Source organism: Chionomys nivalis, chromosome 25 (genome assembly GCF_950005125.1).
Source record: "Chionomys nivalis chromosome 25, mChiNiv1.1, whole genome shotgun sequence".
NCBI classification, from domain to species: Eukaryota; Metazoa; Chordata; class Mammalia; order Rodentia; family Cricetidae; genus Chionomys; species Chionomys nivalis.
The window spans coordinates 22008596-22296953 of NC_080110.1; the positions used below are offsets into that span (position 1 = coordinate 22008596).

At 42.4% G+C, this 288358-nt stretch overlaps 3 protein-coding genes and 1 pseudogene across 8 annotated transcripts; 2 read left to right on the top strand and 2 right to left on the bottom strand.

Annotated features, from left to right (window-relative positions):
• Positions 1-7649: 7649 nt before the first annotated feature.
• On the bottom strand, positions 7650-8060 carry LOC130866187 (eukaryotic translation initiation factor 1-like). Its single transcript, XM_057757417.1, has one exon. It carries the CDS (start codon positions 8058-8060, stop codon positions 7650-7652), a length of 411 nt encoding a protein of 136 aa, XP_057613400.1.
• A 22947-nt stretch (positions 8061-31007) lies between these two features.
• LOC130866686 (U6 spliceosomal RNA) lies at positions 31008-31102 on the bottom strand (annotated as a pseudogene).
• A 22122-nt stretch (positions 31103-53224) lies between these two features.
• Positions 53225-185869, top strand: Osbpl8 (oxysterol binding protein like 8). Of its 6 annotated transcripts, none has more exons than XM_057757626.1 (24): positions 53225-53603; positions 91864-91969; positions 107670-107706; positions 113753-113890; positions 135197-135267; positions 141610-141687; positions 144259-144360; positions 148293-148496; positions 150181-150265; positions 152058-152229; positions 153567-153804; positions 154661-154845; positions 158781-158862; positions 161529-161627; positions 162273-162369; positions 163679-163777; positions 167127-167224; positions 169193-169282; positions 171047-171183; positions 174346-174531; positions 175190-175277; positions 179531-179636; positions 180169-180271; positions 181803-185869. In XM_057757626.1, the coding sequence occupies exons 2-24, from the start codon at positions 91928-91930 to the stop codon at positions 181933-181935; spliced, it is 2670 nt and encodes an 889-aa protein (XP_057613609.1). In that variant the 5' UTR covers positions 53225-53603; positions 91864-91927; the 3' UTR covers positions 181936-185869. The 6 variants fall into 6 exon arrangements, with proteins under 6 accessions (XP_057613609.1, XP_057613614.1, XP_057613610.1 ...); XM_057757627.1 differs by lacking the exon at positions 53225-53603 and adding an exon at positions 88189-88204; XM_057757631.1 differs by lacking the exon at positions 113753-113890.
• Positions 185870-187358: 1489 nt separating this feature from the next.
• On the top strand, positions 187359-190348 carry Bbs10 (Bardet-Biedl syndrome 10). The gene is made up of 2 exons (XM_057757904.1): positions 187359-187546; positions 187855-190348. Exons 1-2 carry the CDS (start codon positions 187362-187364, stop codon positions 189806-189808), a joined length of 2139 nt encoding a protein of 712 aa, XP_057613887.1. The 5' UTR covers positions 187359-187361; the 3' UTR covers positions 189809-190348.
• Positions 190349-288358: the final 98010 nt, after the last annotated feature.

Consider the following 288358-nt stretch of genomic DNA (forward strand, 5'->3'; position numbering starts at 1 on the left):
CTACAATTTTCCCCTATGTTCTTGGAGATGGGGTCTGCTGGTTTTGCGCACTCCTCAGGAACACTGCTCCCTCCGTAGGTTCTGTCTTCCTTCCCCTATAGCATCACCTTTCCCTTCTCTCTCCACTGCATCAATCCAACGTTCACGTCTCTCCTGCTTCCAAGGGGAAGGGACTGGAGGTGTAGCTCAGCTTTAGAGCTGCAACTAGCGCACACAATTCCGTGAGTTAGATCCCCAGACCAAACAGACAGACAGCCAAGAACGGTGATGTCCACCTAGAGTCTTTGACGTGGAGATAGGAGAATAATGAATTGGAGGACACATACAATCTTTCTCTTGCTGCAACTAGTTAGCTATGTATTTTCAAGTTCCAGATTCTTTTCTTTTCATCCGTTCTTTCTTCTTTTCTTTTCTGTTTTAAGTCCCGGTCTAGATCCTGCCCCGGCTTTCTGGAGTGCCTCATGCACTGTTGGCAAGTACTCTACCAACTGACCTACATCCTGAATCTGTTGGTCAGGTCTTAAGTGGGCCCTGGTAGGGCTTTTCCACTGGTCTGCTGCTTAAACCGCTCACATGGAAGCATCTGTGTAACTACGCTTAGGCCAGTTCTTACACGTACTCATGTTCTCTCTGTCTGTTATTGACCCAGGGCTGTCCGTGAAATCTCACTCCATCTGAACGACCCCACCTCCCTGCCTACAGCTTCCCAGAAGCCAGTCTCGCTGGCTTTGTGGTTTTGCCTGGATTATTCACCGGCTCACACTCAAAACCCTAAACAAGCCTACCTGGGGTATGCCCTTAGTAGGTGTGTGTTCACTAAATCATCTCTAGTTCTTTCCATTAGTGCTTCAATTTTTCCTTCACAGAATTGTTCCTTCTCTTTCACGCTTGTGGTTCAGTGAGTGCTTCCTTTCCCTCCTTCACTTCATCAGGGGTATTCCTGCATGTTCTTGCTCTGGGTCCTTACCCAGCTCACTAAATTGGTGTAGAGATGGGTGCCTAACACACACCCATCGAGTGACTGTGAAATCCCAAACTTAATCCAATAGTTGAAACTGTTGGGCAAAGAGTTATTCTCTTTCTCACGACATTGCTGGCACAGCAGGCTAGAAATGATGAGCTGTTGGAGATCACCTGGCCACCCAGTGAGAGCAAATAATTCCCCCCAGATAGGGAACTACTGAGTTCTGGCAACTTCACTTGTAAACCTGGATCCAGCTGTGCCTTACTCAATTATTATTCTAAGTCCTGCCAATTGCCACTAAGAGAATACTCAGGAGACCAGACTCTGCTCCCAGTGTCTAGCGTAACACCCGCTAGGCTTCCTTGGGACGTTCTTTTATTTCAGTAGCCAGCCGATCCCGATCCTTTCCCTTGCTGGTAGAAGCCAAATATTGGACCTACATTGGCTCGCTTGCCTCCTGATCTTTCAAGAAATGAAATCATCAAGGAGGCAAGTAAAGAGTAGATTGAATTCTTGTCTTTTAGTGGGATGAAACCTTGTCAGCAGACACTGTAGTCTTTGGGCTTTCTCTCCCCTAACTTGTGTCTTTTCGTTTTCATAGCTGGAGTGAGGAAGGTAGCTGCCAGTCATCGTGGTCACCATGGTGACGTAGCCTGCAGCACACTCCTGCAGTCTGTTACCTTCAAGCTCCTGTCCTTAACCTGGTCTTCATGACCTCTGTCTTTGGGTTTCCACATATTCTTGCAGGTGAGATTTATAAAGTCAGGAAACTGTTCATTTATTTATGTGTTATGCGGTGAATTGAGTCAGGATCTCATTTATTCAAAGCTGACCTCAAACTTGCAATACAGCTGAAGATGACCTTGAATTCCAATTCCTCCTCTGTCAATCTCCCAAGTGTGAGGATTACAGAAATTACAGAGATTACCAGACACCTAGCAGGAAGCATCCACTGAATTCAACCAAATGTCTAGTACTGTTCCAGCAGCTATAGACATAGAGATGAAATCTCATTTAGTTGTCTATTTTGTTCTTTAGCAGCTGGATTAATAAATAAGTGAGTACATTGGTATGTAGAATTACTTGGATAGTCATTGATATACACGGGTATATAATGTACTTTAATAAGCATTTCCTTTGAATAAGATCTCCCTTTCTATCGATACTTGTTAATCTACTTGAACAAGTCTGTATGGTATGTTAAGAGTGGCTTCCCTTTACAAGTTACCAACACTATATGCAATGATTAATTTGTATTGTCACTATTTCAATCTGTTATACTTACACGGATAGGAACAAAGTCTGCTCAAGTTGGCTTAAATAAAGCCGAGTTACAATGCAGTTACAATCAACGTACCATCACAGCGATCCAAGAATGTTCACAAATAGCTGTTGGAATCGGAGAGCAGAGGGGAGTTCTGCATTGCCGGCATGTCTGGGAAACTGAGCAGCAGGAATTCATTTACCACGATGTGTTTGCATAATCATTAATTATCATGACTCTGTGGTATGCTACCAGATTGCTTCCCTCTCTTGTCACAGGCTCTTCTTGACTCAAGTGCCCCAGAGGAGTGTGTACACGGTTAAAGGCAATTGGCATTCAACGTGAAAAGGTTACCAGGGGTTATACGGACAAGGGGAACTCAAGGACACATGGAGCCTCTTCTGAAGGGACTGTGGCCAGCTTGAGCACAGTGAACAAGTCTCTGGCAGGCCTTGCCCTTCTTCCACATCTCCCCTTCCTTGCTAAAATCCATTAGATTACATCCCTAAAGCTAGCCACCATAGAAGAAAGTTTCTGACCTGCCCAGTTCTTCAATCATCCAGTCCCAAAGAAACACACAAAGGTTTATATTATGAACTGTTTAACCTATTAGCTCAGGCTTATTATTAACTAGCTCTTATAACTTAAATTAACCCATAATTCTTGTCTATGTTTAGCCATGTGGCATGGTACCTTTTATCAGTGAGACATTCTCATCTTGTTTCCTCTGCATCTGGCTGGTGACTATTCTCTGTCTTTCCTCTTCCCAGAATTCTCTTAGTCTGATTGCCCTACTTATACTTCCTGCCTGGCTACTGGACAATCAGTGTTTTATTAAACTAATACAAGGACAAATCTTTACAGTGTACAAAAGCTTTATCCCACAGCAAGCCACCAAGGTCTTTTTCCTTATTTGGCCACTTCTTCCTCCTGAGACTGACTATCAAGGTCCAACTATCAAAATATTAGAGTCTAGTAATCAAAAGCCCCCTTATATAATTAACAAATCCAATTAAAGTTAAACACCTCATCCTAACACAGGGTTTCTCCTTTGACCTTTATAGACAACTATTTTCCTATGAGCCACATCTGTCTCCTCTCTCTCCAGAGGCATCCTTTATTCTCCTCCGGAGCAAATATCCCTGCCCCCTTTCCCTTGTTCCCTTCTCCTTCTCCCTCTTCCTCTATCTCCTGTCTTTGTCTCTTATTCCCTGCCCTCTGTCCATCTGAGGCAAATAAACCTACTTTATGCCGAGAGCATGGTCTTGGGGCTCCTGAGCCAACACCAATCCTTTTATCATTGATATGAACTTATTAATTATTGCCATATGGAAATATGGATCCAGATCCCTGCACTCACCAACTTTCCACAAGTTTGAGATTCTGATGGAAATTTCTTAATTTTTAAATGATATCAAATAGGACTCAATGATAATAACTCTGAGTTAACTTAAGTGGCTTTGAATAAAACGTTGAAGCAGTGGGAAACCCTGTATAGGGCAATATAAAGAAGAGCTAAGGCAAGCTTATGAAGCTTCCCCTCTGCTTGCCTGGGGGGGGAATGGGTAGGGCGTATCTCTTTAAAGGGACAGGACAGACTCTTACACTGAGTACTACCACATGTGGAGTCCTGCAGTCCCTCGAGGGATTGACCCAGACTAGGGTAATCATAGGACCCCTCCAAACAAAGCTGGACAAAATTATGTCTTTGAACTCAATCCCACCCACAGAGCATGACTTCTTAGTCTTTAACCAGAATCAGTCATGACAAGATGGCTACCACCCATTAAGAAAACACGTTTGCATTCATTGTCTTCTTTATCCCTCACCAAAGCCCTGCAGGACGTCTGCTATTGGTAGAGTTTTTGTTTGTTTCATTTTGTTCTGGGATTGGGTCTCTATCCCAGGCTGTGCTCCAGATCCCTATGTAGCCAAGGATGACCTTAATTCCTGACCCTCCTGCCTCCAACTTCCAAATGCTGGGATTGCAGGTATGTGCCCCACATCTGGTTACACAATACTAGGAAGAGAATTCAGGACCCCATGCAGGCAAACTCTGTCAACTGAGCTACATCCCAGGCCATCAGTTTTGGTGTGTGTGTGTGTGTGTGTGTGTGTGTGCAATATAGACATTTTTATAAGCATGTTGTATAGTTAGGAAGCAGAGAGCTTAAGCTTGAATAAATTAGATGCCCTGTAAGTAGAGGAGATGCCGTTAAACCCCAATTTTATTTTCATATTGCCTCTCCATGAAATTCTATTTCCTCCCTCACTTTAAAACTTCAGAATAGCAGAGGCAGGCGGATCTCTGTGAGTTTGAGACCAGCCTGGTCTACAAGAGCTAGTTCCAGGACAGGCTCCAAAACCACAGAGAAACCCTGTCTCGAAAAACCAGAAAAAAAAAAAACAAAAAAACTTCAGAATCACCTTATTTTTTCCTTTTCCTACATAGAGCATTCATCTCTCTGGGGTAAAAGCATTCTTATCTCCCCCTTTTCTTGTACCATTTGCTTTTCTCTAATTCCATTTCTGTCTGCCCTTCCTATAGACCTTGAAGGAGATTTTCTGAACTAGCAGAGAAAGGAAAGAAGAAGGTTGAACGGCACGATGTAAAGGAAACACAATGCAGTCCCTGGTCTGCCCCTTTGGGGGAAACTCAGCAGGACCAATAACAGACCAGCAGTGATGTAAGAGATGTGTCAAGCTGGACTGGGACCACGTCTGACAGGCCATGTGACAGGTATTGTCCCTGTGCCCACGGTAGTGTTAGTACTTAGAGAATAATCATTCCAGGAAAACCCACGTGGTTTGAAACAGGATCCCATTCAATGTTTGAGGATCAGTGCTGTATCGGGGACCAGCCTTGACAAAATCCAGGGTGGGGGTGTGGGGATTTAGAAACATTAGTAAAGAATATGAAGACACAGGAAAACATAGAATAGTGCTGGGAGGGAGTTCCAGTGAATACTGAAAATCTCCTGCGTCTAATTTCCGATTGCTTAAGATACCCAGACCCCAAGAGTTGGAGTAAAATTAAAAAAAAAAAAAACTGTATAACAAGATACAAGGAAATAAACAGACCAGTTGAAGGTCACAGGCTACATTCAAAGTTAAACATTCTATTGCTAGAACAAAACAAGTCCCGCTCACACCCTAGACCAAAACATTCTGTTAGCAAACCAGTCCCTGGAACCTTAGTTGAGTGTTAGCTTTGAGGTAGAAACATACCTACTTCTCTATTCCTGAAATATGAGGTCTGGATATTAGCCACACTTGTTGACAATAACCTTGAGAGCGCAGAACTCTCTGACCTAAATCTAGGTGGGACCTTTGTTTGAAGTAGAAACACAGGAATAGAGCTAAGTTCCAACTCTCTGACCTTTGGTCAAGGTGGAAATTGAGTCACATTTTTGGGCCTCTACAGTGCTATGGTTCAAATATCAGGATAAGACATTTAAAAAGTAGCAAGTAGTTAAGGCCCAGGTTGGGGTTAGGATCAGCCGCATTCTTGGGGGAAAAACTGTCATGTCAACCTCAATGCTAGGTAGAAGTTTAAGATCTGAGACTCTGCCTGGTGACGGGCGGCACCGCCTTTGATCCCAGCACTCAGGAAACAGGCAGGCAGATCACTGAGTTCTAGGCCAGCCTAGTCTGCATAGGAAGTTTCAGGACAGACAGAGATACACGTTGAGACCCTGTCTCAAACAAACAAAAGAGCGTGCATGCACATACACGTGTAATGGAGAGTCAAAGGGCTTACATTATCATACCCACCCACCCCCACAGATTTACAGAGAAGAGTAGGAAGGATAAGTCAGCTGGATCACTGAACAGGTACCCAAGTTTCCTCTCTGGCTTACAAAAGGTGGAGTTCATTGGTTTAGAGCAGCAGAGACTCCCAGCTCCATTTTCTCACATCTGAGCATCTTAAACGAGTGACCTCCCAGCTCAGTGGTTCTCAGCCTTCGTATGCTGAGTCCCTTCCACAGAGGTCTTTGTGTTGTGGTGACCCTCCCCTTGTCCACACACACCATAAAATTACATCTGTTGCTACTTTATAACTGTAATTTTGCTATTGTTTTGTATCATAAGGTAAAAATATCTGTTTTCTGATGGTCTTAGGTGACCCTGTGAAAGGGTCATTCAACCTCTAAAGGGGTCCTGACCCACAGGTTGAGAACCACTGTTCTAGGTTATGCTAAAACTGTGCTCACAAATTTGAAAGGTTTTTGGTTTTGGTTTTGTTTTAATCTGTGTTGGAACAGGGTTGAAGTCGCTGAGACTGACATTTCTTAGCAAAAGAAGATAAATAGGTTTGCATTTCTATGAATTCTTGAGGTTATATACTTATTTTTAAATGTACCACGCTGCCAGAAGGGTGTGATGGTATATGCCTATAATCCCAGCACTTGGGAGGCCGAGGCAGGAGGATCAAGATGGCAGCCTTAGCAACAAAATAAGTGAGCTGGAGGCCATTTTAGGTTGCACGAGAGACTAATTAAAAAATAAAGATAAAGTCACATTACCAATGTAAAGGATTGTTTTTGTGTTGGTCTGTCTTGTGGGCATTTTGATACACAGTAACCTCTGAATTACAAACACCAGGTTTGTAAACATCCCATTCATTTCTTCATCCACTTTCGTTCATTTCCTGCTTCGTGCACCTCAGGGTCATCGTGTAGCGTGAAAATGACTGACATTGCTTGGCCACTTGCTCAGTACCCACTGCGTTTCCGTGTTTGCAGCAATCTCAGTACACGTTATTTTTATATCCGTTCTTAGGAAGCAACCCAAAGCACAGGAAGGCTCCACTCAGCTGTTACTTGTGCCTAAAGTGTCCCTCACATCAAGCAGTGGACGATTTAGGAAGACAAATGAGGCATACTCAAAAACAAACACGCTGTTGGGTTGCCTGGTTTTCAACAAAAGGCAGCTGGGATTTAACTGGCTTTTAGTTCCTCCTTTTGTTTGGTTTGGCATTGAAGCTGCTCTAGTGCCACCTACTGGCCATAATGGGGAACTGATTTTCCCTGGAACTATTTTAGCAAGATTTTTGCCCTCATTTAACTCTAGTTTTTAAATGTCCCTCTAGTTCCATAAAACACGTGACATGTATTATTTATAACTCAGAGAAGATCATAATATTGATCTATGGTGGAAATCTTCAATTTATAGTTTAATTTTTGAAAACTTTCTTTTTTATTAATTCTTTGTGTCTTTCACATCATATGTCTTTTTTTTTTTTTGGCATGGCTCTTTTCAGTTTATTGCATGAAGGAGTTACACTAGTCCAAGTTAAAAGCGGACCCCAAATGGTTACATTATACAAGCTGTGAGGTTTTTAAACTTGTGACAAGGGACAGGAGGGAAATTCTACTCATTGCAAGGAAATCCTCACTTAAGCGTCAGAGTCACAAGAGCTTAAAACCCATGAACCTTCAGCTGATCGTCCTTAGCCAGTCCAATCTCTATTAGGAGCTGGTATATGTTCTTGCGCTGGTCACCCTGTAGCTGAATTACTTCTCCACATTCTGGATGCTCAATTACAGTACCATTGCAGGCAAATTTCTCTTTAAACGCCTTCACTAGTTTCTTTTTATCGTAATCATCAGCGATCCCTTGGACAGTGGTAAGGGTCTTCCTGCCGTTTCTCTGTTGAATTCTTATATGGATATAATCCTCAGTGCCAGCAGGAAGCAGGTCATCACCCTTACTTGCATCAGCAAAGGGGTCGAAAGAGTGGAGGAAGCGAGGGGGCTCGAGAGGGAGGCAGCTGAGTCCTCGGCGGCGGCTCAGTGACTGGGCCACATCATATGTCTTGATCTCATTCATCTCCCCGTTCCTTCATATCCACCCTCTGCCCTTGCAATACCCTCCCCACCCCACCCCCGCGCCAAAATAAAATTTCAGAGAAGGAAAAAGAATCTCGTCATGGAAGCTGCAGTGTGACGTAGTGAGTCACACCATATATCCTTTTTGTCCATATATCTTTACTTGCAAGTGTTCACTGCAGGGAGTCATTGTTTGGTTCGAAGCCTCTGGTTTCTGCTACACTATCAATGCCGGACCCTCACCGGGACTCCTCTTGGATATCCTATTGTGTAGTGGCGACCCGACAGCTTTGAGTCTGCAAGTCCCGCCTCTTCCTGTGCTCCAGCAGACCACAGATGGGGTAGAAGTTGGGGCGGGCTAAATCATAAACGTAGTTCTGGGTCTGGGTAGTTGCAGGGTTGGACAGACCGCCAGCTCTACACCATCAGGGCCAGCTCTACTGTGTTGCAGAGGTGAGGTGCAGAGGCCAGGTGCAGAGGTCACTCCCGAGTACTGAAGCTGATGAGGGACATGGCTAGTTCTCCCATTCTAATGACCTCGGGGCCAGGTCTCCCAACTGCCACAGGCTGCGAAGAGCAGGGATGGGGGTGGTGTCTCTCGCTTGCCCATACCACCATATGGCACATGAGGGGTGTGGCCGGATCCTCCAAGTTCACCCGCTGGTTCACCAGCCCTGCTGCCAACAGGGTCAACTCTACTGCGCAGCTAAGCCGAGGGCAGGGCGTCTTTCCTGAGTACAGCAGCTGGTAAGGGGGAGGGCCCTTCTCCCCCTCACCCATGGTGCCTCATGGCAGACAAGTAGCGGGACTAGCTCTCCCAGGCTCACGCCTTTGGGACTGGCTCAACTGCGCCCCCACTAACAGAGTCGGCTCTACTGTGCCACCCAGGTGAGTTGAAGGCCTGCTGCAGCTGGTGCTGAGCAGGGGCAACTCTCCTGCTCTTAAGACCTCAGTGTCAACTCTCCCACCAGCCTCGAGCAGCAGCGACAGGCAGCGGGAGTAGGAGAGCATCTCTCTCTTGTCCCTGCCACCATATAGCAGATAGGGGGTGGGGTCAGATGTCCCACAACTCAAAATCTCAGGGCCGGCTCTTCTGCATCCCCATCAGCAGAGTCAGTACTCTTTCACTGAGTCATATCCGCAGTCCCCACGCACCATAGAATTTTAATTGACACAGCGGTTCTCCGTGCAACAGTCCTGGCTGTCCTAGAACTTGCTCTGTATGTAGCCCAGGCTGCCCTCGAACTCACAAAGATCCACCTGCCTCCCAAAGGTGTGCGTCACCGGCACCAGGCTTTTGTCTTTTATTTTTAAAGACAGGGTTTTCGAACTCAGACTGGCCTCAAACTCATTGTGTTATTTGAGGATGGACGACCTTGAACCCCCAATCCTCCTGCTTCCAGCTCCCCAGTGCAGGGATTATTGTCATGTGTCACTGTACCCAGGTTATATACTACTGGGGAGCAAACCCAGGGCCTTATACATGCTAGGCAAGGACTCTGCCAACTGAGCCCCACCCCCTCCCACATTTTCAATGCACTGTTTTGTTGTTGTTGTTGTTCAAGAGGCAGGATCTAGCTATGCAGTTCTGGTTGGCCTAGAGCTTACTATGTACACCAAGCTAGCCTCGTAGCTGGAATTGCTCAGTGAATTCCAGCGGAAATGGCTCCAACGGGGCTCCTCCATTTTGGTCAAAGGACCCAAGAAGGTTTTTCTGGGTCAGAGAAATTAGAGAATTTTCTCCCTCTTCTTCCACCTGCTTGGTTCCAGCCTCTGCAGCATCAATCTGCCAAGCTGGGGACTAAAAACCCCAAGGGAATTATTTATTACAATGTTGGGACCATTTGGGGTCCTGGCCTCCAGCTGCTCTTCCCTGCTAGAGATCTTTACTTTCCTTCTGATTTGAGTTACTGAAAGCTGTGTCAAAGTTGTTTACCAGCTCTGCTTCACGAGCACTTGCTGCCTTGGCCTTGAGGATCAGAGGATAAGGTTTTCACCTGTTGGCCCACCTGACTGTTGGATATATAAGCCTCCATGGTGCTATTGAATAGGGGACTTCTTACCAGTGACTAGAGGTCTGTGTCCCTGTCTCTCTGTCTCTGTGTGTGTCTCTGTATGTTTCAACCTCCAGCCCCTTGCCCGAAGCTCACGAACTGTATGGTAGCGCATAGAGTACAGACGGGTGTTGTGCACTGCATTACAACACGAAGGAGTTGTGGTCCCAGTAGTACAGAGAGAGAGAGAGAGAGAGAGAGAGTTAAAATGTAGTTTTAGATTATTTGTTTGATATGTTTGAGTGCTGTGCTTACAGGTATGTGTGTGCACCATGTGTGTGCCTTGTATTGGAGATCATCAGAAGAGTATTCCCTGGAATTATAGCTGGGGCTGGGCAATGGTCGTGCATGCCTTTAATCCCAGCACTTGGAGGCAGAGACAGCCAGATATCTAAGTTTGAGGTCAGCCTGGTCTGTAGAGTGAGTTCCGGGACAGCCAGGGCTGTCACACAGAGAAACCCTGTCTCAAAATCAGAGAGAGAGAGAGAGAGAGAGAGAGAGAGAGAGAGAGAGAGAGAGAAGAGAAGAGGAGAGGAGAGAGAGGAAAGAGAGAGAGAATGTTAGAATATTGGGTGGGTAGGAAAAGGGAGGAAGATCTGAGAAGAAGGAAGGGAGAGAAAAGAATATAATCAAAACATATTGCATAAAATTCTCAACAAGCAAACAAAAACATTAGTTGGAGTAGGGAGAACGCCAGCCCAGGCTGGCCTTAAACTCACGACCTTCCTGCTCTAGCATACTGAAGGCTGAGAGTGTCAGCACAGGCCTCCATGTCTGGCTCTCTCAAGGGATTTTTTTTTTTTTTTTTTTTTTTGGTTTTTCGAGGCAGGGTTTCTCTGTGGTTTTGGAGCCTGTCCTGGAACTAGCTCTGTAGACCAGGCTGGTCTCGAACTCACAGAGATCCACCTGCCTCTGACTCCCAAGTGCTGGGATTAAAGGCGTGCGCCACCACCGCCCGGCTCAAGGGATTTTTATAACCTCTGACATACGAGTTTTAAAAATATTTGTTTTATGTATTTGTGTGAATGCCAAGCATATGTATTTCAAGAACCCCATGCATGTAGTGCCCAAAGAGACAGAAAGAGGGCATCCAATCTCTGGCGTGAGCTGTCTGGGAACCAAACCTGGGTCTGGAATGGTAGGAGTGCTCTTAACTGCTGAGCTGTCTCTCCATACCAAAGATATGCTTTTTGATGTCTCTCCAGTCCGATAGCAGTGGATTTCTTATCAGGGAAGGCTGGTGGTAAACGGCATGCCAATTGTGAGCCAGAGAACGCTAAACCCACAATGTATTTTCTGGTGAGAATCTCTTCCTTGCTTCAGTTGGCTCGTTGGCGTTAGCCTTCTTCTGTTTATACTGAATACCCCGTTCCAAAGTCTGGTACCATAATAAAATGTTAAGTACAACAGAAAGATTTTCTTCGAGATATCAGAAATGTCTTAGACTCAGTGTTCCATATACGGTTTAATTTTATAAATTGGTTTTGAGATCAATAGAAAGGCTTTGAATTTGTTTCAGTTACTAGGCCAGACACTCAGTATGTTTGAGGAACAGTTATATCGGTAACTAGTCGGAGTATTACAGTAAGGGTGCTGGGCATCAGAGGAAGTGAGGATATTCAGTTGCAGAAACCACTTTAGAGATGCTGAATCTTCGAACGCAGTGGTCCTCAACCTTCCCAAGGCTGCAACCCTTTAATACAGTCCCTCATGTCATGGGGAACCTCAACCATAACATTATTGTTATTGCTACGTCCTAACTGTAACTTTGCTACCGTTATGAACTGTAATGTGAATATCTACGTTTTCTGATGGTCTCAGGAGACCTCTGTGAAAGTGATTCTACCCACAAAGGGTGGCGACCCAGAGGCTGAGAACGGCTGCTCTAGAAGAACAGGAGATCACTGGAGCATTTACACGGGGAGAAAATGTAGCAGATTTGTGTGTTTACAATAATGCTGACTACAGGGTCGAGGACACAGAGTCCAGGCAAGATGCTGTCATCATAGGGCAATCCTGCGGCTAAGAGGTGTTAGGATTTGACACTGGGTTAGAATGTAGGCGGTGAGGAAAGAGAGCTACAGAGGATGGTTTCCAGCTTCTGGATGAACAGCTGAGAGGCTGGAAGATAAACAGACCTGAGGAGAAAAGACAGAGCAGAGATTTAGATTACTTTTCACATTTGGTTGTCTCAACTAGGCGTGGTGACACACGCCTTTAGTCCCAGTACTCAGGAGGCAGATCTCTGTGAGTTCGAGGCCAGCCTGGTCTACAAAGCAAGTTCCAGGACAGCCAGGGCTGTTACACAAAGAAGCTCTGTCTCAAAAAAAAAAAAAGTGTTTCCATGAATAAAAACATCAGGCCGGGCGATGGTGGCGCACGCCTTTAATCCCAGCACTCGGGAGGCAGAGGCAGGCGGATCTCTGTGAGTTCGAGACCAGCCTGGTCTACAGAGCTAGTTCCAGGACAGGCTCCAAAACCACAGAGAAACCCTGCCTCGAAAAACCAAAAAAAATAAATAAATAAAAAAATAAAAAAATAAAAAAAATAAAAAATAAAATAAAATAAAATAAAAACATCAAAGAGAACAGCAGGATAGGATAGAAGAACCCTTGAGACGCCACTGAAAGATGTATGCTGGAAAGGAAAAAGAACCAGACGTTGCTCCCCAGCCAGTCCCCCCCCCGTGTGTGTGTGTGTGTGTGTGTGTGTGTGTTTAACCATCTTCAATCAAGTACAGCATGGCACAAATAAAGGGGATTTTACTTACTTCTGAGGTTGCCACGAAAACTGTGCCACCTGGTGGACAGTTACGGAAAAAGAAACGTAAGTCTGTCATTGCAGGGACAGAAACATCCGGGCCAAACTAAACGATATGAATCTTTTCGGTATCTTTTAATTTTACATCTAAATCACATCAAAACATCCAGGTTTTAAAACATTTTCCAGGGTCAGAGAGATGGCTGCGTGGGTAAAAAGCCTGACAACCTGATCCTCGAAATTCATGTCAAAAGCTAAGTAGGATACAATGCACCTGTAACCCCAGCATTTCCATGATGAGATGGGGGCGGAGTCAGAAGAACCACGTGGGAGCTCCCAGGTCAGCTAGCTGGAAATACACAGTACAGCAACGGAAACAAGAGAGACCTTGCCTCAAAATAAATGTGGAAAACAAGAAGCAATTCCTAAAATTTGTCCTTCGACCAAGTCCCCATGCGCATCATGGCATGCATATACTTACTCTCTCTCTCTCTCTCTCTCTCTCTCTCTCTCTCTCTCTCTCTCTCTCTCTCACACACACACACACACACACACACACGTACACACTACATACACTAAATATATAAACACAAACACAGGCTGGGGAACATAGGTCAGTTGATAGAATGCTTGCCTGGCATGCTTGAAGTCCTGGGCTCTGTACCCAGCACTCGTAAACCAGATAACATGGAACTACACACCTGTAATCCCAGGTAGAGGCAAGATGATCAGAAGTTTAAGGTCGTCTTTGCTTATATCATGAGTTTGAGGCCAGTCAGAGATACATGAGCCTTGCCCAAGCCTCCCTTCAATCCCCTCCCCTCTCTTCTTCCTCATCTGCCCCTGCACTACCCTCATGTGTCGGTTACTGCTGTGAGTCAGGATCTCATTCTGTAGCCCTGCTGGTCTAGTGCTTGCTATGTAGACTAGACCAGCTTCAAACTCGCGGAGATGCACCTGCCTCTGCTCTCCAGGGGCTCTTTTCCCAAGTGCCCTACCTCTTCTCTCCCTGCCAATTAAAGAAAAAGAAAAGGAATAACGATATAGAAGGCTCAATTCATTTTTATTTAAGGGCATATTTCCAAATTTAGAGAACAAAGGAACGGTTTAAGAAACACTATCTGGGTATATCTTTTCATTCCTTTTAGTTGGAGGATCCCAGAGGAAAAAAATTAACATCATTCATGACTAAAAACATTACATAAGAACAAGATTTCAGGCTAGCGAGGTGGACCAGCACGTGAAGGCGTTTTCTACCAAGCCTAACAAACTGAGTTTGTTCCTTAATATCGACATGGCGGAAGGAGAGAATTGGCACCCAGATGCCTCTGACCTTCACACACGCACTGAGACATGCTGGTGTGACCCCTCTACAAACATTAAAAGGTAATATGATTTCTTGTGTTTGCAGGGTTGTAGGAGAATGCTAACAGTTTTAGCACCCATGTTTCTGGTGTCAGAGGGTGTCAGCTTGGAGGCATAATGAAAACACAGTATGTTACCCAAATTAGGTCCAAAGTTCTGAAAATTCTGTCTGTATTTAATGGAGAGATGGGCACCCTAAGACCCAGCTTGTCTGCAGGAATTTCTACTGTGCCTGTCAGGCCACTCAGAAAAAGCCTTTCTAATGCTTTTGAGGGCAGTACACTCAGCTCATCCCTGTGTTTGGTTTCATCTCCTCAAAGGGACCTAAGCTATAAACCTGAGAGAATTCATGTTTCAAAAATCCAGAGCTTTTATTAACACCAGAGGAAACACGCCGAGCCTCCCGCTATTGAATGGAGTCTTTGTGTTACGTTCTCCACTGTATCATCTTCAGAGACAGGCTTTTCAGACCTCGTGAACTCTCTGGCCAGAGAAAATGCAGCCCTTCTCTTTCTAAAACAGGAATGCAAAGGGTCTGTTCCTCGGCACGTCTACCGAGGTGCCTGACAGAGAAAGCTGTCTCAGCGAAGACTCTAAAGGTCCCTTTATTGCCTTCTCTGGCCACAGTAATAATGGTCTATAATTGTGCAAATGGAATGGATTGTGGCATGCTGCCTGAAATGGAATTTGGGGGCAGAGGAGACAATATTGGACATGGGCAATACTCGACATGGCGTGGTGGCTCACACCTGTAATCCCAGAGTGCAGGAGTCACAGATTTGAGTTCAGCCTGGTCAACACAGTGAGTTCCAGGTCAGTAAGGGTTGCTGGGAGATGACTGTTCAGTACATGAACTGGTACAGTGCTTGTCTAACATACATGAAGCCCTGTTGGAATCCCTAGTTCTGCATGAATAGGTGTGGCACATCTGTGATCCCAGCATTTTGAAGGAGGAGGCAAAGGTTTAGAACTTCTAGGTCATCCTCCCCTATATAGGTAGTTCAAGGCTAATCTGGGCTACATGAGACTCATGTAAAAAAAAAAAAAAGTTCCCCAGGCGGTGGTGGCGCACGCCTTTAATCCCAGCACTCGGGAGGCAGAGGCAGGTGGATCTCTGTGAGTTCGAGGCCAGCCTGGTCTACAAGAGCTAGTTCCAGGACAGGAACCAAAAAGCTACGGAGAAACCCTGTCTCAAAAATCAAAAAAAAAAAAAAAAAAGTTCCAAAGAGAAAAATGCATTAAATCTTATATTATTAAATGTTAATCCCCTACCCAGGGATGGCAAGTTCAAGAATTGTGTCTTTCTTGGGCTGGAGAGATGGCTCAGAGGTTAAGAGCATTGCCTGCTCTTCCAAAGGTCCTGAGTTCAATTCCCAGCAACCACATGGTGGCTCACAACCATCTGTAAAGAGGTCTGGCGCCCTCTCCTGGCCTTCAGGCATACACAGACAGACATACAGACAGAATATTGTATACATAATAAATAAATAAATATTTAAAAAAAAGAATTGTGTCTTTCTTGTGAAGACTGTAACTCGTGTCTAACATATAATAGTGACATCATAAACATTTGTTAAATAAACAAATAGAATGTGGATATAAAATATGATATGTATGTATTAAATCTAATACAGGCATTTGATTCCAGGCCTCCTCGAGTACCCAAATGCAATCTTGGGTTTTTGTTGTTGTTTGGGTTTGTTTGATTATTTTTTGAGATGGGATCTCATGCAGTCCAGAATAAACTCAAACTTGCCATGTCACTGAGGCTGGCATTAAACTTCTGATCTTCCTGCCTACACTCCCCTGTGCTGATCTTGTGGGAGTGCACTGGGCTTCCCTAGTGTTTTTATAGGGAATTGTATGATGGCAATTAGAAAAGTTTATTCTAGTACCTTATGATAAACAACATGTGCACTGAATATTCTTTGACACCCAATTCATACACTAAAATTGTAACCCCCAAGATGATGGTATTTGGAGACGGGACTTTGGGGAAACAGAGTTGCATGGAAGTCTGTCAGGATGTGATTAGTGATTTTACACACACACACACACATATTTACACACGTAAGCATATATGCATATATTTACATATGCATATATTTTACATATATATGGAGCCTGCTCTTGCTCTTTCAATGTTATTGAGAAGAAGTCTGACTTAAGGAGTGGCTGCAAACAAGAGATCCTGACCTAGGATGTGGCTACTTGGTGTTCTGGATATTAAGATAGCCCATAGAGGTGGGTCCGCTCCACCTTGACTAAAGGTCAGAGAATTCAAGCGAAGTCCTGCTCCTTCATTTTAAGACAGGAGGTTTGACTCAGGGAGTGGCTGCCTATACGAGACTTGCTCTAAGGTGCATTTTCTGCATATCCTGCCTAAAACATCAGAATGCTTAACTCAGGAAAGAGTGACTTGATGTCTCAAGTATTGAAGCAAGTAATTGTTCTGCTTGTTCTTTGTGTCATGGTAAAGCAGTCTTTTGCCTTCTTCCCCCCTTTTGGATTGGGGTATGTAAGCTTTCAGCATCCACTGGATGCCTTCCTGTTTCTATCCTATATCTGCCTCCCAGGTGCTGGGATTAAAGGCGTGCGCATGGTTATATCTGTGTTTTCTAAAGGGTGGCATTTATTTTCTTAGTTAATAACTCTTAGTCTTAGAGAAATAGAGGAGTTATCAGTCACAGGGAAAGTTAGTTCCTTTGAGTGGGTAACAGGAGTCCCTCCGCACAGTTGCACAATTAATATCAAGTATTGTGTCAACAGACCTCCTTTCTTTTTCATTCTGTGGAAAAGATAGGGTGAGAAGGTAAATAAATAATGATAAAGATGGAAAGATAGCACTTTAAAACCTTGCGGGAAGAACCTGGTTCAAATCACATTCCTGGTTGATCCTCGGGAAGCTCGGTAACCTCTTTCTACCCCATCTTAGGGTTACTATTGCAGGAATGAAACTCCATAATCATAAGCCACTTGGAGATAAAGGGTTTATTTGGCTTACTTATCCTGAATCATAGTTCAATGAGGGAAGCCAAGACAGGAACCAGGAGGCAGGAGCTGATGCAGAGGCCACGGAGGAGTGCCGGTTCCCAGCCTGTTCCCCATAACTCACTCAGCTTCCTCTCTTAAAGCATCCAAGACCGGCAGCCCCGGAGAGGAATCGCCCACTACAGGCTGGGTCCTTCCACATCAACCACTAATTAAGAAAACGCCCCGCAGGCTTGCCTACAGCCCGATCTTGTGGAGGAAATTTCTCAGTGAGGTTCCCTCCTCTGAGATGACTCCAGCTTGTGTCAGATTGACATAAAACCAGCCAGCGCGCACCCCACTTTGTGGAAGGGAGCTTGTTAATAAGAGGTCAGAAGATGGAGTCAAGCCCCGTTAGGAATTTTTGCAAACACGGCCCAGGAATCCAAACTGTTTTTGGAGGAATGCTGTCCCCCGACGCCATAAAGCTGCAGCAAAACACGCACTGCTCTGACCCTTTTGACCAGGACCCACTTTGTTTGAGCAGGAACACCCTTATTTGGACGGCTCTGATTTGCATGGCCCCTCTTTGCACGCTAAAGACTGCCCAACCGGAAAGTATGCCTGCAGTAACTGGAGCTCACCTCCCAGAAGTGCACACCAGGCCACTTGGCCTGGCTTTGCATGTGCTTTCTATGCCAGGAAGAAAGGTGCCCGAGCTGGGGAAGTACTCTCTCTGGTGGAGAGTTCCTGCTCCTCGCCAAGCCCTCCGCGGTGGGAACTGTGCTCTAGTTAGCCTGAAGGGTTCCTGTCTTTGAGCTGTGTTTAAAACCTCTTCTTTCCGTAGCAATAAAGCTTTTTAATGGTGACTTGTCACTAGTGAGGAAGGGATTGGAGGGGGGGTGTCAGGTCCAAAGGAAACGCTAATTTCACAGATTCCAAAAAGCAGTCCTGATGTTCAGAAATGAGCTCAGCCTGGACTATGGGAGGATATCCAGTGGTTAGACAAAAGCCAACATGGTAATAATAAGTTTGGGGCCTAGTCCCCGACATTCATCTTCGGAAGCCCCTTCCCCTGGGAGTCGCCTTGGTCCAGAATCCACCTCCAGGAAAGCCGGCCAAACAGTGGACCACTCCCACAGGGTATTTAGGCTGCTGCCCAGAAAAGGAACACATGATCTCCCCTGCTCTCTCTTTTTCGCCGTGCTTTCCCGGCCACCCGGGAGCGCTGCATTAAACGTGGGTATCTTTTATTTGGTCTAATTTGGTCTGATTGGAGTTATTTTTTTTAATATTTATTATGTATACAATATTCTGTCTGTATGCCTGAAGGCCAGAAGAGGGCGCTAGACCTCTTTACAGATGGTTGTGAGCCACCATGTGGTTGCTGGGAATTGAACTCAGCACCTTTGGAAGAGCAGGCAATGCTCTTAACCACTGAACCATCTCTCCAGCCCCTGATTGGAGTTATTTGCGTTGGCGAGAGGCTCCTCTTAAGAAATATACCTAACAAACATTCTTCAGGAATTTGTGAAGCCTGGCTACCAAAAAGAGTCATTTCCCTTCTCGTGGCAAAAGGGGCACAAGGCTCTCCAATTAACATATAACTATGGCGCCTATTAGCACATCAAGGTCCATGCAAGCTTCAATGTTCCCTCTATCCCTACTCACAAGTACTTGTCACATATTTCAAAACCTCCACGCCAGTCTCCTGGCTCCTCCCTCCCACCAGCTCCTCACCCTCCTTATAACCCATGCTATGCTCGCTATACTGTCTGTTCTCTATGCCCCGCCACTCTCTCCTCTCTCACAGATGGCTCTGGCCCTTTCCAGACTGCTTCTCTCTCCGCTCTGGGCTATTCCAGGTGCCCCTGGCTGTTCTCTCTCTCTCATTTCTACAACAAAAGCCTTCCCACACCTAAACTATCACATTGAAAGGTTTCCGTTCCCCGGTATTAAGTCTTTCCGCCTACGCAATAAATCAGATCAGGCAGAATTAATAGTCCAGGTTTAATGCGCAAAGTATTCCCGGGTGGTCCCAGGGGAAGAAGAGTAACCATGAGAGAGAACCACATGCCAAACGAGGGGGAGGGGGAGGGAGAAGGATGATAATGAGGAGGAGGAAGAGGAGGAGGAGGAGGAGGAGGAGGAGGAGGAGGAGCAGCACGCCTTAAATAGTCTGTAGGCATGGCCTTGAGCGTCTCAGGGGAGGAGTCGCCGATGGTGGGCTTTCTGAGATAGGGCAGGGATCAGAGTGGGGACTGAGGCAGAACTCCACCCCAAAATGTCTTCTCTTCCGTTCATTTAGGTGGCAAGTGAGTTCACCCTTTAGACTATAGGAGGAGGTAGACTTGCTGAGCCATTATCAGTTGTGTGTGGGGGTCACCTACAGCATTTCCTGGCAAATCGTTCAGCATTCTATGCTTCGGGAAATTCCCAGTGGGGATTAAAGACTGCTTTTTCTAGTCTCTTTAATGGGCTTCCATCCACCAGTTTCTCTCATGAAAATATCTGAGGTGCTAAGAAGATTAATTAACATAAAATGTATGAAATGGAGCACAAATGACACCATTATGCAATAAATATTTACTATTTTGTAAGAGCTGTCTTCATGGTAGCTATAAATCGCTGCTAAATTTGTATAAAGAGAAACTACAGAGAAAATACAAAGTTGAATGGTGGTTTTTAATCTCCTTAACATTTATATTGCAAATAAACAGTCCCTTTTCTTTCTTTTCTCTCTCTCTCTTTTTTTTTTTTTTTTTTTTTTTTGGATTTTCGAGACAGGCTTTCTCCATAGCTTTTTGGTTCCTGTCCTGGAACTAGCTCTTGTAGACCAGGCTGGCCTCGAACTCACAGAGATCCACCTGCCTCTGCCTCCCGAGTGCTGGGATTAAAGGTGAGTGCCAGCCACCACCACCGCCTGGCTCTTTTTTTTTTTTTTTTTTTTTTTTTTTTAAAGACAGTATCTCCTGTTGCCCAGATTGCTATGGATTTAAGCAAAGGGTGATTTTGAACTCCTGATGGTCCTGTCTCTACCTTCCCAGTGCTGGGATAAACAAGTCTGAACCTTCATGCCTGGTTTATGTGGTATTAGAGATCCAACCCAGCCAGAGGGGCGCTTCATGCATGCTAGGCAGATCCTCTGTCCACTGACTACATCCCCAGCCTTGTAAGGCAAATCTTCTATTGTCTGTGAGGATACAGTTCTCACAAGTGTTATAAAAATATTATACAGTTCCTCCTTCAATATAACCACTTACATGTCCAGCAGACAGAGAACTGAATACACGAACTTCCTTTTCTGGCTTCCTGATTTCTGTTGGTGGTAGAACCACCTCCCAGAAACTCGTGTTTGACACAGTAATTATTTCTGACCTACAACTTCCGTCTTATCACCTACTGATCTTCAACCTTGTTCTCAAAACTTGCCCCACCCATCGCCATTTCTACCGCTACCACCCTAGTTCAGGACTCCAGCTTGGTTTTCTTGCTTTAGTTTTCTCCCCCACCCCATTCAAATTTTTCCCATGTTGCAGGTGCCGAACTAAATCCAAGCAAAAGCATTTTAGCATGTTTCGTCATGTCGTCTCTGCACCCACTCAGACATCTGTGGAGCTCCCACTGCTTGTCAAAGACTATCCAATGCCCCCTTGAGACGTCAGCTGGAAAGGAAGACAGTCAAGGAAACCAGCGACCAAGACAGTACAGATGTTTATAGGAGGCAGCTCTGCAGAGGGCTCTCTGTCGCGATCATAATCTGTTTACTTAGCTACAGTTCTTACCGGGCAGAAGTGGGGGCAGGAAATAAGGTTAAATTTTTCCTATTTTGGCTGAAGTTTGGTGGTTTCTGGGAGCAGCTGGTGTGAAGTTGGTTAAAGAATGTCAGGTGATCCACACACATCTTTCCTGACTGGCCATTATTTGGTGTCCACGGGGCAATCCAGCATCTAGAGAAACAAGTTAATTTATTTCCAGAAATTAAACCACTGTAGTTCCTGGAATTGTCACAATGCAACCAGAATGGGATTTTACAAAACAGTGTGGTTCTAGCTAACACTTCTATGAGATATAGCCTTACACAATCTCCCACACCACACCCCGGGGCTTTCTGAATGGGTATCATTTTATAACTAGCCCAGGCTGGCCTCGAACTTAAGCTTCTCTCAGCCTTATAATATCCTTATGTTTTTTTTTTTAAAAAAAAAGGCCGGGCGGTGGTGGCACACGCCTTTAATCCCAGCACTCGGGAGGCAGAGGCAGGCGGATCTCTGTGAGTTGGAGACCAGCCTGGTCTACAAGAGTTAGTTCCAGGACAGGCTCCAAAAACCACAGAGAAACCCTGTCTCGAAAAAACCCAAAAAAAAAAAAAAAAATTAAATAAATAAATAAATTAAATTAAAAAAAAAGAAATTACAAAGGAAAACATACTATCTTTTTTCATTTTACATACCAACCCCAGTTCCCACATCCTCCCCTCCTCCCATCCCTTCACCTCCTCCCCACCTCCCCCCCCAATCCACTCCTCAGAAAGGGTAAGCGTAAAGTTTTTTTTGCAGCCCAACAAACCTCTCCACCGATGCAATAATCCAAATCAGACCAAATCAAACCGAATTAGGAAAAGCCCAGGTTTAATGGATGCCAGTGCTCTCGTGTGATCTTCCAGGTAAGACAGGGAAACAAACCATGGCGAGGGGAAAGGATAACCGGGAAGACCATGTGTTTGTTCTTTGGGGGGGCAGTTTAAATAGCCTGTGGGAGTGGTCTTGACCCTCTCCGGGGAGGAGTCACCATTTGACAGACTTTTGCATAGGTGGAGTCTAGACTGAGGTAACTCCCAGGGGATGGGGATTGAATGGAACTATCCACCCAAACATTCCAGACTCTTTGGATATAGGGGTGTCAGAGGCTGGGTTGACACTTCCAACCAACAGTAAGGCACATTGCTTTGAGGAAGACCAAGGCCCTCCCTACTATATCTAGGCTGGGGAAGTTATCCATCCAAAGAGATTGAGTTTAAAACAAGGCAGTGTAAGCAGTAGGGATAAATAAGACTGGTGCCACTGCCAGTGGCCCTACAGTCTGCCCCAGCCACACAACTGTCACCCCCATTCAGAGCGTCTAGCTTGGTCCTATGCTGGTTCCTTCCCTGTCTGGCTAGAGTTGGTGAGCTCCCATTAGCTCAGGTAGACTGTTTCAGTGGGTGTCCCCATCATGGTCTTGATCTTTTTTGCTATATTCTCACTCTTCCCACTCTTCAACTGGACTTCGGGAGCTCAGCCCAGTGCTCTATTGTGAGTCTCTGCCTGTTTCCATCTATTGCTGGATGAAGGCTCTCTTCTCTCCGTCCCCCATGCTCCCAATTTTATTAGGAAAGCTCTATTTCCCCTTCCTTAGTCTTTAAGTTATACAAGTATTAAATATTAGGTCAATATTTATTCATGTTTGTTATACATACAGTCAGATTAATTAGGTTCTTTAGATACACAGACACCTTTAATCCCAGCACTTGGGAGGCAGAGGCAGGCGGATGTCTGTGAGTTTGAGACCAGCCTGGTCTACAAGAGCTAGTTCCAAGACAGGAACCAAAACCACAGAGAAACCCTGTCTCAAAAAACCAAAAACAAAACAAAAAAAGATACACAGAGATTGTATTTTGTCTAGATAGGTAATCTTCAACCACTTCAAGGATCTGTAGAACACAGCATTTAAAGAGCTTAGGGTTCTGTTGACCTGAGACATGATTGCGCCCGACAGCACTAATCATTTCTGGAGAGAATGTTGAGCACGGAAGACACTCCACTCAGAGTTTGTTTTCTTCTTGGCACATTTGGCCTTTGGGTGAGGAACTGCCCATGCCTCAACCACTGACAAAGTACATGGTATTCAGAAATGGATAAGCAGGACACAAGAAAAAAGACTGTCAAATCTTGCCAAGACAGGGTAAGATGGTTCTGAAAAATTTCCTGCCTCTGAAAATGGTCTGTCAGTTACGCTAAGGTCTTAGCCAAAGTTGATTTCTTCAGCATTACAAATGAGACTTTGGGTGATTGTTCAGGTAGCTAACTGCCTCTGTCATATATTGCTAGCTTTGGAAGCAGCTTGATTGCACTTCCTGCCTGCTCAAGTAATATTACCTCCATCTCAGGCCTTCAATGGGATTGAAGATTAGATAATCATAGCTACATTCCTCTTATGATTTAGCCAAGCTTATTTCCAATACAAGATTTTAGAACTCATTCTGTAGAACAGGCTGGCTTTAAACTCACAGAGACCCACCTGCATCTGCCTCCCAAGTGCTGGGGTTAAAGGCGTGCGCCACCATGTTCAGCCATAAATATAATATATATATATATATGTATATATTAAGGTAAGAAAGATTTATTTTGTTGTTGAGGGGATATAATGTGTCAGGGTAAATGAAGGCAAAGAGGCGGATGTCTCCCTCCATGCTAACAAGAATGTGCAGCAGGGATTATTTAACTCTTCATGTTTCAGAATAAAAAGAAGCAGATAAAGGCAAGATAGGCATGGTGGTTTATGTCTATAATTCTAGCACTGGGGAGGCTGAAGCTGGGGGATTGCTATGAGTTCATGACTAGACTGGTTTGCAGAGTAAGATTCTGTCTCAGAGAAACAAACAAAAACCAAAACAGCACATAAAAATAGACTTATAGAGATGGGACTTCCAGGTAGGGAGAGTACATGGGAGGATAAAAAGAGACCCCCTGGGGCCAGACAGACAGACAGACATGGAGGAAGCAGGGAAGTAGGACATACAGAATGAAAGAAAGGTAAAAAGCCCCGAGGCAAAACATAGATGAATAGAAACAGGTTAAATTAAGTTAAAAGAGGTAGTAGAATAAGCCTAAGCTAAGGGTGAGCATTAATAAGTTTCTGTGTCTTTATTTGGAAGCTGGTTGGTGGCCAAAAGCAAATTCCAACTACAAATTGTGCCCAATGTGGGACTCAGATTTTCACATAGGGTCTGAGAAAGCTGAAAACAAAAGAAAACAGATATGGTTCCTTTAAGAGGCGCTGCTGTGTGGCAGAGCACTAAGCAGCTGGCATACTAAGTAAAAACAACAGCTAAGAAAAAAACCCCTGCCACAGTGTGGGCACCAACTTCCTAGTGCTGGGGCAGTTAAATGCAGCTTCCTGTTAAATGCAGCTCAGGAGCTGGCAGAATCAACCTTCAGAGCTGTACAGCTTAGGATCTTGCTCCCACTTAGCAATTTGAGGTTTGACTCACACAGTCAGACAACAGTCAGATGCACAGTAAAACAGGACCAGACCGGAAAAAAAAAAAGAGAGAGAGAGAGAAACAAGCTTTAAACAGGTTCCAGTGTGCATCAATGTTTAAGGAAGAAAAGAAAACAGCTACAGGTAGTCATGGGGAAAAAGTAAATAGTTTAAAAATAATTTAAAGTCTTTAAAGAAAGGGTAGAGTAATATAAAAAGAATAAGCAACATAAAGATGGGAAATATACAGGTAGTCTGGGTCCTGTATGGTGTAGCTGACTTTGGATTTTTTTGAATGCTAATGAGTTGTTGAGAGACATGGAATTGTAAAAGGAATTACTGAATTAAACTAACCTAGATACTTTAGATATGTCTTAACCTTAAGATGGAATTCAGAAAATGTATTGTGTGTGTGGGGGCGGGGAGAGACTATGCTTTTGTTTTCACAGGAAGTAAAAGGTTGTAAATTCTTTCAAAATTAATAGAGACCATATTTGATTAATCTGAAAATCTTGGCTACTGACATTGAAAAAGCAAACCTAGAAAAACCACAAGACAGGGGACATATATACTGACCCCTTGACATGGGAGCTGCTCTGAGACTGGATGAGACATGATAAATATTGTTGGTTACAGAGTCCTCGTGACTTATTATTACATGTCATCCTTTTATATGGCATGAATAGAGGGTTGGTTACATAGTCCAAACATGCCTATAAAGTTGATAGATGTCTTTTACTTGCTCAAACATAAAACAAAAACAACAACAACAAAACAGCTTTGGCTGGCTTGTGTACAATGCACAGTCCATACTTGTGTTAATACAGATAGGTATGTTGGCTTTGAAAGCTTGTGTGTTGTCAGAGCAAGGGAACCAGACACCAATGAAAATGGGTGGCCCAGGTGATCCAGCCTCTCTGGGTGCCTCTGCTGCAGTTTCCTCAGAGTTCTGAATTCAGAACAACTTCAAGGCTGCTGGCTGAGATGGTCCAGCCTCACAGACTCCTCCAGCCAGGACTTCAGATAAGCCTTGCACTTTCCAATTGCACAGAGACTGGATAACAAATGTTATAGCTAGTTTTCTTAGGAATTGACCATTATCTCAAATGTCTCAGGGTCCACTGAGGATGTTGTTACCCTCAGACAACAGGTAGCAGTCTAGAGAACACAATACCCACATTCCCACTAGTTGAGGTGGATGGTTTTTGGTCATTTTGTGGGTTATGGATGTTTGTCATCATCTTGTGGGGATATAAAAATATAGGACAAAATGACAACTATTCACCTCAAATGTTTTACATTGGTATGGATTTCTCTAGATTAATAGAAATTTAAGGTCATTTTTGTTTTACCATATGTGTGTGTGTTTGTACTCTTGTTTAAGGTATTGTACCAAAGCAGCTCATTTTAAAATGTAATATAAAGTTCTACTCCTTGAAACCTATTATTACAAACTGTTTAGGATAGTTAATAAGTACATGCTAGTCATCTATAACAATCAAACTTGTGATCCTGTCAGGTATGTTTTCAAGGTTAAACAGATATACTTTAGATAGACGTTTAGTAACCTAAGGCTTTTCATGACAGTGATACACATCTGCTCCTGGCAATAGCAATCTACTTCATTAAAGGATGATGGGCATTGAAGAACCTCTGTATGGAAGTTCACTTTCATTGTGGCAATGCTAGCCATTTGGGCAAGAAACAGCTCTTACCTTGACTGCTGTATGTAGGTTTGCAGTATGCTGTATAAACTGAACAAGCAGGACACAAAGGGAAAAGACTGCTGAACTTTGCCAAGACAAGGTGGGACAGTCCTTCAAAATTCACAGAAAAGTTTATCAGATATTCCAGGCCTATAAGCCAAAGATGGATGCCCCAACATTACAGAGGAATCTAGGGTAACTGGACAGGCAGCCAGCTGTTTCTGTCATTTCTATAGTTTTGGAAGTTGATTGCTCCATACTTCCTGTTTACTCAGGCAATATTATACCCCTTTTTGGGTGTCTGATGGAGTTGAAAATGAGATAGTCATAGTTTTCCTTCTTTCCAAATTCAGAAAAGAAACTTATATAAGAGATGTAAAATTTATAAGGTTGAGAAACATAAATGCTTAGCTTACTTACCTAAAAAATGCTTTGAGGTCTAAAAAGATAATACAAGTTACCATACAAAGTGAATTAGGTACACAACTTTGGACTCACCAAGATAGGATAGATAATGGAGTATTTTCTCTGAATTTGCCAATTGCAAATGGACTGGATATTGTAAATGTAATTCTTATTTGATAATTATTCTTATTGAATATAGTCTTATCACGTTAAAGCTAAAAACCTTTCTTTTTATTTAGACAAAAGGGGGAAGTGTGGAATATTTGTTTAACTATACAAAGATGCGTTTCTGTTTTACCTTGCCTATCTAAGGCACCTTCTTGGTCTAATAAAATGTTGAATGCCTAATAGTGAGTGTGAAAGTATATGTGGGACTTCCAGGCAAGGAGAATAAGTAGGAGGAGGAATTTAAGTTTAAAAGTAAGAAAGGAAAAGAGACAACAGGAGGACACCAGGTGCCAACCAGACAAACATGGAGGAAACAGGAAAGTAGGTCGTACAGAATGAAATAAAGGTAAAAGAATTCCCAAGGCAAAACGTAGATGAATAGAAACAGGTTAAATTAAGTTAAAAGAGGTAGTAGGAGAAGTCTAAGCTAAAGCCAAGACAAGCATTTATAATTATTAATAAGTCTCTGTGTCTTTATTTGGAAGCTGGTTTGTGACCAAAGGAAAATACCAACTACAGGCTCATTTATATTTTTGTAAGAAATCAATGACAGTTTCGGTGTTTGGGGGTTGACCTGAGCTTCTAGAAGCTCAATTCCTTGCCAGGTGGTCATCTTTACACGCAGGCCACAGTACATGTATGTGTTCAGGTGTGCATACCTGTTTGTGCACATGTGGGTATCATAGTTTGACATCAGGTGTCTTTCTCTACTGCTCTTCATCTTTTTTTTTTTAAGATTTATTTATTATGTATATAGGGTTCTGTCTGCATATACACATACAGACCAGAAGAAGGCGCCAGATCTCCTTACAGATGGCTGTGAGCCACCATGTGGGTGCTGGGAATTGAACTCAGGACCTCTGGAAGAACAGCCAGTGCTCTCAACCACTGAGCCATCTCTCCAGCCCCTGCTCTTCATCTTTAGACAGGGCTATCTCACTGAACCTAGGGCTCACTGATTGGCTAAACTGACCGGCCAGAAAGGCTTTGGATCCTCCTGTGTCTGCCCCTCCTGTGTCTGGGATTGCAGACACCCATCACAACTCCTGTCCTTTTACTTGGATTCTGGGGATCTGAACTTAGGTCCTCATGCTTAAATAGAAAGCAGTCATCTGCTGATCCAACTCTCCAGACAGTCCGTTCTCTACGTTCTTACCTGACCTAGGTTGGCAGGCAGAGCCCAAGAACCTTATACTGTATGGACAGAACTTGACCCACTGTGAATTTGGCAGCTCTTGGCAGTTCAAAAGAGAACAGCAATAGTAGTGCATATAAAAGAGAAAACTAATCAAGAGTGTTTATAACAAACCACAGATGCTTATGATCCCAGCACATGGGAAGTCTTCTCTATATAGCGAGTTCAATGCTAGTCGGGGCTACATGAGGTTATGTCTCGAAAGATAGCAACAGCAAAAAGAATATTACCATAAAAAGGACCCATTACGTCCATTTTCTGTTGTGTTGGCTAGTTTTATGTCAACTTGACAGAAGCTAAAGTCATCAGAGAGGAGGAAGCCTTGGTTGACAAAAATGCCTTCATAAGATCCAGCTGTTAGGCATTTTCTTTCATTTATTTATTTATATTAATTTATTATTCTCCTTGGACAGACCAGCCACAGTTCCTCCACCTTCCCCTCCCCCATCCCTTCCCCCAAGGCATTTTCTTAATTAGTGATTGATATGGGAGGGCCCAGCCCATTGTGGGCGGTTCCAACATTGGATTGGTGGTCCTGGGTTCTATAAAAGAACGTGCTGAGTAAGTCATGAGGAGCAAGCCAGTAAGCAGCTCCCATCCATGGTCTCTGCATCAGCTCCTGCCTCCAGGTTCCTAACCTGCCCAAGTTTCTGTCCTTGCCACTTTAGATGATGAACACATGGAAGTGTGAGCAAAATAAACCCTTTCCTCCCCAAGTTGCTTTTGGGTGAGGAGTTTCAGGACATCTACAGAAACCTTACCTACGGCATCTGTGTTTTCAGGATGCTCGCCCCCTCAAGTGTTTGAGTAACTGTGACTGTCTCTCTTTTGTCAGAGCAGAAAGGTGAGATGGAATGACTCTAAGGTCCTAAATTTAGAGTTGGGATTATGAAGAAACAGATAGCATGACCCTTGGCTTGCGAAAAAGAAAGCCTAGTGGGGTGCTTAAGAAAAGGACCTGAGTCAGCTGGACACCAAGTCAGACAGATGAGTGCCACCGAGGGTTCAGAAAAGTTCTCTTGAGCTTAACACTGGCTTCCTAGCCAGAGCTCTCTCTCTCATTTTCTTTCCTTAGAATGAACTTGGTGCTCTTCAAAGTGACTGAAGACAGGTGCTGATGGCCAGTCAAGTGACAGGACCAGGCTTAACCAAGCGCTCGCATGCCGTTTCCCAACGTCGTCACGAGATTAGATGCTATTATTAGTTTTCCGAAGCATGGGGCAACCATCAGCCTCAGCGAGGATGTTGAGTAACTTGCCCGAAGTCACACAGCTGGTCAGTGACAGAGCTGAGATTCAGGCTTCTGGCCGCTGACTCAGAGAGAAGTCTGGGCTTTTAACCACAGCTTTGTGCTACCGCCTGGGGGGCCAAGCTGGGGAAACATGATTGCTGTTATAGACATACATATTACATAAAATATACATTATGTGTATAGATGCATGTGTATTGAAAAGCATTTCAATGAGCTTTTGTATTTCATTCACTCCGAAGCCCAGGCTGGACTTAAATCTGTGATCCTTCTGCCTGTGCCCATATCTCATCTTACTCTCAAACTACTGAATTTAAACATCATTTTTTTTTTACTAGAAAACTCAATCCTGTCAGCAGAGACAGACAGAAGACAAGTAGGGACCCGAGAGTGGGAGAGGCCTGAAAGACAAAGTGTCAGACAGACAGACACCTGGGACCGATGAACATGCTTGTCATATGTCAGGAGGATTGCGCAATGTGTGTCAGGGCTGTCAAGTCATGAACATTCGATATAAGCAGTTTCTTCAGTGTCAGGTATCGAGAGAAACTCAGAGGCCCAGCAACGCGCATGGTGCACATGGGTACACACAGGCAAACACGCATACAGGTAAAATAAGAGAAAGACTCTTGTCCAAGATGAGCTAGAGAGATGCAAGAAGACACAGCATAATAATTGGTTGTTGTTATTTTTTATTTTGTTTTGTTTTGTTTTTGTTTTTGTTTTGTTTTTTGTTTTCTTGACAGTGTCCTGACACTAGCTATGTAGACCAGGCTGGGCTCAAAACTCACAGAGATCCACCTGCCTCTTCCTCCTGGGTGCTAGGATTAAGGACACGCCCCACCACACCACCCACACTGCAACACGCCTTCTAAGACTCTTGAGTAAAGATCCAACGTGTGTTGGATCTCACTTGTAATCCTGTTCAGGAGGCTGAGGCAGGAGGATTCCTGTGAATTTGACACTAGCTTAGGTTATATAGTAAGTTCTTGACTGGCTTGGGCTACAGAGTATGTCTCTGTCTCAAAACAAAATGAACAAAGATAAAAAATATTTCTAGTCCAGATAGGGTATGCCTGTAATCTTCCGATTTGGAAGGAGGATCAGAAGTTCAATCAAGGTCATCCTCTGTCTGCTACACAGCCAGTTTTGAGGGCAACTTAATAATATGTGGGACCCTGTCTCTAAACCACACACACACACACACACACATTTTTAAGCTTAGGGAAAGAGAAACCCTTATCCACTGCTGTAGAAGCACAGACTATACAGTCATTATAGAAATCAATTTGGAGGTTCTTCAAAACACAAAAACAGAACTGCCATATGGCCCAGCTGTTCCGCCCCAAGAGCTCCATATCTCCATATCTCACCAAAGACACACTTGCATATCCATCTTGTCGGCTGCTCTATTTACTACAGCAAAGAAATGGAACCAAAGTAGATGTCTTTCAACAGATGAATGTATAATGAAAATATGGTGTGTGTGCGTGTGTGTGTGTGTGTGCGTGTGTGTGCGTCAATGCCTGTAAGTTTGGATATAGTATAACATTTAGAAAGAAGATCAAGAATGGAAAATAGTCATAAATGAGGACGTAAAGCTATGTTTTGTTCTCTTTCTTTTGTGGCGGATAAGTATGTAAATTGTAACTGAGCTGGTCATGAAAGTGTAAAACCCAAAGTGAACCTCCCAGCTTCAGAATGCCCATTCTAACTATACAAAAGTTCCCTGCTACATAGAGGTTAGCCTGGACAAGTGTTTGAGTAGCTGCCTTGAGCTAGCCGTGTAATGTTTCTATTTGTAAATTCATTACAACGAAGTGAATTTTATTATAAAAATAAGGAACACTTCACAAATTTGCATGTTTTCTTTGTGCAGGGACAATGCAAATCTCTGTATTGTTCCCATTTTAGCATATGTGATGTCAAAGTGAGGGTCCAACATAGTGTATGCTTATTTGTTTGGTTTCTTTAAACATATATTTTCATTTTATATGCAGGTGTTTGGCCTGCATGTTTGTCTGTGCACCATGAGCTTGCCCGGTGTCCATGGAGGCCAGAAGAGGGCATCAGATCTGGAGTTACTGAAGGTTGTGAGCCATCATGTGGGTTCTGGGAATTGAACTCAGTCTTCTGGAAGAGCAGCCAGCGCTCTTAACCTCTGAGCCATCTTTCCAGCCCCGCAATGTATTTTTAAAAGGTAAATACACCTCTTCAGAAGCTTATCTTTATTAAATATGATCAATCTACTGGGAACTTTAAAAAAGGAATTCTGTACTTATATGGCCAGCAGGGGGCAACTAAATACTTGGAAAAATCACTCTCTGTAAGGAAAAATGTTAAAATCAGGATTGTCTGTTGGCATTGTGCTGTGCGAGACAGCTTTTTAAAATGGTAATTAACACCTAGGCACACATTCACACTTGGAATTTGTGAAAATAATTGAGCACTCTTAAGCAGACAGATTACAAAACCACATGCTAAGGCCTGTCTGTGCGACACTGTTTGGGTTTTCAGTATTCATGTGTGTATACCTTGCTTTTATATTTTATTATAACACATTTGAGAATTTAAAAAGAAATAACGACTATAAGACAAATCAGAACCATGGTGAGTTATTAAATACAAAAATTCTGAAAGTAGAATATCATCCGGCGCGAGACGCGTCTTAGTGCTGTCCATACGCACACAGCCGTGTGCACACAGGTACATCAGGCTCTGTCGCTCAGTGCGAGACGCGTCTTAGTGCTGTCCATACGCACACAGCCGTGTGCACACAGGGCCCTTGGACTCTTCTGCCCAGTGTGAGACGCATCTTAGCACTGTCCGTATGTACACGGCTGTGTGCACATAGGCACACCGGGCTCTGCCTCTCCCCCAGACTGGATCTCTGCCCACACGTGAGCATGCCGCAGCTCTCTCCCTGACAGTTCTGCATGGTTCAGGACACTTAGACATGGGAAGAAAGCGGCTCAAAGTGCACCTCCAGCATGCACCTGTCCCGCCAAGGCACCTATTGCCACACTATGGGGAACTTCTTCAGCCCATTTCCAACTACACGAGAAAGAAACTTGTCTCGTTATTCTTTCTCTCTTTTTTAAGCCAATTTGCATTTGCCTATCCCCTTATATGAACATAAACTCTAAAAATGGCCTAGGAACCAAATCATGTTTTGATACTGCTAAGATCACTACACAATGCTGCCCAGTCTTCAAATGCCACAGAAGGGGACAGCTTCTGCAACAAGATGCGGGTGCTTCACATTCAACTCTTTGTTGTCTGACCACCATACAATCATACAATATCTGTATGTCATTTGACCATACAGCCAGAGCTGGGATGCAGCCGTTGGCTTCTCTTCCTCTTTGCGAAACCAATCGTCTCCTGTCGTCTACTTTATGCCTTTTGGTCCAGCATGCTGAAGGTGAATGAGCCCTTTCCAACAAAGGCGACAAGTTATTTCTCTCGTGCAATGACCCTGGCCCTCAGGTGACTCTTCCATCACGGGGAGCTGAGTCCTTTGCCATCAGGGAGGGGAGCCTCCTGCATTTGCAGAGCCAGTAGAGACCTTGGGGATCTGGCCTAGTGACACATTCATTCACACCCTGAATCTGTGAAAATAATTGAAACACTCTTCTAAGAAAACGAACTGTAAAACCACATTCTAAGGTCCATTTGGGCTAGAGTTCGGGGGTGGGACTTTCAGTATTCCACTCTTCTAAGAAAACAGATTATAAAACCACATTCCAAGGTCTCTCTGGACTAGAGCTTTGGGGTTGGACTTTCAGTATTTTATGTCTTTATAACTAACTGATTGCTTTTTAACTTCCTGTATTACAGAAAGAATAATAAAGATCACCTTGTTTCCGTAGGATGTTCTAGGACTGTCCTGTGTTTCTCTAGGTAGTCTAGGGTTAAAGGAAATGGGGGTGTTCTTGCTGCACGTAGTGCCTTATTTAAAACGATTCAACTTCATGATTTTATACTTCTCGCTGGTGGGATAGGGACATTCATTCAGTAGGAACCATACTTAACTAGCATGTGGGAGGCTCTGACCTGAATCCCTCAGCACCACAGAAACAAACCTGTGCCTCAGGTTTTGAATTTGGACTTCTTCTTTCTGGGCTTGTGATACATAGTGCAGTTCTGGCCCATGTTACAGAGTGGTTGTGGGGTGCGTAACAAAAGCTCTCCGTACACTGCTAAATAATAATGACCAGAAGATTAGGTACGTTAAATGTACTTTCAACTTAATATATTTCCAACTTATCTCTACCTGGAAACAACCCTACTGTATCAGAGCTGAAAAGATGGCTCCGTGGTTAACAACACTTGGCGTTTTTGGAAAAGACCCAAGTTCAGTTGCCAGCACCCACACTGGGTGGGGGGGACTCACAACTGCTCGCAAACAAAAATCTTTGAAAAAAGGGAAGTATCCGAATCATTTTGCTTCGTCGTGATATTTCCATACATGTCCATAATGCACTTCGATTATATTCACCCCATTACCCCCCACTTATCTCCATCCTCTGCTCAGCTTGTTGCCTTTGAACTCTCATGTCCCTGTCCCCCAGCCCCAATGAGTTACTTTAAGTGTTGCTCCCAGGAGCACGAATAAGGGCATGTTTCCGGTGATACGGACACCTGCCCGCTGAGTACACCACAGAAAAGAATATTTATGTCTTAGCAACCATTAACTATAAATCCCCCGGTGGTGGAATGGGACCCTGTAAACCCTCTTCTCTCATGACAGACTCAGTCGTGTGCACGTCTTAGGTGATTCTTCCCGGTGACTGTGAGCCCAAGAGTGATACAATCACACCACTGCCTGGAAGACAGTCTTCCGCAGCTCCACCTCATCCTTTGGCTTGTACCATACAGAGACTAATTTTTAAGCCTTTCCATAGAAACCAAACCAATTATATATATATATATATATATATATATATATGTATGTATGTATGTGTATATATATATATATCCGTTTAGGGATGAATATTTACTTTAAAGAATTGGCACACGTGACTGTGGTGACCTATTAGGGTTTCAGTTTGAGGCAAAAGATCCTCACGGTATTCCTTCCTGCTCTGGGAAGGTCAGTCTTTGGTGTAATAAGACTGTCAGCTAATTGGATGCGGTTCCGTTACATTATGAAGCATAATCTCTGCTTTACCCAAAGTCCACTTATTGAAATGCTAATCTCTTCCAAAAACACCATCACAGAAACATCCTGAGTAATGTTTAACCAAGCATCTGGGCATCATGACCCAGCCAACTTGGTATACAAAATTAATCACCACCATTGTCTCACTTGTTTAGGTCACAGTCAAAAACCTGGAAATGCTCCTCTGTGGTTAGAACGGCCAAGCCCCATCCAGGCTGAATTGCAATACCCGAACAAGTCTGTCCAGCAAGTGTAGGTTGACTTTCAAACCGTATGTGAGGCTGGCAAGATGGCTCCCCAGGTAAATGTGATTGCTCCCAAGCCTTATAACCTAAATTTCATCCCTGGGACATGCATGGTGGGAGGAGAAGCTGCAAGTTGTCTTCTGACTTCCACATGTGCACTGTGGCATCATGCTCCCTCTCTCCCTCTCTCTCCCTCTCTGCACTGTGGCATTCTCTCTCTCCTTCCCTCCCTCCCTCCCTCCCTCCCTCCCTCCCTCCCTCCCTCTCTCTCTCTCTCTCTCTCTCTCTCTCTCTCTCTCTCTCTCTCTCTCTCTCTCTGTCTCTCTCTCCTCTGCACTGTGGCATTCATGCTCTCTCTCTCCCTCTCTCCCTTCTCTCCTCCTCTCTCTCTGCACTGTGGCATTCATTCTTTCTCTCCATCTTTCCTCTCTCTCTCTCTCTCTCTCTCTCTCTCTCTCTCTCTCTCTCCCTCTCTCTCTCTCTCTCTCTCCTCTGCATTGTGGCATTCATGCTCTCTCTCTCTCTCTCTCTCTCTCTCTCTCTCTCTGTGAGAGAGAATCATAAAAATTATGTTCATACTCTCTCTCTCTCTCTCTCTCTCTCTCTCTCTCTCTCTCTGTGTGTGTGTGTGTGTGTGTGTGTGTGTGTGAGAGAGAGAGAGAGAGAGAGAGTATGAACTGAATTTATATGATTGAATTAAGTATCCCCGGAGGTTTCTGGGTTCTGCCAGCCTTCTGGTGTGGTGCTGGTGGACAAGGGAAGATAAGGATGAAGGGAACGCTCTGGTTGGATTGTGCAGCATCATCTCCTGGCTCCCCAGCTAACCCTCTGTGCAGTTTGGATACGTTATTTGTCTTGGATGTAACGCTCCATTTCCTCACCTGTACAGAGAACAATAATAACTCTACTCGTGGTGCGTTTTGCTTCGTTAAGCAGCACTCACTGCTCCTCACCATGTGCATGCAGTGGGCTGGCATCGTTTCAGTACTCCTGCAAGCCGAAAGCTGGGGGACTCAATCTTATGGGTGAAATGTTGCAGAACTGACACATATCAGGTCCAGTATGGTATCCATACCGGTGCTCCCCACACTTAGGAGGTCAGAGGCAGGAGGATCAAGAGTTCAAGATCATCCTTCTCGGCTTCATGGGTTTTCCAGGTCATGTACTACATGGGATGCTGTTTCAAAAAGAAAAAAAGAAAAAACAGAAACAAAAACAAATATGCCCCCCCCCCAAAAAAAAACAACCAAGGAAAGAATTGACATGTGTCACTTTCAGGCTGAGCTAGTAAATGGCCAATATGAGTTCCCAGGGGCTTTCTTCCTGGCTTTTCTTCCCCTTGACAAATGATTCATGTAAAGACGGCAGCATTAGCTGGGTATGGTGGTTCATCCTTTGAATCTCAGTGTATTCAAGGCAAATGTAGGTGGATCTCTGTGACTTCCAGGCTGGCCTGGCTTACATATAGAGTTCCAGGGCCAACTAGGACTACATAGTGAGACCCACTGTGTGTGTGAGTGTGTGTGTGTGTGTTTGTGTGTGTTTGTTTTAAAGCTTTAGTAGGGGTTGATGAGATGGCTCAGTGGATAAATGTACTTGCTGGACAAGCCTGATAACCCGAGTTCAATTTCCAAAGCCCAAGAAAAGGTAGGAAGAGAGAACTAAGTCCACAAAGTTGTCCCCTGACCTCAGATATGCACTGTGGCACAAATGCCCCCATACATGTTATGCACACACATAATAATCATAAAACATCCACCAATAAATTAATTCATTGAATTAAAAAATATAGACGCCAGGCATGAAGGTGCATGCTTGCAATACCATCTATCTGGGGGGCGGAGGCAAGAGGATTGGTTGCCACATTCAAGACCAGTCTGGGCAACTTGGCAAGATCCGTTTTCTGAATAAGATACAAAGAAATGAGGAAGGTGTAGAGATGTTATCTAAGAGATATCAAGCTTACTCAACTTGAAGAAGGCCTTGGGTTTAATTCTCAGTATAGGGAAAATATTTCCACGGATCGTAGGAGGCTGGGGTGATGACTCAATAGATAATCTTGTTTCTAACAATGGGGATGGAACCCACAAGGTGGCTCCACAGGTAAAGCACTTGCCGCGCAAGCCCGATAACCCAAATTCAATTCCCAAACCCAGGTAAAGGTGGAAAGGAGCAACCAAGCCACAGCATTGTCCTCTGACCTCCACCAAGCGGTGTGGCACCTGTGGGCTCACACATGTATATCACACACACATGCACACACACACAGACAAACAAAAGAGTAATAGCTGTTGTCATGTATCTTAGCTGTAAGCTGAGTTCAAATAGGGAAGGTACAGAGAAAGTAGAAAAGAAGAAAAAAGAGGAGGAGGAAGAGGAAGATGAAAGGGAAAACATTGGTCTGGGGCCATAGCCCAGTGGCAAAGCCTAGAGTATGTGGGGGTCCTGCTGTTCAATCCATAGGATCATCCACACCACAATGGAAAAAAAATCATAAAAACAAAACTCAAACCACAACAGAAAAACTTGCTGCTCTTACTGACAAAGCTGCTTCAACAACATGACTCCCATGTACAGCTACAACCATTCAAAAAATAATAATTCTTCTTAAGAACTAATGGGCACTGTGTGTGATGCTGCATGTCTTTGGTTGTAGCATGCAGGCAACAGAAGCAGGAGGATTACTGTGAGTTCCAGGCCAGCTTAGTCTACATAGAAAAAGCAAAACTCGGGGGGAAAAAAAGAAGAAAGGAAGGAAGGAAGATAGAAGAAATGGGAGGTGATTGATCAACTCAGATGGTAGATAGACTTGTGTAGGGTCAACTCAGATGGTAGATAGACTTGTGTAGGGTCAACTCAGATGGTAGATAGACTTGGGTAGGGTCAACTCAGATGGTAGATAGACTTGTGTAGGGTCAACTCAGATGGTAGATAGACTTGGGTAGGGTCAACTCAGATGGTAGATAGACTTGGGTAGGGTCAACTCAGATGGTAGATAGACTTGTGTAGGGTCAACTCAGATGGTAGATAGACTTGGGTAGGGTCAACTCAGATGGTAGATAGACTTGGGTAGGGTCAACTTGATTTACAGTTGGCAGCAACAACAGAAAGAATGAGAGTTAGATCTCATTCTTTAGTAATGAACCAGCCTGCCTCCATCTTGGACTTGAAAGTCATCTTTCAGTAAAGACAAGCTAGGTTCATCCCTGCTCATGGTTAAATCTCGGTTTCTCGAGGATTGGACTAGGTCCCACCTGTAACCTTAAGTACAAATGATTCTGTACTGCCTGTTCCAGAAAAGAGCAACGTTTCAAAAAGTTGCTACCATCACTTTGCAACCCTACCTTTACTTCAGGAGGTTGTTATGACCTCCTTGTTATGACCACTTTGTTATACTCTGCTTCTGTAGCCCCGCCTAAATCCCTGCTAAGTCCCCCAAGTGGAAACCCTCTACCCCTGGCCTCAAACTCACAGAGATCTGTCCACCTCTGCCTCTCGAGTGCTGGGGTTAAAGGTGTGCACCACCACTGCCCATCGGGGGAGGGGCTGACCCTTTGGTTTTACATTTGAGAAAGGATGCACGAGGTGACATAACTAGCAAGCGCTAGAGGGCAGGATTAGAACTAAGATTTGGTTAACTTTTGTCTGGGAGTTCAACTCCTTTACAATACAGCATGCCAACCAATAAATTAAATATGGATGTGTGTGTGTGTTCATGTGTGGTGGCACATACCTATAGTCACAGTCCTCATCTGGGAGGCTGAGGAAGGAAGCTGGAAAATATGAGGCCCTCATTGACTACACAGTGAAACTCTATCTATCTATCTATCTATCTATCTATCTATCTATCTATCTATCTATCTATCTATCTAAATGAACTTCATGATATCAAAAGGTTTTGAAAAAAGATTTTCATTGGACCTAATAAGCCTAACTCCCAACAGCTTCTGAGTTAGCATTTTTTTCCACTTAACCCAACAGGGACATCCATACATAAAATCAAAGTGCAATCAAAGTGCAGTTCTTGTCAAACATTAGCACTGGAAAAATAAAACATTAACTGAACACTTTTTTTCTTCTTCAAATGACAGTAACCATTCAAAGAGAAGCCTAAACTTGTACTTGATGGTTTTTGCTACTTTTTAAGAATTTGACAGCTGTGCATTTGGAACCTGTTCAAATTCTATTTGTGGCCGAATCACGGGGACAAAAGAGTCTCTACATCTGTTTCTTCACATCTCTAGAGTAATCTGTGTTTGTAGATTGCCTGGTATACTTTGGAACATGTTAGTGTGTTCAGTTACCATGGTTCTTCTGCAATGTTTGCACTCTTTATTTTTTTAATAGATATGATGAAGAGGCAATGTTTTTTTATAACTTTATATTTGGTTAAGGATAAAAAATAATATAATTATAGTGTATCTTCATGTGACTGACCTCCATAAACAGAAAATAAAGGACATACCTCCTCCCAAAGTGAGGAACACACACACACACACACACACACACACAGTCCACGTGTGAAGGCTGGAGATGTATCTTAGTTGGCTAACATGCACGAGGCCCTAGCACTGTTTAGGACAGATATGGTGGTACGTGCTTATAAAGCCAGCACTTGGGAGATGGAGGCAGGAGGATCGGGAGATCAAGGTCATCTTCTGCCACTTAGTAAGTTTGAGGACACTCTGGCTGATATGAGACCCTTCTCAACAAACAAACATGCAACCATGTATGATCACCACATATAGTTCCTTGTTATCATCCAATTCCTAGACAGTATTAAAACTTCCCTGATTATTTCGGTGTCTTTCTATTTTTCCTGCTTTTCGCTGTTATTTTGAGACAGTGACTGATGCAGCCCAGGCTGCTCTCAAACTCACTGAGTGGTGGAGGATAGCTCTGAACTCTAGATCATTCTGCCTCCACCTCTGCGGTGCTGGAATTACAGAAGGGCACCAGCACAGTTGGTCCTCGATGACTTCTTATATTTGTTTTTGTTTGTTTTATTTTTCTTTCTATTATTTTTTTCTGAAATAACACTTTAATCTGTAGTCTAAGCTGTTTTAAAACTCCCTGTGTAGCTCAGGCTGATCTCAAACTCCAGGTCATCCTCCTGTCTCACTCTTCTTGGTGCTAGCATTCTAGGTTTGGGCTGCCATTCATGACAGAAAAGCAGTCTGTTTGAATCAGAATCTAATAAAAGTTCAGACACTGCATTTAGCTGACAGGTCCGATGAATCTATTTCAACCGTGCTAATCGCACTTTTTGTCCTACCTCTACCTCTCAACTGCTGGGATTACAGGGGTATAGCACCCTCTTGGTATAGGTAGTGGGATCTCAGGGGTGTAGCACCCTCCTGGTGTAGGTGCTGTGATCACACACTTGCATTTTATGCAAGTACTCTACCAACTGAGTTATGGCTTGAGCCCTATAGTGTTTTTTGTCTTTTCCTTTGTTCCCCCAATAAAGTCTCATTATGTAGCATAGGCTGGCCCAGAATTTGCTATGTAGACCAGGATGGACTCAAACTTACAGTGATCTTTCTGCTTTTATCTTCCAAGTGCTGGTGACAGAGATGTATATGCACCTGTCGTATTTTTAACTAATAAAGGTCATTTTGCTCTAGAATTTTCTCTGCCCTCAGTTTGGATATAGCCAAATGGTATACCTTAGCAATTTAATAAAGTAAAGGTAGCTGTTTAGATGTAAAATCATGTTTGGCCAAAGATTTGGCTAATTGCAAAGTGAAGTTAGTAACATTGCGAGATCGATAAGCGTCTATGGAGTTGTGATCTCTAGAAAGGAGTTGACAGTCAAAGGTAGTTTGAGGTGGAGATGGTGGCCCACATATGAAATCCAGAAGTTGGAAAGCAGGGACAAGAACATCAGGAATTCAAGGTCACCTTCAGCCACACAGTGAATCTGAAGCCATCCTGAGAGCCATGAGACAAGTCTCAAAAACAAAACAAAGCCAAAAATAGGGTCTGGAGAGATAGATGGCTCATCTGTTCAGAGTATTTACTGCCCTTGAAAGACATTCAGTTCCCAGCATCAGTACCCGGTGACCCACAACGGCCTGTAACTCCAGTTCCAATAGACAGTCAACTCTCTGACCTCTGATGGTACCACCACTTCGAGGTGCCCATGAACTCAATCAGAGACACACATATCCACATTAAAACAAAACGAAGCAAAAAACACCAGAGGAGAACAAGAGAAGGATGAGGTTCTAAGTGGGGTGGTTATTAACCACAGTCTATTTCCATAGAGTATTTTGTAGGCCTGGGGTTGGGAATGGAATCAAAGCCGTGCACGTGAGACTAACAAGCAAAAGGACTTCTTGAGAGAGCCACTGAAAACAGAGGCGAGAGACTGCTGGCAGAGTCCAGAGGAGGATGAGCCCTGAAGGCATCCATTAAAGGGGTTTTATTGGAACATAAAGTGTCTTTTTCAGGCCAATGAGATGGCTCAACGAGCCAAGGTGCTTGCCTCTGAGCCTAAGAAGCCGCTGTGATCCCTGGTTGGAAGAAAAGAACCCACTCCTTCATGTTTTCCCCAGATTTCACCTGGGTTTGGGAGGGTAAAAAAGACACCTGGAAGATCTGGTAGAACGCGTGGAGGATTGTCACCACGAGAGGCGAAGAGATGGCAGCTCCTTGGTAATTTTGCAAGCCTGCATGGCACATTCGCTCTCAGAGAACAATGCAAATGAACCTTCAAACTCGGAACTATTACAGTTTTCAGGGCTACGGCTTCTTCCTCGCTTTGCATTTATTTCAGAACAGAGGTAAAAGAACATACAAATGTTTGATAACTGTGTGTGACATGGATGAGTCTAGGGCTCAGTAAAATCTACAGCTTACTAAGTTAGAAGAATTATATCCAACATAGCTTATAAAATTTAGCCTTCTCATAGCTAATAGGTTTGTATAATACTAACGGGAAAAAAACTAACTGAAACAGCCTAATATTTTTAGGCACAAACTAGGATATAAGTAATATGAACATTTTATTTATATTGAAGGATAGAGGGGCTAGAGAGACAGCTCTGTTAGTAGATTGTTTGCTTAGTAGGCACAAAGGCTTGGGCATGATCATCAGCCCTGAATAAACTGTCTTTAGTGAGACGTGTCAATAGCCTGAGCTCTCAGAAAAAAATGTAGCCACGAGGATCAGAAGTTCAATGTCATGCTTGACTGCATATTGAATATGAGGCCTTTCTGGGCTACTTGAGATGCTTGCCTCAAAAACCCAAACTAAACCGAGAGAGAGAGAGGTGTGTGTGTGGGGTCATTTGGGCATTCTACAGAGAAATTATAGATCTGTTTTTTTTTTATCAATAATGTATTAAGAAGTAGGCAAAGTTTGAAAATTCTAGTATTATATAGGCAAAAGAAGTAGGGCTTTGATTTAGAAAAAAATGCAAGGTGGGGCTGGAGAAATGGCTCAGCAGTTACAAACACTGGGTTGTTCTTCCAGAGGACCTGGGTTTGAGTCCCAGCACCCACATGATGGAACACAACTAACCTGTAACTCTAGTTCCAGGGGCTCCCATTCTTTCTTCTAGCTTCCACAGGAATTGTACATATGTGGTGCCCAGACATACATGCAGGCAAAACATCTGCACACATAAAACAAAAAGAAAATCTGCCCGGGTGTTGGTGGTACACTCCTTTAATCCCAGCACTCAGGAAGCAGAGGCAGGTGGATCTCTGTGAGCTGGAGGCCAGCCTGGTTTACAAGAGCTAGTTCCAGTACAGGCTCCAAAGCTACAGAGAAACTGTCTTGAAAAAACAAAAACAAAACAAAAAGAAAATCTAAAAAGATTTGAAGTGCCCAGTGGTGGCACCTTTGATCTTAGCAGTTGAGAGGCAGAGGCAGGTAGATGGATCTCTGTGAGTTTGAGGGCAGCCTAGTCTACAAAGTGAGTTACAGACCAGTCAGGGCCTCATAGTGAGAGCCTCAAAAAAAAAAAAAAAAAAAGAAAAAAAAGAGACAAAACAAGCAAACAAACAAAAACTCTAAGTACAATTTCTTTGCACTAGAGTCAATTGCAACTTCAGAAATATTATGTCATGCTTATCCCGTGTTTATATACCTTTTTGAGATATTCCAATGTGTAGTTGCATTTGGGATTAGCTGCTTTTTTATCTGCCCTCCTAGAACTGAAAGAAAAACACATTTGCAGCATGGAATGTCTATGTCATCTATGTGATCACCTGAAAAAAATGAATTCTTGGTCTTTTCGTTTATTTTATTCATTTGAGATGAAGTCTAACTTGTCGCCTTGGGTGGCCTGGAACTTGTTACGTGGACTGGGCTGACCTTGAACATTAGGTGACCTTTCTGCATCTGTTTCTAGAGAGCTGGGGTTACAGACAGGAGGAATCATACTCGGCTTTGTATTCTTTTTAGAGTTCAGGATGTCTTATAAGCTGAATTAAAACTCAGGAGTCAATCTTTATATTTTGAACCTAAATTTCTAGCTATTTTGGGGCAAGCTGCTAAAACTTAGCATACCTAATTTCAAATAGGTAATGTGGGCGGAAAGAGTAGGCGGAGCTTTTCAATAAGCCTTAATTGTTCTTAAGCTGTGAATGCATAATTATGTAATTTGTTATGATGAATTTTCCTTTTTAGACTTCTGCAGTAAGAATCATTAATGCGTACATGAAAATCATATAATTCTGATTTCTATGGCTTTATATCATCAGCTCCTAAATATATACTAATTACTGACTGTATAATAAATCATCTTCACTGGTACACTGGGCAAATTTGAAATGGGAATGTCATTATGAAGAAAAACACTTAAAATGTCAGAGTAGCACAGTTATTTCCAAAGAGAACACCTAGAGAATACTAATATAATTTTGCCTATGTGGGTAAGAGAGAAGAGAAAGCAAGGGGCAGTGTGCAGCATTTTTACTTTTTAAGTCATATGCAAGGTAGAAAAATATAGAAAAACATAAACTGCTTTGATGAGGTCTATAATAGGTGGGGAATGAGAATTCGGCTAGATCTATTCCTAATAGCAGACATTTTCTTAGTATTATTTTATACTTTTGAAATTACTGCTAAACCAATTTTTAAAAATATTATGATTTTGTACAATGGACATTTTTAGACTTTTACAAATATTGGGGTGGGATTTAGACTTAGTGACACATTGCTTGGTTATTGAGTATGAAGCTTTGGGTTCGATCCTTAGTTTACAGTGTCTGTAATAGTGGCACTCTCAGGAGACTGGAGGGTCAGAAGTTCAAGGTCTTTCTCAACTGTATAGTGAGTTCAAGGCCAACATAAACACCTAAGACTCTTGTCTCAAAAGAATTAAAAAAAGAAACTGAAGCCGGGCAGTGGTGGCACACGCCTTTAATCCCACTTTAATCCCAGCACTTGGGAGGCAGAGGCAGGCGGATCTCTGTGAGTTCGAGACCAGCCTGGTCTACAGAGCTAGTTCCAGGACAGGCTCCAAAATCACAGAGAAACCCTGTCTCGAAAAACCAAAAAAAAAAAAAAAAAAAAAAAAAAAAAAAAAAAAAGAAAAAAGAAAAAGAAACTGAGAGGGTGTAGAGACACGTACAGAGGTCGGTGGATCACTGTGAGTTCAAAGCCAGCCTGTTCCAGATAGAGTTCCAGGCCAGCTAGGGCTACACAATGAGACCCTGTCTCAAAAATACTAAAACAAACAAACAAAAAAGACTTTTTAAGACTTATTCTTGAGAAACTCTGTCTCGAAAATCAAAAAAAAAAAAGACTTATTTTTATTTATATGTATGAATGTTTTGCCTGCGTGTAATTATGGGTGCCCTGCCTGTCTGGTGTCCTTGGAGGTCAAAAGAAGATTGTGAAATCTCCTGGGGCTGGATTTACTGACAGCTGTAAACCATCACGTGGGTGCTGGGAATGGAAACCAGGTCCTCTGGACGGGCAGCTAGCGCTCTTAACCACTGAGTCGTCTCTTCAGCCTTGACTGTCAAAAATATTGGCTTCCTCCAACGCTCTTTATTCCCCATTCTCAGGCCTTTCATTTTGGAGCTTTTCTTTTTCTAACTAAATTAATTTCTTTAGGTTTTCCTTTATGGACCATGTTCGCGACTTTGCTGTAATTTATGTCTTTGCTTTTTTTCTAAGATACTTTTTAATTTTTTGCAATATTAGGGTTTTTGTTTTGTTTTGTTTTCAGGGTTAGGGGTGGAAAACTAGGGCTTTGCTACCTTGAGTCAAGGAGCTCTGCTGAGCTACATCCACAGGCTGTGTATTTTTGAAACAGGCTCTCAACAAGTTGCCCAGGCTGACCTTGAGCTCACTGTGTAGCCCAGGCAGGCCTTGAATTTATAATCCTCCTGCTTCAATCTCCCAAATCACTGGGATTACAGGCTTCTACCCTCACACCCAGCTAGCCTCCTTCTTGAAAGAGCTTTTCAAGGTGTCTTAGAATTAAGGCTGACAGGTTTTTGTTTTGTTTTGGGAGGTCTCATTATAAACCCCAGCAGGTCCCAAACTCACTAGGTAGCCCAGGCTGGCCTCCACCTTGCAAGCCCTCTTGTCTGTGTCTCTGTCACTGAATACTGGGATAGTGGACATGGTTCACTACACCCAACGAGTCATTTTCTTTTAGCCAATTGAACATATCCCACAGTCTTCTAGTTTCTATTGCTGCTGATAAAACAGTCTTTTCTTTGTCACACTGAAGGTTTTCCCTTTGGTTTTAGTATTCTGTAGCTTCACTGTGGTGTCTCTAAGTGTGGATTTATTGTTCTTCAAATCGCTTAGGATTTGGAGAGCTTCCTAAGTCTGTGCGTTGGAGTCTATCATCAGTTCTGAAAAGTTCTCAACCATTATCTTGTCAAACATTGCTTCTGCTTATTGTCTTTTTGCTTTTCTTCCAAAACCATAATTAGATTTATTTTAAATCTCACAGTGTCTTCAATTGACACTTAGATTCTCTTTCATGTGCATTTCCTACGCAGTTACAAGGACGTCTTTTTGTTTTTGTTTTTAATTTAAAATTAAAAAAAAACTTCTCTTTCTCCCTTTCCCTACCTCTGTGTGTATGATGTATATATTATGATGTGTGTGTGGTGTGTGTAGGTGTGTGCACATGAGTGCTGGTGCCCTCAGAAGCTAGGCGTGATGGGACTGAATTCAGGTCTTCAGCAAGAACAATACACACTCTGAACAGTCGAGACATTCCTCTCTTCCCAGCTTTTTGTTTTGTGTAAGTTCTCAGGTATCTCAAACTGGCTTTTAATTCACTGTGTAGCTGAGAACGGCCTTGAACTCTTGGTCCTCCTGCCTTCCCCTCTTGAGTGCTGGTTTCATAGACTCGTGCTACCACTGCAAATCTTTCTTTTTAAAATGTCACCTTTCCTGCGGCATTGGGATACTTCTTTATTTCTGTCTTTCATCCTCTATGTTCTATTTTACCCATGTCAAATAAATTATTCCACCTTTTCATTGATTTTTAAGATATTGTTTAGATTTTAGTTCCTTAAATTCTACTTAGCAGTCTTTGAAGACAGCTCAATCTGGGAAGTTCTTGTCCTGCTAGCATGAGTGTTAGGAATAATTCTTAAGAGGAGCCTCTCCGCCGATGCAAATAATTCCAATAAGACCAAATTAGACCGAATAAAAGATGCCCACGTTAACTGCAGCGCTCCAGGATGGTCGGGAGCATGGCAAGGGGAGGAGAGAGAAGGAGAGACCATGTAAAAGTTGAGACAACGTGTTTCTTTTTCAGGCCCAGCCTAAATAACCTGTGGGAGTGGTCCTGACCCTCCCTGGGGAGGGGTCAGCGCTTGGCAAGCTTTCTTGGAGATAGAGTCTGGACCAAAGCAACTCCCAGGGGAGGGGCTTCCAAAGATGGAGGCCTGGTATTACAACGAGGACTTGAATTCAATCCCCAAGACCCACATAAAAAATATGCTCAATTGTAATCCCAATGCTGAGGAAGCAGAGACAAACAGACCCCTGGGACTTGCTGGGCAGCCAGGTTAGACAAATTGTTGAGCCTCAGGCCACTGAGAGACCCTATCTCAAAAAACAAAGCGGGTGCCTCCTTAGGAGTTCCTCCTGAGGCTGTTCTCTGGCCTCTTTATGCAATGCACCCTTATGTGCCTTGTGGTAGCTTGAATGTAATTGGGCCCCATAACTGCTGTAGGCATTCCTATCGCTAGTCGACAGATAGATCTCCCCAGGCAATGGAAATAGAATACTTCTGGATAGATAGGAGGTGGGCGTAGATGGGAACAGGACGATCAAGTGGAGGGAGAAGGAAAGAGTGGATGAGAAGAGGGAACACAGAGAGGGGGCTAAAAAATTAAGTGCCATTTGAGGGGTAGTATGGAAATTCAATATAGTAGAAGCTTCATAAATATATACACATTTATGTAGGCACTCTAAATGAAATTACCAAGAAAAGAGAAACACAGAGGTCCTGCGGGACTCCTCTTGTCACTAGATGAAACTTCCAGCACAGGAATTGGGTTACATCTCATTGAGTTGTTGGCCAACGAGGTCCCATGAGAATCCCCAAATAACCCAGGCTGCTGCCAAGACTATAGGTTGCTTCTCATAAACTGATGGTAAAGTCCTATTGCTAAAGACATCAATGCAACTCAATAAACATGGAGAAGTTGGGCTTCTGCCTTCATAGAGCCTTCACCCCCACATTCTAGCATCTTTGGTACATGAAGGTACCCTAACCCTAACTCTGCACACTACCAAAGGAGAAATGCCAACACCAACCCAGCCACAACCCTGTTGATCTACAGCGGTTTCCTGCCTGCAGGATATGCTAGCACAAAGGCGGCACAAGGTTTGTGGGCGTAACCAACCGCTATCTGATTTGACTTAAGGCCCGGTCCAGGAGATGGAACCCATACCTAGCACTGCTTGGGTAACCAAGAAGCCGAGACTAGACAGAGAGCCCAGGGAGCTAGGCTAAAATCAAATATTACTGTTGTGAAGCAGCAACAATGTAGCAATAAAATGGCTCCTAGTGGCATCCTAGGAGTCTATACTCCTAGATCAGTGCCTTGTTCTGTTATCACCAGAGAAGCTTCCTTCTACAGCATATGGGAGCAAACACAGAGACCCACAGCCAGGCATTCTGTAGAGAGACCATGGAACCCTTAAGCCTTAAACCTTAAACCTTAAGGGTATCAAATCTTTCCCCTAAGGGCTCCAGAAACCCATCAGAAGAGGAGGTGGAAAGATTGTTAGAGCCATAGAGAATGAAGGACGCCAAGGAAACAAGACCCTTTAAATGAACATGGTCTACTTACACATGGACTCACAGACACCGAGGCAGCATGCACAGGGCCTGCAACAGGTCTGTGCCAGATGTGGTCTGACAGCTGAAAGGAGGTGGACACACGTCCCTATACCTAACCCTCTGTCTCCAACGGATAGCCATTTGGAAATGTAAATCGAATTTTATCCAAGGGAGTCTCACTGGGGAAACAAACTACTCCTAAGGATAGGCTGCGTGCCCAGCAGTAGATGGTCACCAGAAATGAACGCTGGCATCCCGGGAGGACCCCTGTCTAATAATGTTCTGTCTGGCATCATCCTCCTCTCCCCTCTTTTTTTTTTTTTTTGGTTTTTCGAGACTGGGTTTCTCTGTAGCTTTGGAGCCTGTCCTGGAACTAGCTCTTGTAGACCAGGCTGGGCTCGAACTCACAGAGATCCACCTGCCTCTGCCTCCCGAGTGCTGGGATTAAAGGCGTGCCTCTGCCTCCCGAGTGCTGGGATTAAAGGCGTGCGCCACCATCGCCCGGCTTCTTTCTGCTCTCTTTTTGCCCTACAGGTCCTTCGAATATGTATTATAGCTTCCAGTTTGGTGGTTTTGGGGATTCCTGATGGTGTGAACCAGTGGGAATCTTTCTTCTATGTCTTCTCTTGGGCTTTTTTCCCTTCTGTTTGTTTTTTGTTTTATCCGATTCTGATGTGTTAGTTTTTGTCTTTATCTTATTATATTTTATATTATCCCTTAGAATCCCGTTTGTTCTCTAATGAGATACGAAGGGGTAGAACTTGATGGGAGGGAATAGGAAGGATCTGGGAGGAGTTGAGGGAGGAGAAAGCATAATGAAGATATATTATTTGAGGGAAAAAAGATCCATTTTCAATAAAAGGGAAACACATATTTTTTTTTTTTTTTTTGGTTTTTCGAGACAGCGTTTCTCTGTGGCTTTGGAGCCTGTCCTGGAACTAGCTCTGTAGACCAGGCTGGTCTCGAACTCACAGAGATCGCCTTCCTCTGCCTCCCGAGTGCTGGGATTAAAGGCGTGCGCCACCACCGCCCGGCTACAAAATTACTTTTTAAAAAGATCAATTTTATGTAGCCTAGGATGGCCTTGAACTAACAGAGATCCGCCTGCCTGTCTCCTGAGTGCTGGGATTAAAGGTGTGTGCCACCACTGCCTGGCCTCTATGGCCAGTTAGTGTGGCTAGCTCTGCGCTCTGATCCTCAGGCAAGCTTTGTTAGATCATGACAAAATATCACTACACTCATACACATACAATAAATCATTCTAAAATGTTTTAATAAAAACAAATGTGGAATAGAAAGCATTGTTGCATGGCTAAATGTTATTTTCTTAAAGAACACTTATTTTTATTTATGTGTGTCTGTCTGTGTATCACATGGTGCCAAACTTCAGCTTCTCTCCATGACTCCTTCAAACCTAGCGTTTCCATGATAACTGAGGCTTCACCTTCACCAATGGCCTCTCTTGGCCTCTGACAGTGCCAACCCTCATTGGGCTGTGCCACGATCCTTCAGTCCAGTAACTTTCCGGCGGATGAAGCCAGGCCCACCTGGAAGACACACATTGCCCGAATCAGCTGCCAGTTTGGGTTGCATCCTCTGTCCCCACGGACTACAGTTTCTAAATGTGGACGCTGAGGAAATGCTTCCCTGCAGTATTTCATGGTATCATGTTCATCCTTACCTGGATGATATTGGACACAGCGAGTTTTCAGCCCCAGTTAATGTTGCAGCATCGATTATTCTGGTGAAGATTTTCCTTTGACAGATTCTTCATTCAAAATACGACATGAATGGCCCTGCTAAGTCTTTGCCTCGGAAATCTCGCATGCCAGCCCTCCACGGTCTGTGCCTCTACCAGTTTTCTTACCTTGTAATCTCCTATAACAGTTTACCAAGCTCTGGGTACTCACCAATGATTTTTAGTCTAAATTTCTTCTTTAAACTTCCTAAAACCATGGGTCAGGTTAATTACAGAAATAGCCCATGTTCCCGGTACCATTTTTTTTAATCTAATTTACTCTCTGTTGCTGTGATAAATCTTTGACCCAAACAAAACTAACTTGGGGATGAAAGAATACATTTATTTGGCTTATTGCTTACAGCTCATTACTAAGGGAATCCAAGGCAGGAGCTCAAGGCAGAAAACTGGAGGCGGGAACTGAAGCAGAGCTCACTGAGGAATGCTGCTTCCTGGCTTCTCTCTGGCTCACATTCAGCTGCTTTTCTTGTACAATCCTGACCCATCTTCTTAGGAACGGCACCTCCCACAGTAGGCTGGGTCCTCCTGTGTCCGTAAGCAGGCTAGAAACTGCCCCATAGACACGTCCATCGCTCAATCTGATAGGAGCAGTTCCTTGAGACTCATTTTCCCCAGGTATGTCTAGACTTGTGTCAAGCTGACAGAAATTATGATACTCTAGACTGGGCTGGGTTTGGATGTTCAGTCCTTTCGCTTCAGCTTTCTGAGTAGTTAAGACTACAAGCCTGAGGCTCCAGGTCTGGCTACGCATGGATATTTTGCTCTAACCATCTGTGATGATGTCAAAACCACTAGTTATTCATGACAAATTTTAGCACTTGCATTTGTTTACCAGTAACTCCTGACTTACAACTACGTGCATTAAATTAAAAAAACAAAAAGATGTCATGTTCAGTTACGTGTACTTGAGTACGTATGTGCTTGCGAATACAGGTACCCATGGAGCCCGGAAGGGGACATCCCATCTTCTGGAGCTGGAGTCGCAAGCTACTTAATACAGGTGCTGGGAGGTTTACAAGAGCTAGTTCCAGGACATCTGGGGCTGTTACACAAAGAAACCCTGTCTTGAAAAACCAAAATAAATAAATAAATAAATAAAAACATCATGTTTATTTTTTTATGTATATGTGGTGCACACCTGTGTGTGTGTGTAAAACAACTTGTAGGTGTTGGTTTTCCCCTTGTAGGTTCCAGTGATCAAACTTGGGCCATCAGCCTCATCACTATGTAACTAAACTCTTGAGAGCCTCCTAGTCCCTTTCCCATACTCTTTTTTTTTTAAAAGTGATGCTAAAAAATTTCTACTCGTCTGTCAAGAATCTGTATAATCTTTTGTATACTGACGGCTTGTTTCTCACGTAAGCATCATCCACTGAGGGAAAACACAAAGTTATCAGTCCTTAATGAGTATGTAGTCCAACTCCTTGCTTGTTTTTCAGAGCTGGAAAAGCAGCGAGTAATTTATCTTGCCACATATCTAATTAGCTATGTCTATAATGTGGGTCTCCTTGCTTCTCAGATCCTGTTTTCCACTGCAACAAATGGTCAGATTTTCAAAGGCCAACTGGAGAAATTGGGGCGGAGGCAGGGAAGAATTATGCAAAGCAAGCTGCCTCTTGTCTCAATTACCGGAGTAAAAGCAAGAGCACAAAGAAACAGCTGGGATCGTTTATTTTTCTCGTTATCTAATATTTTAGGAGCATTGTTTAAATATATCTGACTGCAGTTCACAGTAAGAAATGCAATTTAAGGAACAGCAGGGGACATACTTTTACCCTGATTATTCATTTATTTTAAATACTGGGTCTCTGTGAGTCTATGTAGTCCTGGAACTTGCTACGTAGAATAGTCTGGCTTTGAACTCACAGAGATCTGCATCTGCCTTCCAAGTGCAGACTACAGACATGGCCTACCACGCCCAGCTACTCAGAAAGTAATTTTAAAAAAGGATTTATTTCATGTGTATGAATGCTTTGCTTGCTTGCACATGTCCAGAGACTGGGGTGGTCAGAAGTGGTGGGATTCCCTGGAACTGATGGGTGTGGGCTATCATGTGGGTGCTGGGAAGAGAAACCAGGTTCTGCAAGAACAACAAGCCTTCTCAACTGCTGAGCTCAGCTCTCTGGCCTCCCACAAACTAATCTTCGCTCGGTTTAGATGTGATGCATTCTTATCTTCTAAATTATATTCTATTAAAACCTAATTACTTAGAAAAAAATGAAAACCGGCTTTTCAGTTACAGTCTGACAGAAAAAACAAAAATAACCAAAACCACCATCACCACCACCAATGAAACCACACTGCTTCCGATAACAGGCGACACGTTCCAATCTGCTGACAAACTTCCTCACATGACATTCCCCCACTGGAACAGCACTTCACGGCAGTCTGGCAGTCTCGTTGTTTTCCAAATGTTGAAAGATATCTGATCCAAGACGTGTCTGAGAGATCAGGGGCCTGGAATAATTTATCTGATTCAAGACGTGTCTGAAAGATCAGGGGCCTGGCATAATTTAACTGGGCAGTAAGTTGCTTTTTCCTTGGGCAGTGTAATGAGCAGGCAAGTCTTTGATTCTACCGCTATGAGGTAGATCAATAACAGGCCAAACTCTGTGGCCTATTTATTCGGAAGTATCATTTGAAGATGATCCAAATGTCATCTGATTTCCTGTCCAGGAAATGTAATGGAAATTGTGTGAATTTAAAACAAAGCACACAGTTCTAAAGTAGAAGGGAAAGCAAGGAATTTTTATCACAGAAAACTGCTTTGTTAGCGTGACTGAGTGTCCTCTTTTTGTTCTTCTGTACTGTAACTTGCTTTCCTCAGATGACCATCCCTATCCCGTTCCTGGGGTCATGGTTTTTTTTTTTTTTACAAAGCTAAAGTGTACGAGTTGAGGTACTTACAAAATAAACTCAGGCTTTATTTTCAAATTGAGAGGCATTGCCAAACTGCCACGTATTTGTTTAAACTGTCACCGATCTCACTGTAAAACTTAATGACTGTAAAAGCTGGCACGAGGATCCTGAACATGACTAGGAAGAAAAAAAAAAAGCCTGCTAGGCTATTTTCATCCCAGCGTGACCGAAATCCACGTTTCAAACCTTTCTTTTCAGAGGAACACAGCAAGTGAGACGCCACAGTGAGCGTTCTGCTGCGAACAGGAAGCAGCAGTTCCCAAAAGCTTTTCAAGCCACAATTTCGACTTGAAGCCTCCTCTAGGGCTGGCTGGGGATCTGGACCGAGCAGGAAGGAGGCCGGGAGGCGGGGTCCTGATCGGCTCAGGTGAGGCCGGCCGGGTTCCGACCTTCCCCGAGGCCTCGCTCAGGGGACCAGCGGACACCGGGCCCTCGACGTCAAGGGCCTCCCGAGGAGCACCCGGAGGCGAGATGACTGCCACAGCTCGCCATCACAGCCAGGGTCCCGGCCGCTGCCTCGGCGCTAGGCTCCGGGTCCGCAGCAGATACCCGGGCCCGCCCCCTTGCGGCGTCACGTGACGGGAAGGGGGCGTGGCGGGGAGCCGGGGCTGGGGGCGGGGCTGGGGCGAGTGGGGGCGGGGCCTGGAAGGTGGAGGCTCGTGGCGGCTCGCGGCGGCCAGCGAGGCGGCGTCAAGGCGGATGACAGCATTCGGCTGCGACGCGCTCCCAGCTGGGTGGCGGTGGTAGCGGCAGCGACAGCCCGAGCGGCAGCGGCGTTCGACTTGGCCGCTGCCGAGAGCCGCCGGCGGTAGGGGAGGAAACGGGGGGCTCGCCCTGGCCCGCGGGGCCGAGGGACCCGAGTTCCCGCGCCGCTCGGGGCCGAGCCCCCGCCGCAGCTAGACTGCGCCCTCCGCCGGGGCTGGCTCGCATTTGCCGCCGGCCGCCGCCACCGAGAGAAGTTGGAGGGTCCCACCGGACACTAGGACCCCGGGCTCGGGGGTCGCCGTGATCCCGCGGAAGCCTGCTCCCGGCGAGCCGCCTCCTCAGGGGCTCCGCTTCGGTGAGTGGCGCTCTTCCCTGGAGTTGGGGGGCAACGGAGTCGTGCCTTTGGGGTGACTGTACTCCCTCTGTCCCACGTTCACAGCTCGGGCTGTGGGCACTCCCGGGCACCCCGCGCCGCGAGTTCCTCTCCCCGCTCCTTTGTCCCTTCGGGAAGGGAGATTGGCAAGGCTGGCGGGGGTGGCGTGTTTTGGGGCCCACGGTAGGTGCGTCTGCAGCGGTACAAAGCCCAGCGGGGACCTGGGATGGGGGCGGGGGCGGCTCTGCGTTCTGGGTCCCGAGTGTCTGCCCCTCCCGAAGTTTGACAGGGCGATGGCGGGGCTCGCCGGAAGCCCCCCGCGAGCGGGGGAAGACCTGGCGCTTTGTCGCTCGGGGTGGTTTAAGACAAGCTTGGGGTTTTCCTGTGACAGCCCCTGAAGAGGCTGTGCCGCTCTCTGCAGACCGCACCCGCCTTTGCAGAGAGTGTCGCCGTGTTCCCTCAACCTCACCTCCGGTGGCCCTCTTGCCACACAGGAGAAAAGGCGGGGTCTTCGTTGCACTTATTTTTCTTTCCGTTTTGTTTGCTGCTACGTTGTGGAAAGAGCGATCAGGTGCCAGGGAGTTTGGTAGGGAGCATGCTTCTGGTTCATTGAGCAACCCACTCAAGACCGGCGGATGCGAAGCAACAGTAGATGCAGATTTTCCATTCACTAAAGTCATCTAACACTTCTTTATGGGCGACATCTGCGTTGTGAAATATAACCTAATTTCATTTTAACTAAATGCCGTCTGAAGTAAGTAACTTAGGTTACTCTCTAAACAAATGGGACAAGTTATCCGATGATATGAGCAGATCTGCTTTAAATAACTTAATGAAGTTTTTGCCTTTTTGCTGCTGGAAGACTTAAGTAACATTTAGTAGTGTTAGAATGTCTTGAATATAGCAGAGCTTTTTTTTTTTTTAAGTAATTAGCCCCAATTTAGTGCAACTTAAAGTTTTTTTTTGTTTGTTTTGTTTTTTGTTTTTTTTTTTTTAAGATAACCCTTTAAAACAGTTTCTGCCACTTTAAGGATTCCAAAGAGCAAGCGAGGAACAGGTAAATTGCTTGTTATGTTTTCTTCTCCCTTAGGGTTTCATCTAAATTTGATCATGCAGAGAGACTGGGATCAGTTGCTATGCTTGCTAGAACCTGCTTTGCAGTGAGATTCTTTTTTTTTTTTTTTTTTTTTTTTGGTTTTTCGAGGCAGGGTTTCTCTGTAGCTTTGGTGCCTGTCCCGGAACTAGCTCTTGTAGACCAGGCTGGCCTCGTGCAGTGAGATTCTTAAGACGCTAGTTTTATAGAACAGGTTGGGGAAGGAAGGAAAAGGCCATGCTATTTAAAATGCGCTCTATTAAAAACGCAACCAATTCCAAATACGTTACTCTTTCTTTTGGTAGCAAGTCTGCAGAAGGACTACAGTATGCTTGTTTAAAGTGCCAGTACAGGGACTAGATGAAACTTAAGACCTACGTAAAGGTCTTTAATTATGGAGATTAAGTTGTTGCGGTCAAATTCCTTTTGAACAGTTTGAGCCACAAAGATCAACACAGGTGCCTAGAAATGATTATCTAATTAAAACTGGGCATGGCATGGTTTACTCCTTTCATTGAGTTGTGGTCATTACTGAATGTCTCATCTGTGCAAATGTCTTTTCATTTCAATTTTGTTGTTTGTTTGCTTTTGTTTTCTGAGACAGGGTTTTGCTGTGTTGCCTAGCTGGCCATGGTATTCATTATACCAAGGCCAAGACTGGCCTTGGAACTTGGAAAATCCTCCTGTCTCAGCCTTCTGTCTGCCATGTGTATTCCACTGCCTGACTTTTGTTGTATTTTTGAAGCAAGTGAATGTTTCTTAACATATTCATAGGACTTAGATATTTGGTAAAATAACTACATTGTTAATATCATTTTTATAAAATATAAAAATTTATATATATTTAGAAAAAATTCAAAATTTTCTGAATTCTTTTTTGAATTGACAGTTAAAAATATATACTTTGGAGAGAGCTATGCAGTCCTTTGAGATGAAGTTCTCTTCGGGCTGCTTTTTAAAAAATTGAGACAATTGTAAATTTATAAAATGTGCCATTACACAAAGATCTTTGTTGCAAGATGTTAACTAAACATTGAGTGGGCATAGTACATTTCAGCTTGGTTTGGGCAATTACTAATTCATCAGCAATTGATAATTTAGACAAAGAATTTATAGATGTTTTGCATTATTATTTTTGAAAACTTTTGCCCTTACAGCAATACTTGAAGTGTTATATTTTGACATTTGTGTTATATCCAAAGTTGAAAACATGAATAACAATAATCATGGAATACCAGGTAATCAAGAGTCTTGATAAGATCATACCTTATTCTTATAACTATGACCTACAAATGAGACATAAGTACAACTTTGGGCTACCGACATGCTGGGTGTGGTATTTGCTGGTGATCTGCACTTGGGAGATAGAGGAGGGAGGGACACCTTGGATTTGCAGCTAGCCTTGAGATCCTGTCCTAAAAAACCTACCAAACAAAAATCCAACAAACCTCTGAGAAACTTTTAATGTAGGTGACTGCATGCAAGGAGATCATCAGACGTACTTAATCTAAGCATTGTGGTTGAAGTAGTTTTCTTGTGGGCGGAACCATGGGTAAATATACGGACTAATGTGTGTAGATCTCATGTCAGTATATAATAACCACATCAGATATGTTAGATTTATTCTTCTGCCTTAGTCTATACTGCAGACCCTCACAAAAAGTATGAAATCAAATTTGAATCTAGAAGATTTGGCGATTTTTCCTTTTTCTTCCCAAAACATGTTGTGAATTTGACACCTCAAAGGGAAGAAGTCTTTAATCTGGAACTCCATATGCCCAGACTTTACCCTAAATAAATTTACGTTTGTTATCTTTCTAGGCTATGTAAACGCTCCATAATAGCAATAATCCATTTTGTTATTCACCAGCAGTGAAAACTCTCCAAAATAGCAACAACCCACTTTGTTTATCAGTTATTGTATGAATAAAAACGTAATTCCAGATACTTGGCTGGAGAACAATTGTACTGTGTGATAGTGTCTTTCAAAGTAGGTACAAGTAGTGAGATGATAAAGGGAACAAGTCATTTAACCTGGGAACTGCTTGGAGAAGGGCATTTTTATGTTACGCTTTGGAGTAGGTTGTGTATCTGAAGATAACCTGGTGTCTTAAGAGGATGAGACAGAATGGACCAGAATCGGACCTGGTGGTGCAGGCCTGTAATCCCAGACTACTTGGGAGTCTGAGACAAGAGGACCACAAGATCAAAGCCCATTTGATTTGCAGAATGAGTTCACGATCAGCTTGAGCATGCTGACATGGTGACTTAGCTGGTAAAAGCATTTGTTAACAAACCTGATAGCCTGAGTTCTGAGTTTGAGCTCTGCTGACTGCCAGCTTTGCCAGCTTCCTTAAATTGCCCTCTGGTCGTCACACACAGACATACACACGCACACGTACACACGCACATGTACATACACTCCTCTGTGACACAAGCACTACCCATCTGAATAAATTAATAAATAAATGCAAAACAAGAGGCTGGCTTAGCAACTTAGTTAAATGTATAGAGAACCAGGAAGTGGTGACACATGCTTTAGTCCCAGCATTTGAGGCAGAGGCAGACAGAGCTCTGAGTTGAGGCAGCCTGGTCTACAGGGTGAGTTCCAGGCCAGCCAGGGCTACACAGAGAAACCTGTTTCAAAAAGCATCTCCCCCCCCCCCCCAATAGTTTTGGGAATGAGTGGTAGATTAGTCAAACAAAAGAAAAGAAAATTCTTTGTAGTCAGACTTGACATTGAATTCCTGATCTGGTGCTCCTTTTACAGGAGTTCCCCACTAGTCCTCACAGGTAGTTTCCTTTGAGTGAAAATGTTTTCTGAAAGAAGTGAATCTTAATTGTGTTACCATCTCTTGTTGTAGATCACAAGGAATGCTAGATTCCTCAGAATTGTAAAACTTTAACTAAGGGATATGAGTGGCAGAAAATCTGGCCCTGTAAAATTTTTAGAAATATGTATTGTTTAATTATGAGTATATGTGTGTCAGTGTGCACATGAGTGCAGGTGCCCGTGGAGACCAGAAGAGGGTATCCATCCCCTGGGCCTGGAGTTTATAGCCTATGCTGAGTCACTTGATATGGGTGCTGTCAACCAAACTTGGGTCCTCTGGAAGAGCAGCAAGTACTATTAACTGCTGAGCCATCCCTTCAACCCCTAGACTTTGTCTTAAAAGAAATTATCTTTATCACCACACTTTTCTGTTCATTGCTTTGGAAAACAAAAGCCAAGGAGTTTTCAAGTTACTGTAACATTTTTTTTGAACAATTCTCTAGTAATATGGGTGAGTCTAAACCATGAAGATGTCTCCTTTCTGTTTTATTCTAGAATTCAGTGGTTTTTCAGTTAATAGGCTTCTAAACATTTCTCTTTGTGTGTGCTTGTATGTATGAGCATATTTGTATGCACTCATGCATGCATGTGTATTTTGAATAATAAAAACCCAGAGAAAGATATTGGGGTTCAGCTTGAATATCAGAAAAGGAAGCAGTCAAGCCACTAGAGAGCTCTTAACCGCTACAGAATCTTCGTATTGAAAAAGTGATTTCCTGTCTCATCCGCCTTATATTCCTCTCTAGTGCTAGGATTAAAGGTGTGCACCACCATTGCCCAGCCTCTGTGGCTAACTAGTGTGGCTGCTGGAATTAAAGGTGTGTGCCACCACTGCCTGGCCTGTATGGCTGACTAGGTGGCTGCTTTGTGTTCTGATCTTCAGGCAAGTTTTATTTATTAAAATACAAATGAAATACCACTACATTTCCCCTTTTTGTCTAAAATAAAAGGCTATAACTAATATAGGAATAACTATATGCAATAAGTACAATAACTATATACAATATATACAGACAATAAATGCATCAATAATATCTAGTCCATTTGCATTTGACAAATTCAGAGAAAATACTCTGTATCTTTCCTTCTCTTAGTGAGTTCAAAGTCTTGTACCTAACTCACTTTCTATTATATCCTACCTTTTTTTTTTTTTTTTTTTTTTTTTTTTTGGTTTTTCAAGACAGGGTTTCTTTGTAACTTTGGAGCCTTCCTCGAACTAGCTCTTGTAGACCAGGCTGGCCTCAAACTCACAGAGATCAGTCTACCTCTGCCTTCTAAGTGCTGGGATTAAAGGCGTGTGCCACCACCACCTGGCTCCATAACTTGCTTTCTGCGTCAGGTAAACAAGGAAAACTATTAACTATCAAGCAAACAAGGAAAACTATTAACTATCGAGTCTTCAACTCCCTCAGAGATGCAAGAAGGAAATAATATTAACTGAGTAAGCATGAAGTGCAAGCAAATTATTTCCACAAAATGAGAAATGACAGAAACAACTTGCTGCCTGGAGAATCACCCAAAGTTCCTCTGCAACGTTGGGGCATCCATCCTTGGCCTGCAAGCTTAGCATATTTGACAGACCTTTCTGTGAAGCAGGATATTCAGAAGGTTCTCCTGCCTTGTTTTGAGAATGTTTGGCAGTCACTTTTTTTTGTCTTCCGCTTGTGCAATTACAACAGCATACTGTCAGCAGTCCAGGCAAGGGCATTTTCTTGCCCAGTGCTTATTCTTACCACAAAGAATATAAACTTCATGTGGAGTTTCTTTGATGCCCATTATCTCTTCTGAAGTAGATTGGTGCTGTCAGGAACAAACATATCCCATTGTCAAAAAAAAGTCTATGTGCCAGGTGGTGCACACCTTTAATCCTAGCACTTGGGAGGCAGAGGCAGGTGGATCTCTGTTAGTTTGAAGCCAGCTTGGTCTATAAGAGCTAGTTCTAGGACAGGCTTCAAAGCGACAGTGAAACCCTTTGTGTGTATGTGTGTGTGTGGAGAGTCTATGTTATTAAAACACCTTAAAGGCTGGGCGGTGGTGGCGCACGCCTTTAATCCCAGCACTCGGGAGGCAGAGGCAGGCGGATCTCTGTGAGTTCGAGACCAGCCTGGTCTACAAGAGCTAGTTCCAGGACAGGCTCCAAAACCACAGAGAAACCCTGTCTCGAAAAACCAAAAAAAAAAAAAAAAACAAAAAAAAAAAACCTTAAATGCCATATTCTGTAGATCTCTGAAGTTTTTAGAGATGATCTATCTAAAATATATCTTTGTTTTACCTTGAAAATATACCTAATGAGACTACAAGTTTAATTATAATAGTGATTAACTACTAATCTGCATTTTCTTATTATCTCAAACAGTAGGTAATAATAATTTTCAAGGACTAGAAATTTGCATTATATTGTTAAATGAGCTTGTCCAATACCTTGAACAAGAGTAGAAATGTATGTACAGTATGTTCTAACAAAATTAATCTCAAATTTGTATCAGTATATAAAATTTGTATACAATATACAAAAATCTAATCATATAAAACATTTAGAAATTAGTAGTTGCTTTTTAAAAGTAGATTCAATAATCTTCCTTTTTATCTTATATCTACATCCTCCCTTTTTTCCTTTCAGGGTAGATTTAGTAATCTACCCTTTTATCCTATCATGTCTATATTCCACTTTTTTTCTTTTCAAACAAGAACCTTGAGTCTAATTTCCTTTGTTTACCTTTTTCCTGTTCATTACCAACAACAACTTGTATCCATTCCCCCCTAAACAATGATAAATATCCATACCCCATTGAACAGCCAAAAGCCACCCACCTCTTGGGAATGTGGGCGTTGTATTCTTAAATTTTTTTCTGCTGAATGAGGGCAACAGTATCTTTAGGAAATCAAAAAAAGAAAAAAAAATAGATTAATTGTCAAGTCCTGGGATAGGTAGCTGTATCAGTTGTTGTCCAGTCTTTGCATAATGGGAAAGTGCAGGGCTTATTTCATGTCCTGGCTAGAATAGTCTGTTAGACTGAATCATCTCAGCTAGCCTCCTCAGAATTGTTGTGAGCAGTTTTTAGTCCAAAGCCAATCTTTAAGTGGTGTTTTTTGCCTAGTGGTGTTATCCTAGTCCTGGTGGAATTGTAATTGTGGGGCCCCATCCTCCTTTTGGAGTCTTCAGAGGTTATTGTTAGGTGTGCTCATGGTTCACTGCAGAAGCTGATAGCTCAAACCTTCAAAATCATGTACAGAAGGGTAGAGGAAACCTTTTTCTAAAATTAGTTAATACTATGGTCATATATTAGTTAATATATGACCATTAATATCATGACAAAAAGTTTAGTGTGTGAATGGATATATATAGATATATATTAATTAAAATTATAAATTTTATACCTTAAGAAAAGCTGTTAAAGAGTCAATATAAAACCAAAGGATTATAAGATCAGTGGCAACAAAATAGTCCTTAAAGAATTTATTTTTCTTTTGTCTCATATCAGGTGGATCTTCTTTCATGAGACAGATTTTGGATTTCACTTTAATAAGCATGCTTGGGTTTAGAGAAGGAGAGACTCTGAACTCCAAAGCCAGTTTTAATCTTTAACTAGACTGGGACTACAAAAAGATATTTGGATTATATGCCCATAGAGAATAGCGGAAACAGCTTTTGGGAAGATTTATAAAATTTTATCCATTTGGAAATGTTATATACCAATAGGTCAATTTACTCTTTTTTGGGGGGACATTTTCTTCTGGATGATGTGTTTTTTTTTTTCTTCAGATGTCTTGTTTGTCCAGTGGTCTTCAGATTCCTTAACTGGATGTCTTCATTCTCCTGAAAAGACAAACACAAAATTCCTCCCCAACCCTAACTTTGGGGAGATTCTCTTTGGCAAGTTATATCTGAGCAAATACAAAGCAGTTGTTAGTCTTATAGGTTCGTTTAGATTAAACGGCCATGCTGTTTGATGAGCTTTCATGTCTTCTAATTGAGAGGTGTCTCTTGTTCAAGTTGAATCTTTATCAATTTTGGTGGTATCTAAAGCTTTTCTTCTCCTGTGGAAACAAAAGCAAAACCCCTTCCCCAAGGTAACACATGTTCTGGCTTCCAGTCTGAGGTCAGTACATCTTTAAAGTATATCGACTGATTTATTTCTGTAGTGTTTCTACTATCCAATGTCTCTCCATAGCTCTTGTTCCTTCTCATTAGCATTTAGAAAATTCAAAGTTAATAGTAATATGTTTTGAGGGGATTTTTATCATCCCTTTCTGTTTATTTAACATATCCTTTAGAATTCAATTTGATCTTTCTGTAACTACTGGCCTGTAGGTATATACCTGTGTGGCATACCTGTAATATGTTTTATAGTATAATAAGGAAAAACTGTTTCATTTTCTTAGAGACATATCCTGGGTTATTGTTTGTCTTTTTTGTACAGGTATACCCATGATGGCCGTAACTTCTAGCAAATGTGTGATTACCGAAGCAGGCTTTTCTGAACTCAAAGCAGTTACCTATTGAAAGCCTGAAACCTGAATAGGTATCAATGGTGTGGTGTACATAGTTTAGTTTTCTAAATTCTGCAAAATGGGACACATCCATCTGCCAGATTTCATTTCCTTGGGTACCCTTTGGGTTACATCCTGTGTTTGATGTGGTTGTATAAAGAACATTTTGTTATAATTTCCTTGGCTTGTTGCCATGCGATAGAAAAGTTTTTTTTTTTAACTTTTGCTATTGACATGATGTTTTTTTTATGACATTCTAAGATCTTCAGCACATTTCCAATCAATAATTGATCGATTTCTGCATTACCTTCTTCTAGAGGACCTAGCAGACCTGTATAAGATTGGATGTGTGTTATGTATATGGGATGATTCCTATTCCTGATTGTATCTGTAACCAAATAAATAATTAAGTCAGTTCTGTATCATCTAGTATAAATTCAGTGGTTTCAATATGCAAAACAACTTTCTGCATATTGTGAGCTGGTAGCTATGTTGAGAGGTTCTTTAAAATCCCTTAGTACCATGAGAATAGCATAGAATTCTGACTTTTGTACAGAATCTTAAGTGCTTTGATCCACTTTACTTAAATTTTCTGATTTGTAACCTGTTTTTTTTTCTGATTTATTTGCATCAGTATAGAATGTAGGCTCCAGTTATTGGTGTGTCCTGTACAATGCGAGGAAGGATCCAGTTAGTTCTCTTTATAAGTTCAATTCTCTCGCTTTTGGGAAGATTGTTTTAAATCTCTCCCCAAAAATTACTGCAAGCTCTTTGCCAGAGTTCACTTTCTTCCCATAATTTGTCATTTTTATCATTATTAATAGGTACTATAATTTGTGCTGGGACTATTTCTGCTAATTGACAAAGTCTCAATTTTTCTTTTAGAATTAACTCAGAGACCTTTTCCACATAAGTTTTTTACTCAATTTATATGGTAAAAAGATCCACTCTAAGGTAACATCATCCCTCTGAATTAAAATTCTTTTTTTTTTTTTTTTTTTTTGGTTTTTCGAGACAGGGTTTCTCTGTGGCTTTGGAGCCTGTCCTGGAACTAGCTCTGTAGACCAGGCTGGTCTCGAACTCACAGAGATCCGCCTGCCTCTGCCTCCCGAGTGCTGGGATTAAAGGCGTGCGCCACCATCGCCCGGCTGAATTAAAATTCTTGTAGGGGAATGTTTGGAGGGTAATATATGACCAGAATTCAATTATGATTTGGATTCACATGTGCCTTCTGTAATTTCTCTTCAATCAAAGTCAATTCTCTTAAATCCTTGTCACTATCTAAGATTTTGTTTAAATTAATCAGGTCATCTGGACCTATACCAGTAGCGTGCTGTGAATGGGAAATGTATCCTAGCAATCTTAGGAAGTCATTAAGAGTCTGCAATTGGCTGGGCAGTGGTGACACACACACCTTTAATCCCAGCACTCAGGAGGCCACTGTCCACCTTTTTTCCTGTGTTCTGGAGACTGAACTGTGTCCTCTTTTGTAAGCCAGAGTTTGCAGCATTTCTTAGCTATGCTTTTTGCTCTGGTATCTGTTTGTTCTTTATGAATCTCAAACTTCATTATACTGGGGCTGGGGAGATGACTCAGTGGTTAAGAGCACTGACTGATCTTCCAGAGGTTCTGAGTTCAATTCCCAGCAACCACATGGTGGCTCAAAACCATCTACAATAGAATCTGATGCCTTCTTCTGGCCTGCAGGCATACATGAAAAGCACTCAAATATTAAATACAAATAAACTTAAAAACCTTCATTATATTTTATAATTTTTTTGTATTTTTCATGATCTGTGGTGCACTCTGATATATATATATAAAATTATACTCTTAACACACTTAGCTTTTGGAAGTCCTTATTCTATTCTCACTTGACAATATACCCGTGTCAATATATATATTGACACACACATATATACATATATATGTTTATATCTACTATATATATTGTATTACTATTTGGGATAATATACATATATACATATATATATATACTTATATGTATAGGTAATGTTTGAGATATACTGTTTCTAAATAGTAAAACAGCTGGTAACCACAAATCTTCTATTTTAACGAGAGACTGAAGAAAGGGTTATGGTTTTAGATCGTGACTGTTTTCAAATAAAAAAGCAGCTCTGTTATTTGGGGTTGTTAAAAATTGATAGCCTGAGGGAGTTACAGCTCCTGCGGGTGCCTTTGAGGAATATCCATTGCTTGTGATAATAATAGCTAGTGTGTATTGACTCCTAAATGCTCTTGACACGTATCATGTTTAATCCTCCCAAACCAAGGTTTTCTTCTTTTTAAACATGAAAGACACTTGTAGGTTGAGTTGCAGGCATGGAGCCCACTGACGGCTTGGGCTTGAAGGTCAACCAGTGAAATCTGCCCTGCACCTTGTCGTGCTCAGTGCATTTATTTCTCATGACTGTCACTGAGGGAACTTGTGTGTGAGTAGTAGTTTATAAGATTTTATAGTGTCTTGCAAAGAAATCCAGGCCTCCTTAAGTTACAGAATCTCTAGTGGGAGTGAACCACCTCTGGGGAGGGAGGAGTGTGGTATAAGCAGTGTTTTGGAGCAGGAACATTGAGGCAGGAAGCTGGCGACAAGATGGCTTGGGTACCTTGTTCAAGTGAGATTAGGGGAAGAACTTACAGAAACTGGTGTGCTAAGTGTGTAATTTTGTGTCTTGTGACTATCCTACCATTTAAGATGTAAGGAAAAATAGCACTGCGCATCATAGGGTGGCTTTTATAATAGTTTGTGGATACTGCTTACAAATTTTGGTGTAATAGATTCTCTTATCACCTTTATTTTAGAATTACAAAGAAGCAGAACAGCATTGGCTTGGTGCCAGACTGAGTTCAGAACTTCTTACTTTCTCTACACTGACCTGGGGTGGCCACAGGGGAAGAAAAATGCATATTTAGGCTGAACTGATAGGCTGCAAGGGAAACTGTGCCTAAGGCCAGGGCCAGCACCCTGGAGGTTAGTTTGTCATGGTTCTTACTTAGTAGAAATTTTTTTACTAGAAAGTGAAGGAAACAGAAATTAGCAGTAAGAGCCAGCAACCTTGTCCTGAGGCTACTGCTAGGAGGGAGGAGGCCATGCTGGAGAGAGGTGGGAAAGGCAGCTGCTGTTCCTGCTCACTATAGTCTTCCTCCCTGTCATCTGCTGAATGCTAAAAATGAGGTGCTGTCGCTGCTGGATCGAAATGGCAGAGAAGTGGGTGCTCGTTCTTTACTTTTTCGCCCAGGTGAAAATCCAGGTCTGGAGGCTGAGGTCTTATGGGTAGTAGACATAGACTCCCGGGATCTAGAGTCCCTAAACTAACAGGTATAATGCTCACAGGGCTGCCTGCTTAGGTAGCTAGCTCGTGCTTGCACAAGCATGAGGATCTTGCAAGCCTGAGAACCCAAGCTGGATTACAGGTGAATGCCTGGACACACTGGCCGGCTAGCCTAGCCTAATCAGTGAGCCGCAGGGCTCAGATAGAAACTAGGTGAACAGTGCATGAAGAGTGACACCCGAGGTGTCCTTTGGCCTCCACACACAAGTTGTCCGTGTGTTCCTGTACACACTCCTGTACTTGCATATACACCTCAGCCCCTCCCCCCATGGGCACACACCTGCTAAGTCAACAAACTGGTTCCAGACGGAAGAAAACTGCCCTAAACAGGAACACACCACAATAGTCTGTAATTTTGATTATGGGAAGCTACTGAAAATTTGGGGTTAGGTAGCTAATGCAGTAACAGCTGTAAGGCATTGAATAGATGACATGTTTGAGATCCTCAGAATATCTGTAAGAACAAATAGCTGAGGTGAGTGGCGCTGAGATGATGCTGTTACAGTGGCCAGACCTGAGAGGCCTGTGAGTCTGTATTTAGATGGACTCTGCCAGTCTCCACGCCCGTGAAAGCTTTGTCTTGTATGCAGACATTACCATGAGAACTAGGAAGAGAGGAAACTGAAAACTAGAAGAGTTTCTTAAGGCAGAACTCAGCTTGGCGCATGGTAAGTTTTGGTTGTAAGTTCCTGTGCGTTAGAGAATGGGTAGCCCATCCCTGCACCCACTAGATTCCAGTACTTCTCTTAGCTGTAACAACTGGAAGGTGTTTCTAGTCATTGCTAAATGTCCGCTGGGGGAAGTGAGGTCACATGCCTTAAAGACAAAGCGAACTGCAGGAAAAACACACTTTAAGCTGTAAAGAATCACCCTTTTTATTTAAAGAATGTTTCCTTCTGTTAGGGAACCGATGAGGGTTCTTGGAGGGAGATGGTTTATGTATATGGAGGGAAGGAAAAGTATAGTGTTTTTGTAAAGATTGTAGTTTCTGCTTGCTTTTTATTTATTCATTTAGTTTTTCCTTTGAGACAAGCTCTCATTGTGTGGCTGTGGCTGGTCTGGAACTCACTGTGTGGACTAGGCTGATGTGGTCCTTCTGTTTCTCAAATGCTGGCTATAGCTATGCGCCACCATGTCTAATTTCTGTTCAGTCTTGATCTATGTTTAAATCTATCAAATTCATATGTAAAGCCTCCCTTAACCCCGTGAACCAAATGTAGGACCTTGCGTACTCTAGACAAGCTCTCTACCAGTTAACTTTCAGCCCACGTGAAGATAATACGAAACTTTTCCATTTTTCCCTTTCCTTATTTCATCTCCTAAAATTATGGCTACCTTATATTTCCTATGTAAATACAGTTTCCACTATGTAACTGTAGCTCTGCATCATGTCCTGAGTTGTTTATAAGTGACTAAAGCAAGTAATGCTGATACTATGACTATGGAAATATTATTTAAGTTTGGATTGGGCAATATACACAGATTATGATTCTTTTTCTGTAGATTTTATTAGGTAGCCCATGAATTACTAGAAAAAAAAAGTTAACAATATCAAGATTCATAGTCTTTATCAGTTCTGACTACTGCATTTTAAAGAAAGTCGGACAGGACTTGATGTTTTCCTTATTTCTAGTTGTCCGCTTTGCTTACAGTGTGTGCCGCTGTCATGAAGTCCCTGTACACTCCATCCCAGTGCCTGTTGCACTGTTTTCAGTCTCTAGTTTAATAGTTTGCCTTTTCGGTTTCTTCCTATAACTCCCTTTGTTGTACTTTGTTTGTTTGTTTTGAGACAGGGTCTCACACTGTAACCCAGGCTAACTTAGAACTCCAGCTGACCCCAAACTGAACAGCAGTCTTCCTCCTCCAGCCCCTTGAACGCTAACAATTAAAGCAGTGAGCCAGCATGCCGGTCCTCATTCTAATTCTCTTTAGCTGGATAGCATAGCTTCCTTTCTCCTCTCTATATTCTTGTTGAAGTATACATCCCCAAGGTATGTGTGCGTGCGTGCGTGCGTGCGTGCATGCATGCGTGTGTGTGTGTGTGTGTCAGAGAGAGACCAGAGGACAATTGTTGGGAGTCCTGATTTATTGCTCTTCACCTTCTGCCCTTGAGACAGGGTCTCACTGAGCTTGGCTCTTTCTGTTTCTCCATTTTAAGCTGGCTATCAAACAAGTCCCAGAGTTTCTGCCTCAGTCTTCTGGTTTCAGGCCCCTTCAGCTCAGGCCACACCACCTGTTTTTTTAGGTGCTGGGGATCCAAATTTAGTTCGTCATGCTTGTTCATCACATGCTCTTTGCTGAGCCATGTCCTCGGCTCACTTTTGTTCTTCTGACTGGGACCCATGTAGCCCACACTTTTCCTGAATTCACTTTACAGCTGGGGATGATTGTGAACTTTTGTAAGAATATAATGTTAGAATCTAGCTGTCGCTCTGGCCATGGCCACAGTTGACACAGCTTTTCCCGTTTACAGACACCAGCAGGTACCCTACTGAGACATTGTCCATAAGTCTCCAGCTAAAAGTCTCCCAGCTGCCAGGATCTTTTACCTGGGAGAATGAGTTTCATCAAAGGGGCTTTGTTTTTGTAGTGACACATTCTATTTCCAGCTCTCTTCTCTGTCTCTTGCCTGGGAATCAGAGAGCCTGGCTATAGACTTTTATTTTGAAATTGGTCCATCCTCCAAAAGGTGGAATATGAACTTGTTCCACACAGTTGCCATTGTAGTCTGAATCCTAGGCTTTTCCAGCTTTATGAAATGCCTGTGCCCTTGATAATGTTCTGCCTTTGTTTTCCTGCTTGCTTGGTGGGCTTTCTTAGGATGATCCTGCTTGTCGTCTTTTAACTTTAATGCCTGTGATTCTTGTCTGTCTTTAGGGGCTTCCTTTCGCCCCACTCCTAGCATTTTCAACAGATTCTCTTTCCCATTATGTTGTACTGGCATTATCTCCCATGGCCAGTTGTTTTTGTAATCATTCTTTTGCATGCTTACTTTTCCCTTAAGCGCCTGGTGATTGTTGGTTGACCTGGAGTCTGCAAGGTCTAGGCATCCTTCCCTCCTACCGGGTGTGAACTACTCTCTGTGTTAGGTTTTTCCGGTGAGTAGGAGTTCTAGATGGAGCATTTGAGATCAGGGCAATAGAATCTGTCCTTTGTTATAGGTTAAAAGGGAGGTAGCTAGCAAGTAGGGCTGTAGGCTTTTTAAGTGCTAGACAATTTTACCTGGTGTCAGCATTCCTACCTAACTTTCATTTTCTTTTTGGAGAAAAGATGTAGAGATTAAAGAAAGGAAAAATATAACGAGTAGAGTGGTTGGCACAGGTGTGAAGTACTGGGTTTTATCCCCAAGACCACCAAAACCCAAACCCAGCCCACAGAAAGAGTTGTCATTTCTGAGGGAACAGTGCTTAGAACCTAGAGTTGAACTTCGTTGCTTGATGCCCTCAGTATGTTAACTAGTAAGCCATTGCTTATTTTGGAGGACTTTGTAGCTCATGATAGTTGTTTCTTTAGATTTCTCAACTGAAATTAATAATTTTGTGATTTTGATTAAATACAGAAGATACATTCTTGCCAGAATGATTCTCTTAGGGCAGATGAAATGGCTCAGTGGTTAAAAGTGCCTGCTGTGCAAGTCGGGCCTGGAGTTTGATCCCTAGAACACAAACGATGAAAGTTGTCCTCTGACAAATGTACTGCGACACATGTGTGTCCCCTTCCGCCCTCTCCAACATTACACACTCAATAGTAATAAAATAATTCAGTAAAAGTTTTCTACCCTTGAGATTGATCAGAATTTCTTTTAGGAATAGACTTTAAAAGTCATTTCCAGGCCGGCGGTGGTGGCGCACGCCTTTAATCCCAGGACTTAGGAGGCAGAGGCAGGCGGATCTCTGTGAGTTCGAGACCAGCCTGGTCTACAAGAGCTAGTTCCAGGACAGGCTCCAAAACCACAGAGAAACCCTGTCTCGAAAAACCAAAAAAAAAAAAGTCATTTTCACCATTGCTGATTTTTGGTAGTTATTCTTAATTTGAATAGTAGAAGTTGTGTTGGTTTTCATAGATCTTTTTGAGTTGGCATACAGAAGTGTAATTAGTATCTTGTTTACTTGCATTGTAAATGAAAGGTAATGGGTACTTTGGTTGTAGTATTTATACCTAGAAATTACAGTCAGGGAACATCTAGGCCAGGGGTAGGTAGGTATTCAACTCCATATTTTTCTTTTATGGCCAAGTCTGAAAGACATTCTAAATCTTCATTAAATCTGAAGAAATTGTTTTTGAAATAGAATATCAGTGATAAAATTATATAAGATTATTTTGAATTAAGATTAGATCTTGCAGTTTAAGATATGATTATTAATAGATTTTTCAACTTAAGTATGGATATGAGTTTTTACTTGTGGGAAACTGGGTAACTCATTAAGTTTATTATAACTGTTTGCCATACTTAGTGAATAAGAAACACACTTTCTTTTCTAGTTTCTTAAGTCAAAACAAGGTTAATATTTTTCTTAGAAAAAAAACTTTCAAGAAAAACAGAAAAATTTGTAGAACCAGGTAAAACTTAGCTATAACTTAAATATATGATCCTTTAAAAACATTTAAACATTTAATATATAGAACTAAATTATTAATGTGTAGTTAATAGCAGAATAATTGTAAGCATAGTCCTTAAGACTTGAATTAGTTTTTGAGACCTCTGATAGGCCAGAGGAAGCTAGCATTTCCATATTGATCTAGGAAAGAGAAATGCTAGGGGAATAAGGTCCCTGCCAGAAGAATGTTCTCTTTCTAAGTGCGTGTGTGTGACCTTGGCAAACTACTTAGTTGCTCTGGTCTTAGTGAGGAAGAGCATTGGGAACAGATGACCTTGAGGATTCTTTTGAGGAAGATATTAGAGGTTAGAATCTGTATCAGGAAATGTGCTAAACTACATAATCCTTAAAACAATTCTGGAATAAATGATATAGGCATTTTACAAATGGGCTGGCTTCACTTCCTATAGACCCCATGTTTAAGGGAAACACTTGCTTATGAGCTGGTAAGGGACCAAGTTGAGAAGCTGAGCTTTAGCCTGTTTGTTCTGTGGCTCAGGACACTGCTTTCCTGAGCCATGTTCGTACGTTAGATGTCAAATTTTATTCTTAACATTTGTTCATTTCATAGTCTGTAGTTTGTAATGAGCTTGTTTTGTGTTGCAGCATGTCACTCAGGAAAACCAGAAGTCAGATATTAGACCTGTCTATGACTTGTACACAGAGTGCAAATGTGACCAGATTTAAACAGATAAATCAGAACTTATATATAGGAGGCAATTAGTGAGTCCAAAGTTATCTTGTATTTATTTCAGCAATAATATTGTTCAGAAACATATTTAGGACCCCTACCCCTGACATAGGACCTTATGTGTCCCAGGCTGGCCTTGAACTTGCCAGTAGCCAAGTCTGACTACTACCTCCCAAGAATGGAATTGCAGACATATGTCACTATGCCCAGCTCTTCTGACTTCCTCTTAATGCTTTTGACCTCATTATTTTAACATATATTCTGCATGGCAATTAAATCTTTTGAGAATAAATTTGGTATTTGAAAAAAAAAAAATAAGAGCTCATTTTGAACCAAACCATCCTCACTTAGGAAACAATGAGAAGTGTGAGTTTTAGTTAAACATAAGCAGCGACCATAGGGAGAACACATATTCTCCAGTCTCTTAGAAGGTTATAAGAAAAGAGTCGTTTCAAGATTGCTTTGTGTACTGGCAGCTTGAATGGTCTCTAGAATGGTATAGTCTGGTTGAGCATTGTCCTATAACAGAGCATTCTAGAGGCAGAGAGAGGAGTGTTGGGAGTTTGAGACCACCCTGGTTACATAAAACCTGTCTTGGGAAACAAAACAACTAAATGGAGGTGACTTTCTGTCTTGTCTTGTGAGCAGGGTCCCATGTACTCCAGGCTGTAGAACGTTGAGCTCCTGGTTCTCCTGTCTCCACTTCCCAGGACCCGAGAGTCTAGGATTATAGGTCTGTGTTCCCATGCCTTGCTTGTGGTAACCTTTATATGAATGTAAATTCTGCCTCATTAGTTAAAATATACCCTGAGGTTGTTTTCATTAGTTCTGTTTCCTGTTTTGGTTGATGCTGTGCTGATCTGGCACTATGCTTTAGAGAAATAAGTTGGTGAATGAATTCTTTCCATTTTAAAGATTGTCAGATTTTGTGGAACAGTTTGCAGAAGTTAAATATAACTAGTGTTATATAATTTCTGATTGTCTGTGGCTTAGTGCAAATCCAAGCAGATACCTCATCTGAGTGTACTCCATAAAGCAGATACCCCATCTGAGTGTACTCCATAAAGCAGTCTTACATCTAAATTTAATTTTCTCTTAAGAATTTTGATAATGGAAGTTGGGGTTGTAGCTGAGTTCCTGAGTCCTTGCCAGGTATTCAGACGACCCTGTCCAGCCCTCAGCACTGTATGACCCAGACTGGTGCGCATGCCTGCCTGCACTCTTGATTTCAGAGTCATCTGTGCCAGCATAGCAGGCTGGAGGTTGTGTTCACACGGCTGAAACCCTATTTCAAAAACTAACAAGAACCAGACAGCAACCCCCCTTTATAGGCTGTGTTATCCCTATGTGTAGCATTTGGATATTAGAGTACTAAGTTCAGGTAATAATAAAGAGATATGATTGCAGAGGAGTTTGTACTATCATTCTGTCTTGGGAAGGTGTTTATTTTCCTTTTAAAGCTTCCAGATGGTTGAGTTTAAGGATGTATCTTGGTTCTAAGAATTAAAAGATAAGAAAAATATCTTTAGCATCTTTCTACTTTTGTTTTATTAACTTGTATTGAGACCGGGACTTGCTTCTGTAATGCAGGATGGAGCACTCTGTGGCACAGGCAGGGACTGAACTGCTGCCGCCCTCCTTTCTCAGCCTCTGATTTCTAGGATTCTAAGTGCACATGCCTAGCTTTCTATTACTTCTTCAATAATACATTTGCTCTTGAGGTTGTAGCATAAGTCACCGTTACAAGACCACAAATCAATTTGAGTACAGATCACTGTACCAGGAGCTGACATATGATTCAGTAGGTGCTAGGTGGATATGTGCTCTGCCCCCGCCCCCGTGTGTGTGTGTGTGTGTGTGTAGGTGGGAAGGAACACTGGTAAATTACTAATTTTACAACTGAAACTACAACTCACTTTGAAATCTCCATTGTGGGCATTCCTAATAGGCAGGAGTAGAGGATGCCGTAAGGATTTGCTGACCTAGGGGATGAGAGGATCCAAAGGCATGAACTGAAGGAAAAGGGAGTACTCTTGTCTAACAACTCTGCAAAAACAAGGAACTCAGCTTTTGTTAGAAACTGAAAGAATTCACAGTACCTGGGAAAACTGTGTAAAGGAGATCGGGTAGTAGTGTCATAATGATGTGGAAAGAGATTGGGTCATCTGAGGCGGGAGAGAGAGCATCTAAGAGTCTGCTGCCAGGCTCTGGGTACCAAGGCAGGATATTATGTAGCCAGATAGATCAGGTTGGTCTCAAATTTTGCATGTACCCAAGGATGATCATGATCTTGACTATTTTCCCTCCCTCCCTCCCTCCCTCCCTCCCTCCCTCCCTCCCTCCCTCCCTCCCTTCCCCCCCCTTTCTTGCTTTCTCTTCCTCCCTCCCTCTGTCCCTCCCTCCCTCCTTTCCTCCCTTTCTTTATTTTGGTGTTAGGGTGTAACTGTGTAGCCCTGGCTGGTTTAGATCTTGGTATGTAGACCAGGTTGCCCTAGAAGTCACAGAAATCAACTTGTCTGTCTCTGACTCCAAAGTGTAGTGTTTGAAAGTATGTACCCGTATCCCGGCCACCTTGAACTCTTGATACTCTTACTCCTAAGTACTGGCATTACAAATCTGTATTCCCACACCCAACTTAAGAGTTGAGATTTCCATGTTAAGGTTTCTTGCGTTCGCAAACCTATATTTTTGTTCTGTCAGTATGGAGCTGCTGTGTTGCTAGGGTACCCTTCAAGGCAGTCCAGGCTGGGCAGACCCTCGCCTGTTTATGGATGAGCATCTGTTCAGGGACCCAGCATAGCCTGTAGCTTGCTGTGCCTGCAGGAGCACTCCATGCCTTGCATTTCAGCCTCCCACTGTGAAGAGCAGAGGTGGCACATGCGGAAGCCGCTGGTGCACTGATCCCGGAGCTGCAGGAGGTGCGGCGCTGTGAGGAGGAGGTCCTCCCCTGGCCGTGAGCTACCTGGATTGCTCCCTGCATCCTGCAGTGAAGCCAGTCAGGGTCCACTGGTACAGTGCTCCTGTTGGTGTTCTCCAAGCTTTCTACAACACCTCCACAGAGGCAGAGAGTGTCTTGCTATCAGTTGTGGGGATGGGGAGGTGCGGTCTTGGGGAAGGAAGGAAGCTCAAGTGTGACCTTGCTGCTGTGATTGCATCTGATTTTCTGGCCCTGTTTCCACAGTGACTCTGTCCAATTACGGACAGGCCGTGATCTAAAAGCACACTCAGACCTTCTTGGCCCTCTGTTCTACTAATTACTCCTTTGCTGTGCATTAGCTATCCATTGTTGCAGTGGGCTGCATTGGAGCGGCAATGCAGGGACTGGATGCTTGCTCTACATCTGGGAAAAGCTCATCGAGCTGTCAGCAGACACTCTGGACTCGTCAAGAATAGACTGAAGCTGCATTCAGGGAGACTCTGAGGGAGCTGCCTAGATCATCCTAGTCCAATACCCAAAGCTCCTCACAAGTCCAGGAACTAGGTGTTCGGCCACACCAGCATTCCCAGACATGACAACTGTCATGTGGACCTGGGCAGGGTCCCTCTAGTGGTCACCAAGTAGAGGAGGGGTCACTGTCACCTGCTCCCTGCCTTTAGGAAGAATCTCTACCACATCTGAATCCTAGATGGGGCTCCTCTCTGCCTTGTAAACCCCACGAGGTTCTGCTTATCCCCACGATGTGCTCTGCAGGCCTGGTTAGCCGTATGGGTGTCTTTATGGCCAGTCAAATACTATTCCACCATTCTGATTGGCTCGTCTCGTCCATCTCCATCTGGGGCTAGGTCACATTGGTCAGACAAATCAAAATAGATAAAATTTATGCACTAATATTCCTTTTTGAATCTCTCTCTGTTTGGACCTCTCATTTTCTCAATTGTCAGAATGCTTCAGTGCCTTCCAAAGGCCCTTTCTAAGGTTATCATTTGTATCAGTCCTCCAGGTTTCAGGTTTCTTGATAGACATGTGCAAGGGGAACCAACCTAGGTGGTTCTCCTTAGCACACCTTTAAGGCCCTAGGCAGTCCATGCTCTCAGAGGGAAGAAGAAGAGTTCTCCTTGGACTTTCTACATTTGTGCTCCCTTCCACTAGATTAAATAAATAAAATTTTAAGGAAGAAAATAAAAAGCAAGAAGGTAGGGGGAAATGGGCTAAGATTGTGGTGAAATGGGAAAGCACTTATTAAATTAACATGGGCAAGGTCTTGGGTTTGATCCCCAGCACCAAAATAAAATGCAGGTCCTTGGCTTTGTTGAAGACCTACAGACTCAGGAACCTTAGGATGATTCTGATTGATCTTGAAAGGTTTGGAACCTGGGGCCCAGCATTAAAAGTGGTTTGTGTTTTTCCAGAGGAGCTAAGTATGATTTCTAACACCCAAGTCAGGTAGCTTCCAGCTGCCAGTAACTTCAACTCCAGGTGATCCAATACCCTTTTCTGGTCTTTCTGCGCCTGCGCACATGGCATGCGTGCACACACACACACACATGCATGCACACACATAATTAAAAATAACTCTGTCTTTAAAGAAAGGGTTTGAATCGTTGCTCTAGGCCTTTTGATGTACGATTTTGAATGCAAGTTTTAGGCTGGTGATAGGAGAGAAAATACCTACATGAAAACAATAGTTTAAAATGTGTATAAAGAGCCAGGGCTGTTATGCTCTTGTAATCCCGACGTCTGAAGGCTGAGGCCAGCATTTTGACCATTCCAGGGCAGACTCTGGGCATGGGGTAAACACCAGTGTAGAGGATCAAGAATGCTCTAGAGAATGGAGCGGCAAAGTGAGCGTTAGATTGGTGATAGATGATCTTTGTGTGAATAATAGACAAATTAGAAGGATGGGTACCACTTTTCCATGTGTTAGAAGGGAATTGGAAGAAAACATAATTTTTCTCACTTAAGACATCTCTCACTTTTTAAATTATGAAAAGTAATAACCTTGAAGACATGCCACTGCTAGAGTCTGGACCAGTGCTGTGCTGTGAGCATAGTTCGTTGCCTCCAGTGCGTGTTGAAATATGGACATGAATGTAAGAGAGATGGTGGGACCTTTAAGAGACTCTTAGAAGCGACGAATAGCTTTCTTATGGAATCAGATTCATTCTCCTTGGTTGCCAAGTGAGGCTGCCCTCCCCCCCTTCCCCTAGACGTCCTCCTCTGTCCTTCACCACAGGTGCTGATATAGCTCTCTGCCTTCACCACTCTTGGGCGGGTACCTGATCTTGGACTTCCCAGTCTGACCCAAATTAGCTTTCTTTTCTTTATTCAGTTTCAGGTTTTTGTTATGGAATCAGAAAACAGACTAAGATAGTGGTTCTCAACCTTCCTCATGCTGTGACCTTTTAATGCAGATCACCTCATCCTTGTGGTGATCCCAACCATAAGATTATTTCATTGCTACTTCATAACTATAAGTGTGCTACTGTTACAAATAATAGTGTAAATATCTGTGTTTTCTGGTGGTCTTAGGTGACCCCTGCAAAAGAGTCCTTCAACCCCCAAAGGGGTCTTGACCCACAGGTTGAACTGCTCTACTAAGACAGTAAGTGTAATACTATCTTACTGTGCCTACTAATTCTAAAGTCCATAGTTTACTCCTAGAAGTGAGCTTGTTCATCATTGTCTTCACCAGCCTTCAAGGTATGGATAACATAATAATATTTACACTTTCGGAGGAGATTTGGTTAGGGCTATGTGGCCTGCCCAAAATACTCTTTTAAACATGAGTAAAGCCAGTTTAACAAACAGGCCATGGTGATTCAGGCCTGGCACCAGAGAGATGGAAGCAGGAGGATTGGGAATTCAAGATCATCATCAGCTGCATGAGACCCTGTCCCAAAACAAAACACTTGAATAATTGGTGTACATTTAAAAATGAAGATTACAAAATATATTTTATAATTCAAACCTTTCTTTACTCTAACTTGTTAGAATAATTCTAATAAAGGTTATGCTATTTTTTTTTTTTTTTTTAGGTCAGGCTGTCCTTGAACTCACAGTGAGTTCCACCTGCCTCTGCCTCCTGCCGGGTAGATGTGGATTACAGGCATGGACCACACCTTGCTGAGGTTATGGTAGTCAAAAAAGGAAAGCCACTTTTAAAAATTATGTTGTTTTTGAGACCATCTCACTCTATGTCTCAGGCTAGCCTTGAACTAAAACAGTTCACAGTTTTCTATCTCACTCAGCTGGGAAGATCACATTTAATGTGAAGAGCAGTTAGGCCATTTCAGTGTCAGTGCTGGCTATAATCAGCAGTGAGAAGGAGCGTTTGTGTGTGTGATCAAGAGGAGGGGAGGAAGGGGGAAGAGAATATAAACTTAAGCAATTTCTGATTTTAACCCAAAATTTCCTAGTTTTAACACACACACACATGCACGCACGCACGCACGCACGCACTTGATTTTTTGAAATAGAGTATCTCTTTGTAAATCAGGCTGCAGGATCCATTCACCTCTGCCTCTGAGTGCAGCAGCACGACCAGTGAGTTTTTTTTTTCTTTTTAAGGAAAAAAAGTATGGTCCTATACAAGCATGCACTCAATGTAAAATCCAGCAACTATGGAGACTCTGGTTCTTTGGCCACCAGACTCTTCGTTGTCTGAAGCAGTCTGAATAGTCCCCGTTGGTCTTACTCTTTTCTGCCGTCTCTTCCTACTCTCTCTCTCTGTGCACACAGCAAACACATGCACATATTTGTATTGGGATATTTCAGACGCTGAGCCAGAGCTGTGTGATAATGCTAGTTTTTCAGTTTTCCCACCGGTCAGTTTTAATTCTTAACAAGTCCTCATACTGATTTCGTCTTAAAACATTAGCTCAGTACTGAAGAAACTTAGGATCTTGTTTCCTGCCCTGTAGTTTAGGCAGATGACGTAGTCACTCTGTGCTTAGTTTCTTCATCTGTAAAATAAATGGTGTTGAAAAGTTGATTTGAAGTTTCCTACTTGCTCTTGAATTCTGTTGAGGAATGCTAGGGTTTTAAAGAGCAGACTTTGTATTATATATAGAAAGTGATTATCTCAATCCAGCTGTGAACACTTAAAGGGGTAAACTCTTGACAAGTTAAAAATGATGGTGGAGAGGAGAAGGGGGTGGAGTGGATGTCAAAAACAAAATTAACAGGGTTCAAGAAGACAATTTCTTATTTCCTAGTGTACCCAGTAGGTGGATCTGCTACTTTTAAGGTAACAATGGCCTAAAATGGGAAAAAAATAGCTTCCTTTAAGATTATGGTAGGGGTGTGTGTGTGTGTGTGTGTGTGTGTGTGTGTGTGTGTGTGTTTGCCACTGGGGCAGGGAGCATTATTTTGCATAGTGTCTCATTTAGCCCAGGCTGGCTTTGAATTCTCTATATTTTAAAGGCTGGCCTTGAGCTCCTAATCCTCCTGCTTCTACCTCCCAGATGGTGGGATTATAGCTGTGCACCATTATACCAGGCTTGAATATATTTTTGATTGAAAATTAAAATCACATTTTGGGGGAGGTATTGGGAATATGGTGGTATCACTGACTGCTCTTGGGAGGTCAAACAGATTCAATCTTTGATCTGCCCAAATTTTTTTCCCTTGAAAATTATGTTATCTCATGGTGCATGCCTTGGAAAAGCAGGGTGGGGTCCAGGCGTGAGAGCTACTGATAGAAAGCCCGGAGTATGTTTTCCACTCTGGCTTCTTCTACTTTAACATTATTCTGCAAGCTTGCCCAGGAAAGCAGTCTTAGCTTTAAGAATTGCTGGGTGAAGGTGATGTTTTTGAATTATTATTACTAGTTTATTATTAATTATTGATTATGATTATTAAGCATAACTTTGGGGCCGATGGCAGGTGCACATATCTTTAATCTAGGTACTTGGGAGCATATGACAATAGGAGAATTAGGATTTCAGGTCTTGCTTGGCTGTATGGAGAGTTTGAAGTCAGCCTGGACTACATAAGACTCTCAGAAATTGAACAGATAAATGTGGGTTATGGGTTCTTGCCTTTTTGTTGTAAATTGTTGGTTTTATTTCCTTTTAGTGTTTTTCTCATACATTCTTTCTTACTGTGTGTGTGTGAAACGGAAGTGCACATGCTGAGGTAGATGATACCTGGCAGGAGTGTTTTTCTTCTACCATGTGGGTCCTGGTCAGGGTTGATAGCAAATGCTTTTATCCACTGAGTCCTCTCACTGCCCCAACATGGTGAGCTTGCATCTTTCTTGTTCACATGCTCCTTGCTCACTAACATGCTGTATTCCATTCATTCTTCTGTTTGTTTTGATGGTAGTGATAGAGCGCCATCAATCACTGATTAAGAAAATGCCCCACATTTCTGGAAGCATTTCTTAATGGAGGTCTCCTCCTCTCCGATGACTGTAGCTTGTGTCACGGTGACAAAAATCAGCCAGCTCAGAGACCACCTTGCACCTCTGCTTCCTGCAGCAGCTCACTGCTACTACTTTGTCTAAAGGTCAGCATTATTGATCTAAAGATAAATTTCTCATTGTGTGTCTCATTTTCTCATCACACATTTCTCTTATGCGGAGAATGAAATGGCTCAAGTTTTTAGCTAGGTATTGTTGCTGTCCTTTCTAAGAAACAAGACTTATAAAGAACACTTTGTATATAAAATGTAGAAGAGAATCACTATTATATGTGCAGAATCCTAATGAAAATCTATTGAGTATCTTAAGAAGATCTGTATTCTTTCATCAGTTATATGTTTGAACATATTCATGGTGGAGAAATAATTATTTAAATATATTAATACAAAAATACTTCAGAATTGAAGAAAATTTTACTTTATTTTACCCACATCTTTAATTCTAGCTCTTGGGTCATTGAGGCACATGGCTCTCTGAGAAATCCAGGTCAGCTTGGGCTACATGATGAGTTTAAAGCCAGTGTGGGATGCATAGCAGTACTGTCTCTAATCTTCACACTTAAGCTTGCTCGCGCACACACACCCAAAAAAACTCAAAAATCAAAAACAAAACAAAGACAAAAACTCCCCTCCAAAACCATAAACCCCCTTGTGTCTCTGAAGTATAGTTGTAATTGATATGGGAAAATGTTCTTGTACACTGTAAAGATTTGTCACTCATATTAGTTTAATAAAATGCTGATTGGCTAGTAACCAGGCAGGAAGTATAGGTGGGGCAACCAGACTAGGAGAATTCTGGGAAAAGGAAAAGAGAATCAGTCACTGGCCAGACACAGAGGAAGCAAGATGAGAATGCTTCACTGAGAAAAGGTACCAAGCCATGTGGCTAAACATAGATAAGAATTATGGACTAATTTAAGTTGCAAGTGCTATTTAATAATAAGCCTGAGCCAGTAGGTCAAACAGTTTATAATTAATGTAAGCCTCTGTGTGTTTCTTTTGAACTGAATGGCTGTGAGACCAGGCAGGACAGAAATTTCAGTCTATATATAATGTCATGAGATCATTGTCTTATTTAGTTTTTAGTTTTTATTTACCTGTAGCCTAGACTGTCCTTGAGTTTTCTGTGTAAGAAAAGGAGCTTCTGGCCTTAAACTCCTGATTCTTCTGCCTCAGTGCTTTGATTGCAGGCATGTGCCACCATGCCTGCATAGTTTTCTGGGGAAAGTTTTTTCATCTTGATTTCCAAATGAACTGAGTTGAGTTTCTGAAAAATGTAAAGGCTTTCAAAATTTGTGAAGCACATGGTGACAGATGCACAGCAGGTCCATATGTTGTGTAGCTATTATTACAGTTAATCATTATTTTTGCTTTAGAGAGGGCTATGGATAGCATCCAAGAGAGTGAAACTGGTGGATATGGATATTCACATTTTAAACAGGAAGAGCTCTCTCCCAGTTGGAAAGACACTGATTTTTTTCCTCCCATATATGGGCTTGGTGCCACAGGCACACTAATTTTACCATCTCCTTAAGGTTGCTGCTCTCCGCCCCCGCGCTCCTGCACATCACCAGTCCTCACCTGCACTACACTCCGTCCTTGCTGTCCACTTCCTTTCCTCCCTTCAGAGTGCGCACCTCTAGAAGCCTTCATCACCCCTCCATGTAACTCTTACTGTCTTGTCTTTGTTTTACCTTAGTACATATGCCCATGGGTTGTGTTGCTGTGACTTGCTGGCACCTATGCGGTGTTAAGATTAACTGCCCCATCAAATGTTCACAGCTGTTCTGTGCCTTCCTTCCATTTCCAGAGGGCAATAGAACACATGCACTTTCTCCTTTATCACACGCTTTCCTTTAGGAACACTCTTAGGTTTAGCTGTGCTAAAATTTAAACATTTCCCCCTCATCTTATTTTAAAGTGTGTGTGTGTGTGTGTGTGTATTGAGATAGAATCTCACCTGGTTGCCCAGGCCAGCCTCAAAGTCATGATGATTCTCCTGTCTCCACCTTTGGAGTACTGGACTTATGAAAGTGTGCAGGGTGCCCAGCAGCATTGCCTGTGGTAGTATAGTCTTGCCTTTCTCTTTCTGTAATCATTCTCATATGCTAAAATACAACTTAAAACCCCACACTACTTTATTTAGATATGGTGTGCATGAAATTTAAAAATGTACCCATTTTAAATGATGTTTGCATTTCTGTAGTTGGTACACCCATGAAACTAACACCACATGTAGACAGTTTTTCTAGTAGCCCTTTAAAATTTCCTCACTCCTCTTCCCCAGTCTCTCTCCTTTCCCACTCTTCCCCAGATAACAGCTGATCCGGTTCTGTCCCAACACTGTTTCTTTCTGTTATATACTTTAGTCTGGCTTCATTTGCTCAGCAAAAGTTTTAGATTGTTCCTTTTTAGGGCTGGACACTGTGTGACTGTATGTGATTATGCTGCAGTTCATTTATCTGCTCACTTGTTAATTATTCTGTGTTTCTGGCTACTATAAATGAAGCTGTTATAGAATGAGATCCATGGCACAGGTGTTTGGCTGGCTACTTTCCCATCTCTCTGGGGCCTACAATGTAGTAGTGTTTTATTTGGTTCTTGCTCATCCTCATCAATCCTTACACTGTCATGTAAAAATAATTTAGCTGTCCTTGTCACACTTCAGTAGTGTGTCATTGTGCCTTTTCGAGCATTTCTTTGATGGCTAGTGGAATTGAGCATCTTGCTTGCTTAGCCAGGGTGTCTTTGTGGTTTTGGAGTGTAGTCTGTTTTATGCTCCTGTTCTTAAGTTTTTACATAATGTGAATACTGATGGATCTTGGGTGTCCACTTTAATTTGTTCAGGAGGAGTAATACTTGCTAAGGTGGAGGAGAACGTTGGAGTACATTTTCTTCCTACCGAAATCACATTTCTCCTGCTAAAGACATTTCTAAGCTTGGTATTTGTTTGACACAACCTGGAATTAAAACATGTGTAGATGATAAGTAGACAAGAGGTTAGTAGTTTGATTTCTGAACACCCGAATTTCATCTTTTTCTTTTTTTTCAAGACAGGGTCTTTTGTGAGCCCTTCCCCACTCTGTCTTTGGAGTCTCTTTTCCAGTAGCTGTGGTCAGGTGCCTTCACCGTCTCTTTTCCGGTAGCTGTGGTCAGGTGCCTTCACCATCTCTTTTCCGGTAGCTGTGGTCAGGTGCCTTGGGAGGGTGGTCACCAGTTACTTGTGTCCACTCCTTGTTCATCGCAGAGTGAGGTGGAGACTGAGGTGCTGTGGAATAACATTTTAAGGTGTGTTACTTTTGTTTAGACCGCACTTGTTTGTCTGTGTGAAGCTGTGATTCTTTGCCTGTCTAGAACACCTGATGGTCTAATAACGAGCTGAACGGCCAATAGCGAGTTTAGAGAAAGGACAGCCAGGACTGGGAGGCAGAGAGAATGAATAGGAGGAGAAATCTGGGAAGAGGGAAGGAGCAAGAAAAGGAGGAGAGGAGAACGCTAGGGGCAGCCACCCAGCCAACCACAAAGTAAGAGTAAAAGAGATACATGTACCCATACAGAGAAGCAAGTACACACATAATTTAAAAAATAAATTATAGCCCTTAAAAATGAGAAAGATGTTGAATATTTCAATGTATTAGTCTGATAATGTCCCAGGGATACATAGAAGTCTAGAACCAAGTACAGGATTGCAAACCATTAATGACAGAAATTATAAACTCTTCAGGTGATGAATAAAGGGTATGAGGGCAGCTCTGACGGTCAGGGAGTGTAGATGCAGCAGCGGCAACAGGGGAGATGAGCTTGACAGCGAGAGAAGTCGAGCAAGCAGAAATCTGAGAAGATCCAAGGTATCTTCTCTTTAACAGCTTAGCTGCGGTTTAATACGATCGTACTTGGGGCTGGAGAGATGGCTTGTCAGTTAAGAGCACTTGCCGCTCTTGTAGAGGACCAGGGTTTGGTTCCCGGCAGTCAGGTTGGGTGACTCACAACCTTGTGTAATTCTAGCTCTGGGGGATCAAATGCCCTTTCCTGGTTCCTGCAGGTAACCAAACCTGTATTTAAGGCACACACACACACACTCTCTTTTTTCTATCTAAGTACATACATACACACACACATACACAAACAAAAACTAAAAATAAATCTTAAGTGATCATACTTCAGAAGTGGCCCCTCATGCATCTGTAAGCTGAATTTACAACAGCAGCTAATATAAGAAAACTGCTAAGCTCTCACGCTATTGTCCTAGTTAGGGAGTCAGGGTTCCTACTGCTGTGAGGAAACACCATGACCAAAGCAAACTGGTGAGGAAAGGGCTTGTTTGGCTTAAGCTTCCACATCATCAAAGGAAGGCAGGACAGGAACTCAAGCAGGGCAGGTTCCTGGAGGCAGGAGCTGATGCAGAGGCCGTGGAGGGGTGCTGCTTACTGTCTTGCTCCTCATGGCTTGCTCAGCCCGCCTTTTTTAGAACCCAGGACCACCAGCCCAGGGATGGTACTGCCCACAATGGTTGGGCCTTCCCCCATCAATCACTAAGAAAATTCCCTACAGACCTGCCTATAGCCTGATCTTACTGAGGTATTTTCTAAGAATCTCTCATGATTCTAGCTTGTGTCAAGTTGATATAAAACTAGCTGGTATATTGTATTAGGTTTGCTGGGCCACTTTGTCGCACAAATGATTTTATTAGAAATTTAGAATTGAATCCTATAAAAAAGACCTTAAAATTCCTCTCCACTTATTTATTTTAATGATTAGGGATTGAATCCAGGGTCTCCCAGATGACAGGCAAGTGTCCTGCCACTGAGATGAATCCCTTACCCTAACCCTTAATCCTAACCCTAACTCCTGGTACCTTTTGAAATTATTTTTGCCTTAAGATGATTGAATGATTCTTTCTGGTTTTTGTTTGTTTTCAAGACAGGCACTCACTGTGTAGCTCTGACTAGCCTGGAACTCACAGAGAGCACCTGCCTCTGTCCCCTCAGAGCTGAGATTAGAGGCAGGCACCACCATGACTGGACATTTCTCCTGTATTTCATTTACTCCCTTAAAACAACAAGAGTAACAAAAGTCTGTTCAAGGTGAACTCTGGTCCCCATTTCCCATTTGACTTTACATACTATTTATAAAAAGCAGTGTTTAGTTAGTTACAAAAAAAGGAGGAAAAGTCTGTTGGGTGATTGGTTACAGTTTTGAGTATCTAAATTGATTTGAGAAGTAACAACTTTTAATACATTTAATTTGATCTTTAATTATATGTGTTTCTGTGTCTCTTCTTGGGCATATGCGTGTGAGTGTATGTGATCATGGAGGTTAGTGGGATCACACCCCATACTCCCAGAGCTGGAGAAACCCCTGCCCCATATGGGTGCTTTGAAGTGAATTTGTATCTTCTGTAACAGCAGTATGTGCTTTTGACTGCCAAGCCATCTCTCCAGCCTGAGGATTAGCAATTTAAAAATACCAAGGCATTCTAGGCCAGGAACATGCTATATTTTTATTTGTTTAGAGTTTCTTTATTTCTCTTGTGACATTTTACAGCTTTTTATGTATTGTAGAAGTCTTTAATATTTATATTGAGTTTATTTTCTAAGTATGGGATATATATTCATTTGCAAATTATTTAGTTTGCATTTTCTGACAGTTGCTATATGTAAGAATAATTTATTTTATGTATAATAATCTTGCTAAATGTACTGTGTTAAACTTGATCTCAGTGACAAACACCTCAGAGAACAACTTAAAAAGGAAAGACTTGTTTAGTTCATAGTTTGAGAGATTTCAGTTTATAGTCAGCTCACTGGAGTGGTTTGAGCCTCAGCTGCACTGCAGCCAGCCAGCAGAGGAAAGTAGCAAGAACTGGCCTAGGCCAAAAGAAGCCCTTCAGAGACATCCTAACCAGCATCCTCCATCTCGGTCCCATCTACACTTCCATCATTTCTGAGTAAGCTCATTTAAAGAATTTGATCCATCAAAGGATTAAACCATTGATTTTTGTCAGAGCCATTATGGGTGTGTTTATCTCTGGAAATGCTCTCAGACACAGCTAGTATTGTGTTTTCCTTAAGCTCCTAGACATCTCTCAATCCAGTCAGGTTGGTGATCAAGATTAGTCATTATACACAATTATTAATTCTACCAATTTTCATATTCTTTTGTGTGCAATGACAGTATCTGAAAATATAATTTCTCTTCTTTCAGTTCTTAGAACTTAGATTTGACTTTATTACACTCGTTAGGATCCCTTGTGTGAAGTTAAATGGAAAGGATCTTGGCACGATACCTTACAGGGAAGGAAGAACACTCAGTATTTCACCATTGACTGTGATGCTTTCTGCAGGTTTATTAGATTCAGAGGGTTACCCCTTCCTAGTTAGCTAAAAGATTTCATGGTGAATGAGTGCAGATGTGTGAGACAGTCTTTGTCTGTGTAGATCCAAGCCACTCCTAATGTCACAGCCATTGCTGTTCCTTGACCCAGGGCTGCTTCCCCTGGCTCGCGTCAGCGCCAGAGGTTCTGCAGTCCTCCCCAACACCCCCGATGTACCGCAGATTCAGAAGATGAGCACAGATGTGCTAAACCCAGTTGTTTGAATTTGTAACCTCAAATTGTTTAAGTCAAATTGACAGAGTGAAATTATTATCTTCAGTGATAAAATATATTATTTAAAAATACAGTGTATTTAATTATCAAAATGAAAAAGTATTGTTTTTCTTGTGTATATATTTATCAAAATGAAACAAAAACCTCTAGGGTGTCCTGCAAGATGGCTTCAAATGGCATTAGCGTTGCTTGGTACTTAAGGTCTCTCCCTTTTTCTCTGTGACCAAAATGATAATTTAAGCCCAAAATACAGAAGAAATTTTATTATACTTAATTTCTGTAGGAACTCTGTTAGGCTAAGTATAGGGACTGAGGCACCAGTTTTCTGAGAAGTGTTTATAGAGTACTGATAACAAAAGAGAGAACATGGCCTTTTTTAAACTTTGAGTTCAGCTAGTAATTATGTTGAAATTAACATACGGCCTTAGCTTCACTTGGCAGTTTTGAGGCCTTAGCTTCACTTGGCAGTTTTGAGAAGTGAGACTTCAGCGTTCTGACACAGAACTCGTTTAAGTCCCGAAGCTCTTGCTTTGGTCATAGACGCAGTGCAGCTCTGAAAAGCTGCGGAGCGACAGGAGACTGTCTTCCTCAACCTACTGTTTGGAACTCGCTACCATTATGCTTGTTTTCAATTTCTGTTTTAATTAAAAAATACACACTTCTATTTTCTGATTTAGGATTATATAAATGTCTTTAGCTTTTCACCTCTAAGAGATTGGCGGTGGTGGTGCATGCCTTTAATCCCAGCACTCAGGAGGCAGAGGCAGGCCAATCTTTGTGAGTTCGAGGCCAGCCTGGTCTACAGAGCTAGTTCCAGGACAGCTAGGACTGTTATACAGAGAAACCCTGTCTCGGAAAAACACCAAAAAAGATCGTGAAATAAGCGCACAGATACACTAAGTCTCTGAATTAGTTACTTTTCTACTTGCTGTAACAGAGTGGGAGGGAGGTGAGAAAGTGTGTGTGTTTTGGCTCATGTGTGGAGGGTACATTCTTTATGGTACGAAAGGCATGGATGGCCCAGGAACTTGAGGCCCCTGGTCATGTTATCTTCACAATCAGGATTCAGGGAAAGATGAAAGCTGGTGCTTAGTTTATGTTTCCTTCCGTTCCATCTGAGCTCTTATTTCATGGATGCTGATACCATAATCAGCGTGGGGCTCCCTCCACCCACTCTGGTTTAACCTTTCTGGAAACTCCCGCCTCGACCCTCACATTACCTAGGTGGTTGTTGATCCAGTCAGGCTGAAGTGAATATTAACTCTCACAACCCTCAACCGCCTTCTCCCTCCAGATTTTTGCTCTTAGCAACGTTTCTTAACTTTGTTTTCAGAGGTGATGAGTTTAAGGTACATAGCCTTAATTTTAGGTTTCCTTTCCTTTTCCTGCTTCCATTGTTACACGTTAAGATTTTTGTTTTGTGTGTATCTATCCTTTTTTTAAATAGCTTGCCTTTGCAAAGAGAACTGATAGAAATTTTTTCAAATTGAAAACTAAAAATAAGATTTAAAAAGTGGATATTGATTCTTTATAAGTATCACATGTTCCTGAACTGAGCTTGCCCCTCCCCAGTTCTCAACAAGATCTCAGCTATTTAAATTCCGCTGCATGTGTGGACTGTGACTTCAGAATCCTAGACTGACCTCCCTCGGAGTCATGTCTTCATCCTCAACATCCTCAGCTGCTTCCTTTGCCTTTTTATTTTTTGAGGATTTATTTTATTTGTATGAATGTTTTTTCCTTAATATATGTATGTGTACCATGTGCATGTCTGGTGCCTGAGGTCAGAGGAGGGTGTGGAAGTCTCTAGAGCTGGGGTTTCAGGTGGTTGTGAGCCCTATGTGGGTGCTGAAAAGTGAACCCATGTCCTTTGCAAGAGCAACAACTGCTCTTAGTAGCTGAGCCATCTGCCCACCTCCTCAGCTGCTCGTGAGACCTCCATTCAGAGGTCTAAGTGGTGGCTTCCCATGAGTGTCCATCTGGAGACGAGCTCTTCCCATGTCTTCCTACAGTATTCTGAATACCTGCTAGTGGCAAGTTCATTTTTTAGTTTTAGTTGTTTAAGACAAATCTTTTCCAATTCTCCAACCTCTTCTGTAGTTTATACCTTATATATGGGGTTCATCAATAATAATGACTGTATATTTAAAGTATATAAAAATGGGCACCATCTACCATGTCTGCTGCTTTTCTAGTGCAGGCGACCGTTGTCTCTTGTATGGATTATAGCAGTAAGTACTCATTTGTAATTGTATGCAGAGTTAGCAGTTCGAGCCAACAGAAGTCAACTCTTTTGGACTTTGCTTTCAGCAGTAGTCTTCCGTCTCGTTCAGGGTAAAGTGTTGTCTGTCCTGCCAGATTCACTGTGATTTGGAAGTTAGTTGCCCATCTCTTCGCTCACTGTTCTCCTTACCCATCTTACAACAGGAATCCCTTGCTGTTGTGCACACGTGCCTGCTGTCCTGCTCCAGAGGCTTTGCGCTTGCCTGCTTTGCTGCCTGGACAGCTCCATGGCTCATTCCCTCATGCTACTGAGGTCCTAACTCTGGACATCTGTGAGTCCTTCCATCCTATCCGCAATTCTCCCTACTGGTTCGTGTTCCCTGCCCTGCCTGACTTCTCTCTTTTATACTGAGTACTGTTTAAAAATTATCAGGTTAGATAGCTTTTGAGAAAAACAAATTACTTGATGCTCAATCCTAATTACTCTTTAACAGTACAAACCCGAAATCAGATATTAGGGGTGAAAGCTGAAAGATCAGAGACGTAGTGTAGCCGAGCCCCTAGAGACTTCTTATATCTACAAAATCTCAGACCGAATGGGGGTGAGATTGTTTCTATGAATCCTCAGACTGAGTGGGGGGAAGAGGAGACTGTCTCTATGAATCCTCAGACTGAGTCGGGAGGGAAGGGTCATATCTCGGATGAATGGGCAAGCGATCCTATCTCCACCAGCCTTATATTCTCGGCTTGACCTCCCTAATGTTGGGATTGAAGGCTTGAGCGTCCTCCCTAATGTTGGGATTGAAGGCTTGAGCGTCCTCCCTAATGTTGGGATTGAAGGCTTGAGCGTCCTAGGTACTGGAATCAAAGACCTGATCCTCCCAAGTGCTGGAATTAAAGGTGTGAGCCTCCACCACCTGGCTGTTTTAGACTGGTTCAGTCTCCAGGTAGCCCAGGGTGGCCTTGAACTTCTGATCGATCTTCCTGCTTCCTCCTCCCAAGTGCTGGGGTTAAAGGTGTGTGCCACCACTGCCTGGCCTCTAATTTCCAGGCAAGCTTTATTTATCAGAACACAAACAAAATATCAAACAACAATTACTGAAGATAATTAAAGCCAAAGGAAAATTAAAATGAGGAGTTAGATACAGGTAAGTTGATTGGGAAAAGTAAAAATGTGAAAACAGAAGACAGTTTCTGCCTTTTAATTTTGTCACTAGTGATAATGTGGCAGTGCCAAGTGGTAGGTGACATGGAATCATTTGGTGATCATTGCAAAACTGCATGCCTATCAGAGTCCAGTTCACTGTGCTCAGATGAACAATGATTGTTTTCTATCCCCCTAGGACCTTCCAAATATCATGTACAGCATTGTATTGTCTCAGTGTAAGTCATTCAGAATCTCAGAGGCAAAGATGTTTGCAAAGTGACTACACTTATCACTTTGCCTTTAGCTTCTATGATACAGAGGAAAGCACAAAGATACTGAGAACAAATGATGAAGTGTATCTGTGCAGATAACATGAATATATATTAGTTTTCTGTTGCCATGATAAAACACAATGACCAAAGCAACTTATAGAAAGGAAGGTTTATTTCTGGCTTAGCACTCCAGAAGGGTAAGAGTCCATCAGCATCATAGGGAGATCTGGCAGTAAGCACCAGGCATGGCAGCAGAAAGAGTTCAGAAGCTCACACCTTGAACCATGCACACTGGAAACATACAGAAAAGCATAACCAATTGTGTGTGTGTGTGTGTGTTTAAAAGGGAGTGGGGCAGGATATCAAATGTTTGATTTTGAGGAATTAGCTAATGTAATTATAAGGGTTTAGAATGTTTTACAGCGTCCAGCTAGTTCAGCAATGACTGTCTACCAACAAAAGGTCCAAGAATCCAGTAGTTGTTCAGGCCACAAGGCTGGATATCTCAGGAGGTCTTCAGTGTACCCCAGAATCCCAAGTAGGCTTTGATGCCAATGAAGGGCTGGACTTGTCAGTGAGAGTGAAGGCAAGCAGGCAGAGAGAGAGAGAGAGAGAGAGACAGAGAGACAGAGAGAACAAACTACCTTCTTCCATGTCCTTTAGGCTGCTCACAGAAGGTGTGGTCCAGATTAAAGGTGGATTCTCACACCTCAGAGATACAGATTATAAATAGGTCTTCCATTTCAAATTATTTAATTAGAAAAAAAAATTCTTCATAGGTACATCCAGACATTTGGTTTTTCATTAATTCCAGATGTGCTCAAGTTGAGAGCTAAGAATAGCCATCCCACAGCCCTAGTAAACCAATAATATGCCTGATTCCAAAGGCAATAATGAGGTCATACTTCCATTTGACGTGGTACAACTCCCTTGTAAACAACATAATAATCCCTTTCTTTTTCTAGAGTAGGATGTGTAATATGTGAGTGATGTTGATGTTTGTAACTTCAACACGGACACAGAGTTAACAATGGCTTTAAATATAATGTGAGGTCAGTATATCTTACATGATAAGCCAATGAAAGGAAAGAAATCATATGTATTTGATTTGCAAGTGGACATACTCAAAATAAGAAGTTACAGTTCTCTGTAACATCATAATCACAACACACATATATTGTCTAGTATGTCCATTTTATATTGTTTACACTCTACAAACATCCCATCTGGTTGTGGTGTTTATATTGTATTACTGTAGTTTTCCATTGACATTAATCTTAAGAAATAGTAACGAGAAGAGATTACCAAGGGTTTTCCGATACTTCAGATGTAGCCTTTCTTACCTCCACTGTGGAGCATCAGTGTAATGTCTCCGTAGTAACTGAAATCAGTTGTTTCAAGCATTGATACTCTAACATGACTAGGGTGTAGTGTCAGTCTCTAGTCAAGTGAGATCATCGCATGTCTTCTAAATGTAGCATTCCTCCCTTCGGAAAGAGCACTGTTAGAAGTGTGTATCCTAACCAGTGGAGAAACAGTCCCATATAGTAGATGCCGTTTTCAGAATATGTATGTGGGAACTCTTGGTGAGCCCTGCTCCAGGAAGGTATTGGTGCTAAACTAATTGGTGACAGGAAAGTCAATATTCCTGAACTCCAGTTCTATCCCTGCCACCCTGGCCACTTTGTGATCCTATTGGGCTTTCAAAGAGTTCTCATTATGAAGACCTATATTTTTCCAGTGCAGGAAGTTTCTTCTGTTTTTGTTAATTACTTCTTCCTTTGTATTGTTTATTACTGTTGGAATTGGGTTTTCTGTTGTGTTTTTCTTGTTAATGTATCCCAAGGTGAACTCTTAACTTTCAGTGAACCTCCTGTTTTCTGTCTTCTGAGTACTGAGAATCCAGGTACCCATGTACCACACCTGGATCATGATAGATTCGTTATTAGGCAAATACTGAACCTCCATGCTTCTTGGTTTCTATCTGCTATTTCCAAACCCTATTTATTTGCATGTCAGTGTACACAAGCTGTCTTACCAACTGTATTGCCAAGACCACCAGCTTAAACTTCAGCCTATCCACCACGATTTTTGTCTTTAGTTTTTAATAATGCTTTGTTATTCCCTGATTGCGTATTAACTTTATATTTATATAGTATTTTGTATTTTAAATATTTTAGTTCTAGTCTGTATGTGATTAGTGAAATAAAATAGTTTTTCTTTATTACGTTATTTTGTTATTTTATGTTTATGGGTATTTTGCTTACATGTATGTCTGTTACCACCCATGTGCATGGAGGCCGGAAGAGGGTGCTGACAGGAGTAATAGATGACTGTCGGCTGCCAGGGAATTGAACTTGGGTGCTCCTCAAGAACAGCAAGTGCGTTTAACCACTGAGCCATCTCTCCAGATTAATTCTTTAAAAAACAAACTTTGTTAAGATGTTTTGTTGTTGTTTAATTTTCCAGTAACCTTAGCATGAGATGCTTCCCCCTTCTGCTGTAATTAATACTTGTTTTCTACTTGCCTTAATTTTTAGCCAGTCCTAATACATACATTTTCCTTTTCTAGGGTTTCCAGACCTGTAGAATGGCTAAACATTAATGGAAAGAGAAGCATAAATCTATCTTCCATTATGGAGGCAGGTTTAGCCGACGGAGAATCTGACAGGACTTCGGTGAGTAGTTTAAAAAGATTAATAAGGACATGTTATCTGCAGCTGTCGAGTGCTTGATGTAAGCCATCACTTTAGCCTTGAAAATGCATGGAAAGCAAAAGTTTGTTTGATTTTAGGTTATTTTTGAGACAGGATTTCACTATGTAGCCCTAGCAGGCCAGGAACTCAGTGTGTAGACCAGGCTGGCCTTGAATTCCTAGAGATCTGCCTCCTCTGCCTCCCACATGTGGGATTAAAGGCAAGTGCAACACGCATTGCAAAAGCAAATTAAAGTATTTTACAAATAATACTTTAACTCCCACGTTGTTATGAGAATTACAGATTGTTTAAAGCTGTTGGAGCAGAGCCCTGTCAAATTTTTGGTATTTCTGCTTCATATCCTTTTCCTCTCTGTTCCTTCCCCACCATCTTGTCCCAGACATGCTGATTTAATAGTTTGTGTTTGCTTTCTCAAATCCTTGTTGAATCTTAGTTAAATCAAGACAATAATTAACCTTTGAGGAATTATTAAATATCTCTAAATCTCAAGCCATGTGCAGCTCTGAGCAAGGAGAGTGAATGAAACATTTAAACTAATAATAATTGAAAGCAACCGCACTATTGAGGGTATGGAAACTTGAAAGTTTAATCAACAATGCTTCCTGAATTAGATTCTGAAATTAAAGTAAATATGGGTAGCAGGGGTGTTATATACTACCCAATAATTTAAAAAATTCACCCCTGGTATAGATTAAGTGGCTAATATATCATTATAAAATAAAGGCTTTACTCCAGAGTAATCATTTTAACTCTTATATTTGAGTGAGTCTATTGAATACTGATTTATAGAATCTTTGTTAGCAGTGTTGCTCTTATGCAAAGTAAAAGTGATAGGGGCTAGAGAGATGGCTCAGTGGTTAAGAACACTGGCTGTTCCAGAAGGCCCAGGTTCAGTTCCCAACACCCACACAGCAGCTCACAACTGTCTGTAACTCAAGTTCCAGGGGATCTGACACCCTCACACCAGTGCACATAAAACTGAAAAAATTATCTTTAAAAAAGTGTCCTCAGTGAAATATAGTCATGGTTTCTGTATTTATGAATGTAGTTCTTGGTGGTGGTGATGATGGAACTGGTGTTTTACCACTAAGCTAAATTACCTTCCCTAGACATTTGTGTCCTCCCCCCTTAAGAAAATTCCTTGTTGGAGCAAGGCTGTGGCCCACTTTCTATCTTTGATTTGACTGTGGAGATGAGTTACTATTTCATCAAGGTGATTGTAAATTTTAATTGTGTTATCTTTTGTTCAGGTTCCAGTGTAGGGACAGTGTAGTAATTAATAGCAACATGCAGTTTTCGTGACTTGGGTTAACTTGATTCAGTCCGTTTTTGAATTTTTGGTTTAGATTGTTTTGGTTCCGTAAACATTTTTAAAAAAGTTAAAAGTGATCACTTGTTAATAGAGAATAAAACAAGTTGGAAATAATGTAGCTTATACAGAGCCACGGTAGCTGGCCAGAAATGGGCAGCTAGAGCAGGTTATTTTACTTTTAATCTGATTTCAGAAAAAGTTAAGACTAAACCTTGTATTTAGCTTATATTTGCTTGACTATGATGTCATCTTTAGAAAAGTTATTTCATTGGTCTTATGGCTGAAATGTATTTGATGCCCTAGTGATGAATATAGGTGGGCCCAGGCCTCCTGTGGGTAGTGCCTTTCCTTGAGCAGGTAGGTGGTCCTGAGCTATATAAGGAAGCTACCTAAGCATGAGTTTAAGGGAACCAGCACGCAGCGTTCCTCCATGATTTCTGCTGAACTCCCTTGGCTGGGAATGAGTTCTTGCCTTGACTTTCCTTAAGAGTGGACAGTGATCTCAAAATTTAAGCCAGTAAATCCTTTCTTCTTTTAAGTTGTTTGTTTAGAAACTGAATACAGACTACATAGTATTAAATTCAGTGCCAGGTCAAATGAAATTTCAGTTTTTTTTTTTTTAAATTCTAAATTCTGCTACTTGAGAAGTTGAAGCAAAGATATTGAAGTAGGGAAACTGTTTTGTTCTTGTCCATTTTTCTTCTGCGATAGTCTATAGTTGGTTGAAGCGAGACTAATATTGATAATTTCAATGTAAATTGCAGAAATGTAAATTTAAAAGTACCGTTATGGTTCATTTTTGAGTTAACTATTTCTAAAAACAGCACCTTTGGACTTCATTCCTTGAGCTAGTTACTGTTTACATGCAGAAGAGGTGGATAAGAACTTAGTTCTGAAGACTTGTAGCTGAAATCTGAGCAGAGCTGGCTGTGTGGGTGATCCTGCAACTTCATTGTTCAGAAAGCTAAGGCAGGAGGTCATGAATTTGAAGGCAGCTTTAAGTAGTGGACCCTGTCTCATAAAGAAAATAAGACAAAGAAAAGCGCTCTGTCCTTTAGTGTGATGTGGATAATGAATACGCATTTCCAAGGTTGCAGTGTCCCTAGGGAAAGGTAATTGTAATGTCTGTCTCCCAGAGTGATTTTGAGTATTGATTGAAACCAAGTCTTTATGTTACTTATTTCAATTCTAGGCAAATTATAAACATCTATTAAATAAAAGCTACTATTGTTTTTTAGTATGGCTTTTACTTATAAAATTTCTCTCCAAAAGGATCAAGAGAAGTATGTAAAGTCTGTTTATGTACATTGGATAGTTGGAAAAGCTTTATTCTTTACCTTTTTATTTTATGTGTATGAGTGTTTTGCCTGCATGTGTGCCAGAGCATACCTGGTGCTGGGGAGGCCAGAAGAGTGCACCAGAACCCTGGGTTAGAGACACTTGTTAGAAGTCTAGCTCAGGTCCTCTGGAAGAGCATCTAGTTCTCTTAAGCATTGTGCCATCTTTCCAGCCTGGAAAAGCTTTACGAGAACACTAATTGTGAATAGCAGAAGTAAGGAGGGCTCATTGGGTTGAAAATGAGCTAGGAGAACATTGCAAGATGAAGTAGGATGCGAGGATCACTAGGAAATTAGCTGTTTAAAGTTGAAGGTAAAGTTGAGTATACTAGGTTGGAAATGCATCGTGTGCATGTAGAAAGTAGTGTATATGTAGAAAATTCTTCTTCCCGAGACAGGGTTTCTCCATGTAACAGTTCTGGCTGTCCTGGAACTGTCTTTGTAGACCAGCTTGACCTCAAACTCACTGAGATCCACCTGCCTGTGCCTCCTTGAGTGCTAAGATTAAAGGCATGTGCCACCACCTCTGACTAAGACTGCCTTTTTATTTTTTTAATGAAGGTAGACCTACTTTGAATATCAACATGAAGTTATGTAATTCTGGGAAATCAGTTTTTAATGGACCCAGGACCATTAGCCCCTGGGTGGTACTGCCCACAATGGGCTCAGCTTTCCCACATCAATTGCTAATTAAGAAAATACCTTATAGCCTGATCTTACAGAGGCCTTTTCTCAAGGTTCCCTCCTTTCAGATAATTCTAGTTTTTAAAGTGTAGAATAACCTGAAAGACTTTATATTTTGTTTATATCTTTTTACAACTTGTAAAAGTTATGTTAATAATAATTGTCATTGAGTTCCAAAGTGGGAAAATGCTGTCTACTATTTCCTATTGAATAGTTACTAAAGAATTCATCTTTTTGTTACACATTTTTGTAGTTGTTTGAGGTTGATATTATTCAAGGCTTGAATAATGTGATAGTAAAATTTGCCAGGTATATGGCTGGTAAGATGGCTCACTGGGTAAGGGCATTTGCCACCTGAATTTGATCAGTTTGGGTTTGATCTCCAAAACCCACTTGATATGAGAAAAGAATGAACTCTGGCAAGTTATCCATGACTTCCAACTACTTGCTGTGGTGTGCGCTTGCACACATGTGCTCTCTAACACATACAAGAAAATAAATCGGGGGCTGGAGAGATGGCTCAGTGGTTAAGAGCATTGCCTGCTCTTCCAAAGGTCATGCCGGGAATTGAAATTCCCGGCAACCACATGGTGGCTCACAACCATCTGTAACGAGGTCTGCTGCCCTCTTCTGGTCTGCAAACACACACAGACAGAATATTGTATACATAATAAATAAATAAATATTTTTTTTTTTAAAAAAAGAAGACAAAGAAAATAAATCTTTTTTTTTTAAAAAAAAGAAGACAAAGAAAATAAATCTTAGCAAAATGCAGTTAGAAACTGATTTCCCAGAATTACATACTTTCTTGTTGATATGCAAAGTAGATCTCTCTATGTAAAAAAATAAAATATTTCAGTTACACAGTGAAACTGTTCAGTGAATTTGGGGAAGCCAGTAAGAGGAAGAGTTAGTTACAGGAGAGGGAGAAAAATAGCCAGTCCTCTACACAGTATATAAGCAGATGTCCCAGCTAAAAGTTGTGTATTTTGATTTCCATTTTTACTTGAAGATTTCTTTTCTTCATTGGTGGTGATAGAACCCAGGGTTTGGAGGATGCTGGGAATGCTTTATTACTGAACTGCATCCCCAGTTCTGCTTAAAAACGTCATGTGTTCCCAGGAGTCTGGTTTCCAAAAGGCTTTCACAAATGTGAGATCACAATTATGCTTATAATAATACCATGGTATTTGATACTTTTTTCTTTTTTCTTACTTTCTTGTACCTGTACACTGATTTGGTAATTTTTTTTTCTTGAAGGCATGCTTGTGAAATCTTGTGATTTCCATTTTTAGTTTAATTTTTCCACAGGATATTTTGACCTTTCTATGAAAGATTTATTTGTCTTTATGTGAGTAGGTGTTTTACTTGCATGTATGTGTGTGCACTGGTCCAGTGAGACCAGAAGAGAGTACTGGGTCCCTTGGGACTGGAGTTAGGGATGGTTGTGAGGATATGGGTGTTGGGAATGGAACCTGGGTCCCCTACAAGAAAAAGTTCTCCTAACTGAAGGTCCATTTCTTCAACCCCAATGTTTTGACTTTTAAAGTGAGGTTTCTTTTAAAACTGCAGAAAAATTGCAAAGTTAGTTTCTATATCTTTTGTATCTACTTTCTCTTATTATCACCTTATATTTTTATGCACACACATACACATGGTTGTATATGTATGCATATACTCATATAAAAAGTTGTACGTCTGTGTGTGTGGGATATGCATGTATTCCTGTTGGCATATGTCTATAGCTGTGCACACATGAGTGTGTGTGTGTGTGTAGATCAGAGAGTGATTTTTTTCTATGTTGTTCTTGACGTGATTTAAGATGGGATCTCTCACCAAGAGCTCATTGGAGCTCCCTGGTTTGCTAGGGTGAGTGACCAAGTGAACATTCCTCAGGGCTTGGTTCTGCACGGAAGAGCTGCGGTCACAGACTCCTGCCATCATGGTATGCCTGCTTTTTAGTGTGGGTGCTGGGACTCTCAGTTTGTCGAGCAAGCACTTCATCCTCTGTGCCATCTCCCTAGTTTTTTTGATACAGGAACTGGCACTGAACTTGGTTTTTAGCTGAGGTTGCTTTTGAACTTCTGCTCTGACTCCTGCCCACATGTCCTAAGGAATAGCATGTACCATGATGTGTAGTGTGTGGAGGTCTTGGGGTCAAATACAGCACTCTACCAACTATGCTGCATCCCCAGCCCCCACTGATAAATTATCATTACTAGATAATTGTGTGTGCACATAAGCTATGGTGATGCACTTAGGGAGATCAGAGATCCACTTGTAGGAGTTGATTCTTTCCTTCACCGTGTGCGTCCTGGAGAGTGAATTCAGTGAGCCATCCTTCGGACCCAGTAAAGTGTTAACTGAAGTTTATTCTTCATTCAGATTTGCTTAGTTTTGGCTAATGTTCATATCCTGTTCCAGGGTCTCATGCAGGATGCCACATGCAGAGTTGTCTCGTTGACTCATTGGGCTTGTCTAGGCTGTGGCAGGTTGTCATATTTAATTTGCTTTTAATAAACCTTTTACTTTGTTGCTTGTTGTTGAGAGAATCTCATACAGCTGTGGCTAGACTGAGCTAAGGAGTTTTAGGGAGGAAGATCTCAGAGGGACATCTCACACCTCTCAGGCTGCTCTTGAACTTACTATGTAGCCACTGCTGACCTCAGCTTACCACGTAGCCAAGGAAGACCTTGAGCTCGTGGCCTTCCTCACCTGTCTGTCAACAGTCTTTCTGCTGTGTTTCTCTGTTTGGTCCTCATACAGCTCAACCTGTGGTTTATGTGTATATATTTAGAGGTAAGAGTTGGAGAGTCCTAATAGAATTTTGTCTTTTAGTAGGTTTATCCCTTTTGTGTAGACTTTCAGAATTATGTCCTGCTCTACAGTTGCCTCATCCTCCATTTCTTGGGATGTGTGGGTAGTGGTGATGGGCTTATCTCTTCTGTGCAAAACAATTGTTTTCTTTCCTGTTTACTTTGTGTGTGGCATGGCTAAAAGTGGACCGAAGATTCCGAACAGTGGCTTGGAATTCAAAAATAGATTCGAAAAATGCAGGAGGGAGTTTAATCTTCTTTGTTGTATGTGTCATTCTCATAGTTAGAAATCTAAATTAGAAATGATACATATTTAGGTGTCATTTACTCAGTATAGACAGTATAATTTTTACCCAGAAACAGAAATAGATAGCTTTTTGTTTTGCTGGACTAGACTTGAGGAGAGCTGGTTTTAAAGGCTTATTTCTTTCAGTATTTATAAATACTACAGTTATCCAAGTTTTAAATTGACAGATGAAGATTTTTCCTAATCACCACTAGGAACTATTTTACAGAAGCTCCAAGGCTTATGGAGAGCAGCTTCCTCTAAGCAGGATATGATCACAGCTGAGTAATCCAAGGTCTAGGAATTGCTCAAAATTGTACATATTTATCTCAAAACAATTTTATTAGTAAAATGAAGGAGTTCCATAAAACTTTAGGGAGACGTATGCAGGATGGGAAATTTTATGATGTGAAAATGGAAGGGGGTTGTGTGAAGGAAGGAATGGAGTGAGAGGTGTCCGAAATCAGAGCGGGTAGGAGTGAGGGAGAGAAGGCAGGAAAGCGCACATTTTCTCTCCTGTGTGGACCCGAGTGCAGGTTTGAAATGAAAGCTGTAGCGAGGAAGGAGACCCAAGAGAGGGGAGAAGAGAAGGCACTGGGGGTGGTGAATGGATGAGCAAAATGCAATGATGCACACGTGAAATTAGGTGCCACGTGATCATTTCCAGAGTATTGCTCTCTGGCAGTTAACTGTGACTTGGTGCAAGGGTCATTTTGATACTTGGGCACGCCATGGTTTCTGAGATCCAAGGAACAAGTAACTACTTTCCTGTCTGTGGTAGACTTATGCGCCACAGAGACCAGTGTTTCCATGGCATTAGCAGTCTTGACTGTGGCTTGATAACACTCGGCAAGGTATACTAGTTTATGTATAAGTATACTACTAGTTTACGCGGTGATTTTCAGAAAGAGAATAGACTTCTAGAAGCTGAGAAGATATTTGTCTTCATTCATCTTGGTCTTGGCTCACTCAAACATAAAATCCATGTATTGTTTGTTGAATTCTGGAATGTGCTAGGTTTTCTTGTTTTCATTAAGCAATGCAGCCGTGAGCAAAACAGCCAGTTGTCACTCCAGTGGAATATCTGAGTGGTGAGAGATAAACTGTCCTGTGCTGATGTGATGAGAAGTAAAGCCAGATAGGAAAGAGAGGGGTAGACTGCAGACTAGGGAGTGGAGTATGAGGGATATCTTCTGAGCACAGTCTCAAGGATTTACCGATTTTCCCTTATCCTCCTTTCTCTGGGAGATTGAACACGGGGCCTTTTGCATGCTAGTAAAGTGCTCTGCTCCTTTTTGTACATTTTATTTTGAGATAAGATCTGAATGTGCTTAAGTTCCCCGGACTGTCCTTGTATTCATTCTGTGGCTTAGGGATGTCTTGAATTCATAATCCTCCTGCCTCAGCTTCCTAAGTAGCTGTGGTTAAGGCTTGCACAACCAAGCCTGGTTATAAGGGATGTTTTCTGAGCAGAGAGTAGTGATAGTCTGCTGAGAAGCCTGGTGCAGGGCCAGTGTCTTAAGGAATAGGTGGCACTGGGCTCTGTCACAGTCCTGTCTGATGACAGCAGAAGAATGCAGTGACAGCACAGATGGAAGATGTGTATACACTGAGTGATAAGGAAATACTCCGAGGAAGCCGGAGACTCGGACAGATAGCTCCAGATTGGATTTTGGCAACAGAATTGGCTATGTAAATTGAGCCATCAAGATCAGAGGATTTTCAAATTGTTGGACGGCTAAACAGAAAGAAAACTTGTGGTGGGGGGTGGGTGGCACAGATCACTATGCACATCCCTTCTGGCAGCCAGAACTTAGGTAAGTGGATTTTTTAGGCTTTCTTACGAGAGAGCAGAACATTTCTGTGGGGTGAAGAGTTTCGAGCCGAGTGTACACTGTACATACCAGGGTTTCGAGCCGAGTGTACACTGTACATACCAGGGTTTAGAGCCGAGTGTACACTTTACATACCAGGGTTTCGAGCCGAGTGTACACTGTACATACCAGGGTTTAGAGCCGAGTGTACACTGTACGTACCAGGGTTTCGAGCCAAGTGTACACTGTACGTACCAGGGTTTCGAGCCGAGTGTACACTGTACGTACCAGGGTTTCGAGCCGAGTGTACACTGTACGTACCAGGGTTTCGAGCCGAGTGTACACTGTACGTACCAGGGTTTCGAGCCGAGTGTACACTGTACGTACCAGGGTTTCGAGCCGAGTGTACACTGTACGTACCAGGGTTTCGAGCCGAGTGTACACTGTACGTACCAGGGTTTCGAGCCGAGTGTACACTGTACGTACCAGGGTTTCGAGCCGAGTGTACACTGTACATACCAGGGTTTCGAGCCGAGTGTACACTGTACATACCAGAGTTTGAGGCTTACTTTGTAAAGAACACTGGGATGAAGAGTTTAGAGCCGAGTGTACACTTTACATACCAGGGTTTCGAGCCAAGTGTACACTTTACATATCAGGGTTTGAGGCTTATTTTGTAAAGAACACTGTGTCAGATGTTTTTGAATGGAGGAATAACACAGTCAGCATGATCACTTAGGAAATTACCTTAGGTTGAATACTGTCCAGATCAGGTTTGAAAGGACACCATACGGTATTCTTAAACAAACTGTTACAAAGCTTCACAATAGCTCCAGAGAGTGAAAGTTTAATAACTAATGCATTCACAAAGGAGGAAAGAAACGTCACAGGAGTTCAGGGACTGGCTTGGAGAGTGATTAAAATGGAGTAGTCCAGATAGAACTCGTCTGGTGTCAAGTACAATCCACACGGTCAGTCTTGGTGGTAGGAGGCATGCGTTATCCCTTTTGGAATTCCAGTGTCTATCACGGTAAATGAATGAGTGCATGAGAGTCATTGTGGGTCCAGCTTTTGAAAGGGGGGAAATGTTTAAATGGCAGGATGTACTATTGGGAAATTAGAGACTGGATGTGAGCTAGAACATTGTAGAAGAGAGGAATAATCCGAGCCTAATGACTTGAATAGGACTGGGGCTGGGGGGTCTGCCTGAGTAGGTGAAGGAAGAAGATGGATAAATGGGTATAGGAACTGGTTTCAGAGAGAGAGCTCGTAAGCTTTATTTTTCCACAGGGAAAAAAATGCTTCCAGAAATAAGCCTAAAAACCTCCCTTTCTTAGTAGAATTTTAGAACTAGAAGTTAGTTCCTAGCCGTGTCCAAATGCATGGGTAGAAGTGTAGAGAGGCGAGCTCCACCTGCAGAGCAGACTTGCCAGTTACCTGAGGACACAGTGCAGTAAGACAGCAGGAAATTCCAATAAAGCCCTTCACAGTGAAAAAGTTGATAGAATGTAATAAATACCCAGAAAAATAAAAATGAAGTTCCCTCCAGAACATTCCAGAGAACTTAATAGCTTGACGGATTGCAATTTCCTGAAACCACAGGATCTAAAAGAACAAAGTGAAGGGTTTATTGCTAGTGTGAAGGTACTCCTGCCCTCCTTTAAATATTTCCTTATAGGGTACTGTTCCCCCACCTAAGTCCTTCGTAAACGCTGGGTGCTCTCTACTTTCAGACCTCAGCTATTTGAGATTAAATTGCTCCTGAGAAAATTTGTTTTCTTTTTGTAGATCATGTCATATTCAGAAGTTGCTGCAGTTGAAGAGACAGTGAGTAATGTATGACCCTGTGTTTAAGATGCTAGCAGTTCTGTGTTTTTCTATGATTTCAAGTTGGAAGTGGTGTTTTCTACTGCACTTTGTGCATTGCCATTATATAACACAGCAAGTGAAGCTAGACCAATCTAAAATTTTATTTCCACTTCTTACTTTTTATTTAATTAAACACAGAAAACATAATAAATAAAACTGTTGATGTTTTAGTGTATCTTTCTTTAGTTTGTATGTGTTTTTCTTATATTAAGTGTGGTAAAAATGGAATAAGTACCTAATGGACCAAGGCATAGTCTCTAGCCATTAGTGATAAGCTCAAGTTCACTGAAAAAAAGATGCTTTAAGATTTTTGATGTAGCCGGGCGGTGGTGGCGCACGCCTTTAATCCCAGCACTCGGGAGGCAGAGGCAGGCGGATCTCAGTGAGTTCGAGGCCAGCCTGGTCTACAAGAGCTAGTTCCAGGACAGGAACCAAAAGCTACGGAGAAACCCTGTCTCGAAAATCAAAAAAAAAAAAAGATCTTTGATGTAAAACTCAAGTATAAAATGTGCACATTTTTGCAGATTAGAGGAATATGAGAAATTCAAGTTAAGTACAGAGTGATGACTTGTGTTCTAAGAACAAGTGGCTCCCAGCTGCATCATATATTCTTTCCTGAAGTTTCTTCTTCTCGGAGCCAAAGATAACACTGAATAGAACCCTGAGATGTATTGTGTAATCCTTCCAAATGTGGGTTCTAGGAGCCGCCTGCAGCAGGATTGCTTCAGAGAATGATTGATCAGCTAACTGTACTGGGGGAAGAGGTGCCACCAGCTGTGTCCTTGCTGGATAAGCTTTCTGCACCTTCCCTACGCTCACCAGATGGCTTCCGTCAAGCTGGTGCATGTACAGGGAAGAAAGGACTGTGCAGAGCTACAGGATAAAACTGTAGTCTATGGAATCATCTTTGTACCACGGGATGGCTGTTGTCTTGGTGTGGCTGAGACTGAGGAGTTCTTAGGTTGAAGGGCATGGTGATAAACTTCTGCTTTGTCCTTTGTGTTTCTTAAAGGTGGAATACTTACAGACTAGGTGCCACGCATTTAGATATACAATACAGTTAGATCACAGTTTTCATTGTTTTCTGAGACTCATAGAGTAATGATTTAAAGAATTCTTATAAATATTGTTTTAATGAAAGTGCCCACAAATCCTTTAAATGAAAATTTCCAGTCATATCAGTATTTCAGTCAAATTAGAAAATTTATTTCTGTAACAAATTACTGAAATGAGTTTGGATATATTTATTGAATAAAAAGAAAATATTTCAATCTGACTTAATGGTTTTTCACTCTCAGAAGTTTCTGGATTCTGTGAGATGTGAGTGGTATTTTAGTGCTCTAACTAAAGCCAAAGAGTGACTAGTTTATAAAAAAAAGTACAAGATGCTTGTATCGGAGTACTTTAGTTATTTCTCAGTCTTTCTGTGTCACACAACATGGTGCTGTATCCCAAAAGTGTAAGAATGTTCACTTGCTTGTGCCCGCTTCCCGTTGGCATGATGCTCAGGTGGCGTGGGAAGGATGGCTTACTGACATTATGGGATGTCAGATCTTCCAGGGAAGTGTTTTTGAAGCCTCCGTGTTTCAGCTTTGGTTTTGGAGTGCTTTCACTTGAGTCTTAGGTTTGTTTTCCATTATAAGTTGGTTTTCTAGTGGCTGTTCCTTTATACTACAACAATTATCAGTCATCAGTGACTGAGGTATTCAGGTCATGAACCTAACTCATGCCTATCGTCATTTGTGCCTCTTGTACCAGCCTGGACCTTTTCTATCATGCAGGTGCTCAGTGCACACACCACTTGAAATCATCTTGATTGCGTCGCTCTTGCCTCCCACTCGGTCTGTTCTTTCAAACTGTGTTCAGCCCTGAATAACCTTTCATCACCTGCACTGCTGCTGCTGTGTTGTCCCAGACTGTTTCAGTAAACTCCATTTACACTCTTGTTTTTAGAGTATTTTCAAAAGAGCAAGTTGGAATAATGCTGCTAACATATAATCAGACCTTGCCAGTCCCTTTCTCAAAACCCTTTATTGCTCCCCTAATCCCATTCAGGACACAACCAAAACCTGAATAAGGCTGTGCAAAGACTTCGTAGTGTGGCATCGTTTTGCCTCATTGACTTCAATGTTAGTTCTCTTTCCTGATGCAGTCTAGCTTCTGATTCACACTAACTCCCAGGCCGTTGACACTGGCTTACACCCCAGTCCTTGCATTTACATTTTGTTCCCTGTGGCATTCTTTATGACAGTTCTCCATATCCTACTTGAACACTTTAGTAGGGTGTTCTTAGGCTACCTGTCTGAAGCCCAGAGCTGCTTTCCCATGATGCTCAGTATGCCCTATTCTATGCTTATCTTCTCCTTTTATTTTTAAACTATATAATGTTTATTATGGTCTTCTACCTTTTCTCCACTAAACCTTAATACTACTCTGACAGAATTCTGATATTGGTGATGTGTGGGTCAAACCCAGGGCCCAGAACTAGGCACATACTGTACCACTGAGGTACAAACCCCAGCCCAGGACAGGATTTTTGTCTATATCATTTACTGCTAGTATCCTTTAGTGCTAAAATGTTATGCCTATAGCTGTTACTATAACTATTTACTGGGTGTATTGGCAGTATTATTTCAGGTCATCATTCACTGTGTCAAACTGAACAAGTTATGATTAAATCCAATGAACGGGATAAGGCACAAATGGCACATGCATGCTGAAAGGTGTAATGTTGGTATTTTAATGCAATTTTGGGAACAATACCTAAAGTTACTGTCTATGCTGAAAATTAGTTTTTGAACATGAACAGGTAAGGAATAGAAACTGCATAAAAGTCAGCCCAGGCTGTGAGCCAACAGGATTGAAGAACATAAAAAAAAAAAAAAGCTGTGCGTTAACCCTTTATTCTCCTAAAACCTTCAAATATAGAGGTTTGTAATTTTTTTTTTTTTGGTGTAGGTACATGTGCACACACATTCCTGCTCTCCTGCTTTTTGTGTGGTTAAAGCTACAGTTTTCCTTTGTGAATTTACTGATTATTCTAGGGAAAATAATAATAATAAAGTCCAAGAAATTAAAAAGGCAAAAGTATTTGTGATAATCCTAAATGGCACCCCCTGGTCCTTATTCCCTGATGAACAATCTCCTTCTCTCCTCAAGTAGACAAACTACTGTATTTGATTTTCTTTGTTTTAGTTTTAGATTTTTTTTTTGAGGAGGTTTGTTTTAAGACAAGTAAATGTAGGTTTTCTCTAAATTTATCATTGCAAGAAGATTTTTAAACATAGGTGTCTCTGAAGCGTGTTTAAAGCTGGCTAGAATTGTCTCTGTCGGCTTCCTGCTTTCTTGCAGTTTTCCACTGTTATTTATTTACAATTTATTGTCTCGTAAGTGATCCTAGAGTCAAGTTGTGTTAAATGAGCATTTATTTCAAACTCTATGACTCAGGAATCCAGGAGCAGCTGGTCACAGTGAGGATTAGGAGGGAATTGTATCGTTAACTCCATTGATTGGCTGGAGAGGAGAGAGCCTCTTCAACCTGACCTAGTGCCTCACGTCAGTGCTTGCCTGTGGGCCTCTCTGCAAGGCCGCCTTCTGGAGGGCCGCCCTGGAGACTGGCCTGTGAGAGTACGGTGAGCACGACCTGGTCTCAGAAGAGGCCGCTGTCCTTTTGCAGTTCTCCCTTTATGAGTAGTGAGCTAGTGCGTGCTTTACAGACCGGGCGCGGAGGCGGGCAGATCAAGGGCTTCAGAATAGCCTGGGCACTGTGTTCAAACCAAGCCTACACCTCCTCCTGCCCCAAAGCAAAAGCAACAAAAGGAAATACAGTAGTTCTGCACACTGTGGGAGAGAAGGGAGTCTTCACCAGGGAGTAAGGACCACTGGGCGCCATTTTAGATTGTCTTCACAGATACTTTTGCTTTTCTAACTTTTACGATTTTTTGATTTAAATTATGTGTTTATGTGTGAACCTTTTTTGTGGGTGTGTGCATGTGTGAGTGCGGTGCCTGCAGAGGCCAGGAGTGAATTCTCTGGAGCCAGAGTCACAGGCGATTGTGAGCTTGGTCCTCTGGAAGAGCAGCTGAGCCATCTCTCCAGCCCTGCCTCACAAGGACTTTAATCATAAGGACCCGACCACCATGAGTCCATTGTCAGCCAAGCTTTATTCTGTGAAACTGAAATCCATCCGTAGAAGAATATGCATGGGTTAACGTCTGAAGAAAAGTAGGCACAGAACATGATATTCAGAATTGCTCAACGGCTGTCACTTTAGGAAAGTGGCAGGTAGGAGTTCTCCAAGGAGATGACAGACGCCTGAAGCAAGCAGTTCACCTTGTGTGGTCACAGCCAGCTACAGTTCCTTCACTGTGTCCGGAACAATGTAGTCAATCAGTGGTTTGTGAATTTGAGGATAGCTGAGAGCTGTGTGCCCAATAAGGGAGTCCTGACTGATAGTGGAGGTTAAAAGAGTTTCTGGGTAGAGATCTGCAGGGTTTTTCCCCCCCCGTTGATGTTAATTTTAGCTTCTTCATTAAAGAACTGAATCTTCTGCTTGGTATGGCAGAACATAGGAGGTTGCAGGAGCAGCACTGTGGGATTGAGGCCAGCCTAGAGTCCTCGGTGAGGCTGGGTTAGGGCCCGGAGGTATGGAATGTCTGAACTTCCTAAAGGATTAGTGGCTCCAGGTATGCTTGTCTTTAGCAAGTCCTAAGAAAATTATTTCTTGACTTAAAACTCAACCTTGGGTGATTTATCTGACAATAATTTCCTCTTTTTTTTTTTTTTGCCATTTGGTTAAACAATGATCTGTTGTTGTCGTCTTTGTAGAAACCATTTGCACCATGCTCATCATACAAAAGCGTGAAGTAAGGTTCTCTCTGTGTAAGACTAAGTCTCTGTAAAGAGCTCTGGTGGCATGCATAGTGCATGCTCAGTAGAGGGTGGATGGTAGGTAGTTTAAAGCTTCAGATGGAAAAGGAGTGCTCAGTGCTCTTAGGTTTCTTTTCTTTTTTTTTTCTTTTTTTTTTTTTTTTTTTGGTTTTTCAAGACAGGGTTTCTCTGTGGTTTTGGAGCCTGTCCTGGAACTAGCTCTGTAGACCAGGCTGGTCTCGAACTCACAGAGATCCGCCTGCCTCTGCCTCCCAAGTGCTGGGATTAAAGGCGTGTGCCACCACCGCCCGGCTTGCTTTTAGGTTTCTGAAGAAGCTTTACGGCTCCTAATCCCTACCTTGAATTGGAATCTAAAGGAACTTTTGACTTGAGTCATCGCAAAGCAACGCACTTTGGTGATTCCGTTTTTTCTTCCTACCCTCACTTCTCAAGTTAAAACAAAAATTTGGTATTGTCTCCGCCAAGGTTCTTTTGGTATAGAGAAGAAAATGTCTTATAAATTATGATTATTGACACTAATGTGCATGCGCTGCCTACTCACAGACTAACGCTGTTCCTCTTGTCCTTTTGTCTCACTGCTGCTTCCGTCCGGTGTTTGCTTCTTCGTGGTTTGGATTGTGTTTGTTTGCTGCTCAATTCCTCTGCATTAAAAGCTTCTTGGTGATAGCAAAGATGTCCTTGGGCCATCAAGTAAGTAGCTAAAGTTGGGTTGCCATGCTTTGGGGACATGATAATGTTTTGGTGTTACTTGTAAACAACAGATACTTTCCAAGTTTTGATTGGAGAAATGCTCAGTGCCCACTGTTCATCTGTCACCGTCTACACGAGAGCCTCGCACAGAGCCTGTACTGGTGTCTACCTAGAGCCGAGAGCTTGCTGCTCTTCCGGAGGATGAGTCCACCACCTCCTGTAACTCCTGCTCGGTTATCTGTGGGTCCCACTCCTTCCTTTCACAGGGTCACCTAAGACATCAGAAAACACAGATGTTTACATTATGATTCATAACAATAGCAAAATTACAGTTTTAAAGTAGCAGTGAAATAATTTTATGCTTGGGGGGGGTCACCACAACATGAAGAACTGTCTTAAAGGGTCGTGGCTTTAGGAAGGTGAGAACCACTGCTCTAGAGGATGGATTATTCATTATTTAGGACTTTCTTCTCACTCGACCCTTGCTCAGTCATCACATGAAGAGATCATAGAAGGACTTCACTGCCTCATCAAACCAAGAAATGGTGTTTTAGTTTGTAGAATTTTAACATAATTTGACTGTGATGTTTTTGTTTTTTGAAAATACGTTTTATCTTGCAAGTCTAGAAGATTACCCATTAAAACGTAATGGGTAATGTTTACTGGAACAAATTTTGCTGGTTTTGTTTTTGTTTTCTGAATAGGGTTGCACATTGTGGTAGCTTTTGAATAAGCACAACAAATAAATCATGGCCCTTTGGGGTTGTTCAGTCCATCTCAACAGTGACAGGAGCAGTCGCTACATTAAAGAAAACAACACTGAACTGAAAAGAACTTCCTAGATAGCTAATAAAATATTAATTTTATAAATGAAAAGTCTAAAGCTAAAAGCTTAATCTCCAGGAAGCTACAGTTGCTGTCATGCACTGTTGACTGTTGCTGAACTACAAAGCAAGAGTAAGGCACTGCCACCTGAGTTCAGGTCTAGCAAAATCGTTAAAGCGTTGTTCCATCAGAAACTGCACAGAGGATTTGGTTTTATTGAATAACAACATAGGAAAGTGATTTAGAAGTTTTAGTATGTGTGTCTAGTAGTCAGTTCTTTGTCATGAGCCATCTCTGTCCGTTGGGGTTCAAAGAAAGGGACTGAGCAAGATAATGGCAGAAGTTCTTCACAATGAGATTTTTGTCACTGCTGTCATTCTAGAGAGAAGGTAGTTGGTGGCATGAGTATGATTACATACATTATGTCATAATGAAACCCATTATTTTTCACAAGTAGTATATTTTAGTAAAAAGTAGACCATATATAAGCGTTGATCTGTGTTAGTTGCTTTTCTCCTCAAATACTGGTTAGAATATATCTTTAACTTTTTAATAAGATGATAATTTAAAGTAATGCACTAACTTTTAAAATTGCAACAGGCCTTACTGTTTAAAATATGTTGCCTATTAAGTAGCAATATTATCAGGTAGTGGAGAATTTTAAAGTAAAGCATAAATCCTTTTTAACCAGTTTTTTTTATTTTGCCAAAAATATTTTTAAATCCTAAAAAGCCTCTACGGAGTACTGTATCCTATTACTACCAAAATCTCCAAAGAGAAAGACTCGTAAACGTTTAGGTTGACATACAGGTTTCTTAGGCATCTTATCTTGGCTTCCATGTAACATACGGACAAACATCAGAACTTGGAAAATTCTTGAAGTCTTTAAATTAAATTCAGGGACTAAGGAAAGTGATAGATTCACACCCTGTACAATAACCATAATATTAGTTATTCTGCTGTGATTTCTGTTAAGTAACAGGAGCTGCAAAGTAGGCTACTTGCACTATAAGTGGAACCAGCAGGTGGCACTGTAATGTCACCGTTGGCCGGTGAATCACTTGTCAGAAACTACACTTCAATGGCAAATAGCTTTTGAGTTATTTAGCAAATGTATATCAGTTGCGTCAGTGGTTACACACAAAAACAAAGTCATTATGTTTCTTATGCTTCTGTATTCCTTTACTGTGCAGTTTCTATAGGACATTGAATGATTTGTGTTATGAGAGCTTCCTTTGTCTGTAAATGGTTAATGCTTGTAAATGGGTTGAGACAGAACAGATAGGAAAATGGGCTTTCTGTCTTGCTGCGAAACACTCTGAAAGAAGAGATTGCTTGAGATCTGGGCATGACGGCACAGGTTTGTAATTCCAGCATCTAACAGTTTCCTGTGAGATGGAAGGAGGCAGACAGACTGGAGTGTGTGACTTCTGTACAGTGTGGGTTCTGTGTTGAAATCGTGTCTCCAAAAATCACATGACCATTGAGTTGGGAAGAGGTGAACTGAATTGTTCCCTATGAGTAAAGTTATTTAAGATACACACCTGTGCATTAGATACTAAAGCATGCTTTAATCTACTCCTTTTCTCTACCTTGTGGCCTTTCCCATGCATGACAGCGATTTTGTTTATCTTATTTTTATTTTTCACTTAAAAAGTATTGTTTTTAATTTAATTTTAATTGCATATGTATCTCTAAGATTTTAAATCTAGCATTAATTGTGTGTGTGTGCATACATGCGTGTGTGTGTTAACATTCGTGTGGTCAGTTTGCTTTTGGAGGTCAGAGGACAACTTGTGGGAGTCAGTTCTCTTGTTTCACTATGCGAGTCCTGAACTTGGGTCATCAGGTTTGGTGGCAAGTGCCTTTACCACCGAGTCGTCTCTCTGGTCTCTGTATTCCTAAGTTTTGCTTGTTTTGTTTGTTTTTTTTTAATTTCTTACTTGTTTCTTTTCTAATATGAGAGATTAAATCCAGGACACCTCTTTTATGCTAGCCAAGTGCCCTCTTATTTTTTAAAGGACTGTATCATAGTATATGTAATATGTTGAGAACTTGATTTTGTAGTTGTATTTCTCTGGTTCATCTGTGCTGTTTGATCCAGAAATAGATGCCATATACTTGTCTAGCTTATGCTTGTTCCTCAGGTCACTAGCCCATCTTGCTGTTTTATTTTTACGAGACAGTCGTACTGTGTGGACTGCCTTTGCCCTCCATGTATGGGGTTAACGGTGCACACCACACACTGGACAACTCATTTAAATTTTTCTATTTTAGAATTATTAGTGTTGCTTTATTTTATGAGTATGTGTGCTCTGCCTGCATGCATGACTGTATACCTGGTGGCAGCAGAGGTTCAGATGAGGGTGTTGGTACCCCAAGAACTGGAACTACAGATGGTTGTGAGTTGTCATGTGTGTGTATGGGAATTCTAACCCAGGTTATCTGCAGAGCAATGAGTGCTCTTATCCGCTGAGCTGTTTCTCCAGTGCTCCTCACCCCACTCCATTTTATTTGGAACTGGTGAGCACTTAAGTTTTTTTGAAGGTTTTTCTTTCTTTCTTTTTTTTTTCTGAACAGTGTTGTTTGAAAATTCTTACTCATGTCTCTTAGAATACACGGGAGTTTTTTTAGGTATTACAAGAATAAGATCGTGTTGCATTCATCAAGTATGTGCTAGTCCCAAAGTTATTCCCCAAAGTGCCAGTATCATACTCCAGCAGTGCCCGAGATCTTGATGATCCCGTCTTCCTTATTTGATATTATCAAGTTTGTTAATTTTTTGGTTCTGGCGACTATAAAATATCCTACTGTGAAACTGATTTCCATCTCCCTGATTAGTAAGCAGAGGGAATATTTTCATGTGCTTACTGATATTTTCATTTTCTGTGAAATGCTGTTCAGTTCTCCCTTCTATTTTTGTGTGATGCTGTTGGTCTTTTCTAATTGATATATAGGAGCTATAGATTGAAAACACTTTAGACACAACCTTTGTTAGCTTTATGGCTATCAATATAGTCTCCTGCTCAGTGTTTTTTCAGTTTCATTATGGGATTATCTAATGACTGAATTCCTAATTTTAATGTTGTAGTGCTAGTATTTATTCATTCCCTTTTAATTAGTGTTATTACATCTTTGTCTAGGGATTACTACCTGCCCCAAATCTATATAAATACTCTGTTTAAAAAGTTTTCAAGTTTTGTATTTTCATTTGTTTCCTTAATTTTCATGGGAAATTGCTCGTGTGTGCTGCAATGAAGGATGGACTCTGTTTGTCTGGTATGCCTGGTCAGGTGTCCTAATGCCTTGTCTTCCTCTGTTATGTTTCTGGACTACACATATGAAGGGATCATGTTGTATAAATGACTTAGTTTTTGTGCATTCCTACTACTAATTACAAATCTGTTTATTTTTTAATCACCAAAACAAACCAGATTTAGTAGCTCGAGGAACCAAAATACATACTTTATGATGGTGAAGCTTCATAACAATAAGCTAGTTTGATTGGCTTTTAAGTAAAATTTTATCACATACCTTTAGTGTAACAGGAAAAGCAGTATCTTCAATGTGTCAGGAAGCAAATCAGGATTAAACATAGGGAAATGAAGCAGACAGGAATCTTGTGTCATGAAATTTAAGTTCTAGTGGAGGAGAAGAGAGGCAATAGTTAAATATTTCAGATGGTGATACGGGCTACCATGGAAATCATGATGACAGACAATAGCTTGAGATGGGTGGACACTAACACGTAGAGATCGATTAATTGTGCTTTATTAAAACCAAGAACCTGTTTTAGCAGGCACCATGAAGAAACCAAAAGACTTTTCCAAACAGATAACATTTGAATACAGAGAGCAAGCAAGAGGAAACTATAAGTAAAAATCTGGGCCAGAGTATTCCTGATAGAAGGAATGAGAAACAGGCCCCAAGGGCTAGAGAAATGGCTCAGCAGTTAAGGGATCTTTTCTTCCAGAGGTCCTGAGATCTGTCCTAATGTCCACATTGTTGGCTGACAACCACCTGTAACCCTAGCTCTAGAGCAGCAGTTCTCAGCCTGTGGGTCATGACCTCTTTGGTCGTCTAAATACCCTGTCACGGAGTTGCATATCAGATATTTACATTATGATTCATAACAGTAGAAAAATTGCAGTTATGAAATAGCAACCAAATAATGTTCTGATTGAGGTCAGCACAACATGAGGAACTGTATTAAAGGTTCACAGCATTAGGAAGGTTGAGGACCCCTGCTCTAGAGGGATCCGACACCCGATTCTGGCCTCCATAGGCATCCACACACTTGTGGCATAAATGCACATAGATACAACACACATTAAAAATAATAAATCTTAAAAAGAAATAAAACAGGCTCAGAAAATTGCAAGATGGCATTTTTAAGGAAAACTGAGGTGGCCCTTATTGCAGGAACCAAGGGGAGGTTGAAAAGATTCGAAGGTGCCAACCCTTTGGCTCTTGAGGCAATGGATTTATTGTAAGGAGAGCTCCTCCCCTGCCCCTCTTCTTTTCTTCTTTTTGCTAGGAATGAAACCCAAGACCCCCTCCAGGCTAGCATCATTGCTATATCCGAGCTGTGGAGACTAACTGAAACAGTCTCGCTAAGTTGCTAAGGCAGATCTTGAACTTTAACACTCCGGGAAGCGTAGAACTTGCAACAAGTGCTCCTAACTGCTGAGCCATCTTTCCAGCCCCTATCAGGGGGCCTTTTGAAGATAGACTTTGAAACCTAGGATGAATGTGAGTCTTGCCTGTTATGTGCTGATCTTACTATTTGCCATCAAAAATTAGAAACCAGAGTAGAAATTCAGTTGAATGTACAGTTTGGTTTCCACCAGCCACTGATTTGTAATTTCTGATCATCAATACTTCTGTACATCTTCCCTTACACTTTTGATCATTTGTGTCTCTTCTCCGAAATGACAGATGATGAAAAGTTAATGTTACCCTGTGAAAGATACACAGTAAACCATAGGGGCCCTACCAGTTGGCTATATACAGTGTCTATAATTTGTTTATTTAACTGAGACTTACGTGTCTATTCCTCTTGGATTTTTAGTATCTGAACATAAAACAAAATGATTGTGCAAGCTTACTAAAATGGTAAGATTAATATAATCATAAAGGAATTTCAGTTTTATTCAAATTATTAGTTACGCTACAAAACCCATGGCTTTAATGGTAATTACTTTTCTTTTCTTTTCTTGAGCTGTTGTAGCAAACAGTGAGGAACCTCAGCTTTTGACCCCAGGAAAGATGAGTCAGCGCCAAGGGAAAGAGGCTTACCCAACACCAACTAAAGATCCGCACCAGCCCTCTCTCAGTCCCGCAAGTCCTCACAGCCAGGGTAAGAAGCCTCAGGCTTGAGTTCTGTTTGTCCGCCGAAGCCTGACATTCGTTGTTGTCCACACTCCATTTCCACCTGGATTTGTGCAGATTTGCTGCTGTTGTTGTTTATTTTGCTTGGATCTTTGCAACAGACTAAGTACACCTTCCTTTCTACTTATTTGACTTCGCTTAGATTCAACAACACATTTTGTTAGTTGTCTCATTCTTGTAAGCCAGGAATTCTTTAACTTTTTGGTCTTAAGGCCTCCTTACATCCATAAAACATTGAAAATTTCCAAGAGGTTCTGTTTATGTGAATTGCATTTGTTGATATTTACTATAATATCAATTAACCCTATGGAATTAGAAAATGTTTGTTATTAATTGAATTAAAATAATAAACACATGTTAATATTAATGAAATTGTGCTTGACATCACTTCATGTACTTTTGTGTTGGGAATTTGCAAAATTCTCACTACAAACTATTTTGAGTACATGATTGATCATGGTCATCCACAGTTGTTGTGCTGTGTCATAGAACACTTAACGTCACCCCTGTTGCTGGCACAGGAGTACAGGGTCCTAACAGTCAGAGTACAGAGGAAGAGCAGTGTGAGTTCAAGGCCGGGCCAGGCTATACAGTGATAACCTGTCTGCAGAGACAGGGAAGTAATTTTACGCACTAGAAGCTGGTGAGTGTTAGCCATTCTTTCTCTACCTGCCCTCATTCCTCTCCATTTCCAGTTGTCTATAACCACTATTTTACACTCACTTCTGTTAGACCAGTTCCTTTAGCTTCTACCTTATTGATTCTTTTAGCTCCCATACCTCTGGTTACTTGAGTTTTGTGTCTGCTTACTTTATCTAATGTAGTATCTTCCAGTTCTCTTCATGTTGTTACTAGGATTTAGTTTTCCGTGAACATTGCACACATATATAACATTTTATTTATTCAGGAGCCTGTAGGTTGATTCTATATCATGGTTATTGTGACTTCAGGAAATATTGAATTGCAAAATTGCTTGAATACTGATTTCCTTCATTTTAGTACCTGGAAATGCTGGATCATGAATTTTTTTTAATTAAAAATGATGCCCCTTCCTTACTACTTGGTAGTTTTACAAGTCTTTTTAATGTCTAGCTTAATAAAAAGGGAGCCCTGTGTTTTTATTTTTGCTTCTGTATAATCAATGTGTTTTAATATGATAAATTTAAGTATAGGAATAAAATCTGGACATACAGATTTGTTATATTCACATAACAAATCAGGCATTGTTCTGTTTTTAGTCCAGCAAAACTTGATGAACAGTACTCTTAAACATTGGCTGCCAAATGGAATTGTAAAATGCGTTTATGAACTTTGTGCATTCTTCTAAATTAAAACTGGTTTGCTTTGAATTTTGTATTAAAATGCTACACGGTAGTGATTTATACATTTCCCATTTTATACAGAATATTGAAATCTATGTGTATAAAAGGTTCAAGATTAATAGTTTTTTTCAGTGCTTTGACTTTCATCAAGAAAACATTCTTTTCCATGAGTACATGGCAGCAGAGAGTTTGGTGACTGATACTGTAGTATTATGAAACTGGCTTTGGCCTGCAGACCCTGTAAGAGGGTGTCAGAGGCTCCCTCAAGCTCATGGATTGCACTTCCTACTTTATGGCGGGTTCTGGTACTCAGCTAGAGTTTGATTGCATATTCTGTTTCCCCGTGGCACTCCATATCTGCAGTGGAAGAGCTTTTGCTTTTAAGACTTAACTTGAATTTATTGTTCCACTTTTTATTTTGCTTGGTTTCAGTTATCTATTCGTAATTATGGTTTGAAATTGTCAAATGGGAAATTCCAGAAATGAGAAACTCCTCAGTTTTAAGTTGCACTTAATTCTGAGTCTTGTGATGAAATCTTGTCCAAGATCCTGCTCTGTCCTTCCAGGAATGTGAATCATCCTGTTGTTCAGGGTATTCTGCTGGATGCAGCACCCATGCCATGGATGAGAGGGGAATGTCTCTATAGGTTCTACTACAGCATATTGCTATAATTATTGTTTTTCTTATTGTTAGTCCCTTATGGCACTCACTTATAAACTAAACATTATTAGGTGTGTCTGTATATAGTAAGACTTAGTACTGTTGGGACTGGAGAGATGGCTCAGAGGTTAGGAGCACTGGCTGCTCTTCCTGAGGTTCTGAGTTCAGTTCCTAGCAACCATATAGTGGCTCACAACCATCTTTAATGAGATCTGGTGCCTTTTTCTGGCAGGCAGGCATACTTACAGGCACAACACTGTATATATAATAAACAAATCATAAAAAATAGTACTGTTAATTATAAGACTCCTCTGTAGATAAGGGGAAAGGGAGCTATTATTTAGCTACCCTGTACTTTTTAAAATTACATTTAGACCTCTATCTCTCATAACTACACTACGGTCAGATTTTAGTGTGACTTTATGAATTCCTTTTTGAGATCAGACTTGTTCAGCCCCTTTCCCTAGAGTCCCGTGTAATTCAGGCAGGCTTCTAACTGTGTGATTTGGAGGACAACCTTGATTTTATGATCCTTCCGCTTTCTCCTCATGAGTGCCAGGATTACATGTAGGTATCATCATGCCCAATTTATGTCGTATTGAAGATTGGACCGAGCACCTTCAGCATGCTAGGTTAGACTTCTACCACTGAGCTACATCCCAGCCCTGGGTTTTTAGGAGGCTTGTTGAAATCAAACTATTTGGCTATTATGCTATTACATCTTCAGTGCTGAAGGGTGACTTTGTTTGTTTTGTCTCATGTGCCTTTGACTTTTCAGTAAGTTGACCCAGTGTCCCAAACAGTGTTGACTCTTTGATTCCTTCGTCGATTATTTAATTTGTCCCTTTACCTTTGTAATTCTTGTAAATTTGGAGAAGTGTCAAGATTTGATTACATTAATTTTGACCATTTTTGAAAAGTAGTGTTTTATTGGGAGGTGTATTACAGCATGTTCCACCATACATGAGGACTCTCATAATTTTTGGTTATCCTACTGGTGGGGACAGGAGATTGCGTTGGGGATGAAGTGTCAAGTTATTCGTTGAATAAAACAGAAATGCTGTACTTGGCGCCTACAAACATCCTGTTCTCCATCGACCTTTCACCTAACAGTACCTACAGGTGTCTCTCTATAATCTTCTAAGACTTTTACCTAACAGTACCTACAGGTGTCTCTCTATAATCTTCTAAGACTGGTTTTATTTATTTGTGTGTGGGGGTATGTGCATGTGAGTGGGGAACCTGCAGATTATCTGGATGCCCTGGAGCTGCAGGCAATTAGCAACTGCCTGGTGTGGGTGTTGGTAACTAAAGTCAGGTCCTCTGAAATCGTAGCAAGTGCTCTTAACCACCTATAAATCTTTTTTGCCAAAAGGTTGTTGTCTTAGTTATGGTTACTGTTGCTTTGATAAAATGCCATGACTAAAAGAAGCTTGGAGAAGAAAGGGTTTATTTTGCTCACAGCTGTATATAACAGTTCATCTTCAAAAGTAGTGAGGGCAGGAACTCATGCAGGACAGGAACCTGGAGTAGGCAGGAACTGATGCAGAATGGGAGCTGCTTACTGGCTTGCTCCTCATGGCTGGCTCAGTCTGCTTTCTTAAAATGTCCAGGATCACCAGCCCAATGACGGCACCACCCATAATGGGCTGGGTCCTCCCCTATCAATCACTAATTAAGAAAATGCCTTTCAGCTGAACCTAATGGAAGCGTTTTTTTTTTTTTTTCTCAAAGGCTCCCTCCTCTCTGATGATTCTAGCTTGTATCAAGTTGACGTAAACCTAGCCAGTATAACTGACCCCTTGTCAGTTTGACACACAAACACATCACGTTTCAATTAGAACCTTTCCTTTCTCATTTATCCTAAAGATGGAATGTTAATATCACACTATAAGACATAATAACTTTAAAAGTTCCACAGAACTTAGGAATTCAAACACATTAAACATCCAGTCTCTTTTAAAAATCCAATCACTTTAGAAATCCAGAATCATTTTTAAAAGTTCAAAGCCTTTCAACTTTGGGTTCCTGTAAAAAAAAAGTTAGGTACTTTCTTCAAGAGGGAAGAACCAGACAGAGCAGTCATGATTTAAACAAAGCAAAACCAAACTCCCAACAGTGTAAATAACTGAATGTCCAATTGTCTAGGATTCACTCAAGGTCTTCTGGGTTTCTCCAAGGGGCTTTGACACTGCATATACATCTCCCCACACACATATGAAAAATCAAAATAATAGTTTTTAACACATCATATTTTTCTGAGTTTTAAAATAAAATCATATCCATAAAAACTTACAGCAGAATCTGGTGGATAATAACTCCTGATAGTTGATTTGATTATTACAGTAACTTGTCATAGCTATTTTGACTAAAATAATTCTACTTGGGATGAAGGTAGACATTTCAGACTATGCTACCCTTCAGCATCTTTGAGAGGCTTATTTAGAATTTCTCTTTAGTGTGGGGCTGGCAGGCTCAGTGCCTCAGTGGGTAATGTACTTGCTGAGCCAATTTGACTCCCTGACTTTGAGTCTCAAGATTCATGGTAGAAGAGAACTGATTCCATAAATTTATTCTCTTACCTTTGCATGCATTCTGTCCCCCAATACATCATGTACTCACACACAATAACAATGAACAAATAAAAGAATTTCTCCTAGTGTGGACCAAGCCCATGCCTAATATTATTTTTTTAACTTAAAATAACTATGCACTGGGCCATGGTGGTACAGGCTGTAATCGTAGCTCTTGGGAGTCAGAGGGAGGAGGGTGCAGGGTTCAAAGCCTTGAGCTGTCTGAGAACCTGTCTGAAACAAATAGCCCGATAAAAGCAAGGAAATACGACGTTAAGTCTGTGATGAGGTGATCTGCTCTAGAGATAAATGCATTTTCAAACCCTGATAGTCCATGATATGTCAGATACTCACATCTAGTAATTCCACTTGTGAGCGGGAAGAATTAGTTATAAAAGTACAGTGATTAATGCTTAACACAAATGTCTCCCAGTGCTTCCACATAGGCTAGCTCTTAGAATTCTTATAGTTCTTATAGGAGCATGGTATACAAATCATTTCCTCCTTTTACAAATGAGGAACTTGGTCAGTTGGGAGGAATGATTTTCCCTGACCAACTTTACACAGTGTATAAAGCAGCTTTAATCTGGGAAAGAATTTTAGTCTGGATTTTACTGGCGCTTGCTAGCTTAAGGTTTGGTCAGTTTAGTTGATACATGTTTTAAGACTTAAATTTTCCGAACTTTAATAATTGTAGTTGTCTTTTGGTAGCAATCCTATTATATGTGCACAATGCTTTGTAGAGAGATGGTTGTTTCGTTTCTTTTGGGTAGTACCTAAGAGTCTAATTACTGGCTAGTGGTGTGTAGTCTGCTTCCAGCGGTGATAATTTGGTTTAGACTTTTAAGCTCTTTTTTTATTAATAAAATGGAGAAATTGAGCATTATTATATATTCATGTTATTTGAATAGCTAAAACAAAGATGTAGTTACAGACTCCACACTGTTCTGAGAGTAGTTCATCACCCCCATACTCCTGCCAGCCTCCTGGTAGCAGAACTGTTCTGCATGCTTAGTCTTTCTCATTTTGGTTATTCTACTGGCTGTGTAGTAGAATTAATTGCATGTGGGGTTTTGTTGTTTGTTTGGCTTTGTATTTCCTTGCTGACTCACTTTGAGCATTCTTTCTTACGCCTACTGTGTACCTCTTATTTGGCCCACTTAAAAATTTGGATTCTCACATTATTAGAATTTTAAGAGCTATGAAATATATTTGTACCTTCTTTTGGGGACTCTGTATTATATTTTCTTCCCGTCTTGGCATGCCTTATCAGTATGGTAATGGTCTCCTTGACAAAGCAGATGTTTTTAATTTTAATGAGGACAGATTTATAATTTCCTCCAAGTTTTTTTTTTCATATTAAAGAGATCTTTCTCTTTTACAAGTTTACATTGTCAGGATATATTCATTCTCTCCCACACCCTTCCTCCTCACCCCCTTCATGCATTTTTGAGACAGGATCTCATATAAATTACGCTAGCGTCAAACTCACCGAATACCCTTGATTCTTCATCCTTTGCTTCCCAAGTTCTGGGAGGTGTGCCACCATGCCTGGCTCATCTCTCTCTTGGAACCTTTATTCTTAATATCACTGTCTTAGGTCAGGTCTCTAATGTTATATAACTGTATTCCTACTACTGTTCTTCTCTTCAGCCCTTGCCTTATAGTATATCAGGTTCGTCTTTCTTTAGAAAACAATTAAATAAAATATTGTCAATATTAGGTGAGGCTATGCTGAAACAGAGGCTCCTACAGATGTGTACATATGGCCAAAGAATACGTGGGACCTATACGTATGTCTCCAAGAAAATAACATGAATAAAAATAGAAAATTACAATTCTTCAACCCTGTAATTGAAAGTTGGTTGGATGACTTGCATTTGTATCAGTCCCATCAGTGAAAAGACAACGGCTTTGTTACTAAGAGCTGTGGCGTGCATTGGGCTGTGTCTGCGGATCCCCTGGGAGCTGTGCTTAGCCAGAGTCTACTCAACTCTGTATCTCTGGGGTGAAGAATAGTAACACGTGTTTATAAAGATCTCCAAGTCTGTCTGGTACAGCATCATTTGAACCAGCAAATGGAAAGCAATAATTGAGCATACTAAGAACATAAGTTGCAACTTCTTTATCTGCTATTCAAGGCTTTTAATTATGTCCAATTTTATTCTCCCAGTTTTGTCTGATATTTCTCTCCTTAAATCCTGCTAGAAGGTTTTCACTGTTATTTAGTTGGAATGTGCTTTTTCTTGGTTTCCCATGGTAAAATGTTCTCCCTTGTAATTGCTGATCCTTTCTACCACACAGTTTGCTTCTTTATCCATTCCTGTGTTCATTAGACAGCATCTCGTGTAGGCCAGGGTGGCCCCACACGGTGGAAGGCCTTGAACACCTACAAAGGCCCCTCCCAAGTGCTGAGATGCTGACGCACACTACCCTTTCTGGCGTTATCAGACCGTATCACATCATCCTGCTGTCTTAATTTTCAATCCCTATCAGTATGCTTGAGATTTTATAACTTGCTCCTTTATATGGTTATTTCAGTAGAGTTTAGCTTCAAATTCAACAAGGAGATTTATAAAGGGTGTTAAATCCCTTCAGTTACATGCTTAATAAGTAGTCACTTTTAAATAAATTCATTTAGTTTCATTGTTCTGTTTTTCTAGCTGTGTCTCTTTCATGTATATTATATCAACTTAAAGGAGAGGTCATAATTGCTTAAAAACAATTGGTTTACGAAGCACAGTTTCATCCCATCTTCTGGGCTCTTCCTGTTTTCCTTTGGACTAGCAGGAGAGACTGACTCTTCGCTCACCCCACATTTGTCAGGGTGGTCTTTGCTGTCTGTCTAAGCAATGCCTTAGTTTCTTCCAAAAATTGCATATTTTCCACATTCTTTTCTTATCTGCTTATCTTACTATTAAAATTTTTGTAAAATTTATGTATATAGATGTTTTGTCTGGGTGTGTATGTCCATGCAGTATGTGCATGCCTGGTATTGTGGAGGCCAGAAGACAACATCAGATCCCCTGGAACTGAAGTTACAGACAGTTGTGAGCCACCGGATAGATCTAGGGATTGAACTCGGGTCCTCTAGAAGAGCAACTAGTGCTTTTAACCACAGAGCATCTCTTCAGCACCCCTGCCTCCCCCCCCCCCCCCGCGCGCACGCGCACACACACACACACACACACACACACACACACACTTTAAAATCAGCTTTCTTCCTGGGAGTTTAAGAACTATTAGAGGCTCAGAAAGGGTAGGGTTTGTTTCATTATGACCTGTTTGTTTGTCGGGAAAGGCAGACGTGTTGACTAACTAAGCTTGTTTTCTCCCTTTGTCTATTTTATACAACAGGAGTACCGGAGAGGATGGGACTCACTCATAGCTCATCTCTTGGGGAAGCTCATTCCCTCTGGATCATGTTTAAGATTTGTTATCGAGCTTTACAAAGTGCTGGGCTTGGCAGCTAAGGTTTTCTGCGTTGTTATTTTTAAGCTAGCATGTAGAGAGATTGCTCTGTGTGAGAACAGGCTGTCTCAGGCTGTCAACTCCAGTCTACTTCATTCTGACTTTTCTTTGCTGTTGTTTTGTTTTTGAGGCACAGATTCCCCATACATCTCAGCCTAACTTGAATTTATAATCCTCCTGCCTCACCTTCCTGAGAGTGCTAGGATTACAGGTGCATACCCATTATACCTGGCTCAAACTAATTCTTAAATGTTAAAGATTTGAATTATTTTATAGCAAAAGTCTTTGTTCAGTGATTATCCTTGTTTCATTAAAGTTAATTTAGACCGTCTGAGTATTGCATTTCTGTTGTCCCATAGTAAATTCTCTTAAACCTAAAGTCAATTCCCTCTTTGTTCTGGCAGCATTAAAAATGACAGGAGCCTACATCAAGGGCTAATAGAAAACATCAGCATAAAGACAGGATTTCTCTGATGCAGCTTTCAACTGTAAAGGGTTGTATCATATTCCCCAGGTGACTGTGTTAGGTGTTGCGGTATAATCTTAGATGACAAACACAAGAGAGCCTTCATTAAAATGGTTCACAGAGAAAGACACCTAGAAGTCACTTTCTTCCATGAATCAAAGCAATTCTTCTTTTCTTGGTAAGACATTTGAACATCTGAACCTATCTTGGACCATAAACACACAAATATATTCTTGACTAGTATAGCTCAGGAAAATTGTGTTGTCTGAAAAGGACTCTGATTTTCTCCTTCCCCCATCTTTATTCTCCCCACCCCCAATCCCAGCACTTGCGCTGGCCGCCAGCCATAAGTAGTTGGGTTAAAAACAGTATGAATTACAGGCTCTGCCGCCGTCCGAGTGTCTGAGTCCGGCGCACTCGCTGACGCTCTGAGGTGAGAGTAGTTTCTGATCTGTCTTTCCTTGTGTTCAGGGAGTCGTTTCCTAGCATCATGACAGTCAGCATCATGTTTGGCAAATTAAGAAAATAAGAATAGAGTATTTCTAAAATCCTCTTGTAAAATGGTACAGAATCTGTGTTTAACACTGCTTTCACAAGGGAAACTAAAATAACGAACATACTTACTGAAAATTAAAATGACTAATCCAGCTTTGTTTTAGCACCTTTGCTGAGACGAGAGCTGGAGGTGGTCTGGCTCACCATTGCCAGGACTTTTGAGTTGTTTCTGTATCAAACTAGGAAGATGAATATATGAATAATAAGGGATATTTTTCTTGGAAAAAATGCTTTAAGTATTTTTAACTTAAGGTATTGAAGGATGATCAGATACTACCTACACAAGCTAGTTCTTGCTATTGGAATTTAATTTTCTTTGTTAGGAAAATCTGGGAGAGTATACTCTCCTTTATATATATACACACACACACACACGCTTTATCAAGTCACAACAGGGCTTCAGTTCAGTTGGCTTCTGTCATTTTCACTTTCTTCTTTGCGGAATATAGAGCCAGATTTTCTGTATATTTTAATAAGTGTATAATAAAATTATTGTCGTAATATATCAGTGAATGGCTCAGTGAGTAAAAGTTTCTTCAACCAAGCCTGGCAGTCTGACTGCCCCGGGGTCCCTGAATGGTGTGGAAGGAAAGGACCAGTTCTTGCGACTTGTCCTCTGACTTCCACAAGTATGCCATGGGTGATTGTGCCTCCCTACTTGCACATCCATGGTTGTGCATGCATGCACACACACAAATAAATGTGGTTTAAATTCTGGTCACCATAGTGGCTTCTATTTGTATTTTCTGTGCATTAGGTAACATTTGACAATGTTTGTTAGAAGGAAATTAATATCTTTCTGTACTATGAACTATTCCATGTAAAAGTATAAAATATACTTGACTTTTACAGAATAATAAAATCAGTACTTATATACATAGAAGTGCAGATTGAGACGGGATCACTGTAGTAGGTAGACGTCCTCAGCTTTACCCTCTAATCCCCATTTGCAGTCACACCTGCTCATCAGGTGCCCACAGACCCCACCTTGTATTTATATTAATGGTATTATCGTGTGTGCATACCTAAGACATTTAGGCTGGTTGGTGGTGGTGCACACCTTAATCCCAGCACTAGGGAGGGAGGCTGAGGCAGGTGGATCTCTATGAATTCAAGGCCAGTCTGGTCTACAGAGTGAGTTTCAGGACAGCCAGGGATACATATTAAAACCCTGTCTTAGGGGAAAAATATTTATTTGGAAGCACTAAGTAGTGTCCAAAGAAAATATTTAGAGAAATTTAATAGCTTATTCAAGCAAGGATAACTCATATATCAGGCAGCACTAGGTATTATAAAGAGATTCAGAGTTCTTTGCAATGTGGGCAGTGAATATTGATAGATAGAATGAAGAAGTGGGGTACAGAATAGCTTTTTTTCTTCTGTAAGCATGGCCTGATCAGTTGGTTGCCTGTGACTTGCGAAAGAAAGCTTAGTAGCTTTAGTGTCTTGGCTTAGATCTGGCTTTCTGTTGCATATTTAGACCAAATTAAGTTTGCATTCGCTTGTAAGCAAGTTGTTTTACAGCTCATTCTGTAGGAACTCAGTCCAAATACTTTCTTCCTATTTAACAAGTTTGATGTGGGATTCCCCTCTGTATGCTGTGAATATATTTTATTACCATTGGTTAATAAAGAAGTTTCTTTGGGCCCGCACAAGGCAGAATAGAGCTAGGAAAACTAAACTGAATAATGGGAGAAAGAAGACGGAGTCAGGGAGATGCAATGTAGCCTTGCCAGAGATAGACGCCAGGACAGACCTTTACCCGGTAAGCCATAGCTACGTGATGATGCAGATTAATGGAGGTGGGTTAGTTTAGGATATAAGAGAAAACTAGAAATATGCTTAAGCTATTGACCAAACAGTATTGCAAATAATATAGTTTCTTGTATGATTGTTTCAGGAGTCTGGGCAGCCGGGAAATGAACAAGCAGCCTCTCCCAGCAGAAGTTTATTTGTTCAGAAGGGGCAATATTACCAGAGGAGAATAAGCCTATATACTCTCTGGGTTATAGCTTATCTTTGAATTCTTTGAGTTTAATAAGAGTCTTGTTATGGTTTGAACATACATGAATCCAGAGGTTCATGTCTTTCAGGCATGATCCCCAGATATTGGTGCTATTGAGAGGCAATTGGATCCTGAGGGCTCTCAGTTCATCAATGGATTAAACCATGATAATTCCCTAGTTCTGAACAGACCAGTAGAAGGTATATCTTGTCTGTAGGCTTTTCTCTAGTCTGCCTTGGCTTCCTGACATCTGTGAAGTGAGCAGGTTTTGCAACACACTTCTGCCATCATGATGTTCTGTCTCACTACAAGCCTTAGCAACGGGGCAAGCCGAAACAAACATGGACCAAAATCCTCCTTTCCTTTTGAATTGCTTCTGTCGGTTATTTTGCTATGGTCATAGAGGTTCTCGGAGAAAAGATTGGGTAGAATCGTTATTAGTGAGTCTTGAAAAACATGGGGTTCAGCATTGCTTGCAATTTGGTTCTGGACAATCAGCAGAAGTATTTTGTACCATGTAGCTCACAATATCCTATCAAGAATAAATGAAAAGTTGGGTGATGGTGGCGCACGCCTTTAATCCCAGGGAGGCAGAGGCAGGCGGATCTCTGTGAGTTCGAGACCAGCCTGGTCTACAGAGCTAGTTCCAGGACAGGCTCTAAAGCCACAGAGAAACCCTGTCTCGAAAAACCAAAAAAAAAAAAAAAAAAAAAAAAAAAAGAATAAATGAAAAATAGGACACTTGGTTCTGCTAGAAGTATTCTCAGCTAATTCAAATGTGGGTCTAGGAAAAGAGAAAGTTCTAGTGTACTCTAGGACAAGCTTAAGGTCAGAGAAGAACTTGGGCAAAGCTGATTCAAGCACTTCTCTTTGAGAAAGATGATGCCCTGGCAAGGGACTTTTTGGTGAAAGTAGCTCTTTTATATTTGGTGATCTCTTATATGTCACACACTGTTTGTTTATTGTTACTTTATGCGCAGTATATATGCTGGCACAGTCTTTCAAACCTGCTGTCCTGGGACAGAAGTAAGTCCTAGAGAAAATTATTTGCATGAGTATTTTCTCAATTCTCTTGACAAAAAAAGGCAATAGTATGTGTTTGGAGATGTTACGGAGACTTGGGAGATAGTGGACTCATCCCGAACAGTGGATACTATGCAATACATTGGATTCTACTGTAGAACCAGAACTGACAAGAGGTGCACTAAGAGAAATCTTTAAAAAGCAAAGAAAATAAAAAAACATGCGTGAAAAGTTGTATTTTGAGTTCTGTCGTGTCTAAAAATAGCTTTAGTGTATTCTAGTTCATAATGGCGTGTTGGGTTTCTAAATGAGACATTCTCCTTGAGATAGTGAAGGCATTGCTTGCATGTCGGGCTTGTATGTTTCTAGCATTATTAACGAATATTTAAAAATATTAGTCAGCCCATTTGACACGTGATCCAGCGTAATTTGCTACTGTGAATTTTGTACAAAAGAACTGTTTGATATAAATACTGGCATGTGACTTGGCTTTCGTGCCTCTGCACGGCCATGACTGTTCGTTACTCTCAAGTTCAGCTGTCAAATATGTGTTGTAGATGTATTCCCATACTTGTTTATGTTCTTTAGAAAAACTTCTTTCCTCTGTCATCCCTTGATTGTAGGGAGAACACATTCTAATATTTTCACCTTGTTATTTTCAACCTGGACCCTTGGTAAACTGTACATAATAATCCTATAATGATACTCTTAGCATTTTATATTTAAGGAAATGGAGACTCATTAAATTTAAACACTACCTAACTATTAGAGGATAATGCCTTTTGTGATAATATCTTTTTTATTCCTTGAAGGGCAAGCACCAAGTACATGAATTAATCATACTTCTCTTATTGTCTCCAGTGACTATTAGTAATTTACATTTTATGATATGGGGGATGAGGAAAACGGAGATCCTCTCCCCCTCAGACAACAGAACTGCAGCTTTTTGGGATTGGCCATAAATTTCCTTTCACAATAATTTTGAAATGCCTTTGCTAAGGAAAAAAATGCATATCATTACATAGGAATTCAGTTGTGTTTTGTTTCTTCGTTTTTGAGACTGGGTCTGTAGCCCTGTGTGACCTGAAACTTACTATGTAGACCACCTGTTTCTGCCCCCTGAGTGTTGGGATTAAAGGCGTGTATTACCATAAGTGTCAGAAATTGAGTTTCTAAATGCCTTTTCTAATAAGGAGGGGAAACACTCTTAGATTTATATGGAATAATGTTTTATATGAACCAAGATGCAGTCTTGATGTATGTGCATGGTAAAGAAGAAACTGAATCTTAGGACAAAAATTCTTGTAAGATTAAATATCAAGTTTATTTTGAATGAAGTAAGGTATAGGATAAGGCAAAAATAATTTAATAAAATGGAAGGGTTCTTGGGAATTTTAACAGTTAGGCATAAGGAGACAGTATAGTTTATTACTTTCAAAATAACAAATTATTTGTTTTTAAGTGGACCAAACTCATTGGTAGATTATGAATAGTTCAAACACAATGGAGAGGAACTATAACAGCTAATGCTTCACGGGAGTGTTTAGAACACACAGCATTATTATGGTGTCATTTTAATCTGCTGTGTTGATTGGCTCGCATTAACGCTGTCTTAATGACTCCTGTATTCCTCCCAGAAGTAAAACGTTTAATCCTCTGCTTTAGCAGTTGTGATCCATCAGAATTGAAAGAATATCTTTCCTTATGAATTCTTAATCATGACCAAGACAAGCGGCAGATTAGATACAAATCTAGAAGCTTCAGGAAAGGTAGAAAGTATAATGTTGAGATCTACTTTTGAAGTAACCAAAAGCTGGAAAGAAAAGGAGTCGGAAGAGAAGGGAAGTGTGGCCACATACTACAATCACATAATAGATGTGGTTGGTAAAAGGCTCGTCATTTTGAGAAGAGACCCTATTACTTCATCCAAAATGGCTAAGTATTGATCTTGCTTTGTTTTGCTAAGGCAGCAACTCAGGGGAGGGCATCATTGTCTTGATACAAACGTAAAACATTAGTGGGATAGCCCTTTAATCAATTCATTTGTAAAAAAGAAGTCAGTAGCTTGGCTCCCTGCCTTCCCTGTCAGTCGCCCTATCTGTTTATTGCTGATTTGACAGTCTCTAGTTCTCCTTTGCTGTTAAATGTGTGTGTCCTTTGTTTGTGCTGGTGGGGTTTGCCACATTTGGATGTGAGAGAAAAGCCTGTCTTGCTTTATTGGGCTAATTAGCCCTCTGGGTGAACATATATATTAAACAGACCTCTTAAACCATGAAAGAAGAGAGTTCACAGCAGCGTAGATTTTCTTCATGTGCTGGGGTTTCGTCGGTTTTATTTCCTCCACGAATTGATGGCCGAAAGCTTGTCCGGAATGCTTCATTTGGAGGATACAATGAACTTTCTCCATCCTTGCAAGGTTTGTCTGTCTAATCTTGCATTCTTGCCTTAATTTCTTGCATATTCTTAATGAAAATAAGCCAGCAATTTTTAAAATCTTAATGTTGTGCTTCATGTAAACAATTCTCTTTTGAAAGCTTAGCTTTCTGTCCCTGCCTCTCTGTGGCTGGGCTTCCCATATTCTCTCTAAGAGTCTCCAGCTAAAACTTGAGCTATCGAGGTGGTGAAATAAGAACCTTGATTTCTCATTGTGTGCGTTTTGATTTCATTGTAGAAGTAAATTAAAGCATTTCTGAATTTGACATAATACACATGTATTTCTATAAAGAAATGGTATCTATGGAGGTTTTAGCAGATGAAACCCAGATATTTAACACTAATATTTAGCCATTTCTGTAAAGCAATAATTATAATTGATGTTCAACGTATGTGCCAGTCTTAGTCTTTTAATTCTTGACTATAGTAAAGTTCTCCATCTGTGTATATATTTGCTTCTAGGCTTATTCATGTGAAGATATTTTTTGCTAAGAAAAGTATGTTATATATACAGTAATATTAAATAAAATTAGATGTTTTACAGTTATCATTTAGGCATTAAGTGATTGGTCAATAAGATATAAACAACTTGAAATGATTTATTGAGGTAAATATTAGATTATACATTTTAATTTAATTTTTTATATTTTCACATTATGAAAATTAAAAAATACAGCTTTTTTCCTACATTAAATTTTCCTACATTAAAATATTCATTATAAAGAAAAATTGACTAGAACTTATATGTATTTTTCTGACATTTACATTTGTTGAATTTGCAATAGAGTTTCTGTTTTGTCCATAACCTTTTATTTTGGCTTTTTGTAAATAATCATGATGATAAGTTTATGCATCATTTTGAGATACCTAAGCAATTAAATATTATGAATTCACTAATTTTATATTCTTTTTAACAATGTTTTCAAAAAATATCCATTGTTCTAAGCTGTACCTAAGTAGCATAGGCTTTGAACAGTATTTAATCCGTATTGTCTTCTTAGCATAGTGTGGTTATTATCATGCGTCTTGTTTATGTCCTTAAGTAGTGTGCTGTTTGGTGTGTTTTTATTCAGAAGTGGCTTTCAAATATAGTGTACTGAAGCTTTTAGGAAATGTTAAGTATTGCCTTTGCTTATGCAGTGGGACTTGGTTCTCTTTTTGTATTTGTCTTCTCGACTGTATTTTTTTTAAACCGTTGCTAGGTATAATAGCATATACCATTTGTTGACCTTCATAACACAAATCTGTTTAGTATTAAGGACTAATCAGTGACCTTAGTATTAAAATAATAGAAAATTCACTATTGTGACATATACTTAATTATGTGATTAAAGACATAATTGTAAGTTTAATATATTCAAAGAATGTATTTAAGATAATTTTTTGATAGTTCTGTTTTAATAGATGAATAAATGATTTGCTGCGTCTCTCAATTCTTCCAGTATAGAAAATCATTTAGGGTTGCTCCTATATTCTGTGATAAAGGCTCTTCAAAATACCAGCTTTCTCAGTTAAGCAGTCGAATCAGGTACTCTACAGAAAAGGACTTTTGTTATGTATTTAAGGTAAAGGTAAAAAGAAATATACGTGCTGTCTTCTGTTACTTCATTGTACTGAAAGTTATCCTAAATGCATTTGCTTTCATCTAAGAACATAAGAGTAGAAATTAGTTCTACATTGTTGATATTTAAAGGTAACTTTGTCTTACATGTCATTTTTTAATTTTAATTTTCATAGGAAAGTTGATCTGTCTCTGCTTCCATCTCTTTCTCTCCCCTTACTATTCTACCCTAAGAAGTGTGTTGTCTTAGCCCTGATAATGAGCTGTATCCCAGAGCTCCTGCCTTGCTTGTGTGCTCATAATAGCACTTTGGTGCAGTGGGATTTTGCTTAGTTTAAGTCTAATTATGTCTCTAAATCTTAGCTCTTATTTTCAGCTATGTTCATTGTACTTGTTTCTAGAATATTACCTAAGAATTGTGGGAAACCTTTAGCAAAGAAATCACCTATAAAAGGCTGTAAGCTTCACTGAAGGCTTTTAAAAATTCTTTTTTACTTCTTAGATTCAAAAATTTGCAATTATTTGTGACTGGAGAGATGGCTGAGTGGTAAGAACGCTGGCTGCTCTTGCAGAGGATGCAGGTTCAGTACCTAGTACCCATGTACATGGTGGCTAGCAATGTCTGTAACCTGAGTTCCAGGGCTTCTGACACCCGCTTCTGGTTTCCTTGCATATCAGGCTTGCACATGGTGCATATAAATACATGTGGGCAAAATACCCACACATATATAATAAAACTTTAAAAGTATCGATTATTCAGTGTGTGTGTGTGTGTGTGTGTGTGTGTGTGTATATGTGGTTGGCGGTGGGCGCATGCTGTGAGCTTGTGTGGAGCTCAGAGAACAACGTGCAGGATTTGGTTCTCCACCCTGCAGGCCCTAGGGTTGTACATGGGTTGTCATGATTAGTGTGGCGGCAAGTGCTGCCCTCTGCTTCTCCATCTTCTGCCTCTCTTAGGAGTTTTTCCCACACAAAGTTTACTTCTCGGATAGTCAGCACAGTAAATGTTTGTGATAGTCCTATATTTGCTGAGTAGATAGCTGTTAAGCCTGCATCTGTAGAAGTATATCCAATTTTTAAAAGACCAAAGCAACATTTTTTTATGTTATATCTAATCATTAATGAGCAGCAAGCCAAGTTTGCTCCTGCAGTGCACCGCGTCAGTGATGCATAATCTTGAGGAAGTTGGTTTACTTAGAACCAGTATTCTGTTCTACTAGAAATAAACTCTATGTACTAATATGACAGGCATTTTTCTAATGTCAGATTTATTTAGATGAGAAACTAAAGTTATAGAAGCTAAATAAAGCGACATGGATTTATAATTGCGTGATGGATGAGTTCTATTCAGGGAATTCTTGTGAGCCTATGATTGCTCCAAATGTGAAAACATTAGAACAGAAGGATATGATAACTGTTTTAAATGCCAAATTGTGTGTGATTAATTTTTGGGGGGGAAACTATAATTGGGAAACTCTTTTGTATTAGCTTTGAAGAGAACATTTTGGAAAGGTATCAATATGTTTTGTTTTAGAGAGTGCCTATGGCGCTCTCTTTAGACCCCTCTGGCATTCTCCCCTAGAGCCGAGTGGAACCACCGGGCTAAATTGCTTGCTCGTCCAAGGTCTACAGCTAAGGAATGGTGGTGCCAGTGCTTGGACTCCATCGCTCGCTCTCTTCGCTGTTCCTCCGCCTTCATCAGAAGCAATTAGTGCAGTGCTACCCGTCTGTGTTTAGGTGCTTCGCTCCTCTCTAGACAGTAACTTTTTCTGCCAAATGAATAATAGGGAACAGTGAACTGGGCACTTGAGGGCTCAGCCAGGCTCTCCCTGGGCAGTCTTGGCTTTCCTGGAACTTGCTATGTAGACCAGGTTGGCCTCAAGCTCATAAAGTTCTACCAGTTTCTGTTTCTCAAGTACTGAAGTTAAAGGTGTGCACCACCATACCTGGCCACTGCTAAATACTTTTGACAGAGCCCCAGAGGTCCTGATAAATAGACTTTCATGGCCTAAGTTTTAAAGAAAAGGTCCTGATAAACTTTAACAGCAGATATTTTTTAAAAAACGTGATTTTTCTGTACCCTTTTAGGAGTTCAGATCTATCCAATCTTACAAGAAGACCTAGCATAAACACTGGCAACAATTTTTTACATTACTGCCTTAGAATTTCCCTTGGAAACCCAGTGCGATTTGAAGATTTTTTAGTTTTAGGGCTTTTTTAAAACTCTAATTGAAATTCAAAAAAAATGGTCAGATTTGCATATTTTAGAAAGCATTTAACTTCACTCATTATAGTTAAAACTATAAATAATTTTGAAGTTATTCATATGATATGATATGAAACTAATTATATGATTTGCAAGTTCAAAGTATAAGGTTCTATTAAATGGAATTCTTTGATTTAACAAGTAATATGTGATCTACGTTCATGAATGTCATTTTCTAACATTTGGAATGTTATATATCATTTGCATTTTTAAAGTTTTCTTTATGACTGGGGGATGGCTCAGTTGGTAAGTTACTCTCTATGAAGACATGAGGACCTGGGTTCAGATCTCCAGTACGCTGGTAAAAACTAGGTACAACGGAACATGCCTGTAAGCCCAGTGCTGGGGAGGTGGAAGCAGGAAGATTTTCCGGGGTTCTTGTAGCCTTGGGCAAGCTCCGGGTTCAGAGTAATACCTGTGGTTGGAAAGACACTGACATCAGCCTCTGAACACACATTCAGGAAATTTATTCAAACATACATATGAGTACACACACATTCACACATACACACGGGCACACATACACAGTGTTTAATTTATAGCTGTATTTCATTGATGTTATGTTTTAAAATAATATGTGGATATAGGCGCAGATGGACATTTTTCATAACATAGTAAATGGGTTGATGTAGATTGAGCTGAGACTAAAACAGTACTGGTGGAGAAACTGAAGCCTATTCATGAGAGCAAAATTAGCACAGAAATATCCTATATATATTTAGAGGTTCTTTGAAGTTATGTTAGTCATTAGTATCGAGAATTCTTTATTGATATATTTATTGCTTTGAATACATTTAAAATTTCTATTTTAATTTTGTAACTTTTAGTGTACTTTTATATTTGAGTTCCAAATTCCTGTAAGTTTTCATCTAAAAATCCGTGTTGCATTTATGAAAATTTCCCCTTCCCTATATTAGAACTGAATACTTTTTACTTTTTATAGAGAAGTATTTTCTCATACTACAAATTTAATTTAGTAAAAATATCTGAATAAAATAGATTTTTATTTATAAATCCCAAGCAGAATACATTATATTATCACTGATATTTTAAATATCATTTTGAAATGTTCCAGGCATTGATTCTATTGTTGATACCTCTCTGTGATGTATAGACAGAGTCAGTATAGGGAGTAGGTAATCTTACCTGCCGTTAGAGGTAAGAGAAACTTCATTAAGGTATGTACCATCCACATCTGCCTCACAGATTTTAGCACTGTCAATTCTCTACTGGGATTCTTGCAGTAATAATTGAATTGCTTTTTAGGATAAGGCTGTATTTGAATATGGAATATATGCATGCTTGTCCCACTGTGTTCATACATTTAAATTTATTAGTTTTACATCGTCTACCTTTTGCCTTTGTGTATATGTGTGCACTTTGTGTGCGCCTGGTATCCCCAGAGATAAGTAAAGGGAGTAGGATCTCCTGGAACTCAAACTGCAAAAACAGGTGCTCCTGGCCAGTCTCTCCAGCCCTGTTTATGAATTTTAGAGTCCTGCTTTTAGACCATTTAGAAATGACGAGAGTCGGCATTAACTCAATGTAAACTACATGCAATACTGTATGAGTGTTTGTATGCATGTTCATCTAATTTTTATAATTATTAGTTATTTCTTTAGCTTTTGAGATGATGTCTTATCATATTACCCAATTTGATCTCAGACTTCCAGATTCAGCTGTTCTTCCTGCCTCAGCCTCCCAAATAGTTGGTACTGTGGGCACATGCCTCACACCAGGGCTGGTTGGTTGGTTGGTTGATTGATTGATTGAGTTTTCTTGCCTCTTCCTTTCCCTCCTTTTCTTTCTTTTGTTTGTTACTTCTTTCTTCCCCCTTCCTCCTCCCATGTTCTCTCCTGTGTTTCTTCCCTCTCTTTGATATATCCTTTACTGAAAATTTATTTCCCACCCTTCTTTATTGCCTTCAGGACTATCTCTCCAGTTTGACAGGTAGAGAGAAAAGTTAGTTTGGATGCTTCTGTCACTTCAGAAATCAGCTCACTGGAGTTCTGGGGATACATCTTGTTGAGTAGAGAGCATTTCTAGCATAAACTTGATGTTGATTTTGACTCCCACTCCATTGCTGTATAGACTGGGTGAAGTGGTACTAACCTGTGTAAACTCGAGGGGAAACAGAAGTTCTGGGTCTTTCTTGGCTCCACAGCAAGTTCAAGGCCAGCCCTGGCTACACGAGGACCTGTCTCAGAAGAAAGAAAGAGAGAGGATGGGGAATTAAGAAATGAGCTTGCTAGGAGGAAAGCTCTGAGCGGATGATTTCATGTAAAGTGGTTCAATAGTACAAAAGTAGTATTCAGCTTGACATTGGTGGACTCGATTGCCTCTCTCTGAGTTAATTCTTTTGAAAGACTCACTTTTATTCTTTGAGAATTTCACAATGCATAAAACATAGTTCTATTATATGATCATATTCACCCTCCAGGCTTCCCCCAACTCTTCCCAGATATACACTCTTCTTCCTCCCTCCACTTAACCCCCTTCTGTATTTTGTTCTTTTAATTCTTTTTAATGTATACATTGATTGATTGATTGAGTTGATGAATACTATGTGTGTATGGGTGCAGAGGCCATAAGGGAGTGACAGAGCCCTTGGGCTGGAGTTGCAGGCAGTTTTGAGTTGTGTGATGTGGGTGTTAGGAACTGAACTCAGGACCTTTGGAGGAACAGCAAGTACTCTTAAGCCTTGAACCATCTCTCCAAGCTCCCACCCCTGTAAAACAAAAACACACAGAATCTAGTTTGGCTCCACCTTAATTTTAAAGAAATACAGTGAGATGCCAATAGGCCATAGTAGTTTGAGCTCTATAAGCACAGATGAATATCAAGTATATCTAAATAAAATGGCTCGTATTTACTCTTTAACATAATGAATGTATATTCAAAAGTTGTAATAATTGAATATTGGCATTTCCCCCCAAAGGTTTTGAAAGAGGAAAAGAAGATATTTCTCAAAATAAAGATGATTCTTCACTTTCAATGTCAAAGAGCAAGGTAGGCATATTATTGTTCCCAGTGTATAACAGTACATTTTTCCAATATTTAAAGTGAAGATACTGAACTGAAATCCTGTAAGTGTTCATAAGAATTTTTATGTTGGTATGTCTCAACCTTGTAGTATATGTGAAAAGTATGAAGGTCTACACTCGGACTGATTGAGGTGCTATTGAGTATTTGGAAAGTACCGGTTAGTAGCTATTGCTCTCTTTAGAGTGATACTGGTTTTGGTATGTGGGCTACAGCAGAACGTCTCAAACTGGAATCTGGGTGCTCCATTCAGAGATGCCTCAGACTTCATGGTTTTAACAAAACCCTTTTTAGGTATTTTAAACTTATTTATATGGCAGTCAAAATGCATACATTTGCCAGGTAATGAACAAAGATCTTTGTAGTACTATCCTATAGTTAAAATAGGGCATGATTATTCTAAATCATTATTTTTTAAAAACCACTATAATGATGTGGTACCCCCCCATAGATGGGTAAAAGTTGAGTGAGTTTTCAAAATTTGTCAAGGGATTTGACTTTTGACCTTTTTTTCTGATAAGATTTAGTAGCAGCAACAAGAGCTTTTTGTAAAGGTTTTGGAATTCACTTCAATGGTTGGAAGAAGCCTCTTCTTCCAGTGAACTTACTGCTAATTGCAGCAGTGGGCTTTGCTCATCCTGCCTTGTGTGTTTCCTCCTGTTCTTGGGAATAGTTGAGAAGATTACATAGTATGTTTTGATGCATGTTTTGTACATACGATTCATAGTTTAAAAGTACTTGTAGCTTAAAGTGCATGTTGAATAGCACATTTTACTTACTGGGCTTATATGTGCAGGTACATGTGTACATGTGTGCATGTGGAGGTCAGAGGACAACCGTGGCTGTTTTTTTTAGGCACTATTCATCTTTTCTTTAACACACAGGGTCTCTTGTTGTCTGGAATTCACCAAGTAGGTGAGACTAGCCTAGCTACAGTGGGCCCCAGAGAATCCGCCTCCCCACTTTTCAGCATTAGAATTACAAGCACACATGGCCATACCTGTCCCTGCTCTCACCACTATCTCCTGTGGGAGCTGGGGATCTAACCCAGGACCTCATGCTTTCCAAGCAAGTATTTTACCAAATGAGCTGTCTTCAAGAACCAGTGCCTTGTATTTATATAGCATTTCTTTTCTTACTCATTGCAAGGTTCATAGCTGAGTCCCCTATAATAAAAGGCATATTAACAAAACAAAATATACATATTTATTTAATGCTAAGTATAGACATTAATTTCCCAGCTTTCATTTTCCAGCCGACCAGACCCAAATAATGACACAGAAACTATATTAATTACAATAGTGTTTGACCAGTTGCTTAGATGTATTCCTAACTAGCTCTTACATCTTCAATTAACCCATTTCTATTCATCTATGTTTTGCCTTGAAGCTGTGGCTTACTGTTAAGGGTTCTGGCATCTCCTTCAGTGACTACTTGATATCTCCTGACTCCACCAACTAACTAACTCACTCCACCCAGCCACCCACCCAGCCACCCACCCAGCCACCCACCCAGCCACCCACCCAGCCACCCACCCAGCCACCCACCCAGCCACCCATCCATCCATCCATCCATCCATCCATCCATCCATCCATCCATCCATCCATCCATCCATCTATCTATCTCTATGTTTGGATTTCTTGTCTGGGTTTACTCTGCTAAGCCATTGGCCAAAATAGCTTTATTCATCAATCAATAAAAGCAAAACATACAGAAGGACATCCTGCTTCCTAAAGTGCCATGTTGAAGCCTTCAGAAGTGAAGATAACCCTTCTCCCAAAGAAACAAGTAGGGAAACTTGTATGAGTACAAGTATGGTTGAGCAGAAAGAACAATGAAAGGATTAAAGATCTAAACCAGTTGTGCACTCCTTGTCTGAAGTGCAGCGCTCTAGGTTCAGTTCCCAGCTCCACAGAAATAAATAAATAAATAAATCAAATAATAAACACATAAATAAATGAATAGAATGTTCTAGTTTGCTTTTAATTGTTGTGACAAAATACTGACCACTAGCTCTCAGGAGGAAAGAGTTTGTTTGGCTTACATGTCATGTCACAGTTCATCTTTGAGGGAAGTCAGAACAGGGTCTCAGTCAGGAACCTGGAGGCAAGAACTGAAGAAGAAACTGTGGGGGTAAAAGTGCTGCATACTGGCTTGTTTAGTCTGCTCTGTTTTATATGCCTGGACCACCAGCCCAGGGGTAACACTGCCCACAGTGAACTGGACCTTCCTATATAGGTCATTAATCAAGAAAATTCCCACAAGCCAATCCGATGGCAGTAATTCTTCAGTTGAGAGTCCTTCTTTCCAGGTGACTCTAGTTTGTGTCAAGTTGACAGGAACTAAATAGCAGACAGGGTAATGTCTGTGGGGATTCTTGGTTTCTCTGTGTCTCCAAGTATAGAAGAACATCTGCTTCATGAAGGGAGGTGTTAGATTTCTTTTATGGCCTGTTTCCAGGAAGAAAAATAGTAAGATAGAGCCAGAGAACGGCCTCCTTCCTTCCGCACTGCCTCGTAGTTCCTTCATCTTAAAATGAGCATACGCTGTTTTCAAGTACTGTGTGCTGGGCTCTGCTGGACATTTTATACCATCTGCTTTTGTGCTGGTGGTTTTGTTCTTGGAGACAGGGCTTCTCTGTGTAGCCCTGGCTGTCCTGGAACTCTGTTCTGCAGCCCAGGATAGCCTTGACCTCACAGAGATCCACCTGCCTCTGCCTCTCAAGTGCTGGAATTAAAGGCATTCACCACCACCACCTGGCTTATGATTTGCAATTTTTCAAAATTGAAGAAAAATGTATGCTTAGCACCAATGCTAGAAATGCAAAGCTTGCCTTTATGCACTTAGTACCAGAATTGTTGAATATTTGGTGTAACAGAATTACTGCTCAGAAGCTATAAAACATAAGCACAAAGACCTATGTGACGCAGCTGCTATTTGCCATCATTGTAGCTTGTAGAAATGGAGAAGGGACCGTGGATCCGAACTCTGCAGCCTTTGATGTACACTAATGCCTGAAACAGACATGTGCCTTATTACCCCTGTGCTTTGTATAAAAAGAGTATCTAGTGCATTGATCTTTAAAGTTAAATAGGAAGTTAAAGTCTCCATTATATTAGCTAGGCACATGTTCAGTAACTACCTGTGGCTAGTGACTGCCCTGTCAAACAACTCAAATGTAGTGAATTGAGGAGCAGTCAGGGCTGCATGTGGCCCTATCCTGGAGAAACAAACAGAGCTTAGAGAGAATAACTCTTAACAGGATAACCTTTTGTATTAGTAACATTGCACTTATCCTGCTATTTTTCAAGAGATCTATAGTAGCTAGTTTGTTCCTAGGTGTTTTTATTCTTATTTAAGTAATTTGGGGGAACAAATTTAAATTTTAAAACTTATTTTATTTCAATGTGTGTAGGTGTTTTGCATGTGTGCCAGTGCACCACGCGTGAAGTGCTGAAAGAAGCCACAGGAGGGCCTTGGGCTCCCTGGAACTGCAGTTACAGGGAGTTGTGAGCCACCATGTGCGGCTGGGAATTGAACTCTGCTTCTCTTGAAGAGCAGCCAGTGCTTTTAAAGGCCAAGACGTATCTTCACCCCTCAAACAGCATTTTTAAAATGAATTTTTAATCATCCTATGTCCATGACAGGAAGGGCCAGTATGAGTAACTTATATAGTAAGATAAATGGAATCATGTTGCTAGGATAAGGGGTTTCTGTAGTATAGATCCCTTTACTTGATCCTCCAACATCTATGAACCGCTTATACGTTTATACGTTATTACTACCTGTTTTCAAAAGATATGCTTACCTCAATGTTTAAAGTTCCTTTCCAACCCATAGTATCTTTGTAATCACAGTGACGTACTATTGTTCCTTATGAATGTAGTGTTTTGCAGTTTCTATAGGAAATCACAAGACATTTTGTACCTTAATGTCTTACTTTGAAAGTTGGATTTTAACTACATCTGCAATCTAGAATATAATTAGAAACTTGAATCAGAGCGTATGCCAAGTATTATGTTAAACACTTTATATGTGTTACCTTATTAACTCCCAAAGCAACCTTGTGAGTTAGCAGTAAATGAGGATATTTTACTAATTAGGACACTAAGAACTAAGAGATAAATAACTTCTTAAAGTTGCATTGCCTGTAAGGCCATAGTAGTAGTGGGCGGGGAGAGGCATCCTAGCATTCTAAAGCCATTTAACAGATTCAGGAAATTCTAAGTATTGAAAATCCTGTGGTAACCAGTCATGTTTATGCAGGAAGAGAAGCCTACTACAGTGAATATCTTCAACAAAGAAACAAAGATGGTTCATGTTTGGGTCTATTAATTCAGAATCAGGCCTGATGGAACGTGCCTGGAATTCCAGCTGGTTAGGAGCCTGCTGAAGCAGGAGGATTGTAAGTTCAAGGCCAGCCTGAGCAACTTAGTAAAGTCCTTTCTCGAAATGTAAAAACAGAAAAGGGGGATTGTAGGTGTTAGTCCTATAGCAGAGCAGTTGTTAGCTTCAACTGTTAGGTTCAACCCCAATACCAAAGTTTAAGAAAAGTAGTGTGCTGGCTCGGAAAGCTGAGGTAGTGATGTTTGGGTAGGAAAATGGTTGCTGACTTATTGTTCCCTGCAACTAGACTGCACAGTACTGTCAGAGCCTCCCGAAGGTGTATCTTGATGTACCGGTCTCACGGGACACGCTTCTAGTCTGCTTATTCATATGACAATGCTATCTTCTAAGAACCAAACCAGATCTTGTCACTTGGAGTTGTTGGGGACACATTTTTTCTTTTTCATAAAGAGAAGTTTTACATTTGATTCTGGTTGCTACATTGTATGAAGAGCTTTGAAAAGCAGTAAACAAACACAGTGAGACTACTGAGAACATGAGGCTCAGAATTAGGTACAAAGTCCTGCTTATCTACTTGGTGTCTGTATGATTTGGGGAAATATATTTAATCTGTAGATATAGTCTCCTTATTAGTAAAGGGGTTACTTCTGCTATCTCAGGGTTGTTTTAAGCATGAAGTGAGGTGGTACATAATGAAGTGGTACACAATGCTTTCACAGTACTTTGTAAATAGTAGGTCAGCAACGTAAAAGTTTAACCAGGTTGGTCTCTGTCTTCTGTATTGAAAAGTATTTGCAGTTTGTTTCCTGTTCCTTACTACCATCAACATAATCTCATATATTCCCCGTTTCTGTAAAGTATTTCATGCCAACCACCAGGAGTATTTTTAGTACAGAGAAGATAGATAATCTTTAGTGACATTTTCATTCCGTTGATTTATCAAAAAATGTTTAACTCATTCCTTTTCTTCAGCTGGTCTACTGGCCATCATCATTGAATAATATTCAAATGTTTTTATCCTTGAGTATAGTCAATGATACTCTGTAGGTCTGGTCGTTTAACATTTAAAAGCTGCTATTTGGTTCAAGTTCCATGTAATCCTTGATACTAACAGTATTACTAAGAATGCTAGTATGTTTTCCTATGTCTGACAGTGGTAAAAATGAAACATTATAGGATTTTGAAGAAGCAGATAGATTTTGTTGTTTGAAGATTTATAGAAATGGCTTTCAAACGTATGCTCTTGTGCCGTAGTGAAAGATTACTACGGGCACTGGATGGGTGTTACTGCTGTGTTAATGATTGTGACTAATCGACCCCTTACATGATTTTTGATCATGTGAAATGAATATAAAACCATGCTGTTCATTTTTTAAGGTTTTATGAAGATTAAATAACTATTAACTATAAATTCAAAACCTACATTTTGTTATTAATCATTAAATTAATTAATTTTTGCCATTAATAATGATTTGATGATAATCATAATTTAATGACAAAATGAAAGGTGGGAGGGCACAGATCCTGGGAGTATTGATGTTGAAACATTGGACAGCTAAAGTGTCTTAGCCTTAGTTTGTGAAGATGACTGGGGTTGGGTAGTCTATGTGTCGGTCTGATGAAACTTCCCTTTTTTGTTTAACACTTTTCAGAGGTCACTTTAACACTGCTTTGGCAATTTTTATCCTAAGAATAACTGAATAATTGTATATTTTTAAAAAATGTTCTGAGAAACAGTATAAAATTTAGAAATATTAACTTCACATTGCAGATTAATTTTTGAGTTTGTGTGTGTGTCATAACACAAATACCAACTAGGGAAAACCTTTATTGAAAATCTGCATTTGCTTAAACCATAGCAGCAAATGGGAAGCGTGTAAGAACCGTAACGTTACGTTTTATGTGGTATGTGAAATAAATGTAAATTTTAATTCTCATCCCTTTATTTCACTTCTACCTCAGTCTGAATCTAAACTTTACAATGGCTCAGAAAAGGACAGTTCCAGTTCGAGTAAACTCACCAAGAAGGAGTCTCTCAAGGTCAGTTTCTGTGCTTGCCTTAAGATTATAATGACAACATTTCTCCCTTTCCTCCCCCTAGAACCCCTGTATGCCCTTCCCTGCTCTCCTAAATTTATGGCCTCTTTTGTTAATTGTTATTGCATGCATATGTGTCTATTCCAAAATATAATCTCCCCAGTCCAGCCAGTGTCACTCGTAAATGTGTTTTCAAGGCTGTCTGTTGGGCACTGGAAAACCAGTTGGGGTATTCTTCCCTGAGGAGGGCCACCTCTTCTAATCCTGGGTTTTCTCAGTTGCCTATGGTTGTTTGTATGGGATTGAGGCCTTGTACACTTTTCCCTGTCCCCCTTACATGCCAATTGGAGTTAATGTAGTGTGAATTCTAATTGGTCAGTTATCGGGTTAAATGCTGAAAGATAAGTAAAGGAGTCAGCCACTAGAGAGACTTCTTACCTCTACCAGTTCCTTAGCCCAAAGGGATCTCTACAAATCCTCAGACTGAATGGGCAAGAAATCCTGTCTCCATCCGCCTTACATACCTTTCTCCACTTCCCTAGTGCTGGGTTAAAGGCCTGGGCCTCCCAAGGGCAGGGGTCAAAGGTGTGTGCCATCACTGCCTGACCTCTATGGTTAACTAGTGGCTAGCTCTGCCCTCTGATCTTCAGGCAAGCTGTATTTGTTAGAGCACAAACAAGACATCACCACAGTAGTGATCTTGTTCAGCTCACGTTTGGACAGTCGTGTTGGTGGAACTTTACAGGTATAGCGTCTGGTGTTACTATGAAACTCTCAGCGAACTTCCTGATCCTGTCACATTGTGCTTAGTATGTGCTTTTGAAAGTGGTCTAATACAAAATGTTTATGTGTATGCTTCTAAAGGGTGAAGAAAAAACTCCAGAGGGATGGAAAGGCAGAATGTTCCTATTTTTATAGTGTGAGGTCAGCTGGTGATCAGTTTTGATGACTGCTGAGAGCAGGCTGATCCAGCTTCAGCTGGCCGTAGCACAGGCTCGGGATCACTGTCCCTTCCCAGCTTTAACAACAGCGCGACACCATTGTGTGTGGGGCACCCAGTGGACATTTCTGGCGTCCATTTAAATTAGTTTGCCAACTACCAGGCCCATAGGAGTATGCATTTTGTTTGACCTGTATTGCATTTTAAATTTTGAGACAATAAAAGTCCAGATTTCTAATTTCTCTTAAGAAATGTGCAGCATTGGGACTGCCTTCTTGACTGGCTACAGATCTTGGAGCTTACAGGACACATGCTCTCTACTGGCTATGGTACCTGCTGATCCATCTCGTCCATCTGTGCTCTATGGCTGGTCCTGTGTGCATCTGCATTGGCAGTCTCACAGTAGACCACAGTGGCTGTTCTTTAGAGGACCTGAGTTCAGTGCCCAGCACCCACAAGGCCCAGTTCAGAAGATCTGAGGGCCTTTTCAGTCCCCCACAGGCACTGCATACATACGACAGACATACTTGTGGACTGGAAAAACACCAATATACAAAATAAAAGTAAAGTCTCAAAAAAATAAAATTTCATCAAGTCTAAGGCATTAGAGGTATATAACATTTCAACTTATTATGTGCATGTTATCTCAAATTTAACTTTGATAGATTTTTATCTTATTTAAGGAAAAACTGTAGACACTAATAGGTTATTACTCTTTCCCCCCATTCCAATAACAAAGCAATAATAAAGCTATTAGTTCATTTCTGTTTTTTGGGTTACTTCATAGAAATAATTTACCTATAAAACCTATAAAACTAAAATGGTTTAATTGTTCTTATTTATTTTAGTCTTAGATTTTTGTAAAATAAAAGGTCACAACTTCCATTTGGGAGCAGTTGCAGCACTGTTTGTAATAAACAAAGCTAGGAGCTAAGATGATTTCTACCAGTAAGAGTGCATTAGAAAAACAGCCTGGCTCTTTAGAACACAGCCGTGGAGGGCAGTCTGTCTTGGTTTGGATCCGGCTTCACACCTTGATAGCAGTGTGATTTTGAGCACATTGCTGTCTCTACCTCAGTGTTCTTCAATGTAATAAAGCTAATAATACTTCTACTTGAAAAGCTAATTGTGTGATGATTGAATGAAGTAATATTATAGATACGAGTTTAGAATAATGACAGTTCACCAAATGCACTCGATGTCATCATATTTTATTTGAGCTGGGGATTCTCTAGCACAGGTGAAAGAATATGGTAGACATAGAAACTCTCAAAACAAACCAAAAACCCCAAAACCAGCAGTGCTCCTCAAATGCCTTTAGTCCTAGTGGAGGCAGAGGCAGGAGGATCCCTGAGTTCCAGAACAGCTCTACAGAGAAACCCTGTCTCCAAAACCAAACAAACAAGTCAAATGGATTTTTTGTTTTAAAAACATAGAAGCTGTGCATTTCTACAGATTGTGTGTATCTGAAAGGATAAAAAAGATTTAAAATGATACAGAGGACTGGACTAGTGGTCACAGAAACCAGGCTCCTACCTGTGCTGTCAAAGCTTCTGTCCAGCTTTTTATCTTAAATGCTGGAGTTCTAAGAAGTTGTTTCCTCTGCTGAGTGTTTTGTTTCTATGTTAAATTAGGTACAAAAGAAAAATTACCGTGAAGAGAAGAAGAGAGCCACGAAGGAGTTGCTCAGCACCATCACAGACCCTTCTGTCATTGTCATGGCTGACTGGCTGAAGGTCAGGCTTGGGTTTGAACTCTCGCTGAGTGCTTATTCACTGGGATGAGAAAGTGCGAGACAGAACAAAGCTAGGCTCTCAGCGGGAGGGAAGGTATTTCTGTGTTCTGTGTGCCAACCTTCACGAGGGCACGTACTGATAGCAATTCAGCTCAAAAGACACGCCTGATACTGTTGCATGCTGTACCTCATTATAAAGATATTTTATTGTTCCACTTATCATTTGATATTATTGCAGATTGGAATTTGTATTGCTAGGACAAGAGGAGGACAAGTTGATATGAAAGCTGAACCTCAGAAGCACTGTTAAGTTTACATTGCTGTTCTGTTTCCTTTTCCTCATCCAGTCACTGTCTTCCCAGGCTCACCCGAGGGGTAGCTCTGGGAATCTTTACTCCTAACTTTGTAAGACTTTGACCCCGGAAGCCCTAGTGTCTGACATTTTCCACAGTCCCAAAGACTTCCCTTTTCCTGGAATTAGCAAAGCTGCTACCAATGGTTCTTAGAGACATTTGAAAAAGTTCTTCCACTACACTGAGAGTCCTAATCACGGTTGTACACAGCTCAAATACTGCAAGGGTTTTCTTCGGTTTTGTGCTGAAAATAAATTCTAGTTTACCTTATCTCTTCTAAAAGCTCTAGATCCCACTTGTTTTCTTTCCCAGAGCTCTTTTCCATATGCTCTGCAAGTCCCCAGACATCCTTAGGACGGAAGGGTCCCTCCTCACCTCCCCACCCACTCTGTTATTTTAAAACAAGGTATTGCTCTATGTAGCCCTGACTGGCCTTGGACACATGGCAGTCCTCTGGCCTCAGCATCTCAGACGTGGGGATTATATAGGTATACTTGTAACAGGAGGCTGTTTGCTCGTTTCCCGGTTGCTCATTTGTTTCCCGGCCACCCAGACCCGAATCATAACACAGAAACTATATTAATTACAACACTGTTTGGCCTATTAGCTCAGACTTCTAATTAACTAACTCTTACATCTTAAATTACCCATTTCTATTACTCTGTGTTTCGGCACGAGGCTGTGCTTACTGGTAAGGGTCTGGCATCTGTCTCCTTTGCAGCTACGTGTTGTCTTCCTGACTCCGCCTACTCTCTCTATATAGCTCTTCCAGCCTGGCTCTATGCTGCTCAGCTATAGGCTGAAGAAGCTTCTTTTTTTCCCACTATTTTATTGATTTTTATTGAGCTCTCCATTTTTCTCTGCTCTCCTCCCTGCCTCTCCCCTCCCCTTCAACATTCTCTCAAGGTCCCCATGTTCCCAGTTTTCTTAGATCTTGCCTTTTTCTACCTCCCATGTAGATTAGGTCCATGTATGTCTCTCTTAGGGTCCTCATTGTTGTCTGGGTTCTCTGGGATTGAGATTTGTAGGCTGGTTTTCTTTGCTTTATGTTTAAAAACTACTTATGAGGGAGTACATGTGTCTTTCTGGATCTGGGTTACCTCACTGAAAATGATGTTTTCTAGCTCCATCCATTTTCCTGCAAAATTCAAGATGTCGTTATTTTTTTCTGCTGTGTAGTACTCCATTGTGTAAATGTACCACATTTTCCTTATCCATTCTTCAGTTGAAGGGCATTTAGGTTGTTTCCAGGTTCTGGATATGACAAACAAAGCTGCTATGAACATAGTTGAGCACATGTCCTTGTGGCACAATTGAGCATCCTTTGGATATATATCTAAAAGTGGTATTACTGGGTCTTGAGGAAGGTTATTTCCTAATTTTCTGAGAAATCACCACACTGACATCCAAAGGGTCTGTACCAGCTTGCATTCCCACCAGCAATGCAAGAGTGTTCCTTTTATCCCACATTCTGTCCAGCATAAGTTGTCATCAGTGTTTTTGACCTTGGCCATTCTTACAGGTTGTAAGATGGAATCTCAGAGTTGTTTTGATTTGCATTTCTCTAATGGCTAAGGATGTTGAACATTTCCATAAGTGTCTTTCTGCCATTTTATATTCCTCTGTTGAGAGTTCTCTGTTTAGGTCTGTACTCCATTTTTTTTTATTGGATTATGTGTTCTTTTGATGACCAATTTCTCAAGTTCTTTGTATATTTTGGAGATCAGACCTCTGTCTGATGTGGGTTTAGTGAAGATCTTTTCCCATTCTGTAGGCTGTCGTTTTGTCTTGTTGATGGTGTCCTTTGCTTTTTAGAAGCTTTTCAGTTTCAGGAGGTCCCATTTATTAATTGTTTCTCTCAGTGTCTGTGCTACTGGGGCTATATTTAGGAACTGGTCTCCTGTGCCAATGCGTTCAAGTGTACTTCCCACTTTCTCTGCTATGAGGTTCAGTGTGCCTGGGTTTATGTTGAGGTCTTTGATCCATTTGGACTTGAGTTTTGTGCATGGTGATAGATACGGATCTATTTTCATTCTACATGTTGATATCCAGTTATGACAGCACCATTTGTTAAATATACTTTCTTTTTTTCCATTTGATATTTTTTGTTTCTTTGTCAAAAATCAGGTGTTCGAAGGTGTGTCTTGGGTAGGTAGAATTTAACATATTAAAAAATGACAATCTTAACAAAAGCAATCTACAGATTCAATGCAATGCCCAGCAAAATCCCAGCAAAATTCTTCGCAGACCTCTAAAGAACAGTACTCAACTTCATATGGAAAAGCAAAAACTCAGGATAGCCAAAACAATCCTGTACAATAAAAGAACTTCTGGAGGCATCACAACCCATGACTTCAAACTCTACTACAGAGCTCTACAGTACTGAAAACAACCTGGTATTGGCATAAGAACAGACAGGAGGACCAATGGAACTGAATCGAAGACCCGGATATTAATCCACACACCTTTGAACACCTGATTTTTGACAGTGAAGTAGCTTCTTTATTAACCAATGGCAATAAGACATATTCATAGCATACGGAGGGGATTCCCACATCATATATCTTCACCCCTGACTCTGGCTGGCCCTTCCTTCACTTCTGACAGTTGACCCTCTTTTCTACTCCAAGATCAAGGATGTTATGTCAGGGTAGCTATCTTTCCTTTGATTCTCTCAGCTTGACATCTCATTTATGTAGAGAGATGTACATGCACACACCTCTTCTTAATATTTTTCTCTTTTTATTCCTGGCTCCAGAGTCTCCCTAACTTTTTGTATCTTGGAATCACAGTGGTTCTGCCCATTTTGCTCCTCAATAAGTCCTGCATTCATTTCACAGTTCGTGTACATGCAGCTAGTAAAGGTGAAGGACGCTACTGCTTTAGTCTGAATCCTATGCTGGCATCCTGTTCAGCATTGTGAAGCCAGTGAATTGCCTATTATCAATTTTTAGTAGAGTACAGATGTAGAGAGTGATAGATAAACTTGCTAACGTTATTGACAGAAATGGAGCTTAAGATAAGGATAAGTAATGTGCTTACACTTAACGGCCTCCTCCTAGACATTTCTATAGCACACCTTAGGTAACTGGGCATCTGTAGGAGCTAAGTAGACTCTGGTTTGGGAGAGAATCTTTCTTCTTCCTACTATTTACCAAATGTTTAGGAAATGTCTTGGTTGTGCCAAAAGTGTTGAGAAAAGGAAAGTTAGAAAAGTCGTTTATTCCCACAAATTACATTCGTAACAACTGCTACCAAAAGAATAATTTCAGTACTTTGGAAGTTTATTTTATTGATGCCTGAAGTGATCTAGGAGGTTAGGTTTGTACTTCAAGTATAATTTTGAAACTTTGGCCTGCCATTCTATGAAAATCTGAGCTTCTTCAAATCAGGAGCCATGTTGGCTCCATATTCATCTGCATGGTATGCATGAAGTAACCTTTTCACTACAGACCTGTTCAGTATAATGTATGTGTAATATAACTCTAGATTAAAGTGTCCCAGTAGCCGTTATTTAGTTTGTTATTCTGTAGTCTAGAAAGAGAATCAGATATCAATCTTATAATATATTTTTCTGTAGATTCGTGGTACCCTAAAGAGCTGGACCAAGTTATGGTGTGTGTTGAAACCTGGGGTGCTTCTGATCTATAAAACACAAAAAAATGGCCAGTGGGTTGGAACAGTCCTTCTGAATGCTTGTGAGATTATTGAACGTCCGTCAAAAAAGGATGGCTTTTGTTTCAAGCTATTCCATCCCCTGGAGCAGTCTATTTGGGCAGTGAAGGTATGTGAGCACTTGTTGGGGGAAACGGTAAAGGGGACAGTGGGAAGGAAGGTGAGCCAACCAGATGCCTTCTGTCCTTGGCCAGGACTCCTGCACCTGCTCCTGCCTCCACAGCTGTATTTGTCTTTCTGTCTCTATGCTCACTTGGGCGACAGAGAGCCTTTGCTTATTGTTAGGACCTAAACCAATTTTCCCGAGAACATTTTCCCAATGTATTGGATCTTGTTTTCTCTTTTGTTACTGAAGATTAAATTTATATTTTTTATTAATTGTGGTTCCTGCTACTTCTGTGTAACTTTGTGTAATGTTTACAGCATTTTTATTCTTCATCTGAATGGTAGCCTGGAACAGAAACTGACACATTTTTGTGGCCCTCCCTGTAATGATGGGGATATGTGAGAAGCTGCCCTATTTGGTCTTATGAGATGTGGCTTTCTTTAAAGATAGGAAACTAATGTTTTTATGACTGAAGGTATTAGTATGGTCCCTGAATGCTGGAGCAGCAGAAATAAGCAGGAAAACAGAAATATATTCTTTGATTAATGGTCAAAGAGCTCTACAAACGTTAACAGTGTAGCTTACATTAACCAAATCACCAAATCTTAAGTTTTCACAGTGAGATCAATCATTGCTTTAGTCTCTCGGACGATTATGTTCACCTTGACTAAAGGACTAACTGTATACCCAGACAGTATTGATGTCCCTAGGAAAGGATTTAGGATTTCTGTTACTGTAGTCTACATTCATTGGGGAATAAATAATTTAAGATTACATAATTATTTCTGTTTTGGAATTCTATTTTTTAACTAGTGAATTATAATTAAATGTCTAACTACCTAATTAGGCTTCTAGTATTTCTCATCTAGTTAATACCTATAGAATGAAAATTCTTGTTAGAATTAAAAATGTATTAGTATGGTAAATTTTAGATCTTCCTATGATATGACAACATGTGTAGACCAACCACAGAGCAAAGAACCTAAGCCACAGATGATGTATTTTGTATGGAATCTGCTATTTCATCCTCATACCTGGGAGGATGTAGAATTCTCCTAATACAAATAAGATTGAATCCTATACTAGTTTTCCTAGTAGGTGACAAGATGAAATCTAGATAGTCTAATTCTAGGTCCTAGTGTTTGTTTGTTTTTTAATTTTTTTAATGGCCACAGTTAATGAAGCAATTCTTTTTTCTTTCTTGAAGGTTTTTGCGATCAGTCTTTAAAACAGATAGTAATTGACGATAAAGTGAATGTTGATTCTTCCATAGACCCGGTCAATATTCTTTTCCCTTTATCTAGTGAGTTATATTTTCAGTGGCTTTTTCAAACTTCTAGAAATACAGTATTCTTATGTAGTAAAATCTGTAAAATGGAAATTCTTCTTAATTGTGTCAGCATGTTATATATTAGGTTTTCTTTAGTATATGAGCACTATGTACAGATAATACTTAAATGATAAATACTATCATTTGTTCAATTTTATTCAGGGAGTGTATTTGTTGGGAGAGAACACTTGAATACTAAAACTGCTATTCTTAAAACAGATGTAATTAAAGCTGATTTGGTTTTAGATTATAATTGTGCCTGATATAACCCATATCTGATACAAATAATAATACTAACCTATTGTTGGCCTGTCTCGGTGCTTATCCTGTACCTGTACCTTCTCTTTTCTTATTAAGGGTCCAAAGGGTGAAGCAGTTGGATCCATAACTCAGCCCTTACCCAGCAGTTACTTGATTATCCGAGCGACCTCAGAGTCAGATGGTAAGTACTTTTTGGTGGATTGGCTCCTATCTTTCAGGAATTATTTTGCATATTATTTTGTGTTAACCTTGGATTAAATCAGATTTCTTAGGACACTTGAAGCAAGTAACCATAAACTTTGTGGACTGCAAACTACATTGCTAGCTCTGTGGACAAAGAACTCTGATAGGAAGGACACGTGTAACTGAACCGTGTCTGCAGCTCGGGTTTTCTCGTTCTCCCCTGACGTAATGCTTTGGAGATTTTGTAGTATTTTTTTTTTTTTTTGTAGTAATTCATCGAATGTTATCATTTTAAGAGAATATTCAACCTATGAGCTGTCACTGCATTAACAGTGATTATGGAGCATATAACACTGGTTTTATTTTATTTTACATAAGATAGCAAAATACAAGTAACTATCCACACACACCCCGCCCTGTAGCCAGATCCATAACTTATTTGGCAAATAATACAGAGAGCAAAACACACACACACGCACACTTGCGCACACACAACATACCTTAATAGCCTTCTAAGTGGTAATGAATTTGCTCTTTACTGTCACACTTTATAGTTTATATTAGCTTGATGTAGGAAATTTTAAAACCTTCTAGTGCTGATTCTTGTAATACTAGAGAATTACTGTTTATATTAAAATATAGACATTATGAAAATGTTTTTATGGTTTAATTTTTTTGCCAGATCTTGAAACAAGTATATATGGATTCTAGCAGTACTTAAATATATTACTATATTTCCTAATTCCACTGATACAATTCTAAATTATAAGAAAGCTATTAATATCGAGTCATGGCAGTTAATGATAGCGTGGATAGGTTTTGCATGTTTTCTTCTGTATGTGAGATCTGAACAAAGCTCCAGAGACAGTGTGAGAGGGGAAGCAAACAATCGGAAGTAAAGAGAATGCAGGAACTGTTCAGAGGGGTGGAGTGGATATGCTTTCCATATGTTAGAGCAGTGTGAAATGCCACTACAAAGCCTGTGCTTGACTGGTACACACTCACATGTGCATAGAGTGGATGATGAACCTGAGGACAGACCTGTTTTTTTTGTTTTTTGTTTTTTTTTTTGGTTTTTCAAGACAGGGTTTCTCTGTAGCTTTGGAGCCTGTCCTGGAACTCCCTTTGTAGACCAGGCTGGCCTCGAACTCACAGAGATCCGCCTGCCTCTGCCTCCCGAGTGCTGGGATTAAAGGCGTGCGCCACCACCGCCCGGCAGGACAGACCTGTTATCAGCAACAAAACGTTATTCCAGTTAGCTTATAGTACAGAATCACCTTCTCTTCAGTGTATTTTTATGGACCTTGTTTGATACTTTAAAATTGCATATTGCCTGGCGTTGGTGGTGCATGCCTTTAGTCCCAGTTCATGGGAGGCAGAGGCAGGTGGATCTCTGAGTTCGAGGCTAGCCTACTCTACAGAGCAAGTTCCAGGACAGCCATGGCAGCTACATAGAGAACTCATATCTTGAGAAACTGAAAAATGAATGAATGAATGAATAAAATTGCATGTTAATGTTCTAAGGTTTGTCATATTTTATTTTAGATTAGACATACTTGTATAATACATATTCTCCTGTTTATTATAATTTTAAAAATGCTTATTGCTTAAAAAGCACTTATTTAAAAAAAAAAAAGATTGCATTAAAATCCTGGCAAACTTTATGTTTAAATTAACTTTTCCGAAAGTGCTTGTTTCTCAAAGAGACAGTATGCTTTAGGTTAAGAGGATTAAATTAAATCAATGCAGGCTTCATTTATTTTCTTGCTTATAAACCCATGTTCTTCTAGGAAGGTGCTGGATGGATGCCCTGGAGTTGGCTCTGAAATGTTCTAGTCTTCTTAAACGCACAATGATCAGGGAAGGAAAGGAACACGACCTGAGCATTTCATCAGATAACACACATGTGACCCTGTACGGTTTACTGCGTGCGAACAATCTCCACAGTGGCGACAACTTCCAGTAAGTAGCTGTTGCTGCTGATTTGGTGATGCTTTTGGAGACTCTCCACTAAGTCGGTTGTCATTTCTACTGCCTCAGTAATGTGTATAGCGTTGACGTTTGCCTATCTTATTATATGGCTTACGAATCAGAGATTTATTTTCTTTAGTCACTGTACACTATTCTTTTTTCCAGGTACAGCGAGCTTATCTTTGTGCATAGTGTACCTTCCATTAAGAATGGTTTCTATTTCTTGCTGTCTCCTTCTCCCATAATCCCATTTCAAGATCAGTTTGAATACTGTATCCCATATGAAGCTTTCTTGCCTCAAAACAATGAGAAACATCTTCTCTTCCATTGTTCTTTTCTTAGCATGCTTTGTAATGGCACTGGATTGTGCCTGCCATTTGTAAAGCATTTTTATGTTTATTGTCTTATGTGTGGGGGTGTTTTACCTGTATTTATGTCTGTGCACCACATTCCTGCAGTACCTTCAGAGGCCAGAAGAGGGTGCCATGTCTCCTGGGACAGGCGTTACAGATGATGTTAATGCTGGGAACTGAATCTGGATCCTCTGGAAGAGGAGCCAGCTGTCTTTCTAGTTCCTGTGAACACATTTTTTAGTAGAAACTATGTCTGACTTGTGGTTTTTGTCTCCTGAGCATTTCTTGTAGCTAATACCAACATAATATTTCTCTGGCAAAACTAGGATGCAGTGCACAGGTAATTTTCAGGTGCTGGTATCTTTTTATTGCTTTGAATAAAAAAAAAAACAAAAACATTGTTCCCTCTTTTAAAGCTTCACTTTGGGGCTATAGGCTTATCCTTTAGGTGAAATGGTCATTCCCATTGTTCCTGAAGTTTTCTCCCTCACAATTAAACCGATCAGATAAATGTTAAATATATCTCACAGCATGTTTCCATCTTACTCGAGGAGGTTGTTCTGGGTGACCCTGGAGGTCTTTTCAGTGGAAAGTCATAATTTACCAAGTGAGAACCTGATGGTCTTACCGTTTCTCTTCAACCAGAAGTGGTGGTGTTCCTGCTTCCAAGAATAACAGTTGTAAAACAGTAGGGCGGTGGACCTGGCAAGAAGTAGTCTGCATCCTGTTGTGAGAACGTTGTAGCCCCAAGAGTAGAGAGACAAACGCTCAGTTTGTCATCTTTCATTGCAGGCTTCTGTTTAATTCCTTTGGGCCTTTTCTCACTGATTATGAAATAACAATATTGCCTGATAGGATAATCCCAAAGACGAAGTAAAACACTTTAAACTGTATACAGCATGTAGTAAATCTACAGTAAATGCTGCGTGTTAGTCTAATGTGCGGATTTGTTCTTCATGTAATTACTCCATTAAGGTTGAATGATAGTGAAATTGACAGGCAGCACTTTAAAGACCAAGATATGTATTCTGATAAGTCCGACAAAGAAAACGACCAAGAGCATGACGAATCTGATAATGAGGTGATGGGGAAAAGTGAGGAAAGTGACACCGACACATCAGAAAGGCAAGATGACTCCTACATTGAGCCTGAGCCCGTTGAGCCTTTGAAGGAGACCACCTACATGGAGCAGAGCCATGAAGAGCTCGGTGAGGTGAGCACTTTCTAGTTAGTGCCAGACTCTGGCTTACCAACTCTAGAAAATTTCCACACGGAATTATAGATATTTTTTGCCTGGCTTATTGTTTTCCCCAAAGAATATCTATATGCCACGTGTTTCTTCAAAGGTGTATTGTGAAATTTATTTACATTTTTAAGCATCCAAAACATACCCGAATGCCAGTGTGGTCTGCTAAACTTTAAGTTTACATTTTCAAGTTTGTTTGGAATAGAATATTACTTGGTGTCATTACCAGGTATAAAAGTAATTTGGACGCCTTTAATCCCAGCACTTGGGAGGCAGAGGCAGGTGGATCTCTGTGAGTTCGAGACCAGCCTGGTCTACAAGAGCTAGTTCCAGGACAGGCTCCAAAACCACAGAGAAACCCTGTCTCGAAAAAACAAAACAAACAAACAAAAAAAAAAAAACAAAAAAACATAAAAGTAATTTGGAAATAGTATAAATTTAAAACTTGCTTGCTATTACCAGTGCACAGAAGTAAACGTATGTGAAACAAGAAACTGCTAAGCTGGGTTTGGTGGCACGTGCCTGCAGTCTCAGCATTTGGGAGAAAGAAGCAGGAAATCTGCAAGTTTCAAGGCTGTCTGGGCTACTTTTCTCAGTAGAAAATAAATGTAATTGGACAAAATACAGTAGAATTTGATTCTTTTGTGTATGCTGTTATTTTGATATTCCTTTCACTTTTATAGCCTAGACTTTGATAGCTAAATGGTTGTTTGCACATTCCCATAATGCTTGCAATAGTCCTGGAGAGTCAAGTTTTTATCGTCTACTGTGTCTGTCTAAGATAAATAAAATATCTCAGTGTGCTGTGTTATAATTGTTAAAGGCAGGTGAGGCTTCTCAAACGGAAACTGTGTCTGAAGAAAACAAAAGCCTTATCTGGACTCTGCTCAAACAAGTTCGTCCTGGCATGGACCTGTCTAGGGTGGTTCTTCCTACGTTTATTCTGGAGCCCCGGTCTTTCCTGGATAAACTTTCAGATTACTACTATCATGCAGATTTCCTGTCTGAGTAAGTAGAGTCTTCTAGAAATAGAAGATCCCTGCATGGCTTTAGAGTTTCGAGAATGTAACGGAAAGCTAGGCACTTATAATCTCAGTAGGGAGGTGGGAAAAGGTGGATTCCTGGGGTTCAGCAAGGCAAGCGAGAGACTGGCAGCATCTGAGGTTATCCTCTATGTAATAGCAATTTTGCGCTCGCCCTTTCATATTTCACCTGCTGCCACGTCTGCGGAGTCTTGTGGCACTGTTTTCTGTGCCAGTGCTGTTGGCCCAGCTATTTGGACTTAGGAATCTACACCAATATCTGTTGTCCATATCTGTTTTCAGTTGTAGTTTTTAATTACATTAGTGAACATTGAAAACATAAGCTGAATCAAGAGATGATTGGTGTATATCACAAGAAAACTTAGCAAATTATGTAGTAGATAAAAGGAGTAATTCTCCTAAGATAAAAAGCTCTTAATACCAGCATGGTGGTGCACATTTGTGATCTTAGCTCTTGAGGGCGGGGCAAGAGACCTGTGATGAGCTCGAGGACAGTCAGGACTGATTTGTCCCGCTCCCTCCAGTAAAAAGAACTCCCAGCTAGCAATAGAGTGAAGATATCCCATAGCCTATAGGAAAAGAAATGGGAAAAATGAAACAGAAACAGTTCTTAAATGTGAACCTCATGTAAACTGAGGAAAAGCAGGTAAAGGCTGTAGCAAAATAGTCTAGTTCAAATGTCACATCGAGGTAGAGCTTTTGCACTCATTCTGCTCCCTCTGTGGGTCACATTTCATTTCTTCTTCTTTTTTTTTTTTTTTGAAGATTTATTTATTATGTATACAACATTCCTTCCATGTATGCTTGCAGGCCAGAAGAGGGCGCCAGATCTCATTATAGATGGCCGTGAGCCACCATGTGAGTGCTGGGAATTGAACTTAGGACCTCTGGAAAAGCAGTCAGTGCTCTTAACCTCTGAGCCATCTCTCCAGCCCCACATTTCATTTCTTAAGTAAATGATAAGAAACAGAGTCATCCCAACAGTTCACATGCAGTAAATCTAAACTTGTCACAGAGCAAGGGAGGAGCGCTTTCTCTCAGTCAGTTTCCTAATTGGTGGCTGCTGCAAGAAGAGAGTCGGTCATTTCTCCAGCCCTTATCTTTTCTGTAGAAGTGGCCTTAAGAAACTAAACTACTAAGGAGTATAAGAAAAATAAATAAATTCTGTGCTGTATCCTATACTTCTAAGTGTGTAAACATATTAAGCTAACATTTTGTGGTTAGCGGCTATAAAAGCCAGGCTTTCTCAAACTCAGAGACTGTCTGTCCGCAGGTAGATTACTGCAAATCTCTTGGTGTCTTCACAAATTGGCATGTCTCGGGACGCAGTGCTTTAAATCTCAGAATGTACTTCCTGCACTGTGTGTAACCCCTGACCATAAAGAAGGAAACTTGTAGCTCTTTCTCGGGGCTATGAAGTCAGATTTTTTTTTTTTTTTTGTATCCCTGGCCAGTTAGAGAATCTTTGTGGTGTATCTGAACAAAAGCCATAAACCTGAGGTTAGGAATTTGTGCAGAGAGTTAATCACTGTGCTAGGTCATCAGCCAGACCTAGCAGAGACACTGGCACAGCAATTGCGTTGCTTTTTACCTTAGTTCAGCAGATCATCAGCTTGTTATATGTCCTTGGGCTGTTTTATCTGGGAATAGTTTATCTTAAAACCCATTAGCAAGGCATCTAAAGCTACTTTGAAGTTTTAAATCAGCTAATAGTGTACAACTATCTGGCAGCTGGGGAAATACAGCTGTTTTCTTAATGTAGGCTGAGCTGTGATCCAAGACAGCTCTGAGGGGGATCTTATAGCCCTCACTTGCGTAGCATCTCTTTGTATTCATTCTTATTCATCAAAACTCTGTATAAGCTAACATTATTATTAGCGGTTAGACAGTACAGCTAAGGAGGGGTCACCTTCTTGACAATCCACAGATTGAAAATCCCAGTAGATCAGGAGGTATTCATGAGATTACATGCCAGTGGGGAATCTCCCCACATCCACTCACACCGTGCCAGATAGCAAAGAGAAGTTGCAGTGGCAAACATGTAAAGGAACAGCAGACACAAAAGACATTTCAGGGTCCCTAGTCTCATAACCTTGCTCAAATGAGATTCTTCCATCAGGGGATTTCTTCTGGTGGTTGACACCTTGAATATTAATTGTCATCTGCTGTTTTATGATAATGGTTTCTGGAAAGCCACCAAGGTACAAAAAAATAGAAGTTACATTGTTTTTATAAAGTGGGACTGTTTATATTTGCTCATTTACCCTTGTAGAAAAACTTTGAAAGAATTGTCTATTTTTATTTTTTAATATTTTTTTGAAATTATGTATGTTGTGTGTGTATGCAGGCATATGAGTGTAGATACCTATGGAGGTCAGAAGATGGCCTCTAGAGCTGTAGTTACAGGTGGTTGTGAACCTTTTGACTTGGGTACAGGCAAGCAAACTGAGGTCCTTTGCCAGGACAGCCCATGTGTTTAACCGCTGAGTTCTCTCCTAAAAGAGTCTTTTTAAAAAAGAAGCCTTTGAAGAGTATATCGCCTCTTCCTACTTCTGGTCTGCCTTCTCTGTTTCCTGCTCCTTGCTGGCAGGCCAGCTCCCCTCCCATGTCATGATGGATTCCATTATAACTCTTCTCTCAGTAACTTTTCTTGGTATTTTGTCACAGCAACAGAAAATTAACTAATAATTTCAGCCAACAGGGCTTGCCAATTATAGCCCTTCAGCGCTGAGTCATGGCTCCTGCAGATTGTTCTGTAGACTAAATGTCACACTGGTAGTGGTTCAGGTGGAAAGTGGTCTGGTAACAGCACACAGAAGAGTGAAGGGCTGTAATTGACAAGCCCTGTTGGCTGAAATTTTAGCACGTAAGGGTGAGGGACTGCCGGGAAAACACAGCCGACTGAAATGATCTTAGCTCTTCTTTCTTCTTTCACACTTGTAACATGAAACCTCAGCTTTGTAGCTGGGACACAAACCCACACAGTCCTTGATCCGAAAGGCCACCATCAGCCCCCTGTTCTCTCTTCTGTGTATATCAACTGTGCAGATTAGATGCAACCAGGGGAACAGCCACTGCGCTCCTTCGCTGGCAAGTGGTACTGAAGCCCTTTAATCAAACTGTTGACTGGGCTTCACAGCACCACACAAGGCATGAATCTCAAAAGTCCATATTTATTTTTATGGAAGAACTAGGGTTAAACAACCCCAGTTTTGTTTTTTTTTTTTTTTTTTTTTTTGGCTTATGGTTCTTGTGGGAATCCAGAATCTTAGGAGGGCAATGGCAGCCGGTGGCCTGAGCAGGAAGTTGAGAGATTACATCTCCAGCCAACTCGGAAAGCAGAGAGTGTTTGCTTTTTAATCCCAGTTATTCGCAGAGCTCCTTGTTAATCCTGGGTCTCCTAAAATCCTTGTTAATCCTGGGTCTCCTGAGCTCCATTTTGGACACTTTGCTTTGGAACTTCCAAAAATATTCAGCAGTGTCCCAGGTAGTATATGAAAGAATCAGAAACCTGGGATAAGGTAACCAGATTAAAAAAGAAAAAATGATTCTTTATAGACTCATTTTTAATAGTTTTTTAAAAATTGCATGTGTATTTGTTGGGGGCGTGGGTATATGCACATGAATGCAGATGGCCCACAGAGGCTGGAGGAGGAGGCTGGAGTGGGAGTTGCTGTCAGCTGTGAGCCACTGGACAGGGGCTGGGAATGGACCTCTGGGTCCCTATTAGAAGAGGAAGCCATCCTTCCAGCAGCAAGGAAAGTATTCTAGAAGTAAATTTACGTGACTGTTTTATTGTTTACTTACACATGAATTAGGTTTCTAGCTATAAATCATAGTAAATATGAAAGAGAATTTGTGATTGCACACAATGGTTATATTTACCATTTTGTTTTTTAGGGCTGCTCTCGAAGAAAATCCGTATTTCCGTTTGAAGAAAGTTGTAAAATGGTATTTGTCAGGGTTCTATAAAAAGCCAAAGGTAAGGTAATGTTTATGTTTTTGCTTCTTTTTTTCCTCCTTTTTATTTATCTTTATATATTTGTATGGGTATTTGGGTGCCATGGTGCAATGTGAAGGTCAATCTATCCTTATATCTTGTGAGTCTTGGGGATCAAACAAGTCATTAGACTTGGAGACCAGAGCCATCACCTGCTGCAGCGTCTCATTGCCCGAGCACACAGAAAACCCAGCTGCACTCTGAAGGGCGTCCAAACAGTTCATATTTGTGATCATTTATTTCCTTAGTCATTATGATAGATAGGTGTTCCGTACGTCACACAATAAAAAGCATCTGTGTGGGAACTATAGCCTGTCGGGGTGTAGTGGGGACCAGGCCAGTCAACCTCTCAGGATCAGGAAGGAGCGCTGCAGCTAGCAGGGAAATACTAAAGGGATCCGAGGGTGAAAGGAGTGAGTCTGCTCACACAGGTCTCCTTGTGACTCTTTTTCTTCCAGCATTCTCTGGATCCCACGGGTTTCCAGTTTATAGACCCACACAGGCACAATTAGCAATTCTCTGGCAATAGGAAGAAGACCAGACAGGCATTGTTCAGGGCCAAGTTGATAGATAAGGCTGACAAAGAGGAGGGCAACTATTGTCTTACTTCTGTCTTGAGGGGGCATGGCTCTTAAGAATCGGGGGTGTACCTGGAAAGGGTAAAGAGAGGAAGGGGCTGTGGTTTCTAAGAGGGGGAAAAGGGAGTTTGCCTGTTAACTACATCTGCGTGGTCAGTTAAGCTAGAAGTCTGTGGTTGGTAAATAGAAAAAACGAGGAAGAAAACGTGGCAGTACTGCGCAGTCTCCGAGCCTCTCCCCTTCCGCTGAGGCTGGGACCATAGCCTTGTGGTAGCAATGGCAACCAGTGTAAGCTGCGGGAGGAAAATGGCTTAATCCACATTAGTATTTCCACTAAATCTTAGCTGATTAAAGGGAACCTCTCAGCACTAGAGCAAAGTGAAAAACTGTGGTTGTGTAGTGTAAAACCCAAGGCTGCCGCTTCCAGCCCTGGGCTAAGCGGAGAGCTTGCACCCACTGTCACCCTACCCTGGTGAGAAGGAATTCCTTTCTTTGGGACTGGTTGAGTGAGTGATCCAAAGCTTCCTCCTATAACTCTAGGGGTGAAGACACAGTTAATTTCCTAGACTAAGATCTTGTAACTGAGGTGAAGGGAAGTACAGAACACGTATAGCTTGTTAGGGTAGAGCAGGGGCCATGTTAGAGAAATCAGCATGCCCAGCCTGCCTCCTCGGTGCCTGTCCTTTGAGGCTCCGAGTGTGGTCTGTTTGCAAGGCTCCTCTCCTTGCTGGATGTCCTGCCATAGAAGAGAATTGTGGGGGTAGCTCTATGTGGACTTGACTGTGAGCACAAAGGTTTCACACCAGGGTCCCACAGTGTGGGGGAAGCCATCCAGTTACCAGTACAAGGGTGTTATGCCCAATAATTGATTAATACACTGACGAGACTTTTTGGGGAGACGAATCCTGCTATGGAAAGGGGAGTGCTATAGCTTCACAAGAGTTACAGAAATGACAGTGACTGTTCAGAAGATAACTATCCCCAAAGCTCTGCAAACCGGGTGTCCTCTACTGGAATGTGTGACCCCCATAGGTAGCCTGGTGATTTTGTCAGCTGCATTCTCAGTGTATAATTCTGTGGACCACAGCAACAACCAAGATAGCCTTTCTGTGTTCCAGTTTATCCCTCTACCCCACGGAGAACAGTCAGAAAGCAGGAGTGAGAACCGTGGCGGGAAGATTATGAGACTAGAATAAAATGCTTTAACCTACAACGATGGAACAGCTAATGGAGGGCGGCTTCCACCAATGGAAACACCGCCGCTAACTTAATGATAGGACAGTCTCTGTGTCCACCCTCCTTCAGTTACGGGAGTCCGTGCATTTGCATTGTGCTGCTCAAGCAGTGAGACTTATTACACAGTAGAATTTCATGGCAAGAACCTCAAAACAGAAATTTTGAAAATTTAGTTTTTATTTCTAAGAATATTATGAACTACATGTATGAACCTGGAAAACCACTTAAGTTTAGGCATATTTCAAAGAATCTAAAATATGGAGATGTTGTCATACAAATACTTTATTATCTGGCATTTCTAATACAAAAAAGAGATGGAATCTTTATAGTTAAAAGATATTTGCACCCCACGTTCATTACTGCACTAATTGCAGTAACCAAAATATAGACCAGATGCAGCAGATGCGTGGATAGAGATGGTGAACTAGTCAATTTAAGTTGTGGGATTTTTTTAAGCAACCATTGCTCTCTTGAGACAACATTTTACAGGAATGTCCTGCATCTCAAGAGTTGCTTTCTTATTTTTTTATTTTATTTATTACTCTTTGAGATATTCACATGTTTAATCTTATAGTATATTTTGGTAATTTTCACCCCATTAATTCTTGAGCTCTTTTTTGTTTTTGCTTTTTAATATGTTATCTTTAGGTTGTTTGCTGGCAGAAATTGAAAAGTTTGTATTTAGACCATATCTTGAGTAAAGCTATATTTTTATTTCATGTAAATTTCATTACTCTGAAGAATTATAAGGTGGTCTTCCAGACAATGCAATTTACCTTAAAACTGTGTTTGTAATTTTTAACTTGTAGGTTTCTTGTTGTTGTTTTTAACTAGGGACTGAAGAAACCATATAATCCTATCCTTGGTGAGACTTTCCGTTGTTTATGGATTCATCCCAGAACAAACAGCAAAACGTTCTATATTGCTGAGCAGGTATGAGAAATGCTAGCCTGGTAAATCACTGCTATTCAGCTGCTCGTGAGGGAAGGCTTGATAGGCACTGAACATTGCAGTACTGGCTGCTGCTCCAGACCACACTGGTGAGCATGGCTGTCACAGCCCATCAAGGTTGGCTGTCTGCGTGGCTGTCATCAGATGTCAGCCAGTTTATACTTATCCTTACTTTTGACTGGAGTGGGCACTTGCTTTCCATGATTATCCCATGGCTGTTGTGAGGAGAATTTAGTTTCTCAGCATGTGGCCCCTCCATACACTTTTTACAGCACAAAAACGTGGTTACTCGGAACTTTAAGCACCTGTATGTGCGTGTGCATGCAGGAGAGGGCTTGGGGAGGAAGAGGGTGTTCTAAAGGCCTCCCTCATGGAAGCTATGTTATAATCTCAAATTAGAAATGCTATATTATCATTCCCACACAAATGTTGTTGACTCACACCCTGCTTTGGGTGTGCATGCCAGGAGGTAGGCTTCCTTGGAGCCGGAGATCCAGGCTGTAATTACTAACATTCATCATCACTTCCCAGCTGTTACTTCTCACCCGTTCTCAGACTTGAACTTTTGATGCTAGCAGAGTAGTATGCTTGTTTTCTTAAGTGTATGACCTTTCCTGTGTTCAATAGGTGTCCCATCACCCACCAATATCTGCCTTTTATGTTAGTAACCGAAAAGATGGATTTTGCCTTAGTGGTAGCATCCTGGCCAAGTCCAAGTTTTATGGTGAGTTTCCCTTGTCCTAAACTGTGCTTTCCAAAATGTAGTATTTCCTGGTGAGTTTTTATCTGTAAATAAATTAATTCTGTCATTTTGGCAAGGAATTCATGTCATTTAAGCATGTCTTTAATCCTGTCTCCTGTTTAACCTTGCACATTTAGAAGTAAGGCACGTTTTATCTAACTTCTAACAAGCGTGTAAAAGCATTACTTGTGGGAACACACAGTGAGTACCTATGTGTCTCTCTCGTACACAGTGGGTTTATGCAGTTTTTACCTTCATCAGTTTGTTTAGATTTGTCTCCCTATACTTGAGGGAATTGATCTTTCTCTTTTAGTCTTTGAGTATAGAAAGAATTCAGTTTGGTCCTAGGTCATTCAATAATAATATCTAACCTTCGGCCAAATAACATACTATTAAAAACTCAGAGAATTAAATTCAACTAAGGAATTTTAAACCTGGGAGAAATCAAATGTAAGGGTAAAATAGAAAAGATAAAATATGTAAACAGAAGTTTAAATTTTTATTACACGAGAGGGGAGAGAGTCAGAAACTAGTCTGCAACAGGAAATCTAAAGTATAACACTTTCCGTCAGGACTTGGTTCGTTACTTTTGTTTTTAAAGATGTTCCCTCTGCTTAACTTTCTTTTGATTTGGATTGGATTTCTCTTTTTTTTTTTTTCAAACGTTCCACATGTTCTGTATTGATATTACTTCTTCCCCTCTCGCTTCAGCCCCTACCCCAACCCCAGCTACAGTGTAATTGGCTTTAGTGGGCATTTGTTTCATAGACATTTTCTACTGAGCCCCAGGTGCATGGCTTATGTTCAGGCATTGCTTCTGCACTTTGATTTCTATTTTCTTATGTGCTAACAGAACTTATGTGCACCAGGGCTTGCTCTTTATAATATGCAATAATCCAGAGTTCACAAGGGTACTTTAAAGTTTAAAAAAATTCTCATTTATTTTTCTTTGAGTAAAGACATCTGAAGAAGTGGTGTATAACTTATGAAGTAGCCTATTAGGCATATATCTCCCGGCATCTCTCATGTCGGAATCTAGAAAAGTTGATGTAGAGATAGGGGTAAGTCATGGTTGTGCATAAATATTTGCAGACTTTTGAAAATACTCTTAAGATTGGGAGTATGAATCAAGAAATGTTTTAGTTATGAGGGGATGAGTATGTCTTTTCACACATGCATTAAGATGGAGATATTTTAAATATTTCTCCTGGAGGAATGTAGATGTCCCAAATAATATGCTTTGTTTTGAATGGTTGGATTAGCTTTGTGAAATGTAACAATCCTTTTTTAGGAAACTCACTGTCTGCGATATTAGAGGGAGAAGCACGGTTAACTTTCTTGAACAGAGGTGAAGATTATGTAATGACAATGCCGTATGCTCATTGTAAAGGTAAATGTTTTCCATACCTATATCAAGTGTTTCTTGGCTTTTTGTTTTGTTTTTGTTGTAAATAAGTGTATGTGAATATTTGTTTGAAAACCTTGGTCCACAGTTACTTGAGAGTATCGCTATTTGCGGACTATTTCTGTGACGAATTCACTCACACATGATAGTCTTACCTATTTTTGTGATAGATCCATTGTAAGAAATTTAGTTGTGCCGGGCAGTGGTGGCGCACGCCTTTAATCCCAGCACTCGGGAGGCAGAAGCAGGCGGATCTCTGGGAGTTCGAGACCAGCCTGGTCTACAAGAGCTAGTTCCAGGACAGGCTCCAAAGCTACAGAGAAACCCTGTCTCGAAAAAAAAAAAAAGAAAGAAAGAAAAAAGAAATTTAGTTGCGATAATGGGATTCCTTGCATTTATCTCCTGTGTAAGTTTTGTAATTAAATTAATCTGCCTTTTTCAGAACTCTTGGAAGCCACTTCATGCTGTGGCTTTATACACCCTGTATAAAGTTTAACCTGCTATTCTTTTTTAATGATTTATGTTTGTTTCTATTCATTGGTGTTTTGTGTGCATTGGTGTTTTGTGTGAGAGTGGCCTGTGTGAGGGTGTCAGAAGCCCTGGAACTGGAGTTACAGGGAGTTGTGAGCGGCCGTGTGGGTGCTGGGAATTGAACCAGAACTGTCATTACTGTTAACCACAGAGGCATCTCTCCAGCTCCGTCTGCTGTTTTTCAATTCATCAAGTCCTTTAAATGTTTTTCTTCACTCTGGTTTGACAATTTCTTTTCCTTAATTTGGATTTCGGTTTCTTTGAGTTATAACCTTGCAGTATAGCTCAGGCTGCCATTGAACTCAGGATCCTCCTGCCTCAGTCTCCCTAGTGTTGAGGTCACTGTTGAGTGATGCAACACCTAGCTTTTATTTGGCAAAGCTAGATAATACTCTGAGTTTTGTATATAGTTCTTAAAATAGGAATGAATTGCAATGCATACCATTTTAAATGAATAGGAATCCATGTTTTTAAGTTTTTTATTGGTTCTTTGTGGATTTCACATTATGAATCACAGTCCCTCTCATCTCCCTGTCCCCTTGCTTCCTTCCATCCTCTCTACCCTTGCACCCCCCCCCAAAACAAAATTTAAAAGTAAAAACCAAAAATAAACAAAGAATAAAAAACAAAACAACAGCAAAAACAAATGAAAAAATCTTGGCACGTGAGTCCAGTGAGTCTCATAGTCTGTACATCCTTACTTTAAGTGTTCTTTGCAATGAGTCATTGGTCTGGTTTGAGGCCTTGATACTGAGCCCTCACTGGACTCGTGTTGGATATACTTTTGTTGTCTTGTGTCATGGAGATTCTATAGTGTTGGATCTTCAGGTTCGGTCCTTTCATATGCTCAAACACTTCATAGATTAGGTGGGTGTTGGGTGGGCTACCCTGTAACCCTGACTCTGAGCCTGGGTAGTAGCTGAGTTGGTCAGCCTGCCGGCTCTCCCTCATCATCACCAGCTCTGCTCCAGCTAGCTAACCCATAGAGTACGCAGCAAGAGCAGGGCCAGGTCTCCTGCTCCCACACGCTCAGGTCCAGCTCCCCCCTCCACACACACCACCAGGGCCAGCTCTACTGTTTTGCCCAGGCCAGCTGCAAGGGTCACTCTCTAGATTACTGCCCTTGGGGAGGTGCAGGACCAGCTCTTCCATTCTTATGCCCCTGAGGTCGGGTCTACCACCTGTCGCTCCTTGACGTCCCATGGCATATGAGGGAAGGGGCAGGGGCAGCCCCCTTTATACCTCTGCCAACAGGTTCAGCTCTAGTGTGCTACCCAGGCCAAATGCCATGCCTACTCTCCTGTGTGTTGCTGATGGTGAGGGGCAGGGCCAGCTCTCTCACCTGTCCCAGGTGTCAAGGGGAAGGGAAGCATTTTTCCTCTCACCCATGCCACCACATGGCCTGGGGGTGGGGGTTAGTCCTGCTCTCATGCCCTGCAGGCCTCTCACTTGGACCCCGTCAACAGTCAGCTCTATTGCGTTGTCCAGGCAAGGTGCAGAACCTGCTCTCCCATGTGCGGCTGCCAGTGGGGACGGTGCCAGTTCTCCCACCATGATGACCTCAGGGCCAGCTCTCCCACTGGCCACAGGCAGCGTGTGGCAGAGGAGTAGAGCCAGATCTCCTAGGCACATTCCCAGCACGGGGTCACCTGAGCCTCTGTCAGCTAGATGCAGGGCCACCCTGCAGCTGGGGAGCGCCAGGATCAGCTCTCCCACTCTTGTGCCCCACGGACCGGTTTTTCCCACATGCAGGAGGTGGTGAGCAGCATGGGGTGTCTCTCCCTCACCCACACCACCGTGTGACAGGCTGTGGGATTAAGTTCTTACTCTCTCGTCCTGAGGCCGGCTCCCTAGCTCTACTGTGCTGTCCTGGGAAGTATAGGGCCCACTCTACAGAATGAGATTAAAGCACAGGGAATTTTTTTAAAGCAAGATTTTCTGTGTGTTTTCTATATTGCTAAGTTTCACAAATTATTTTATAAAATAGGAGTTCTGTGGCTTAACTCTCCTGGAGTTGGTTCTTGTATGTGTAATTCTCACACTCTATAGAGCGACAAGAAACCCCGAATTAGCACATCCTGAGCCATGGTTTCTAGGGAAGGTAATGAGGTGACGTTATTCCGAGTCTCTCACACAGTGTGCCCATCAACTAAAGAGCACATAACATGATAAGCACATAACACTTATGTTTTCAGACTTTTAATCTTCATTATATGTCACCGACTTACTGCCATTCAACTGTCAGCCACCACTGGCTCCACTGAATGAAGCCTTAGCATGCGTTCTCTGAACGGCTCCTCATAGCCTTCACCTCAGAATAGTGTCCCACAGCAGCCCGCATTCACCAGCCAGTTTCCACAGAAAAGCATGTCACAGCCCTGGCTGGCCTGGTCCTGCCTCAGCAGCAGTTCACGCACAGGCCTGTCCACGAGATGCCACAAAGCACGGTGGGCGTCGGCCTGAGGGCTGCCTGTGTGGTTGACTGTGGTTGCCGGAGTGTAACTGTGGGAGTAGGATCTTTTCTTCTGCCAGCTCGGATCCCAAGGTACGGCAGGAAGTGCTTTCTCATGCCGACTCATCTCATTGGCTCACCACTGTACATTAAATAGAAAGTCTGTAGAATTGCCAACTAAGCATGACGTGAATGTGCTTTCTTATGTTCTAAAACAAATTTTATGTCCATACTACACATTTTTTGTTGAGTGTGGCGGATGTTTCTCCTAGTATATCAGTTACAGAGCCCTGCTTATTTTGTGTCAGTGACTCTGCCTTTGAGCTTCTGTTGATTGTCTCTTTTCTTTAGGAATTCTTTATGGCACAATGACATTGGAGCTTGGTGGGACTGTCAATATTACCTGCCAAAAGACTGGATACAGTGCAATACTTGAATTTAAGCTAAAGGTTAGTAAATGATGCTATTACCTAATTAAGGGGAAGCTGTGTTGTAAATATTGAACAAAAAAACAAATTAGTTGTAGAATAAGAACTAAATATAAAAACATGATTTATGCCAGATCAAAGAGAAATACATCCAAGGGCATTCTCTGTGGTATCTTGGTTTAGCCGGAGACAGCCTTGGAAGATACAAATTAGCATGAAAGCCACCGTTCCTTTTGTTTTTAATTCTGATGATATAGCTTGCTGCTATAGAGGAAATGAAACTTAAATGATTGAAATATCTCTGTGAATTAAAACATTGCTTTATGAAACCCCAGAAAGTAGATATGAATTGAGACTGTGGTTGCTTACAGTAAGACAATTTCATATTAGTTCCTATTTCTGTATAAAAAGTTATTTTAGCTCACATGCTTGAGAATAATCATGTGCTACTCTTTATCAGATTTTCATGCCAAAAATTTGGATAGATAATATTGGAGATGGCTTTTCTCTTAAAAAGTTGGGTATCAGGAAATCTTGAAAATATGAATGATTTAGTTGAGACCAGAATCCAAGACTTGCCCACTTGTGAGTCTGATACCTGAAAGGCCACAGCTGTTACTCTGAGTACCCGTTCATGTGGCCTTTCCCTGGCAGCTTTAAGGCAGCTGGAGGTCTTCCTTAGCAGCACGGGGAACTCTGCTTCCTTCCATCACTAGTCTTAGAAGCCAAATTTACAGCATCTTCTCTCTTCTGTCGAGAGTTACACGCCCACCCAGGCTCAGGGGAAGAGGGATGCAGTGACGCACTTCTCAGTAGGAGGTTGGCAAGGTCTCACTGAAGAATAGCATGGGGGCCGGAGAGGAAATGAGTAGGTACTGTTGAAGCCATCTTTGGAAAATTCGGTCTGCTTCAACAAACGGAACGTCTGAAACATTTTCACAATGTCAGTTATAATTTAGTACATTGTGTTCAGATAAAAAATAGGAACTATTAAAAATAGGTGTTAATTGCTTCCATGTTGATATTCTAGTAACCAGAATCTCTTTTCTAATGAAAAGAAACTCTTATGTATTATTTGATGCTGTGCCCTTTGCTTTGCCAATTTTATAAATGTGGAGATACTAGTTTGAAAATCATGATTAAAGTGGTCTTAAACAGTTACTCATATCATTAAGTATTGAAACATCAAAATTGTGTCTGTGAGGAAAGGCATTAGTAAGACAGTGTAGTGACCTGTTGATGAAAGTTTCTGTAGTGCCTGGTCTCTTGGCCGTTCAGTCCCAAAGAAACACATAGAGGCTTATATTAATTATAAACTGTTTGGTCTATTGCTCAGGCTTATTACTAACTAGCTCTTTTAAATTAACTCATAATTCTTACTATGTTTAGCCACGTACCTTGGTACATTTTTTCAATAAGACATTCTCATCTTGTTTCTTCTGCCTTCTTGCTTGCAACTGCATCTTGCCTTTCCTCTTCCTAGAATTCTCCTACTCTGGTTGCCCCACCGATACTTCCTGCTTGGCTACTGGCCAATCAGCATTTTATTAAACCAATGCAAGTGACAAATCTTTACAGTGTACAAGAGCATAGTCCCACAACAGTGACCCAAAGTGTCCTGCTTCTGATTTTATTTTTTGGAAGAATTGTTTTCAAAATTTTTAATTCCCTCAGTTTTCTGAGTTCTTTTTCTTGGTGTGTTGCACATTGATGGGCTCAGTCCTGGTGCACTCCTACTGCATGGACTACAGGTCTTTATACTCATGTGATCATTCTGAATTATTTAGATTTCACAGTCTATTTTTAACTATATTTCATAGTCATAATTCATATTTGTTTTTATTAAAAGTCTCTAACTTAAATTCGAGTCAGGATTTCACTGTTTTTACTTTCAAGAATATACTAACTATATAATTCTTTTTTTGATGTATAGTTATCTACAGTATATATAAATATAATAAAAATGTTCAATATTTTCTTTTTTTAAAGCCATTTCTAGGAAGTAGTGATTATGTTAATCAAATATCAGGGAAACTTAAATTGGGAAAAGAAGTCCTAGCTACTTTGGAAGGCCATTGGGTAAGTATTTTTATATGTTATAATTACAAAATTAATTAGATCTGATGGAGAAAATAGACAATCATATTGCAAAAGTATCACTAAATAAACTTCATCTTAAAGGCAGGTATTTTGGTATTACTCTGTTCCCAGTGACATTTTATTTTATTTAATGTTTTATGTTTAAGACTTTAAATGAGTAGAAGTAGCTATCATATGGCACTTACTATATACTTTATTAAGTATGTAGCTTGTATTTATCATTTAATAAGTAGTTGGATTGCATAAACTTGGCACATAGATGCCCCTTTTTAATTGTATTTATTTATTTAATCTCTGTGTATGTTTGTCTGTGCATGTGCGTGCGTGTGTGTCATGACACATGGGGAAGACAGGACAGCTTACTGGAGCCAGGGCTCCTGTTCTCCCATGAGGATTCCAGGAATCAAGATCAGGCCATCACAGTTGGTAGCAAGCACCTTCAGTAGCTGAGCCTTCCTACTGACACATACAGAATATGTGCCCATTTGAAAGGGAAGGAAACTAACACAGAGAGCATCTGAATCTGAAGTGTTTGCAGTGAGCTAAGAAAACTGAGCCCCGGGACCTGGCTGCGCAGCACTTGACTGGTTCCAGTTAGAGTCATGTTTCTTTGGAGGAAGACGGGAAGGTGCAGTAGTATATAAAAGCACTGGCTTTGGTTTACTCCTCTGCCAATCTAGATTCACATTTATATAATTCCTTACAAGGAGCTTTTGTGACTGAAATGGATTATGGTATATTTCTTAGATGCATTTTCACTATAAACACTAAGTATATGCTATTCTGCATATAATAAGCAAAAAACAGGGTGAAAATGAAGCTATATATATGTAGACTCGGCCGATGGCTACATAGGTTCTGCAAAATGTTTATTTTTAAATTTGTGTGTGTGTGTGTGTGTGTGTTCTCTCCTTTCATTGTGTGTGTCTCAGGAAGAGGTAGTCAGGCTTGGTGGCAATTGCCTTTACCCATAGAGTCATCTCCCTGGTTCCTTAAAAAATGTTATAATTGACTTCCTATCTGAGTATTATTTGGAACACTGATTAGCCATCATTGTCATTTTTTTTTTTTTTTTTTGAGACAGGGTCTCATGTTGCAGCCCCACTGGCCTCAGACTAACAGAGATCCGCCTGCCTCTGCCTCTTGGGTGCTGGTATTAAAAGGCGTACATCACCACACCTGGAAAAATAGGTGTTCTACAAATATAAAATGCCTAAGATTTTTTTTTTTTTTTTTTTTTTTTCGAGACAGGGTTTCTCTGTGGTTTTGGTTCCTGTCCTGGAGCTAGCTCTTGTAGACCAGGCTGGTCTTGAACTCACAGAGATCCACCTGCCTCTGCCTCCCAAGTGCTGGGATTAAAGGCGTGCGCCACCACCGCCCGGCTTAAAATGCCTAAGATTGTGTTCAATTTTTAACGCTAAGGGTCTCAGAAATTTTTCAGTAATTTGATTTCCTACATTGTCCACAGTATCCCACTATGATCTTCTGCAGCAGTTCAGACTTGAAGCTTTAGGCTTTGGCTGTAATGTTTGAAATTTGTTAAATGAGCAAAAATTTCATGAACATTCTATGTAATCAGCCTGTTTTTCTAATTGATTGGAATTACTTATTGAAACTATTTTTATACAAATGGAAAGAATTTGGGACTTTGAGAAATGTACTAGTTACATTTGTTTTATAATACTTTGTAGTCCTCTTCTAGATAAAGATAACTATATTGATGTTTAATTCCTTTAAATATAGGATAGTGAAGTTTTCATTAATGACAAGAAGACTGATAACTCAGAGATTTTCTGGAATCCAACACCTGACATCAAACAGTGGAGATTAATAAGGCACACTGTGAAATTTGAAGAACAGGACGATTTTGAATCAGAAAAGTAAGTAAACAATTTTTTAGCTAGCTTCATGAACATTAAGGACTATTTCAAATTGCATAATAATGTAGCCACACTATTCTCTATATGCTGTTGAGTTTGTCATTTGTGGAACGGAGAGCATTCTGTGTTGGTGTATGTGACACAAATAGTTCACAGATCATCTTGTTTCTCTGCAGCTCAGAACGGAAATATCCTGGTTTCTCTCTCCTACTCCAGTGCTCTAAATATCTGTTTGCAGAACCAATTCGTAGAACCAATTCGTAGTTCAGTTTCTACCTGGCTCCTGCTTCCTGATCTGGTACCTGCCTGTGGATCGGTGCTGTGGGACGTAAAACAGCTGCCTTTGTTCTGTCCTCTGAAACAAGAATAATGCCACTCAGTGCCCTGGTTTCCACAGGACGTAAACCAGTTGGGCAGTGCCGTCGTTAATGCCATCACTTCTGTTATTCAGTCACGAAATCCTTTCTAGAACTTTTAGCCCTTTTGGATAAAATTTCTGTTTATATTTCTTTGTGTTAAGAATTCTGCATAAATATTGCTTTACTACACACTTGATACCTGTGAGTCCTTACTCTGTGGTCCTGCTTCCATGAACCAAGTCTACGTGTACTTTATTTTCTACATAGGTACAGAATGTCAGCATTGGAAAATATGTATGCATTAATTTTCAAAGTCCTACTTCAGGTGTGACCACATGATGTTCCCTGTCCAAAGGGACACGAAGCCATTTCTAATGTATATAATTCAACCTGTGCTTTTTTTTTTTAAATGTGGAGTTTTATGCAAAGCAAAGTGGCCTTTATTGCTTATAGCTGAGAGTGACCTTGAACTGTTATTACTGATCCTTTTGCCTCTGCTTCCCAGTCCTGGGCCTATAGGCATCCTCTGCTGAGTCCATCTCAATGTATTTTAAGGATGAGATAATAAAACTTAGAAAAGGAAACTTTTATCAGCTAAGTGGAAGACAGAAAAGTAACTTGTGTATTACAAATTTCAAGGCCTGTTTCAATTCTGACATGTTGCCCTCTCAGATGGATGGGATATAGATATTCTTATCTGTATCTCTTATTTGGCTGATGAAAAAAATCTAAATTTTAATAGGGGAATCATTTTTCTCATGCTGTTTTTTGTTACATCAGTGGATCCCAACAGTATTTGTGTATTTCAGTCTAGGAAGCATTTAGAGTCTGTTCTTTGACCTATTCCTAGAGACTGAATTTCAAAGTTCTCTGGTAATTCATGCATCCAGGATCTCTGGTGGATCATCCTGAGGTCTATGACTCCTAAACAGGATGGGTCAGAATCATCTAAAGAACTGTTTAAACATGCAGTTTACTTTGAGAAATTCTTCACTATAGTCCTCTCAACCTCTGTCATCACTTTCCATGGTGTTTTAGTGTTGTCAGAGGCTGTTTGTTCATTCCCAGCTGCTCAGACCCAAAATAATCACACAGAAACTATATTATTTGCAGTACTATTTGACCAATAGCTAAAACTTTGTATTTCTAGCTAGCTCTTATATCCTAACCCATCTCCATTAATCTGTGCATCACCACGAGGTCATGGCCTACTGGCAGTGTTTTGGTCCAATGGAGGCATCTGTCTCCTGTGGTGGCTACATGGCTTCTCTCTGACTCTGCCTACTCTCTCTCTACATCTTTGTTCGGATTTCATTCCACAGAGGTGCTCATCCTCTATGGAAACAAAAGTAGAAGTTCTTTTCCAAAGCAACAAATTCTTAGACCCAAATTTTGAAGTCAAGATACCTTTAAAATATATATATATATACACACACACACACACACACAATGAAATAGCTCTCTGTACTTAGCTCATTTACAGTCAAAAACTTCAAAGAAAACACAATAATATATATAATACATAATCTCTGTATATTCCATCATTATGTGGCTTTTTTTACTCTATTTCTATTTTTACAAGTTTAATGTTTATTATCTTTACTCCTTTAATCTATGGCTATCTGTACGCTCTTATATTATAACTGTCTATATTCTTTTTCCTCTCTCTCTCTTGCCTATGTACATTTATCCAACACTGTGACCCATTTATAGGTTGTTTTTATATGAATCTGTCTTTATTGCATATTGATAATAGTTTTTTGACCAGAAGTGTTGTTTAAATGGTAAGCATCTTGATCACAGCAGTCCTGGATGCTGGCTCCACCTCTCTCAGGTTTTAAAATGGCGGAGATAGTTCACCTCCAGCTCTGGGACTGCCAGGTGGGAGCCGTCCTCACCTCCTCAACTCTGGGTAGCACCATGCAGCGCATAAACCCTTTTTATCTGAGTAAAAGCTAAATCTGCCATGTGGCCTGGAATATCTCTGTGTATGGCAGTGGGAATCCACCATGTTCTCCTGCCTGAGCACTCCTAGCAGAGCTGATCCCTCCACCTGCCCAGGTGGGGAGCAGTGAGTCATGGCATGGTCTCAGCTACTTTCCTCCCAACTCCGGAGAGGGCACAAAAGCATCCGGACTGAAGTGGGTAGCGGGCATCAGCCCCAAATGTTTCAGACCACATTAGTGTGCCATTCTCTTGGTGGAGACTGCTCGTTTGTTTCCCAGCCACCCAGAACTGAAATAACCACACAGAAACTGTATTATTTAAAACACTGCTCCGCTTATTAGCTTATGCATATTTTTAGCTGGCTCTTGCATCTCAAATGAACCCGTTTCTATTATTTTATATTTTACCACGAGGCTCATGGTTTACCAGTAAAGTTCTCAGGCGTCTGTCTCCTTCAGCGGCTACATGGAGTCTCACCAACTCCGCCTACTTTCTCACAGCATTCAGTTAGTTTTCCCACCTAGCTCTATTCTGCCCTATCACAAGCCAAAACAGCTTCTTTATTCATTAATCAAAAAACCCAACACATATACAGAAGGACTTCCCACACCATTTTAGAACACATGCCATTGATTTCTCTTACCAAAAAGAAATTACCTTCATTTAGTGGTTGTTGCATATGCAAGGCATTTGGTTTTGTTTCTTGACTCATTTCTAAGCATATGAGTATAAGTGTTGTCAAAGTCAGAAATCCACATGAACAATGTTTGCTCTCAACAAAAATCTGTATAATTTGATTTTTCTAGTTGATTTTTTAAAATATTATTTTTACACTTATTTATTATTTATTATTTAGACTCTGGCAGCGAGTAACAAGAGCTATAAATGCCAAAGATCAAACAGAAGCTACTCAAGAAAAGTATGTTTTGGAAGAAGCTCAAAGACAAGCTGCCAGAGATCGGAAAACAAAAAATGAAGAGTGGGCTTGTAAGTTATTTGAACTTGATCCACTCACAGGAGAATGGCACTATAAGTTTTCAGAGTAAGTAATTTAAACATTTATTTTTAAAAATATAAGCATAATTTTTGGCTTTATATTTCTAGTATATTTATTATCAACATGAATTAGGGTGAACTTTTACAGACGTTTTAAGAATTTATGTGTACGTGTGCCAGCTTCTGTGCATCTGAGTGCCATGTGCAGGCAGGAGCCCATGAAAGTCAGAGCTCCTGGTCCTGGCGTAGCGGGTGGTTGTGAGCCTCTGTGTGGGTGCTGGGAACCGAACTCTGGTTCTCTGCAAGAGCAGTAGGTGCTCTTAACCAGTAAGCCACCTCTTCAGCCCATAGTGTGAAATTTTACTTTTATTTATTCATTTATTTATTTGGGATAGGGTCTTACTATGTTGCTCTGGCTGTCCTGGAACTTGCTATATAGACCAGACTGGATTCAAACTTAGAGTTTCTCCTGCCTCTGCCCAGTACTGAAATTAAAGGCATGCACCATTATATCTGACTTCACGGTGTGATATTTTAAACTTGTTGTTCTGTTATTTACTTTACATTCTAGATAATAATTCATTTTCCAAATAAGCTAAGAAGATTAGATATAGACAAATCTTACGATTAAACCAGTCTTTGTAATTACTTAATGAAAATAAATTGAGTTTCTGTGGCTATTTAAATTTCTTTTTTCTATTTAGTACCCGACCATGGGACCCACTTAATGATATGATACAATTTGAAAAAGATGGTGTTATCCAGACCAAAGTGAAACATCGCACTCCAATGGTATGTAACAAAAAAGTAGCTAGATCCAATAGGCTTATAAATTTGCTAAATCATTAGTATCCATGATAATTACATTTAAAATTTAAAATTTTAGGTAAGTAAAGAGACATAACATAACTCCAAGTTCTTGACACACCCCAAATACACACGTGCGTGCACACACACACACACACACATACAAATAGAATCTACCAAAAGTCTCCAAATATTGAACCATTTGCAGCAACTAATGGAATGAAGGACCAAGAAAGGACTTCAAGGCAGTAGGAAGACATTATAGCATTATAGGAGTCCTTCCTCACCTCTTCCTGGGCACACTTACAGGTTTGTGAGCTCTATGTTCCAGTGTAAGTCCCTGATGCCAGAAGGAAGAAAGCAGACCACACATGTGTATACAGGCATGTGGGCATGCACACACACACATCCCACCTCTTGGGGTACCTACTACCTAGAGGGCACATGAGAGTATCAATAACACGAAATTATACAAAGGAATTAAACAAATGTGAGAGCTGAAAAGTAGAGTGATAGGAAAATTTGCTAGAGAATCTAACAACAGATTTAAGTAGGTACAAGACAAAATCGGTTACATGAGAGATAAAGCTATTCAAATTATCCTGTGTGAAAAGGAGAGGGGACAAATGGATGGAAAGGTAAATAGAACCTTAAAGATCCACAGGTGCACCCTCTGGTGGGTCATGTGACTTACAGAGTCCACAAGGGGATCAGAGACAGAAATGGGTGAAACATGTTTAATTAAAGGCTCCCATACGCCCAGCGTTGATGACAGCAGGAATCTGTAAATTGAAGTCCAGCTGTCTGAGTAGAGTGAGCTCTGACTGTTGAAAGCCAGAAAATGGAGCCTTAAAGGCAGCAGGAAGGAACATGTAATCTTTTTATTAGATAATATTAAAGATTCCTAAAAGTCCCAGGACAACTTTAATGAGCAACTCTGGCAACATTGCAGGGTATAAAATGGACACACAGATAATATTTGTGTTTCTATATAGTGAGGAATCGCAAAGGGAAATTAAGAAAGTAGTTGAGTTTAAAATAGCATCCAGAAGAGAAAAATCCTGGCAGTCAGTGGCACTAAGATGTGGAAGACTTGTGCTAAGACAAAGAGGTAGAAAGACTGCCTATTCCTAGACTGGAAGAGTTCAGATCACTACAGTGCCCTGCTACCCCACCACAGTCTGTAGAAATGGAAAGGCTGATCCTCAGACTCATGTGGAATTGGGACGGTCCCTGCATAGATAAAACAGTCTCTCTTTTTGTTTGTTTTAGGGCAAAGTTGGAAGACATTTCCAAAGTTTATCACAAAGCCACAGTAACCAAAGCAGTCATTTGGATAGAAGGATAGGCGTGGTAGATCGGCCACTGGAAGAAAATGAGTCTAGTTGTAAACCCATAAAAATCGCATTGTAAGGGGCTGGACAGATGGCACAGTAGTTAAGAACCCTTGTTATTCTTTCAGAAGACCTGGATTCCATTCCAAGCACCCACATGGCAGCTCCAACCACCTACAATTCTAGTTCTAGGGCATCTGCACCCTCTTCTGGCCTCCTCAGGTACTGCATGTATGTGGAGACACTCAGGCAAACACTCATATACATAAAATAAGTTTTCAAAGAAAGTTTTAAAATTTATTTTTGTCAGTGATTTCTCCCACTCCTTAGAAAAATAGTAGTCTCTTGAACAAATGGTACTGAGGCAAATCCACCTGACTTCTACTGTACAGAAAGTAACTTAGAATAGATGTATACGTAAAATGAGATGTAAGACTATACATACAATTCTTAGAAAACAATCTAAGACATCATGAATTTGTGTGTGAAAATAGATTCTTAATAAGACATTAAAAGCATTAATAGCAACAACAACCAGAGCTAAACTATGGGTGATAGAGAGCTGGCTGGACAGTTGAAATTCTTGGTGCTCCTATAGGGGACCTGGTTTGTTCCCAACGCCTATACAGCAACTCTCAGTTGTCCATAACTCCCATTTCAGGGGATCTCATGCCCCCATGTGGCCTCTCCCAGCAGCAGGCACACGTGTGGTCCATACAGAGTTTCAGGCAAAGCACCATACACAAACAAACCAACAAACCTTACTTCAGCATCATCAGACAGCTGATGCCATGAAGAAGGCAGAAGGACAAGTTACAGAATGAGAGAAATTATTTGCTAATTGTTTATCTAACAATGTTTAAATATCCAAAATATTTGAGTCCCTGACTTAACAAAAGACATCCTGGTTTTAAAAAACAGGCAAATGGCTTGATTAAACATTTCTCCAAAGAAGATACACAAATGACCAAAACACTTAAAATTGTTAATATTAAGCCGGGCGGTGGTGGCGAATGCCTTTAATCCCAGCACTCGGGAGGCAGAGGCAGGCAGATCTCTGTGAGTTTGAGGCCAGCCTGGTCTAGAAGAGCTAGTTCCAGGACAGGAACCAAAAGCTACGGAGAAACCCTGTCTCGAAAATAAATAAAAAATTGTTAATATTAGTATATGAAATGCAACCCAGAACCACAATTAGTTTGTCTCATCCCACTTAATATGTAATTAAAAAATTAAAATAGAAAATAAAGTGTTGGTGGAGGTATGGAGAAACCAGAGCCCCAGTACATTGCTGATGGGAATGGAAAACTTTGCAGCCAGTGGGAAGACACAGTTTAGCAGGTCCTAAAAGAACATATACTACAAAATTACCACATGACCCAGCTCTTCTACTCCAATAGAGTTGAAAATCAGGACTGGAAATGCAGTGCAACAGTATTGATTGCAGGGCAGTCACAGTGGCCAGAAGAGAGAAGCAGTGCAGGATCCACCCGCAGAAGATGCATAACAAAACAGTCTATTCATAGTTTATTGTTTATTATCAATAGTACGTCATTAATAAATATATCCTGTATTTGTTAATGAGTTTACCTATTAATAAATGTTATTTATGCATGAAATAATTAAGTTCTCCTCCACGCTACAACATGGACAAACTCTGAAGGGCAAAAAGTAGATTGCAGTGTCCCAGTGACTGAGGAAGGAGAGAGTGAAGAGCTAGAGAACTGTGAAATAATTACTGCTAGTGGGCTGTACTTAGTAGCTTTAAGATGGCAAAACTCCATCATATATACTGCTATCACAATTTTAAAATACAAAATTTTGTTTGGATTTATTTTTTTCGGACAGGGACTCACTGTGTAGTCCTGGCTAGTCTGGATATCACTATGTAGACTCTTCTGCCCTCAAACACAGAAACTCACCTTCTCTACCTCTGCTGAGATTGAGGTGTCCACTGACATGGTGGAGACACATGAGACACAGATGACAGCGAGTGCTCATACGTCCCTCGCTGCTGACCCCACTTGTCGCTCTGAGGACTCCAGTGTTTCGAGTAGATAGGCCAAATCCACAGCCTGCCTTCTTAGTGCCCATTATACACATGTATCTTAGGCTCGTATATAAGCTCTTATACAGTTATTCCAAGGAGTAACCAGGGATATGTCCGTTAGACTGGTGAAGATACATATGGAGTTATAGATGTGTGACCATTGACTTTCTGTTTCCCAGCATGCCAGCGCCTCACCTTGTGATTCCTTCCTCCTCTGCATTTAGGTTTTAAGTTGTGGACTGGTGACCAGAATTGCAAACATATTAATTATTATTCTATAGTTTATTATTCCACAGAAAATATAATCCTACTTAATGTGTAATACACATTTGAATCTTGTGCCTACACATAGATGTTTTTAGTAAGTTTAGGTGTACTGCAAAATAGTAGTATATTTTATGTTTACCATAAACTGCCTAAGTAGACCTAACATCGTCCAGTGGGAATGTTCTAACATTGAGAACAAGATGTGGATTTTCTCAACACTGCTGTTGAAAACCCTGGCGATGCTATGAGAAAGAGATGCAGCAGCTGGGGATGTATTTGTGTTAGTTTGTATATGCTTAAAGTTCCAACCTCATAGCCTCGGCACTGCTCTGTGAAGGAGAGTGGGTTATGCGTACAGGTCAGGAGTGGGAGGGAGATAACTTCATATATTTCTTCTTTGTAGTCTCTGTACCCAGTGAGAATCAACTAAGATAGTGGATTGCTAAGTACAGTGCATCTTTTTTGCTAAATTTCATTAGATTGTTTGTGCTTTGACTTCCAAGTATCACATCTGTCAGTGTTTTTGACAGTTGTGCAGGTGGTTTAGCTACAGGATAGTGCAAACTCACATAATATGATTTTTTTTTCAGGTTAGTGTTCCAAAAATGAAGCATAAACCAACAAGACAACAGAAGAAGGTGGCAAAGGGCTATTCCTCCCCAGAGCCCGACATCCAGGACTCATCTGGAAGTGAAGGTAAAGATGTTTAGTGCGGACTGTTGGACGGGAGCAATCTTAAATTTTTACTGTGCTGTTAGGAATATGTAAGTGGTTTTCAGATGAACTCGAGTGTAAGAGTCTGTAAGGAGACAGGAATCAGGTCCTTAGTTTAAAAACTTTGAAAGATCTGAGCATACTTAGGAAGGGACTGAAGCTAACAACAGCACTAGAAGTTGAAGGTCTCTGAAAGCTGAGTTCTTCAGGTCTGTGCCAGCGGCTGGGAGGAGAAGAGAGTGTTAGTTTCTCAAAATTAATACAGGTTTTAAATGAATTATTTTTGTCTGTTTTAATGAATTAAAAATAAAACTGATTCCACAAGCTAAGTAATTTGTAAGTACTGTGTGCATTGTTCCAGCTTTGATTTGATATGTTCAGACTTTATAAACACAGAGTGTTTATTTTAATAATCTATAGGCCATTCAAGCCAATGTGTAGAAAATTTTTATTATACAAGTTATTAAATTCATCTATAGATTGTGACCACAACTTCAATCTAAATGTCTTTTAGCTCAATCTGTAAAGCCGAGTGCACGAAGAAAGAAGGGAATAGACCTGGGAGACATTCAGAGTTCCATTGAGTCTATAAAACAAACACAGGAAGAAATTAAAAGGTAATATGTTCTGACAGTGACCAGTTGTTTGAGTTCAGAGGAGTAAAGGCCCTGTTAAGGGAAATCATGCGAACTTTACATTTTTATAACATTGTAAAGTTTAAAAATAGAGTCCTGGCCTCTGTTGCCTGAAGTCTGAAGCTTACAAAATTCCTCCCACACTGAACTAGTAGGGGAGATGGAGTTGGGAGATTTTTTCCTCTGAGGGTAGAATGTTTTATTGCTAACAGCATGCTAGGAACGTAGCCGTGTTGGGTGTGGAGGCCGGGTTGTTTTGAGAAAGCTGACGGACGTGCTTGTTCTTGCCTCCCCTTAGTGCACCCTGATGTCTAAGTGTGATGTGTCGCTTCTTACAATACCTCAAGTACTTGTACAGCAGTGGGCAAATGGTCACTACCCTGAGACCAGGACTGTCCACATGCACGTGCACACATGCTCTCACACACGCACACACACGCACACATGTCACTTCACGATCTAGTACCTAACAGTTATTAACAGAAGATCCTGGAGGAAAGACGTTCCTGTCCCTGTTCCATTACTGAAGCTAGCTACATGAACTTTTAAAATGTTCAGTATTAAGCCTTCTTGCTGTCTATGCATGGATTAGTGTTGGATGTATGTTCAGGGCAATTAAATACAAGCAATCTTTCTCTGTTATTGGAGCTGCTATTTTATCTCCAGCCTCATCGCTGTTCCCTGGACCTGCCCTGCCCCATGCTGTCCTATGAAGCTTTTCACATCGACCATGCCCTGTGTGCATGCTCATATCTGGACCATTGACCTTACTGCAGCCGGCTTCTCAGATTGCCCCTCTTTCCTCTGTGGTGGTGCACACCTCTGGTCACAGCACTGAGGGGCAGAGACAGGCAGATCTCCAGCCTGGTCTAGGCAGAGCATTCCAAGGACGCTGCAGAGCTGCTGTTGTGTGCTGTTAGTCCCACGGGACTGTAGCTCCTTCAGAGCAGACGGAATGACATGTGCATCTTGGCTGTTATCCTACCTTAATTAAGCCTTAAGTTGGTGTTCCCCCCCCCCAAAAAAAAAAGCAATGGTGATTCACTCACAAGATGCTTTTAGCCAGAAACATCTAAGACATCACGAAGACGTCGTATTTCATGACCAAATTTACACTGCGGTAGCTGGGGAGAAAATCTGTTGCTTTTTTTCCTGTTGGAGAATTTACAGTTTTTACTCCACTCTTCTCTCTCAGTTAAAAATAAGAGAAGCCTAGGCAACTAAAGAACAAATACTTTCTTAAAACCACTGTTGTGACAGAGATGATGATATATTTTTGTATCATTAAACTCTGATAATTCTGTTTAATATGTCAAAGTAAATCCAGTGTACTTAAAGCACATTAGCCCGAATCCTGGCATCTCAGGTCTTGGTTAGAGTAGTAATTGATTGAACTAGTTACTTGAGGTAATGCAGTTAGACACTTTGTGACAATATAGTAACTATTATAATGACATTTTGTGCTCACATTTCTGAGAAATAATTATGAAATTTATTGTTGCTTATTTTTTAGAAATATTATGGCTCTTCGAAATCACTTACTTTCAAGTGCACCTGCTACGGATTATTTTCTGCAACAGAAAGACTACTTCGTCATTTTCCTTCTGATTTTGCTTCAAGTCATAATAAACTTTATGTTTAAATAGAAGTTCTCAACAGTTGACTCCGTGAACTGGAAGATGAGCCCGGGACCAGTTCCGATTGGTTTGCTCTTCAGTAAAGCACCACATTTCCAAACCAGACGGACAACTAGGAGATCAATGTAGAAGTGTCTGCCTCCTTTTCACGTCTTTTATCCTTCACCCAAAACAAGAGCTGTTCTATTTGATCATTAAAATTGGCTTTGTGTTAAGTGCCAGAACACTTTTGTGAGACTGTGCCTACATGTGCGTATGATAAGCCCACATGTGTACACAAGAACTCTACATGTGCGTATGATAAGCCCACATGTGTACACAAGAACTCTTCCCCGACAGTAGTGTCTGTGCTCTGTGGTATGTTATGACATATTCTGATACCATTGTTCATGACAAAATGCCATCATCTTATAAATATGTATAGTCAACTGTTCTCTTCAGGAGACTGGCATACAACTTTAATTAAGGAATTACAGTGAGAAATGATAGATATATAATAGACATACTATGACTAATTCAGTACATTATACTGTTAAAACCATCTCCAAGGTATCTAGCTCGGTTGTCTTAGAAACACCAAGAAAAGTGTGAGTGGTAAGAATTAATATATCGTGAGATACAAGTAGAATGTTTTAAAGGGTTTACACAAGATTTTATAACCCCTAGAACTTAATGTTGCAGATATAGGTGTATCGTACTTATATATACACACATATATATATATCAATATTAAAGATTGGTATGTAGCTACATGGATCTGTATGTTACAATCCCACCTTCAGCACTGGCTGACAAGTGGTCAAGTTTATTTGCCATCCTTTCCTGGTTTTAAGTCAGCTGGCCTAGGATGTCTTCCAGACGTTAGTGTTTGTAGGGTATGTGAAATCCTGATAATTTAGCATTTTCTTTATGAAAAACATTTTGGCATTCATTTCGACACTAGAGTGCTCAATGAGAAAATAGAAGAGAAAAAAATTCTGATATTTTACTTCTGAAGCCAAAAAAAAAAAAAGGCAGTAAGAAAAGACACTGCAGTGGCCTTTATTTTAAAAACATTAAAATCAATTTGCTTACATGTGCAATAAGTTGAGCATTTGAGAATATCAAGTTATGAAGTTTATCATCTCCTTCCATCGTCCCGTGGCAAGCTAGTTCTGTACGAGTCCTTTTGTTCCTGCTCAGGCAAGTTTGTTCCTAAGGGTTTTTGCCTGTTTCTTCAGTTCAATATTTTGACTTTTTATTATTGTGAAAAACAGTTCTTAATTAAGTTTTGGAACATGTCATGAAATTTAGATTTCTCCAAACTACAGGTTTCGGAAAGGTTTATACAGTGAGAAAGTGAGAGCGAGCTGTTGGCATGGCTCCACCTGCCGTCAGCTAAGGAGAGACTGAGGTGCAGTCAGTCAGCTCTGTGTGAGGTATACACAGTCAGAGATGGTCGCCACAGTGCTAAGACCACAGGGAGCTGCCTTCAGTACCTGGGTTCCCATGAAAAGCCATCCCCACACGGTGTTAGCAAAACAACGCTGTATTTCTTATGAAAATAGTTTAAACTTTTAACAGCTTAAACAAGGTATACCTGTATCCAGTATTTCATCATTGTGGAGTTTTGGGTCATATTTCATATTTGTCAATATATGTTTTGTATTCATATTCTACTACCAATATTATGCTCAACTGCCTATTCATTGATGTGTGATATTTTGTAAATATTGTACAACTTGATCTTTATATAATTTTAAATTCGTATTAATTTATATTATATATAACTTAATTGGTTGATCGCTAAAAGTTGTTTCATCGTTAAGCCCTGAAATGTTCAATTGTTGGTGACCTTAGGGCTCTGTCTTACTCCTTTGTATTGTTTCATGTGGTTTGAACAGGGCTTTATTTGTATTGATATCTGAGACTGGAAAGGTAATTGTTTTGTTTTTTTAATTTCACTTCAGAGCTGATGTTAATGGGTCCTTACCCAGGAGTCAGAAACTAATGAACAGGGTGACTGCTTCTTATACACTAAAAGCTTATGTTCAGTCGGATGTTCCTCTGACGCTTTTAGTGGTATGAGTTTCTTTCTGTGAACTGAACCCAAAACTCAGGAATTGCTGGATTCGTATGTAAGTTCTTTAACTTAGTGTATAATTGACCTTGAGTTTAGCCAGACAGTGTGACTTGACTTTGAACATTCTGACCTGAGGCTGATCTCTCTTCATAAGTGGATTCATAATGTGTGTGACTCACCGTTCCAAACTGTCTGAAAACTCCACATGGTTTCTCGGGTTTGTGACTCTATGACCAGTTTTCTTCATTTATCTAAAACATTATTTTCTCACATGAAAATTTAGATGAGAAGTAATAATTCTTGGCATTTTCATTTTTCAGTTGTTAAATGTCTAGCTGTCCACCATTCAGTGAGATGCTGCTGCCTAGAAAAGCTAGTAATAGGCATATGAGCTGTAGTGTGCTACAGCAATAGACAGTTAACGTGCAATTCCTGCCGCTACTTTTCTTGTATGACTTAGAAAGGTACAGTGGTAATCTTTGTCACAGCTCAGTTGACAGCTGCATTCCATTGAAAAGTTGGCCTTGTAAGATACAATCCTCATTTACTATTTCATGCTTTTGTGCCTTTAAGGAAATATTTTTCTTATTTTGTGTTACAGAACTATAATGTGTTCAAAGTGTTTGTAGGCTTACTTGTCATAAAAGGGTCATTTCTCTGTCACTTTATTTCCTTTTATATAGCTGAAGAATATGTAAACAGTAACGCTGTACTTTTATAAGGATTTGTCTAGTTACCTATTTCAAATATATTCTTACTCAGACATCATTAAAGTAAACCTGTCAGATTATTCTGAGTATTGTAAACAGTGCCTTTTTGATGGAATTCACACTGTTTTGAGTGTCAACTCGTGCCATATTCACAGACTTGTGGAAGGCAGTTTTAACTTTTTGAAGAATATCTTCATCAAAATTTTAAAAGCAAATGTATAAAATTTCATCTTTTTCCAGTGTTTAGCATTTCTAGTCAGCAGTAAATAGTTTTTTTTTGCTTTTTTGTCTGATGTACAAGGATGATGGCATAAAATGAGCCATACATGAGTCTGCAGGTTATTTTGAATTATGTTAAATATAAATAAAGAAAATATTCATGTTTATATCAAATTTTCCAATTTGACCTATCGGGGGAAACCTCCCATAATTCACTAAGTTTACATTTCAGATCTCTTTCTTATTTGACTGAGTGTATAAAGAGATTCCTTACAATGTATGACCTGCCACCACTGCATAGTTTGGTTTCATTTTGTTACATATTTTGTGGGTTTAGTATATCCACTTTTTGTTACAATTATGATACTATTTTGTTACAGTTTTTAAATGAAGATTGACTTTTAAAATTGCACAGGACCAGTGTCGTCTTAATAAGATTAGCATATTTAGTGAGAGCCACAGGAAAACCTTGACGAAAATGAATGTGTCTGTACTCTATGAGGTATTTAGAAAAATTAGCCTCTTCATTTGTCATGAAAATTCTTTCAATACCATAATACTGCAGTTCTTTATCTGAAAGAAATGCCATGAAACATTTGAATGATGAGCCACAGACCTTCGGTTGGATTTACTTTCACTTTTTGGCATGTTAAATACACATTTAATTTTAAATACATCAGTTAATGGCTGTTTATAAAGTCAAGCACTACCACTGGTCAGTTTTGTATGATAGGCTATAAGTGTGTTGTTACCTGCAGTGTAAGTATAGCACACTGCTGAATTCTCTTAAGGTGCATAGTTAATGTATAGATAGTCACAGGCGGTTTTGTAATGTATACATTTCTAATCTATTATTCCTAACCTGTTATGTTTGCAGAGAGAAAAGAATTTTTCTAATGATCTGTAAAATTATGTTAACTTCTACAAGTAGGTATTCTAAATAAACTTTTTAAAAGCAATCTGTGATCCAATGACTCCTGATATAATGTAGTAACTAAATTCTCTTTTTTATTTATTTTGCTTTGTTTGGGGTGTGTGTGTGCAAAAGATGGGTACAGGCTTGACAGGGATTTAACAGAATCCCTAATGTATGTTTTACTTGGCACTTTATATTCTTTCTTAAATAAGTAGATATTATACATAGTTTGTACATTAAAAATGAGGTTCAGAGTTTCTAAATGACCCCAAAAACTACACAATAAGGATGAAAGCAGTCTCTGAAAAGGTGCAAGTGTTTTGAATCATGTCTACACAGTGCATCCAATCAAGTAGAACCTTGATTGTAGTATTTAAATGTTTGAAATAACCCACTACTTAGTCTACATTAAGATAATGTCACGTGATGAATACAGCCAGGTTTTTTTTTAAAGAAAAAAAAAACATTACCGTTAAACATTGAAATGTTTTCCCCTCCAATCACCTGAACCTCAGATAAGTTCAGGAAAGTTTTATCCCATTTCCTCCTCCTTTCTCCCCCTTCTAGCTTATCCCTCAGAATTTATTTGCTACTTCTGGGAATAACAGGATAACCTACAGTTTTATTTTTCTGCAAGGGAATATGGAGTAGGGGAAAACCTGTTAAACATCAGTGTGTATCTAGATCACTTTCCTGCTAATATTGGCATGTTTGTTCTGCATTCTTGTGGATATAACAGTCCAGGAGCGATGGTCCACCCTAAGAATGTTGTGAGTAAATTGACAAATTCTTGATTCTACTTGCCCTGAGTTAGAGACTGTACAAAGTACTTTCTATTGTACTCACCTCAGAACTATGAATTTTTTTAGTGTATATAATATACATAAATTTTTAATATATATAAATGAGGAAACCAGGGACCACAGAAGTTATTTTCTGAATGTCACGGATGATTGACTGGAAGGACCTCCTCAGAAGCCTGTGTTTTAATATGAAACATTTCTGCTTGGGGGTTGTATGCAACACACAGGATTCATTTATATCGAATCGTACTAATGGTCATCGATGTGAATAAAGGGCAAACGTCTATCATTTCTGCACAAGTGGTTAAGCTAGTTGGGGTTTCTTAGACCCCTGAACGCAGGAAAGATCGCACGCACCAGCGGAAGTCAGCCTAAAAAGGGCGGTGGCCAATCTCCGCAGCCGTTCAGCATCCTAAAACCATGTGCGTGATGTCAGGGAGGGCAGTTGACACAGTGTGGATCCTGTAGGAGCAGACAAACGGACCCGGACCCGGGGCGGGGACAGAACCCGCGGAGTGCAGACCTAGCAGAGCGGTGAGTGCAGGATGGGGTCAGGAGACACCGTGGTCACCTCAGTCTCCGCCGGAGCCGGGCGGGCTCCATTGCATCACCGAGTCCAGGGACCGCACTTCCGGCTTCCTCCCCGCCTCTTCCGGCCCCGCCCACCAGCGGTCCGGCTCTTCCGCCCTCAGCTACGCAGAAGCGGTCCGCGGGACGCTGAATCCATGGCGTCCCCGGGGTCCGTGACCGCGGCGCTGCGGGTGGCTGAGGTGCTCGAAGCCATCGCGAACCGCTGCGTGGGGCCCGAGGGCGGGCTAGTGTTGTGTACGAAGCCCACCGGCGAGGTACTGCTTAGCCGGGATGGAGGCCGCCTCCTGGAGGCGCTGCACTTAGAGCATCCCTTAGCCAGGTACCTCGCGCCACCTGCCGTCCGCTGGGACCCGGGGGATAAAACGATCTTATAAAACCAGTGCAGACATCGGGTTAGCGTGCTGTCCAAAACGACTCGTCCTGAACCCCAAACCTCATCAGCTACCTAGAACATTTCTCTTTTCCCGTCCCTGGATTCTTAGGATATTACAAAGTAGCTTAGAAAAAAATTTAAAAGTAAAGATAAGTCTGTGTGTCAAAAAGACGATAGTCTTTATGTTTGTCTGTAGCTTTTAACTTGACACCAACGTAGAAAATCTGAGTTACTTTTTTTCCCTCCTTCTACAGGATGATAGTGGCGTGTGTTTCCAGTCACCTTAAAAAAACAGGAGATGGTGCTAAAACATTTGTTATTTTCCTTTGCCATTTACTCAGAAGACTTGATGCAATCAGAGAAAAAGATGCATTCACTCCTGAAAATATTCAAACCCATGAAAGGCTTTGGAAAAACTGTAGTCAGTGGAAATCTGTTTCCTCGGCTCTTCTAACGTTTCAGACACAAATACTAGACGGTATTGTGGACCAGTATTTAAGCAGGCACTATTTGTCTGTCTTTTCTTCATCTGCTAAAGGAAGAACACTGCGCAGGCGCTCTTTAGAGTCACTCCTAGAAGCATATTTTTGTGGACGAGTGGGACGAAACAATTGCAGATTCATTTCACAGTTGACGTGTGACTACGTTCTCAAGTGCATGGCTTGCGAAAGTGGGATCGAAGTGTTTGAGCTGATGGACAGCTGTTTTTTCGAGCTGAATGTTGGTGTCGCAGGCCTTCCTGTTTCCGCTTCTAGAATTGTGGACGGCCTTGTGCTTCACCGAGACTTCTCTGTGTATTGCCCAGCAGATGGTGACATTAGGATGGTGATGGTCACAGAAGCCCTCCAGCCTCTGTTGTCATCGTCCAAATCAGAGTTGATGCTAAATTCGGAAGCGCAGTTTCAGGCGTCTCAGTGTTGGATCGTGGAGAGGACAGAGGCAGTAATGAAACATTTGCAAAGTCAGAATATAAAACTGCTCCTGTCCAGCGTGAAGCAGCCAGACCTGGTTGTTTACTGCGCAAGACTACATAGCATATCCGTGGTGGAGTGCGTATCGGCCGAAGAGGTTTCTCTCATCCAGAGGATCGCCTGCCTTCCTCCTTGTGTTCTGCCACGGGTCACTTCACAGGGTGAGATTTTGCATACGACTTCGGTGAGATTTTGTAAACCCCTCATCCTTAGGTCCAAAAGGTATGTTCATCTTGGCTTGATGAGCACACGTGTGTTTATACCTCACTGTGTGATCCTTTGTGGACCGGTTCCGGGTCTTGTTGAACAACATGAGAGTGCTTTGCATGGAGCGTTTAAGATGCTCCGGCACTTGTTTACCGACCTTGACCTAAATTACATTATACAAACCGAGGACCAGGGTGACTCCCGTCCTCTTGCTTCTAACAGTAGCAGAGAGAGTCATCACCTACCAGAAATGGGTAAGTATCAAGACATAACCGTAAAGAACAAAAATAAATCGGAAAACACTCAAACGTATTTAAAAGTATATTCAAATCTGGTGGCTTCAGATACAGAATTAGAAATGCCTGTACCATCGTCCGCGCAGAAGGAGACACCCATAGGTGCGTCGCCAACAGGTGATATACGGAAGTGCTTGTCTGCAGAAAGAAACTGGATGATTGATGGCTGTGAACTGTCGATTGAGAATAATTCCACTGAAAACCCTACAGCAGAAGACACTAGAACAGAAATTTCTCATGAAACTGTACAGGTCATAAATAATCCTGGGAAAGGGTACACGTTGCTGGTGATATACAAGTCCCTAGAGGCATGTACTTCCCGGGGTTATTGTTCATCAACTATACCAGCGGGCTGTGTTCTGCCAGTGGGTGGTAATTTCGAGATCTTGTTGCATTACTATCTTCTCAACTATGCCAAGCAGTGTCGGCAATCAGCTGAAGCCACGGTCTGTACATTGATAGCTCATGCACTTTTAGGCATCCCTAAAATCCTTTGCAAGCCTCAGAAGGGAAAGGCCAGCTTTCCACACACGTACATTCGCTCTCTCCACGCACTGCAAACCGGTCAACCCGTGGTAAGTGGCCAGTCAGGACTGGAGCCAGTAGCTGGGAAGTACCAGTTACTAACTTCAGTTCTGCAGTGTTTGGCGAAAATACTAACCATTGATTTTATAATCAATATTAAGAGACAACCTCAGAAAACTAGTGATGACGATTCAGAAGATGAACTTTAACACTCCAAGTTTTTCTGTTGCTCAAACTTTGAATCAGGGACCAGGAAGAAGGCAAACTCGAGGAACTGTGGTTAATAATGCCCAGGGCCCACTGGCTGGAAGGACAGGAGTGTGGAGTCCTTGGATTGTCCTGTGTCCTACACACACATTCGCGGATACGAACAAGAAATGTCAGGAAAAAGATTTATTCAACTCAAACTAAAAATTAAAACAGACTTCTGGCTGACTTTCAAGTCAATCCACTCTTTAAGTACATTGAGTCCCTGACCATTCACACACAAATATCAGTTCTAGGGAACAAAACCTGGCTGAAAATGTCTCTCTCCTGTTATATACCTGTCTCAGGTCTGTGTTAGCCTGTGTCTAAGGGAGTGTGTCTGTATATTTCCCTTTGCTGTATTTTTTCCACTTCATTTCCTTGTACTTTCTGTATTTCCCGGTCATGTCATCTCCCGGTATGAAAGAAGTTGTTTCTCACCATGATATAAAATGTTACGTTTTATTTAAAATAGTTTTTCTGTGGGGAAAAAAATTTATAAGGCAGTAAATAAAAGTCCAAGTTTCTCTGAAAGCATTTGTGTGTCATTTAGTTCATTTCTGGTGAAAATGGTTGGGGACTGGGGAGATGGTTCCATGGGTAACGCATCTGCCACCTGAGCCTGGCACCCTGAGTTTGACGGGGAGAACCAACTCCATAGAGCTGCCCTCCAGGCTCCACATGTACACTGTGGCCTTTTGCGTGTACACAAAAAGAGTCAAGTTTCCAAATCTGCACTTTTGACTATCTGTGTCAGGAACCATTGTCCTAAGAATGTTTGCAGAGAGCCCCACATCCCAACTATCTTGAGAACTGTTTGTTGGCGGAACCACAAAAAGAATGGTTCCGCTTACACAGAGAACACTAGGTGTGCTGACTGGTGACCATTGCTACCCCGGCAAAGTTCCTTCTTACCCCTACCTTCCACCCCAAGCCAAGTTCCTCATTCAAGGGCTATATAAGCCACAACCATTGCGCTAACAAACGGAGACTTGACAAGTGAATTCTGCTTGGTCTTTTGCTTTTCTCTCGCCCATGATTCTTACAGGTAGAACCTCTTCAGACCCTGAATAACTGGACCTGCTGGATGGGTCATATCTGTTCAAAAATGACGACGTGTGAATTCACCTTTTATAACTGGAAATTAATGCCAAGAAAGATGGGAAATGTATTCTTCCTCTCTGGCTCCTGAACTCTGGTAAGGATTTAGTGCAGTTGCATTAAAGTAGTATTTCTTAGTTTTGATGTATTGTCAGAATTCAATAGCAACCAATAGTGTGATGGTTATTTCTAGTGTGAATTGACAAGCATCTGTGTGTCACTTTAAGAGCTTTGGGGTGCAAACAACAGTTCCGTGCATCTCGTGACGAATAAGAACAGTGTCTTCTACTTTCAGTAACACCCAAAACTGTGTTTTGTTTACACCAAGTGTTTAAATGTGCGTGTTAAGTAGCAGAGTGTCATCACACCCATTCCCCAATACTGTTTCTAGCGTATTCAGTCAGTAGATCCTCACTGTGTAATACTAGGTTAGATGCTGGCTCTGCTCTGCTGTCATGAACTTTCTTCAGAGGTTAGTGGATAGATGAACATTGGCTTGTGGTTGGATTTAGGAAAAGTAAGACAGAAACACCTTTATATTTGAGAACTTTCTGACCAGTAATGTGTTTGTAAACTACTGGACTGGAAAGACAGCTCTGGGAAAAGGGTCTGCTGCACAGGCCTGAGGAACCTGCATCCGGATCCCCAAAACCTACCTAAAAGCTAGGCTTGCCAGCACGCTTCTCTAATTCCACAGTTGAGAGACTACCGGGAGTGGAGACAGGCAGAGATCCCTGGAGCTTGCCTGCAAGCCAGTCCAGGCAATTCATGAGCTCTAGATTCAGTGAGACTCAAAATAACTGGAAAGCAATAGAGGAAATTCATCCTAAATCACCCCCCCCCACCACCCTGCTGTCATGTGCATTTGCGCCTGAACACATACATTTATCTGTATGTGTCATGCACCACACAACCCATAATATCTCCATGCAGTCCCATGATTGCACTCTCTTAAACATTTATGCCATTTCATTTTTGTTGAAATAGGGAGAATGATCTCTTACCGCATTCATAGTTGAATGGACCTACATTAAACTGCTATATAAATTTTCTGTTCATTTTTAATTGCCTTTTGGGTTATTTTGCTTCGTTTTGTCTTTTGTTGCTTCAGTCTTTAAAGGCACTTCAAGATTTGCAGATGGGCCAGTGGTTTGTATTGATTGTCTTTAAGGTGTCAAATGTCAGTAGTTAGACTACTGCAAGCTAGAGTTTGTCTTTGAAAGGTTGGTACCTAGTGTCCCAGTCTGCACAAAGTGACTCTCCAGGAAGTGTGTGCTCAGGGCATATTTATTGAATGAATTAGTCGCCTGGTACTCATAGGGAACCTCATGGGGTCATCATTTTCTTATAAATGTCCAGAGGCAAAAAAGAAAATCTATTTGGGCAAGGACAGAAGACATAGAACAGAACACTGTGCACATGCCCGTAACCCTAGCATGGAAAGGTTAGAGGCTAAAGGATAAGGAGTTCAGGGCTAGACCATCTCAGAAATAAGGCATGGGGAGGGAGGGAGGGAGGAAGGGAGGGAGGGAGGGAGGGCAAAGGAAAAACGTGTAGAACTGCTCTATACAAAATAAAAGTATATCCCCTGCCGATCACTGAAACTGGCAAGTGATTTTTACAGAGTTAACACTAGGGTGCTTACATCTTTGGCTTAAATCTTTTTTAAAATTTTATTTATTTGTTTATTTTACAATAATACATTTCCAGTTTCCCTTCCCTCCACTCTTCCCGGTCCCTCCCCCATAACCCCCTGTGGTCCTACTCCCCACCCCCATCCTCTCCTCTGTTTCTATCTAGGAAAGGGCAGGTCTCCCATGGGTGTCAACAAAGCATGGCATACCAAGTTGTAATAAGACTAAGCACCTCCCCCTGTGATCAGGCTCAGAAGGGCGACACAGTATGAGAAGCAGGGTGTCCAAAGCCAATCAAGTGACAACTCCCTCAGCTCAACAACTAGTACACACTGTATCTGCGCAGCCTATGCCCACTGCAAGAAATCCCCATCACACCCCTCCCTCGGTTGCCAGCTCCTACCCCTCTGCAACAGACACACTTGTGACGTTAAGTAGTTTCTCCAGGTTTTACACATCTGATAGATGAATTTGTGCTCTTCTGCATCCGGTCTCTCTGTTTGTGAGAGTCAGTTGTTGTGTCCTGTGCAGCTGCTGTTGTGGGCTGTTCATCCTCATTGCTCTGCGGTGAATAGAGGGCCTGTGTATGTTTGCACAGTGGGATACTATCAGTTGTTGTAGTAGGAGATGACTTGTTTGTTCCCACCTGCTCAGCCCTGAAATAACCACACAGAAACTATATTATTCACGATACCGCTTGAACAATAGCTTAAGTGTATTTCTGGCCAACTCCTATAACCTAAACTAACCCATCTCCATTACTCTGTGTATCGCCATGTGGCTGTGGCTTACGGGCAAAGTTTTGATATGTCTGCCTCTGGTGGCGACTCCATGGCTTCTCCTGACTCCGCCTTTTTTCTCCTAGCATTCAGCTTTGTTTTCTCCACCTAGCTCTACTCCCAGCCTATCACAGGTCAAGGCAGATTTTTTTATTCATTAACCAGTAGTATTCACCGTATACAGAGGGGAATCCCACATCAAATTGTATCTTCTTTTTATGTCTGTACTACATTTCATTTATTTATTTATTTATTGTGTGTGTGTGTGTGTGTGTGTGTGTACAATTGCACGTACACACGTGCCACAGTGCATTGATGGAGGTCAAAGGACACATTACGGGGGTCCATTCTCTTCTTCCACCATGAGGGTCTTGGGGATTGAACTCAGGTCCTCAGGTTTGGTTGCAGGTGTCTTCCTTTACTCACTGACCTCCCTCCATAGTCCGTATTTTCATAAACAGCATCTTACCTTGGAATTCTGAAGAGCGCGGCTGCTGAAAATTAAATCCGGAGCTGCCACCAACCACATTACTCTTGAAATAACAAGAGCTCCAGACATCAGCTCTTTATTAAGGATGGTATCTATCCCACTGTATCAGCTTCTGAGTCAGGAAAATCTGTTTTGCTTCATGTGGGTAACTAGTTTGAAACAAAGCAACAGTCTTTTTATTCCCATTTTTGAGCCGAGAACTCTTTTCTCAGTGTAACAGCTTTTCAAAATAAAATAAAACAAAAACACAGCCTTTACATTAAGTTCTTTGATCTATTACCTGTAAAATCCTCTTCTTTGTGATTTTTACAGTCATGAGAGCTTGTTACTTTTGATACCAAAACCATTGTATTTAGTTTACTTTGAAAGATGCTAATTTCACACCAATACACACACACACCTCACATTATGTAACTATAGGTGAATCACTATATGAGTTAAACTTCATTGCTGCCATCTTTTTGATTCATTAGGAATTGAAACTGCTTGAATTGAAAAAACATATTATAGAAAAGTTCACTATTATAATGCGTTGACATTAAAATTTCCAAATGAAAAATGCTAATGTTTGGATCAGAATTAGTCTCCAACTTGATGCTACTGAGAGGTTGTGGAGCTTCTAAGTGGGGTCTACATGGGAGTTCTTACATCATTGAGGGCATTCCTCAAAGGGGACCAACTCTAGCTCCTTCCTTCTATTTTGTTTGCTCCCCAGCTACACGAGACAATCAGTTTCCTCGACTTCATGTTCTCACTGTGATGGGTCAGCACGCCAGAGACTCGAGTAAAAAGGCCTACCAACTTCAGACTGAACCCTCCAACGCTGTGAGCCAAAATGAACTTTTCCACTTTTAAAGTTGATATCTCAGGCATTTTGTTACAGTAACAGAAAGCTGCCAAGGAAGTTTTAAATGTTGACTTGCCACAGCTCAGAATTCGTCAGGGAAGAGTCTCAACAGATTACTTTTCTTTTTAAAAATTTTTTTTTCATTTATTATGTATACAACATTCCTTCCATGTATGCCTGCTTGCCAGAAGAGGGCACCAGATCTCATTATAGATGACTCTGAGCCACCATGTGGTTACTAGGAATTGAACTCAGGACCTCTGGAAGAGCAGTTAGTGCTCTTAACCTTTGAGTCATCGCTCAAGCCCCCAGATTACTTTTCTTATCAGGTTTGTCTGTAGGGGGTTCTCATGATTGTTCATGAGTGTTGGCGGAACAGTCTACTGTGGGCGGCACCATTCCCCAGGCAGGAGGTACTGACTTATGTGGGACAGAATAAAACTAGGCGAGCAGCAAGCAGGGAATGGGAGTGTATTCATTCCTCTCTGATCCAGAGTGTGAACATGGTGTGACCTGCTGCCTGAGTTCCCTCTTGGCTTCCTCAGAATGACAGACTGTGACGTAGAGTTGTAAGCCAAACAACCCCTTTCTTCATATCAGGGCATTTAATCACAAAACCAGAAATGACACCAAGACAAGCTGACTAACACAAAAAGAGTATTTTTAAATGCCTGGTTTATTGAGACATAGTTTACATATGGTAACCAAGCAGAGCTCCATCGTTATATAGTGCTGGAATTATAAACAAGCAATTCAGTTTTATAACCATCATAATCAAGACTGACAAAAATCCATCATCCCCAAAGTTCCCCCAGGGTCTTCCTCCTGTCCTGCCAGCTGCTGACTTCACATCAGTGGGCACAGCATGCTTAGCTGGAGGCAGATGCAATGCACATGCCTGTCTCCCTGTGTTTGCTCCCTGCTGTGCCCCGCTCCCACCACCCTTCAATACATGCCCTTCCCATGAGCTGCCACATGCCTAACACCTGCTTTACCTAAATCCTTCTTTTCCTGAATTCTGTGGGGAAGGAAACCTTTGGAGAATTTTTAGAAAAGACATTACATAACTTGATTTGCATTTCCCAAGAAACACCTAGTGATGTAGGGAAAGAACCTTGTTTATGAGACATATACATTGCAGCTGGGGAAAAACAGTATGTCGACAGCTTGCTTTGAGATGATTCAGCAATATGTGTGTTCATGTTCATGTGTATATACGTGAATAAAATCGGTTAATATTTATTGGCAGTATTTCCTGTTCACTGCACTTTTTCAATCTTTTGTGAGTGAGTTATTTTTCTCTCGCTAAGACACCTGGGCAAAAGCAACTTGGGGAGGGGGAGAAAGGGTTCATTTCCCAGAGGGCCACAATCCATCCTTTCACACATAAATTGGATCTCTTTAAATCGGGGTTCACAGTGTGATCAAGTATCTTGTAACAGAGCCCTTTCCTTCTGTGTTCTTAACTCTAAGACAGTGTGGTCATTGCTCAGACCTCTCTTTAGCCCTGTAAAGGCACCCAGGACTGCACCAGGAGTTTGCCGTGTTTCCTAACCTAAATCTTCCGGTTATAAGCTAAATTAGGCTGTTGTGGCTGCTGGACCTGTTCTGATCTTGTTAGTCTGGAAACAGGATTGTGTTTTGACCTGTCGTTGCTCCTTCGAGATATGGCCCTCAACCTGCATTCACTGAAAAATCCCACGCTCCTCTTGGGCTACGAGACCACTGAGATCAGTTTTCTGTCATCTGACCCCTTCATGCGGTGTTACAGCTTAGATCTTAAATGTTTTCCAAGTCTCATGGATCAGAGGCACTTTTAAGCGGTAGTGAGATTTTAGGATCTACCTAACAGCTCCTCATGGGAGATCTTCAGGTTTCTGAGGGTGTTCCCTGACCTTGACCTCTCTCTTGCCTTCTTCCCAGGAGTGTGAGGATCCCTTCCATGCCTACCAGTGCTTCTGCCACGATCTGCTGCTTCCTTTTAGATCTAGATTCCGTTATAGATGAGAATTTCCAAGACTGGGTGTCAAGCCAGTTTTTCTCTTTAAAAACTTACGTCAGATGTTTTGGTATAGGGTGGAAAGCTAACTTACATCGTGACCTCCCTAAGGGCATCAAACTTGCTGAATCCCTTTGCTCGGGGCCTGTCTGCTCCAACCCTCTATACCCTGCTGCCAGAGCCTTCCCTCCCTCAAAACCTCAGCTTCAAGACCATCGTTCAAAAACCTGACACTGGATTTGGCAGGGACTTGATAGATAAATACAGACAAACTATGGCTGGGTTCTGTGGTCTCCTAAGCTGGGACATAACTTTAGTTGTTGGTTTGTTTGAGGTCAAGAGGTTCGTCAGGAAGTCACGAGGCCCTAGAGTTGTACTCAGAGACATGGAGTGCCTTTAAAAATCTAAACAAAACCAATCTCTGTGAAGTTATGGTAAAATTTAACCTCTACCTATATACCAGGCCAATATCAATTGTGTATGTCCTTCTCAAGAATGCTCAAGGGAACAGCACTTGGCTAGAATAATAGTTGATCTTATTAACTTGACTGCATCTGGAATGAGCTAAATTCAAGGAGCTGGGCAAGAGCCTTAAGAGAGAGTTTCTTGATTAGATCATTTGAAGTGGAGAGACCCACCCTAAACCTGGGCCACATCTTCTGGTGGCAGCCACACAAAATGACATGGAAGAAGGAAGCTTTTGCTTTTTACCTGCTGGTCCTCATTCTCCCTGGCAAGTTTGTCTATCCGTCGCTGCTGGGGCATTCCTTCACTGATGCTAGAACTACCTCTCAGGGCTCCAATGTAGACTAAAGACCAGCAGCTCTCTGGGAATCGTCCAGGACTCCAGAACTTGAAAAACCGAAAACCAAAAAATAAAATTAAAAAAATAAATAATAAGTTTGCAGGCTGGAGACATGGCTTGGTAATTAAGAGTGCTGGGTGCAAATCAAAACAACTCTAAGATTCTACCTTACACCTGTAAGAATGGCCAAGATCAAAAACACTGATAACAACTTGTGCTGGAGAGGTTGTGGGGAAAAGGGAACACTTCTGCATTGCTGGTGGAAGTGCAAGCTGGTACAGCCCCTTTGGATGTCAGTGTGGTGATTTCTCAGAAAATTAGGAAACAACCTTCCTCAAGACCCAGCAATACCACCTTTGGGTATGTATCCAAAGGATGCTCAACCATACCACAAGGACATGTGCTCAACTATGTTCATAGAAGCATTGTTTGTCATAGCCAGAACCTGGAAACAACCTAAATGCCCCTCGACCGAAGAATGGATAAGGAAAATGTTATACATTTACATAATGGTACACAAAGAAAAAAATAATGACATCTTGAAGTTTGCAGGCAAATGGATGGAACTAGAAAACATCATATTGAGTGAGGTAACCCAGAACCAGAAAGACAATTATCACATGTACTCACTCATAAGTAATTTTAAAACATAAAGTAAAGAAAACCAGCCTACACATCATAATCCCAGAGAACCTAGACAACAATGAGGACCCTAAGAGAGAGACATACATGGATCCAATCTACAAGGGAAGTAGAAAAAGACAAGATCTCCTGAGTAAATTGGGAGCATGGGGACCATGGGAGAGGGCTGAAGAGGAGGGGAGAGGAAGGGAGGGGAGCAGAGAAAAATGTAGATCTTAATAAAATTAATTTAAAAATATTGAAAAAAAAGGTTCCCACCCTCCATAGGCATGGGGGGGGGCAGGAAGAGAGGAGGGAGGGGAAACTGGGATTAGTATGTGAAAAAAAAAAAGAGACCCCCCCCTCCCCTGAATCTCCCTCAGTTGTTTCTGAAGACCTCAGCATCTTTGCTTTGGGTTTCTGGGAGCCATGTTAATAAATTATCCAGGCATACTGCCTCAAGCTCATCTCTGGGCTAACTCTCCACTGTTTCTTGACCCCTCCGCCAATGTTCTGCTCCTGTCGTGCATTCGCAACTCATACCAGCAGGGGTCAGTAGCCTGGCATCGTGGAGAAGTCCCACCTCCACATTTTAGTTCATCTGTCCTGTAACTCATTCAGTCACTTGACAAACATTGAGCTCTTAATATAGTTTAGCATGTGTGCTCATGGTGGGGGTGAGAGACAATTGTGACATAGACTCTGTCCCTATGGAGTTCTTAGTCTGGCCAGGGAAGAGTAACAAGCAGTTGGCACATAATGTAATACATTCATCAGGAGATATGCTGCCAGTGAGGTGGCTCAGCAGGTCAACATGCCTGTCACCAAGCCTGGCAACCTCAGTTCAATTCTTGGGAGCCACTTGGTGGAGAGAAACAGCCTACTCTCTAAAGTTGCCCCCTGATCTCCATATTCGTGTACACACACACACACACACACACATACACACACACCTAAATGAATAAATAAATAAATGTTAAAAACAAAAGCCCTGTGTAGAACTCTACACATTGCTTATTGGTGAAAGAGAAAATGGGCAAATCATATTCTCTGTCTGTCTGTTTGTCTGTCTCTGTGTGTGTGTGTGTATGAGAGAGAGAAAGAGAAAGAGAGAAAATCTCTACATAGAGAAGACATGATGCACTTCCTAAGGAAAATCTATTCAAAGGAAAGGATAAGGATTTCTCATAAAGAAAAAGGAAGAAATCTACATATCAACTATCTATCCATCTATATTTATCTATATCTATCTATCTATCTATCATCTACCATGTATATATGTGTCATCTATTATCTATCTACCTATCTATCATCTATCTATCATGTATGTATGCATGCTTGTACCATCTATCATCTATCTACCATCTATATCTGTCTATGTACTATGTATGCATATATCATCTATCTATTTATAATTTAAGCAGAGAAGTGTCAACAATCTGGTTTGCATTTATAAAGAGAATGTGGAAATTCTAGACTTGGTGTCTGGGTCTCTTTGGAAGGAAAGCCAGGAAAACGAAAGGGTGGAAGGTGACATTTAGGGTTTGGTCTCAAACTTGGTGAATGGGGCACCATCTGGATATTTTCTTCCCTTGGCAGCTCTGCTAATGAAGTCTGGGGGTGGTGGTGGCTAAAAATGACACTGGAGAAGAAAAGGCATCTTAAATCACATGACATTTTGGCTATAATTAAAGGCACAGATGTAGGTAGTTCGTTTTTTAAGGAAAAGGAACTGGGGCGATGGGAGTGCCCGCTCTCCCGTTTGTGTCCTTTCTCCCCACCCTGTGATGAAGTGTTTCTTCTCATCCGAGCCTTGAAGGCCCACGCTCTCCCTTTAGGTGATTAAAGAGCCGCAGAAAACCCCGTCACCTGTAGACGTCTGTAGACTCTGACTGCACCTGCCCACATAAACCGCTTCCGACTCCACACAGTATTGAGTATTCAGTCCAGCGCACAATAGGTCTCTGCTTCCCGCCCTAGTTTTAACTTCCTCGCTACATTAAACGTCAGAGCAAGCAACCAAATCCTTAAAAGGTACATAATAGAAACACTAAACTACCTACGGACCCAGTGTGTTAGCAGAGAGAGATCTTATAGACCAGCTTCTGGGTGGACCCAACGGGGGTGGTTGTTTCAATAATATTATCTACCTAATGTTTTCCTTCATCAGAGACCCTAATACCTATAACATGCTGTCTTATGTTAACTATGTACAAACTGCTTTAAACATCCTCGATACGAGTTGGAAACACGAAGGGTTACAGGAGATGAATTTTGTATCTTAACTGACGATTGGTTAAAATTTGGATTTTCAGAAGAGGCAAGAAGCATGAAGAAGCGGTAGAAGCTTCCTTAGTAAGAACATCAGTCAGGATCCTGGAAATGCAAATCAGAACCACGGGAGCTGTTGCTGCAGAATGGCAGCAAGCATGCTGGTAAGGTACTTTTGCTGGCTAGTTTTTATGTCAACTTGACCCAAGCCAAAGTCATCTAAGAGGAGGGGCCTCAAAGAAGAAAACGCCTCTGAAAGAGCACGCTGTGGGCAAGCCTGTAGGGCATTTTCTTAATTGGTGACTGATGTGGGTGGGCCCAGCCCGGGGCCCAGCCCGTGGTAGGTGGTGCCACCCTGGGCTGGTGCTCCTGGGTTCTGTAAGAATAAGCATTGTCCCTCCATGGCCTCTGCAGCAGCCCCTACCTCTAGGTCCCTGCCCTGTTTGAGTTCCTGCCCTGACTTCCTTCAACAATGAACAGGGATGTGGACGTGTAAGCCATATCAACCCCCGCCCCCCCATTTGCTTTCGGTCATGGTGTTTCATCACAGCAACAGAAGCCTAAGATGGTTCTCGAAGTGTGGGTGAGGACAAGAAGGAAGGGGGCCTGTGGTCAGGTGTGATGGCGCCTGGAACACTGGAGGCTGAGGTGAGAGGGTTTCAGGTTGAAGGAAGCCTGGTCATCACGGCAAGACAGACTGTCTAAATTAAGAAGAACGGCAGCTCCGTGTGTCTGTACACTGAGGAATTAGGAAATTAATGCATCTGTTCTGAAAAATGGTGTGGACTGTTCCCGCAAAGCTGGAAGCGAAGCAGCCTTGGGTTCCGCGTTCCTGTTCCGGGCGTGTGACTGAAAGCAAGGAACTCACACCTCCTACGTTGATCCACGCCTTCTTCACAGCATCTGTGTGTGATTGACAGGCGAGGAGACCGAGAAACTGTTCTGCGTGTGCACAGCTGGGTGCTACTCAGTCATTAATAAGAAAACGATTTTGCTAATTTCGTTCAGAGTGGAAGGCGTCAGGCTGAGGGATACACTGCACCATCTTGGCCTGTGAGGTAAGTGGTTAGGTAACTGGTAACCAAGGAAACTGCAGCTGTGCTCTGGTAGCTGCCTCCTGATGCCAAGAATGGCCCTGTGGTTAAATATTACTGACGCTGTGTTTAGGATCCTCCTGCTATGAATGAAACCCAGGCCCTGGAGCTTTCTCAGTTACTATATTTGCGCTAATGAAGAGTCTGTTCATTATTAATGTCATATATATAACGGGTTCATTATAATGTCATTTCCATTGTTATCTTGACCCTTCCCCCTTTTGGTATTTGAAAATAATCATGGGGAGATATATGCTTAAAGGGAGATTTGATCCATCATGCCTTGGGGCAGTGTGTAAGGAGGGACTGCCTTTCTTTCTTGAATATTCCATGGGCTTCATTAATATTTACAAACTAAAAATATTCATACATACAGAACTCAGAGTGTCTACACTACCGCTCCTTTTTGTTCAGCCCACCCCTTGCTTTCTCTTTCCCCTTGACTTTTGATTTTGTCTTGGGCAGATCCTTTGCTTCACCTACCACCTCTGGATATTAAAACAATTTTAGTTATACTTATTGGGCAATCCAGACAGATTTAAGAGCAAACTTTCCGTCTCTTAATTAAGAGTGTTTGCTCAGAACCTGCCTTCGGGAGGGGGGGGGAGGCCTGTTCTTCCACCCCCTCCTTCTCTGTCCCGGGATTCCACTGATTCCTGCACATTAGGAGCAAAGGGGAGAGGCGAAGAAAAGTGCTGGGACTTGGAGAAAATGGTATCTGGTCAGTGCCATTTCAACATCTCTCTGGGTTGCAGAACATCTTCTCTCATGGAAAAAGACCAAGAGCTGGCCCTTCTCTCCTGAGGAGTGTTTGTGGATCCCTGGAGGACACGCTTTACTATGTTCTGTGACATACGTAATGCCCGCATTGAGTAATTCCACTCCCTGCTCATTAATGTCACAGTTTTACTCAGTCAACCGAAGAACTTAAATTTCCATTTTCAGGAAAATTTTGCCATTTGTCTCTCAAATGTGCCTCCAAATCAGTCACTCTCTCACTCTCTGGCCAGAGTCAATTCTCCTTCTTCGCAAGTAATGTGTGCTGAGAATACCAACTGTGGAGAACTCTGAGCCTTGGGTCTAGTGTTTCTTCACACACACACACACACACACACACACACACACACACACACACACACATCAGGTTAATCTTGATTGGATTGAAACACCCAGAAGGTTCTCTAAGCACTGTGGGCGTTCCTGTGAGGAAGTGTCTAGAAAGGCCTGGGGAGAGGCTCTGACCTGGTGAGTAGTTCGACCCACTGATGGTTTTAAATTTTGAACAGACTGTTGGAAGGTGGCAAAACTGTAAAGAGCGAGAAAGGAAAAACTTCTTGGAGGGAAAAAAAGTCACCGGGTCCACATCTTTGGGGAATATTTTGTCACAGTGTTGGTGATACAGTAAACCACAGCCCAGTAGTGCCGCCAACAACCTGGGGAGTTTTCTTGTGCTTTAGGGGCCTCCTCTCATCTCTGGTAAAGCAAATCCTTGATTTTGATGCAGAAAAGAATTTCTGAAGAAGCCAGTCTGAAGCAGAGTTAGGTTTGTTAAAAGGGAGTTTGAGCGTAGATTTCAGTTCAGGGATCAATAACAAGAGAAGCTCTCAAGGAAAGAGTGGTCTTCTCAAATGACAGCTGTGCTTAGCTCAGTGACAGGTGGAGGTGTGATTTTGGTGGCTGTCCAGTCTCAAAGGGTTGCTAAGAACCGTTTGCTCCCTGTTTCCTCTTGTATAATAAATAAAATTATAAAGTGACTAGTGAGGACCTTCAGGATTATAATCTGAGAAGATGAAGCCTTCGGTCACAAGTTACACAAGGAGGCTAAGACATGATCTTTACTGTAAAGAGTATTTTCTGGGGATATTGCTATTAAATTATAGATTTATGAGTGGGAATGGAGAAAGGCCATCACACTTAGATATTAAGTAGGATTCATTGCTACATTAGCATGGTGTGTGTGTGTGTGTGTGTGTGTGTGCCTTTATGAGGCTGTTGTTTTATTTATTTTGAAAGCTTCTGCTTTTTCTGATACTGACGAAACACCTGTTCTGATGTCAGTTGCTCTAAAGTTCTGTTCCTTCCCTTTAATTCCCGTCTGAATCTGACAGTTTCTCTGTCACTCGCCTGGAACTGACCTGTGTAGTCGCAGCTCTTTCTCTTTCCTCTCTCCTACACCCTCAGTGTGCTCTCAGCTTCCCTTCCTTGCTCTACAATCTTCATTTTGGAAATAGCATCTGGGAGTCATCTTCTATACTGTTCTCTTACCAAATCCAGAGAAAACAAAGTGTCTCCATGGCAGAGAGAGAAAGGGAGAGAGATCTGTAATTCTGGGCCAGCGTTCCTGTCTTCACAGGCTGCAAGAACTGTTAGAAAATGCGTCCAAGTTGGGCGGTGGTGGCTCATGCCTTTAATCCCAGCACTCTGGAAGCAGAGGCAGGCGGATCTCTTGAGTTCAAGGCCAGCATGGTCTACAGAGTGAGTTCCAAAACAGGCTCCAATGCTACAGAGAAACCCTGCCTCAAACAAACAAACAAACAAAACAAAACAAAAAAGAGGTACTGTCTTAGTTAGGGTTTCTATCAGTAGGATGAAACACCATGACCAAAAAGCAAATTGGGGAGGAAAGGGGTTTTTTGGCATACACTTCAACATTGCTGTTTATCATTGAAAGAGGTCAGGACAGGATCCCAGAGGCAGGAGCTGATGCAGAGGCCAAGGAGGGGTGCTGCTTACTGGCTTGCTCCTCATGACTTGCTCAGCTCATCTTCCTATAGAACCCAGAACCACCAACCAAGGGATGGCACCACCTACCATGGGCTGGGCCCTCCCACATTGATTACTACTTGAGAAAATGCCTTACAGATGGATGTCATGGAAGCATTTCCTCAACTGAGATTCCTTCTTCTTTGGTGACTCTAGCTTGAGTCAAGTTGACACACAGAACAATCCAGTGCAGGTACTCTTCCTCTGCATCAGTGGGAAGATGAATTTTGATGTAAAGATCTGAGTTGCTGGAGTCCCGATAATAGGGATACTTGGTCTCAATGTCTCAGGGGATTGCCAGGACAGGGAAATGGTGTGTGGGTATGCTGGTGAGAATTCTCACCTGAGCCTTCTTTTTATATAACACAGTGGTGATTCTCAATTTTTATTCCAGTGTAGATATCTGAGACCCTAAAGCAACCATTCTCAACCTGTGAGTCAGGACCTCTTTGGGGGTCACATATAAGGTATCTTATGTGTCAGATCTTTACGTTACTATTCATGACAGTAGCAAAGTTATAATTATGAAGTAGCAATGAAATAACTTAATGGTTGGGGATCACTACAACACGAGGAACTGTATTAAAGGGTCACAGCATTAGAAAGGTAAAGAACCACCACTTTAAAGAATGGAATAAACTACCTTGGAATAAAACATACGCACAAAAACACACATGAAACACAGGTCTGAATGCACAGGCCTTTGAAATAAATGACTGCCTCCCCACATGGGCGTCCATCCCACTCTGGGCTTCTTCTCCCACTCTTCCAACCCCTGGACCAGTTGGCAAGACACTAGGGTGTAAGTGAGCAAGATAGAAACACAGGGCAGCTTGTTCTGCTCCACACTGAACCAGGCCTGAGAAGACCTGGCCACTTTCCAGGGTGTCATTTGGCTTCCATTTAGGGTTCTCTGTAGCTAACCTGGGGATAGAATCACTTCCCTATTTCCTTGGAGAAAATGGTGAATCCTCTCCAAACAACCAAGTTCTGGCTGTAACGTTGGAGAGGGGAGGTTCCTAGTAAGTTGAGTCCAGCCTGGTCTTTCTTTGTGAAAGAGGGTAGACCCTAGTAGACAGCCAGGTGTTGGTCCGCGAGGCTGAAGACAGAGAATGCACATGAGGAGAAAGCGATGTTTTCTATTTCTATTGGAACACCCTCCCCCTGGCATTATTATCCCTTCCCCATGACATTATGACTCTGTTTCTTTTAGCTCCTTGTGTTCTCTGTGTCACTGGGGTGTAGGAAAGATTGCTACTTCTTTATGTGGAAATGATTAAAAAAAAAAAACCTTCTCCAGAGCTGATTGAGTGATTGTTAGAGTGATCTGAGTCTCCTCCCCCAACCAGATAACGGTCGAGTGAATCTGATTTTGATGCACCATGTTCTATAGAAAGCACAAGCAAAATGAATAATTTATGAACCATGTTGAGCGTTTATGATTTATTTACAGCTAGCCCCACATTCAAAGTAACTCAGAGAGTATCACAGAGCCTGTAGCCTGGTCTGCCATTTACAGCAACATTTAGTGGGGAGAAGACAAAGTCAGATGACGGGAGATTTATTAGAACTTTATATACAGCAGCTGCTGAGAAGTAAACCGAATGTTGAGAAGGGTAAAAGGTGACTTTGAAAAAATTAGAGCTATCGATAGATTGACTACAATTGCCTTGCAAGAAACCCCATGATGGCGTAGAGATTGACTACTCATGCCTTGAAAGAACCCCACCCCCATCCTGTGATAGCATAAATTACCACTTTTAGGATTTCTTTTCTAATTATTTTTTCATGGTATCATCTGATTTAGAAAAAAAAGCTTTTATTGGGCTTTTGTATTTATATCTTAATAAAATCTGTGTTTTTTGTGATTTTTTTATACAAAATATTTTGATCATATTCTTTTTTCTCCCCCAACTCCTCCTAGATCCTCCCCCATTTCATGATATCTTAATGATGCAGAAGCTAAAATCCATACAATGATCAGGAGAGATATAATGTTATCAGTTGCCCGATATACTATATTCTCCGCTTTGATGGTTCTCAGCCCTCCGAATTCTGCTGCCCTTTAACACAGTTCCCCATGTTGTGGTGAGACCCAATCATAAAACTATTTTAGTTGCTACTTTATTATAGCTGTAATTTTGCTACCGTCATAAATCATAATGTAAATATCTGTGTTTGCTGATGGTCTTTGGGACCATCAGAAAGTGGTTGCAACAATTTTATAACATTGCAAAACACTGAAGAACCAGTTCTCTAGACCATCATTTGCAGACTTTGTGTTAAATATCACTGTCTCTGACTCTCTTTCCCAACCATTGTCTTCACCTTATCCTACAGCTCCTCAGTTGGGAGGAGAGGTTACTTCAGAAATGACTCATCACCATGGTGTTTTACATTAATAGAGCTAACCCCATGGCCAATGAAACGAGGACTCTTGGTGGTGGCGTGGTGGGAGTAGACATGGAAGAATCTGAAATTTCACTGAAAGTGATCATTTCAATTGAACAGGAAACAAGATGGTCACTAGAAGCTATAATTATTTTTAAAATCCTTCGTGAGTTTTCATAATGACAGACTCATGTGTTTGGTAATCTGTGAGGCTTAGAAGCACCCTGTACTTGGATATCTGCATAGAGTCGGGATGGGAGGTTAGCAGTTGCATGCAGGCATTGAACCAACACAGGCAGGCACCAGGGAGGGCCACCCTATGGTCACAGCTGGGGAACAAACCAAGTTGACTTATAGGTACTTCTGGGGGCTATTTTCCACCACATTCTGACCTTTGCACAAAGCCGCCCTAGCTGTCAACACTCACAGTGATATCTTTGTCTTTAGTAAACATAGAAGTAGACACAGACACATTCTCTTTTGCTGGGAGGGACTTCTATGGGTGAACTGTTCCCCTGGCCTTTTTTTTTTTTTTTTTTTTTTTTTTAATTTTTCGAGACAGGGTTTCTCCGTAGTTTTTGGTTCCTGTCCTGAAACAAGCTCTTGTAGACCAGGCTGGCCTCGAACTCACAGAGATCCGCCTGCCTCTGCCTCCCGAATGCTGGGATTAAAGGCGTGCGCCACCACCGCCCGGCTGGCCTTTTCTTTGTGTGTGTGTGTGTGTGTGTGGATTGAGATGCTATAGGTTTTTTTTTTTTTTTGATGTTTTTCAACTTTGATCTTCTGCAGTTGTTTTTGTTCTCTTATTTATTTATTAAAGATTTCTGCCTCCTCCCCACCACCGCCTCCCATTTCCCTCCCCCTCCTCCAATCAACTCCCCCTCCCTCATCAGCCTGAAGAACAGTCAGGGTTTCCTGCCCTGTGGGAAGTCCAAGGACCTCCTACCTCCTTCCAGGTCTAGTAAGGTCAGCATCCAAACTGCCTAGGCTCCCACAAAGTCAGTACGTGCAGTAGGATCAAAACCCAGTGCCATTGTTCTTGACTTCTCAGCAGTCCTCATTGTCTGCTATGTTCAGCAAGTCCGGTTTTATCCCATGCTTTTTCAGACCCAGTCCAGCTGGCCTTGGTGAGTTCCCGATAGATCATCCCCATTGTCTCAGTATGTGGGTGTACTCCTCGCGATCCTGAGTTCCTTGCTCGTGCTCTCTCTCCTTCTGCTCCTGATTTGGACCTTGAGATTTCAGTCCGGTGCTCCAATGTGGGTCTCTGTCTCTGTCTCCATTCATCGCCTGATGAAGGTTAATATTCAGGAGGATGCCTATATGTTTTTCTTTGGGTTCACCTTCTTATTTAGCTTCTCTAGGATCACGAATTATAGGCTCAATGTCCTTTATTTATGGCTAGAAACCAATTATGAGTGAGTACATCCCATGTTCCTCTTTTTGGGTCTGGCTTACCTCACTCAGGATAGTGTTTTCTATTTCTGTCCATTTGCATGCAAAATTCAAGAAGTCATTGTTTTTTTACTGCTGAGTAGTACTCTAATATGTATATATTCCATACTTTCTTCATCCATTCTTCCATTGAAGGGCATTTAGGTTGTTTCCAGGCTCTGGCTATTACAAACAATGCTGCTATGAACATAGTTGAGCATATACTTTTGTTGTATGATAGGGCATCTCTTGGGTATATTCCCAAGAGTGGTATTGCTGGGTCCAAGGGTAGGTAGATCCCGAATTTCCTGAGAAACCGCCACACTGCTTTCCAAAGTGGTTGCACAAGTTTGCATTCCCACCAGCAATGGATGAGTGTACCCCTTACTCCACAACATCTCCAGCAAAGGCTATCATTGGTGATTTTGATTTTAGCCATTCTGACAGGTGTGTAAGATAGTATCTTAAAGTTGTCTTGATTTGCATTTCCCTGATCGCTAAGGAAGTTGAGCACGACCTTAAGTGTCTTTTGTCCCCTGGCCTTTTCTGTAGATGACAGGAACCACTCTCCCTAGAAAAGAGCCTCTGGAAATGGTCCTTAGCATGGCTCTTACCTCATTCCTGTCTTAACAGGTAGCTAATTCTTTGGTAGTTTGTTTTCATTAGCCTGATATAACAAATCAGGAGAGACTAGATCTCTTAGAAACAATGTATTATCACTATTTTTGTGGATAAAGTGGGCACACATGAGGTTAAAGAACAACTTTCAGAAGCTGGTTCACCCATACCATGGGGCTCCAGGGGTCAAGCTTGGAACAACAGACTCATGCAGCATGTGCCTGCCTTTACTCCTTCTCAGTGGTCCAAATGACTAGGAATTAACAACAGACCAATGATGCTCAGTAGTTGAAGATTGGGTATCTGTGAGATCTGGCCTTCCAGCTCTAGCACATCAATGTGACTCTCATACCTGCTGCTATGGTTGCCCTGGTAACCCCATCATTCCACAGCTTTTCAAGAAGCATGTTAACCTGGATAAAAAAAAAATAAGGGTAGCATTTAGAATGACATAGGAAGCGGCCCTTCTTTGTCATATTCAATGTTGCTATTGTCAAGCCTCTACAAGGATATCATGTCTACATCAGACAGGTGTAATGTCCACTGTGGAAAGCATGAGGCTGAAGACCCCTTAAAGGGATCAAAAATGTAGACAAGCCAACTCCATCGAATACCTTGTAAAGTAGGTGGCTCTGTCCCTTTTCCCATCATTCCCCTTGAGGTTCTGAGTTAGTGCATGAGATACTGTTATGAGCTGTCATACTGTCTCCTATAGGATGAAAACAAAGCCAGTTGGTCTAGATAAAAAGAATAAAAGTCTTGCCAAGTAAGGAAGAAAGCTGGTGTCTTTGGCTTTGATTCAGTGAGAAAAAAATAAATAAAGTGATCCCAAAGCCCGGCGGTAGTGGCGCACGCCTTTAATTCCAGCACTCGGGAGGCAGAGGCAGGCGGATCTCTGGGAGTTCAAGGCCAGCCTGGTCTACAAGAGCTAGTTCCAGGACAGGCATCAAAGCTACATAGAAACCCTGTCTCGTAAAACCAAAAAAAAAAAAAAAAAAAAGTGATCCCAAGTCACCGGAGCAACATCTACAGGGTGGAATTGAGTCCTCAAGGAGAAACCTTGAGGTTTCTCATACCCATATGTCTGTCCTGGCCATGATATAACCTAGCTACGCCTCCCACACACTGCTCATGCTGCTGAACCAACTAATAGAATTGGAAAATGATCCACAAAGTCTAGAATTCCAGGAACTAGCAAGGCTGCAAGTGAGTTAACCTAAAACATCTAAAACATCATTATTGGGGAGTGTGGATCAGAAGGCAGCATTTGACCCTGCCCTTTCCACAGCAGGCTGTGGGGATAGGGAACTGTATTAACTACTTTCTGTTGCTATAACTGTAAACACCGTGTGTAAAACACCGTGACCAAAAGTGTTGTAAGGAAAAGTTTATTTTGACTTCTGGTTCCAGAAGGGTGAGAGTCCACCATGGCAGGGAGCCATGTCAGCAGTCAGGCATGGTGGCTGGAGCAGGAAGCTGAGAGTTCATATAAACACAAACATGAAGCAGAGAGAGAAAGCTGGGAATAGAGCAAGGGTATATAATCTCAAAGCCTTTCCCCAACGATACGCTTCCCCCAGTAAGGCCACACTACCAAAGCCTATCCAAACAGCACCACCAACCGCGAACAAGTGTTAAAATATCTGACCTATGGGAGATGTTTCTCATTCAAACCACCAGAGGGATTTTCCATGAAATAGGCTTTAGCTAAAACGGAACTTTGATCCAGGCCACCTCTGGGCAACCTACCAGGACCAGAATTGGTCCCTTGTGGTGACTCTAGAGGCAGAGCTACTCACCTGACATAACTGAGCCTGAACCACAGCATCTTGTGAGGTGGCTGATTGAGTCCCAGGGGAAAGCCATGACCTCGGTGATTATTCAAAATTCCCGAGTGCTCTGGCCTGCATGGTAAGTTGGTACAGTGTTGGACTTCCTCAGACAACAAACAGGCAAACGGGGGCAAACTGGTGTTAATGAGGATGTTCAAATTAGAGTCTGGAGGAACTGGAGAGATGGCTTAGAGGTTAAGAGCACTGACTGTTCTTCCAGAAGTCCTGAGTTCAATTCCCAGCAACCACCTAGTGGCTCACAACCATCTGTAGTAAGATCTGGTGCCCTCTTCTGGCTTTGTAGGGGCACATGCAGGCAGAGCACTGTATACATAATAAATAAATAAATCTTCAAAAAAAATTACAGTCAGCAGTTGCTCTCTGAAAGCTGTGGTGAGGAGGATCCTGAGGGTGTACTGAGCTCAGCAGGAAAGAACACTATGAATCATGATGGCATTTCTTTGACCGGAGTGGAACCATGGTGCTGCCAATGCTATCACACATCATGTCTGCTACACAGTGCCATTGAAAGCTCCGGGTGGGGACTCGGTCTTGGACATCTTAAGTGTTTAGGGGGAAGACTGGCTCTAGTCTTACGGAATTTTGGGATGTGGTTAGGACAGTATTAAAAGCCTTTAGCAGGATCCATGATCTGAATGCCAGAGGGGCCACAGAATGCCCAGTTTTCTTATATTCAGTCGCGTCTCATGCTTAAAAGGCCTGAACATTCTTGAGATTGCATGCCTCTTGCTGCAACAGCTATCAAGAAGCATTGGAACTCACGTAAGGGTTACACATGCCCAAGCTAGAGCTATAGAAATAGGTTTAGGGGACACACCAAGAAGTGTTCCAGGAGTGAAGTCCATAGGGAATACAGGAAAGGTGCAATGATACACACATGTGAAGTCCTCATAACGAAAACAAATTTTGGATGCTATCTTAAAAAATTAATAGCAAGGTAAAGGGGGAGATCAAATCACATCTGGTGGTATACAGCTATACTAACACTCAGGAGATTCTCTCTCTCTCTCTCTCTCTCTCTCTCTCTCTCTCTCTCTGTCCTCTCCCTCCTTCCCTCCCTCCCTCCCTCCCTCCCTCCTTCCCCTCTCCTCTCTCACCAAATAAGATCAAGACTTAACTTATAGGTATATGATGGATAAAAGAATCACAATAAAAAAAGATGAAATAATGCCAAAGCTTTAAATCTGAAGGATGAGGAAGAAGCAACTGTTCCTACTAACAAAAATAGGGAATTGAAGTAGGGGGCCACATTTAGGATGTATAGATAGGAGATGAATGTCAGAACTCCATTGTTGGGGTGCTACGGCTGGTAACGATGGGCTCATCTGCCCAGCATTTTCCTGGGGGGGGGAAGCTGTGAAATGGACATTGTGTCTTGTTCCAGCATTTTCAAGGCTAGCGGAGGACAGCCAATTTGGACAGCTGGTGGGGCGAAAGGTTTGGTCTGTGGCTGTGGAATACAGCCAAATGAGCTGGGATGAAATCTCTACCCTTGACCAGCAGTTCAGAGGGCTAGCTGGTAATCAGCCCCAGCCATTTCGGCTGCAGCATCTAATCGGATATTGGCTCCCTGTTCTCCCCCTTCTTGCCAGCTGGATGGCTGCCTCCCCTTCCCGTCTGTCCCAACTCTGGGTAGAGGTCACACCGAAGTTGTTCATTTTTTACTGACCGGATAATGGGGAACAAGAAGGTTTGTCTAGGTCAACAAGTGTGCGCGTAACTCTTAGATGGATGTGTAGCGTCATCTCTGCCCACCTGCTTCAGTCCGCCGAGCACGAATCTCATTAGCAGTTGCTGCACATCTTCTCCCTACAGAGTCTCACACAGAAGCCTGAGGCTGAGGATCGCTCTCTCTTCTGGACACTTGGTTTGCTTAGTGGTTCACATAGTAGCTCAGCACGAACATCATTTCCCATGATTCCGTGGGTTCACTGGGCTCAGGTAAATTCTCTCATTCTCTTTATTTCTCAATGACGCGTCTGCATCCGGGCATAGGCACACAAGCGCAGGTGCCCTCGGAGGCCCAAGGTGTCAGATCCTCCCAGAGATGGAATTCCAATTGTGATCTGTCTATAGATGTGGGTGCTGGAAACCAAACCAGGGCCTCTGTGAGAGCAGTACACACTGCTCAGCACTGAGTCACCTTGTCAGTCCCTCACGAAGCTCTCCGGCGGCTATGGATGGGGTGGGGACAATGGAGATAGTTCCTCACGTATCTGGTCCCCTGCCAAGGACAGATAGATGCTTCTGATGGCTCCATCCCTTCCTGTTACCATATGGTCCTGTGCGTCCTCTCTTTCCAATGCTCCCTCCCGTGATCTCTTCCACAGGGTAGCTGAGCATCCTATAAGTGACCCAGGAATGCCCAAAGCACAAAAGCAGAGGCTGCCGTACCTTCTGTGACTTGGATCCAGACCGTTGTCATAGAGACAGATAGCTCAGATGAGCATCCAGAAGCAACTATTGTATGAGTTGGGGGGGGGCATAATTCATGAAAGTTGGCTTTCTAGTGCTTTCAGGATAGAACGTCCTGAGGCCTTCTAGGTACCCCACCTAGTCTAGATCCTCTGACCTCAACTATAACCTCTGCATTCATGCTCGGCTGGTTCTTCTTGCTTTTCTTCTCTCTGGGAAAGTGGAATGGGTGTGGTTGTTGTGGTGAACTGAATGAACCTTGCTGGAGACGCCGGGTCACCAACAAAGTCAAGCAGTGCTAAGGGAATGGCAGTGACCTCCTCTCCCCCCACTGACGGTGTGGATAGTGAAGACTGTTGCTCCCCAGTGATTAATGCCTTTGGGAGGTGGGGCCTAGTAGGAGGCTTTCAGATTATTGTTGCAGCCTTGAAGGGGAAAGCAGGACCCCAGTCTGTGTCTGTCTGCTCCCCAGCACCCTCCCTCCCACCACCAAGTGAGAGAGGAGTGGTTTTATTGTCCACATACTCTGGCTATGATGTTGCCCAAAACAATAAAGCCAGTTTGTCAGCCTGAAACCTCCAGCGATTTTGAATGCTAACACATTGTTAACACATTTATAGTAGCTTTAAAGAGAAAGAGACAGGTATCATGTGCTTTTCTCATTTATGGGATCATCGACTATATATAAATACATAAGGTCTCACACACACACACACACACACACACACACACACACACGACATGGCAGATGTCTGAACAATGAAGAGGACCAGGAAAGGGGGAAGGGGAGGACACGGAGCATGTCTGAAGCAGCAACCCTTTTTCATTGTAAGGTATATTTTAAGGTCATACGAGGCTGACTGTCACAATGACAATACTTAGAGGCCTGAGAATTGAAAACCACTATGAGTATAGTTCAAACAGAGTGGGGCATTATAAAGGGGAAGTTTAAAGGAACAAGAAGAGGCCAGATTAGAAAAGAAATTATATCCCAAGCCAAGAAATTTTTATTTGCTTTCCTACTGTAAGACCCTTGCTCCTTGACAACTTGGGCAATGATCCAGAAAATAAAGAGAGCAAAAAGCAAAGACTGATTAGGATATGATTACAAAAGGTCCAAGAATATGCAGTGAGGGTCTTGGCAGGGTTATTTCTGGGGCGTCTTAGCCCACGGTGTGTACTGGGAGGAGGTATATATGCAGGCAACTTGATTTAAAATGTATTACAGACTATATGGGCTAGTACAGGCTTCAATCCTGGCACTTGGCAAGTAAGTCTCTAAGGCAAGAGGATCATGATTTAGAGGCCATCCTGGCTACATAATGAGACTGTCTCAAAAACAAAGCAAAACATAACAAAAAAAAAAACTAGCCAACTAGCTAAATAACTGAAAAAAATGAATGAACAAATGAATGAGTTAATGAATGAATGAACGAATGAATGAATGAATAAATATTTATGGGCCCATGAAAGATGATTACTTGATAAAGACTCAGAAAGCAGCCAGAACAGTGGCTCTCAACCTTCCTAACGCTGCGACCCTTTAGTACAGTTCCTCACGCTGTGGTGACCCCCAACTGTGAAATTATTTTTCATTGCTACTTCATAATCATAAAATTATTTTCATTATTGCTGAATCACAATGTAAGCATTTTTGAAAATGGAGATTTGCTAAAAAGGATCGCAGCCCACGGGTTGAGAACCACTGAGGTAGCAAACACCGTGCACTAAGGTGTCCAGACCTCTTCTGCTCCCATTCAGGTCTCGGTTGTAGAATGCTGCTTCTGGATGGTTCTTATTCCCACGGTAGGGAGAGAGGTAAGAGCAGAGTCATCTCTCACAACGTCGTGGTGCTTTACACACTATCTGTGTAGGGACAAGAGAGATTTTTCTGGTCTTTTAGCTCCTCAGTAGCACTTCCTTCGTCCTTGCTGTGACCTGGGAGTACCACCTCCCAGAGATGCTCATGTTTTATTGATGTTTAACGGGAACACAAGTCCAACACAGTACACTTAGAAAAACGGGAGCGGTAATTCATTTTATCCTCGTATGAAATTTATGACTCATAGTCTTATGCCAGTGGTTCACCTAAAACCATCTGCATATCAGATATTTACATTAAAATTCATAACAGAACCAAACTTACATCTATGAAGTAGCAACAAAAATAATTTTATGGTCGGGGGGTTACCACGACACGAGGAACTGTATTAAGGGGTCCCGGTGTTAGGAGAGTAGAGAACCACTGTTTTACATAGTGAGACCCTGTCTAATGCAGAACAAAAACCCTCGGGGATTATCTTCTCTGGAAAGTGTTGTTTGGCTTTAAAAATCTTTTCCCTGAATGGCACCAGGAGACTCATAATTTTCAGGGCAACAGTGATGCTACTGTGCCTTGTACTAGACGAACTGGTGGCAAAGGTACCCAGGGCACCCTCGCTGAAGAGATAACGAGTGTCTCTAGAAGTCAACCTCGTGGTGGGCAGTGCTTTTGTTCATTCTGTGAAGGCTGCCGGGAAGCTACTCAAAGGAGTATCTGTGTGTCTCACACAAATGAGCAGAAGCGTCTGCAGACTGAAGACCTCCAGGAGTGAGTTCTCTGAAGATGTACGAAGGCATGGTAGGAAACGTGGACCAAATCAGGCTGCAGAGGAGCCACTGTTCGGTAGCCTGAGAGAAAAGGCCTAGCTGGAAGTTGGAAGAGACCACAGGGTATAAGCCGCCAGCACGAGTGGGGCTGCTCCACAAGGGGACGGAGCGATGACTGACAGAGGCATTTCCTTTTGATCAGTTTCCGTTGAGTGCTCGCAGTACAACCTTGCCTTCCCCATCGTTAAGAAGCAGTCACTTTGGGTGACTTACTGAGACCTCCCCCTATTGATCTTGGTCCCATCTACCGGCAAGAGTGCTAGTTAAAGAGAAGCAGCCCTCAGGACTACAGCTCACTGGCACCTCCTCCCAAGGCTTCTTGTTCCTTTTCTGTACACGCAAGCTGCGTTAGTGCCGCGCGCCTTAAACTTTAGCTCCACGTTTGTGAACTGGAGCTTGACCATGTCAGATATTTCCGCAGAATGACGCTTGGATAGACGATTCCTGTCTTATACACAGTTCACCCTGATGGAACACTATTTTGACTTTTCTAGATTTTCTTACCTTGGATATTAACTGAGAACACTCCACACTTTCTGGATTTAAAAGCATATGCAAATTTCATTGGGCCATTCCTTTTGTGAAATTCATGTTAATGCCTTCAGCCGCCTTTTCTTGTTTTAATAATTTTAAGTTTTATTGAAAATAGGTTTTTTTTTCGGTACAATATATTCTGATCACTGTTTCCTCTCCCCCAGCTCTTTCCAGATTCTCCCACCTCCCCACTGCCCTAAACCCACATCCTTTCTTCCTATCTCCCTGATTAGAAAACAGGCGACGACAACAACAAACACAAAAATGGCATCAGACAAAACAGACACAAGCAAAAAAGGCCAAAGGAAATCAAAAGAAGCACACACCAGTGCAGAGAGACACACATACTCGCTCACACAGAAATCTCAAAAAAAAAAACAGTAGTCAAGAGTGGCTGACACAGGAAACGGGTGCTGACAGGGCCCACAGGGAGGAAGACAGCTGTGTCTACCTCGAGAGTCAGTGGAGTTCCCCAGCATAGAAGGCCTCATGGCCTTGGGAAGGTGGGCTGGTGGGGAGGTGCAGTTTTGTGCAGTATTTTAAGTCTAGGGTCTCTGAAGTTCAAATTCTAGCTTTTCTAATTATGTGATCTTGAGCATTTTAACCTCTTTGTGACTTGGTTTCCTCAAAAACAGAATCAATGACATCAAATTAGGCGTGGGCAAATTCTAGCGATTTCTTGGCTCCTAGATAGGGATGAAATTGGAGTGTTCCTTGCTTAAACTTGTAATTTATGCAAAGTACTAACCCTTCACTTACTTGAGTGCCCAAAGTGGTTTTTGTATTAACCACACTGGGGGTGATGTTTCAGACCACTTGGCATACAATTAATGAGAGGACCATTGGTTCATCAGAGATAGAATTCCAATGATGTAACAAACTTTTATGCAAACAGCTTCCGGTGAGACTTGAGAGTAAGCCTGAATCTCGCCAAATATCAAAACGAACTCCGCCGCCAGGCAGATCCAGGCGTAACTGAAATGACAGGAGACAAATCCAGGCCAAAGGGCACAGCTTGTCAGGGATGGCGGGACTTGACGGAATGCCTTCAGTGCAGGTGTTCTAACACGCAGCGTAATTAGATCTAAGGTCTAGACACTTCTGGAAAAAAGACAGACAAGTGCATCAAGCCAAGATTCTAATGGAGGAAATAGGACAAGAGAAAGTACTCTGTGGGTTGTGCTTTGTTCTTGGGGTGACCTCTACCCCAGAGGGCCTACTGAGGTTTGCTGGTACATGTATTGTGACCGTCTTTAGTTTGCTTCCCAGGCTGGAGAGATTTGCCTCCTCAGAGGTGGTGGGTAAACAAGAGGCCAGAGCAGGTACTTGTGTTGTTACCTGTGGTGATTGTTCTTACGATGCTGGGAACAAATCCAGGGCTTTGCATGCGCAAGGCAAGAGTTCTACCAGGAAGCCAGGGCCCCCATCTCTTGAGCAGTGTTCTTTGTACTATATCCTGTGATAAAGGCTGCTCCTTTTGGGAAGATGTGCTGTTTTTTGTGTACTCTGTCTTACTTCATAAAACATCCCCTGGGTCAGCCCTGAGCAGCTCGGAGTTCCACCCTCCTGCGTTGTCTGTCTTTCTGTCAAAAGCAGGATGACTCACTCAGGCAGGTATCTGGGGAGCCCTCTTGGTGGAAGGCTCTACATGATTAATAGCATATTTGGGGGGAGATGTTCTGCTGAACCTGACTCTTTGGGTACTTTTCATCCCCCAGAAGCCAGACTAGATGAGGATGGATGTGAAACCCATTACATAATAGGACCGAAAAACAAAGAGGACAAAACTCAAGAGACACTGTTGACAAAGAGACAGGCCCTGCTTCTTCCTCTTCCACATCTCCTCACCTCACCCCTAACAGGGAAGAGAATAGCTAGGCTGTAGGCTTCTCAATGCCTTCCCTTTGCAGGGCCAGACCGAGGGTTGAAGCCCTATGTGCTGAGCCTAGTCTGAAAGAACCTAGTCAAAAGAAACCTGTCTTACTTTATTTATTTATGTGGGGTCTTTGGTCACACTGATGAGAAAGATAATTAACATAAGTGGGGGGCCAGAATCCGGAGGGCAGAGGCCCTCAGCGGGAGAAGAGAGCTCTTGTGAATTGGGAAAAGAGGCATTAATAAACACAGGATTCCTTCAGATTATGAAGGTTGTCCCGGGACTTAAAACGCTGAAACCTAAGAGCTGTGACAGCCTGGGCAAGCTCATCTGCCAGCTCTGCCTTATCTCCAGCATCTGGAGCCTCAGCCAGGGAAATCAAGCCAGGAGGGTGACATCACTGTCGCCTTATTTAATGGCCCATGTGCAACCAAAGTGGGCCGTGGGAAGAGCTCTCTCCGCAGAGAACACTCTGTCTTGATATTTATTCAAACAAGGACAAGCACATTTCAAAACACGTGGCATTTCGTCAGGAAGCAGGTACAGGTCCGCAATCCCTTCCTTGCCATTACAGTGCTGAAAACAGAGGGCCCTTTGGTCACATGAGGACAAAGCTCTAATGGCAAAGGCAATCGTGATGCTACCCATGACGGCGTTGTTGTCTGTTGCTACCGTGCCCGCTGTGTGTGTTTGTTATTGTGAAATTTGGAGTTAAGTCCATTTTAAAATGTGTTAGTGCTGAACCCGTAGGTGGAGAGAAGGAGCAGGAGTTATCTGTTGCAATCAATAATGAGCTGAGTGGAGCCGGGCGGTGGTGGCGCACGCCTTTAATCCCAGCACTCGGGAGGCAGAGGCAGGCGGATCTCTGTGAGTTCGAGGCCAGCCTGGTCTACAAGAGCTAGTTCCAGGACAGGAACCAAAAGCTATGGAGAAAACCTGTCTCGAAAAATTAAAAAAAAAAAAAAGTGCGCTGAGTGGAGCCAGGATAGAACATGGGTCATAGATGGTGTCATCTGTTGTAAAGAAAAGTCAGAAGTCAAAACAGGACGTGTCACTTCAAAACTGAGCTGGCGAGTCACAGGAGACACTCGGTAGGAGAATCAAGAACTAATGGAAAATGGGAAACCATTGTTGAGGGCAAATAATGCAAGATCCACACCATGCATTAATTAAATGCATTCACAATAAGGAAGTGGGCAAATGCCACCAATCGCTGGTCAGAAGCAACTTATAAAATACAAAAGATAAATCGAGAGAGCGATGGGGGCATTCAGAAAGTTCATGTGTCAGGTTGACATTTTCTCATAAAAACAAAAGCAGCAGGATATTTGATGTGTATATACATAATCTTCTGTCCTTTACTTAAGGTCAACTGCTTGTAGAATGTCAATCACATTTACAAGATATCTTCACAACACCAGGGAGACTAGGGTTTGGCCAAGCAAGTAGCCAGGATCTAACATATCACCATATGAAATTTAACCTATCACAGATACCCACTGAACTTAAGATCATCATGGAGCACATCCTAAAAGACCTATCAGAACAGCGTTCCTGCTAATGTGGGCACAACTGACATCTTGATAAATTTGTTAGGTGCTGTCTTGTAGACACTCATTGTGGTACTATTTATAACAGCAGTGGCTAAGCTCCATATTGGCATTCCTGGTGTAGATCTTCAAACACTCCCCCACTGAGGTATGAACTGTGAATGTCACGGGCCAAACACTCCAGCAATTAGATTACTGTGTGTGATTCAGTTCTCTCTAAGAAAGGGAGATGATTTCTGGTCACCCGATCTTGTCATGTGGGTGTATGAAAAGGAAGACATCTGTCTAGTAAGGGATTCGATGTGTTGAGTGGATTCTCCATTACTGGCTTTGAATATCTTCAAAGGGACGGTTTGTCAGGGACCTAAATGTCTCTTCCAAATTTAGTTCCTGGTGCATAGTGGGCAGTCCATCTGTAATTGATAACTGACATAACAAATCCTCTTCGACACGGAAATTTGCTAAATGGATTTGCGTGCAGAACAGTTGGGTAGATCTTAGTATATAATTAGATCAATCCTAGTATATAATTAGAGTAAAACTAAGGTATTTTTCAAATCTATATTTATTTAACTACTTCTTCTAGTGATCTATTATAAATAAGAATAGTGCTACTGTCTTTAGCACACTTAGTTTGAATATTATTTCACAGCAGAAATGGTAACATATTTGACTTATGAGTTTGTTGGCCCCGGATGCTGTAACCAAATGCCAGGGACCAGGTGGCTAAAGTAACAAGCGTTTGTTCTTCAGAGTTCTGAAGTATCAGATCAGAGTGTCAACTGAAGCTGTTTCTTGAGAAGATTCTTCCAGGCTTATAGGTGGCTGCTTTCTCCTCAGGTCTTCACGGATGAGGGAGTGACAGGGAGGGAGTGCGGGAAGGAAGGAGTGCCATCCCTGGGTTGGTAGTCTTGGGTTGTAAAAGGAAGCCAGCTGAGTGGAAGCAAAAAAGCAAATCAGGGAGCATCTTTGGTTCATGATCCCTGCTTCACTGAGCTCCTGCCTGCTTCCCTCCCTGATCAACAGTGACATAGCAGTGTAAGCCAAATCATCCCTTCTCTCCCCAAGCTGCATCTTACCACGCAACAGAAACCAGACGAGACGAGAACAGCAACTCAATGAAGAAGGGTTAATAGTCTACTGTGCTGGGAAGTTATGGGGCCTGAGCTGGCTGCCAGTCACATTGTATCAGCAGTCAGGAAAGAGATGCTTGCTAGCATTCAGCCCCTTTTTGTGCTGCCTGGGATCCCGTGGTATAGTACCACCAACATTTAGTCCGGATCTTCCTAATCTCAACCTGATTTGGATATCTGCCCATTACATCCCAGGAGTTTATCTCCTCGATGATTCCAGATCCTGTCCAATGGACAAACAACTGACAAACTCATGGCCAGTTTTCTCACAAACAGAAGACGCTTCATAGTCAAGCCTAAGAGACCCAGTCCGTCGGAGCTAGCGTGAAGCATTAATCTAATTATTCTTAATCAATAAAACCAAGAGTCAGATATCAGAGTAAAAACCTGGAAGATCAGAGAACCGGAGCAGCCGCCAGCACCTTCCTACCTCTCCACATTTTGCCATCCCAAAGGGCCGATTACTTCCTGTCTCTCTGTCCAGTCCTCCAGACTTCTATGATTAACCAGTGGCTAGCTCCGCCCTCTGATTCAAAGCAAGCTTTGTTTGGACAAAACACAAACAAAATATCACACACCACCAGTGTAAGGAAATGCCTTTTGCTTCAGTTTGTACAAGGTGACCTGAAGCAACCCCCTGTTGACAGTACCTCCTTTCTAAGCCATCATTTCCTTGTTCTTGCATAAGCAGCTCATGAAACCCAGCCCGTCCTGCAGTGACTAGAGGAGCACCGTCCTGCTTTGTGGCTGGGGTGTTGTGCGATGCATAGCTGTCAGCTGCAGCCGACTAGATCTTCACATTCACTTCCTTAGGACTTTAGTCTACACCTGTGCCTAGACACCCTGTCCCTCTCCCATGCCCTTGTATTATTTTTTTCTGAATCTAAAGGAATTATAGAAGCCCGAGTTGTGTGATCTTGCGGTTGGAACAGTGTGACCTCCACTTAGGCAACCAGCGGGGTGGGAAGCGTTGCTCTCTTGAATGCTGCTGAGACTTCTGGTGAGCAGTTACCTGCTGTGAGACCTCCTGAAGCAGTAAGTTCATAAGGTCTAGAAGACCATAGCATCCCACTTCTTACTGTTCCTCCTCCTAGTGTGTCCTTTCTCTTTCACTGCTTTGCTTAGACAGCAAATAGATAAGAGATTCCATTGTAACATTTTCAGACATGTGTATCATTGGTACAGTGCTCATTTTTAGTCCTACCCCGCTTGCTCATAACGCCTCCCACCCAACTGGTTCCCTTCATCTCCTGTCTATTTTACGTCCTCTGTGTGTGTGTGTGTGTGTGTAGTGTAGTGTAGTGTAATGTAGAAACCTAGATTTTTGCACATAAGAGGAAATGTACAATATTTTGACTTTATTGCCCCAAATACCATCTCTTATTTCCCACTCCTCCATCCTTTAGATCAGTCCTCCCCAATTCACACCTTCTATTTTCATGTCTTACATGCACTCATGTGTGTTTACATGTAAATCTAAATTCCCCACATGAGAGAAAATGTGCTATCGGTCTTTCTGAGTTTGGTTTGTTTCTCTTGGCTTGATTCCATCCGTTTTCCTGCGAACAATATAATTCATTCTTCTTGTGACTGAATAAAACTCTACTTAAAATACACACACATGTAATATATAAATACTATACACAGATATCATATCTTTACCCTTTCATCTGTTGATAAACATTTAGAGTTGGTTCCATATCTTGGCTTGGTGTAGGAGGTCCTTCTGTTTCTGGGTTGCTTTCATTGGTTAATGAATAAAGAAACTGCCTTGGCCTAGTTGATAGGGCAGAACTTAGGTAGGTGGGGAAGACAGAACTGAACGCTGGGAGGAAGAAAGGCGGAGGAGGAGGAGAGCCGCCATTGTGCCGCCAGAGTTGGACATGCTGAATCTTTCCCAGTAAACCACTGCCATGTGGCGATACACAGATTAATAGAAATGGCTTAAATCATGTATACTGTGTGTGTGGGCATGTGTACCGTGTGTGTGGGCATGTGTACAGTGTGTGGGGGGGCATGTGTACAGTGTGTGGGGGCATGTGTATGCTTCTGCCAGAAGTGGGCATTAGATTCCTTGGAGCTAGAGTTGCTGGCAGATGTAAGTCTGAGCTGTGAACTCCTGTCCTCTGTAACAGCTGTATACCCTCTTCCCTCCACGTTCCCAGACCCTCCTCCATTTCTTAAAGGAGAGTAGGACAGATGTGAGGCTGTAAGGAGCCGGAGTGGGTGGTGTGGGTGGGGGCTCTTCCCTGACCTGCCCTGGTCATGCGGACTTGTAGCAGGCACTAAGGTGTGGAGGAGTGACCACCACCAGAAAACCTTCTTTTCCCAATGCTGTTTCCCTGGTCATGTTTAATCAGAGAGGTGGCAGATGCACTTACAGTAAATATCTAGAGCCCTTTAAAGTGCCCCAGCATCTCTGGGAAGAGTAGGAGCCGAGCTGACACCAGTTACTCACATGGCAGTGTGAACTGGTTCACCATCTGGCATGAGGGTGAGGAATTAGCTTGGAATTTGGGACGAGAGAGAAGGTGTTTGGAAGGTGCCGTTCTAACACATCATCTAGAAAGACAAGCCTGCAGCAAAAATTGTGTCATTTTCTTCTTCCACTTTAACGTTTGGTAATGATTGTTTTTTTTATAATCATAACGCTTACTAAATCAAATACCACAGAGGCATTAAACTAAAGCTCTGTCGTCTCCTCCATTCCTACCCAGCCCTAATGCCTCTCAATCAACATTTTGTTTGTTGGTTTTCTGTGGAGTTTACTGGCTCTGTTCGCCGAGTGTATGGGAACTCCCATGCATATAGCTAGCATACACATGCATACACCCATATGTAACGTCTTAGATATTCTAAACAAAGACAAGATTATTTTATATGCTTAGTAATTTAATCATGCACATCTTCCCAAGTGAATATCCTTCCCTCCCTCTTCATAACAGTTACATACGTTCTGATGTGAATTTCTTATTACCTATTTGGCCATTTCTCTATTTGCAGATGGGCTTTTGTTAAAATAAATCTCCAGTTATCTTCAAGGAAAGATCATGCTTCCTAACACGGGAACCCATCGGTAGTCCTCAATGCAGTCCTAAACGGAAGGTCAGCATTAAATTGACAGGCTAGATTCACAGGCAACATTTTGTTCAGTTCTTAAAAAAAATGTAGACTGAAGTTATATGTTACATAAAACATAAGAAATATAAAATACGCTATTGATTGTGGGAACACACAGAAATAATAAAGCTTTCCAGGTCAAAATAATAATTCCTCAAAGAATATCTCAGCAGGTACATTTACAAATGCTGTTGCTTCCGTTTCTGTAACAAGAGTACATAGGTCTGTCAGTGAGGACAAAGACCAACCTGCTTCCGTTCCCTTTCTCATTGAGTATGGGAAACTGTACTATTCTGTTAGCTTCAACCCTATTTGAAAAAGGACAGAAAGAAGAGATTAAAAATTCCCCATCAGGGGGCTGGAGAGATGGCTCAGTGATTAAGAGCATTGCCTGCTCTTCCAAAGGTCCTGAGTTCAATTCCCAGCAACCACATGGTGGCTCACAACCATCTGTAAAGAGGTCTGGCGCCCTCTTCTGACCTTCAGACATACACACAGACAGAATATTGTATACATAATAAATAAATAAATATTTTAAAAAAAATTCCCCATCAGCAGCCAGGCGGTGGGGGCGCACGCCTTTAATCCCAGCACTCAAGAGGCAGAGGCAGGGGAACACTTGTGAGTTCGAAGTCCACCTGGTCTACAAGATCTAGTTTCCGGATAGGCTCCAAAGCTACAGAAAAACCCTGCCTCAAAAAACAAAACAAACAAAAATTCCCCATCAGGTATAGCACTAAACTGTACATAAGATGGGAGGAGGGAATTTGAGAGTTCGCAGTAAATGCCTCCCTGCACGGTTCCTGTTATGATCTATATTTTTACTTCAGAATCGTTAAGGACTGGTTTTACTTCATAGGTATAAGTCTTATTCATAATTTAATCTCAACCCTTGAGATCATAAATATTACAGTAAGGAAAACTTTTAGCTTCATATAAAAAGCTTGGGTAGTTTACCTACACAAGATAGACCCTATGAACTAACCAGGTTTGTCTGTGACCTTGAATTTTAAATTCTAAGAGGTTCAGTTATCCAGGGTGGAAATGCGGAATAAGGAAAAGGAATCCTGCCTCCACGCCTGGCTCTGCCCAGTAAGATGACAGTCCAGCCATGCACCAACTATGGCAGCCCAGCTGCCCTAGAGCTGTGGTTATGCAGGCAGACTCTGCAGGAAAAACAGCCTTGTGGCTGTGGGACATGGTTTGTGGCTGTGGTCCCTGGCCTGGTTTGGCATCTCCTGCAGGTCCAAGAAGTTCCTTTACCGAGGATTGCTCTGCAGAGCGACTGAGCTCGGAGTTTTCTTGCATCTTTACTGGGGTTTTTTTTTTTTTTTTTGACATGGACCAGCAGGGAAAGTGCAGCAGGGGCCTTTACTCCTTTACTTCCTTAAAGTGGAACAGAGAATTGTGTAAATACCAAAAGTCCTACCCCAAGCGCTTGTGGGAACACCTGGTGAAGTACGTTATCGGACCCCAAGCGTCATCTACCTGCAGAGCTCACAAACTGAAGTTGGTCCTCCGTGTCTGTCAGTGAAGGTGGGCCAGGTCAGGGTAGAGCTGAGTCCTCGCTCAGTTTCCAGTGCAGGGGGAAATCTGCCCTGTTTCTTCTCTCTGAGCCTCTCCACGCTTCACCCTGCCTGCCGGATTATCCACAAACACCCAAGGACGGCTCAACCCTGTAATCCCAGCGCTCGGGATACCGAGGCAGGAGAATCACAAGTTTGAGGCCAGTCTGCACTATGTAACCAGACTCTGTCTAGAAAAGCAAAGGAACAAACCAAAACAAAAGGTTTCAAAGAGGGCCAGGAAGATGCTTCAGCAGATAAAAGCATTTGCTGTGGAAGTCTGATGACCCACGTTCCGTTCCCTTTAACCCACGAATAAACCAGGATGAGGTGGTGTGAACCGTACCCCCGTAACCCCCGCACTCCTGTGATCAGAGATGGCAACAGCAGAAGGACCAAATATGGTGGAAGATAGGAACCAACTTGAAAAGCCCCCTGTCTGATGTGGGGTAGGCAAAGATCTTTTCCCATTCTGTAGGTTGCTGTTTTGTCTTGTTGACCATGTCCTTTGCTTTACAGAAGGTTTTCAGTTTCAGGAGGTCCCATTTATTAATTGTTTCTCTCAGTGTCTGTGCTATTGGGGTTATAGTTAGTAAGTGGTCTCCTGTGTCAATGTGTTCTAGTGTAGAGAAGTCTATGTTTTTAAGAGGAGCTAGAAATCTTCATTTTTATATAAAATATTTTGACTCTTAAATATGCTACCAGATCACATTTCCCCCCTACAATAAAGTTTATCTTAGTTACTTCTCTGTTGGTGTGAAGAAATGACCCAAAAACCACAACCAAGGCAACTCATAGCAGGAAATGTTTTTTGGGCTTAGGGTTTCAGAGGGGTAGGTGCCAGACATGGAAGGGGAGCAAGGCAGCAGAGCAGCCGCACAGTGTGGTAACTGTGGCTGAAAACCTCAAAGTGATCTTCCTCCAGCAAGGTCACGCCCACTCAGCCTCCCCAAATGAACACCACCAACTGTGATCAAGAGTTCAAACACACGAACCTAGGGAAAACATAAGCATTCAAACCATCATTCCAACTCTACAATCTCGGCTGGCCTGGGACTTACTATGTGGGCCACAGGATGGCCTAGAACTCGCAGAGACACGCCTGCTTCTGCCTCCCCTAAGGATTAGGATTAATGGCATGCACCCTCGCACCTGACCAAATCACATTTAAAACTACAGAAAGAAAAAAAAAATCCCTCCAGGCCGCACATACCTGTACAGTACATTTATCCAAAGTCAGTTTGTAATCCCTACAGCTAATAATAACTTTAAATCCCAAGGTTTCTGCCCCATTTGTCTGGTAACATGATTGTAACCCAACACGTAAGTGGTGGATCGTGACCCACAATGCACTGGGCTCACCACTTGGACAACCTTAATTGACCAACACGGAGTCTGTGCTGACTGGTTTTCTTTCTCTCCTTTTCGGTCACTGTCATCACTGCATTTGAGGCTAAGCTGATTCTTTCCCGTAACTTCGGGAACCAGAGCTGACTGATAACATCTGCACTCCGGAAGGAAGTCGGATAACCACACCACGTCCCAGGGCAGCAGTCAGCTCCCAGCGGGCACTTGGGACCACAGTGAATTAAATCCCTGTCTGAGATGCTAAAGCAAGCGCACAAGAGGGCCATCTTAACAGGCCCATTTCCAATGACCTCTCCAGGTGTTTTCTCAGCAAAATTGAGGGGCCCTGTTTCCCCTAAAGGCTTTAAATGGAAGGCAAGCGAACGCCTGAGGATAGCAAGACTGCCAAATCCACAGGGTACCTTCTTCCTGTCTCCATTTAGGTGGACGGAAACTGTTTTCTATTATCCGGCGTAGGGGTCCAAGGAATCCCCCTTTGTGTTCTGAAGGTTTGGACCTGGCGGGAGAAGCTGAGAGCAGACAGATTAGCAGGAGGAATGCAAAACTATACCGGCAGGGAAAGCAAGAGACTAGGAAGCAAGGGCTCAGTAGCCTGTGAGAAGTTTTTACTCTCTCATACAGGGGAGAAGGGTGGGGAGGGGCAGCAGCTTCCAGCCCAGATAATAGCCAGAGACAGTTTGCCCAGATACTAGTGTCAATCCTAATTCTTCTACAATGTTCCCTGTTGAGATCCAAAGACAGGCTTCATGTTGTATGCCTTTCTTCTTTCTCCATGGCTTGCAGTGTAGCAAGGTGGCTGACCCCTGACATTGCCCTCCCCTTGTTCTCTTGCTCCTCCTCTTCCTCGTTTCTCCGGCTTATTCTCTCTGCCTGCCAGCCCCGCCTAGCCTTGCTCCTGCCTTGCTATTGGCCGTTTAGCTCTTTATTAGACCATCAGGTGTTTTAGACAGGCAAAGAATCACAGCTTCGCAGAGGTAAGCAAAATGCAGCGTTAAACGAAAGCAACACACCTTAAAATAACATGCAGCCAACTATTCCCAGCTCTATCCATAAAAACTTAGATTTATCACATTTTATCACACAAACCACGGTGATTATTAAGGAGGTAATGACTTAATTTTGCAATATGTAGTACTATTCTCTCTAAAGATTTTTCTACAAAAATTCACCTTTATTACCATTTATATTTCACACAACTTTATCATATTTATCACATTTATATATATATATATATATATTTTAAATTTTCAAGACAGGGTTTCTCCGTAGCTTTTTGGTTCCTGTCCTGGAACTAGCTCTTGTAGACCAGGCTGGTCTCGAACTCACAGAGATCTGCCTGCCTCTGCCTCCCGAGTGCTGGGATTAAAGGCGTGCGCCACCACCGCCCGGCTCTATTTTTTAAATTAAAAAAAACAACAACAACTTGTGTGTATGTTTGTGCACAGGCGCCATGATGTGTATGTGTGCAAGTCAAGGTAAAGCCTGTGGCAGTGAAGTTCTCTTCTCCTTTGTGGGTCTTGGGGACTAAGCCCAGGTCATTAGACTTGCCAGGAATGTCTTTACCCAAGGCCCTATATTCTTTTTAAATTTCAAATGTTAATGTATAGGTTATATCCGGTTACAACAAATTTTAAGCAGGAGACAAAAAAATCTTATGTTTATTCAATATATTAATTGAAAAAATGCATATTGTTATAAAGAGACTATGGACTTTCTTCTATAAAACATTTTCTAGGTATTGTTTGAGACCTTGGGATGTGGTAAGAAACCAGGATTGTGGTGAATTGTATTCAGCTGCAGACAATGAAATCCACCCAAATCAAAGGATTTGGTGCTGGGGAGGATTGGGAGTCTGGGCAGCCTCTCGCAGGTATCCAGGTTGAGCTCTCAAGAAGTGCTTGACTCAAGGAAAGCCACTGCACAACCTCCACTGCGCAGCCTCCACTGCGCAGCCTCCACTGCGCAGCCTCCACTGCGCAGCCTCCACTGCCCAGCCTCCACTGCGCAGCCTCCACTGCGCAGCCTCCACAGATGCCAAACAAACAAGGGACTGATTGTGCTCCTGGCTGCAGAATGTCCTTGCTCCCAGAACTGTCAGTTCCTTTGACAGTGAGGTGTAAGGTCGGGAGCCTGCTGACTTCAGACCCACCCTGTTTTGTCGCCGCGTGTGCTAGCAAGGAGACGCTGTCAGTTTCACTTAAAGGCAGATGACCGGCGAAGTTCTAGCTTCAACAGCACACGAATTGGGGAAGTTTTAGCAAGGGAAACGCGTGTGTGCTGAAGCCAGCTGCAACCAACTCAGAAAGCCAAGGGTTAACTTCCACTCCCAAGTCCATGCTCACTGTCCTTATAGTAGCCTGACATCAGCCGCAGTAGAAGTAGGTTTACCTATCACCGATATTACCAAATGTACCGCGACCACCACCAACAAAATGGATTTATCGTGTGCTAGGAAAGGGTATTAAGCAAATAATACTCTTTCACAAGTGAACGGACAAATTTCATTTAAAAAGAAAGGCATGAGCGCTAACAGGTTTCCACTCAAAGGACCAAATCCCCTGAACTAAATCATACAAATACAATCGTTACGGCACTAATAATCGAAGCAAAAATTAAAATCAATATCCTGACAGAAATTAGAGATAGTGTGCTGGAACAACGATTGGATTAGGGGTTATAAATATTAAAAATAATACTTGCAAAGAGCTTTTAGTCATGTGACAATGACTTCTTAAATATGTATAAGTGGCGCCGGTGCAATGTGAATTTTGATATAATTTAAAATTTCTTATTTTATTCTCTATTTGTGTGTATGTGGGAAGATGTATGTGTGTGGTGTATGTACATGTATGTGTGATGGGTATGTGTGCCTATGTACGCTCTTGGAGGCCAGAAGAGGATGCCGCGTAACGTGTTCTATGCTTCTCTGTTTTACTCCTTTGAAGCAGGGTCTCTCACTGAACCAGGAGCCCAGCCACCAGCCCGCAAGCACCCCCGTCTCTGTGACTCACAACACTGGGGTTAGGCATGATTGCCCATGCCCAGATTTTGATTTAGTTGTTGGGGATTTGAACTTAGGTCCTTGTGCTTGCTCAGCAAGCTCACCTACCTGCTGAGTCATTGCCTTAGACCCATTTTGTTTTGTTTCCTTGGGATGGTCTTGCTGGATTTTTAGTCCAGACTGGACTCAAAATCATGGCTGTCCTTTACCTTTCTCTCTTGAGTATTGAACTGAAAGCATGGACCAAACCCAGCTTTGTAATTTTTTTAAAATGTATTTTGATTTTTGAAAGAATAAGTGCAATGAAAATCTTTATCCCTTTGGCTAAATCATACTTTAAGAAGGTCTGGTTGCAGACCCAGAAAGACAAAATATCATACGTACTCACTCATAAGTGGATTTTAGACATAAAGCAAAGAAAACCAGCCTACAATTCACAACCCCAGAGAACCTAGACAACAATGAGGACCCTAAGAGAGACATACATGGATCTAATCTACATGGGAAGTAGAAAAAGACAAGATCTCCTGAGTAAATTGGAAGCATGGGCACCATGGGGGAGGGCTAAAAGGGGGAGAGGAGAGGCAGGGAGGGGAGCTCTATAGAGCTCAATAAAATCAACTTAAAAAGGGGGGGTGGTGGAGAAGGTCTGGTTGCTTTCCACTTGTCTTAAAAAAAACCTTTTTGTGTGTGTTAGCCTACAAAATAATGGACATCAATAAAAGATTTCTCTGTAAATATGGACTGTTCATATCCCTGCATGCCTGCCCCCTCCCACCACTACTAATCTCTCTTTCTCTAATCCCTTCCCTACCTTGCAGCCTACAAAAGGATGAGGGGAATTTTGAGTCAAGACATATGCCTATCTGGAATGTATCTTCCACTTTTCAGAAAAAAACCCTTAAATTGATTATTTATTTATGTTTGTGGTATGTGTATATTTATGCATTTATTTATATGTGTGTGAGTGTGATATGTATGTGTGGACACACACATGTGACGACACAACTGTATGATTGTCTTGTCGTTTACAATAACAGCCCCCCATTCATCGCATGCCCTGCCTGTGTTTAGAGGAACGTTTTTTAGCTACGCTGACTGTCAGCATTTCCCACAATGACTTCTGTCAATGTGAATCTTTCTAAGGCTGAGCCACTTAAAAGCACGTCACAGGCTCCATGGGACTCCCCTGACGAATCTCACACCACGCATTTCCTAAAAACATCCTATTTTAAAACCCTGCTTATCATTTTCACCCCCGAAGAGGATCATGTGATATACTAAACTGATCTAACAGTTTTTTCCCATCGCCTTAAAAATGCCCACAGTCAGGGGTTATCGTGTGATGAGGTAGTAAAATTAAGAAAGTCTTTCTCTCAACTATTTTAAAGGTCAAATCTGATTTCTCCATGTAATGTGGAAATGTTAACACTCTGAGGCATTCTACCAATTTCCTCCGAGTTTTAGGGAGACGAAGAGCAAGCAAATGCCAATGGCGTTCCGGCTTTGACTGCAGCCGCTCCTAAGCCGCTCTTAAAGGGCACGCATCTACCTTTCCTCCTGTCAGTATCTGCTCTGATCTTACCTTCCTCCTCAAACTTACAGCAAGAAGGGGAACTTCAAATAAGGAAAAGTTTTAAGAAAATAAAACTTGAAGGAGGTTGCCTTAATGAGGGTTTAATTTTTAAAAGACTGAACTTTACACATTAATAGATCCTCACAGCGTCTTAAAAAAAGAAATGACTTCTTTGCCTTGATTCTCAGTGTCTTCCTGTATGAGAGAACACAAATGTTACTGAAAGCTTGGTCGTCCATTGATAGCTCAGTATCTGACTTGACAGCGATCTATAATGTAAACATAGGTTGCGTCTGGCTTCCGAGATTTCATTCAATAACAAATAGGATGTTCTGACTAGGAAACCCATCAAGGGTCCTTTCTTCCTTTCTGTCTCTGCTTCCCCCGCCTCCAGTGATCATCCTGAAACACCACTTTCTCTGCAAGTCTTCCCTTCAATAACCTCTTATTACTTGGAGTGTTTACTGGATATAGATGTATTTGGTATAATTTAAACGCTATGCCACAGTTTGTGATTGATCTCCCAGCTCTCCCAGGCTGGACCCCCTTAGGTGCATACTAAATATGAGAGATTAATACTGTTAGGTCTTCTTGGGGGCGGGCATCTCAAATATATTTTGATTTGTATGCCTTTGTCTCCTGGAAACTTCTACACATGAATATTTATAAGAAAAAAATTTTTTCCAAACAAAACATCTTTCCAAACAAAATCTTGCTTCCTGAAAGATTATTGATACAAAATGATTAGCTTTATTTCAAACCTATAACTTAATGAACAGAGAATACAGAATAGCACATATATGTCCACACACACTTAATACACCATTTGGTAGACTCTTCATTCATCGAAGCAATGCTACTCAAAGTTCAACAGATAATCTGTATGGTGTTCAATGGTGGAGCGCTTGTCCAGCACGCCTGCTGAGACCTAGGGTTCAACCTTCAGAAGGGAAAAGGGAGGGAGGGGAGAGGAGGAGATGGGAGAAGAGGAGAGGGGATAGGAAGGGAGGGGAGGAGGAGAGGAGAGGAAAGGAGGAAGAAGGAAAGGGGACAGGAGGGGAGGGAAGAAAGCTTAGGAGAGGAGGGGAAGGAAAAAAGAGAGGGAGAGGAGAGGAGAGGAAAAGAAAGGACAAGAGAAGAGAGGAGAGAAGAGGAGAGGAGAAGAGAGGAGAGGAGAGGAGAAGAGAGGAGAGGAGAGGAGAGGAGAGGAGGGAAGAGGAGAGGAAAGGAAAGGAGAGGAAAGGAAAGGAGAGGAGAAGAGAGGAGAGGGAACTGTAAGAGAAGAGAGGAGAGGAGGGGAAAGGTGAGACAGGAGTGGAGGAGAAAAGAGGGAAGGGAAAAGAGAGATCGCACCAAACACATACTTATTACCAGTACACATGGAAATCAAATCTGAAGCATAAGCAGCCAAAGGCTTTAAAGCAGCATGCCAACATTGTTTCGTGTTGAATCTAAGAATAGAGAATTCGTCCTGAATCCTTCCTTTCTTTTCATTTTTCTAGACTTGCACTTCTGTTGAATTCTACAAACTGCGTGTTCATGACAGATTAGAAGAGAGTTGTTTGCCTCAGGTAGTTTCAAAGGCAGCGTCCTAAAAATAGTGCTTGGCAGAAGTGGTGTGTGTGAGTGTGTGTGTGTGTGTGTGTGTGTGTGTGAGAGAGAGAGAGAGAGAGAGAGAGAGAGAGAGAGAGAGAGAGAGAGAGAGAGAACAGATAAAGAAAAAGTAGAAAATTCCAACAGCAGAAAAAGCATCCGTGGTGGTGGGTTGGGCTACTTTTGATACTGAAAGGCAGCGTGTGCCTATCTATTGCTCTTCCTGATTCCCCATTCCATGTGAACAGAACAGGCCCACAAGCTGGAGGACTAGTTGGCAGATCTAATACATAGAAACACATATAAGGAAATGAGCGAAGTGACCGAAGACCCACAGGCCAGGTCCCAACACTAGACGTTTTCTGCAGAATTCTTCCTCCTTTGGTTTATCTTCTTCCTCTTTCTCATTTTCCCTCCCAGGATCCACATTACTTATGAATGACATCTCAAGTTACCAATAAGAGATGAGAATCCACTTGCCAGCTTTTCATCGGGATGAGTGGGAGCCACCTGCCTCTCTCTCCTGCCACTCCCAGGAATCTGTACCTCCAAGACCCTTACTCCTCCCTCTTCGTGTCTCTCTGCTTCTCCTGCCTCCAGCAGTCATCCTGAAACACTCCTTTCTCTGCTAGCCTTCCTTTCAGTAATCCCTTATCTTTTAGATTGTTTACTGGATGATGGCGACATGTAGGCGCATTGCTGTGATTTAGGCTGTACACCACAGTTTGAGATTGCTCTCCCGATGGGCTCCCTCGGGTGGCGCCCCTCTCAGACTGGGACTCCTTGTGCGGGGCAGTCCTAGCACATCCAGTAGCTAGCTACCAGCTATTTAAATACAAATGTTGCCATGTGAATTAGCACTTCATAGAAATCAGTTAAATTAACATTAAGTAAAACTTTAAAAGTTAGTTTCTTGGTTGCATCGGCCAGATCGCAATGCGCTAGCTACTATCTCATTGGCATAGAAATAGAATATTTCTATTACTGCAGCATATCTTTTTTTCTAGGATTTTCATAGTGCCTACATAGCTCTTGGTTTAGAGAAGATGGTCAGCACATTATTATTTTCCATCTGGTATCAAACACACTGATGTGACCGCCATTATTAAGGAGGCAGCAGAGGGTGAGTGTCACGAGACCTTGAGTAAAACCTGAGAAACACATATGAAAAAGTACAAGTTGAGTTGGCACAGATGAAGGCTGGATCCCAACCTCACCCCTCAGGCCAACTGAATCTGGCCACAGGCCCAGGCATCCAGGTAGTCCAGAGTGAAGATAATACTAAAACCACACTGTGGGGTGGAGATCCAAGAAACTGTGTGTAGATTGCTCATGACAGGTAGAGCATGCAAATGACCCAGAAAGCCTGCAGTGACTGACATAAAACTCCCACATGTTAAATGCTAAGCTTTCTGTCTTCTCCCTCTGAAAACTACATTTTGTCTTCATAAATGCCCTTTGCTTCCGTTGCAGATGGCTATCTCTGCTTACCTAAGTCTCCTTCCAGACTCAAGAACCAAGAATCCCTCTGCAGGTGTTTGCCACACCATGGCATCCCCTGCTATCACTGACATCCACAGAGTAGTTGTATACTGAGGGAGGAGGTTGGGGAAGTGTTTAAGGGAAGCACGGGTCCTCACCCTCACTTTTTCTCACTATGTTGCACAATTAATTAGTGAACACTTGGTCTCCACAGGGCTGCTGAACACATGGAAACCTCTTAAAAACCCTTGCTACAGTTTGAAGATCAAATGTACCTCCTAACCAAGACTGTACACCCATTGGCTAGCTGAGCTTGCTGATAGATAGCCATTTTCAACCTGCTGAGAGGCTCGCTCAGGGTCTGACTCCATCTCTTAATAGGAGACTGGCCTATGCTGGCAGCGAGGCCTCATGTTCTCGGCAGAGCCGAGGTTTCTGTCCCGGAGGAGTAAGAGTGGCTGCCCTGGTGCTCAGCCACCCAACTGTCAAATGCTTTCTCTTTCTTCCTCTTCCTTTTAAATTGCAGCAGTTGCAAGATAGCAGATTCTGAGAGGGAAAACATGAGGGTTTTACTCAACAGAGTGCTGAGTCATGTCCAGAGACACGACCTGTTCTGCGCCTGGGCCCCTCCCAGTGGAGTCTTCAAAGAAACACTTTGCTGTTCCAAATGAGGATGGATCAAGACATGGTAAAGGCCTGTCTTAGTGTGAGCATAAACAACACAGAGAACTCCCAGGGCTGATAGGGGTGTTCAAACTATTTGAGACCAAAGAGAGTGAATTGACTCTGAGACATTGTTACTCTTGTTTTTTGTTGTTCTGGGAAGTGTGTGTGTGTGTGTGTGTGTTTTGTTTGTTTGTTTGTTTGAGACAGGGTTTCTCTGTGTAGCCCTGGTAGGCTGGCCTTGAATTCACAGAGACCCACTTGCGCCTGCCTCCTGAGTGCTGGGATTATGGGCAAGCGCCACCATGACTTGCTATGAGACACTGTTATTCTCCCTCTGCTCCTGAACTTGTGTATAGCAAGCATCATAAAAGGAAATTGTACATTCTAACTGGGTAACTTAAGAGGCGCTATTTGCAAAACTGTACTTAATTTTGTGGAAACTGGTTTTTAAAAAAAGTACTCTGAGAGACAGGCATTATAAGGGGCCTCTGCCCTGCCCTGTGTCTGTAGTGTCCGTGGAAGGAAGCAATGCTCATGACTGGGAGACTTGAAATCTAGACTTCCCTGTCAGGAGCTGGGGCCTTCAGGAGAGGAACAGGCACATTTCATGAACTAGGAGAGGGAGGCAGGAAAACATGTTTTTCAGCCTCCCTCTCCATCAGCCTACCCTTTGGCCAAACCCAACAAGAAATGGGCCAGTGGGCCAGTTGACGTGATTCATATCGGTTAACATCCCTTGGCACAAACCAGAGGAATAAGAACATGAATAGACAAGTAAGAAATATTCAGCCAGTCTCTCTACCTACTTATCCCTCTGGAGTATCTCAGTGAGGAAATGTGGAAGGCTACGGAAGTTTGATAAATGCTAGTTGTAACAGGAAGGCCGCTTGTTTGTCCCAGCTGGCGGCTAGCTTAGTCCCGAAATAATCACACAGAAACTGTATTAATTCTTACATCTTAATTTAACCCATTTCTATTAATCTGTATATCACCACGAGGTCATAGCCTACCAGCAAAGTTTCAGCACGTCTACCTCCGGCCGTGGATCCATGGCATCTCCCCAACTCTGCCTTCTTCCTCCCAGCATTCAGTTCTGTGTCCTCCCCACCCCCGCCTACCTAAGTGCTGCCCTATCAACAGGCCAAGGCAGTTTCTTTATTCATTTATGGTAATCACAGCACACAGAGGGGACTCCCATATCAGCTAGGAGCCTAGGTAGAATTTTTATTGACTCAGAACTTGTTAGTTCATGTAGGTACTCATCTTTCCCCAAATGCTTAAAGGGCTGTGTGTGGTGATACACACCTACAATTCCAGGATAAGGGAGGCTGAGGCAGGGGGATTGTAAACTTGAGGCCAGCCTGAACTACACAATAAACCTTGTATCTACAGCAGCCCTAGAAGGAAGGGGAAGAAGAGGGAGAGTTAAGAAATGAATTTAATGGCCGGGCAGTGGTGGCACACGCCTTTAATCCCAGCCCTTGGGAGGCAGAGGCAGACGGCTCTCTATGAGATCCAGGCCAGCCTGGTCTCAGCCTGGTTCTCAGGCTAGCTGGAACTACATAGTGAGATTCTGTCTAAAATTAGTCGGTAAATCAGTAAACAAGCCTGGCGAGGTGGGACTTAGCCTGTGTTCCTGTTACTTACATTCAAGGCCAGTTTGGGCTACCTAATGGACTCTGTCTCAACAAACATTCTTGCAGCCTCATTCACCCCTCGGACTAGTTATCTATGTTCTCGTGAATTATCTGCGTAACTAGTCACAAATAACTGCCAGAAATGGTTGAGAAAGTGTGTGCCTCAGAGTTACACATGTTAGCCTTATTTCTAAAGTAACTGGATTTTCAATCAGTGACCAGCAGTACCCTTTGTCCCCGTTCACTTCAAAACTGACTTCCTGGATGCTTTCCATGCCTTAGAGAGGAAGCGAGGGTGGCCACACAGTCACAGAGGGGTGTGTGTCACTATCTTGTGAGAAGACACACGTTTTCTACCGTGTAAGCCGCAGGTTTGTGCCCGTGGACTCCAAGCTTGCAGCTGACAATTCTTATTTCCCTTTGTCCTCACTGGTGAAAATACGTGTCCTGGAATGTATGGGATTCCCTCTGCCGTACACTTTGAAGGAGTGTAAGATCAGTGTGCCCACTCTTAGTTTTCCTCTGCTCAGGCAGGATATTTATACAGCTTCAAATGCCCCGGATGTTGGAACTTGACACTTTAAAATAGGATCGGTATGGTCTGCCGTGCGCCAGCATTTGAACGGGTAAATAGTGAGTTTCTGGACTCAGCAAACACCACTGGACTCCCAAGGCTAATGACAAAGCCATGTGGAAACGCGGAAGGCCAGAGGATTTAGTTAATCTCTCCGGCCCTTTGTGATAGTTCTGACTAGACAAGAGGCTGCGGGGCTCTGTGTCTGGGATAAGATCTGCGTATCCGGGGGCTAAGGGCATTACTCAGCGATAGAATGCTTGCCTGAGACCTAGGGTTCAATCCTCAGTAACGTAGACTAAAAAGAAGAAAGGGGGAAAAATCAGTGCGTACGAAAGGAACATACGCATAGCAAAGAAAAGCACACTCTATTGTCCGGGACTCCAGTATAATATACCTGGAGCCCGGTGTTAACCCATGTACGGCCCTAATCCAAATACAAAGGCAACAAGCATCTGCATGGTTTCATCGCTAGACCTGTCTAACTTCAATGCTTTTTAGTTTTAAATCTTGTGTATTAATTTTTATTATGGGGTTCCTAACATATTATTCCTACCTCAAGGAGGTAATATCTGGTGATCGGGTGTCAGGAGAAGGGTTAGCCACGGTCACTCCATTTTGTAAAGCCCCTCCATTTTGGTGAGACAATGACAGTTCCCGGATGTAGATTCTTAGTTACTGTGTTTTGTAGATTCTTACCTTCCCCCACCATTCCACCCCGAGTAATGGCTGGCCATAAGAATATCTGATTTTCTTTAATCCATCATTCATGTCATTTCACCAGCTACCCCTAGCAACATCCAGCTGTGGGTCAAAATAAAAAAAAAATATTCAGTCCCCTCACCCCTCTCCTCTCTTCCCTACCACTGCTATAGCCTGCAAGAGAACTCTGAGCTCTGGTCTGACACTAGAGGTAACCCCTCCACGTATCTTTCCCAAATGTCTTAGGGGTGCCATTGCTGTATGAAACACTATGACCAAAAGCAACTTGGGGAGGAAAGGGTTTATTTGGCTTATTATGTCCACATCACTGTTCATCGCCAAAGCAAGTCAGGACAGGAACTCAAACAGAGCAGGATCCTGGAGGCAGGAACTGATGCAGAGGCCATGGAAGGATGCTGCTTACTGGTCTGCTCCTCATGGCTTGCTCAGCCTGCTTTCTATGGAATCCCCAGCCCTGGGATGGCACCACCCACAATGGCTGGGCCCTCCTCTGTCAATCTCTAATTAAGAGAATGCCCTACAGGCTTGCCTACAGCCCAGTCTTATGGAGGCATTTTCTCAGTTGAGGCTCCTCCTCTCTGATAATTCTGCTTTGTGTCAAGTTGACATAGGACTAGTGAGTATATCAAATAAAGCCTCTGCTGTGGCGTTGTTCATCCTCCTGTCTGTCTGTCCCTCTCTCTTCTCCCTGGCCTTACAAGAAGAACCAACAATATGGTTAGAGAGACCAACAGTAAACACACATTCGGTACTTTGTCTCTGCAGGGGTTAGAGAACCTTTCTTAAAGCCAGTTGCATTTTGAGCTGCTGCTGCTGCTGCTGCTGCTGGAGATTTCAACCCATAAATTTTCCTAAGCACACTTGACCCCACTTCCTTTATCCGTGAACTGAGCATGACAGGAGTTGGGGAGCTATGTTGGTGCAAGGGTTAAGACGAGTGAAGCACCAGTTAGAGTCTGCGTAGATGGGTTATGAGGATGGATGCCCTGTGGTGACATTAGTGGCGTTATAAAAAGAGGAAGAGAGACATGAGCTAGCATGCTTGCAGTTCTATCCTGTGATATTGTTGTGTGATGTCTCCTAGGGAGACATGAACAAATTAATGTCTTTTCACCCCAGGTGGGGTCATCGACAGCCCACCAAACAAGCAAACCCAATTCCACTGGTCTAGCCTAGTGAACCAGGGGACTTGTTGCGGTTATTTACAGGAATATGGGTGGCGGGTTACGTACAGGAGTGTGAGAGACCTGGTCAGTTGCATAATTTAAAAACACTTCCTACCCTACCACCATGGGTGAGGACTCAACCAAAACTGTGTCTCAGAGTTCCCTGCATCTTGCAGGCAATGTTACCCAAGGGGGTCCTCTTTCCATCAATGGCTTCTGTCATCTTGGGAAGAGAACTTTGCGGCTCTTGTAACTTTTGTGACCATCCACAGTCTTCTCAGTTTTGCAAGTGTTCTGAATGTCGTGAGCCTCTTTCCTTTCTCCAGGATGGAATGTTTACATGCTGGAGGAAGCAGATAGCCTCCGCCATGTCATGATGCTAGAAGACCAGACGCTAGTGTGTTCATCCAGCCTTCCCCCTGCCTCGCAGACTGTGAGCAAATGCTACCCTTTCTCTTTATAAATGACTGGCTGTGGTTTCTGTGGATATGGCTTCCCCCTCGACAAGAATCTCCTGTGACTGACAGGCATACTTTCCTTCCTGCTACACAGATAACTTCATAAATCATAATTTCCGCCCTAGAGATAAACCTCTCTTAAGGTGACAATATCCCCTAACCTTAAGAGAGAAGGTACCCCTCAAGACCTCGAGGGAGAATCTAGCAGGATCGGCTGAAGTCAGGAAGCCAAGTAAAAGAGGTGCTTTAAGAAAGGGATAGTAAGCCCGGCAGAGGTGGCAGATGCCTTTAATCCCAGTTCTCGGGAGGCAGAAGCAGGCAGAACTCTGTGAGTTTGAGGCCAGCCTGATCTCCATAGTGAGTTCCAGGACAACCAGGGCTAAAACACAGAAACCCTGTCTCCAAAACCAAAACCAAAAGGAATAGTGGCCTGTGTCATATCCGGAGGTTAGGGAAGATGAGGACTGGGGATAGCAATGCAAAATAATTGGTGTTCTTGACCTGGACAGTTTGGGAGAATTATGAGGCCTGAAAGCTTGAAAAACATGTCTTAGAAAGAATGACAAAAAAATAGAAAACAATACAGATAATTTTCTAAAAAGAAATTTGATGGGGAAGTCGAGCTGTGTCTAGAGTGAATGTGGGCTTCTTGAATATGAGTGAGAGAAATAACTAAGGGACATTTGGTAGAGGGGACCAGAGCAGGTAGGTGACTTGTTTGAGGTCATGTGACAATGTGAGCCAGTCTTGGCATCCCCCAGGTGGACGGATTCTGCACAAGTCTGCTCTCACATGAGGCACCACTTAGCCCAGATGGGAGCTAATTGTACTTAGGAGTGAGCGGAGAAAACCTCAGAGAGCTGCTGAGCCCAGCCCAACTCAACTGTGAGATGCTGCGTTGTGAGCTAAGTAAAGGTTATTAGGGCTCTTGCTGTTTGAGACAGGGTCTTGCTGAGCAGCCCAGGCTAGCCTCAGACTGATGGTCCTCCTGCCTCAGCTTCTGAATGCAGCAATTGTAGATACACTGCATCGTTCTGGGCACAATTTTTTTTTTTTGTTTGAAGCTACTAATTTCATGAATTTATGTTTAAGGAAAAAGTAAATGACAGTGTGGGTCAAGTAGCCTCCTCTGAGCTGATACTAATTGTGTACAACAGTGGCGTCCAGGCTAGCGCTTGTCCCGGGTAACTCCATTTTCCCACACCGCATTTAGCTCTGTTTGGAGGGGAAATGCAAGGGGTAGATTCTGCTGCACCCGTTTTGTGCATGTAGACACCACCACCCGTCCAGCAGCACCCACTACCAAAGGATGAAGACATTCTTCTGTGTAAAAGGTACCACTCATTAACCAGACTAAGAACATACAGGCCCATTAAAGCTAATAAGGTTTTTTGTTTGTTTGTTTGTTTTGTTTTGTTTTTGTTTTTGTTTTTTTTGCAGGGGTGAGGCAGGGATGAGTAGCCACCAGTTTCTTTGCTTTTCTTACCTCCCTAGTGCTGGGATTATGGCCGTATCTGCCACATCTCATGATCCAATAAATCTTAATTTACTTTTTTTTCTCAAATAGTACCTATTTACTGAAGGACTTCTGAGTGAGGCTTGGGTGAGTCTCTGGGGCACAGGAGTGGACAGGATTATAAAACCTTGGCCTGCTTGGAAGCAAGCTGTACGAGAAACAATAACAGTGTGATGAGGTTCACTCGGGGAGAAGTGGGGCGGCTATGACATATACAGGGGTCCCAGACCAGTTCAGTGTGGGGGTCAGAGGTCTGAGTTGGAAACAGCTTCTCAAGGGCAGGTAAGGCCTGAGGGATGAAAAGGCTCTCAGGAGGGGTTGTGAGCTATATTGGGGATGGTGATAACTAGGTTTTTCTATATTTTTATTTATTCTTTGAGAATTTCATACACTATATTTTGATCACCTTCTCTTCCTTCCCCTAACTCCTCCTGGGTCCTTTTCTACCTCCCTACCATTCAACTTTATGTTCTTTCTATCTCTTAAAAAACATGGAGTGAATTTTGTTTTGGCCAGCCGTTCCTGAGCGTAGGATCTGCCCTGGAGTGTGGTTGATACAGCCACTGTCGCTCCATTGGAAAAAAACTGATTTTCCCTGTCCTGGCAGCTAACCATCGAGAACAGCCTCTCGGCCAAGGGTGGGACATTGTACTTACCTTTCATCCCGGTTTGTCCTTGGCTAAACGTTGGAAATGTCCACGGGTCTATCGGCAGACCTGCCCCCCCCACCCCCCACCCCTCTCCCCCCCACCCCCCCACCCCCCGCCATAGGCCAGAGATGCTTGGAAGGGTTTAAATGAAAATGTCTCTAGTTCCCCGGTGGCCAGAGGCTAGGGAATTCCAGAAAGGGGGTCTGGTTTTCCCTGAGGTCTTTCCCCCTGAAGGAGAAACAGTTTCCTGAAAACTGCATGGAAGTCGTGACAGAAACCAAGACACACCTTGACACCTGGGAGCAGGACTGGACAGCCCCTTCCTCCTCTTCCTTCCTCCATCTAGTAAAGTGTGATTAACTCCAGGGCAGTGATGCCCAGAGGTGTCTGTCTCTTCGGACCACACCCGCTGCAAAGGAGCCTGCCTTCTTTCTATCCAAGTTCCTTATTAGCAAAGGTTGGTTTCTAAGCTCACCCTCCGTGGTACGTGGATTTCGCTCTTCCAGTTCAGAAGAGCCTGAAAGGGCTCCTACTTAGTGAAAGATTCCCGTGACTGTGGAATCTAATCTGGAACCCTGACTTCTGAGTCAAGCTTATCCAAAAACCAACAAGGGCTCCATCTCTACAATACAGGAGGGTCAAATTAATCACACATGTTTGGGGTACAAGTGACCATGTATGTTCAAGATCACAATCAACCAATTTGAGGTGCAGGAGTCCTTACGGGTTTCATAATGGGGTTCTGAGACATTCGGTGCTCTTGTACAACAGTGAATGTTTTATGCTTAGTGTCTGGTTGTATTTCCTCTAGAGCAAAGGTACAAATGTAATCACCTTCAATGACTCCTCTGTCATGAAAATCAATAACATCTTTCTAGGTGCGAAATGAGCACAGCTATTACCATTGGCCAATGAGTGCTCATCGGGAAATGCTTTCCGTTGCCCTAGGAATGTACTGGAATTTAACTTGTCTTTTTGCAGTGTGTTTTTATTTCTCCTGGAAAAACTTGAGGGAGTAGGTTACAGCTCACATGTGTTTTCATTTGAAGACACCATTTTCTGAAGCCTTCACTGCACCATACAGACTCAGTTTTGGAATATCATTCCTCTGGCTCAAGGAAAAATTGTTTGTGCCACAAATTCATCAGCTCTTGACTAAACGTGTGCAGGATCTAGAAGCAGGATAAAGACATACATTTTTTTTTTTTTTTCTGGATGAATCCATTCCTTTTCTCAAGAGTTCAAAATGTGACGGGCATTAAGAACAAACGCTCTTTCTGGAACCTTCTTTTTAGCAAGGTTCTAGGCATGGGTGTCTTACGTTGTGTTCCTGTTCCTTTGCCTCGAATGCGGTTTGTTTCAAGTTCATGGTCCTGGTAGAATCCCTTCTCTCCTCCTAGACAGTTCACAAAACTCCCATAATGAATCAGAAATCACTAGGTTCTTGCAGATGCTTTCTGTGTGTAAATCTAGTAATTTCTAGTTTTATCAGAATTTGTACTATTGGCCGGCCTCCAAGGCCAGTCCTCCTGTACCTTTGACATAAAGAAAATCTAGGCCACTATCTGAGAGCAGTACCTTCTCAGGCTTGTGTTCACAGCTTCTTCCAGGCCAGGGCAGTAGGTTGTAAGTTCAAATCTAATGTGTTCCCCCAAAGGCACAGTGACATGGCCATAACTGCTTCTGTCCTCCTCTGTTTTTGAGTCACTTCTTACTATGTCATTACTCATTGACTTTTGTCTGGTGCGTCAGGAAGCTGGTTTTTGGAGACAGGGTCTTTCCAATTGCTCAATTGGAATTCCACAATTCTTCTGCCTCAGGTTCCTGAGTAATTGGGATTTCAGGCTCGCACCACAGGCTCAGCTTTCAAAAACGCTTTTCAAAGAGACTAAGTTCCTGAATGTTTTTTGAGACAAGGACTAATGTAGTGTGGGCTGGACTTTGTTTCTGATTCTGCTCTATTTGGAGAGAGATGCTGTAGGAGAGCCCTTGGGAATTACCGTAGCTATGGTGAACTTGAATCTACCATGAGTCTAGCTGTATTGTGGCTATTTCTTCTCTAGTTCTCCTGGTCATATTAGGTATTTACTTATCTACCTAATAGGTGAGTCTATATGTTCAAATAAATAATAATGTATTGGATACTTACATGCTGGAAACCTTCCCAAGACCGTCATCTGCATGACTTCCTAAATTGGGAAATGGAACATCTAAAAACCCATGAGTTCTGGGCTTTAACTTTGGAATTAGAATAAAGGTTTCATGACTTGTTCCTTAAAGCTCTTCAGAAGTCACATTGCCACAAAGTTAAGAGCAAATGTGTGACCTGCTGAAAAAGAAGCCAACACTATGGTTCGTTTCTGTTCATCCACCGAGAGACAAGATAACTAGATAGGAAAGCAAAACAGTCCGCAAATAGACAGCCATAAAAGGGGTGGGAGACTGTTAACAAAGAGGGGACACAGTGTCAAACAGAGATGGGCAGTCAGGCGGTGGTGGCGCACGCCTTTAATCCCAGCACTTGGGAGGCAGAGGCAGGCAGATTTCTGTGAGTTCGAGGCCAGCCCGGTCTACAAGAGCTAGTTCCAGGACAGGTCCCAAAGCCACAGAGAAACTCTTTCTTGAAAAACCAGAAATAAAGGAAGAAAGGAAGGAGGGACGGAGGGAGGGACGGAGGGAGGGACGGAGGGAGGGACGGAGGGAAAGAAATAAGAGATGGGATTAATAGAAAAATTACTACAGTATGAATCTTGTTTCCTTTTTTCTTTTTTTTAAATTTATTTATTTATTATGTATACAACTTTCTGCTTCCATGTGTGCCCACACACCAGAAGAGGGCACCAGATCTCATTATAGATGGCTGTTAACCACCATGTGGTTGCTGGGAATTGAACTCAGGACCTCTGGAAGATCAGTCAATGCTCTTAACCTCTGAGTCATCTCTCCAGCCCCTGAATCTTGTTTCCTTAGAGACAGGTTCTCCAGCCTAGAGTGGCCTCAGACTGCCCATGGAGCTGAGGATGACCTTGAACCCTCTTCTTCCTGCGTCCACCGGTGTTGCTGGTGTAGTAGCTATTAGGAAGCAGACCTAAGGCTTCCCTCAGGAAAGTCTGCCTACTGAGCCACATCACCAGCCTGTATTATTTAATATTTTAAATGTATTTCATTTTGTTTTACGTGTATTGGTGTGTGGGTGTCAGATCCTCTGAAACTGGAGTTACAGACAGTTGTGAGTTGCCATGCAGGTGCTGGGAATTGAACCTAGATTCTCTGGAAGAGCAGCCAGTGTTCTTAACCACTGAGTCATCTCTCCAGCCCCTAATTTTTTTTTATTGTCTAAAACTAGATTTTAAAAACAAGATTTGTAAACAAGTGCTGGCAGTAGCGTCTGTCCCTTTTAAAAAGCATTAGATGTCAGCAAACAAATTGCATAATTCCCAGGAATGTTGAAATTGAAGTTGGTCATGTATCCAGGAGGGGGAGGAACTTTGAATGAAAAGGTAAATAGTTATCTAACACTACATAGTAAATTACCTCAAATTTATCAAATTTAGAAAACAATAGTTTTGTTGTTGTTTTGAGGCAAGATCTTATGTACTCCAGGTTGGCTTTCAACTCACCATGTAGCCAAGGAAGACCTTAAATGTATGAACCTCCTGCTTCCATAGCCTGAGTCCTGGGATCACAGCTGAGTGCCATGCAGGTCGTTCATGTGTTGCTGCAATGGGACTCAGTGCTTTGTGTGTGCTAAAGCACTAACGACTGAGGTACTGTCTCCTCCTCCAATTATTCTGCGATCCCTTCATGCAGAAGTAATCAAGCAGTCAGCCGGGGTTGCAGGCTTTGTGTAGTTTTGTGTAGTTAGGTTATTCTATGTTATTGCAGTTTTATCAATCAAATGATTGCTTTCAGAAGCCAAACGATGCATACTTAGATGGCTTCGATGACGGACGGGGTAAACTGTTCCCTGGTGGTGTTCCCTGATAATGATGTGGGGTGGAAAGTTCCCTGTGGGTGACTTCTGCAAATGTCATCCTGTCTGCTAATGAAACTATCATGATTTTTCTCTCTGACTGTCCTGAAACCCTGGTCCCTAACTACCTAGGATTTGGGTTTGTATTACATGCAGGGCATACGCCCCATTCGTTCCTCTGCACCAAGGCTGGCTCTCCTGTGGACAGCCAGTTGGGGCAGAGGGGAGGAATTGAGGATGCGAATTCTGGTTTAATATTTTTCCGGAGAGTGCATAGCAGAGCATCAGACTCAGGAGGGCACCTCGCTGATTATAGCAAAAGTCTCTGCTGTCAGAATAGATTGAGTTTGCCTTCTTACCCTAGTTAACCCTGAATTAATAGATTTCCCAGATAAAGGGAAAAATATGGTTTAAATTATCTGAGTATTTGTGAAGATGGGCCAGGCTTTTTCTTTTTCTTTCCTTCTTTCTTTTTTTCCACAGAGACTGTACACTCCCCAGTGAACCAATCTAACAGCTCTGCCAGATCCAAATGTGCAATCTCAATGTAGCTCAGGGGTGGAGCAAGGAAGCTTTGAGTTCAGTCTCCAGTTCAACAGAATAACAAGAAAACAAGCATCCATCCTGCTAAGGGAAATGGGCGGCTAGTGGGGTGTATTGTAGACAAAAATAAGGCAGGGAGGGGGCAAAGATGAAAGATGAGAGCAGTCCACTTTGACCTGAGAGGAAGGGGACATTTATGCAAATATGTGAGCTGTTGAGGAAGGTGCTGTGCGGATATGGGAGAAAAATATTCAAATGAGCGCAGCAGGGACAAAGGTCTTGGCCTGGGATGGCAAGCAGGCCCCCTGGCTGATGGCTGACAGGCGATGACCTGTTTCACAAACAGCCTAATTCCCTTCAGGCCCGTCATCTCCTCTCCAAAGGCAGAGATGATATCACCCAGATAGCTCCTAGGATTGTTGACAGCAAAATGAAACCGAAGATAAGGAAGCTGACACAGGGTAGAGGTTCCCCAAGACCCAAAGGATGTACCCTGCCATTATCCCCAAAGAGACACCCTTCTTTTTGTAGAAGGCAATGAGACCTGCGGTGCAGATTTCTTGGGAAGACTAAATATAATCTTCTACAGAAGGCACTTAGTTCACAGGAGGCTCACACGTGGTAGACCCAGGCGTGACCAAGGTCCTTCTCGTTAGCTCCAGACTCTTGGATGATGAGTTCATTAGCATAGAAATAGGTAAGACAGGAAGAGAAGCTTGGATTCGTCCATGAGGAGGGCTAAGGGAAAAACAGCAACTAACTTGAATGTCCCAAAGGGCCAAGGTATAGAAATGGGACCTGACAATTAGGGAGAAGGGAAGGTCAGTCGCCTCGAGGTTTGCTCAAGACCAGGAGTCTTGATGAGTCATCTGACTTACTCAAAGACATTGGAATGGAAGGGAAGCACGGAAGAGGGGAAAATGGGGTAAACTTGAGGCTTCAATGGAAGGGAGAACGTAGACCTGGTGGCTGTCACAGAGCTGAGCAAATAGAACCCTAGTTGACTGAGTCACAGATGGGCATGATTCTAAAAAGAAATGGGCTGGAATGAAGGACACAGAGAGATCAGTCTTGCATGTCAAGAAAATATCCATACATGTGAAAACCAGTGATTGTTAGGTGGGACTGCAATGGAGACCACTTGCACTCAGGGGAGAGTTGAGAGGTGTCACCAATGGCATTGAGGAGGAAGGGTACCAAAGGTGGTGACATCTGAAGCGATAATTAGCAGCTGCCCCCGAACCAGACAACAAATACTCGCCAAGCTATCTAGAACATCTCTAAATTCCATGTTTAATTAAGAGCTATGCATCAAATTAATCCCAGGAAGTCAGCATATCTTCTAGGCCCAGAGACTCTCAACCTTCCTAACACTGCAACCCTTTAACACAGTTCCTCCTGTGTGGTGATTCCCAACCATAAAATTATTTTTATTGCAACCACATAACTGTAATCTTGCTGCTATGAGTCACAGTGTAAATATCCATGTTTTCTGATGGTCTTAGGGGATCCGTGTGGAAGGTTCATGACCACAGGTTGAGAACCACCGTTCTTGGTCCAGCAGTTCACCCCTAAAACCTCAGTGCCAGGGAGGCTGATGCCAAGAGGGAGGATCATCAGTTCAAGGGTCAGCTTGGGCTAGGGAGCCTCTGTCAGGCAAAGGGGGTGGGGAGTCAAATTCAGACAGTCATGGTATAAATGTCATGGACCAGCTGCGAAGTAGACAGTTCTGGTTCAGAGGTGTCAGTGGCAAGGGAGGTGGCCTTAGTTTAAATTTAACTTTAACTAAAAAGGAGGAACCTGTGAATGGAGCTGAGAAGTCCAGAAGACAAAGGAGAACAAAGAGATAATTACTTTGCAGTGCATAGGGTGTGAAGGCTGGACCAGAATGTTCCATTCCGTGCTCGAAGAATTCCCCCCAAGCACAACTTGACAAGAACATTGTTGTCCGACCTTTAACCAGACCACCCAGAAGGCAGTGCTTCTCACACCTCTTTAAGAACACATTCCTTTCCTTCTGTCTCTCTGACATCTCTGTGCAAACTTTAACTGAGCCGAGCGCTATCCCTGCTTACCCTGGAAGGGCTCAAAGTCAGCTTCAGAGCCCTTCCCTTCTCCTTTCCTCTGCGACCAAGCACACAGCTGCGCCTCTGTCTCCACCGCTCCTCTTCCTCTTCTTCACTTTCTCTCTCCTTCTTTTCCTCATGCACACTTGTCCCGAACACAAATTGAAAGTAGATCATGAGACCACGCAATCTCTCTGCCACCCACTGCCGTATGCTCCCTTGGGACAAACCCAGTGTCTGCTTGGGACTCTGTTGCCAATGCCAAATCCTGCTTGTGTTCTGGGCTGCCATGTGTCCAGCCCTAGGTAATGGTCAGACACATCAAACTATTATAATCCTGCCTCTTTGCCCAGGCTATCTGCTAGAGGTGAGGTGGTAGGCATCACATGTACCTGTCTTGCCCCATCTGCAAGTTAAGAACGACCATGCAACTTGCTTTGGCTAATGTAAGATGAGCTGATTCTACCTGTTATTAACTTTTTTTATAGAGGCACGCAAAAATTAGTCCTTTCTCCCTTCTAGGCTCTCCTTCCTCTACCCAAGCAGAAATAACCTTGTCCCTATCCATTTCCTGGTTGTTAATAGTGCATAACTAACATTTAGTGGCTACCATGGCCACTGTCTCATGTTTCTTTGTGCTAATGGGACTCAATGAGATAGTCTTCTGTCCATCTCTTGGGGTGGGGGTTCTCTCATAGAAGTGTGGTTAGACTGTGGTTTAAGTCTGTGCCGTTACAAAATACTAGACTAGATAATGCGTGGAGAATTTATTTTCTCAGAGGTTTGGAGGTAAGGATGGTTAAGATCAAAGCAGTGTTTGGTGTAGGCTTCCTTTCTGCTACCGAGATGGCGCTTCGCTATGTTCTTAGGAAGGGAGAAATTCTAAATGTTTGTGTAGCAAGAGATAGAAGTGTGGATGAGCTGGGCACCATGATTAATAAGAATCCTTTAAAGGCCCTCAAGCCCTAAGTGGCCCTTAAATGCCTTGTGTATTACCATCTCATTGGCCACTTGAATTTCAGAGGGGACACATTCAAGCCATAGCGGATGCAACCTAACCTTAAATGCCGTGTGTGCTCTGACTGTTCCGCCATTGACCCATCCACCTCTCTCGTCCCACTCCTCTGGCCTCTCTATTTTCCGAGACACGCGGTTTTGAAATCAGGCTGGTGAACAGCTCCACAGTGCGTTCTAAGTTTCAGGTAGAAGGAGGAATCACGCTTTTTGTCATCTTAAATCAAAAGTAGCCATGCTCCCTGAGAAAGATCATAGGTGTCTTTGGCACAACCGAGTGGTTGAAGGCAAAGCTGTTGAAGGACATTGAAAGGGCTCCTCCAGTGGACAAATGAAACATGGAGGTGAAGGGTCAGGCAGGAAGTACGGCTGTACAGGCTGCGACACATACTTCAGAAGATCCCTTCGGCACGAAAGGTTGTCCCTATCCAGAAAACAGCCTTATATGACGCTGTGCTGACCGGAGAGGAGAAGGCAAAACTGCCTTCAAAACGCCAGGGCTGACCCTTGCTCAGTTGGGGTAGTGCTGCTGGTGACCTACCCTGCTGAAAGTTCTGGAACCCTTAAGAATGCTGTTATACTTATTCCAAGCCTGTGCATTCTGAACAACTTGACCAGGTATGATGTCTGGTTGTCTGAGATGTACAGATCAAGGGGAATATATATATATCACTCACTGATAATTTTCCTGGCCATTTAGCAGAGTAAAGCTGCATGGCAAAGTTATTATTTCTTTGTCTGGAAATACAACATCCATTCTGCAGCCCACAGATGGAGGAATGATTTCAATGCTCCCGTCCTATTATTTAAGGACTGTATTCTACAGAGGACAGTTGCCGGGAAAGGAATTCTTCTGGTGGATCTGGAGAAACACAATATAACGTCTTCAGAGAAGGCTCTAGAATCACCACTCTAGACATCCATTAACAGACATCCATAATTCATGGGAGGAAGTAGAATGGCAGCATCACCAGGGGTTGGGAAGAAGTTGTTGATCTCAGCCATCATTCATGACTTTCGGGGGGGTTTGAGACTCAGGCAGAAGTATCTAAAGCTGAGAAAGGATGGGCTATGGGGAGAACCACAGGTAGAGGTGCAGCCTGAAGGCGTGGCCGAACTGCGCAATCACGCAGTAAAACATCAGGGAACGAGGAGGTGTCTCACAGCAGGATAAAAAAATAGTTTCTTTGGACTGAGCTCCCAAGGTCCAGTTGAAGGGCAGAAGGAGGGAGAAGATGAGCAAGGAAGTCATGACCTCAAGGAGTTGGTCCACCTATGGAGACAGTGTGCCTGTTCTAATGGGAGCTCACCAAATCCAGCTGGACTGGGTCTGAATGAGCATGTGATCAAATGGGACTCTCTGATTGTGGCTGAAAATGGGAGCTGACTGACAAGCCATTGATAAAGGCACTAAGACTTGTTTTTACAGCATGTTCTGGCTTTGGGGGACCCTAGTCTATATGGATGCACAGCTCCCTAGGCCTGGATGTAGGGGGGAGGGCCTTGGACTTTCCACAGGACAGCGTTCCCTGCCCTCTCTCAAGCAGGGTGGGAGAGGGAGGAGGGGATGTGGGGGAGTGGGAAGGGATTGGGAGGAGGGAAGGAAGTGTAAATATTTGAATGGAAAAATAAAAAAAATAAAGAAAGAAAAAAAATAGTTTCTTAAGATGGCTGCTCTTGGTTCAAAGGCTTTGACACTAAATGATCACTGCAATGCAGAACATTCAATAAATATGGTAGATAAAATAGAAGCAGGGTTTGGGAGGCCTGACTCTCACCTTGGAAGTCCTGTGTGAGTAAAATAGCATCAACTGTGTAGCATTCTATAGAGAAGCCTACCATCCAAGATCCAATCAACCAACTGAAGGTAAACTGCTTTGCTGCCTTATTCTAAGAAATGGTTACAGGAGTTCCAACCTTTGCCACCTGTCCCTTGAAGCAGCCATCGGCCCTCGACATCAACACAAAGCCCTCAGCCACAAACAACCCACAAGACACCTGGGGCCCAGGAGATCCTTAGCAATTAGTAAGTGAGCCCACTTACGTGATTCACTTTATTGCGATGGTCCAGAACTGAGCAGAACGACAGTGTGCCTCTCACAGAGAAAGAAACACTCTCAGGTAGAGGCTTCCTTCCTGGAAATAAACAAATTTTCCTGACAAGAACCTGCTGCCTTTCTTTCCGAAGTTTCTCCCGTGTTAGCTATTACCTGGAATAATCGATTCAAAATAACCCGAAGCAAACCAGAAAGTACCTCTGACCCTCCTGGTGACTGTAAATCCCATGGTGAGTGTAAGAGTCCCAATGTCCCCAGGGAGAGCTGAAAGGGGAAGACATTCGGGTTGAAACTTTCCTGCAAAGAGATCCTGTCACAGGAAGCTCCAGGTAACATGGAGAACGCATGGAATTAGTGACCAAATCCACCCCTCCCCCAGAATGTGTCCCAACCAGCAAAGGAGGTGAGCCTGAGTCACCTCCTTCACGGGTTCAGGAAGGCCATGTTCACCAAGCCCAAAGGACACAGTTATATACCTGACAGCCACCACCAGCAGGCTGCAAAGATGAGCAGGCACAGGACCCTACACATCCCAGTTGGGCCCTAAACTGCCACACCAAACAAAGGACAGGGCAGACAGCTGTTAGGAGGCTACAAGCCACACACTGCCCTAGACTTGGCACCACCTTCCCAGTGCCACTAAGACACAGCCTTCCTGTGCTTAGACCCCAGGTGGGGAGAGAGGGAAGACAGACCCAACCCCAGCAGGGAGTCAACTTTTAAATGAGAATGGTTAGCCAATACAAAGGACTTTAACCCAAATATTTTAAGTAATGATTATTTAAAAAAATACGTTTTCTCCTTTCCCCTCAAATTGGCTGCTGTGGGAGTTCACCAGGGACAAGGGTATGACTGAAAAAGAGGGAGAGACAGTCCTGTTCTCTGTAAAAGCTGAAAGCTCACAGTCGATTGTTAAGCTATTGTCCAAAAGAATTCTCGAAAAGAAAAGAAAAAGGAGTGGGTTTCCTAGGGAGAAGAAGAGTGCGGCTCCTCCAAGGTGCAGAAGAATGTAATTAAGCTCCTTTAAAAAACCCAATTATACCTTCTAAATGCCCCTGCTTGCTTTGCTTTATTTAGAAAAGCCCAGAAATGGGCTGGCAAGACTACTCAGCAGATCAAGGCGCTTGCTGCCAAGTCTGAAAGCCCGAGTTCAATTCCCAGCACCCAGGGTAAGGAGAGAGCTGATTCCACAAGTTGTCCTCTGACCGCCACAGGCACAGTAATATATGTTTTTGTCTTCTGACTGCGACAAGCACGCTGTAACATGTGGGCGCACACACGTGCACACTAACTGCATGTTTTGTTCTAACGACTGGGATCTGAGAAAGCAGAAAATTCAGACAAACGGCTACGCAATGTCTAGCCAGACTTCCAGCAGCTGCTGGTCTGCCGTAGGCCGTTTGGAGCCCACTCTGAGCACTCAGTGTTGGAGTCTCAGGGCCACAGCCTCACTACCCTATTCTGTAACCTCTCCTAGGTTCCCATCTGTCTCTATCTCAGATAACGGTCCTGCTGAATTCCAAAAATAGAGCACCCCTCTTCTTTTTACTTCAGCAAAGTTGGAGTTCTTCAAGTATTTCTAGTAAAGAACTAAGAAATGCTTAACACAGCAAAACATCAAACTCGAGGACTCCTCAAGCAGAGACTCATGACAATCATCCAAAGGCAAGGATTGCCTCCGATGAAAAGATTTTAGGACATTTGGCTGTGTCTTGGCTTTTTTTCTTCTCATTCTGCCAGGGAACTCTTGTCCCAGATTTAGAAATAGCTCTCCATCCAGGCATGGTGGCACACGTGTGTAATCCCAGCTCTCTCCGGGAGGCTGAGACAAGAGGGAAGCCAATTTGGGCTGCTTAACAAAGACTCTACCTCAAGAGAGAGGAGGGGGAAGGAGGAAGAGGGTGAGCAGGGTATCTTCCATTAAGTGGGAGCATCTTTCAGGCAGAGAGTACTTTCGTCAACCCCCGCCTTCCCACCAGAACACAGCAATAATAGCTGAGGACATTAAATTGTCACAACATTGGTAGGATGGTATTACAAGAGGCAGACAGGGACAGGCCATAGATACAGCTTACCAAGTGTGATATAGACCCCACCACAGCCAAGAATACCCCGTCGCAAGCCACCAGGGCGAGAAGGCCCTTCAAAGGAGAAATGTCACTGCTGGAGGCACATACCCTTTGCTGCCAGAGACCTGGGGGAGTCCAGAGACCTCTATTCAGACACAGTCAGGATCTTGGCTTCACTTGCAGAAGGAATTCCAGGGGATTCGGTGCCAAGCAAAATGGAGGCTTATTAAGGAAAAGATGGTGGGTGACTGAGGGCTCCCAGATTTTCAGGAGAGTCGTGCTTAGGAAATTTAAGAGCCTCTTGTTCTTGCTGACACTCCTGCTGGTGTGTGTGTGTGTGTGTGTACACTTACCTTTAAGCATTTTTTTCTGGGCTGGGGATATAGAGTTATAGTGTGTTTGCCTAACAGCATATATGAAGCCCCCAGAACTCTACAAACTGAGCATGGTGGCTGAATGCCTGCTATCCCAGCAGACACAAGAGAAAAGCTCCTTCAACAAAATAGAGGTTGCCGGGCAGTGGTGGCGCACGCCTTTAATCCCAGCACTTGGGAGGCAGAGGCAGGCGGATCTCTGTGAGTTCGAGGCCAGCCTGGTCTACAAGAGCTAATTCCAGGACAGGCTCCAAAGCTACAGAGAAACCCTGTCTCGAAACACCGAAAAAAAAAAAAAAAAAGATAAAGGTTGTCCTCTGAACTTCATATATGATATACATGTGCGCACACACACATGCACATACATCACAGACATATCTATATCATGTACATCACACACACACACACACACACACACACACGTCTCTCTGTGTCTGTGGCTCCCTGGCTCCCTGTATCTGTCTGTCTGTTTCTGTCTCTCTCCCTCTGTCTCTCTCTCTGTCACACACACACAGACCCACACTCACATAGATACCATAAATATTTAACCAAAAGAAAAAAAAATGCAGCTTGGCCAATTGGCATTTAGGGTTCGATGAATCACTAAATCTGTCATCATCTACTTTCCACGTAGGACTGGAACACCAGGCTCAACTATAAAAGAGGAAGTGTTCTGATGCCACTCCCCCACCCCCACTGCCGCCCAAAGGAGACTGTAGTAAGCACTTCCGTGTCCAAGGGCTGATGGATTGATTGAGTAGCCCAAGCTGGCCTGAAGCCTGCTGTACAGACCAGGCTGGCTCAGGTTCGTGATTTCCTGCCTCAGTTTGTGAAGCTCCAACCCCAGGAGTTTACCACTACGGAGCTCTAAAGTGTGTTTTTGGCTATACAAGTTCGAGTGTGTCTAACAGACCTTCGCGCTCTTGGAAGGCTTATCCCTTGCAGTTTGTCATGACGTAGGTTACAGGTCTCAGCTTCAGCGTGCCTCAACACCCCTAGGGAAAGCCCACAGACTTGATTTTTGAAATGCAATTTATAAAAGAAAGTAATCTGTGGAGCTGGGGGTGGTGACACACACCTTTAATCCCAGCACTCGGGAGGCCAAAGGCAGGCAGATCTCTGTGAGTTCGAGGTCAGCCTGGTCTACAGAGTGAGTTCCGGGCTCCCATGGGCTGCAGTGAGACCCTGTCTGAAAAACAATAAAAGGAAAGATGCTTATGTGCTCAGTTTTTGAGGCCATAACATCCGGGAGCATGGGGGCTGCTCCAGTCCGAGAGCATGGGGGCTGCTCCAGGAGAGGGGCTCACACGTCATCACGCCATGGGGTGAGTCAGAAGGCAAGCAAGCACTCAGAGGAGACATCTCATGCTCTGAGAGCCCTCTTCTCCAGTAGCCCACAACTTGGGAAGGGCGTCCATCCCAACCACAGCAACAACAACACAACCCCTTTGCTATTGTGGTTACGTTAAAGATTCTGAGATTGGTACATTACCCTGGATTGTGGGGGGAGCCCTGCAGGCCATTACATAGATTTTTATTAGGGGTACAGAAGGAGACAACACTCACAAGAGAGGGCACAGAAAAGACGATGCGGCTAAAAAGGCAGAATTTGGACTGATATGGTCACAAGGCAAGGGTGCCAAGTGTCACCAGAGAAGGGACAGGGAAGGACAGCGTCTCCCCTGGAGTCTGCAGAGACAGTTCTGCCTGGAGACGCTTTTCCGTGAGATTCATTTTGGACTCTGGGCTTCCTGCAGAGGAATAGCTTTATGGCTGTTTGATTTTGTTTTATTTGCTTTGTTTAAGAGAGCGCCTTGTTGTAGCTCAAACTGACCTGGAACTCGAGCTCTTCCTGCCTCTGCCTCCTACGTACTCAGACTGCAGGACTGAATCATCGCATCCACTGTTTTTATAAAACGTTTTAAAATAGCAGCTCTGCACCGGGGTGGCAGCTAACATGCATCGTTCCAGCTCTGACGAAGGAGGAGCTCTTGAATTCAAGGCCAGCCTGAGCTACATAGTGGATTCTAGGCCAGCCTAGGTTATAGTGTGAAACCCTGTTACGAAACTATAAAATAAAAAAAAAAAAAATCACAAAAGAAAATACCAAGTCTATGACTGTTTGTTAGGAAATTCGCATAGGGGTTAAAGTAACTTAGTTTTTTTTTTTTTTGTTCAGTCTCAAATAGCCCTCCTTGAATTTAGGGGAGTCTCCTATTCCTTGACCTGTTGCCCCATAACGAGTGACTGACTGATTGACTGGGCTGATTGGGATTTCCTAGTACAGAGTTCTGCTTTTTTTTTTTTTTTTTTTTTTTTAGTTTTTCGAGACAGAGTCTCTCTGTAGCTTGGAGCCTGTTCTGAAACCAGCTCTTGTAGACAGGCTGGCCTTGAACTCACAGAGATCCACCTGCCTCTGCCTCCCAAGTGCTGAGATTAAAGGCGTGCACCACCACCGCCCAGCTTTTTTTTCCCACTGTGTCTACTGTGTTTTGCTCTCTTGTTCTGCTTCTATTCTGTGTTTCGGAATTATTATTTACTGTTTTGGAAGTCTCCATCTTTCTGTGCATCTCTCCCTTGTACTTGTTATTAAGAGATGTGACCGGTGCCCAGCCTCCTCCTTCCCTGCTTTCCTTCCTGAGCAGAGTGGATGTGGAGAGGCTGCTGGCCCGGGTGGGTGTTTAAAGTCACCCCCATACCCTAAAGCTCTCCCTCAGCCACCAGATGACAGCTCAGCCCAACCCGGTGTCACTCACAAAGGCATCCGTGGTGACGTCCATAAATCCACTATGAAAATGAGAAAGTAGGGTGTAGGGGAAAAGGGGAAGATTGTTTCGTGACTGGAATTTTTAAAAACCAAGAAACAGGAAATAAAGAAGGTCGGGTGATGGATTTAAGATAATCAGGGCTGAAAACAGGAACCCAGAGCAACTATATCAGGAACGTTTTATGAAGTTCCTTTACATCAATTCCTCCTGCTGCTTCAGGGAGTAATGGCATAGAGAATATCAGGAGAACCCCCAAGAGTGGGAACAAAACCCATTCACATTCACAATGCATGAGTGTGATGTCAATATATATAGATACATAATATTGCATAGCTATGATAAGATAGGTATATGTGTGTGTGTGTTATATACATTTGGTCTCGGCCCCTAGTTCCTGATGGAGTACCCCTAAAACTCTTAACCTCCTGAGTGATACAGATACTGGGAGCATTTTGTGTTTTAATATTTGATCTCTCCTTCTGACTCCTGATTTCATGTTCCTAAATCTCTTGGGACTTCCTGGGTGGTAGGACATCATTTGTTTCAATGAAGTGACCCTTGGTGAGTTTTTTAGTAGTTTGGACCTCTCTTATTTAGACAAAGGGGGAGGTGCTGGGGAACTTCCTTCAACCAATGGCCTTTGAGATGCTGGACCAGGTTGGGCGTGGCCAAAAAGGTGCACACTTGTGCAGCCCTCTCTCTCTCCTCTCTTACCTGGCTGCTGGATTCGGTTCCTGCTGCCTGCTGGTGCAGAGGACTGTGATCTGAGAGTCCCCCCTAAATAAAGAACCCTTTATTATGCCCAGTTCTGAGCTAGTGTGGGACTGTTTTGTTTGTGTTCTCCTACAAATCTACCTTTGCCTCCTGAGTGCTGGGATTAGTTGTATGCTCCCATGCCTGGCTATTATGTCTGTTATAAAACATCAGTAGATACAATACTTTATTCTATAACAATAATGGCAAATTATCTATTATCAAAGGATCCCTAAAACTTATATTCAACTGAACAGAGAGACATGTGATGATTGGGAGCCTTTGACACCAGAAGCAAAAGGCAATTGCATGGGACTGAGCAGCTAGCCTGTGGAATTTGCAAATGTCTGGGTGGCCGGTGTCATAAATACATTGCAGGATGTGCAGCTGGTGGCCAGAGAGATGGCAAGTGGGTTTGTGTTAGGAAGATCATTCTTTCCCTTGGGGAAAAATCAGGCTATTTAGGGAGTCTGAAGAGATGTTGTTACAAATGTCACCCACCCACTCTTTAATGTGGTCCTCGGAAGCAGTGATTATATAACCTTGGTGCAGAGTTTGCTTGTTCTTGTTTGAGACCGAGTCTCACCTTGTGGCTTCAGGCAGGCCTCAGACTCTCAATCTCCTTCCTTCAGTCCTTTGAGAGCTAGGATCACAGGCAGGTGCTACCAGGTCCTGCTTAGGTTTATTGTTTCTGTCTCGTTTTGCATTTAAGAAATGTGTAGTACACAGACCACACACACACACACAAATACACACAGTTTTGTGGGGATGGAGCCCAGGACCTTGTATACGCTAAGCAAATGCTCTCCCATGGGAGTTATACCCCATTACCTTAAAGAATATGTCCTGATTGCTCTTCGGGCTGATGAGGGAGGGAGGGGAACTTGATTGGGGGAGGGGGAGGGAAATGGGAGGCGGTGGCGAGGAGAAGGCAGAAATCTTTAATAAATAAATTAATTAATTAAAAAAAGAATATGTCAAACACACAGATAACCCGGAAACACCTTATTCTCAAATGTTTTACCTTTATTCCACCTTTCAGTTTCATATCACTCATAATATCATGGTTTGCATAAAAAAATTGTAGGAGGTCCGAGATCCTGAGGACTGAGAAGTACCAAAACAAACAAACAAAAAATCGACATTAAAAGGAAGATGCTCTCAGAAGCAGCAAGTTTAGTTCCTGCATCCTCCCCAGGAAGGAAGGTACGAGGAACTTTGGGTGGCATGGTGGCATCCAGTGAGACTCTTGGAGTCTGAGCAGATTTCCTACTTTTGGAAAGGAGCAGGGGCTGTTTTTGTGCCCTGCGATTGGCTTTTGGGGCTCTTTCCCAGATTTCAAACTAGCACTGTGCAGGTGAAACCCGGAGAAGAAAGAAAACAGGCTCGTCATTCTGCTAGGACTGCTGCTCCCCTCCCCGCCCCCGGAACTTGTGCTGTGGTCAGGCTTCCGAGGCGCTGAGAAGATCCTGCAGTCATGCCCGCGTTGGTACTCGCAGCTAGCCGCGTCTGAGTGGAAGTGACAGTTTCCCTCCAGGGATTATCTTTGACTGACACAAAATCTAAGCTGGACAGGGGCTGTCAGGAGCATGAGAACTCCGATTCTCCCGGGAATGGTGGTTGACTTTACTGTGAGGTCGAGCAGCAAAACCCCCGAGCACACAAGAGGAGGCAGTAGGGTGGGTGCTGGGTGCTCACGTCTTCTGTTTGAAAATATCTAAGGTGGGGCCTGTTTCCCCGCGTGGACTTTGTCATCTCTGGAATCTGGGACAAACCTCAGGACTCTGGGGTCTCTAGGAAGTGCCACCTAGTTTCTAAGGGTCCACAGCCACAGCATACTGCTTCTTTATTTCCTCACTCCTGACAGTTTCTTGAACTCAGCAATGTGACCTCCATTTCCTAGGCTTGCGTGAGCCTAAGGTCAAAGGGAGCCCTGGGGCTCAAGAGGTGGCCCAGTTACCCTGCAGCGTCCTATCATAGCCACAGAAAACCAGCAGGACCACAAGGCCTATCAGGGCTTAGCTCTCTCACTGCCCAGCCCTCCATTGTTCTGAGGTGAGGAAACTGGCAGGCTTTGCCCTTCAAACGGAGGTGCTGTGGTGACCTGTGGTGACCTGTGGTGACCTGTGGTGACTGAGGATCTAGGGCCTCTTGGTTTTGCCCAGAAGTAGGTGCAGGGACAGAGGTGAACACACAAGTAAGGAATAACAAATGGGGGTGGGGTGGGGTTAAATCAAAAACTAGAGGGGTGAGCTATGCTTCAGGTCCTTGACCTCTCCATGCAATGAGGTGATACCTGGTGGGGTGCAGCAGGAGGGGTTCTGGAAGGGTGTGAAGAGGAACTGCCGGAGACAATAGGTTTAGTTTTTGTTCCATGCCAAGATGTCAACGCTCACTAAACTTTGCTCAAAGAAAGTGGGAGCTTAGAGCAAGCTACTCAAATTTGTCAATAAGGAAATCAACATGCTCTCTTCAGAGTTCTGACAGCACACACCGTCATCTGCAGGATGACAGTCAACTCTGCTAGAAGGAACTGTCAGATCACAGTGGCTTTGAGGGGACCAAGTAGGCGGACAGGCCTATTACAGATGAGAATAGCACTAAAAGGAAGAAAGTTTAGGGAACAGAAGATCTCAAAGAGAAAAGACTGCCTTAAGGGAGGGCAGAAAATTTGACAGAGGCTGCTTTTAAAAATAAATAATGCTGCCGGGCAGTGGTGGCGCACTCCTTTAATCCCAGCACTCGGGAGGCAGAGGCAGGCGGATCTCTGTGAGTTCGAGGCCAGCCTGGTCTACAAGAGCTAGTTCCAGGACAGGCTCCAAATCTACAGAGAAACCCTGTCTCGAAAAACAAACAAACAAACAAACAAATAAAGTGCATAATGATTCAAGATGGAAAAATTATCTGGTTTTCTCCCTAATCCTACTTGCAAGTTTAACTGATGGAGCGGGCAAACAATACCCCCCCACAAGAAAAGCCTTAATGGAGTGGCTGCTGGTGGCATATGGAATCTTTATGATATATATATATATATATATATATATATATATATATATATATCTCATCATATATATATGATGTGTGTGCAGTGTGTGGTGTGTGTAGGCATTTGGTATGTTTGTATGGTGTGTGTGTGTGTGTGTGTGTATATACACTTAAAAAAAAGTAGTTTTTGTGTCCAGGCAGGAACCCAGGACAATAGACCAGAATCTGTCAGAAGTGGGGGCATGGTATTTTTGAGGTACCTCAAGAGATTCCAAACACACTATGGAAATTGAGAGCTCCCTGGTCACACACACCCTTTAGCCATCCCCTCCCCTGCCTGTTTGGGTCTCGGGAGGCTTGTTACCCTCCAGCGCTCCACAGGTACTCAGAGGAGGGGTTTCTGGAGAAGGGTGGCCACCACTCGCAAGACCACATATTCCCGCGGTCCACACAGGGCTGATGTGACTGGTCGGATCGCGTCACACAGTTCTGAGTCACCTGGCCAGTGGAAAGTTCCAGAACCGGCTGTTTCGGATCCTCACCCAGTAGGAATTTTTATCCCGAGAGCTGGGACCAAGGATGCTGCTGAGAGAATTAGCTCAGGGCTTCTCTTCGGGAAGGTGCTGCCGCTCTGTGCTTACGTAACCGCACAGCTGTGCAGACGTGCCCACAGAATGTGCTCCCAGCGTGAATTTTGTTTCCTTCCGTGTCTTTAAATTCTATCCAGTGAAGACAAACTTCTTTTGTGAATTAAAAAAAAAAAAAGTCTTGGGCTGCTCTCAGTGTCAATTACTTCTAGCTGCGAGGCAGTCTTATTTTTAGAAACTTAACGTTTTCAGTCACATAATAATGAATTTGAAGACAGAGCCCTTGTCCCTGCGCTTCTCTTGATCTGGGGATGAATGGTTACATGAGGGGTGACAATAGTGTCTTCAGCCCTTCTAGGTTTTAAGGTCGGTCTAAGCATTAACTTTACATAAGACAGATCAATAGAAGAAAAGCAATTTTAATTAAATACATGGTCCTGGACGCCCTAGGATCAGAATCTAGACACAGACAGCCTGACCAACCAAGCTTGGACATCCATCCTCACAGGGCCAATTAGACAGATAAATAGGGGTAAGTAAAGAAAGAAGGGAGATCCATTCCACACGGTCACATTGAAATGAGGGACAAAGAGATCGAGTGACATCCAGTCCATCCTGACGAAAGATTTGGTTTTAAACAGAGGACAAGAGGGGACAGGTTGTCAGAACTCTGAGGTTTCCTCCTGGGAGTCAGGTCTCCTCTGGCTGGTCCCAGAGCACCAAACTTTTCTTTCTTCCAGCATGGAACTTCTGGGAAGATTCCAATGTTGTGGGGTCGTTGTCTCGATAGTCTGAAAGCAGGGAGGGACATAGTAAGCATCTCCTGGGGACATCTTCCTTCCCACCAGGAGTACACATGCACCGGAAGTCCCACAAATGTGTGGGCTACCGGGAAGAAGGCAGCGGGAGTGAACCGTGTGCACCGTCCTTAACTAACGACGATGCTCTGGGTGAACTGTGGAAAGGGAAGGGGAAAATGTGTTACAAAAAAAAAGGGTTCCTTTTATTTATAAAGTTGTGCATATAAAAACCTTTCAGCGGGCTGGCGAGATGGCTCAGTGGTTAAGAGCACTGACTGCTCTTCCAGAGGACCTGGGTTCAGTTCCCAGCACCCACATGGCAGCTCACAGCTGTCTGTGACTCCAGTTCCAGAGGATCTGACATTGTTATACCAATGCACATGAAATAAAGTTAAATAAAGTTTTTAAAAAGTCTTTCATGCATTAAAGGCTCCATAGGAGTACCTACACCCCAGGGATAAATACCTTTGGTTATGAAAGTATCCTTATCAATGGAAAAGTCCTTCAAATGTGAAATCATAAGCTTCACCAAAAGAGGAGAGACACATCTTTCCCCGTGTTGGCCTCTAGCTTCTTTTAAAAACGAAGCAACAGAAAACTGAAGACACAGAGCTAGAAGGCCACAGTCTCCTTTGAGAGTAACTGTCTAGGGTTACATAATGACAATCGAGTTGTCTGTGTCCTATACCCAGCTGGTTTTAAAAATATGTTTTTAATGTAAACGGACATAGAATTACATCACACAGCTTTGGTAGTACAACGCTTGAACCTGGAGTGGTCCCAAAGAGGCAAGGGTCAGGTGAGGCACATACAGGTATCTGAGGATTATTCTAGGACTTCATCACGTTGCTATTCTTGGGACCTAAAGTCAGAGTTGGTGTAGCCCAAAGAAGCAAGGGTCAGGTGAGGCACATACAAGTATGCGAGGATTACCCTAGGACTTCATCATGTTGCTATTCTTGGGATCTGAAGTCAGAGCTGATGTAGGAGGTAATGGCTCATTTCAGAATCACTTGGGCTTTGTAAATTCCTCCTTCCTGAGGTTCTGGAGCTGGTGTAGGGGTGGGGAGAGCAGGGGTGTGGGCATGGGAAGGATGGGGAGGATGTCTGGGAGTGTTGGATACCGTTAAAAGCTTCCTTATACAGTGTGTGTCTCGGGCTTGGTCATTGAGCCTGTGACTGTGTTCCTCCAAAGCTCCACCGGCAGCTACCTACCTGCAAACTCACACGTCACGTATTTTAAAATCATGACTTTACCTCTATCTTCTCTATGTCTTCTCATATTTATAAAGACGAAAGCCGGGGCAGAACAAAGGAACAATTATGATCATTCTTTAGCTTGGCAGCAGGTAGGAAAAAATAAGAGTTCACAATGCTATCAAGAATTGAAAGGCAACAATGGCGCTTGTCAGTTCCTGCTCTCAGTGGGCACTGAGTTTGACGAGAAAGCCCAGTTACACAAAAGGAGGAAAGGATGTGACAGCTATGGAGACAGATGGTGAAGGACTTGCACCTACAGATCCAACTTTCCCTGAAATATCTTTGAAGGTCACCTTCTTAGATTACCTTCTATGTCTTGGGACTTGCCAGTTTCTAGATCATGGTCGTCTGAGTTAAATCATGAGAAAGGTAAGTCCGTTACGGTGTGAAATCTAAGTACATGAAAACTGCCAATATTTTCCAGCCCCCTGCTAAAAGCTGTGTATGATACCACTGTTTATATCCTATCTAATTCTGCAAGGACCCTTAAGGTTGAGCACCATTGTCATCTCTGCTTGAGTGCCAGGCAGCTAAGGCCTGGAGAGGAAACTAAATTATCCGGAGAGAGCCTACTGGAGAGAAAAGTCTGACTCAGAGCAGCACTACCTGACCCAGATTCCAAAGTCCCCTCCAATGGCTCAAGACCTGGGGGCAGGAACTTTGCAAACTGAGAGCCCAACCTGTCGGGGGCCATTCTCATTAGCAAAAGCATCCAGGGTCACAAGAGTGAAGAATTCTAAACTACAAGATGGCTGACCTGTTGTGTGATATTTTGATAGCCTACTGACAAATAGAGCTGGCCTGGAGTCAGAGAGTAGGAGCGAGCTATTAGGGGACCATAGAGGTTTGGAGGAAGGAGGACAGAGATCGTACAGGAAGTAGTAAGGCGTGGCCGAGAGAGGATCTCCTCAGCAACTGGCAGCTGCTCCCAGTTTTCTGATCTTCCAGGTTCTTACCCCAATATCTGACTCTCAATTTTTTTTTATTGATAAAGAGTAATTAGATTAACACTTCACTGGCCCTTTACACCGATGGTCCCAGTCAATAACTTTCCGGTGCTCATGTCCACAACAAGGAGACCAGCAATCAGAGTCCTGGTGCTTATATTCTACGCGCTAACTACCGTTCTAAGCCCTGTGTGGATGCTGATTTTTGTTTCCTTATTTATTTGTTTCAGTCTCGGGGGCGGTGCTGACGGGGACAGAAGGACACACGGAGTGGTGTATGCCACAGATTTTTTCCCCGGGGCACCAGTGCTGAGGACAGAACATCAGGACTGTCTCTGCTGCACATCTTTGGAGACGCACGCTACCCAAAACATGACTAAACATATGCTCGAGAGAGTCCACACGGCAGTGATATCTTTGAAAGCCACAGCTGCTGTTTCTTGTGTGAATGTTATCCCTGCTTTGGGATAGAAGGTAGAGAAGCAGGGAGGAGCCAGTGTTGGTGAAATCCACAGCAACTGTAGCCGGAAAAGCAGTGCCGTGCCTGCCGCCACATCGCAACCCACAACCCACCTTCCTCTCCACCACATCTCACTACGGTTTTCAGCAACAAATTCCACTCTTTCCCTGCAAATCACTGTACCTCTATTGAATGAGTGGAGTAACTCACTGAAACCCATACACTTTCAAGAATGCCCACGTGGAAGGCATTGCGCTGGGATCCCAGAATTTCCAAAGGATCCATGAAGGATATTTTGGAGCATCCTCCTGTTAGGAAAACCAGCTAAACGCTTCCTCAGCAGGACCCTTTAAGACATCCTGCAGGAGTGCTTGCAGCCGGCTGCTGCTTCTGGATTCTGTTTTGCCCTCAGTGCCAAACGTGGCTTTCTGGTTGTGACAAAAAACACAGACTGAGCAGACAGTCATCGAGTGGCCGGAAAACACTGTCCTGCGCAGACTGTCTCTGGTACCTTTGGCTGTTTAGATTTGGCCACCTGAGAACCTGAGAGTTTCCGTATATCATCCTAGCCAAGTGAGAGCAAACAAATGAATTAGAATGTGTCGATTTAAAACTATGAGGCATGACTCAGCAGTTAAGAACACTGACTGCTCTTTCAGAGAGAGGACTTGGGTTCAGTTCCCAGCACACACATGGCAGCTCACAACCATCTGTAACTCCAATTGCAGAGACACTCTCCTCTGGCCTCCATACACACTGCAAAAGTACAGAACACAGACATATACAAAGACATAGAGCAAAACACCCATGTACATAAAAAAAAAAAAAACACTCTACAGTGTGGGGCATGGTGGTGCAAACCTTTAATACAGCACTTGGGAGGCAGAGTCAGGTGGATCTCTGTGAGCTCAAGGTTAAGCCAATCTACATATCGAGTTCTGGGCCAAACAAATCCACAAACTGAATTCTGTCTCAAAGCAACAGCAAAACTGAAATGGACCCTGAGAGCAAGATGCTGAGCTTGTTCCATTACTTTCTCTACATTAGGAATAAGATTCTACACAGGGAATTGTGGTCCAGATTTAAAGAAATGAATGGATATATAGAGCATGAATTTGAAACAGCTTATTGTTCTTCTTCATAAAGCCCCTTGTATCACAGAGAAAACAAAGGACACTGTCTTGAAAGTCAGACTCAGAGGAAAGCCTGGACGTAAAATGCCTGTGACAGCTTCTGAAGGGACAGAATGGCTGGCGGATGTAACACTCAGTGTGAGCTGTTGGAACGTGTCTTAGGTAGCATCTTTAATTAATAATACATTTCCCCCAAGAATTAAGAGTCTTCAGCTGAGAATATTACACTAAGCTAAAAGCCTTCATCGAACCTGCCAACATTTTTCTGAGTGCTGTTGAAAAAGAATAGAGATAAAATTGACTAATTATCTTTTCTCTGTATACAAAAAAAATATCCAAATACTATTGGACCTTGAAAGTGTTTCTGTCTAGCTTTCCAATGGCTCTCAACCTATGGGTCGTGACCCCCTATGGCAAACCTCTAGCTCCAAAAAATATTTTACATTAGGATTCATGAAAGCCTCTTCTCCGATGTAATAACCTAAATCAGACCAAATCAGACCAAACTAGAAGAAGCCTAGGTTTAATGGATTCCAGCACTCCTGGGTGCCCTCCCTCCCAGGAAAACAAGGAGAGGGGAAAGGAGAACTGGAGAGAGACCACGTGTTCGTTCTCAGGGGGCAGTTTAAATAGCCTATGGGAGTGACCTTGACCCTCCCTGGGAAGGAGTCACCGTTGGTCCAGTTTTCTTGGAGGTGGAGTTTGGACTGAGGCAATTCTGAGGGGAGGGGGCTTTGACCCCCAGCCAAACAGAAAGAAGTTTTTAAAAAGGTAGACAGAAACAGAGAAAGATAAAAGCCCAGACACAAAAGGTAGTTGGGATGATTTAAGATAAGAAAAGCTGGCAAAAAATTAGTCAAGCTAAGAATAAGTCTCCGTGTGTGATTTATTTGGGAGCCAGGTGGTGGACCCCCTCAAAAAGCCAAAAGAATAAAATAACACACAACAGTGTACCTTAGCTAAAGTCTAGATCAGGTCGACCTATGGCTGTGTCTATGGGACATTTTCTTAATTGTCTAGACCACTGTGGACTGTGCCATCCCTCCCTAGGCGGTGGGCCTGGGTTGTACAAGAATGATAGCCCTGCAAGCCAGTTAGCAGAATTTCTCCATGGTTTTGGCTCCAAGTGCCAGCCTTGGCTGCCTCCATGTTGGACCATAATGTGTAAGGTGACTGGTGCCCATTTGCCCCACTCCCACCCCTCCATCCTCAAGTTGCTTTGGGTCTGGTGTTTAGCACACAACAGAAAGCATACTAGGATCCTGGCTCTTTGACCTTCAGATAGCAAAGAAACCCAAGGATTTCCAAACAGTTTACTACAGGCTTTTAGTGCCAGGATGAGAAATGGTTGTCTTTCCATTCCTTCCTGTCTTAGTTTAAATCTTCTTGAACTAATGATGCCCTCTTTTGTTCCTACAGCTTCTAATGAAGCATTGCTTCCTTCTGGTCTTCCTGTTGCCTTCCCTGCCTTTAAACACACTGGCTGGAATTGGGGTGGGGGGGGGGTTAGCTCTGTTGTAAATGGACCTCATTAATGGTTTTGTCTTTTAGCTTCTTTAGTGCAGGAGCATTTAGCACACAGTTTCCAAATTGCTTTGGTTCCTCTCATGAGCTGAAACACCTTGTACTTGCATGATATGTATAGTTGGGTATTTCCTAGACACTGGGGTATATTCCAAGAAATGCATTTTAAAGTGATTTGGGTGAGTATCACACAGCATACTTGCATAAACTAAGACACCTCGGATATCACTAGGCAATATCATATTTTTTTTAATGGTGACAACCGTAGAATACAGAGCCTTGTGCATGCCAAGGTGATCACTCTATCCTGAGCTACAGCCCAGCCCTTGGGTTTTGAAACAGGATCTCACTTACTACCTCAGGTTGTCAAGTCCAGGCTAGAGGCCAGTGAGATGGCTTGGGGGGCAAAGGTAATTCCTTCCAAGCCTGATGACCAGAGTTCAATCCCTGCACCCTGTGGGGTAGAAAGGGAGAGCCAACTCCTGCAGATTGTCCTTCGATCACCACATGTGGTCTGTGATGGCTACTGTTACTTGTCAACGGGAAAACATCTGGAATTAGCTAAAACCCAAGTGGCCCGGTATACTTACAAGGGACTTTTCTTAATTAAGTCACTCGAAGGGGGCAGACCCACCTCTGTTGAGATGGGAAGATCTACCTTTCATCTGGGTCTCACCGTCTGCTGGAAGCCTGTGTAAAGAACAGGGAAGAAGGGAGCTTCTGCTCTCTGCCTGCTTGCTTGCCCTTCCACTGACCCATCCATCCCTTTACTACCATCAGAGCCTACTTCTTTGGGACTCCAGCAGACAACGAAGACCAGCTGAGACACCCAGCCTCATGGACTGAACAACTACTGGATTATTGGACCTTCTGTTCACAGGCAGCCATTGTCGGACTAGCTGGACCACAGCCTGTAAGTCACTCTGTAAATCCTCTTTCTGTGTCTACATAAGGATTTGTTCTATCAGTTCTGTTCCTCTACGGGACCCTGATACATGCCCTATGACACATTGTATTCACACACATGTATGTACACGTATGTATAATGAAAACAATTTAATTTAATTTAAAGTATTTTATTTAAAGAAGGTTGTCTAAGCCGGTCTCAAATAATACTCTCTCTCAGCTTCCAAAGTGTTGGGATTACAGATGTGTGCAACCCCAGCTGCCTTTACTTGGTTTTTGTTTTATGGCAGAGACATGATGTCACTCCCTGCAAAAGTCAAGCTGGCCTTGACTTCAGCATCCTTAGCCTCTCAAATCCTGGGATTATAGGCATGTTACACCATGTTCTGCTTAGACAGCCATAGGGGAACATCACTGTGTATACAGCCCATCCCTGATCAAAAACATTGCTATCAAAGCATGAGTGTTTACATGTGTAACCTGAGACCCCTTTGAAAGCACGTTTGTCCGTGATGTCGTGAAATCAATGTACTGGTGAGTTTGAGATCCTCACTAAAACAAGAATAAGAAGACAAAGAATACTTCCCCCTGGGTAGCTATCAAGTAATGAATTGAATTTTTGACACAGTTGTTACGTTCTCTGTCCCTAGTCTCCCTACCCATAATCTTCAATACCCCCTGTATTCCTGTAGCCTAATGGAAGTGCACATTGTTGTGTGGTCCCCACCAGAGAAGACTGCTTGGGCATGGGTTTATGCCAATTGAAAGTCTTTATTAGCCAGCTGGCAACTCTACTGGGTGTTTGGGATCCCAGTGCAGCCCGAGCCTGTCTTAGGTGAGCTTTTAGGCACACAAGCCTTGTTCTGGGTTGACATATTTCAGTTACAAGAATAATTAGTCAGAGGTGGAACTACAGAACCCCAAAAAGGAAGTAGTACATTCCCAAAACTATGAATTCGGATGGATTAGGTCTTTGTTTTCATTTTGGCATTGTAGTATTATGTGTTGAGTTTTGTGGCCTAAAGGGTACTTCTATTGTGGAGTCAGTTGTGCTAAGGTCTGGGGGCGGGGGTGCCTATTAAGGCTCTGTTACACTCATCTATGTATGCTGAGTTTTGTGGCCTAAATGGTACTTCTATCATGGAGTCAGTTGTGCTAAGGTCTGGGGGCGGGGGTGCCTATTAAGGCCTGTGGCACTCTGTTACACTCATCTATATATGTATGCATGTATGTCCACAGTGTGGGGAATTAGACCCAGGATGTCATAAGTACTGGGTGAGTAGTCTACCTTGGAACCATACCCAGGCACAAACACTCCCAGCTTTGACTCACCTTTCCCTGGCTTATGACTCAAACCCCAACTGTAGTCAAAATTTATCCTGATTGTTGGAGAAATTTCAGGTAGCTGTTCGAAGGAATAGAATATATAACTCGGACTCTGTTAAGAGAAGCAGGCAGATGAATGCTATTGGCAGTGTATGGGGGGGAACATATCATCCTGATGGTGTGGCATCCTACAGCATGCTATGGAGTAGACTTACTCTGATTGCTATTGGGAGTGGGAGCCCCCAAGTGCTCTGTCTTCCCTGAACCTGTCCTGTGATCACAGAATGCTTCCTATTTAGAAGTCTAGAAACTCTCTGAATTCCACTATTAAAAGAAAAAAAAATTGAGCTGGCTACATCAGCTCAGACCATAATCTCAGTACCTTCAAGGATGAGGAAGGAGGATTTCTGGGAGTAAGAGGCCAGCCTGGACTACATGGAGAGTTCCAGGTCAGGCTGGTCTGGGACAAAGAGTGAGTGAGAGCTTGTCTCATAAAATAAAGAGAAAGGAGTAGAGTATAAAAATAAAACCAGTTTCTGTAGCTACCGTGAGAGCAATGGAAAGAAGAAGCAATAATTAATCATATTTCCAGGTCCGTTAGTTTGGTGCATGGTAAAGACATGAAAGACTGTCAAACCCACAAACTCTTTGAGCCAGCAATTTAACCTTCAGAGGTTTTCTCTAAGAAATAAGTGAATAGCACGTGAGAATATTTGTTTGTCAAATGCTTTAAAAAAAGAACTTTTTTTCCCACGTGTGTGCACCCACATGACTCATACACATGCATTCATGATGCCATGGTACACATGGAGTGGTCAGAGGACTACATGTGAGAATCAGTTCTCTCCTTCAATCATGTAGGCTTGGGGGATTGAACTCGGGTCATCGGGCTTAGCAGCAAGTGCCTTTACCAATTGAGCCTTTCCACTGGCCCAAAAACCTTTTTTCAAATATGAGGTTATTAGAGGTTTTCTGCTATGTTCCAAAGTTTGTTATCTTGGAAAAACAAATCATTCTTATTGATTTTGAGGCAAGGTTTTCTGTAGCCAGGGTAGCTATAGAATATATATCTATATAGCTATAGATTCTGTGTAGCCAAGGAAGAACTTGAACTGCTTGGTTATTGTTTGTTTATTTAGTTGGTTGGTTGATTTTAGTTTCGAAGCAGGGTCTCACTTAACCCAGATGGACACAAACTTACTGTGTACTTGAGGCCCTTGATCCTCTGGCCTCCAATCTTCCCAGTGCTGGGATTACAAGCATGTACCACCACACCCATGTTAATGCAGTGTAGGGACTGAATCTCTAGGTTTAAGGCCCTGGCTTTGCAAGTGTTAGTCATGAGCCACATCCAATCCTAGAATTATTCTTAAAACCCAGAGGAGAAATTAGAGATATTCCTAGTTTATTAAAAACAGATGACACTTCTGATGGCCTGCTGCATCATATTTTATTTGCATTTTAATAAATAAAGTTTGTCTGCAGATCAGATTGCAAAGCTAAACCACTAGGAGGCCAGGGAGTGGTGTCACACGCCTTTAATCCCAGGACTCAGGAGACAGAGGAAGATGGATTTGTGAGTTCAAGGCTACCCTGTGTTGGGGAGTGTGGACTCCCAGACCCTGGATTTCCTGTAAACAACTTGTTTTCCTGTGCTTACAGCTGCTCTGAGCATGAAAAGGGCAATAGTTTCTGGTGGGTTTACAGCTGAAAAACCCTGAGAGTTAGGGCGTGGCCATTTAGTCAAGGAGACCCTATATAAACTGCCCTGGAACACAATAAAGTTGGCATTCTTGGGGCGTTCTTGATTCAAGGGGGCATTCTTGGAATTCTTCTTTTAATTCATGTCTCTATCTATGTGCGTGTGTTTCAATCTCCAGCCCACGAACTGTACCATGGCGCATAACATGTAGAACAGGCATTGCATTAAAACCCTGGGCTACAAAAGATTGATCCAGAAACAGATCCAGGTAATGGCACCTCACACTTTTAATCCCAGTGTTTGGGAGTCACACGACTTTAATCCCAGCACTAGGGAGGCAGAAACAGGAGTGATATGAATGGGTGGAGAGAGAACTATAGAGGGGAAGAGTCAGGAACTCACTGTTGTATGGAGTCTGAGGATTCCTGGAGACAGGATCTCACCTTTTTGGTCTGAAGATTTGGTAGAGGTAAAAGGTCTCTCCAGTGGTTTGGCTGCTCTGCTTTTCTGATCTTCAGCTTGCACCCTGATATCTATCTCTTCAACATTGGTTTGCAGTTTCTGGGGAGCCGTAGCTTGTGAAGGACCAAGTGAGGCACAGCCCCCTGTAGGTCCAGGCAGTGGAGGAGTACCGTGGTACTGCAGAAGACCTCATATGGAGATAATTTGAACAGTGAATTCAAAACATCAGTCTGCTTTTTATAATCACACGTCAGCAAGTCTAAACAATGCTAGGTTTAAATGCTACACACCCATTTATTTAGTTCACTGGAGTTTCAGACCAGTGTTTTCCAACCATTCTAACGCTGCAGCCCACAATACAGTTCCTTGTGTTGTGGGGACCTCCAACCATAAAATTATTTTCGTTGCTACTTCTTCACTGTAATTTTGCTACTGTTATGAGTCCCGATGCTGTAGATATCTGTGTTTTCTGATGGTCTGAGGCAGCCTCTATGAAAGGTCATGTTGTGGTTGCTTTTCTGCTCTTTTGACTTTTGGAGGGGGGGGGCTGCCACCCAGCTCCCAAATAAATCACACATGGTGGCTTATTCTTAGTTATGAATGCCCGGCCTTGTCTTGGCTTGTTTCTAACCAGCTGTTCTTATCTTATATTATCCCCACTGCCTTTTGTCTCTGTGCTTTTATCTTTCTTATTTCTGTATGTCTTACTTTACTGTTATTCCGTGGCTGGCTTGTGTAGCTGAGTGGCTGGCCCCTGATGTCCTTCTCTCCTTGTTCTCTTGCTCCTCCTCTTCCTTGTTTCCTCCTCCTATTTATACCCTCTGCCTGCCAGCTCCACCTATCCCTCTCCTGCCTTGCTATTGGCCATTCAGCTCTTTATTAGACCATCAGGTGTTTTAGGCAGGCAAAGAATCATAGCTTCACAGCGTTAAACAAATACAGCATAAACAAAAGCAACACACCTTAAAATAGTATATTCTCCAGCAAGGTCATCCAACCCCAAAGGAGTTATGACCTTAGATTGAGAACCACCGTTTTAGACTGTTGTGTAGCATTTAAGTAAATGTACACAGACTTTATTTAGTATAGGACATTTTAATCCGCATCCTTTAGCAAACACTGTACTTCCTGTGGAGGTCAGAGGAACCCCAGACACTGCCCACATTCCGCTCACTTTGCTCTCCCCGTCTGCACCTCCCACCCACAGCCTCATGTAGAACTGCAATAACGAATTTGGTGGGGGCACCGGGCTGAGAGCTTGGAATCAGTTAGCTTTGCTTCAACTGTGGTATAAGTCTCCAGTCCTGCAGGAGTATATGTCCCTTCACTAACCCAACTGAGTTTTGAGTTGAAAACATAGGTCAGCGGTAGAGTGTTTGCCTAACACGGGTGGGGTTGTGGGTTCAAGTCCCAGCACCTCACAATATTAAATAAATAAGAAGAGCAGAACTTAAAAATGTAGGCTAAAAATAAATGGCTGAGGCACAGTGACTTGAAAAATAACGAAGTCAAATTGACCGACATTTTTGGTTTCTGACATCCTTGGAGTCTTTATCTGTACTTAAATTTGAAAGCGGTGATAAAGAACGCAAGGTGCCCAGTGTGGTGTTCCTGTTGGGTACAGGCACATTTTAGTTGTGTGCGACACCATTTACCACATTAAAAAAAAAAAAATCTTTAAAACTGGAAGTCTTGATTATGCAATTGTGAATTTTAAAACTAAAGGGGGAAAAAAAACCCAAGCGAAGGATTCTTATTCCTAATGACTATGTGGCTGTTGCCAAAGATAGCCTTGTCTTATGTGACCAAGGGGCATAGAGTGATCTGCCTCAGGTGACAGAGACCACACGTACCACAACTTGGGAAAGAAAACTCTGAGTGTCCGCGTGATGTTTCTGAGACATGTAAAGGCAATTGCTGGGAAATCAGGGTCATCACACGGCACGTGTTTGTTCTTGAAGGGAGAAGGCTAGGAGTGTATATAAAGTTTAAAAAAAAAAAAAACAAAAAAAAAAAAACCTTCTTTCATCCACTGTCATTTGTCCCAGATAGTCAGCCGTGACATCCACGTATTACCTTGGGAAACAGTTGGAACTCACTAGCGATTCCCACTATTCCCAGGAATAACTGGTACTGTCAGAAGTGATTCGCTATGCTAGAAAAAGCAGGAGACCTGAGCAGGGACATTTAATACTATCATCTTAGTGAGCAGATAGGACAGGACACACTCTACCCAGGCAGTCACTCTCGTGGACTCTGTTCAGCATCCTACGAAAATGACTTGATCTCTTCTCATGTGAAGTTATTCCCGAGGCTAGAGAGACCCTGTACCTTGATTACCTTCTGCTAGTCTGCAGCTCCTAAAAGTCCCTGCACCCTAAAGATGGAGCCTCTGACGGACACATGAGCCTTTGGAGACAAGCCACCCCCGAACCTTCCTCTTCAACCACATCTCTCCTCCCTGGTGAGTCTGATCCAGCCACGGTTCTCATTCTAGTTCCTCATATCAGCCAAAGACTTCCTGTTTTAAGGCTTGACCGAACCGGCCATCTCGGCTTTGTCGCCTTTGATTCCCGTGTCAATTCCGATCTCAGCTGCCTGTTTGTTTGAAGAGAGGCTTTGCTGATGCCCAGGTACCCACACAGCCACTGCGCATTCCTGACAACACAGCCCCAGAGCACGTCAGAGACGCAGTAACACCCTGGGGTTTTCTCTGTAAGCTTGTAGTTAGTGGCTTGCCTTTGTCGGCCCTTATTTCCTTCCACTGCCACCAGCCATGGACTCCAGAGGGGAAGTCCTCTTTCTGGCTTACCCCACTGAATGTTCATGTCTCAGTGAAGTAAGCATTTGTGGGAATGCGTGAAGGGATGCATGGATGGATACACAAACCCACAACCAACTAGGAACCTTACTCCGGTAAAGTGCTTCAAACAGTGCTGCTTGTTTATTTTTTTTTCTTTAATGAGAAATTCCTTACTACCCAAAGAACTTCCTCCTTCTTGGTTTTATTTGCCTAGGCTGGCTAGTCAGATTCTTGTTCTGAAGTTTTGTTTTTACAAATCTCCTAACACATACACACTCCCCCCCCCCGCCCCCTCTTTCTCTTCTCAAACTACATTCACCTGACTTCTTCCCTTTGCACCATTTTGGTTTTAGCTTCATCTTAATTGAATAGATTTCCCTTCTAAAGCTTCCATCTCTCATTTCACTAGCCGAAGGTTTTTAAAAAATATTTAAATAATTATTTTATTCTGCATTCACGATCTCATTTTAATTTTTTTTAAATTTATTTATTTATTTATTTATTTATTTATTTATTATGTATACAATATTCTGTCTGTGTGTATGTCTGCAGGCCAGAAGAGGGCACCAGACCTCATTACAGATGGTTGTGAGCCACCATGTGGTTGCTGGGAATTGAACTCAGGACCTTTGGAAGAGCAGGCAGTGCTCTTAACCACTGAGCCATCTCTCCAGCCCCCTCATTTTAATTTGAAACATCTAACAGTACTCATCATTTGCTTCTATTTTGCTGGTTTCAATTTTCCTATGTCCCCTTTCAAATCTAACTTCCAAAAGAACAAACATTTAAATCCTAAACTACTTATTTTTAATTTAACCCACACATTTAAACATCATTTAGCCCCCAGGCCTACTTTGTTTCATTTTGATTTCGAGACGGGGTTTTGCTATGTGGTCCTGGATGGCCTGGAGCTTGCTATGTAGAGCAGTGTGGCCTCCAGCTCACAGAGATCTGCCAGCTCCGGGAGTGCTGGAATTTCTGACCGGCCAGGTCCAAATCCACAGTTGGCTGACACTTGTCCTTCACACTTCTGCTTCTTCCCTGTCTCTTCCCCCGCACTGTCTTCCCCACACCCATCCTCCACTCCTACTTCCTCACCTGTGTTTACAAGAGTCAGAAGATGAGCTGGGAAAGTGAACAGTGGAGAGAGTGGGCTTCATGCACACGGAGAGGTGCAAACTCCTTTGCTGTGGAATATTATTTTAACCGGGCAAAGATGTGCTACATTTGTTGACGCTGTAAACTATTTAACTGTGCAAAGATGTGTTCCTTTTGCCTACACTGCACACTAACTGTGCAAAGGTGTGTTCCTTTTGCCTATACTGCACACTATTTAACTGTGCAAAGGTCTGCTTCTTTTGTTTATGCTGTATTTGTTTCAACTTGCCTGCCTAAGGCACCTGATTGGCCTAATAAAGACCTGGACGGTCAATAACCGAGCAGAAGAAAGACTAGGTGGGGGGCTGGTAAGGCAGAGAGAATAAGTAGGAGGAGAAATCTAGGCTCAGGAGAAGAAAAAGGAGGAACTAGAGAAGGAGGAGGCTGAAGGGAGATACCAGAAGCCAGGCAAACACCAGCCAGCAGACAGAGAGAAGCCGTGAAAGTAAGATATACAGAAGTAAGAAAGGTAATAAGCCCTGTGGCCAAAGGTACATAAAGAAAAACCAGATAATTTAAGTTAAAGGAGCTAGCCAGAAAGGAACGTAAGCTAGGCCCATTTAAAACTAATAAGTCTCTGTGTCATGATTGGGGAGATGGTTGGTGGTTCAAAAGGAAAAACGTGGAACCTTTTTTTGTCACTAGTTTTGCCTTTATCAGCTCCTTGGGACCACCTCATCATCTTACTCCTTGAAGGCTAATCAGCGAATTCAGTTCAGTTCACTGTCTCTGGGGAAACTGGAAGCCCTCTTTACACTTGAAATATTTGACTTGCTGAAGCAGGGTGGCTTTGTAATATCTTTTACCCCGTAGTTCCTATATGAACCAGTTGGGCGAACTCTGACAGCAGCATCCAGAAGAAAAGTCTCCAGGGAAGTGTTCTCTGGGGGTGATGCCTAGTTTAATGTCATCCCGACACAGGCTAGAGTCATTTGAGGATAAGAACCTTGCGAGAAAATGTGTCCATCAGATTGGGCTGCAGGCAAGTCCGCGGGGCATTTTCTTAGTTGATGATTGATATGGGAACCACCCCTGAGTAGTGGTCCCTGGTGGTCCTGGGATCTTTAAGAAAACAGACAAAGCTGGGCAGTGGTGGGACAGGCTTTTAATCCCAGCACTCAGAAGGCAGAGACAAGCGGATTTCTGTGAGTTTGAGGTCAGCCTTGTCTACAGAGCGGGTTCCAGGACGAGCTCCAAAGCTACAGAGAAACCCTGTCTCAAAAAACCAAAAGAAAAAGAAGAGAAAGAAAAAGGAAGGAAGGAAGGAAGGAAGGAAGGAAGGAAGGAAGGAAGGAAGGAAGGAAGGAAGGAAGAAAGAGCAGGCTGAGCAATCCACCGGGACCAAGCCAGTAAGTAGCACTCCTCCATGGCTTCTGCATCAGCTCCTTCCTGCCCTGCTTGAGTTCCTGCCCCAACTCACTTCAAAAAAATAAATAAATAAACTGTACCAGGCGGTGGTGGCACTTGCCTTTAATCCTAGCACTCAAGGGGCGATCTCTGTGAGTTTGAGGCCAACTTGGTCTAAAGAGCAAGTTCCAGGACAGGCTCTAAAGTTACAGAGAAACCCTGTCTCCAAAAACAAACAAAACAAAAAACGAAATAAACTGTGATGTGCAAGTATGAGCCCAATAAATTCTTCAACTTGCATTCGGTCATGGTGTTTCATCACAGCAATAATAACCCTAGCTAGGGCACGAGGCATGACCCTGGTGAGATGTTCACTGACCTGTCAGCAAATACAACAAGATGTTCCTCAGTAGAGAACCATCAGCCGGCACCATGTGACACTTGAGACCAGCTTGTATTCATTGTTTTTCCAGCAATGTTTTCTTTCCCTTCTGGGAAGAACAAGAGCAAGGGTCTCTTAGGCTATGACTTCCTTTAGACCAGAAGTAGCTCAACAGAGCAAATCTCACTCTTTCTATTACTGCAGGCTAGTCCCACAGAGAGCTGTACACCTCTAGGAGGTAACAGAGAATCCTTTGCAGTCTGTTTATGGGATGTGTGTCTCTTTGTGCTAAGGGAAGCCCTTATACCAAAGGCTTTAGCCAACTTGGAATAGTTTTGCTCTTCTCTCTAGGGGAGAACAATGAGACTATCCATCAGCAATCGTGGCCATGTTAAGTATTATAGATATGATAGATACCCCCACCTTCTCTCCTTGAGGCCATTTTTGGTTTCTTCCCTTCCTTCTACCTTAGTTCTGGGATTACAGATTGCCCTGCTACTCCTGGCTTTGTTCTCCAATCTTTAATGCTTCCCCCATGATGACCATGTTTTCAACAATAAAACTGCGTAGGGAAAAACTCAGACCATACCCAAACCATAAGAAGAATGTACTCATAAACTGTGGTATTGACATAAAATTTAATAGTGCCCAAGAATGAACTGTCTGCAGCTGTCCGTAGTGATAGAATAAACCGCATAAGTGGACCCAGAGAGCAGAAGAAGCCAGGCACACAATAAAAGCACATCATGGATGATTAAATTTGTGCAAAGTTCCGAACGGGCAAAAATATAAGCTGGTGTCAGGAGAGCACATGATGATTCCTTAGGGTCAAGGGAACAGCTGGATCACCTTGGGGGCGACTTCTAGGGCATCAGAAGAACACTGCTTCGCCATCTGAGGACTGGATGCTTCAACCATTCATTTTTAAGAAACTCATCAAGTTGCACACTCAATTTATATATGGATTTTTTCTATTTTTGTGCTCTGCTTTAGTCAAAGCGTTACTAAAGATAGGCAAAATCCAATGAGGTTGGGGAAGACAGTAGCTGTCCCACAGCCTCGGGAAGAACCGGCATGCCTATAGATGTCCCCCTTGACGACAGACAGAATGTCAGTCACAGCGCGGCAGAGCTCTGAGGCTAATCACATGAAGAGTGGGGTTTTGTTTTTTTTTTTTTTTTTTTTTTTTTTTTTGGTTTTCCCTATGATCCAATACTTCCCAAATCATCATCAAGATAAATGAGTCTTGCCATCTGGATACTGCGGAGAAACAGAATCCTGGAAGAACTGTTTAGTCTCCAAAGTATCCCGTTACTTTGTCTGTAGGCATCTCTTCCTTATGGCAGCTAGGGACGTCCTAGGGAACTCTCTGTTTTCCAGGACTGTGGTAGATCCTTTAGCACAGGGTGTGTTTGGAATTGTGTCCTTTTGGGATATTACAAAAAAAAATAATAATAATACAGGGGCTGGAGAGATGGCTCAGAGAGGGAAGAGTGATAATCTGAGCAAAAGGGTCAAGGTCATGATGAGAGAAACCGGTAGAGACAGCTGACAGGAACTAGTGGGAGCTCACTAACTCAGGACTGACACCTGGGGAGATTGCATGAGACCAAACTAGGCTCTCTGAATGTACGTAAATTGAATTTAAAAATTTTTAAAAGTACAGTTCAAATGGCTCACATCTCTAATCTCAGCACTTGGAAGGCCGAGGCAGGAGAATTGCTGCAAACTCAAGTCCAGTTTAGGCTCCAGAATGAGATTCTGGAGGAAAGGACTGGGTGTGGGAGTCAAAGAGGAGGAGTTCAAATAAGTTGTGTTAGGAAATCAAGAGAGGTTTCCTGGGGCTGGAGATGCAGCGGGGTTCATAGGATGCTTGCCCAGCACGCACAGAGCCCCAGTACTGCATAAATAGCATGGTGATACCCATCCGTAATCCCAGGTCTGGGGAGGGGAAGGCAGGAGGATCAGAAATTCAAGGCCATCCTCATGGGGCCAATCTGGACAACAACATGAGACCCTGTCTCAGAGAGGGAGCTTTCCTAAGACAGGCAGACTTTGATCTAGGTCACGTTTGTAAAAATGGAGAAATACGGGAGAACAAAGAAAAGCATCATTGTAATCCAAGGAGACAGCGCATGCAAGTATGAAAAAGGGTACATTCGTAGACCCGGGTGAGATTGGCACTGCTGGGGAAGATGGCAGCAACAGGAGCCTGGGGAAGAGAGGTGTCCTGTCTCTGTGACTTTGTATGTGTGCCGTGCATTGTGATCTTAGACACCGTTTAATATGACTTGCTTGTGAAATTCCCCCTATAGGCTCATATGTTTGAATACTTGGTCCCCAAAGGCTGGTGGCATTTGGCAAACTTGTGAAACTGTTAGAATGTGGATGGAACCTCCTCACTGGAAGAAGTAGGTCACTGTGGGTGGACTTTGAGCTTTTATAGCCTGGCCCTACTGCCTGCATCTCTCTGCTTCCAGGCTTGCTTGTAGAAGCAAGGGGCCAGCTCTCTCTGGCTTCTGCTGCCATGCTTTCTTGGCCGTGATGGACTGTAGCCCCTGGAGCTATAATCCATTACAAACCCCTTTCCTTAAATTGCTTCCCATGGCTTATCCTGTCACAGCCACCAACCGGTAACTAATACCAAGCACCATTCCTTACCTCAGGCTGTGAAAACGCTTAAATTCTAAAATCTGAAAAGTTACTCTTAGAACTTACTTTTACAGAGACAGCTCAGCGTTTAAGATGATAGCACCTTGGCACACTAAAGCTCTGACATCATCAGCTTGAACTAAAAAAGGTTTTTCGTAGCATAGTCTCAAACTTTACTTGAGTTGATCAAAGCCCAAGTATGAATATGGTGCACGCTGGGCCAACTACAAAGGAGTCTCAAAGTCTACAGTCACTAAATAACTCGGTGTCACCATCAGCACCCTTGTGTGAGTGAGCCATGTTCAATGAGGGCTAACAATATTGTATGTGTACCTCCCATTTGAAGAGTAGCTGCAGACACAATGTTTATTACCTGCCATGAAACAATGTTCAGGCTTGCCAGAGAGCCATTTTAAAAATGCATAAGGGCACTCTTGGTGCTAATGGAATAGATCTCTTCAGTGGTTTCAAATAAGCAAGAAGGAGGCATAGAGAGGGTGCTTCTTGGGTTGCCTCTGACCGCTTGCACCATGAGAAACAGTAGATACGTCAGGGCCCACCCTGTACGTGGCACAAAACCAGCTGTGAGGATTTAGCCACACTCTTCCTTCACACTTCTCTAGTGGCATACCCATTAATATAAAGGCAGTAAGGCATGTGTTGAAGCGCACACACTTGCGGTTGGCTCTGAGGATAAATTCAGCGATGTAGATGGTAGCCATGAGCAGCAGCCTCCCCCAACTGCCCTCCTCCTGTCCGCAACCAGCCCCGTGGTGGCTACCAGGAAGTGTGAAGAGTCACCCCCTGAGTGCCACCATGGGATCTGCAGCCATTGCTTTCAGTCCTTGCCAAGGAAGTGGCAGAATGAATCACAATGGGGGCAGATTCCAGAGGGCACCACGGCTGTGTGTGTGTGTGTGTGTGTGTGTGTGAGAGAGAGAGAGAGAGAGAGAGAGAGAGAGAGAGAGAGAGAGAGAGAAGGCTGAGTATGCAGGAGCATGCTCCTAAGCAGAGGCCAGAGCAGGATATCTGAAGTCTTCCTTTATCCCTTCGCCTTGTTACCTGGTTGCCCCAAGGCAGGGTTTTTCACTGCTTCAGCTAGGCTGGCTGACCAGGGTCTATTTGTCCCTGCTCTCCAGTGCTAGGGTTACAGGGATGCACAGCTAAGCCTGGCTTTTCCATGGTGCCGGGGATTCAAACTCGGGTCCTCATGCTTGCTAAACAAGCACTCTTCCCCAGAGCCACCTCTTCAGCCCACAACTAGAATTTTTCACGTGACCCACTATCTGGATACTGCAGCCTAACCAAGTTCCCAGTCAAAATTAACCTTCAGAGGTGAGAAGCGTGCATCTGTGCAAAAATGGTGTAGACTCTGAATGTCTGAGTTGAAGCCCCATCTTTGACTTTGGCTTTGAGAGACAATGTACAGGCTGGTGTCAACTTAACACCAACCAGTTAGAGTCATCAGCGAGGAAGGAGCCTCAACTGAGAAAATGCCTCCAAAGATCTGACTGCAAGCAGGTCTGTAGGGCATCTTTTAAATCAGTGTTCACTGGAGGAGGGCACAGTCGATAGTGGGTGGTGCCATCCCTGGGCAGGTGGCCTGGGTTCTATAATAAAGCAGGCTGAGCAAGCCATGAGGAGCAAGCCAGTAAGCAGCTCCCATCCATGGCCTCTGCATCAGCTCCTGCCTCCAGGTTCCTACCCTGCTTGAATTCCTGTCCTGACTTCCTTTGGTGATGAACAGCAATGCCGAAGTGTAAGCCAAATAAACCCTTTCCTCCTCAATTTGCAGCAATAGAAACCCTAACCAAATCAGGATTTCTTCTCTGCACTAATCTTAATTTCTTAAAAATCCATGTGTGCACAGAGAAACCTTGTCTCAAAAAACCAAAAAAAAAAAATCCATGTGTGTTTCAGGCTGTTTAGATTATGTAGAGAAATTAAAAGGATCAAAAAAAAAAACAAGACCAATGAGAAATACAGCATTTCTTAAAAAAAAAAAAAAAAATACAGTGTCGGGGGTGAGATCCATTTACCTAATGGAAGTTGGGTAGGGGTGTTATTTTAAAAATAAAGAACTTTATGTGTCTCCCCTCTGCTCCTGGTTGCTAAGCACCGCAACTTATTTATAGCAAGCCATTAAAAACTGTTTGGGAATGTTTTAGGGAAGACACTGATCAGTTTATTTCCTGAAAAAAAATTAAAAAAAATAATTATAAGGACTGAAAAACAATATCACTTTTACAGAGCAGGGTCTGCAGGAAGACTCTTGGTGACTCCGACCTGGGAAGATGGTCTGCAGGGTTCTCGGAAGCACACAGTTCCCGTCCTGGCTCCATGTGTGTGTGTGTGGGGGGGCAAGCATTTGTCTCCGTCTGTGGGTGCTTACCTCATGCTGGGAGAAGGATGCACAGGACTGGGGAAGTGACCTTCAGCCAAGGAATCCAGCCAAGACACTGCCTGTGACTGTCTACTGGTAGGCTGGCTGGCACCCATCACCCCTTTCTTAAGTAGCAGGAGTGTGCCCTGAGACAGAACACTGCCTAGTCAAAAGGAGTGTTCTGTTTCTTCTTGTTCTTGGAAGAGGGATGTAATGGTTGGCGTCCCAGAAGTCATATCAAATAAGGAGGTACGCTTGCGGCTTGTTGCCAAACACAATGGAACTTCTTCATTAAGCTTCTTTTAATGTCATGGTGCCAGCTCTGGGTTTCCTTTAGTGGGTACTCTTTTATGCCATGCATTGTTTAAGACTTAGCAGTCAGATCTCTAGTTCTTGTGGCGCAGTTTAGCCTTTTCTGGGTCCCCATCCTGGTAGCCAAGTCAAGACACTCTACTCCTTTATTGCGGGTAACAGACTGCAGATAGCTCACCCTTCTAAAACCCAGTGGGGTTTGGTGTGCGGGGCAACTTGAATCCAATTAATCCAATTAATGGAAGGTGGGTTTTATCAATAAAATAAATCAATGTTAGAGCTGGAAAAGTACTTTCCCTTATCTTTCTTTTCCAACATCTATTTTGCAGCTAAGATAACAAAGGACCCAATTTTCAAGCAGCCAAGGTAATCAGCCATGGAGACAGGGTGTGTGAACACAGGAATCCCAAACCCTAATCCACACACACACACAACACCACCACCGCCACCGCTACCACCACCATGGCCACTGCCACCACCACCAGGCTTACATCTTCTTCTTGAAGTGTAAATGGAAGACAGTCTGGGTGGATCATGGGAGGAACGAGAAACTATTGCACACCCTTGAGCACTGAATACCACCACGTGGCTACCTTCTAACTCAGAATAGCCCGACATACATCATACAGCATACCCCATGCACATTCCACACGCCACCATCACCCAATGGGCTTTACCCAGAATCCAAAGCCCTTCATGGTCCCATGGCTGTTCAGTGCCAATTTTTTGTTAGCTGCAGTCGGATTACGTACAGGCCCAGCAAAGGAAGGAGGGTTGGGTAATTAATTGTCGCTGTCAGATCCGAAGCTGCTCTGGGAAGGCATTTAATTAAGCAGTGGGAGTTCTGCCCTAATTAGAAGGGCTCGGCGTGGGAGGCAGGGAATTGCAGGACCAGCTGAAGCTCTTGGTACTGTTGCTTTCCCACCGAAAGGAGAGCTGGTGAGCTCTCCAGCATCCCTCGTCACCGTGGTCTTTTTAAGATTCAGAATGGTTCGCTGCTTTCCTAAAGCCTTTCCTTACTTCTCAGTGCATCTGCGAGCACGTGATTTACAGGCCACACGGGTCCTTTGATTAGTGTATAATTAGCTGCAGTTAGGCACCATATAAATGCTAACTGCTTTGAGAACTACCTTCATTTTTTTTTCCACCAAATTTATTTTTGCGGAGGGATTTCCAGGTTGTGAATTTTAAGCAGGCGTTTGCTCTGTCTAAGCAGGGCAGCTAACCAATCATCAAGTGCTCTACATGTCCTGTCTGCCTCTTTACAAACAGGAAAACCAAACGGAATCGAGCAGCCACTGGGCCGGGCATCCCCGCTTCTCTTTTACAAGGAGGAAACGACCACTTTTCCCTGCCTTGTGAAAGGTAGCCACTGTCAATCCACAAGTCCGATCCAGCGGAGCAATTTTGAAAGCGCAAAACAATCGTTTTCATCTTCCTGCCTTCTGTTTTATATCAAAAATTTTGTAAACAGTGTACGGTGGCTTGTGAGCAAAAAAAAAAAAAAGTTGCCTAACTTAAGTACACAGATGGCATCCCAAAGAATACTGACCTAAGAACCGACTGACAATTGCTGGAATCTTTGGCAAGTTTCCACCCATCGGAGGCCTCCAGTTCCTCCCCGCACTCCCCGAAACGTGATGTGTTAGCAGCGGACCTACTTCCCTAGAATGAATGCTTTGCCATATCCGAAATTTGCAAATGCCGAGTCGGGAAGAGAGCGCTCCAGTGCAGACGAGTCGTGGGGCTCCACACCTAACCCCCTGGATCTTGTCATTTTTCTGGGGACTCAGTCGTGCCCAATGCGCCCTATATAAGCTTAATGCACTGACCGATGTAACTATGCGTCCTTCCAATACTTTTATTTTTGAATGTGTATGATGTTTGTTTGAAGCCTGCAGGTATGTCTCTGCACCACATTCATGTCACGCCCCTGGAGGCCAGAAAAGGATATCAGTTGCTCAGAAACTGGAGTTACAGATGATTGTGGGCTTTCGTGTGTATACTGAACCTGGCGTTACTGGAAGAGCTCTTAACCGCGGAGCCATTACTTCAGCGGCAATACTGTGTAGTAACACTTCCTTTCTCTCTCCTGGGCTCTTCCAGAATAAAAGGAGAACGGAAACATACAGAGAATCCACGCAGCAACTTACCATTGAAGCTTCGCTCTGGCTTAGATGCCAAGCAAGGGAGGCTTGTTGCAGTTCAGAAAGGCGGGTGTTTCTTTAATGTCCACGCACAAGCCTTTGCCAAAAGTGATGGCACCCGATAGCTGGTGTCTGTTTTCATCTGATTGTCTTACTGGGAGAAAGAACTTCTTGTTCAGGCTGACTGGGGAAGTGGGGTTTGTGGGTGACAAAAAGTCGAAGAGGTGAGGCCCATAGAACTCGAAAAACCAAAAAGAAAAAAGAAAAAAAGAAAAAAAAAAAACACTCCAGTGCAACTTCATTATAAACTCGGGGAAGAAAAGGGGCAGCTAGCATTAACGCTGCATTCATGGTCAGGCTTCTCAGATTTTACTGCCTTTTGTGCTGGGGAAACCTCTCTATAGTGACTGCCTACAAACACGAGGACTTGAGTTCCTTAAAACAAAACAAAAAGCTCATGTTTACAATCCCAGAACTAGGGAGGCAGAGACGTGGATCCCTGGGACTCACTGGCCTGTCAGTTGAGTACCAAAGCACGAAGAGCCCCAAGATTGCCGTGCGCACACATGCCACACATGAGTACGCACGCCCAGCCACACGAAGAATTAGTGCCTTCCTTAGATCGAAGTATTCTCGTCATTAACGGAGAGTAGGAAAGCATCAGAAATCAACGTACAGCCCAACCTCTGATGCAGCTTCACCTCTGACCTGTTCTGTGGATCTACTGAGCTCATACTGGGCCCCAATCAGAGTAATACTAATTCTGTGCCTGGTGCTTGCGTGGAGAGGACTGACAACCTCTGTTCAAAGGGAGCCCAGGGCTCCTGAATGAGGAAGGACAGAAATCGGTCCTGACACAGATTCACAATATGGGAGTCTGCCCTGATGCAGGCAGGAGCCGAGCCTCTTCAGGATAGGGAATGGGCTGCTTCTACATACAGCCAGGATGGAATCAGAGTCAGGTGTGTGGGGGAGGGGGGAACAGGCAGCGCACTGAGGCGTGCAATGGGCGTGCAATGTGTAAATTTCAGACACACTATTTTTAACGTTGGCTAAGCCGTACCTGTGTTTCAGTCTGAAAGTATCCTTCATTGGGCTGGCATTCCAAACCACCAACTTCCCAAGAGTTGGCTTTTCCAGAAGCCTTCCTGTACAAACCATAATAGTTTTGTTGAGCAAACAGTGTAATAGGTTTTCTGAGATTAAAATATTATATCTGTTTGAAAAGACTTCCTATGCAAGGAAAGCTTACAGAATAAGCCATATTTCCAATTTTGGTAACACAAAACTATGGTTTTGAGGAAAGCGTGGCTCCCTTTCCCATCTGATTTTAGTGTTAAATATCCTTCTACATAGGCTGTGCCAGTATCTTATAAACTTTGATCACCAGTGTTCCTAAATCATATCCAAAATCCTAGAGACCTTGTCTTAGAGAGTCTGCTCAGTGGAAAGTAGGAGGCCATTGTTTCAAAAGAGGCAAAATGTCAATTTTTGGAGATATTATCTATTAAAGACGAGTAAAGTTCGATTCAACAGTTCAACTGGGTGTGGTCACCCACAGCTGTGATCCCAATCCTAAAGAGACTGAGGCAGGAGAATCAGCATTTCATGGTCAACAGAGACTGTGTGCTGAGACTCTGTGTTTGTGTGTATGTGTGGTGTGTGTGTGTGTGTGTATGTTTGGTTTTTGATGTGTGTGTGTATGTGTGGTGTGTGATGTGTATGGGGTGTGTATGTGTGGTACGTGTATGTGTATGTACGTAGTGTGTGGGGCATGTGGGTGTGTGTTTGGTGGTTGATGGGTGTGTGTGTGGTGTGTGGTGTTTATGTGTAGTATGTGAGATATGTGTGTGATGTGTGTGGGGTGTGTGATGTGTGTGGTGTGTTTATGTGTGGTGTGTGATGTGTGTGTGTGGTGTGTGTGTTATTTGAGAATGGAACTTCAAAAGATACATGTTTCTGAATTTTTGGGGTACTAAATAGGGATAATAGAATTTGTAGTTTGGGTGTACCTGCATTAGTACACATCTAGCTTTAATTTAAGGGGGGGAGGGTTAAAAAGGTTCCAGAAACAGATCTAAGTCTGAGTCACAGCCAGTTTATTTAAACGCTCAGTTTCAGCTTTCTCATCTACAAAAATAGCTCAGTACCCACGTAGTAGGATGGCTGGATGAATAAGAACAGTGTTGAAATGACTGCTAACACAGGAACATCCAAAATAATGAGCCAGCCTCAAATAGCGCTGGGCACAGACTCGCTGCTGCCCAATCCCAGAGCTGACATAGGAGACTCAGGAGGCAGCGTCTTAAACGGTCCCCCAGGTGATCTTAATGGAAACCCTACTGAAGCCTGACCTCCCCTGAGCCTCCCCTGTAGGTTTAGATATTGGCCTCACCTCCTAGCCCGAGAAGCAGATTTAGTGAGTCTGGATTTCAAAGGTCCCCCACCCAAATGGGAATCCTTCCTAATTCATTCGTAGGGTGCCTATCGGACACCACTCCTTCTTCAAGCAGAGATCCTGGCCAGGCTTGAGCTGTAGAAAGGTCCATCAGCTCAAGTTATGTCCTTATTCACCTCTCTTTGAATTCTGATTTCTGGAGAACGCCAAGGGGAAGAATTCCGTCCTTAGAACTGGAACCACACTCTTGTGTCTTACACTACTGTTGTGAGCAGGGAGGAAGTAGGTCCTAGAAATACTTAGGAAGCTGTGCCATGGCAGAAGGAAGTAACACATGCGCCAAACATCCCACATTCCCGTCTTAAAGTCTACCGACATTCTGTGTGTGTGGGTCTAACTTCAGGGAACCTCTGCCATGATAGCTAGGTGTAGGTTATCTTTTCTCAGCAGTTGCTCTCTTATCACGTGCTGAGCATGGTTGAGTCCCAAGAAAGTAAGGAAATGATGTGAAGGCAAGAGATTTAAGGAGAAGCCTACACACGGAGATAAAAAATTCCTTTTGCTTCCTCTAAATCTATTTACCCTTCATGTGGAAAGACATTTTTAAAAGGCACCCTGCTGGAAAAATGTAAGTAAAAATAAAAACAAAGACTTAAAAAAAAACAAACCAGTAAGTGGAGCCTGGAGAGAGTTCACATGTAGCATATTTAGAGTTTCAAGGGACTCATGCTTAGTGTCCCAATGCATACTGAAAACTGTAGATTCAGATATAATAAATCCCACAAAGACCAAAGGACATATCAACTTTGTCTCCCCTAATAAGTAAAAGCCATTGCTCTACAATCTTATCATGCCTTGGAGCAGGGTTGAAAGTCTTCTTTGAAAAGGTTTTGATCATCTTCAAATACCATCTTCAAGTTTTCTACCGCAACAAAGAGACAGCAATGCCTTCTCTTCTGTATGTGAGAAGCAGACAGTTTACTGTTCTTTAGCTACTGAGACAGAGCAGCCTGAAGAGAAAGCAAAATTCTCTTAGCTTAGCGCTTTGGGGCTGTTGGGTGAAAAATATTTTTAGATATTATGATTAGTAATTCATGAGTGAGAAAGCTTTGCCAGACCAAAATATTCAATATTGTTGTTTATTACTTATCTTTACATATTTTTTTGCCAATGTCCTGAAGAAGCAGGCCCATAGACATGAGGCCTGACCCCCTATCATTCCAGATATAAAGATAGATGGTCCCTAGCCCCTGGCCTGTGTCTTCTCCAG

Excerpts from the sequence above, each read along its gene's own strand:
- LOC130866187 (XM_057757417.1), bottom strand. The coding sequence starts at position 8,060 with ATGAATGAGATCAAGACATATGATGTGGCCCAGTCACTGAGCCGCCGC.
- Osbpl8 (XM_057757626.1), top strand. The coding sequence starts at position 91,928 with ATGGAGGCAGGTTTAGCCGACGGAGAATCTGACAGGACTTCG. Across the intron at positions 154,846-158,780 it reads CATGCAGATTTCCTGTCTGA|GGCTGCTCTCGAAGAAAATC; the intron begins GTAAGTAGAGTC and ends TTTGTTTTTTAG. Across the intron at positions 174,532-175,189 it reads TGGCACTATAAGTTTTCAGA|TACCCGACCATGGGACCCAC; the intron begins GTAAGTAATTTA and ends TTTTCTATTTAG.
- Bbs10 (XM_057757904.1), top strand. The coding sequence starts at position 187,362 with ATGGCGTCCCCGGGGTCCGTGACCGCGGCGCTGCGGGTGGCTGAGGTG. Across the intron at positions 187,547-187,854 it reads TTAGAGCATCCCTTAGCCAG|GATGATAGTGGCGTGTGTTT; the intron begins GTACCTCGCGCC and ends CTCCTTCTACAG.